The 233,084-nt window shown below is 36.7% G+C and overlaps 12 protein-coding genes, 9 long non-coding RNA genes and 6 pseudogenes across 30 annotated transcripts; 12 read left to right on the top strand and 15 right to left on the bottom strand.

Annotated features, from left to right (window-relative positions):
- Positions 1-2,016: 2,016 nt before the first annotated feature.
- Positions 2,017-6,885, bottom strand: LOC126622879 (uncharacterized; annotated as a pseudogene).
- Positions 6,886-22,032: 15,147 nt separating this feature from the next.
- LOC126620838 (uncharacterized) lies at positions 22,033-31,272 on the top strand (annotated as a pseudogene).
- On the top strand, positions 25,473-85,619 carry LOC126622878 (uncharacterized). The gene is made up of 14 exons (XM_050291569.1): positions 25,473-25,545; positions 26,239-26,300; positions 26,452-26,542; positions 27,130-27,191; positions 27,396-27,478; positions 27,584-27,643; positions 27,897-27,961; positions 78,077-78,138; positions 78,973-79,034; positions 79,259-79,321; positions 79,415-79,486; positions 79,739-79,803; positions 82,838-82,915; positions 83,395-85,619. The coding sequence occupies exons 1-13, from the start codon at positions 25,473-25,475 to the stop codon at positions 82,906-82,908; spliced, it is 891 nt and encodes a 296-aa protein (XP_050147526.1). The 3' UTR covers positions 82,909-82,915; positions 83,395-85,619.
- LOC126620824 (probable LRR receptor-like serine/threonine-protein kinase At1g56130) lies at positions 33,925-34,812 on the bottom strand. Its single transcript, XM_050289150.1, has 2 exons — positions 34,099-34,812; positions 33,925-34,025 (listed from the first exon to the last, which is right to left on the bottom strand). Exon 1 carries the CDS (start codon positions 34,678-34,680, stop codon positions 34,156-34,158), a length of 525 nt encoding a protein of 174 aa, XP_050145107.1. The 5' UTR covers positions 34,681-34,812; the 3' UTR covers positions 33,925-34,025; positions 34,099-34,155.
- On the bottom strand, positions 35,028-42,503 carry LOC126620843 (probable LRR receptor-like serine/threonine-protein kinase At1g56140). The gene is made up of 25 exons (XM_050289177.1): positions 42,288-42,503; positions 41,786-41,972; positions 41,569-41,640; positions 41,104-41,175; positions 40,788-40,859; positions 40,223-40,294; positions 40,047-40,118; positions 39,870-39,941; positions 39,708-39,779; positions 39,550-39,621; positions 39,365-39,436; positions 39,200-39,271; positions 38,988-39,053; positions 38,775-38,837; positions 38,541-38,585; positions 38,377-38,435; positions 37,778-38,163; positions 37,436-37,631; positions 37,207-37,335; positions 37,003-37,121; positions 36,659-36,869; positions 36,316-36,547; positions 36,019-36,169; positions 35,505-35,929; positions 35,028-35,162 (listed from the first exon to the last, which is right to left on the bottom strand). The coding sequence occupies exons 1-25, from the start codon at positions 42,496-42,498 to the stop codon at positions 35,153-35,155; spliced, it is 3,210 nt and encodes a 1,069-aa protein (XP_050145134.1). The 5' UTR covers positions 42,499-42,503; the 3' UTR covers positions 35,028-35,152.
- On the top strand, positions 40,046-40,906 carry LOC126620861 (uncharacterized). The gene is made up of 3 exons (XR_007622699.1): positions 40,046-40,120; positions 40,225-40,356; positions 40,724-40,906. It is a non-coding gene; the product is annotated as an uncharacterized LOC126620861 (long non-coding RNA).
- On the bottom strand, positions 62,414-65,233 carry LOC126620808 (protein ROOT HAIR DEFECTIVE 3 homolog 2-like). 2 transcript variants are annotated; one of them, XM_050289104.1, is made up of 9 exons: positions 65,038-65,233; positions 64,833-64,957; positions 64,454-64,717; positions 64,285-64,381; positions 64,023-64,193; positions 63,834-63,938; positions 63,269-63,363; positions 63,047-63,143; positions 62,414-62,845 (listed from the first exon to the last, which is right to left on the bottom strand). In XM_050289104.1, the coding sequence occupies exons 2-9, from the start codon at positions 64,835-64,837 to the stop codon at positions 62,552-62,554; spliced, it is 1,128 nt and encodes a 375-aa protein (XP_050145061.1). In that variant the 5' UTR covers positions 64,838-64,957; positions 65,038-65,233; the 3' UTR covers positions 62,414-62,551. The 2 variants fall into 2 exon arrangements, with proteins under 2 accessions (XP_050145061.1, XP_050145062.1); XM_050289105.1 differs by having other exon boundaries at positions 63,313-63,363.
- On the bottom strand, positions 69,825-70,977 carry LOC126620864 (uncharacterized). Its single transcript, XR_007622702.1, has 2 exons — positions 70,869-70,977; positions 69,825-70,204 (listed from the first exon to the last, which is right to left on the bottom strand). It is a non-coding gene; the product is annotated as an uncharacterized LOC126620864 (long non-coding RNA).
- On the top strand, positions 73,960-75,093 carry LOC126620852 (uncharacterized). The gene is made up of 4 exons (XR_007622691.1): positions 73,960-74,072; positions 74,253-74,329; positions 74,396-74,461; positions 75,061-75,093. It is a non-coding gene; the product is annotated as an uncharacterized LOC126620852 (long non-coding RNA).
- On the bottom strand, positions 74,451-87,117 carry LOC126620845 (probable LRR receptor-like serine/threonine-protein kinase At1g56130). The gene is made up of 3 exons (XM_050289179.1): positions 86,844-87,117; positions 85,859-86,213; positions 74,451-74,843 (listed from the first exon to the last, which is right to left on the bottom strand). The coding sequence occupies exons 1-2, from the start codon at positions 87,115-87,117 to the stop codon at positions 85,963-85,965; spliced, it is 525 nt and encodes a 174-aa protein (XP_050145136.1). The 3' UTR covers positions 74,451-74,843; positions 85,859-85,962.
- On the top strand, positions 80,986-82,115 carry LOC126620855 (uncharacterized). Its single transcript, XR_007622693.1, has 3 exons — positions 80,986-81,051; positions 81,603-81,701; positions 81,988-82,115. It is a non-coding gene; the product is annotated as an uncharacterized LOC126620855 (long non-coding RNA).
- Positions 83,260-85,619, top strand: LOC126622877 (uncharacterized; annotated as a pseudogene).
- Positions 87,118-87,859: 742 nt separating the features above from the next.
- LOC126620782 (probable LRR receptor-like serine/threonine-protein kinase At1g56130) lies at positions 87,860-98,778 on the bottom strand. The gene is made up of 30 exons (XM_050289064.1): positions 98,486-98,778; positions 97,954-98,140; positions 97,730-97,804; positions 97,456-97,527; positions 96,496-96,567; positions 96,179-96,250; positions 95,613-95,684; positions 95,047-95,118; positions 94,524-94,595; positions 93,541-93,612; positions 93,225-93,296; positions 92,784-92,855; positions 92,595-92,666; positions 92,444-92,515; positions 92,282-92,353; positions 92,124-92,195; positions 91,939-92,010; positions 91,770-91,844; positions 91,520-91,585; positions 91,304-91,369; positions 91,070-91,114; positions 90,906-90,964; positions 90,278-90,666; positions 89,936-90,131; positions 89,707-89,835; positions 89,505-89,623; positions 89,160-89,370; positions 88,817-89,048; positions 88,522-88,672; positions 87,860-88,430 (listed from the first exon to the last, which is right to left on the bottom strand). The coding sequence occupies exons 1-30, from the start codon at positions 98,703-98,705 to the stop codon at positions 88,002-88,004; spliced, it is 3,657 nt and encodes a 1,218-aa protein (XP_050145021.1). The 5' UTR covers positions 98,706-98,778; the 3' UTR covers positions 87,860-88,001.
- Positions 98,779-104,964: 6,186 nt separating this feature from the next.
- Positions 104,965-106,582, bottom strand: LOC126620851 (uncharacterized). Its single transcript, XR_007622690.1, has 5 exons — positions 106,367-106,582; positions 105,851-106,021; positions 105,625-105,705; positions 105,364-105,527; positions 104,965-105,169 (listed from the first exon to the last, which is right to left on the bottom strand). It is a non-coding gene; the product is annotated as an uncharacterized LOC126620851 (long non-coding RNA).
- A 2,705-nt stretch (positions 106,583-109,287) lies between these two features.
- On the bottom strand, positions 109,288-111,899 carry LOC126620817 (threonine--tRNA ligase, chloroplastic/mitochondrial 2-like). Of its 2 annotated transcripts, none has more exons than XM_050289128.1 (4): positions 111,229-111,899; positions 110,624-110,770; positions 110,375-110,522; positions 109,288-110,314 (listed from the first exon to the last, which is right to left on the bottom strand). In XM_050289128.1, exons 1-4 carry the CDS (start codon positions 111,535-111,537, stop codon positions 110,226-110,228), a joined length of 693 nt encoding a protein of 230 aa, XP_050145085.1. In that variant the 5' UTR covers positions 111,538-111,899; the 3' UTR covers positions 109,288-110,225. The 2 variants fall into 2 exon arrangements, with proteins under 2 accessions (XP_050145085.1, XP_050145086.1); XM_050289129.1 differs by having other exon boundaries at positions 109,288-110,218; positions 111,229-111,897.
- A 4,914-nt stretch (positions 111,900-116,813) lies between these two features.
- LOC126620810 (uncharacterized) lies at positions 116,814-120,123 on the top strand. Its single transcript, XM_050289108.1, has 3 exons — positions 116,814-116,865; positions 118,846-119,204; positions 119,302-120,123. The coding sequence occupies exons 2-3, from the start codon at positions 118,848-118,850 to the stop codon at positions 119,836-119,838; spliced, it is 894 nt and encodes a 297-aa protein (XP_050145065.1). The 5' UTR covers positions 116,814-116,865; positions 118,846-118,847; the 3' UTR covers positions 119,839-120,123.
- Positions 117,634-118,675, top strand: LOC126620839 (protein ALP1-like). Its single transcript, XM_050289174.1, has 3 exons — positions 117,634-117,789; positions 117,885-118,110; positions 118,210-118,675. The coding sequence occupies exons 2-3, from the start codon at positions 118,008-118,010 to the stop codon at positions 118,575-118,577; spliced, it is 471 nt and encodes a 156-aa protein (XP_050145131.1). The 5' UTR covers positions 117,634-117,789; positions 117,885-118,007; the 3' UTR covers positions 118,578-118,675.
- Positions 120,124-120,682: 559 nt separating the features above from the next.
- On the top strand, positions 120,683-172,206 carry LOC126622876 (uncharacterized; the record flags this gene model as incomplete). The annotated part of the gene is made up of 10 exons (XM_050291568.1): positions 120,683-120,759; positions 120,944-121,020; positions 163,268-163,333; positions 167,328-167,389; positions 168,525-168,586; positions 168,807-168,869; positions 168,963-169,034; positions 169,288-169,352; positions 170,527-170,589; positions 171,669-172,206. Coding segments are annotated over 9 exons (591 nt in total), but the record flags the coding sequence as incomplete, so codon positions are not given.
- On the bottom strand, positions 121,538-128,785 carry LOC126620788 (probable LRR receptor-like serine/threonine-protein kinase At1g56130). The gene is made up of 24 exons (XM_050289083.1): positions 128,620-128,785; positions 128,093-128,279; positions 127,876-127,947; positions 127,402-127,473; positions 127,086-127,157; positions 126,556-126,627; positions 126,367-126,438; positions 126,190-126,261; positions 126,028-126,099; positions 125,870-125,941; positions 125,685-125,756; positions 125,520-125,591; positions 125,287-125,352; positions 125,074-125,136; positions 124,840-124,884; positions 124,676-124,734; positions 124,047-124,435; positions 123,700-123,895; positions 123,417-123,566; positions 123,177-123,295; positions 122,831-123,041; positions 122,488-122,719; positions 122,193-122,343; positions 121,538-122,103 (listed from the first exon to the last, which is right to left on the bottom strand). The coding sequence occupies exons 1-24, from the start codon at positions 128,729-128,731 to the stop codon at positions 121,783-121,785; spliced, it is 3,021 nt and encodes a 1,006-aa protein (XP_050145040.1). The 5' UTR covers positions 128,732-128,785; the 3' UTR covers positions 121,538-121,782.
- LOC126620856 (uncharacterized) lies at positions 126,366-126,704 on the top strand. Its single transcript, XR_007622694.1, has 2 exons — positions 126,366-126,440; positions 126,558-126,704. It is a non-coding gene; the product is annotated as an uncharacterized LOC126620856 (long non-coding RNA).
- Positions 133,184-145,739, bottom strand: LOC126620793 (threonine--tRNA ligase, chloroplastic/mitochondrial 2-like; annotated as a pseudogene).
- Positions 155,665-156,232, top strand: LOC126620863 (uncharacterized). Its single transcript, XR_007622701.1, has 3 exons — positions 155,665-155,757; positions 155,913-155,974; positions 156,079-156,232. It is a non-coding gene; the product is annotated as an uncharacterized LOC126620863 (long non-coding RNA).
- A 572-nt stretch (positions 172,207-172,778) lies between the features above and the next one.
- On the top strand, positions 172,779-175,081 carry LOC126622874 (uncharacterized; annotated as a pseudogene).
- A 6,068-nt stretch (positions 175,082-181,149) lies between these two features.
- LOC126622873 (probable LRR receptor-like serine/threonine-protein kinase At1g56140) lies at positions 181,150-189,133 on the bottom strand (annotated as a pseudogene).
- A 386-nt stretch (positions 189,134-189,519) lies between these two features.
- LOC126620836 (cyclase-like protein 2) lies at positions 189,520-191,551 on the bottom strand. Of its 7 annotated transcripts, XR_007622671.1 has the most exons (6): positions 191,356-191,551; positions 190,908-190,998; positions 190,646-190,716; positions 190,189-190,294; positions 189,988-190,064; positions 189,614-189,682 (listed from the first exon to the last, which is right to left on the bottom strand). XR_007622671.1 is itself a non-coding variant. In XM_050289171.1 (5 exons), the coding sequence occupies exons 2-5, from the start codon at positions 190,957-190,959 to the stop codon at positions 189,668-189,670; spliced, it is 243 nt and encodes an 80-aa protein (XP_050145128.1). In that variant the 5' UTR covers positions 190,960-190,998; positions 191,356-191,548; the 3' UTR covers positions 189,520-189,667. The 7 variants fall into 7 exon arrangements, 4 of the variants coding, with proteins under 4 accessions (XP_050145128.1, XP_050145129.1, XP_050145125.1 ...); XM_050289171.1 differs by lacking the exon at positions 190,646-190,716 and having other exon boundaries at positions 189,520-189,682; positions 190,196-190,294; positions 191,356-191,548; XM_050289172.1 differs by lacking the exons at positions 189,614-189,682; positions 190,646-190,716 and adding an exon at positions 189,731-189,800 and having other exon boundaries at positions 190,196-190,294; positions 191,356-191,549.
- A 29,519-nt stretch (positions 191,552-221,070) lies between these two features.
- On the bottom strand, positions 221,071-222,323 carry LOC126620857 (uncharacterized). The gene is made up of 3 exons (XR_007622695.1): positions 222,233-222,323; positions 221,865-221,994; positions 221,071-221,243 (listed from the first exon to the last, which is right to left on the bottom strand). It is a non-coding gene; the product is annotated as an uncharacterized LOC126620857 (long non-coding RNA).
- A 3,171-nt stretch (positions 222,324-225,494) lies between these two features.
- LOC126620850 (uncharacterized) lies at positions 225,495-228,343 on the bottom strand. 2 transcript variants are annotated; one of them, XR_007622689.1, is made up of 4 exons: positions 228,270-228,343; positions 227,986-228,122; positions 226,269-226,364; positions 225,495-225,682 (listed from the first exon to the last, which is right to left on the bottom strand). It is a non-coding gene; the product is annotated as an uncharacterized LOC126620850 (long non-coding RNA). The 2 variants fall into 2 exon arrangements; XR_007622688.1 differs by lacking the exons at positions 225,495-225,682; positions 226,269-226,364 and adding an exon at positions 227,608-227,871.
- Positions 228,344-233,084: the final 4,741 nt, after the last annotated feature.

Raw genomic sequence — 233,084 nt, 5'->3', positions numbered from 1 at the left:
TGAATTTTAAAGCTAAATCCGACACATTTCCTAGTGTTTTTAACTGTTAGACATACAACCTTAGATCTCAACGCCAATAGTTTTCATTCGATCAAAAAGAATAAACAAACAACCAATACAAAAACCATGGACTTTATTATCTTCAATGTTCAAAAACTCACAAAACTTTTTAAGTTTGAAGCCCTCTTTTTACAGAGGGATCCAATTAAATTAAAAAATTATGCAAAGAATCTTTGGCAAGTCCAACCGAATTGTAGACTGAATGAATTACTAGATTAATGGAAAAAATCGCAAAGCCTATATCCAAACTCATAATCTATATTTCATCAAACTGTGAGCATCATCGTTCTCGGGTTTGAGATTGGAAGATGGTGATGTTCGTAAACTTCTACAGGAGAAGAGCTAACCAACGAGTGAGACGTTATTTACACCATGCATCCATTGACACATGGACCCGTGAGGTGTACAATGGTGTGCAGTGCAGGGAAAGAGACAAAGTATGCATACTATTGAGAAATTTTTCAGTATGCTGAAAATACATCTTAGTACACTAAGTGTCATAATATAATTAGTTGAATTTTTTTTTTTAAATTTCCAATCAATTGTATTATTACACTTGATGTATCGAAATGTGTTTCCGATACACGGGAAAATCTCTAGCATACTACTTCCATAGACCCTGCAACAAATGGCAAAGCAGCAAATACTCACCAAGAAAGAGGTCAAACTTGGTAATTTACCCCATGAAAGTCCGTCATTTTCTCAGTTGGCAAAAATTCTATAATAATACTTTGTACTCACTAGAATACTGAATACCCTATATAATCATTTTTCAATTTTCTTTTTTTTTAAAGAGGGACAACTGGTGGCAACTCATAGTTATCCACTCTCTTTGGAAGCCGGGAAGATTCATAGAAGCATTTTAGCCTCCTCCTGACTACAAATCTGGCTTCCACAAACATTTAAAATTTTTTTTTTATGCCTTTTTTATGTTAAGTTTCCAGACAGTTACGAACATGCTCTGAGTTTTGGACACAACAGAAAGCACTGTAGCTTTGACTATAATTGGACCGCTTGAGGTTCTCATTCTGGCAGTAGTTACTTTCGATGTGGTCATAAAGGACTCAGCCCCTGACACAGCTGCAATTTCATTCCAAATTTCTGCAATAGCACAGATTCTAGTGTCACTTGACAGCATATGCGATTTCCATTGTGGCAAATAGTACATAGAATTATGATAAGTAAGTTCAGTTACAACAAAATATTACTGTATAAGCTTTAATGTGACTGATTGATCTATTAATCATTCTTAAGCAACTTGTCATTAGCTCTTTGTTTGCAAGTTAAATATTATAAAATTATGCAAAAAACTGTACATAAGAACACATACAGGCACAGATACACATACATATTTGTGTGCATATAATATTGAGCAAAAAACTGCAGTTAAGTACTCTATTAATCCTTACCACCACATACCAGTTTTGGTTGATCATGCTCCATTTGATGGTATAGGACTGCGCTAATACTCCATTTAACACTTTATAAATGTCAGATCAATTGTTGAAAAGCTTGGCGAGGAAAGAATTTCAAAGCTAAAGATTGTCGGAGATAAGGAGGTTGAACAGAGTTTGTATACCCGACTAGTAAATGATACAGGATTTTCATCTGGTGTGGATGAGCAACTGGCTAATGAGGCAATAAAAGCAGGTAGTATTGAACTAAACATGGTAAATACCAATATTAAACTAAACATGGTAAATACAAAAAATATATATGACAATATTTGAGAATTTCTTATTTATATATTAATCTCCAAAGTGGAGTATATATAGGAGTTACAATTGGTATTACATATGTACTTCACCAATGTGGGACAATAAACTACTATTTACACTCTAACTAATATATATAACTCGCAACACTCCCCCTCAAGTTGGTGCAAAGATGTCACGCATGCCCAACTTGTCAAGCGAGTTGGAAAACACACTATTAGACACAACCTTAGTAAGAGCATCAGCAAGTTGGTCTTCAGATCTCACAAACGGAAACATAATAATTTCATCATCCAATTTTTCCTTAATAAAATGTCGATCAATCTCCACATGTTTTGTTCGATCATGTTGCACTGGATTATGAGCAATCTCAATAGCAGCCTTGTTATCACAATGAAGTTTCATAGCACCTTTGGGGTTAAACCCAAGATCTCTCAACAATTTTTTCAACCACAACAACTCACATACACCATGCGACATACCACGAAACTCAGCTTTTGCACTTGACCTAGCCACCACTTTTTGTTTCTTGCTTCTCCAAGTAACTAAATTACCACCCACAAACGTAAAGTATCCAGATGTAGATCGCCGATCAATGATAGAACCTGCCCAATCTGCATTTGTATACCCTTCGACATTCAAATGACTATTCTTGGAGAAAAAACAGGCCTCTGCCAGGAGCCATCTTCAAGTACCTCAAAATACGGGTTACTGCATCCATATGAGCTTCACTAGGTGAGTGCATAAACTGACTTACCACACTAACAGCATAAGCAATGTCAGGGCGAGTGTGAGACAAATAAATTAATCTCCCCACAAGCCTCTGATACCGTTCCTTATGAGTAGGAATTTGATCTGGAAATAAGCCCAGACGATGATTCTGCTCAATCGGAGTATCAACAGGTTTGCAATCTAACATACCTGTTTCAGCTAACAAATCAAGAACATATTTCCGTTGAGACAGAAAAATACCATGCTTAGATCGTGCAACCTCGATTCCAAGAAAATACTTCAACTCACCCAATTCTTTCATCTCAAACTCAGTAGCTAGATACTTTTGAAGACGTTGTATCTCATTTTGATCATCACCAGTCACTATCATGTCATCAACATAAATAATCAATGCAGTTAGCTTACTATTTTGACGCTTTAGAAACAAAGTATGATCTGAATGACTCTGGATATACCCAAACTTCTTCATTGAACTTGTAAACCTCCCAAACCACGCTCTAGGAGATTGTTTCAAACCATACAAAGCCTTTCGTAACCTGCATACAGCACATTTTCCAGGAGATGTTCCAATACCAGGTGGGAGATCCATATACACTTCCTCCTTAAGATCACCATGAAGGAAAGCATTCTTAACATCAAACTGCAACAGAGGCCAATCCTGGTTTGCTGCTAAGGACAGAAGAACACGCACAGTATTAAGTTTGGCAACAAGAGCAAATGTCTCCTGATAGTCCACCCCATAGGTTTGAGTATAACCCTTAGCGACTAATCTAGCTTTATACCGGTCAATAGAACCATCTGCTTTGTGCTTAACAGTAAACACCCATCTACATCTAACAACTTTTTTTTCGTTTGGTAAAGGAACCAAATCCCAGGTAGAATTCTTTTCCAAAGCTTCCATCTCAACTTGCATGGCATTAACCCACTTAGGGTTAGACAAGGCATCTTGCAATTTTGTTGGAATTGATACACTATATAGCTGACATATGTAAGATGCATATGGTTTGGATAAACGATGAGTAGACACATAATTGTTGATAGAATATTTGGCTTTGGCATGCATATCAGGCTCATATTGTACTTTAGGTTTTCCACGATTAGCTCGTGGGGGCAACTTATAAGTAGAAGAATCGTCAGAATTTACCTCATGTATGCCACCATCTTGTACCAAACTGTTAGAAGAATCATCACTGAACGGACCATCATCAGGCAACTCGTTAGACATATCAGCAGCAGCCAACCGATCATTAGAAGGCAATTCATCAGACATACTAACAGGCAACTCGCTGGGCACATCTGATCCATCATCAGTAGAGATAGTTCCGGGAATAACATGTGACCGATCACTATCTGTAGTCGACTGATCAGTATCACGCAACATAATAGGTTCTGTTCCCAACTCTGCCTGTAACACATCATCCATACCATCTCTTCGGATCTGCACTTTACTCCCCCTCTCCCCCTGAAGTGGAGAGCCGGAAGAGGGTTTCACAAAATACGAAACTTCCTCATGGGGTGACATCCATGGTAATATAAGTTTTTTGAGTCGGAGGATGATAACACTTATAGCTTTTTTGATTGTTAGCATATCCAATAAAGACACACTGGAGAGCACATGCATCAAGTTTACTCCGCTGATGAGAGTAGACATGCACATACGCAATACACCCAAACACTTTCGGATGAAGCTTTGATACAGAAACAAGAGAAACATGTTGTTGTAGCATATCGAATGGTGTCTGAAAATCAAGAACCCTACTTGGAACACGATTGATCAAATACACAGCAGCCAAAACAGCATGACCCCACAAATGATTAGGAACACATTTATCCAACATCAAGGAGCGAGCAACTTCTATTATTTGACGATTCTTCCGTTCGGACACACCATTTTGTTGGGGTGTAAACGGAGTAGTCGTCTGGTGAATAATACCATGATCACGAAAAAAACATGCCAAAGTGTGATTCACATATTCGCCCCCGTTATCAGACCTGAAGACCTTAACTTTGGTCTGAAACTGAGTAGACACCATTGTACAAAAATCTTGAAGAAGTAACGGAACATCACTCTTATTCTTCATCAAGAACACCCAAGTTAACCGAGTACAATCATCAATAAAAGTAACAAACCAACGGAATCCATTAGAAGTAACTTTCGCCGGACCCCACACATCAGAATGTATCAAATCAAATGGCAAAGTAGCTTTAGAATCACTTACCGGAAATGAAGCACGATGACTCTTAGCCATGACACATGTTTCACACTTGAATTCTGAATCACTACAAGTGCGAAACAAAGAAGGAAATAGATGTTTCATATAACTGAATGATGGATGTCCCAATCGTCGATGCCACAACCAAATTTGATGTCTGTCATCCACTTTAGCACTTAAAACCTGATGATTATGTGAACCAGAAACAACAGTATCCTCCAGAGTCAAGATGTACAAACCCCCTATTCTTTTACCATGACCAATTATCTTCTAAGTTTGAATATCTTGAAAATAACAATACGTAGGATAGAAGTGAGCAGAACAACATAAAGTGTCAAGAAGTTTTCCTACCGACAAAAGATTGCACTTAAGATCAGGAACAAGTAAAGCACGGACCAATGATAAGGTTGGAGTCATAGAGATAGTGCCTTCACCCTTCACAGGAGAAGGTGCTCCATTTGCACTAGTAACATACGGGTCACGAACATAATCACATAACTCATCAAACACTCTAGGGTCACTAGTCACATGATCAGTGGCCCCAGTATCTATTATCCATTTATTTGTTCCACCAAGATGCATAACAACACTATGATTATATTGAGCCATTGAACAAAAATCCTTAACAACAAAGACACAAAAGATACGCAGCGGAATGAAAACAATTTACCAGACACTGTAGAGAATCACTGTTCACAAGCAGACCACTGTTCACGCACTGTACTGTAGCGCGCCACTATTCACCTTTTTTTTTTTTTGGAAGGAAATCACGAAAAATGTGGGCACAAAATTAAAGCACACAGGTCACCAAGAGCGAACTGCTCTGATACCATATTGAACTAAACATGGTAAATACCAATATTAAACTAAACATGGTAAATACCAAAAATATATATGACAATATTTGATAATTTCTTATTTATATATTAATCTCCAAAGTGGAGTATATATAGGAGTTACAATTGGTATTACATATGTACTTCACCAATGTGGGACAATAAACTACTATTTACACTCTAACTAATATATATAACTCGCAACAGGTAGACTCTTCATCTTGGGTTGATAGTCATGCATATGTTTTGTGATATACATTTTTCCAGTGCAAAAGTATTAAAGGGCTCTGTTATTGATTATGGGCCAGTTTCCGGTGAGAAACAATGGATTGCAGAGGAGGTTGCATCTATTATGCTAAAGCTGAGTGTAGATATTGATACTAGCCCGTCTGAAAGGTTAGCATTATCATTTACTTTTATTATTTGTTATTGTTAATTAGGTGCCACCGACGGCATTTGAAGTAACAGTTGCAGCTCGTCACGAACACACGCCGGCGTATTGTCACTGAAAAACGCAGAAGATTTATTCAAACTGAGCTCCTGCCCCGAAGCATGGCAATAAGCGTCCAGAATATGAACAATGTTCTGACAATTCATGGAAGAGGCCTTTAGAAAGATGAGCGTATCATCAATAAATAGGAGGTGGGAGAGCACCGGACCATGCGTGCTTTAACTTGACGCCTTCCAAGTAGCCGGACTCGGTAGCACTATGGATGAGAGGAAGAGGTATGGCAAAATCGAATCCCCTTGTCTTAACCCCCGAGAAGGGGCAAACTGTTTCCCAGGTTGCCCATTTACTAGTACCGAAAAGTCAACCGTGGACACACAACTCATAATTAAATTGATCCAGTTTGAGTCAAACCCCATTCTAATCATAATTGCTACAAGGAAGCCCCATTCCACCTTGTCGTAGGCCTTATTCATGTCAATCTCCAATGCCAACTCGAACAAACCTTTCCGCATTTTCAGAAAGTGAAAAACTTCATGAGTGATCAGAACGTTGTCCTGAATTTGTCTCCCAGCCACAAACGCACTCTGACTGGGTGAAATTACTGTTGGCAACAGAGGTTTAAGACAATTAGCCAGCACCTTTGATACAATCTTATACGAGTAGTTACAAAGACTTATCGGACGGAACTGGCTAACATTCTCCGGGTTGGGCACCTTCGGGATAAGAACAATAAACGTCGAGTTGATAGACTTCGGGCTAGCCCTGCCATTAACCAGATCACACACCAAGCCATTCACTTCATCCACAATGATATTCCAGAAGGAATGGAAGAAAATTCCTTGGAACCCATCAGGACTTGGGGCCTTAAGCCCACCCATATTAAAGATTGCATCATTTATCTCCTCCAATGTGAACGGTTAAGAGAGGGAAACATTCATCTCGTCAGTAACAACATGATCAACGCAATCTAGAATAGAGCCTCAATCTCGCTGTCCAACAGATTTGAACAAATTGGAAAAATGATTATCAACCGTCCGGCGAATCCCGGCATCGTCTTCTATCCACGTGCCGCTTCCATTTTGGATTTTTTCCACCCGGTTCGCTATTCTTCTCTGAACAGTAGTTTGATGGAAGAACTTCGAGTTCAAATCACCCGCTTGCAGCCATTTAACTTGGGATTTTTGCTGCCAAAATTTTTCCTTTTGTTCCTCCATCCTATCTAGTTGCTTAGATAAACTTTTAATTTGCTCTCCATTCTCCTCCCAATTATGTTGCAAGTTATGGATCCTACTGCTTAAGCTTTGAATTTCCTCCCTCACTCTGCAGAATTTTTCCCTGCTCCACTCAACAAGTCCCTTTCGGCAAGAGTTGAGTTTCTGATGCCATTTGTCTACCCACTCCTCACCATTAGGCCCCCTCGAACTCGCATCAATGACATCCTTGCAACCTTACTCATCTATCTAAAATGATTCAAACCTGAATAGTTTCATCATTTTTTTTCTGACTCCGGGGATTGGTTTTGATGATCAAAAAACAGTGGTCTGAGGCTCTAACCGTTCCATGGGTGACTGAAGTATTAGGCCAACAATCTTGCCAACTGCCATTCACCATCCCACGGTCCAATCTTTCCTGCACCAAGCTTCCATTACGGGAACCTCTCCAGGTGAATGCTGGTCCACTGAAATGTAAATCCACAAGCTCCATTTCCGACATAAAATCCTGCAGGAACCGGGGGCGAGAGCGAGACTCCTCCCTCCCCCTAGCTTTTTCACTATCCCAAAGATACTCATTCAGTTCTCCTCCACAAAACCACGGGGTTGGGCAAGGCTGTAAAACCTCCGAGATCCACCTCTAGAATGCCCTATTCTCTGCTCTATATGGAGTACCATAAACCCATGATGCAAAACACCAATCATCACAACCCCCATCTCGGACTCTTGTGTGAATTAGATTCTTTGACGAGAAAATGATAGTCACTTGGACAGGGTCGTTCCACCAAAGATTAAGACCACCCGCAGCCCCCATAGTTGGGACCGAGAATCCGTATGTATAACCCATTATGTGCCGAACTCCTAATCTGTGATCCTTCATTTTCGTCTTGGACAGAAAGATCACACAGGGTCTGTACCGCCTAATAAGCCCGTGAAAAGCTCGAACTACCGCGTCCGACCCAAGACCATGGTAGTTCCACATTAGGTAGATCATGGCGATGGTGCAACTGTTATGGGCCAGCCGACACCACCCCAAGGTCTCACCCCTGCCCTCTTAGTCTGAGGTGCATCAGAATCCTGGTTTGGGCTTCCAACTCGTAGGCTTCTCACTTTCTTCCCCTGAGCAATCAGCACATCAAGCATATTTACCTCCACGAGAACAAAAATTCCACCTTCTATGCCACCGCCACTTATACTGGGATTTCGCCCCCTACTCACTGTCATCTTCCTCATCCTAAGCAGCCTGCTTTTTTTTTCACTCTTTTACTCCGAGGTTGTCCTCCCCCCTGAATCTTCCTATCAGTTTTCCTCTTTAGGCCCAAGCCATTAAAGAATCCCTGAATTGAAGTTTGGTGGGAGCTTCTACCCTTTCCTTTTCCCCATCTTCAAAGGTGTGGGTCTCCACCGGAAGCAGACCAAGGTCATCACTCACACCCAGGATTGGATTGTTAGTTCCGCTTCAGGCCGAATTACATTCTCGCATTGCACTGGGGGAAGAATTCCACTAACAGGAGGTCTCACCATAGCAATAATCCCCCCCCCCCCAATTCTCCCTTGGCTCCCAAGATCATGGAAGACAATTCCCAGCCTTTGGGGTTCAGATGATCCCTAATCTAGAATCCCCTTCGTGCTTGTTGAGACTACCGTATCTTTAAAGCTTAAGTTCCGTTTCTCTCGCATCATTCCAGCATGGCGACGGTTGCATTGCATTACTAGTAGTGGATGGACATACTCCTATAGAGGCCTGGGTTGTTTCATCTGAGTCCATTCACCAAACCCAGCAGCCCCACTCCTGTTTTTTTTCAAAGGTACACTCCGTCATGACATGGCCGATCCTCCCACACCTATAGCAGAAATCTTGGAGCCGCTCATATTTAAAACTCGATCCAGGATTCCTTATCCCCCGGATGTGGAAGCCAGCATCCGCTTATAAGAGGGTGATCTGTATCCATCAACACCCGGGCCCTTAAGAACCCTCTAGCCAGTGACAACTCTTCTATCTCAATAACCTCTCCCATATGGCTTGCCAATTTCTTGGCATTTACCTCTGTGCTCAGATGTAATAGCACGCCCTTCATTTGGATCCAGAATGGGACCTTTCTCAACATTACCTCTTCAAGTGCCAGTTCTTGAGGCCATCTTTTGACAGATAAGTTCTGACTCATAACTGCCCAAGGGACCTGCTCTAGTATTTGATTCGCCGTCTCCTCATCTCTTACTATAATGATGAACGTGTTTTCCTGGACCCAGTTTATGTTTACTTCCCCAAACTCACCCCAAGCACTCCTTAGAATATTTCGAACACCCCATTTATTTAGGGTTTTTTTTTGTCACAGCTGCCCCTACCAGCTTCACACTCTGTTCCATATGTAAGAGTTAAAGCGACTCCTCCAGCTGCACCACTAGATCCTCTACTTCAGATTGGGCCAACTCCAGTTCAACAAAGTTATCCTGTAGGTGATATTCTTCAGAGTGTTTGAAACCGTAACTCGGCAAACCCCCAGCTTTCTTAAGGTGTTTAAAATGCCTATAACCAATACTTACCCAGATCCAGAGCACAACTCTTACCCAAGGAGCAATTGAGTTATTAATCGGTGGTTGAGTTTCTGAGTAATTGTACCTGACATCTGAATATTTGCAAGGATAATCTGGAGATCTGTAGTTTGTTAAAGGGGATCTTGTGATAAATGATTTGCCTTGTCGAATTTCCATCCTAGGTAGGAGCTAGAGGGCTCCTCACTTAATCCTGCAATAAATGCGTCAGGGGAGGGGCAAAGGAACCCAGGGGGGAACGAAGGGAACTAAGAGGACTAACCAATCTACATTACCCAATTGACCTTTATGGCCCAGTTGAAGTTGAATTGAAAGCCTTCAATTCGTCAGCCGTTTGACCCAACTACTCACCGCATGAGCAGAGGGAAAAGATGGAGAAATCAATGTTGATGGTCGAAGAGGACACAATCAATAATTGAACAAGGGAGGAAAGGTGTAAGAAGCGCAGACACTTAATAAACCCAACCACCCACTAGGGTTAGTTGAACTCGAATTTGGGAACAATTGAAAATTTGGGGAAAAGGAGGAAATGGTTGAAAACTGGAGGGGGATGTATTAAAGCAACTCCACCCTTGGAGCCCTTCCCCCTGACAATCCAATATTGAATCCACCCTATAGGACAGTAACTGCCTTTAATGAATAGTAATTACCATTAATGAACAGTAATTACCTTTTGCATCTCCACCCTTAGAGCCCTCCCCCCTGGCAATAGGTAATAAAATAGTAGTTTTTTTGTTTGTTTAAATAATATAAAATTAAAAAAACATGAAAATGGGGCTATAGGCCCTTGGGCTGACACAAAAAATAAAAATAAAAAAATGCCTGGCCATCGGGCTGCAGGCTTGTCAACTCCTCACACCCCTTGTGCTCGGGCTTCCACCCTCACTCGGGCTCTCCAAGGCTGGAGGGTTGTCCACTGGGCCTCGGGCCCTTTCCTAATGCCTGTCCCCCGAGCAATCCACAAGGGTGGACTTGCTCTTAGGGACTTGGATTGTCTGCCCTCCCATTTCAGTACTTTCCCGTGCTCTTCTGTTTTGTGTGGTCACGGTTAAGCCACGTCAACATTTTATATTGTTTTTTTTATAAAAATAATAAAACAAAAGGAAATAGTAATATAAAATGTTGACGTGGCTTAACCGTGACCACACAAACAGGAGGGCACGGGGAGGGCAGACAATCCAAGTCCAAAAGTATGACCCGCTCTTCTGTTTTAGTTGTCCCTGTTTAAGACACATATACTTATGCAAATATAAAAGTAGGACACGTACAATTGTGCGCTTAAGTCTATGTATAGACACAAATATCCCTATATGTGTATTTTTTATCAAAAAGTTGTCAGCCTAATGTGTTTGTGTCAATTTTCTTTTACATTGGGCACCATACATTGTGCTCTTTATTGAATGGGCACTGGTCCATTGTATTGGTGTTCATAGAGACATAAACAGTTTGGCGTCGCGGCAAAGTAGGGAGGTATGTGATTTTGTTTGGGTTAACCGACCCCCATCTTCCCTTGTTCATGTTCAGTGTAATGACGGCCTCCCTTGTCCCCATTAGGCTTGTAGGTTTGGTGCAAGGAGTGACACTTTTAGCATTTGATGTGGTGTCGGATGTTTCCTCCTTGTACTTCGTTTCTTGCTTGGTCATAGCTGGCCTGTTTGCTTTGTTGTAAGCTTTCTTGTTCTTTTTGGCATCTCTGCCCGGGTAATGCATTATCTCGTTCACCAAAAAACTCTTCGTTGGTGTCCTTAGTTTTGTACCCAAAGGCCAGTTTTTTGGTAGTGAATTTTCTAAGAAACTGAAACCCTAAGCCTCTGTTAAATTAGAGAGACAGAGAGTAACCATATATACCTTCAATGCTTCTGACTCCAACAGTTGCCGTTTTGAGTTACACCTTCGTCAAGGTGGTTGGTATGATGCATAAGCAAGATTAAGACATACAAATAAATTCAGAACTACAAAACAGTACAAGCCTGTTAGAACACTAACACTAAAATTCACCTCACACACAAATAAGCCTACATACTTGGAAATAAATTTTACACACTTATATTCTTGACACACCCTCTAAAGCTATTTCTAACTTTTAGGTGAATAAATCAGAGGAGAATCAAGACAAAACATAATAGGAGTTTACTACCAAAAAAAAAAAAAGATTGTGTGGAAATCATTTCTCAACCTACATATGTTTAAGAATCCCTCAACACTGAGACGTTATACTTGCTAGTTTAATTTAGCAAAAATACTACTTTTGAAATATATTTGTACCATCTCTCTAATTGATATGAGACTTACATGTGTTGGCGGACTCAACTTTTATTTGAAAGATTGTACAAATGATAGTACAAATATGTAGTAAGTGTAACATTTTTGTTTGAAGAGACTAAAAATACAATAATTCAACATCTCCATCAAATTATAGACAGTACTATGATTTTTGTTAATCTATTTACCCAAAACTAGACACAAAGAATTATCCTAAAAAACAATTGACATAACTAAATGAGAGTATGTGAGAGACTAAAAAAATGTGTGTTTATCTTGATTATAGGTTGTTATATAATCATTGCCACGTCAATCAAAGTTGTTAGAATATTTGTTAGGCTATTAAATGATTTGTTAGTTGGTTAATTAGTTACAAGTAAGTTTATATTGTTTCAGCATATAAAGAACTGCAACTCACAAATGTAATTAGTTAGTCAATTTCTTAGAAATACAGAAGCCTCATTTCTCTTTACTCTCTAGTTCTTCATCTTTCTCAATTATTCATTGTCTTTTGATCATTCTCAATGTAGTTAAAACCCAAAGGGTTGTGAGTAGTGAGCGTATGAGGGTTAGAGAGAGAAGGGAGTTGATGCCACAATTTGACCGGACCGCATGGCCTGTTTTTTCGGACGAACGACTACATGGCCTTTACCAAGCCAAAAGGACTTGCCTGTTGACAAATGATATAAAAGGTTCAAACATATATAGTAAGCAGAACGATAATTACAGCTTAAAAGGAGCATAAATTCGTTTGAGAAAAAAGAGCATAATAATCGCAACAACACAATAACCCCCAGCGCATTAAGTAATTGCATAGAGGACAATATTTGAACTGCCCATTAGCTAGGCTAGTCCAAGGGTTGAGCCTCCTGAGACTGCCAAACAAGCCGGAGCTATAAGCACTCTTGCTATCCAAAAAATCCCATAAATCCAGCGGTTAAGCCTTCTGACGCTGCCCAAGCAATCAGATGTAGAACCACTTTAATCAGATATAAAACTTCTGCTATTATTTTATAAAGATGCCGCTTGAAATCACTCTGAAAAGGATACACCAAAACAGACAACATTTAAGAGAAATTATGTTAACAACTAAAACTGATATCTAAACACCCATAAATTATAAATTATTAAAAAAATTAGGTGACATTTATATCCCAAAATGACATGACTGTAAATGATATTTTATATGTTTTCTTTATGCAAATTTTAAAAAAAAAAAACTACTTTTTTAATATTTAAAAGATGAAAATTTCCAAACGGAAAGAAACTCAAGTCTGTTTATAAATGTTTTTAAAATAGCTGAAAGTGCTTATGGTGAATATGTTTTTTGAATCACTCCTTAATAAAAATGCAAGTGAATCCTGTAAAAGTACTTGAAGTGTTTCTTGGACAAGTACATAATTGGTACTTCAAAGCACTTCCAAACGAGTCCTCAAACAACACTGAATGATTGTTGCTACAACCATATCATCCTGCAGCCAGCAGCCTCACCTTCCCGGCTTCCTCTTCCCCCAAATGGCCTCTCTATCTTGCCCTTCAATTTCTCTATTCCTCTATGGAGCTTAATTAACTCAATAAGTGTCCTCAGCCATATGACAATAAAAAATTTAATACATTAGGTAGAACACTACCTTATAATGGGCACTCGATTCTGCCCACTTTGCACTAGAAACAGATGATGCATGTTCATACATATCAGCACGGAGTTTTTCTCGGATGATTGAAATATCACCATTAGCCAGTTGCAAGGGAGCATCTGCACACTTTGTATATATAATAAGAATGGAAGTTCCATTCTTACTTTCCTAGAATGCGATTTTATAAAAAATGAGTGCTAATAAATCTACTCTACAGTCTTATCTTCTCACCCGCTATTTTAATAATTTTTTAATGTTAATTTTGTTGGAATATGATTATGATAACATGGTTTTCACAATATGTGTAATCATGTGTGAAGATACACCATAACATTGGTGTACTGATATACATATGATTGTAGTGAAATAATTTAATTAATTAATAAAGGAAATAATATAATTAATTAATTATAAAGGGATATGAACAGTTGTATTCCAACGTGAGAAGTTATAACTTATCCTGAAGAACACAACTCTTCCTGAAGAACACAACTCCTCTAGAAATGTTATTTCCATCTCTATATATTTGTCAAATCCCTTTATGTCAGAGATATATTCAACATTCCATATTCACTCTATTCATATCCTTCGCACCATATTGTGATCGATAGTCTGCCGACATCTGTTTCCGATCCTGTGAACTATCTAATTTCTTACATTGGTATCAGAGCCAGGTTTTCATGAATCAAAACAATTTGCCCAGTTTTCATCCGAGGACGTCTCGAATGGCTTCTGAGACTTCCTCTTCGTCAAGTAACGAATCCAACAACGTTCCTTCTAAGTTTCAACTTGAGAAGAAATTAGGGAAGAGGACGTTGGTGGACAAGGAAAATATTGAACCAATTTTGATCGAAAATTCGAAATTGGCATTTGAGAATTTTTCTGTAGAATCCAAAACCCACAAAAATACCGAAACATTTATGCCTGAAATTCCATCCTATAACCCTTTTGAACCTAGGCCTGAATTAACCCAACAATTTGAACTATTTTCTCCTACACCATTTCATTTGCCAAAGAACAAAACTCCATCAACCACTGAACCATTTCAGTGTTCAAATTCACAAAGTTCACTCCCTGAATATAATTACCATTACCACAATTTGAACAAATTACATTTATTCAGTCTTATTAGAACTTCAGAAAACCATTTACAATGGGCATCTTTGGCTGCAAAAACGGAATCGGCACAAGAAATTGAAACTACAAGTGTTAATCCATTTCCTACATTTTGGTCACCAAGCCCAAGGGATTTACCTGCACCATCAAGTTTGATTCGAAGTTGCTCTCAGATGACTGCAAATCAGAGACCAAACCCGCGATTTTCGGACCTTCCTCCACAGTCGACTCACCGCAGCAACCCACTGACCCATAGCAGGCAGCAGCGTGGTCGTGTTCTTCCCCCGTGGTCTTGTCGTGTGTAATTCACACTTAAACTTGTACTAGCACTTTGTCTTAGCTAGTACTTCTGGTAGTTGGGTTTTATTTATTCGTATTTCTCTATATCTTTATTGCTTCCGCACTGTGCACATCACCCTCGCGTGACGGCCAACATGCCTTGACCTTGGTCAGGGTGTGTCACCAATTTTTTTAACACTATGGATATATTCTTTTGCCATTTATTATTTCTTATTTTTAAATAGTTTTTATCCATTTATTCAATCAAAATGTTTGAATTTTTTTATTGTAACCGTTTCTAATAGTATTATAATGAGGGGTTTTAAATTTATAGGATTTTAAATCTCATAAAATATCAAACAATTAATGTTAAAACTATAAAAATATAAATATTAATAGTAATATAATGAGGTGTACAAAGTTAAGGAACTTTGATCAAACTTTGAATACTATTAAGGTTTTAATCAAATAATGTTAAGGATTAGGGATCGCATCCAAAGTATCCCCTATTTCTAACTTTTAGGTGAGATAAATCAGAGGAGAATCTAGACAAAACATAATAGGAGTTTACTACCAATAATAATAATAATAAAAAGATAGTGTGGAAATCATTTCTCAACATACATATGTTTAAGAATCCCTCAACATTGAGACGTTATACTTGCTTGTTTAATTTAGCAAAAATACTATTTTTGCAATATATTTGTTCCATCATTTATATCATCTCTCTAATAGAGATGAGACTTATATGTGTTGGCAGGCTCAACTTTTATTAGATAAATGGTACAAATAATAGTACAAATATGTAGTAAATGTAGCATTTTTGTTTGAATAGACTGAAAATACAATAATTCAACATCTCCATCAAATTATAGACATTACAATGATTTTTGTTAATCTATCTACCCAAAACTACTGACACAAAGAATTATCCTAAAAAACAATTGACATAACTAAATGAGGGTGTGTGAGAGACTAAAAAAAATGCTTGTTTATCTTGATTATAGGTTGTTATATAATCATATGCTCCTTTAATGAAAAGACTCACTATCAGACTGTTTTTTTTTTCAAAAGCACTTTTACAAAAAAGTTTACCAAACACTCTGCTGATTTATTTCACAACCGCTTATTCTCACAGCACAGCCGCTTATTCTCACATCAGCTTTTTTTCAAAGCACATCAATACCAAACCAGTTACAAGTAAGTTTGTATTGTTTTATCATATAAAGAACTGCAACTGACAAATGTAATTAGTTAGTTATTTTCTTAGAAATACAGAAGCCATATTTCTCTTTAAAATTTCTCTCTAGTTCTTCATCTTTCTCAATTATTCATTGTCCTTTGATTATTCTCAATGTAGTTAATACCCAAAGGGTTGTGAGTAGTGAGCGTGTGAGGGTTAGAGAGAGAAGGGAGTTGATGCCACAATTTGACCGGACCGCCCGGCCTATTTTATTCGGACGAACGACTACATGGCCTTTACCAAGCCAAAAGGACTTGCCTTTTGACAAATGAACATAAGGGACAACATCCGTAAACGTGATTTTATCACAATCAAATCATATAAAAGGTTCAAACATATATAGTAAGCTGAACGATAATTACAACTTAAAAGGAGCATAAATTCGTTTGAGAAAAAAGAGCATAATAATCGCAACAACACAATAACCCCCAGAGCCACGCATTAAATAATTGCATAGAGGACAATATTTGAACTGCCCATTAGCTAGGCTAGTCCAACGGTTGAGCCTCCTGAGACTGCCAAACTAGCCGGAGCTAGCTATAAGCACTCTTGCTATCCAAAAATCCCATAAATCCAGCGGTTAAGCCTTCTGACGCTGCCAAAGCAATCAGATGTAGAACCACTTTAATCAGATATAAAACTTCTGCTATTATTGTATAAAGATGCCGCTTGAAATCACTCTGAAAAGGATACACCAAAACAGTCAACATTTAAGAGAAATTATGTTAACAACTGAAACTGATATCTAAACACCCATAAATTATAAATTATTAAAAAAATTAGATGACATTTATATCCCAAAATGACATGACTGTAAATGATATTTTATATGTTTTCTTTATGCAATTTAAAAAAAAAAAAAACTACTTTTTTAATATTTAAAAGATGAAAATTTCCAAACGGAAAGAAACTCAAGTCCGTTTATAAATGTTTTTAAAATAGCTGAATGTGCTTATGGTGAATATGTTTTTTGAATCACTCCTTAATAAAAATGCAAGTGAATCCTGTAAAAATACTTGAAGTGTTTCTTGGACAAGTACATAATTGGTACTTCTTGCAAGAAACACTTCAAGTGTTTTTTAAACTAAAAAAAAATTCTCCAAAAGCATTTCTAATCATTTTCAAAGCACTTCCAAACGAGTCCTCAAACAACATTGAATGATTGTTGCTACAACCATATCATCCTGCTGCCAGCAGCCTCACCTTCCCGGCTTCCTCTTCCCCCCAAATGACCTCTCTATCTTGCCCTTCAATTTCTCTATTCCTCTATGGAGCTTAATTAACTCAATAAGTGTCCTCAGCCATATGACAATAAAAAATTTAATACATTAGGTAGAACACTACCTTATAATGGGCACTTGATTCTGCCCACTTTGCACTAGAAACAGATGATGCATGTTCATACATATCAGCACGGAGTTTTTCTCGGATGATTGAAATATCACCATTAGCCAGTTGCAAGGGAGAGCATCTGCATACTTTGTATATATAATAAGAATGGAAGTTCCATTCCTACTTTCCTAGAATGCGATTTTATAAAAAATGAGTGCTAATAAATCTACTCTAGTCTTATCTTCTCACCCGCTATTTTAATAATTTTTTAATGTCAATTTTACTCTTTTGTAAAATGACATATAAGGACCAAAATAAAAAATTACTTGCTTCCGTTGCTTGATCTGCAAGTACACCCAAAATAATAATTCATGGACTCACACAAAAAGCTACCTTCTTGTTCGAATTTTAACATTTTACGTTGCTTTTGAGTGTCTCGATTATGCCCTAAAAATTTTCAAAAATGTTGACAACACAGTTACTACTGTTTGGAGCCAGATGATCAGAGGCCACGCTTGGAGCGAAACTCCGCGGAAGTCTGTTGAATTGTATAAACGGCTGGTGGGTTTGGAGGCAGAGGCTAATGGGTTTTCATATTCGTATGTTCTTTTGGTGCTTGTGCGAGGTCAGGGTTGGTGATAGAAGGGGAACAGGTGCACAAGAGGGTTCTGGTAAGTGGGTTTGGGGGTGGTGTCGAGTATGCACGCCTGGTGTTTGATGGTATGCGTGAGAGGAGTGTTGCAAGTTGGAATTCGCTGCTTGCGGGCTATGTATGGTGTCGGGATGTTGATGGGGCGCAGAGGATTTTTAACGAGATATCGAAGTGGAATGTTGTTTCGTGGACCACCATGATTGTGGGGTGTGTTCAGAATGGGAGGTATAAGCAAGCTTTGTCTTTGTTTGGTTAGATGAGGAGGCCTGGTGTGGAATTGGATAAGGTGGCGCTAATGGCGCCATCATCAGCTTGTGCCAAAAAGGGGACTTGAATTTGTGAAGGTGGATTCACTGGTACAATGAAGAGCGACTGTAGATGAAGTCACAGCCGCTATTGGTGGCTCTGTATAATGCGGTCAGACACATTTACGCCAATTGTTAATTAGAGGTTGTTTTAGAAAAATAGTGGGTAGGGAAATAACATTTTAATTTTTTAACTTTTTATGATGAGTGGAATTATAATGTGAGTGAAGAAATAAAACAATGGAGAGGGTATAGTAGCACTCCAAAAAATTACTGTTAGTTGGAGTACTCTAAAATTTGTACACTTTTTGAAATTTAGAGATCTACTGAGCATGTTCAAAATTTGAAGTAGTACTTTTGCATACTCCAAACTGTGACCTATAGTTCCTTTAATATTTTTCATCCATTTGAATTGATACAAAATAACATACTGAATCCATCATCAATCCCACTACTATGTTTATGTCAATATTCTTCCACTTTCTTACATTGAAATTAACTTTGCTAACACTGGTAAGCTTCCCTTTCAAAAAAAATTTCTCTTCAGTAAATACGATTTATCAAATGCTTAATTTTGGTTTGGAGTTGCATTTTTCTCATGGTAAAAATTGGTGTGTCCCATCCAGAACAATTAGTGGGCATTTTGAGGTTTGTTCCAGTAAAGGGTTTAAGGTTTTTTACAATGTCATATCGTGTTAGGATTTTTGAAAGTTGGTTTATTTTGAAATTAACAATTTTATCCATCATTCACTTGGTAAAGGACACTTTGAAATCAATTTTTTCCGCAGCTGAGACAATTGAATAGTTGATAAGAAAGCGACATTTTCATTCTATTTGTAAGAATTTGCCAAAAGTATTTTTTAACAACTATGATATAGTTTGATTTCAATTCATAATTACTTATTTTGTTAAATTTAACCTCGAATCTGTGGATGCAAATTTCTTCCTCCTTGATATTGGACAATTTTGCACCTACAAAACAATTAACACCTTAGGTTAAGGCAAAGAGCCTCACGCGCCCACGATGAATGAGGGGGGCTTTGGCCAAAGAACCTCCGATGCCAAAGTTAGAATTTAGAGAGAAAAAGTGTTTAGAGAATTTTGGGATTTTTGCCAAAGTGTTGGAATTTTTCTTTTTGGTGAGAATGAGAGTATATTTATAGGGATAGGAGGTGGCTAGGGTTTTTTGGATTTAATTTAGGTTTAATTAGGAGTTACCAAATAATTAAAAAGGGAAAATGGTGGAAAAGGTAGAGAATATGATAGGCTCTTTTTGGATGGGAATGGCCGGCCCTTGGTGGGATTTTTGGGGTATAATGGGTGATTAATTTGGTGATTAATGAATTAATTAGGAATTAATGAATTAATTAGCCAATTAATCTCTATTTTTATGGGATAATTTATAGGTTATGAAGTAATTACCTATAATGAGGATGGATGAGATAAATTGGAATTGGTTACCTTTTTTGGAGCATTTTTGTCTTGGTTGATGATGATTGTCCGCCGCTCGCGCGTAGGAATCTCGGTATGCCTCAAGGGAATTTTTGTCCTCTTTTACCAAAAAATTCACGTGTCGCCTTGTGATTATTTTTGGCTCCACAGAATCTGTTAGCAAATCTTTATACTTTATGTGCAGATACATATATAATCTTGTATGTATAATTTTTATAATGTTGTTAAACATTTTTACTTTCATCTTTTTGTTCGTAGAGGGTGAAAACCGCGCTGTTCACCGATGCAAAACAAGGGACATCTTCTACTTCATATGGGAAGTAGAGATTAGTTCGATTGTACTTGTTTTTCTAATTTGGTTAATTCGAAATTTGTTAGCTTTCTTCTAATTTAGTTGCTTGCAATGTTTGCACATGTAGTCGTTTTCTAACTTAGTTCATCAAAATATGTCATACAATTTCCAATCCCGCAATAACGCGTGAATCACATTTCCCGCAGCAATGCGCGGGCTACACTTTCTAGTTATCTATTCTAAAATTGAGGAAGGATTTACTATTCATTTAGCTACAATAAATTTTTGCCCCTTGATTTCACCTTATTTACAAGAAACCCATCAGATTTGGGCTTGATTTCACCTTAGAAGGGTAATTACTGTATCTTTAATAATTCCTGACTACTACATTCATTATTTAAATGTTAGGGTGAAACCTTAATCATTCATGGCAGGGGTACAAATACAGAGTGTAATATATGGACGGTGGACCTGGCTTCTCTGCCCTCTCACTTCCCATAAACTCTCATCCCTTCTTATTTGTGCGGTCACGGTCAAGCCACGTCAATATTTTATATTACTATTGCTTTTTGTTTTATTATATCTATAAAAAATCAATATAAAATGTTGACGTGACTTGACCGTGACAGCATAAAATAGAAGGGGATAAGAGTGTATGGGAAATGAGAGGGTAGAGAAGTCGGCTCTGTAATATATACCCACTATCTCATTGTGGAAAAATTCACAAAGAACATAAGAGCATCTGTATCTTCCTTTACATCTCATTGTTTAATATTTTCTTGTTATGTTGACCTAAAACATATCACATCACATACTATTTTGTTAGTTTAATCCATTAGACACATGGGTAGGCTGATCACATTCACCTAAAACCCTCTTTAATCCGTACACCCACTACATCATTTTGAGTATTATTGTATTATTGCAATGACAATTTAGAAGAATAAGCATTACTAGATGTACACCCACTGCAAGAATAAGCATTTCTGATCAAAATCAAATTATTATTTTTGATAAACACATTTAGAATTTGATCTGGGTTTTGCCTGGATTCCAGGGTAAAAACCTTGAAACTTAAAGGTTGGTTTGATCTAGGTTGGTTTGATCTGGGTTTTCCAAGTAAGTTCTGTAGAATTATCAGAGAGACGGGCAATACGGCCCACTTCCAATAACACTGATATTGTCCCCCAACTTGGTAATTACCACCTGCACAATCCGTCAGGTGTGAGGTTTTATCACAAAATGTCTCGATGTTAGTTAGAGTGGGGTTAGGATATTTAAACTATTACTTATCTTTTACTACGGCCGATGTGGGATTCAACCTGCCTCATCACGTGAGACTCAATTAGTGGGCCACACGTGGAAGATCCACACATCGGCAACCACGTGGAGCTAATATGACTCACCCTACAAGCGGGGCCAAGGGACCCACCATATCGCGCGGGGCCAGGAGACCCACCCATCACGTGATAGTACAGTACGAGTCTGTTCCTTGGCTCTGATACAATGTAGAATTATCAGATAGACAGGCCATACGACCCACTTCCAACAACATCGATATTGTCGCCAACTTGGTAATTACCACCTGCATAATCCGTCAAATGTAGGGTTTTATCACAAAAGGCATCGGTGTTAGTTAGAGTGAGGTTAAGATATTTAAACTATTACTTATACGGCGGATGTGGATTCAACAAGTTCTGCGTGAAAGTGTTGGCTGCTGCTGCTCTACTCCCTCAACGCTCATTTTTTACATATCGCATCGTCGATCCGATCCCTGCTCCAATCCGCCAAACCGGTTCGTCCCCCCTCCCAAATCCCTAATTCGTATTGTTTATTTCTGTCCAAATTTTGATCTGATTTTTTTTCTCCATATTTCCAGTAAATCATTTGTTATTCCTCCTGATCTCTCTCAGTGCTTTCACTGAAATTTTCAGTTCTTAGATCATATTTTGTTTCTGATTTTTGTTTGTGTTCAGTGTGATTTTGTGTGAAAGAATAAAAGATGTTGGGAATTTTAAGGCAAAAAGTGGGAGCTGGAAGCTCATCAGCTATGGTACACCCTCTACTTCTGCAATTTATGAACTTTCAGATTTACTGCCTAATCTTTGTGTTGGTTCAGATTTTCGGGCAGAGGATTCGCCCCGCCACGTCGGCAATGAGGGGTTTCGCATCTTCGGCGAAAGAGGTAATCTAATGCCTACCATCATCTAATCTTTGGCATTTATAATCCATGCGATTGCTTAACAAAAAAATTTATGTTTTTTGCTTTTTCAGAAGATTAATTTTTGTGTAAAATATAAATCTTATAAACATTCTACCCATTGTTTAGTTTAACGAATTTTGTAGTGTTAGTTCTGCACCATTCCAATTTGCCTTTGATTGGATACATAATATCCTTGTTTAGCTAATTTGCAAATTTCCTCATATTCCTAAGTTAGCATTTTTAGTAAAAAATTTTAGATTTTACAAATTTTTCCAGTTCAGGATGATAAAAATTTAGGGCTTTGATTTGTTGATGTGATTTTCACGTACTCTGAATTCAAATAGAAATGCAAGGATATATTAGATGTGTGAGTAAATTTCCAGTCTTCATATATTTGTTTAACCCTTAACGATATGTGAATTATTGATTGATAATTTGATAATATGTATGCTATTATTGATTAAGAAAAATTAGTTCGTTAATTTGTTGGGCTTGGTTGTTTTGGCATGTTGATGTTATAAAGCTCCTCTTTATAGTTAGGTTGAAGATCATGTGAATAGATTTTTTTTTGGTTGGTTTAGATCGGGCGATTCCGGAGGCCTTGCCATCGAGGTTAGTCTGAAGCGATTCCTATCTTGTTGACTTATTGCATGTCAAAATCTGCTTCTAATTTGTGATTTAATATAATTGGGCTTTAGAAAAAAATTCATGATTTTGTCTAATCCAATTGAGTGATTAGAAAAAATTTCATCAAATTTATGGGTTCCTGGGGGTTCTGAATCTTGATGTTGAGAGAACTTGGTTGCTTTAATTGCTAATGAAATTAGCTTCTAAACGTTCATAATTTGCTTTTTTATTTTTGTTCTATATTTTCTTTGAGTTCAGATATATTTGTTTTTTTTTTATGATATATTGCCGATGCCAAAATATCATATTTACAAGGACAAAGATAACAAGGTTCTAAATCAAATTTTTATCCTGGTTCTACTGCTGGGTTCACTATCAATAAAAGGCACATGAAATATGGTATTGATTTTAGAGCCTTTGATTTCTCAGATTGTCTTCATACATCGAATGTCATTTGAATTTAGTTGTAGTTAATTTGTCAAAGTTTGTTATTGTTTTTAGCTTTTTCAAATGGCAGCCTTGGTATTTGCCCAGTATTTTTTGTGAATTCCAAACTTTGCTTATAATTGTAGGTACGTAAAAGCTGCCAATTTGATTTGTTCCCCAGATGATAATGGCATACCTATATAATGGTTGTTCTTTTGCTTTGATGTAGAAGTAAGAAAATTGTTTTGCCTCTTATGTATCCTGCTTCTTTCTGTCCGTGTGTTCTTTGTTCAAAGGTTGGTTGGTTGTTAAACTTGCTGCTGTAGAAGAGTTAATTTCTGGTAGGCAGATGATTATAGTGTTGTTCCTATTATGCATAAGGTCGTGGTAATAATATTGTGAGATTTTGGGTGCGTTTGTTTCACTTCTTAAGTGAGATTGGACTGGCTAGGATTATTGTCCCATGTTTGGTAAGCTTGGGGACTAACTTAAATGAGACTAGCCCGGACTCGTGTGGACTATCTCCCTCGCTAGGTCGTCTTAGTGAAGCTCCCCGAAAACCACGGGACTGCTAAGACTTGCTTCGTCTCCTTTGCGCCGCTTGGCGTCCTCCCTCTGCGAAGACCTTACTTTGTCTACGTTGCGTCTTCTCTCCAACGAGATCACAACACCACACCAAGACCATTCCCTCGTTTCAAATCCGAGAGAACTACAACAATATTCTCAGCGACTCGACCATATTGCACCCCTTGCCGTCTGCAACTCCAATCCCTGCCCATGCCCATACCCAGCCCCACCCACCCGTGCCGTCTGCAACTTCAATCCTCACCCATGGAAGAACAAGTGAAGTTGGACAATAAAAGAGGCAAAGGGAAGAGAGAGAGGGATTTGAACGGAAAAACAAAAGGAAGAGAGAGAGGAAGCTGAACAGGAAAGCTCACCATGGCTGCAATTAAATTGGTGATGCTAAGCTTGAGAGGGAGGGGTTGGGGTTTTTTGGGGGAAGACAATAGTACTGAGAAAAAGAGGGAGAAAAGGCAGAAAAAAGGGAGAGGGTTGGGAGTTATGGGCGAAGATAAAAATGAATCAGGGAAGAAGATGATTCTAGCCAAATGATAAAATAATAATAAAAAAATTAGTAGATTAGATTAAATCAATGATAAAATATTGTATATATAGATTTAATAATATAATATTAGAGTTCTGCTTCTTAATCCGGCACTGCATCAAACGCTTCACTAAGTCAATCCATCTTAATCTAGTCTAAGCCAGTCCAGCTTAGTCCCTGAAGCTAGTCCAGTCCGAGATAGTCCGGTACAACAAACACACCCTTTATGTCTGCTTAAATCCAGTAGTGGTTTTGATAATCAGAAAGTAATCTCTCAACTTCTTTGTAATTATAGTTGCTTTGATACTGTCATAGGGACTTTTATCAACTAGGTAATGAGGCAGTGAATTGGGTTTGAGAATTTTGATATTATGAGAGAGGTCGGGAGTATATGGGCAAAGAGGGAGGTTGGTGATTTGCAGAAATGGAGGGCGAGAGAAAAACTGGAGAAAAGGGGTAGTACATTATGTTTTGATTTTATAATTTTGGGGGGTTTTGTGTTTAAACTTTTTTAGTATTTTTTTTTAGATATAGCCTACAAATGTTGACCCAAAGGTTGGACATAATCATTACTTCCTATTACAATTATTAAAGTTAATTATCTTTTATATAGAAAGCCGGGGACAAGGATTGTCTGCCCTTCACTCCCATTGCTCTCCTCGTGCCCTCCTGTTTTGTGTGGTCACGGTTAAGCCATGTCAACATTTTATATTATTTTTTTTATAGATATAATAAGATAAAAATAAATAGTAATATAAAATGTTAACATGATCACACAAACAGGAAGACAAGAAATAGGCACCGGAAAGAAAGGCATGAAGAAGGCACCGGAAATGAAGGGTAAATAATCCTTGTCTGAAAGCCGGGGGCGGTTTTGGTGTCACCGGCTTCGACAAAAATAATTGGACGCAAATGGCTGTCGGCCAAAAAAAATTCAAAGCGGCAAAAAGAATGCATAAAATTATCCAAGGGTAATTTTGTCATAAAGCTATTTTTAAAGAACAAAGTCGCTGGAAGGTTTCAGTTGCCATCCTCTTTTCTGCTTCTTTCTTTCCGTCTCTCTCTGCCCCAGTTTCTTTATCTCCCAAACCCTAATTTTTCTGTCTTTCTGATCTCATGTCTCTACTCGTGCCGATCAGTCGAACACCGTCCAGGAATGCGTCTCCGAATTCATTAGCTTCGTCACCAGCGAGTAATTTTCACCTCTCTCTCTATCTCTCTTTCTCTGTCTACTGTTAGTCAAATTTGTTTGGATCTTTTCATCGGGGGTTACAAACGGCAACGCTCTCTTGCTGAAAAATAGCGAATTTGGTCTCGGTTTGAAGAAAATTTGAAGCCCATAAAAGATTGCATCTCCTGCTGTCGATTTGATTTGGGTAATTGTCTGCTTTGAATGTTATGTGCTTGGGAGTGTAAATTTGGATTTTAAATGGGTTTTTTGTTCAAATTTTTTGGTTTTGATTTTGAGAATTTTGTTTTTTAGCTTCGGATTCTAGGTGATGATGGTTAATTTGGTTTTGTTTTCGATTTCAGGAGATTGGGTTTTTCGAGTTTGTGACTTTTCTTTGAAGCCTGCGAAGACCTGTGTGTTTAAGGTCAGTGATTTTGAAATTCCATGGTTTTGATTCTACTTGCAGCCTGAGGTGTGATTTTAGATCTGAAATTTCCAAGCTTTTTTATTAATCTTAACCCAGATTAGTTAACTATAATTAAATTTTTTTTTTTCCGATTATGTAACTGAAGTAGCTAAAGTTAAGAAAGAACAATTGTGGCTTAAAGTCTTTATATTTGAAAGTTGAATCTCAGCCTTTGAGAGGCTTTTTGAACGTGCGCTCACGTATGCAGGGGATAATCAGTATTTTTTTGCTTGTTGGTTCTTAATTTTTGTATTTCGTTTTGGATTTGTTAATATATCATTTTGTGCATCTCAGTCTGTGAATCGATGTTTTAGATTGGATTTTTGTGGTTTTGAATTTGTGGGTTTTTTTTGGCTGCCTGAGAAGAGTTATCCAATGGTTTGATTGAACATTTTTCCTCTTTCTGTAGCAATTTTGCTGTCGTTGTGGCCCTTTGTGAGACTTTGATTTGTCTTTTGTTTTTTGCTTTGTACAACTTTTGTAAAAGTGAAGTGTTCGTTTTCAATTTTGAGATTGAATTCAAGCAGATTTCCAAGTTTTTTGATTAATCTTAAATCATATTAGCTAATTATAGTTAAATTAATTTTATTTATTTATGTTATGTTGCTGAAATAGCTAAAGTTGAGAAAGAACAGTTGGAGCTTAGAGTCTTGCACTTGGGAGTGTAAATTTGGATTTATAAATGGGTTTTTTTGTTTAAATTTTTGGGTTGTAATTTTGGGGATTTTGTTTGTGGCTTCGAATTATGGGTGATGAATGGTTAATTTGGTTTTGTTTTTGGTTTCAGGAGATCCGGTTTTTCGGGTTTCTGATGTTTCTTTGCAGCCTATGAAGGCCTCTGTATTTAAGGTCAGCATTTTTAAAATTCTACGCTTTTTATTAGATTTGCAGCCTGACATGTAATTTTAAAGCTGAAATTTCCAAGCTTTTCGATTAATCTTAAATCAGATTAGTTAATTATATAAATTAATTTTTTTTTCTTTCTATTATGTAGCTGAAATAGCTAAAGTTGGGAATGTTGGATCTATTGCCTTAGGGAAGAAATTTTAAACCTACAAAAGCTTGGTTTTCAGGAAATCGCCAATCTTGCAGAAACTTTGGGTTTCCTGGCGAGTTCTCCGACTTATTTGTTTCGGGTTTGAGTTCTCTTTTCTTTGTTCACATTTTTGTTGACTTTAATTTAAAAAATCGAGGTTTTTTTTGTTCAATGATTTTGTCCATCTTATTAGCTTTCTCACCAGAGATCTCCGCCATCACTGCTACACCAAACTCGCCGATGGCGTCCCACTCTCTCAAACCAGGTACGACTTCTTTCACTTTCTTTTGTTTCCGGGAAAATTTAGGGCTCGAAAGTGTGTAGAATTTTAGAAGTAAAAAAAAGTCTCAATCTTTGTGTCGTCCTGTACAACCATCTTATTCTACCATTGTAGCATAAAGTTGCACATATTATTTGGTTTGTAGATAGAATTATTTGTGTTTTTTAGTAGTATGGGAAATTGTAGTCAACATATCATTTTCTGCAAGACTGAAGATTAGTCTGTAATGGATATACAGATCTTTGAGAGGACACACATCATTTGGCCGATTGCATAGGATTGCTACATCTGAACACTGTACAGGTATAATTTCTTTTTATATTACCTTGAATTAAAGAAAAATGGTACTTATCTTCGTTAATTCGAGAAGATAAGAACTGTTTGTCGTCAATTCAAGGTGACATTAGCTTCTCCTCAACTAATGTCTGCCCTGTTCCTTTTACTTTTATGTCTACCTTTTTTGTTAACAAATCGTTTGGCCTCCCATTTTTTACCACACTTATAGATTATAGTAAAATCAAGCTTAAATGAGATAGTTTTAGGAGGAATTTAGGTTTATTTGTGGCTGTGAAGTTTAATATTTAGTTAATTACATTTACAGGTGATGAGATAGTTTTTGCCTATTCTTCCACTTGGTTTTTGAACTGCACAGAATTATAGTTTTATAAAATTGACGGTCAGCCCGTGCATTAAATGGACTGTTTATTATCTTTGAGTTAATTAGATTCAAGCAATTGAGGCTGACTAACTTTTTGATCATCAATTGTTGATGTGCTACTTATCTAATTGGGTACGTTGTATATATGCATGACCTGATGGTATTCCTTTAAATTACTTATATGCAAAAATTGTTTTCTGTGATGGTTCTAAATGATTTGTTAGATGCTATTTTGGCTTCAGTTGTTTTTCTTTTTCTTCCACTGATCATTTCCTATGTGGTTGATTTATAGGCCTCTTGAATTTTGAATTGTGATTGAAAATTGGAGTCCACACATGGAGTATAGGTAAAACCACTACTTATTTTTCTTATTACTTTTCCTTTAAATGTCTTTTTGAGTCTGAGATTGAGTCTCTATAGATTGTAAATTTCCGACACATGCATACTTCAGTGCATACAAGAAAGCCAATGTTTTTCTTTTAGGTATAAAGAACCAAATACGTTATAATATATATATATATATATATATTTCTTCAATGAATGCTTTGCTGTTATATATATATATATATATATATTTCTTCAATGAATGCTTTGCTGTTTTTACTTTTAATTGTTTAGTTTAATGGTTGTTTGGATCCTTAAAAATATTCTTCGTTCAAATGTCTTTTTGAATGGATAATTAAATCGATATAGATTCTGTTACCTTTTGCTTTATCAGATTTGTGATCTTCTTACTGGCTTCAGTTCTTTTTTTTTTTTTTGGTTTGTTCTGTATATTTACATGGGTTTTGTCTGTTCATTTCTTTTTTTCTGGATATCGTTTAGATTGATACTGTGAATGTGTCGTTTGGTTATGTTTTTTAATTCAGGAGGTGCGGCTTTTGGTATTTTTGGCCTTTTTTGTCTACTGTTGTAACATTTTTGTAATAGAGGTGAGTAATTTACATATTTTTTCAGGCCTTTCTCTAACAAAGTAATAATTTTTTATGAAAGTTGTGAGACTTCACTTCTATATTATCTCATGCATAAATGTGTTTGATGTTATTTTATGAATATGTTAAATGGGTTAAGATGCATATCGTTGTTTACAGAGTTTAAAAAATAGTTAGCTGCTATTTTTTGTGTTTTGGGGATTTTATCAGATTTGAAAAAAGACGGAGACGAAATTAATTTTGAACAATCTGTGTGTGGGGAATGCAACATATCGGATTTAGGTTATACTGTGCATAGTTTTATTGTCTGTTGTTATCTGCGCTATACCATTTCTATGCAGGCTGTTATTCATGAGCTTTTATAAGCACTTTCCATATTTTAAACTGTATGTTTTGGGTTCTTTTCCATTAGGTCATTAGCTATTGAATGATGGAGAAACGAGGACCATGCCACTGATTTTGGGTTCTTTTTATAATTTTCTGATTTTGGGGTTTTGCAGGGAGTGCTGATGTACTGATTTTATGGGATTTTTTTTGTCCTTGCAGGATTTTGGGTCTTTGAAATGGTTATGTGTTGTTTTTAACTTTTTGGTTCTCGCGTGTTCCGTTCTTCATTGCTTCGTGATTCTCATTTTTCAGTATTGGGTAATGGAAATTTGTAAAAATAGTCGTAGTTTTTTTAGAAAGTTGGCATTTTTACTTATATTTTCTGTTTAATCCAATTGTAAGACTGGAAAATAATTGAAATGATGGTTTTTTTAAAACTCTTAATTTTTTTTTCTTTCTGGGATTTAAAAGCATCTTTTCCCGATTGGTTACAAGGGTTATGTTCTCTATAATTGCTTCACCTAAGTTTGATTAGTTTTAAGTTTTGTCGTTCTAAGTTTTGTCTTCTATGCTGTAATGAGATATTTCTGTTGGCCTCTCAGATTTCGGCATGGGAAAGTTCACTTATTTGTCTAATTAGATTGCGTATGCCTTAAGTTCTTTATTTAATTGTTCTGTTTGGGTTCGGTGTGATGATTTAAATTTTATATGTTTGGAATTATTCACTTAACACCAATTTGTTACATTCAGGTCTCCACCCCACACTTCACAAGTTCAAATCCCATAGAAGACGGTTCTGCAGATTGTGTTTGCAATTAGATCAGAGATCAACCGCTCTTTCGTTATCATTTAAATTATATAAGTCGCGCGTAGAACGCCTTAATTACAAAAGGGCATTCCGCACGTGCGTGAGCACGTGCAGGGAGGCTAGTATTAACTAAAGTTGATTTGAATGTGATGATGATGACAACCACTAACAACAAAACAACAATCTCCTTAATCTAGGAGAAAGAACCGAAAGGTGAGGAAGAAAAGAAAGGAAAGGAGGAAAGAGAGCTTTGCACATGCAAATGTCAGTGTACATGTAAAGCAGAAGTTTCTCTTTCGTGTTGTTGTTTATCTTTGTCTAGCTCTAGTATTTTGAGGGTCTATGAGAATACAATAAACTGTGACTCGGGTTTCATAGCTTTCTTGCTATATGATATCATATAAGTAAATGCTAGAATGCTAAGTTTTAACCAAGACCATACTTACAAGCAAAATACAAATACAAAAGTCCATTTTAAAATGAAGGTTGTGATTTATCGAAAGATGTTCCGTAAACATAGAAATTTTGGATATGCAGGCATATGTATTTTAGCATTATGTGATGAATAGGTTTATCTTTTCTTAAATTATTTTTCTTTGGGTATTGCATGTCATGATCACCACAGTGATGTTTGATGTTCTTCTTCAGGTGCTTCTTGGGGACGTTGGAGCTGGGAAATCAAGTCTGGTGTTGCGCTTTGTAAAAGAACAATTCGTTGAATTTCAGGTTTGTTCTATATCTTTCAAAGGACGCATTTTCTTTTTTATCCATACCTTTACTTTTATAGTATGTTATCACAAGAATCAATTGCCACCCATAGTTGGTGGTATTATCTTTACAACACATTCAAAGCAGTGAATAAAATCGCACTTGCTATTTGTTCTGTCAATAGGACTACTAGAGTAGAACTATAAAAATATTTGGTGAAAGCAATGAAGAAATCATTATGATTAATCTGCAAAGAAGCTTTAATAAGTTACAAGATAGTAGCAATGTAAATTGAACTACTTATTTTATGGATCAATTCACCTATCTCTTGTTTTTTCTTTCATTTGGAGATAATTGTGTAAATATGTGGTTTTGTGAGCGTTACTCATGTGAAACGTGTGTTGTCTGAATTGCTACATTTAAGAATGTGATTGTATTTCTGTAACATTTTCAGTTAATTTTTTTATGAATATTATCCATAGTTTGAAAACCCGCAGCAAAGTGCGAGCATTCCTGCTAGTGATATCCATTCTGAAAGCATGCCGAAACAAGGTCGTTTGACCGCAATTCACAAGAATTGCTCCGCAGCGGCCCGAGCAGTTCAAATTCAAACAACCCCAATTAGGCTTTCACAACATCAATTACCCATGCGTTGATCTGTACTTCCACTGCGCCAAGGACGCCATGTTGATCGTGGAATTCCACAAAACTCTGATGAACCAAGTGTTTCCCTTGGTTGGTCGCACAATCCTCTAACCACCCATAAACTCATCTGCAACTTCATAGACAGAAGCGACGATGGTGGAAAATGCAACCAAGACGAAGCGTTCTTCACAGCAGCGGTTTGGCTCTACCAGAACCACCCCAAAACCCTTGCCTACAATCTTGTGCCAATTTCCGGCTCCTTTGGACATATCCTAGACCTTGCATTCTCTTGCATGTTTTACGGGGTGAAGCTCACTTGAAATTTACTGGGAGGATGAGGGAGGAGGTGGATTCAAACAGAATGGTGAAGGTCAAGGAAAAGGACGTCAACTTAAAGGCAAGCGAATTGTTGTTAAGGAGGAAGGCGATCCACACGGCCAACAAGGCGGCTCAGAGATACGAACGTGACGCTGATTATCGCTTATTGCACGACTGTGTTTCAGATATTTTTGCCCTGTGCCTTAAGTTTGATATTGAAAAATTTCATCATCACAAGGACCATGACCATCATGATGATTACTGCTTGGAGATTACCCAAGCGGCTACCTTTTTGCCTACCATCGTTGATCATCATATGCTGTTCGAAAACATTGCAAGGAAGGTTTTCCCGTCAGAATCATGCCTCTGAGAAGGGGATGATAGTCTTTGTTGTATTGACCGACGGAGGAAGGAGGTTTTGTCGCCCTTGAGAAAAACTATGGCATCAGAGGGCTGGGAACTAGCCAACCGGTGGGGTGATAGAGCGGAGTACAAGCGAGAGCAACTGGCTGCAGCCAATGAGGTTGATCCTGGCGATGCAGCGCTGCTTCCGCATGACATATTAAGCTATATCAAGTAACTTGAGCTCGAGCATGAGGCTGATGTTAAGTGGAAGAAAGTGATGGAGGTCTACTTAAAGCAGGGGAAGTAGAAGAATTGGTTGGCTGTGTGATATCGACAACACCTTGTCGGCGAGTTTGTCTTTGGGGCTTTTGTTGCTTCAATTGAGTGACGAGCCATGGAAGGGAAATGTGGTCACCTCAAGCAAAAACCCTCAGCTGCATTCGATACAAGGCGAAGATCTTAATTCGAGGGCCGAATATATGCAGACTTTGATCAAAAGCCAGGACTGGATAGTTGATTTCGGGAAGGTGTTCGATGTAATTCTAGAAGAGGTAGTGAATGCGAATTTGAAGCTAGATAAGATGGTCAAGAAGGTGCTTGCCTTGACCACATACAAACACTTCTTGACAGGTAGCAACTTCAGCTTCTGGGGGGAGATTAAGATGTCTCCCCTTGTTCTTCTAGTTTCTGCTACTACTTTCACTTCTCCAAAGCTCTCCTTCTTTCTTTGAGTTCTGATGAGACTAAGAAACAGGTATATATATAGGTGTATATATGCTGCTAATAAGTGTGTGTGTGTGTATATACATGTAATTAATACTTTCGTAGAGAGGAGCAAAGTGAGTGACAAGAACTAAAAAAGTGGGACTGGAAACGGTAGGCTTATAACGTTCAAATTCTAATGGTCACTTTCAATGGAGGTAATAGAAATGAATAAAATGTGGGGCTGAACTTGTTGCCTCAAGTGATCTGGCACTGGTACTTCCAAATGTAAAGAAAAAAGGCACAAAGACAACTAGACGAGCACCATAGCCTTAAATGGGTTGATCTTGCTTTGGTGAGCATGAACTTCCTTACATTTTGGTTGTACTTGGCCCCACTGTTGAGACCACTCATGTGAGAAAGGCGACACTTGCATAGCAATTTGACCAAAGATTTTCTCAGGTGACACTGATCGACCAACAATTAATAATCATTCATGTAAAAGAGTTGGCTTATGCAAAAACCCTACCAAAGAGTCACATTAGGGTGACACCGTAATCAATCAACAATTGACAATAAGATTGCTTTTGTTTGTAAAAACCCAATTGTGGCTTTTGTTTGTAGGCATCTACTAAGATTGCTTATGTTTTATTATACATACTTGGCTATCAGATAAAAAAGGGTGGTGCTATTCAAACCTATTTTACCTCCACCCACTCTTCTTAATTTTCGGCCGTCGGATCGAATGAATTAAAAAAGATCAAAAGACAAAAATTACCAAAAAAATGTGTGAGAAATTAAAATGGGAGTGAATAGCATCAACTATAGAAAAAGAAACATCCATTTTTTTCCTTTTGATTAAAAGAGGAGATTTACACCGCAACTTATTAACACAAAATTGACATGAAAGTTTGACTCAAATATCTATAAAATTGTATCTTATTTTAGATATACAGCATCATAGCCAAAACTTTAGAGGCAGAAAAGACCCAAGGACAAGTACATGGGTGCACAAAAGGATAAAAGGCGTGCATTAATCATTTCCCATTATTTATCACCTTCTTTCTCTAATAATGCCAACAAGCAGTGATTGAGTGACGTTTACTAGAGAAGGCGCAAGGTCAACCACGGGGGTGTTAGCACCACTTGCATTGTTGCCTTCGGGCTGGTAGTTGAGGCGGTCATTACTATGCTTGGATACAGTTGATGGGGTATCATCCTTCATCAAAAAGCTACATGTTGACAATGTCGTTACATCCTTAAAATCATAATCTATCAAATAGCTCGGCTTCGACATGACAATGCCTATGTCAATATCTCTAAAGAGCATTGCCACCACTCGTGACATAGATGGCCTCATCATCGGTGATGCCTGCATGCATAGGAGAGTTGTTCTTATCAGTCTAGTCGCTTCAGTTTCGTCAAACTCTGTCAATCTCGAATCCACCAGCCCCAGAATTTGGTCGTTTTCATGTAGAGTCCATGTTTGAAAAACATTATGCCATGGTCCAAGGAAAGGGTGAATAAGTTTTTCACAACAATGCCAAAATAAAGCTAGGGGAATGCAATTCCTACCCATTCAAGAAGATAAATCTTTTCTGGATCTAAGTTATTGTCAGAGTTTGGTCTCTCGCTAAGGATCTACAAAGCAACGACTCCAAAACCAAACACATAAGCCTTATCTGTCAAATGTCCACGCATTGCATACTCGGGTGCCAAATAGCCTCTGCAATGCAAGATAATCAAATGGTTGTACAATGTTTCTTGAGATCATTAGTGGCATTATTAACATGATGTGTATTAAAATTTCATGCAAGTATAAATGTGACATTGTCCCTGCAACTCGGGTGCTGATGTGGGTTTTCTCGTCATCACAAAGCTTTGCCAATCCAAAATTTGATATTTTTGGGGGGAGTTCTACATCGAGCAAAATATTAATGGCTTTGACATCTCGATGTACAATCCTTGGCCTTGACTCCTCATGGAGGTAAGCAAGTCCTCTTGCTGTTCCCAACAATATATTGAATCAAGTAGGCCATCCAAGGTGCAAGTTACTTGTCTCTGAAATATTAGTGAACACATCCAATCAAAATCAAAGCTCAATTTATAGACCCAAAAAGGCATTTTATTCTTTATTCTGCAACTGGACCATCAACATCAAGGCTCAATTTATAGACCTAAAAAGGCCTTATTAAATTATCTGAATTCCCTGAACACATTCTTAAATTTTAGTGGTGGGATGTCCATCCAGTGGTGGTGGTTCATGAACATATCTATAAACATCGTGTATGAATAAGTAGGATATACATCCATCTGCTAAGGTATATTCAAATCTGGCATGCTAGTCCCTTACCCACTACCAAAAGAAAGAGCATGCGAAAATCAGTTCCTGATATTTATCACCTTCCTTCTCCTCTAATTTCAGCGAGCAGTGATTGAGCGACGTTGACAGAAGGCGCATGGTCAATCCAGGGAGTGTTAGCACCACTTGCATTGCTGCCTCTCGACTGATAGTTGAGGCGAACATTACTACCCTTGGATGAAGTTGATGGGGTATCATCCTCCACCAAAAATCTACTTGTTAACGATGTTGTTACATCTTTAAAATCATAATCTGTCAAATAGCTTGGCTTCGACATGACAGTGCCTATGTCAATGTCTCCAGAGAGCATTGCAACCACGCGTGACATAGATGGCCGTGCCATCGGTGATCCCTGCGTGCACATGAGAGATACTCTTATCAATCTAGTTGCTTCAGTTTCATCAAACTCTGTCAATCTCGGATCCACCAGCCCTAAAGTTTGGTCGTTTTCATGTAGAGTCCACACCTGAAAAACATTATGCCACAGTCAAAGGAAAGTATAAATAAGATTTTCACAACAATGCCTAAATGAAGCTAGGCGAATGCAATTCCTACCCATTCAAGAAGAGAAATCTTTTCTGGATCCAAGTTATTATAAGAGTTTTGTCTCCCGCTGAGGATCTCTAAAACAACGACTCCAAAACCAAACACATCGGCCTTCTCTGTCAAATGTCCAAACAATGCATACTCTGGTGCCAAATAGCCTCTGCAATGCAAGATAATCAAATGGTTGCACAATGTTACTTGAGATCATTAGAGGCATTATTAACATGTGTGAAAATTTCATGCAAGTAAAAATGTGTGTGGCCATAATGTATGTATCCTCTGGAAAAACAATAAAGGATGGCTTACATTGTCCCTGCAACCCGGGTGCTGATGTGGGTTTTCTCGTCATCATAAAGCTTTGCCAGTCCAAAATCTGATATTTTTGGGGAGAGTTTTGCATCAAGCAGAATATTACTCGCTTTGACATCTCGATGTACAATCCTTGGCCTTGACTCCTCATGAAGGTAAGCAAATCCTCTTGCTGTTCCCAACAATATATTGAATCGAGTAGGCCAGTCAAGGTGCAAGTTACTTGTTCCTGAAATATTAGTGAACACATCCAATCAAAAACATTTCTTAACAATTTTAGAGTGCTTGAAACTGCAGACAATGCTATTTCTGTGCAACCTAAAAGTATATAGGTTTGTACCAAAAAGTGCCTGATCAAGGCTCTTGTTTTCAAGATACTCATAAACCAAAATGCGGTGTCTGCCTTCAATGCAGCATCCATACAATCTCACTAGATTCCGATGTTGCACAGCAGATATGGTAGCAATTTCAGATACAAATTGACTCTTCCCTTGGTGAGATGATACTGAAAGTTGCTTCACAGCCACTACTCTACCATCAGAAAGTGTACCCTACAATGTACACAGAAATACAATTTAGTGACGTGAAAGGAAAGAAAACAGAAGCTATATTTTCTTCTCTCGCTCTCTCTCCTTTCTCTTGTCAAACTTCAAGTACATGATATTGATGTAATACGGATTTCACCTTGTAAACGGGGCCATATCCTCCCTCTCCTAGCTTATTTGAAGGATTAAAATCTTCAGTTGCAGTTCTCAATTCAACATAACTGAAAGTATATGGCCGAGGGCCTAATCCTAGAATATCTGCACATTCACAAAACAGTATGACATAAGTTTTACTTTCGTGAAAGCATTCTTACTTTTGTGTGTTAATGATATGGTCGTTTACCTTCATCGTCTTCTTTTTCTGATTTTTTCCTCCTCATATATAGAATTGCAAATATTAATAACAAGCTCACAACTCCAACAAGAACTGCAATACCAACTATCAACCCAATATTGCTCTTCTTTGTAAAATCTAAGTGATAAAACAGACGAATTCTTCAATGTCAATTAACAACAGAAAAATACATTTGAACCACTCACAGGAAATCTCTATAAGTGAACACATATTATACCTGAAGCAGCATGGACAGCTGCTATTAGTGGGCCGTAATCACCATAATTGGGTATGCAACAAGTCCCTTTACCAGCCCAGAATAGATGAATTTCAAGATAATTCTCTGACACGTTAACATTAAATTTTCTCACAACTGCTCGGTTAACACCACCTGCCTCCTTCGATATGTCAAAGTCCTTCATCCTTTGGGTACCCTAGCAACCAAATGAAGAGGTAGGTGATAATTCTAGTCTCCTTTAAATCACTGTCTTTAGTTAATGTAGCTTAAAACATCGAAAACCTGTCCAATGTGGTGTTTGCTTCAAATAAGTTAGAATTTTTATTCTATAAGCAGTCTTACCTGAATATAGATATCAAAGACACGTCGTCCTAGACTTTGCCAAGTTTGCGAAGTGCGACTTTCATAAACCGTCTCTGCAAAGTGCAATGTTACATTGTAGAGCCCATTCTTAAGGCCCAGGCCATAGTATCTCAGTGATCTTGTGGACATTCTTGAAGTTTGGAAAAGCTTCGGGGTCCCATCTGTTCCGGTGACTTGTGCAAGGGTCTTGTTCAACGATGAGGTAAGGTCAGAAAGCGAACCGACATTGCTGACAGCCCAATTCTCTGTTACACTGAATGTTGCTAGACCAAGTTCTAAGTCGTCACTCTTATACAATATGCCATCACTTCCCTTCATTTGCTGTCCACCACAGTTGATTGAGAAGCTTGCTGTAATACCAGAATCTACCCATGATTAGCGATGAAACTTCAAATTGAAGACTCATACCAATGTTCTTCAGTCACATATTTCTAACTAGTTATGCATATTACTGAACTAATGAAAACATGCTTGCAACCTATATCCATATGTATACATAACTAGAGAAGCAATGCATTTTCCTCTAACATGACGTTGCGTTAAAATAGTAAATGATGGGTGACATAAGAGCAAATTACATCGTGGGGTATTTCGATTGCATGGAAAATTTCTCTGGAGGCAATTCAATCCAGGAAGACTGTAAACACAGAGAACAATTATTAGTTATCCAAATAGAATCATGTAGTGGAAGAGTAGGGATAGTATTGCTTGTCTAAAACGAGCAAGAGAAACTTCAACTCACGCTATGTTTGAACTGTCATATATGAAGTTGTTGACCACTAAGTTTCTGCATAAAATCATTAATCAATCAACATACGAAGAACTATATCTTTATCAAATGAAAATTACATGTACAAGATCAAAACTTAGTAGGCAAGTAGCATTGTGAAAACGAATCTCAACGATAATTTTTTGTCCGAACATATTCTGGTGATTTAAACTGTAAAATGAAGGTGAAAGATAAAAGGACACGTACAGGTCTGATATTGCGGTCACCCACTGGGGAATGCTTCCTGATAAAAAATTGTAAGACAAATCTCTGCAAATAACAAAATAGAATCAAAAGACACAAAATGCATGAAAGTTATTAAGAACTTGTGTAAGATAGGATTAGAATGCTTACGATTATACACAAACACATACATGCACCGTGCATTCTATATGACTACTTTAAGAAACGAGGACTTACATAGTCTGAAGTTGAAAGCTCTTTTGGCTCGGAAGAGGTCCAGAGAGACTATTGTTTCCAAGAAACCTGGCCATTTCGATTATAGTAGAAGGCACCCAGAAAAGAAAAAGAGATGAACAAACAAAAGGTCAGATGTGCATAAAATCTAGAAGGATTAGTCCAGATCTTCAAACAAAAGGCAAGCAAAATATAATAATAAGGACGGGGATTACAAGTATGTAAGATTACTCAAGTTGAACAAAGAACTTGGTAGTTGGCCTGTCAAATTGTTGAAACTCAGATCCCTGCACACCAACGATAAGTTGAGAAGAGCAATCAGAATGAAAGAAAACTAATTGGTCTCGTTGGGACTCAAGCTTATATTTGCTGGTACGTACAATGTCTTTAGACTTTGATATTCTCCAATATCAGAAGGGATGGTACCGGTGATTAATGCGTTTCGTAGTTCTCTGTATTCCGAAAACATAAAATTTGATAAAAAGAAGATGGAGTAAGACATCAAATTTCAAAAGGAAAAAGAAGTTAGATGAAAGTATCTGGATCGATGAGAATCTTCACTTACAAATCAGTCAAGCTTTTCAGATTTTTTATGAAATCAAGAGAAGAGCTCCCGTTGTATATATCACTGATTAGCCTACATCATTATATGCAAAATAAACTGAAATCCCGTCTTCGGAGAAAGAGAGAGAGAATTACAATTTATGAAACATTTGTACTCACAGAGTGTTCAATGAGGTCAGTTGAGAAAAGTTGGCTGGTATTGGGCCTTCGAAAGAGTTCCCTTGAAATTCCCTACAGAAACATATAAGAAGCTTGTCAACAAATTATCCATCTCAGGTCTGCTTTCATAAACTACAAAAGATCAAAGGTTTCTCTACTTACAATTGATAGAGTTGTGTCCAATTCCCTATGAAATTAGGTATCTTTCCCGAGAAGGGATTGTCCGATGCCCAGCTAAAATTCAAAAAGTTGAATTATACTAAGCTCATCCAAGAAAAGCAATCTCAAAGTACTGGATAAACGAACAAATCTAAAATACGATTTAAGAGCCATTCTTACACGACTTGCATGTTGGTGAGGTTGGCAAATGTTGAAGGAATTTCACCACTGAGTCCACAACTGTCCATGTAACTGTGAAAATCATAAGGCAACTGATTAATACCCATTTCATATTTTTGCTCATCCGTAAGGAATTAACATGTAATTCAAATTCGATGATTTAACAAAGCACTTACAGTTGCTCGAGCTTGACTAAATTACCAAGTTCTGGAGGGAGTGTTTCGGAGAAATTATTTGATACGATGTCCCTGCAAGTCATGTTGAACGGGCAAACACTTACTTGAAAGCAATTATTGAAGAGTGATAGAAGGTTCTGTTGAATTGTAAGTCTATAGCTGATTAGGAAATAAGCTGTGTATCAAATTTGTATATTCACTTAAGTTTAAAATACCAGGTGTGCAGCTCTAATGTAGCAAGGCAAATAATGCCAGGTGTAATGATCCTAGCAACTAGCTAGATGTAAGGCTGGGATTGTTTTGTGAAGAGAGAGAATCCACCTTGGATTCTAACGGTTATGTAAAGCACAGAGTGTGTGTGAATTGTAGAGAGGTGAAGAGAATATGCTTGCTAGATTTTGCAGAGAGAGAAACCTTCAGAAAATTCTTCCATTGTTATCCTTCTCATTTTCTGTTCTTCGATTGTTCATGCATAACCAGATTTTTAGCTTATAACAACAGGTTCTGTATCTAATGTTTACGACACAAAATTTTATTGTACGCTCTCTAATTTTTCATGGCTTACAAATATGTTAGCTCCTTAAGGTTTCCAAGCTCCTTGGGGATGGGCCCAGAGAATGAATTGAAGGCAATTGACCTGAATGGAGATATCAGTTAGTAAAAGATAAGCACCATTAAACTTAATTACATTACATAACAGGAAACTAGTACTGCATTATTCAATAAAAGCATAATGATTTTTTGTAGATTACGGCATAAATAGTAGCGAAAAGGTGTAAAGAACATAACTGTAGATTATGATATTCAAATTGAAGTATACAAATTGCTACGGGTCTCATCAGAAGTATGAGTACTTAAAGAAATGTTCTCTCACTACTTACAAGGAAGTCAATGCAGACATATTGCCAATGAATGCCGGTAGGGGACCGGTGAAATAATTATAATTGATTTCCCTACAAAAATTGAAAGGAAGTGTAATCGTTAACTCTTAATCTTACAACATCACCATATTTTTGTTGAAATCCCACATCGGCTAGAGAACTAAAGAATGAAGAGTTTAAATATTCAAATCTCTCCAACTAATGTCGAGACCTTTTGAGAAAAACCTCACATCTGATGGATTGTGCAGGTGATAATTACCAAGTTGGGGATAATATCGGTGTTGTTGGAAGTGAGCATTTAGCCCATCTCTCTGATAATTCTACAATTTTTAATATCCAATATATGATTTTGATGAACCAAAAACAAAGAAGGGAGTTGGAAAAAATTCATACTACAATTTTTAATATCCAATATATGATTTTGATGAACCAAAAACAGAGTAGGGAGTTGAAAAAAATTCATACAAAAATGTGAGATATCTCAGAGCCACAAATTCTTCTGGAAACACCCCTCGTTTGTTAAGAGTTAACACGCTCCTGGAAAGCAAAAAGATTGAACATTTAGAACTACATAGAATGGAGCGACACAGTCAAATTATGACGTTAACATATATAGGTAGCAAGTGAAAAACCAGCGGTGGCATGGAAATCTTGTTCATCAAGAGAGAGTAGTTTAACATACAGTTGGGTGATGTGGCATTTAGCATTATTGTCGTAAGAACAGTTGCAAACGAGGGCTGGGTTCATATCCTCGCTTTCAATGTCGGTGCCGTTGATGGCAAATCCACTGCAGGGTTCTCCACTGATATTCCACTGCCCCGGCACTGCTTGTGTGTCCCATTGTTCAAATATTGAGTTCAACGCCCTCACTGCACTCTCAGTTAATTCAGGCCTTGTGTGTATTAGATTATATCACACCTTGTGTTACCACTTACCAGACTACCTCGAATCAAATGAGAGATCAAATTGATTATTACAAAGGAAAATTACCCTTAATTTTTGGATGTTTTGTATATGGGAAGAAAAAGGGCTTTACAAATAAGTTCCTCAAAACTTCATTTCATATATAGTCAAAAAACACTTAAAATGTCATTTTGTTGAGGGAAAAAAAGCCCAGTTCCTGGTCAAGAACACTTAAATGTGGCAAAGTGTGTGTGTGTGTGGGGGGGGGGGGGAGAGAGAACCTTCAGATGGATCAGTGGTAGCATTTTGAGCAGAGGACAGCTGAAACCAGAAGCAGCTGAGGAAGCAGAGTAATGGTATCCTCAGCATCAACTTCATCTTCATATTGTACATGTGCAGAACTTGCTCTCCTCGACGACGTGAACTTAAACGACCAACACTTATATTTCGACTGGCTGAATCATGCATTGCATGTAAGAAGAAGAAGACCATTAGATTTAGTCATATATTGATAACGTATACATATATAATCTTTATATATAAAGCTAAGGGCTCAATGAACAGTGTTTTTTGGGGTCACAATCTTCACACAAAAAAAGTTAGACAAAAATGCCCCTCAAACAAAAAATTTCAAAAGCAATCCAAAATAATGTCAAATGTGGTAGGGGTATTTTCGTCATTTTAATAGTGTTTTTTTTAATAATTAATTTTTTTTATACTTTTTTTTTTCTAAATAATTAGTACTTCACAATAGGCTAACAATAATGTGATTCAATCAGTTGTTCATTAAATATTACTTTCTCTATTTTTAAACACGTTCAAAACATCTTAAGAGGCGTGTAATGCCGGTTATAAAAAGGTCTTTTGCGGATAATAATGTGATTAAATTAGTTGTCAAATGATTTTTTTTTAACAAACGATATTATCTACACTAAGGGGATGAGTGGGCTTAGTCTCACAATGTGCTAGCAATAATGTGATTCAATCAGTTGTTTATTAAATATTATTATGTAGATTCAACTGCTTTAATTAGTTTATGAGGGGTTTCTTCTAGCATGTTCTAAGATTAGTCATTTACTTCAAATATTTGACTTTCCTTTTGTCAATTTACGCATATAAATTCATTTAAAAAATGTAAGTCACGCGTAACACGCCGTGATTCAAAAATACGCGCGTGAGCACGTGCATGAAGACTAGTATAGGGTAAATTACAAAAAAAACTAGCTCAATTATGAGTCGAATCACAATCTCATACTTTATGTTTTAAATATTGCAATGTCATACCTCAACTTATGAATTTGTTGCAATGTCAGACCTCCGTTAAATTTTCTGTCAATATAACTGTTAAATGATGACATGGCAGAAACGAGACCCACTTTTTTGCCAACTAGAATAAAAAATTAATAAATTAATAATTTTTATTTGACAATTAAAATTAACTTGAAAAAAAAAAAAAAAAACAAAAAACCCTCTCCTCCTTGTTCCCTGGAAATCGTCCCCGGTCCTCCTTCCTCCGCTCCCCTTCTTCCTCGTCCTCCTTAAACACAGCTAATTTTCGTCCACCTCCGGGAACAACTGATACACTGCCGATCGCAAAACGCAGGTGGGTTTCGATGGCAAACCAAAACCAGACCCAAATCATCTTGCTCCAACAGTCTTTACACATAAAAGTAATTTGATTTCTTCATCATACGTTCATTAAGATTTCGCAAAACTGAGCTTTAGAAACCATCCCCTTATCATTTTCCCTCTCTTCGTATCCCATCACCGACTGGGGCTTTCGCCCCACTGCCATTTCTTCAATTTCTTCTTCTTCACCATTTTTCTAAGAAAAACCACCAAACAAAATTGCAAAGGGAGAGTTCCAGAAAGCCAAAACGAAAAACCCCACAAAAACAAAACCCAAAACGAAAAACACAAATACAAACCCACAAAATTCAAGAAATTAGAGAAATTAATTTTTTTTTCAAATTAGAGAAATTAAAATTTCAAAAATTCAAGAAGTGGCCATTAGAAAATTCGCCCAGAACTCCGGATTTTCGAAATCCTCCATAATATTAATTGAAGAATGGAAGTTCATTACAGTCCAATTTTTTATCTTTTTCTTTCCCCCTTTTTTTTCCCATTTTCTGGGTTGCCACCACTGCTACAGATTCGCTTCCCCGATGTGTGTCAACCTCTACACCTTCTCATTTCCGTCTCCGTCCGTTCGGTTCTCCATCAACCATCATTCGAATCGATCCACTGCTGTTTCAAAGAAAACCGGACCGATTTTGATGCCGAAGAAGACATGTATGTGCTCGCCGACGTCATAGCCAGATCATTTCGTTGCAACCTCCACAAGAACCAGGGAGGGAGTCAAAACACCGGATCTTTCCCGTCGAACAGATTGAATATGTGCCGATCTGATATGACGAACTCGCTGGTCCGAATCGGTGGACTCGAAGGCGGTGGATGGACGAGGACGTAGTGGGACGAAGGAGGACGAGGAAGAAGGGGGACGGATGAGGGAGAGAAGGGGACGAATGAGGAAGAGGGGGGAAATGAAGAGAGTTTTTTTTTTTTTTTTTTTTTTAATTGTTAAATAACAGTTAGTAATTTATGATTAATTAATTAATTTTTTATTAATAAGTGGATCCCACTCCTACCACTTCATCATTTAACAGCTAAATTGACAGAAAATTTAGACATTGCAACGAATTCATATGTTGAGGTATAACATTACAATGTTTAAAATATAAGGTATAAAATTATGGTTTAACTGATAGTTAAAGTAGTCTTATGTAATTTACTCTATAATATATTTTATCCAAGTTGCATGATCAAATGGAGGCCACTTTTTTAATTTCCCCACCTGGAGTTGGCCAAGACTTTGATCATATTAGTTGAATTGTATACTGTAATATTACACATTGAGCTGCTTTAGTGTTGAAATGTTTATGTACAATTCTAGATTATTAATATTTTTCTGGTTTAAAAATCAAGGGATTGATTTATGGATTAACATTCTTGCTCAGTTGGTCAATTACTGTAATTATGGAGAGGGATTTTTCTCGATAGCAAAAGAACAAATGATTAATTCTTTGTTAGTTGGTGATTTTGATATGACATCGAACCACGATGTCATTGTGACAATTCTAAAACTAATCACATTATTATGTCTAACAAAACACATGACATACTATTCGGTTAGTTTTTTTTTCTTTCTTTTCTTTCTAAAAAGATGGGCACTAGTGTCGAACTACGGTTATCCACTTCTTTCGAATTCGGAAAAGGTTAGTTGGAAATTGTACCCTACCTACCGATGGCCTTGTTAAAGTAAGTACGCAGATTACAAAGTAACGAACTCAAGACTTTCACGATTAGCTTAAAAAATTGCTAAAATTGCATGTAAGTTGTAAGTTTGTCCAGTAAAAGAATAATATTTCATTCATAATTTTGCGTATAAATACAATGATAAAATGAATTTTAGATAAGTGGACGTGGATTTTTTCAAAGAGAAACAAAGGTGGGATTTTCAAAAAAAAAAACAGAAAAATCTCTGGTGGAATTTTCAAAAGTTGTGGCTGAACTGAAAATTCGATCGGGATGAAAATATCTGCAAGTTGAGTTGAATGATGCAGCGAGAAAAGTCAAAAGAGGATATGTTTTGGGAACGAGATTCTCTCCGGATCTACTTTGTGGGGATCCTAAATATCCTCACGTCTTAGCCGTTCATCGTATATCATACGGTCAGTTTTCATCAGATACTATTTGTGTTTGATTTTAAATAAAAAAATCAAATTATTTATAAGCGCACGATACACGATCCTCACAATGTGGATTCAGATGAGATCCAATTCCTAACATAATGAGAAAGAAGATGAAAGGTGTTTGGTTATGAGTTTAAAATGATAATTCAATGATTGGTTAGTAAGATACAAATATTGGGATAAAGTTTTGAAATACATATGTTGTAATATTATTGGGCCACATCAAAGGTGAGTAAATTTGGGTACTCCTCATTGAGTATCCAAGTGTAGTCCTTAAAAGAAGGGCAGCTACAAAAATTCGACTTGTATCATACACTTTCCCCAATTAACAAAGTTGATATTCTATCATAAAATCAAGAGTAATGTTACGCTTACTACCTAGTGTAACCTATTTATACCATCATTTATATTATCTCTTTAATAACGGTAGTGTCCACAACGCATGTGAATCCTATCTCTATTAGAGAGAGGGTATAAATAATGGTACAAATATGTGGTAAGAGTAACATTTTTGTAAAATCAATTGGTAATATGAGAAGTAGTCTAATCACTTATAAGCCCTTATATAATTTAGTCTCTTTTTGTCCTCACATTCTCACACCCAACTTTACATTTGGACCAAGTCTCTGCATACGCTTTCCTCATCAGCAACTTGCCGTTGTTGAATGTTATCTACATAGATAACATATGTCCTGATCTGCAGCAACTTGCAGTTGCTGTTAATATCGACGACTTCTTCGCTTCAGAACGCCAAGATCATCATCATGACAAGTTTATGGTTTGGTTGCTATGTTTGTTTAAGATCAATATTCTATCATGTATGTTTATGCGTGGATTTTCCTTTTCGTGGTAGAATGGTTTGGTTTCTAGTTTTGCATAAAACGGTACATATGTTAACTATTTCCAAATGTATTGCAAGTTCATTTGATTTAAAAGATGCCAACTCGTAACCTTTCATCATTATTTTGTTCGCTTGTTTATAGTTAATTGAACCAAATATTCTTTACAAGTTTATTGGTTTATTGCTATTATAATTTGGCTTGTGGGTTTTAATTTTCTCGACAACATTGGTCATGCACTGCTTTGAAATCGATTGTGATTTTCTCATGTTGTGCGAGTAATGATGGCACATAAAAGTTATACTAACATATATACCTGCATATATGCATTTTATTTCCTGACATTACACTAATTAAATTCATGTATTTGTTGACAATGAGTTTATTAATTTCAATTCTCTGAAATATGCATGCAAAAGGATAAAGGTTTTGTTTCACAACTTTTGTTCTAGTAGTCTCAAGTTAGCCGACCCCACTTAGTGGGAAAAGGCTTTGTTGTTGTTGTTGTAGTCTCAAGTGTGTAACGGTTTTAAGATTGGTATGTAGGGAAAACCTATCTTCTGAAAGGATGCGTTTTTTAGACTGGGTAGATTTACCTTGCATTTCGCATAAGATACTAATTTTTGGCGCTGAATATTATGTTAAACGTTATGTGCTACCATTGGTATGACTGCATTTACAGTAAAGGCCTTTTATTCATGTCGGTTGTTCAATCTCGGATATTGCTTTGAGATTTATACATATGATGTTATTACATTTGGCTGTTTGAATGGTTGTGCTATGTACATCGGTTGAATTGCAATGAAAGGTTGGCTGCCAACCCAATGGGTAATCACTGAATGTTGTCATTTCCTCATGAACCGGTATAAAGATGGTGTGGCGATGAGGATGTGATCCTTCGGCTTTTCGTTGCTTTACAAATTATTGTGATTTAAGAATACAACATTTCTTGTTTTAAACAAATGAACAAACATGACTATCCAAAGGTCAGTGTGGTATATGATATGTCACTGCGAAGTGAATTTTTCCCGACTCATGATTATTCATAAAGAAATCAATTTGACATTCTGTTATGACAATAAAAGTGACTTTTTAATTAAGTCAAAACATTTGGTCTTTGGAAAGGACAAGACTAGACATTAAAACGTGGGATATTTGAAAAAGAAAATGTATTAGACATGATGATGCTTATTAAGTAAGCATATGAATCGTCATGCATGTTAGTCATAAGAAGGAAAGGATAAAAGCCAAGAAGTGTTTTTCCCATAATGGCTAGTGAGGCATGAAGGCCTAAGAAGATAGATATATAAGGTCTATCTTAGTTGTTTCCTACTTCTTAAAGAAGAAAACAAAGTGATCGATTTAACGATGACGTTAAAATTAACCACAATTATCGAAAAATTGTGGGGGTAACTTATCTATTTTTGAGAAATGAATTTATTTAAGAAGAATGGAAATATAATTTGCTAATTGAATAAGACAATCAAAATGTCATCTCTTGTAATGAGTAATTATTTAAGGTATGGCAAGGTTGGGGACCTTCTTATAAATACCTTAAATGTGGGGGATTTTACCTACCCAAGTGTTAGCAAATTACTTATCAAGTCCAAAACACATGTTTGGAGAAATTACGTTGGAAAACAACTACTCTCAAAGGAAATAATTTCGATGGATGGATATAAAGTTTGTGATGGCCATATAATGAGTAGTCAACCTAGTGGTACCATGTCACATCCCAATCTCGACTCCGCCGTAGCACGATATTGTCCGCTTTGGGCCCTGACCACACCCTCACGGTTTTGTTTCTGGGAACTCACACGAGAACTTCCCAGTGGGTCACCCATCCTGGGATTGCTCTCGTCCGAACTTGCTTAACTTCAGAGTTCCGATGGAATCTGAAGCCAGTGAGTTCCTAAAAGACCTCGCATTATATGGAGGTGGGCATGTACATATAAGGCACATCACCCCCTCTCTGTTGGTCGATGTGGGATGTTACATACCAATTTTTAAAGGTTTGACTAGAGAGTAAGTTGTATCATCGAGGGGAATGGGTTAAAAGCCTACGTCTTAAGAATCGCCATAATGGCAACCCAACCTAACTGACTGGAGATCCCAAGATCTAGGTTCAAAGGGACAACCGAATTGTGGATGATTCAACGGGAGCATTGTGGAGAGAATCTCCTACCCATGTCCTATGAAGAAACAATGTTATCTGCAGCGTATTTAGGATGAGCTTTGCTTTTAATGATTCCTATACTTGAAAATAATAAGTGAGGTATTGCAGGATACTCTTAATAGGAAGTCACCTATCTTGAGTGAGGAATGAGGCCGTTCATGTGAGAATTTTTTTAAGGGCTTAATTCTCTAAAAGCACTCATGAGAAACCAAGAATTGTTCAGGGCCAAAATGAACACAACCGAGAAATCACGGGGTGTCTGGAAAGGTATTGTGCGATTACTATTGTCTTGGTTTACACAAACGGCTGAGCAATTCAAGATATTGCGTTCACTGATTAGCCAAGTAAATCCGATAGTAATTCACTACGGAAGGTTCAAAGCCAAAAGCCACCTATCCCAATGCGATACTTTTCATACTGAATTCTTTCTCTAATGTCTGCATTGTCATTTGCATGGTATTGAGTCAATTTTCATTCATGTGGGGGGATTGTTGGAAAATTTAATAATATTATTATTATTATATTATATTTATTAATTGAATGAAAATTAGAAGTAGAGCCTTTTGGTAGAAAGATGTGTCTACTCAAATGAAGAGTTGCAACTTTTGACTCTTCATAAATAGTCATATGCTTTCCAAAGAGGTATCTCACATTCTATATATAGATAAGCCTTATAATAAAAGAAAATAAATTTTCATTGTTTACATAATCATACATAGTGTACTAAATATTAGAGAGTCTCATTGAGTCCATATGAGAGAGTTTTCAACACAATCGTGGTTCATGGAGCCTTGTGTTTTGGAGTGCTATTATTACAAGGACGTGGTCGTTGTATCTTGGGAGACATGTGCCGATCAACCATGAGCACCGTAGTGGGGCGTAAACTTGTCTTAAGGACAAAGTGTCCAACACTTGCCTTGACCGTATTTTCTAGGTTTTTCTAATCTTTTATATCATGTTCATTTAACATTAGTTACTCATATGCATGCATTACTTTGATATATAATTGCATGAATTATTTCTTGATTTTCCATGTAATTTAATATAGCAATTAGACCCTATTTTTCTAACAAATGTTAGATGTGATGACCACTCATAAGATCTCATTTTACATTTTTTATAAGTGTATTTTTCTTTCTAATTAGTAATATTATAAAAAAATTTAGAGTGCAAAATGAAAATTTTAGAGTGCCAATATAATATTCTATTGTTTTAAAATTAATAGTCACTTTTTTCTTTCTTTAACAAAAACATGGAAAGGTACATTGAAATAAGTAATTAGCGTACTACATAATTTTCTCATCTATATAGGCAGTTGTTATGAAATTTCTTACGTCTTAATTGGGACTAAGATAATTTTGTATGTATGTAAACAACTTGCTTCCTCTCGGTCCATATATTTGCTACCAACGTCTTAATTGGGACAACTAAAGCACTTTTGTATGTATATAAACTTGCTTTCTCTTAGTCCATATATATGCCAGTAACATCTTAATTGGGACTGAGATACTTTTGTTTGTAGGTAAACAACTCGATTTCTCTCAGTTAATATATTTTGGTAACGTCTTAATTGGGATTGACATACTTTTGTATGTATGTAGACAACTTGCTTTCTCTTAGTCAATATATTTGCTAGTAACGTCTTAATTAGGACGACTAAGGTAATTTTGACTTGCTTTCCCTCAGTCTATATATTTGCTAGTAACGTCTTAATTGGGACAACTGAGATAATTTTGTATGTATGTAAACAACTTACTTTCTCCCGATCTATATATTTGCTAGCATAATGTCTTAATTGGGACTTTAATATTTTGTATGTATGTAAACGATTTTCCTTTCTCTCGGTCTATATATCTGTTAGCATCTAGAAAAATTCGTAGTTGCATACCAGTCAGCGAATTAAGATCCAACTTTTGAGTCTTGACTAATAGTATCAATTATAATGTTCTGACAGACAAATTCGTATTACATAATTTTTCATTTTTTTTCAAAAATTATATATGTATGTATATGGCTGTAACTTTTTATCTAATTATTATTTGTTATTTTTGGATTAATTTGCAATTTTAGGTTTATATGTTACTGATTTTGTTTTTTCTGTCTCTAAAATTCATCTTCACTTCCTAACAAAAAAAACACTATCTTAATTTAAGAATAGCAGGAGTCGAATAAAACATACAAAATCATAATAAAGCAATTAGCGTTTAAATAGGAAAAGAAGGATTCCGATATTTATTTTATTCCCTAAGAAAAGCTTCAAGGTCCAAAATCTCCGAATTTTAAAGCTGAATCCGACACATTTCCTGGTGTTTTTAACTTTTAGACCTAAAACCTTTGATCTCAAAGCCAACCGTTTTCATTCGTTCAAAAAGAATAAACAAACAACCAGTACAAAACCATGGACTTTATTATCTTCAATTTTCAAAAACTCTCAAAACTTTTTAAGTTCGAAGCCCTCTTTTTACTGAGGGATCCAATTAAATGAAAAAAATTGTGCAAAGAATCTTTGGCAACTCCAACCGAATTGTAGACAGAAAGAATAACTAGATTAATGGAAAAAATTTGCAAAGCCAATATCCAAACTCATCATCTATGTTTCATCAAACTGTGAGCATCCTTGTTCTCGGGTTTAAGATTGGAAGATGGTGATGTTCGTAAACTTGTAAAGAGCTAACCAACGAGTGAGACATTATTTACACCATGCATCCATTGACATATGGACCCGTGAGGTGTACAATCGTGTGCAGTGCAGGGGAAGGGATAATGTAGCTGAAAATACAGTTTAGTACACCTAGTGCTATAATATTTAGTTGAATTTTTTTTAAGTTTTTAATCAATTGTATTATTACACTTGATGTATCGAAATGTGTTCCGGTACATGAAAAAATCTCTAGCATACTACTTCCATAGACAAATGGCAAAGCAGCAAATACTCACCAAGAATGAGGTCAAACTTGGTAATTTATCCCATGAAAGTCCGCCATTTTCTCAGTTGGCAAAAATTCTAGGATAATACTTTGTATTCATAGAATACTGAATACCCTATATAATATTTTTCAATTTGACTTAAAATAATAGATATGTTATTTAAAGAGAAATTTTATTTGAACCCATATTTTGTATCTCAACATCCAGCTTACTTTTTTTTATACCCATATTGTATTTAATTTATCTATCATTATCTCTTTACACTCAAAGTTATTTCAAAAAGTGCCTTTATTTATCAAAACTCAACTCAATCAAACTTCTTTTTACACCCAACCCAATCTACTTAAAAAAATAAATAAATAAATAAAACCCTAACCAGTCCATCATCTCCATGGAGCAAAACCCCTTCTCTCTCTCTCTTTGAAAAATCCTTCCATCTCCCATGGTTGTCATTCTGCACCCCCATCTACTCCTCCGTAGTCATCCAAACCTCTTCCTCTTCCTCTTCCTTTTCTTCATTTTTTTGACATCTCTAAATTTCTAGAGCACTAATTAGCTTAATAATTGGTATGTGTTCAATTGATTGGTTCGATTTTTACATATTGATTCCTTTTTCTTTTCAATTAAATGAGCTTCTGGTTAGAGTGTTTAATGAGTTTGGTATGTTTCAATTAAATGATAATCTTCTAGACTCTATACTCCTATATGCGGTAGAAAAATGGGTACGTTCATGATAAGTTTTGGTAGATCAATGAATATTTTTAACCGTGGATATTTATTAAATACAAAAGTTGTGGACAACAATTCACATTACATTGAACTGTGGCTAAAAAGTATATCGCCTTTGCACGTTTTAAAGGCGAACTCATAGCTAAGCAGTTTTTATTGTGGAGCAAAACTTCGGGAATTGATCTAACCTGGATGTGTAATTGAGTTTATGCATTTTAATGATTAAACTGATAAATATTTCAATCACATATGAATTTAATATCGTAGTATCTTTTAGCCTCTATATGCCACAAAAGTTGCGGACAAAAATTCACAATACATAGAATTGTGGTAAAAAAGTATATTGCCTTTGCACGTTTTATAGGTGAACTCATAGGTAAGCAGTTTTTATTGTTGACCAAAACTTCGGGAATTGATCTAACTTGAATGTATAATTGAGCTTATACATTTTAATGATTAAATTCATAAATATCTCGACCGCATATGAATTTAATATCGTAGTGTCTTTTAGCCTCTATTTTGGTATATGTGGCAAAAAAAATGGGTACATCCATGAGAAAATTTTGTAGATCGATGAATATTTTCAATCTGAATATTTATTAGATACCAGAAATTATAAGTCTATGAATATTTTTGTAGATCGATGAATATTGTCAATCTGAATATTTTAGTAGATCGATGAATATTTTCAATCAATGCCACGTACAATATTTGTTAAGATATATTTAGGGAATTGTTATTACCACTTCAAAAATCTTAATCTACATTTTGCATAAGTGTATTTTTCTTTCTAATTATAGAAAGTTTGGAGTGCCAAATGAAATTTTTGGAGTGCTAATAATAATTTTCTATATTTATATACATTTTATTTTAGTTTAGAAGTTGACTTCCTTTTTTTTTTCTCTTTCTTTATCAAGTTGGGAGTATCACTGATTCTGACCCTGTGTAACTAGTTGTTGATTTGTTTTGAGTAATCAACATTATTTCTTACAATGTCTTGGGCGTATGAATAACAGAAAGAAAACGGTCATGATACAAGCTCAATAAGGATAGTAGTACTAATTAGTAAACAACATATGCATGACGTTTGCTTATAATCAAGTGGTATGAAGGGACAAATGTGTATGTTTCATGCATGACTTGGAATAGTATTAGTAAAGTCACACATGCCAATCAACTTGTTGGCAAGTAGCCCTTTACCATAGTGGTGAAAAAGTGTTGTACTCTTGCATGAAGGTGTAGGTTCGAATTCTGTCAGTGACTAATCTAGCATCTAACTTACTACTGCTATAGAATGACTTAAAAAAAAAATCGAAATATATGTAGTGGATAAACACAATCTCAAAATTTAATTAAACTCACATAACAACAATAAATAAAGGCATTATCACAACTTGAGGGTGGTGAGCAATCCCATTAAAATAGAACTTAATATATACATATTAAAAACAAAAACAAATTCATGCAAAATCTCCCGACGACTAATACTATTCCAAGTCATGCATGAAACATACACATTTGTCCCTTCATGCCACTTGGTTATAAGCAAACATCATGCATTTACTAATACTATTCCAAGTCATGCATGAAACATACACATTTGTCCCTTCATGCCACTTGGTTATAAGCAAACATCATGCATTTACTAATACTATTCCAAGTCATGCATGAAACCTACACATTTGTCCCTTCATGCCACATGGTTATAAGCATACATTATCCACAAGTTGTTTACTAATTAGTATTACTACTATTCAGCTTGTATCATGACTGTTTTCTTTCTGTTATTCATATGCCCAAGACATTGAAAGAAACAATGTTAATCATTCAAAACGAATCAACAACTAGTTGCACAGGGTCACACTCAGTGATACTCCCAACTTGATAAAGAAAGAAAAAAAAGGAAGTCGACATCCAAACTAAAATAAAATGTATATAAATATAGAAAATTGTTATTAGCACTCCAAAAATCTTATTTGGCACTCCAAACTTTCTATAATTAGAAAGAAAAATACACTTGTGCGGAGACTTAGACTTTCGCGAATAGACTTATAATTTATGGTATCTAATAAATATCTAGATTGAAAATATTCATTGATCTACAAAATTTTCTCATGGATGTACCCATTTTTTTGCCACAGATACCAATATAGAGGCTAAAAGACAATACGATATTAAATTCATATGTGGTCGAGATATTTATGAATTTAATCATTAAAATGTATAAGCACAATTATATATTCAAGTTAGATCAATTCCCGAAGTTTTGGTCAAAAATAAAACTGCTTACTTATGAGTTCACCTATAAAACGTGCAAGGGCGATATACTTTTTAACCACAGTTCTATTATTGTGAATTTTTGTTCTCAACTTTTGTGGCATATAGAGGCTAAAAGATACTACGATATTAAATCCATATATGGTCAAAATATTTATCAATTTAATCACTACAATGCATAAACTCAATTACACATCCCGGTTAGATCAATTCTTGAAGTTTTGCTCCACAATAAAAAATGCTTAGCTATGAGTTCGCCTATAAAGCATGCAAAGGCGATATACTTTTTAGCCACAGTTCAATGTAATGTGAATTGTTGTCCGTAACTTTTATAAGTAATAATTATCCACAGTTAAAAATATTCATTGATCCACCAAAAGTTATCATGGATGTACCCATTTTTCTACCACATATAGGAATATATAGGCTAGAAGATTCTCATTTAATTGAAACATACCAAACTCAGTAAACACTCTACCAGAAGCTCATACCTATTATTAAGCTAATTAGTGCTTTAGAAATTTAGAGATGTCAAATGATGAAGAAAAGGAAGAGGAAAAGGTTTGGATGACTACGGAGGAGTAGATGGGGATGTAGAATGACAACCATGGGAGATGGAAGGATTTTTTTAAGAGAGAGAAGGGGATTTGCTCCATGTAGATGATGGACTGGTTAGGGTTTTAATTTTTTTTTTTTTTAAGTAGATTGAGTTAGATGTAAAAAGAAGTTTGATTGAGTTAAGTTTTGATAAGTAAAGACGATTTCGGAAATAATGTTGGGTGTAAATAGATAATGATAGATAAATCAAATACAATGGGGATATAAAAAGTAAGTTGGATGTTGAGATACAAAATATGGGTTCAAATAAAATTTCCCTTATTTAAATTGTCTTGAGCTTTAAAAACAAAGAATCTTTTCATTGGGGTGAACTGAACATGATGTTTACTGGTAGTTTGGTAACAAAAGTGGTGTTCTTTAAAAAAGTTAAAACTAAATTTTTTTAGTGAGACGTCGATAAAAACTAGTGTGAACCGAACGTACACCCTCTTCGTTTTGAGAAAAATTTGTGTGGAGTTGCTGCTGAATTTTGCTAAGTGGCACTAGAATTCAGTTAAAACTCGCTACATGGTAAGTTTTTTAAACATAATATCCTATCATTCTTCTATTTAAAATTTTTCATAATTATCTTTTTTACTCATAATATACACCATGAGATTGATCTAACTGTTCATATTTTTTTCCTCTCCTTCCTTCCTCTTTTTCCTTCTCTCTGCCGTTGCAGTCTTCTTCCCAGTTTCTTTACTTTCTTCATAAGGACACGAGAAGAAGAATAAAAAAAGCCAATCTTCTCCAACTATCATGGAATGAAAAGAAAAAAAAAATCAATTTCAAAAACACAGTTAAAATCATATTGATCCCCAACTGCATCTTAATTGAGAAAATCATAATTATCCACCCACGATCTAAATGTCAGGCTACTGCTAGGTAGAAGAAAAGAAAAAGAAAGCAAACATACAGACAATTTAATATATTTTTGTGATATTCAATTTTGTTGTTAGTCAAAGTAGATACTATAATTCATTTTTATTGATAAAATATTAGCATCCACAATGCTTTTTGTTTACCATTCATATTCTTATGAAGAAAGGAAAGAAGCATACATGCACAACCATTCCTATTTTGCTGAACACGAGAAAATCATTGTGGTAGGATTTAAGTGCTATATTTTATATTTTGATTTCATTTTTTTTTTCTAATTTTCCCGTTTAATATCCTACATGATTTTCAAGACTATCAACAACAACAACAACAAAGCCTTTTCCCACTAAGTGGGGTCGGCTATATGAATCCTAGAACGCCATTGCGCTCGGTTTTGTGTCATGTCCTCCGTTAGATCCAAGTACTCTAAGTCTTTTCTTAGAGTCTCTTCCAAAGTTTTCCTAGGACTTCCTCTACCCCTCCGGCCCTGAACCTCTGTCCCGTAGTCACATCTTCGAACCGGAGCGTCAGTAGGCCTTCTTTGCACATGTCCAAATCACCGGAACCGATTTTCTCTCATCTTTCCTTCAATTTCGGCTACTCCTACTTTACCTCGGATATCCTCATTCCCAATCTTATCCTTTCTCGTGTGCCCACACATCCCACGAAGCATCCTCATCTCTGCTACACCCATTTTGTGTACGTGTTGATGCTTCACCGCCCAACATTCTGTGTCATACAACATCGCTAGCCTTATTGCCGTCCTATAAAATTTTCCCTTGAGCTTCAGTGGCCTACGACGGTCACACAACACGCCGGATGCACTCTTACACTTCATCCATCCAGCTTGTATTCTATGGTTGAGATCTCCATCTAATTCTCCGTTCTCTTACAAGATAGATCCTAGGTAGCGAAAACGGTCGCTTTTTGTGATCTTCGCTAGATTGCTCCGGTCATTAGTGTGGATAAGTATATAAATGGATAGAGATAGGAAAGCAAACACAAGATGTACGTGATTCATCCAGATTGGCTACGTTCACGGAATAGAGGAGTTCTCATTAATTGTGAAGGGTTTACACAAGTACATAGGTTCAAGCTCTCCTTTAGTGAGTACAGGTAAATGATTTAGTACAAATGACATTAGGAAATATTGTGGGAGAATGATCTCGTAATCACGAAACTTCTAAGTATCGGAGTGTGGTATCGTCTTGACTTGCCTTATCTGTCTCTTAGGTAGATATGACATCTTCTCTGGAAGTACTCTTACTCCATCCAGGGGTGGTATCTTTCACTGGTGGAGATGCACAAGGTAATGTATCAATTTCACTTGAAGCTTACTTGTAGTTTCAAGCTTGGTCAAGCGCGATACAAACCATGTAGTAGGAGTCCCTAAGTCGCCAAGCTAGGGGATCTGCTGAAAGAGGTGACAGGCAAGGTAAGCAATCAGAGCTCCGGCTGATTGTTCACATTCTCCTTATCTTGCAGGCAGCATGAAGGATAAAGAGAAGAAAAATGAGAAGAGATGATATGGGATACTTTTGCTTTTGAAGAAGTAACTTTCCACAGGCTTATTCTTGAACTGAGCTGGAGGGTTTTCTGGTTTCCTCCAGAGTATAAGGCCGACTGAAGAATTTGAGGGTCAAAACAAGTCCATCAAATCTAGAGTATGTTCGACCCTACTGATATGGGATACTTTTGCTTTTGACAGAGTAATGGGTGTATCGGCACGTGTGCTGTTCCGCTTGTCTCCACATGCTTTCCTTGTATCCTTCTCACTTGCCCTATCTGTTCCTCAGGCAGATGCGGTATCTTCCCTGGGAGCATAAGATGTTGAAGATGAGTACTCGAGAGCAATGCCAGGTAAGTAATCAGGTAAGGGGCTCCAGGCAGTCAGTTCCTGGCTGGAAGCTTGATTCCAAGTGCTGACTGATTGCTCTCTTTCTCCTTGTCTTGTAGGTAAGAACAAGGCCAAAGGAAAAGACAGGGAAAAAGCATGATATGGGATACTCTTGCTTTTAACCCTGATGATATGAGATATTCTTGCTCTAGTATAGCTTGTTTGCAGAGGTATTATCGGGGGGGGGGAAGAAAGCTGAATATTTCGAAAGGCTTCGTTGGGAGTGCCCTCTCAGATATGAGGAAGGGTTGAGCATTTTTGCAGGTCTGCCTGTCCGTTGCGGATGGAGGTCGACATATATAGGAGTCTCCCTAACAACAAGTAGTAATGTTATTCCTTTACCCTGCTTGGTCATAGCACGGTAGTGGGAGCTGCCAGCTTCACATGTTTTAACTCTGTCAGAGCACTTTGAAAAAGTGGTCTGTGGTATCTGGAAAGCTGATGTTGCGTGTGAAGATTACAGACAAGCTTTATCCAAGGAGATCCGGCTCTTGAAGTTGGGAAAGTGGTGCCTCTTCGGTTTTCGAACAAGCAATCCTATCGAGGATCTGGCTCTCGAGATTCGGAGAACGATGCCTCTTCGATTTTTGAGAAATCAATCATGCTGGGGGTCTGGCTCTCGAGATTCGGAGAGTGGTGTCTCTTCGATTTTTGAGAAAGTAATCATGTTGAGAGTCTGGCTCTCGAGATTCGGAGGGCGGTGCCTCTTCGATTTTGGAGCAAGCAATCTTGTTGGGAGTGTTTTCTCGAATGTGAGTAAAGATTGGGCATGTTTGCTAGTCTACCTTGCCACGAAGCACAGAGGTTGACACACAGGGACTTTCCAATTATCCAGCAATGGTACTGTTCCTTTACCCTCTTCGATTTTTGAGAAAGTAGTCATGTTGGGAGTCTGGCCCTCGAGATTCGGAGGACAGTGGATTTTGGAGCAAGCAATCTTGTTAGGAGTGTTTTCTCGAATGTGAGTAAAGGTTGGGCATGTTTGCTAGTCTACCTTGCCACGAAGCACAGAGGTTGACACACAGGGACTTTCTAATAATCCAGCAGTGGTACTGTTCCTTTACCCTTGTGGGTAATAATATGGTAGCTAGACCTTCAAAATTTATGTGTCTAAACTTTGTTAGTGCTGCTTCTTTGCTATTCTTTTACCCTTCTTGGTTAGAGCGATGTAGTGGGAGCTGCAAGCTTCACGTGCTCAACTTTGGCAGAAAACTTTGGCAAAGTTATCTGTGGTACCCATGAGCTATTGTTGCGTGTGGGAAGTGGGAGATTGAACAGTAAGATTCATGTGCTTTCTACTTCACCAGAAATCTTCGACAGAATGCCCATAATTTCCGCAAAGCTGAGTGTGTGTGTGACAGGTGCTGACAACGCTGGAAAAGTAGGTGCCTCTTCGATTTTTGAGATCGGCCCTCGTGGTCTCTGAGCAGCCCAGCTTTTGAGAAAGCGAGTGTCTCTTCGATTGATTTGGAGAACGATGCCTCTTCGATTTTTGAGAAAGCAATCGTGCTGAGGGTCTGGCTCTCGAGATTCGGAGGGTGGTGCCTGTTCGATTTTGGAGCAAGCAATCTTGTTGGGAGTGTTTTCTCGAATGTGAGTAAAGGTTGGGCATGTTTGCTAGTCTACCTTGCCACGAAGCACAGAGGTTGACACACAGGGACTTTCCAATTATCCAGCAATGGTACTGTTCCTTAACCCTCTCTTCGATTTTTGAGAAAGTAGTCATGTTGGGAGTCTGGCTCTCGAGATTCGGAGGACGGTGCCTCTTCGATTTTGGAGCAAGCAATCTTGTTGGGAGTTTTCTCGAATGTGAGTAAAGGTTGGGCATGTTTGCTAGTCTACCTTGCTACGAAGCACAGAGGTTGACACACAGGGACTTTCCAATTATCCAGCAGTGGTACTGTTCCTTTACCCTTGTGGGTAATAATATGGTAGCTAGACCTTCAAAATTTATGTGTCTAAACTTTGTTAGTGCTGTTTCTTTGCTATTCTTTTACCCTTCTTGGTTAGAGCGATGTAGTAGGAGCTGCAAGCTTCACGTGCTCAACTTTGGCAGAGAACTTTGGCAAAGTTATCTGTGGTACCCATGAGCTATTGTTGCGTGTGGGAAGTGGGTGATTGAGCAGTAAGGTTCATGTGCTTTCTACTTTACCAGAAGTCTTCGACAGCATGCCCATAATTTCCGCAAAGCTGAGTGTGATTGTGACAAGTGCTGACAAGGCTAGAAAAGTAGGTGCCTCTTCGATTTCTGAGATCGGCCCTCGTGGTCTCTGAGCAGCCCAGCTTTTGAGAAAGCGAGCGCCTCTTCGATTTTTGAGATTGGCCTTCGTGGTCTTTGAGCAGCACAGCTTTTGAGAAAGCAAACGCCTCTTCGATTTCTGAGATCAACCCTCGTGGTCTCTAAGCAGCCCAGCTTTTGAGAAAGCAAACGCCTCTTCGATTTCTGAAGCTCCGTCGAGTGCAGATTTTTATAGGGGCTGGCATTAAGTTCTAAAGCACACTTGAAATCCACCAGTAGAAGCTCAATTCTTGCACTTCTAAGATCTTGATTTGTCCGACCTCTTCTCTCTTCAACACCTTTGAAAATGTTTGGCCCTTCCGACCGTCGTTTTGACTTGAACCTTGTTGAAGAGGCAGCCCCGCCTTCTCCAGACAACATATGGCGCCCATCCTTCGTCTCCCCTACTGGTCCTCTTACCGTTGGGGATTCCGTAATGAAGAATGATATGACCGCTGCGGTGGTGGCCAGGAACCTTCTCACTCCCAAAGATAACAGACTACTTTCCAAACGGTCTGATGAGTTAGCTGTTAAGGATTCGCTGGCTCTCAGTGTTCAGTGTGCAGGTTCTGTGTCTAATATGGCCCAACGCCTATTTGCTCGAACCCGCCAAGTTGAATCATTGGCGGCTGAAGTGATGAGTCTCAAATAGGAGATTAGAGGGCTCAAGCATGAGAATAAACAGTTGCACCGGCTCGCCCATGACTATGCTACAAACATGAAGAGGAAGCTTGACCAGATGAAGGAATTTGATGGTCAGGTTTTACTTGATCATCAGATATTTGTGGGTTTGTTTCAAAGGCATTTATTGCCTTCATCTTCTGGGGCTGTACCGCGTAATGATGCTCCAAATGATCAACCTCTGATGCCTCCTCCTTCTAGGGTTCTGTCCAGTACTGAGGCTCCGAATGATCCCCCTTCGGTGCCTTCTCTTTCTGGGGCTCTACCGACTGCTGAGACTTCTCCTAAGCAACCTTTGTGAAGGCTCCCTCTTGTTTGTTTATTTTGACTTATGTATATGTACATATTTGTATCTTATCGGGAATATCAATAAATAAGCTTTCCTTCATTTCAACGTTTGTGTTAAATACACCAAAGCCTTCTTCGCTAAGTTCTTTGAATTTTCTTTTGTTGAAACTTGTATGTTGAAGCTTTGTGAGTGGAGCATGTAGGTTGAGGTAGTGTTCCCTTAATTTCCCGAGTGAGGAAAACTTCTCGGTTGGAGACTTGGAAAATCCAAGTCACTGAGTAAGATCGGCTATATGGATCTTAGAACGCCATTGTGCTCGGTCCTGTGTCATGTCTTTCGTTAGATTCAAGTACTCTAAGTCTTTTCTTAAAGTCTCTTCCAAAGTTTTCCTAGGTCTTCCTCTACCCCTTCGACCCTGAACCTCTGTCCCATAGTCGCATCTTCTAATCGGAGCGTCAGTAGGCCTTCTTTGCACATGTCCGAACCACCGTAACCGATTTTCTCTCATCTTTCCTTCAATTTTGGCTACTCCTACTTTACCCCGGATATCTTCATTCCTAATCTTATCCTTTCTCGTGTGCCCACACATCCAACGAAGCATCCTCATCTCTGCTACACCCATTTTGTGTACGTGTTGATGCTTCACCGCCCAACATTCTGTGCCATACAGCATCGCCGGCCTTATTGCCGTCCTATAATGATTTTCAAGACTATGCATAGCTCTAATTAAATTTATATTTTCTGGGGCTCGTTTTACCGGTCTGATATGATTGTCATTGTGTATATCAATCATTAGTAGATGATCCTAATTAATTTACCCTTAATTAGTAGAAAAGATAATTATGAAAAATTAAAACAGAAGAATGAAAAATTAGTATTATATTTATAATAGAAGAATGATAACAAGTGGATTATAGCACGTAAGTCCAATGGCAAGCTGAGCTCCACACACAATTTTTTCATTTGTTTTACTGACAATACTAGTATGAAGAAAAAGTTGTCAATAAAGTTAGAATGCGCAGATTTTACAATCTAATTCCTCGAAACATAACAACTAACCTATAATTTGTAAAACCAGGCACTGAGCAAACCGCGTTTATTTTTATTCAAATTTTCAGTAACTACAAACAAGAAACAAAATAAAAAAGAATGAAAACTATCGCACAAATGAGTAGTGACCTTAATCTGCTGCACACGGTACAAACAACAGAGATCATACGTCATGAAGATTCAACTTCCTCAACGTTTGCTGTTCGCCTTTGTCTTAAAGGAGGGCTTGAGTATTCCATGCCGGTATCTGATGACGAGATATTGGATGACACTGAGGACTCCGGGAATGAGCTTGTTACTGGATTTGGCTGAGGTGTTTCATTTCTATAACTCTGGGAAGCAAGAGAAACTGGCCGCCTTTGTGCTTCCGGTGTTTGATTCCCCTGAGCTTCTTCTGCAAGTTTTCTTAGAAGATTCATGACGGTTGGAAGAAACCTTGATGAGATAGACAGTATTCCTGACAGCTGGTAAAAACAAACAACGGAAACTAAAATTAGAAACTGCTTCAATCAAGAAAATTACAATTTGATGAGAGACTGTAACCAAAAAGGCCAGCCCCGAGTGAAGTCTCTATCAAATTAGGATCACCAGCTGTTGTATTCCACGTTCAATCCCAATTTTGCACTCTACTAAGTGAGACAAAAAAAACTCAGTTTTATACTTACAGCGCCATGCTGGAACTGTCCCGTAATGTCCATCTGTACCCATAAGGCCTTTGAAAGTAAAAATGCAACAAATAGAACCATGAGGTAGAGAGGGTTCCTGTTTCATTTGAAGAAAAAAGGCACAGTGATTAACAGATGTGCAAGACATTAGGGTCTGAACGCTTAAAAATGTCCAAAACCTAAAACTCATAAAAGGAAACAAAAAAGAACGAAAGTAATTACTTTAAAAGCATCATAAATTCGTTAAAACCAAGAACGATCATCGCCATTATAGCCCATGGAGGAGGTAACCAGTTGTTACTCTGCTTGTGAGCCTCCTGAAAGTACAAAAGCAAACGACATCATGATCGAGCAGAGCTATAAGCATAAAGATAGGGAGCTCGTTACAAAAATACTATTAGGAAGCTAGGATTTTTCTTTGTAGAAAAAACAATACACTGAACTTGATTATAAGTTGGTCCTATCTGACTAAACCGTTCCCAAGTCAAGAATCAGCGCGATTTTCAATATGAAGTGTTTCCATATGTTTCGTTTCACTACTAAACTAAATCCAATTTACATAAGAACTCCTGCCCAAAATGTCATCTGAGGACAATGCATGCGTCCTATTCCCACGCTCCTCCTACCAGTTGTTCATTACTTTTGCAGGAACAAGTTCCAATATTCATATTTTCATAATCCAAATCTTTAAAGAACATTTTATAAAAGAAAACATCCATTTATTCGGGATGCAACTCTGATAAACGATATCAAAAAATTAGACCACTGAAGTTAAACTTAAGTATACCTGTGCCGAAATAGCTTGAGTGACGCTATATTCGGTCTCTGCTTTGAACTGCCTCCACAATGACTTGCACTGTACTGGGGTAATTAAGGTATCCTTTGAAGAAACCTAGTTCAGAGTTAACCTTAATAAGTAAGGAGTTTCATCATAGAAAATTTTTACATAAAAACCAAACCCACAAATTAATGGTACCTCTTCCCAAGACCTTGAGGCAAGAGGATCAGTAGAAGATCCTAGTTTCCTATTTTGTGAAGATGAAACAGTAACAGTCCCGTCCACCAGAGAAGAAACGAGGACATTTTCAATATTATCAGGCTTCTCATCCAAGCGAATGGCAGCCATGGTTGACAAAAGCTTCAGAGACTGCAAGAAAGAGATGATCAAACAACTAAAACATCAGTTTAAGTCAGAAAGATAGATAACATGTACTTCCACAAAAGTTCCCAGTGATTACCGCAGTTCGTGCATCCTTGGTAATACTTTTAATGTCTTCGTTCCCAGTCCAAACCCTAGGCATTGAATTGCTGTCATAATTGAAGACCGTGGCAAACCTGAGAAATGACAACAGAAGTGATCAGCAACCAATAACAATGTAAAAAAGAAGATTTTTAACAAGTTCCTACCGATCCTTCATGTGGATCATAATTTTCCCAGCCTCTTCTCTTGCTTTTGTCTCCACCACATTTCTCGCATAATCCTTCAAATGTTGCTTCATTTTGGCAACCATTTGATTGTCCAACTCAAAATTCGCAACTGCAGTTGAGAACTTTGATACTGCAACTTCAGTCTCACGATTAAGTAGTTTTCTTATCAAAGCCCAGGTGTCTTTTGCACCAGTTTCGAGTAGAGCTTCTACAGGACCACTTAAAGACAAAGAAAGTTTTTTTCTGAAAAATAAAGGGTATTTGCATTAAGAAATTTGAATAACAACAGATTATGAGCCTAACGTCATAAGAATAGTCTTAGAATAACCACGACTTTGATACATTATCAGAGCACTACCTCATAGTCGGAATTCAATTCTGCCAGTTTTGCACTACGAACTGATGATGCATGTGCATCTATATCACGTCGAAGCTTTTCCCGGACTTTTGAAGCATCCCAATTAGCTTGTTGTATGGCAGCATCTGAAAGGAGACACATGTTAAAGTAATGAAAGAAATATAATGGTTGACAAACATGTTAATTAGCTAAACAAATCTATTACCTGCACATCCTTTCTCAAACTCAAGCATAGAAGACTGAGCACAGGTACGAACAGATGAAGCGAATCCTTCTCCTTTGTTCAACGATTGCTCCAGCCTCACTTGAAAATCTTCAAGGGCTTTAGAACTCAGGTGTCTGAGCATGGCTGAGTACACAGGGTAAACAAACTGGAAAATTCAGAGGTAAGCAAGATTTAAACAAAATAATAATTCGCATTAGTGGCAGCAACGAAGTGAAGATCACAAATTATCAATGGGAAGAAAATAAACTAACAAACCTTGTGAGCAGGAAGATCCAAGTCCTTGTTCTCTTTGATTACTTTCCAAATCTGTTGTGCACTAAAGGAAAATCCTGACGCAGGGACAACACCCCTTCTATCGCCAGCAAGCCCTCCTGGAGAAATAGAATGGAAAAAGCCATCTCTCTTTCTTTCTCTTTTGTGATGCGTCCATCTCAGCCTCCCCAAGCAACTCGGCCGCGGCGTCGCTGCAGGCCATGGCGAACAGTTCCACTCGAAAATCCGTCCAATTTGAGTGAGAGTCAAGGAACTCGGGGAGGAATCGGACCTCGTAGTTTTGGATGTGGCTTGCCAGATGAGCCATGGTTTCCAGGGAAAACGGGCACCAAAAATTTTGGTCTCGGATCTTCGACCTGGATCCCCATAGACAAAATCGAACAACACAGATTGACGGTAGTGTATATGTGTGTCTGAGGGTTTGAAATTAGGGGAAGGCCGGCCGAGCCATGTGAAATTCGGTGAGATGACATAGAGTCGGGAGTGATGATGAGTTTTGGGCTGGTTTGGGGATGGAGTCGGCGATAGAGAGAATTGGATTGGATTTAGATTTGGCGGCAGAGAGTGATGGGTTTTCGGTTGGTTTGGGGAGATGTTACTTGGTTTGGGGAGATGTTACTTTATTTAGTTGTAGGGATTTTAATTTGGGGGGTATGATATCCACACACCCTATTTTACTTCTCACACACCTTTTTAATTTTCGGTCGTTGGATCGGATGAATTAAAGAAGATCAACGGACAGAAATTAATAAGGGGTGTGTGAGAAGTAATTTGGGGTGTGTGGATAGCACACCCCAATTGTTGGTGCGTGAGGTATAAAATATGGATGATATCGAAAATATCGGTAGTTTAAAAATACGGAAATTTCGATGGAAATATCGGGATATTATTGATATCGATAAAAATTGAATAAATACCACGGAAATTGTAAGAAAAACTTGGAAATTTTTATTGAAACTTTGCAAGATGTTTATTTAGTCAATTATCTATTAGTTTATCACAAAAAATTAGAAGGAAATGCATTGGATGATAGATATAACTGATTTAAGTTGATTATATAGCGAGCTGGCAAATATTGTGAGTGTAGAAAATATGTAGTAATTAATGAAAGAAGTTTAAACACACCATAATCATTTATATATAATGAATTAGTACAATATTTTACACTTTATACATTGCATGTTAAGATACATAAGTAACTTAACAAGGTCTAAAATATCGATGATATCGAAAATATCGGTAATCTAAAAACACGGAAGTTTCGATGGAAATATCGGGATATTATGGATATTTAGACCATGGCGAAGGAGGGTTTGAAGATTTATAAGGTGGGACTCACTATTTTTTAAAGAAAAAAAATCATATTTTAATTTTTCTTTCTTAGAAATCTAAAACAAATTTATTTTTATTTGTCCCATGTGGCATGTTTTTTACTGACACATCAACAAAATAATGGAACCTGTAGTTGCCACACAATTACTTAACGGTCAAACTAACGGTTTGACTAACGAATTTATGGTATTGAAATAAAATAATAAGTAATGTATGAGATTGAAATTCGAATTAAAATTTAGAGAAGAACAAACATTGCGAAGCAGCAACCTCTTCTCTACAAAAGTTGCAGAAAAGCAGTTTTAGTCAACAAAGATTAACCTGATTTTGAACACTCCAAACTTACATGGGTTTCGAAGCTTGTTTTGTGTACTTCAAAAGCATAAACTATTTGTAGAAAACGGGGTTCTAAGTTGAAAGTTATGCAAGTTACAAAATAGAGTCGAGAAACTGGAAACACAATATTTGCTGTTGTCTGGCAGTTTCGGGACTCAAGTTTGAATATGATTTTGACATATCGATACTCAATGGAATTAAGTGAAATCAGAGTTTTGATCATGGACATGTCTAGTTTTAAACCAAGTCATATTGGCTCAAAAGGAATCCATGAGGACATAGAAATCAAGAGCCAAAATAGGCTACTTGAAACTTGGATTTGGATTTGCTGGGTTTTCTTTAATTGCAGGGATTTTAATTGTTGGTGCGCGGCGAAGGAGGGAGGAACGCTGCAGGAGAGTATTGTGCAGGAGGAGGAAGGTTGCACGGGGAAGAAGGGTTTGAAGGGTGGGGCCCACTATTTTTTAAGTAAAAAAAATCATATTTTAATTTTTCTTTCTTAGAAATCTAAAACAAATTTATTTTTATTTGTACCATGTGGCATGTTGTTGACTAACAAAATAATGGAACTTGTAGTTGCCACACAATTACTTAACGGTCAAACTAACGATTTGATTAACGGATGTATGATATTGAAATAAAATAATAAGTAATGTATGTGATTGAAATATTTTAAAAATGTTGTATGAAGTTGCAATAGTAACCAAACTAGAAGGTGCAAATTGTAATTTACAAAAAAAAAAAAAAAAGTAACGTACTGACTATGAAAATGTTTGCTAAATTAATGGACTATGGCCCATAGAGGAACAAGTTTGACCAAATTTACAATTCCTAAGCTCTAATCTAATTTTCATTCGAAGGAAAGAAAGCATTTAGCCGAAGTAATCCACTCAACAAATTGGTGCAACCATGTAAACCTCAAACCTGCGTTTCACTTTTTCTTCCCAAGTGAGAATGTAAAACTGGTTTAAGATTGATTATGAGCTACAGATACTCGGCTAACATGTTATTATCTCTTATGAGTTTATTTCACCTAATTTACTTATGCGGTTGTGATGAGATATATTTGGCATGGTATACTTGACATATCACTATTTCTTAGCATTGTTTTGAGATATGTGTATATTATATATTTTCTAGGAAGTATACAGGCTTTACGGCGAGGGGTTAGAACTTTTGAGAAATGAAATTATTTGAAAAGCTTTGTTTTTACCCACTCACAACCTTGTTTTTCGCCCCTCCAGGTTTTAGGTAAGAGAGCTCTCTGGTGGCTTACAAGGATTAATCGGAGGTTCTGACAGTTCACCACCTATGTAGGTTTCACCTTTGGGTGATGCAAATTAGTAATTGTTTTGCTTGACTGCACCTAGACTTTTATGTTCTGGTTGTGTGTAATTCACACTTAAACTTGTACTAGCACTTTGTCTTAGCTAGTACTTCTGGTAGTTGGTTTTTATTTATTCATATTTCTCTATATCTTTATTGTTTCCGCACTGTGCACATGGTTAAGTCGCCCTCGCGTGACGGCCAGCATGCCTTGACCTTGATCAGGGTGTGTCACCAATTGTCTTGTAAAATGCACCAATTTTTTTAACACTATGGATATATTCTTTTGCCATTTATTATTTCTTATTTTTACTTAGTTTTTATCCATTTATTCAATCAAAATGTTTGAATTTTTTTATTGTAACCGTTTCTAATAGTATTATAATGAGGGGTTTTAAATTTATAGGATTTTAAATCTCATAAAATATCAAACAATTAATGTCAAAACTATAAATTATTAATAGTAATATAATGAGGTGTACAAAGTCAAGGGACTTTAATCAAACTTTGAATACTATTAAGGTTTTAATCAAATAATATTAAGGATTAGGGACCGCATCCAAAGTATCCCCTATTTCTAACTTTTAGGTGAGATAAATCAGAGGAGAATCTAGACAAAACATAATAGGAGTTTACTACCAATAATTAAAAAAAAAAGTTAGTGTGGAAATCATTTCTCAACATACATATGTTTAAGAATCCCTCAACATTGAGACGTTATACTTGCTAGTTTAATTTAGCAAAAATACTATTTTTGCAATATATTTGGTCCATCATTTGTATCATCTCTCTAATAGAGATGAGACTTATATGTGTTGGCGGGCTCAACTTTTATTAGATAGATGGTACAAATGATAGTACAAATATGTAGTAAGTGTAGCATTTTTTTTTTGAAGATACTGAAAATACAATAATTCAACATCTCCATCAAATTATAGACATTACAATGATTTTTGTTAATCTATCTACCCAAAACTACTGACACAAAGAATTATCCTAAAAAACAATTGACATAACTAAATGAGGGTGTGTGAGAGACTAAAAAAATGCTTGTTTATCTTGATTATAGGTTGTTATATAATCATTGTCACGTCAATCAAAGTTGTTAGAATATTTGTTAGGCTATTAAATGATTTGTTAGTTGGTTAATCAGTTACAAGTAAGTTTGTATTGTTTTATCATATATAGAACTGCAACTGACAAATGTAATTAGTTAGTTATTTTCTTAGAAATACAGAAGCCATATTTCTCTTTAAAATTTCTCTCTAGTTCTTCATCTTTCTCAATTATTCATTGTCCTTTGATTATTCTCAATGTAGTTAATACCCAAAGGGTTGTGAGTAGTGAGCGTGTGAGGGTTAGAGAGAGAAGGGAGTTGATGCCACAATTTGACCGGACCGCCTGGCCTTTGTTTTTTCGGACGACTACATGGCCTTTACCAAGCCAAAAGGACTTGCCTTTTGACAAATGAACATAAGGGACAACATCCGTAAACGTGATTTTATTACAATCAAATCATATAAAAGGTTCAAACATATATAGTAAGCTGAACGATAATTACAACTTAAAAGGAGCATAAATTCGTTTGAGAAAAAAGAGCATAATAATCGCAACAACACAATAACCCCCAGAGCCACGCATTAAGTAATTGCATAGAGGACAATATTTGAACTGCCCATTAGCTAGGCTAGTCCAACGGTTGAGCCTCCTGAGACTGCCAAACTAGCCGGAGCTAGCTATAAGCACTCTTGCTATCCAAAAATCCCATAAATCCAGCGGTTAAGCCTTCTGACGCTGCCAAAGCAATCAGACGTAGAACCACTTTAATCAGATATAAAACTTCTGCTATTATTGTATAAAGATGCCGCTTGAAATCACTCTGAAAAGGATACACCAAAACAGACAACATTTAAGAGAAATTATGTTAACAACTGAAACTGATATCTAAACACCCATAAATTATAAATTATTAAAAAAATTAGATGACATTTATATCCCAAAATGACATGACTGTAAATGATATTTTATATGTTTTCTTTATGCAATTTTTTTTTTAAAAAAAAACTATTTTTTAATATTTAAAAGATGAAAATTTCCAAATGGAAAGAAACTCAAGTCCGTTTATAAATGTTTTCAAAATAGCTGAAAGTGCTTATGGTGAATATGTTTTTTGAATCACTCCTTAATAAAAATGTAAGTGAATCCTGTAAAAGTACTTGAAGTGCTTCTTGGACAAGTACATAATTGGTACTTCTTGCAAGAAACACTTCAAGTGTTTTTTAAACTAAAATAAAATTCTCCAAAAGCATTTCAAATCATTTTCAAAGCACTTTCAAACGAGTCCTCAAACAACACTGAATGATTGTTGCTACAACCATATCATCCTGCAGCCAGCAGCCTCACCTTCCCGGCTTCCTCTTCCGCCAAATGACCTCTCTATCTTGCCCTTCAATTTCTCTATTCCTCTATGGAGCTTAATTAACTCAATAAGTGTCCTCAGCCATATGACAATAAAAAAATTAATACATTAGGTAGAACACTACCTTATAATGGGCACTCGATTCTGCCCACTTTGCACTAGAAACAGATGATGCATGTTCATACATATCAGCACGGAGTTTTTCTCGGATGATTGAAATATCACCATTAGCCAGTTGCAAGGGAGCATCTGCATACTTTGTATATATAATAAGAATGGAAGTTCCATTCCTACTTTCCTAGAATGCGATTTTATAAAAAATGAGTGCTAATAAATCTACTCTACAGTCTTATCTTCTCACCCGCTATCTTAATAATTTTTTTTAATGTCAATTTTACTTTTTGTAAAATGACATATAAGGATCAAAATAAAAAATTACTTGCTTCCTGTGCAAGTACACCCAAATTCACACCCAAAATAATAATTCATGGACTCACTCAAAAAGCTACCTTCTTGTTCGAATTTTAACATTTTACGTTGCTTTTGAGTGTCTCGATCATGCCCTAAAAATTTTCAAAAATGTTGACAACACAGTTACTACTGTTTGGAGCAAAACTCCGCGGAAGTCTGTTGAATTGTATAAACGGCTGGTGGGTTTGGAGGCAGAGGCTAATGGGTTTTCCTATTCGTATGTTCTTTTGGTGCTTGTGCAAGGTCAGGGTTTGTGATAGAAGGGGAACAGGTGCACAAGAGGGTTCTGGTAAGTGGGTTTGGGGGTGGTGTCGAGTATGCACGCCTGGTGTTTGATGGTATGCGTGAGAGGAGTGTTGCAAGTTGGAATTCGCTGCTTGCGGGCTATGTATGGTGTCGGGATGTTGATGGGGCGCAGAGGATTTTTAACGAGATATCGAAGTGGAATGTTGTTTCGTGGACCACCATGATTGTGGGGTGTGCTCAGAATGGGAGGTTTAAGCAAGCTTTGTCTTTGTTTGGTTAGATGAGGAGGCCTGGTGTGGAAATGGATAAGGTGGCGCTAATGGCGCCATCATCAGCTTGTGCCAAAAAGGGGACTTGAATTTGTGAAGGTGGATTCACTGGTACAATGAAAAGCGACTATAGATGAAGTCACAGCCGCTGTTGGTGGCTCTGTATAATGCGGTCATACACATTTACGCCAATTGTTAATTAGAGGTTGTTTTAGAAAAATAGTGGGTAATTTTAATTTTTTAATTTTTTATGATGAGTGGAATTATAATGTGAGTAAAGAAATAAAACAATGAAGAGGGTACACTTTTTGAAAATTACCGTTAGTTGGAGTACTCTAAAATTTGTACACTTTTTGAAATTTAGAGATTTATGGAGCATGTTGAAAATTTGAAGTAGTACTTTTGCATACTCCAAACTGTGACCTATAGTTCCTTTAATATTTTTCATCCATTTGAATTGATACAAAATAACATACTGAATCCATCATCAATCCCACTACTATGTTTATGTCAATATTCGTCCACTTTCTTACATTGAATTTAACTTTGCTAACACTGGTAAGCTTCCCCTTCAAAAAAAAAAATAAAAAATCTCTTCAGTAAATATGATTTATCAAATGCTTAATTTGGGTTTGGAGTTGCTTTTTTCTCATGGTAAAAATTGGTGTGTCCCATCCAGAACAATTAGTGGGCATTTTGAGGTTTGTTCCAGTAAAGGGTTTAAGGTTTTTTACAATGTCATATCGTGTTAGGATTTTTGAAAGTTGGTTTATTTTGAAATTAACAATTTTATCCATCATTCACTTGGTAAATGACACTTTGAAATCAATTTTTTCCACAGCTGAGACAATTGAATAGTTGATAAGAAAGCGACATTTTCATTCTATTTGTAAGAATTTGCCAAAAGTATTTTTTAACAACTATGATATAGTTTGATTTCAATTCATAATTACTTATTTTGTTAAATTTAACCTCGAATCTGTTAGCAAATCTTTATACTTTATGTGCAGATACATATATAATCCTGTATGTATAATTTTTATAATGTTGTTAAACATTTTTACTTTCATCTTTTTGTTCGTAGAGGGTGAAAACCGCGCTGTTCACCGATGCAAAACAAGGGACATCTTCTACTTCATATGGGAAGTAGAGATTAGTTCGATTGTGCTTGTTTTTCTAATTTGGTTAATTCGAAATTTGTTAGCTTTCGTCTAATTTAGTTGCTTGCAATGTTTGCACATGTAGTCGTTTTCTAACTTAGTTCATCAAAATATGTCATACAATTTCCAATCCCGCAATAACGCATGAATCACATTTCCCGTAGCAATGCGCGGGCTACACTTTCTAGTTATCTATTCTAAAATTGAGGAAGGATTTACTATTCATTCAGCTACAGTAAATTTTTGCCCCTCGATTTCACCTTATTTACAAGAAACCCATCAGATTTGGGCTTGATTTCACCTTAGAAGGGTAATTACTGTATCTTTAATAATTCCTGACCACTACATTCATTATTTAAATGTTAGGATGAAACCTTAATCATTCATGGCAGGGGTACAAATACAGAGTGTAATATATGGACGGTGGACCTGACTTCTTTGCCCTCCCACTTCCCATAAACTCTTATCCCCTCCTATTTTATGCGGGTCCACTTCCAAGTAAGTTATGTAGAATTATCAGAGAGACGGGCAATACGGCCCACTTCCAACAATACTGATATTGTCCCCCAACTTGGTAATTACCACCTGCACAATCCGTCAGGTGTGAAGTTTTATTACAAAAGGTCTCAATGTTAGTTAGAGTGGGGTTAGGATATTTAAACTATTACTTATCTTTTACTATGGCCGATGTGGGATTCAACACGCCTCATCACGTGAGACTCAATTAGTGGGCCACGTGTGGAAGATCCACACATCGGCAACCACGTGGAGCCAAGGGGACTCACCCTACAAGCGGGGCCAAGGGACCCACCATATCGCGCGGGGCCAGGAGACCCACCCATCACGTGATAGTACAGTACGAGTCCGTTCCTTGACTCTGATACAATGTAGAATTATCAGAGAGACGGGCCATACGGCCCACTTCCAACAATATCGATACTGTCGCCAACTTGGTAATTACCACCTGCATAATCCGTCAAATGTAGGGTTTTATCACAAAAGGTATCGGTGTTAGTTAGAGTGAGGTTAAGATATTTAAACTATTACTTATCTTTTAGTACGACGGATGTGGATTCAACAAGTTCTGCGTGAAAGTGTTGGTTGATGCTGCTCTGCTCCCTCAACGCTCATTTTTTACACATCGCATCATCGATCCGATCCCCGCTCCAATCCGCCAAACCGGTTCGTCCCCCCTCCCAAATCCCTAATTCGTATTGTTTATTTCTGTCCGAATTTTGATCTGATTTTTTTTTCCATATTTCCAGTAAATCATTTGTTATTCCTCCTCATCTCTTTCAGTGCTTTCACTGAAATTTTCAGTTCTTAGATCATATTTTGTTTCTGATTTTTGTTTGCGTTCAGTGTGATTTTGTGTGAAAGAATCAAAGATGTTGGGAATTTTAAGGCAAAAAGTGGGAGCTGGAAACTCATCAGCTATGGTACACCCTCTACTTCTGCAATTTATGAACTTTCAGATTTACTGCCTAATCTTTGTGTTGGTTAAGATTTTCGGGCAGAGGATTCGCCCCGCCACGTCGGCAATGAAGGGTTTCGCATCTTCGGCGAAAGAGGTAATATGACGCCTACCATCATCTAATCTTTGGCATTTATAATCCATGCGATTGCTTAACAAAAAATTTATGTTTTTTGCTTTTTCAGAAGATTAATTTTTGTGTAAAATATAAATCTTATAAACATTCTACCCATTGTTTAGTTTAACGAATTTTGTAGTGTTAGTTCTGCACCATTCCAATTTGCCTTTGATTGGATAAATAATATCCTTGTTTAGCTAATTTGCAAATTTCCTCATATTCCTAAGTTAGCATTTTTAGTAAAAAAATTTAGATTTTACAGATTTTTCCAGTTCAGGATGATAAAAATTTAGGGCTTTGATTTGTTGATGTGATTTCCACGTACTCTGAATTCAAATAGAAATGCAAGGATATATTAGATGTGTGAGTAAATTTCCAGTCTTCATATATTTGTTTAACCCTTAACGATATGTGAATTATTGATTGATAATTTGATAATATGTATGCTATTATTGATTAAGAAAAATTAGTTCGTTAATTTGTTGGGCTTGGTTGTTTTGGCATGTTGATGTTATAAAGCTCCTCTTTATAGTTAGGTTGAAGATCATGTGAATAGATTTTTTTTTGGGTTGGTTTAGATCGGGCGATTCCGGAGGCCTTGCCATCGAGGTTAGTCTGAAGCAATTCCTATCTTGTTGACTTCTTGCATGTCAAAATCTGCTTCTAATTTGTGATTTAATATAATTGGGCTTTTGAAAAAAGTTCATGATTTTGTCTAATCCAATTGAGTGATTAGAAAAATTTTCATCAAATTTCTGGGTTCCTGGGGGTTCTTAATCTTGATGTTGAGAGAACTTAGTTGCTTTAATTGCTAATGAAATTAGCTTCTAAACGTTCATAATTTGCTTTTTTATTTTTGTTCTATATTTTCTTTGAGTTCAGATATATTTGTTTTTTTTTATGATATATTGCCGATGCCAAAATATCATATTTACAAGGACAAAGATAGCAAGGTTCTAAATCAAATTTTATCCTGGTTCTACTACTGGGTTCACTATCAATAAAAGGCACATGAAATATGGTATTGATTTTAGAGCCTATGATTTCTCAGATTGTCTTCATACATCGAATGTCATCTGAATTTAGTTGTAGTTAATTTGTCAAAGTTTGTTATTGTTTAGCTTTTTCAAATGGCAGCCTTGGTATTTGCCCAGTATTTTTTGTGAATTCCAAACTTTGCTTATAATTGTAGGTATGTAAAAGTGGCCAATTGGATTTGTTCCCCAGATGATAATGGCATACCTATATAATGGTTGTTCTTTTGCTTTGATGTAGAAGTAAGAAAATTGTTTTGCCTCTTATGTATCCTGCTTCTTTCTGTCTGTGTGTTCTTTGTTCAAAGGTTGGTTGGTTGTTAAACTTGCTGCTGTAGAAGAGTTAATTTCTGGTAGGCAGACGATTATAGTGTTGTTCCTATTATGCATAAGGTCGTGGTAATAATATTGTGAGATTTTGGGTGCGTTTGTTTCACTTCCTAAGTGGGACTGGACTGGCTAGGATTATTGTCCCATGTTTGATAAGCTTGGGGACTAACTTAAATGAGACTAGCCCGGACTCGTGTGGACTATCTCCCTCGCTAGGTCGTCTTAGCGAAGCTCCCCGAAAACCACGGGACTGCTAAGACTTGCTTCGTCTCCTTTGCGCCGCTTGGCGTCCTCCCTCTGCGAAGACCTTACTTCGTATACGTTGCATCTTCTCTCCAACGAGATCACAACACCACACCAAGACCATTCCCTCGTTTCAAATCCGAGAGAACTACAACAATATTCTCAACGACCCGACCAAATTGCACCCCTTGCCGTCTGCAACTCCAATCTCTGCCCATGCCCATACCCAGCCCCACCCACCCGTGCCGTCTGCAACTTCAATCCTCACCCATGGAAGAACAAGTGAAGTTGGACAATAAAAGAGGCAAAGGGAAGAGAGAGAGGGATTTGAACGGAAAAACAAAGGGAAGAGAGAAAGGAAGCTGAACAGGAAAGCTCACCATGGCTGCCATTAAATTGGTGATGCTAAGCTTGAGAGGGAGGGGTTGGGGTTTTTTGGGGGAAGGCGGTAGTACTGAGAAAAAGAGGGGAAAAGGCAGAAAAAAGGGAGAGGGTTGTGAGTTATGGGCCGAGATAAAAATGAATCCGGGAAGAAGATGATTCTAGCCAAATGATAAAATAATAATAAAAAAATTAGTAGATTAGATTAAATCAATGATAAAATATTGTATATATAGATTTAATAATATAATATTAGAGTCCTGCTTCTTAATCCGGCACTGCATCAAACGCTTCACTAAGTGAGTCCAGCTTAGTCTAGTCTAAGCCAGTCCAGCTTAGTCCTTGAAGCTAGTCCAGTCCGAGATAGTCCGGTGCAACAAACGTACCCTTTGTGTCTTCATAAATCCAGTAGTGGTTTTGATAATCAGAAAGTAATCTCTCAACTTCTTTGTAATTATAGTTGCTTTGATACTGTCATAGGGACTTTTATCAACTAGGTAATGAGGCAGTGAATTGGGTTTGAGAGTTTTGATATTATGAGAGAGGTAGGGAGTATATGGGCAGAGAGGGAGGTTGGTGATTTGCAGAAATGGAGGGCGAGAGAAAAACGGGAGAAAATGGGTAGTACATTATATTTTGATTTTATAATTTTGGGGGCTTTTGTGTTTAAACTTTTTTAGTATTTTTTTTAAGATATAGCCTACAAATGTTGACCCAAAGGTTGGACATAATCATTACTTCCTATTACAATTATTAAAGTTAATTATCTTTTATATAGAAAGCCTTGGACAAGGATTGTCTGCCCTCCACTTCCGGTGCTCTCCTGCTTTATGTGGTTACGGTTAAGCCACGTCAACATTTTATATTATTTTTTCTATAGATATAATAAGAAAATGAATAGTAATATAAAATGTTAACGTGATTTAACTGTGATCACACAAACAGAAGAGTACGAATAGGGCACCGAAAATAAAGGGCAGACGACCCTTGTCAGAAAGAAAGCCGGAGGCCGGTTTTGGTGTCACCGGCTTGGACAAAAATAATTGGACGCAAATGCCTGTCGGCCAAAAAACATTCAAAGCGGCTAAAAAGAATGCATAAAATTATCCAAGGGTAATTTTGTCATAAAGCTATTTTTAAAGAACAAAGTCGCTGGAAGGTTTCAGTTGCCATCCTCTTTTCTGTTTCTTTTATCTCCCAAACCCTAATTTTTCTGTCTTTCTGATCTCATGTCTCTACTCGTGCCGATCAGTCGAACACCGTCGAGTAATTTTCACCTCTCTCTCTAACTCTCTCTCTCGTCTACTGTTAGTCAAATTTGTTTGGATCTTTTCATCGGGGGTTACAAACGGCAACGCTCTCTTGCTGAAAAATAGCGAATTTGGTCTCGGTTTGAAGAAAATTTGAAGCCCATAAAAGATTGCATCTCCTGCTGTCGATTTGATTTGGGTAATTGTCTGCTTTGAATGTTATGTGCTTGGGAGTGTAAATTTGGATTTTAAATGGGTTTTTTGTTCAAATTTTTTGGTTGTGATTTTGGGAATTTTGTTTTGTAGCTTCGGATTCTAGGTGATGATGGTTAATTTGGTTTTGTTTTCGATTTCAGGAGATTGGGTTTTTCGAGTTTGTGACTTTTCTTTGAAGCCTGCGAAGACCTGTGTGTTTAAGGTCAGTGATTTTGAAATTCCATGGTTTTGATTCTACTTGCAGCCTGAGGTGTGATTTTAGATATGAAATTTCCAAGCTTTTTTATTAATCTTAACCCAGATTAGTTAACTATAATTAAATTAATTTTTTTTCCGATTATGTAACTGAAGTAGCTAAAGTTAAGAAAGAACAATTGTGGCTTAAAGTCTTTATATTTGAAAGTTGAATCTCAGCCTTTGAGAGGCTTTTTGAACGTGTGCTCACGTATGCAGGGGATAATCAGTATTTTTTTGCTTGTTGGTTCTTAATTTTTGTATTTCGTTTTGGATTTGTTAATATATCATTTTGTGCATCTCAGTCAGTGAATCGTTGTTTTAGATTGGATTTTTGTGGTTTTGAATTTGTGGGGTTTTTTTTGGCTGCCTGAGAAGAGTTATCCAATGGTTTGATTGAACAATTTTCCTCTTTCTGTTGCAATTTTGCTGTTGTTGTGGCCCTTTGTGAGACTTTGATTTGTCTTTTTTTTTTTGCTTTGTACAACTTTTGTAAAAGTGAAGTGTTCGTTTTCAATTTTGAGATTGAATTCAAGCAGATTTCCAAGTTTTTTGATTAATCTTAAATCATATTAGTTAATTATAGTTAAATTAATTTTATTTATTTATTTATGTTATGTTGCTGAAATAGCTAAAGTTGAGAAAGAACAGTTGGAGCTTAGAGTCTTGCACTTGGGAGTGTAAATTTGGATTTATAAATGGGTTTTTTTGTTTAAATTTTTGGGTTGTAATTTTGGGGATTTTGTTTGTGGCTTCGAATTATGGGTGATGATGGTTAATTTGGTTTTGTTTTTGGTTTCAGGAGATCCGGTTTTTTGGGTTTCTGACGTTTCTTTGCAGCCTGCGAAGGCCTCTGTATTTAAGGTCAGCATTTTTAAAATTCTACGCTTTTTATTAGATTTGCAGCCTGACATGTAATTTTAAAGCTGAAATTTCCAAGCTTTTCGATTAATCTTAAATCAGATTAGTTAATTATATAAATTAATTTTTTTTTCTTTCTATTATGTAGCTGAAATAGCTAAAGTTGGGAATGTTGGATCTGTTGCCTTAGGGAAGAAATTTTAAACCTACAAAAGCTTGGTTTTCAGGAAATCGCCAATCCTGCAGAAACTTTGGGTTTCCTGGCGAGTTCTCCGACTTATTTGTTTCGGGTTTGAGTTCTCTTTTCTTTGTTCAAATTTTTGTTGACTTTAATTTTAAAAATCAAGGTTTTTTTTGTTCAATGATTTTGTCCATCTTATTAGCTTTCTCACCAGAGATCTCCGCCATCACTGCTACACCAAACTTGCCGATGGCGTCCCACTCTCTCAAACCAGGTACGACTTCTTTCACTTTCTTTTGTTTCCGGGAAAATTTAGGGTTCGAAAGTGTGTAGAATTTTAGAAGTAAAAAAAAGTCTCAATCTTTGTGTGTCCTGTACAACCATCTTATTCTACCATTGTAGCATAAAGTTGCACATATTATTTGGTTTGTAGATAGAATTATTTGTGTTTTTTAGTAGTATGGGAAATTGTAGTCAACATATCATTTTCTGCAAGACTGAAGATTAGTCTGTAATGGATATACAGATCTTTGAGAGGACACACATCATTTGGCCGATTGCATAGGATTGCTACATCTGAACACTGTACAGGTATAATTTCTTTTATATTACCTTGAATTAAAGAAAAATGGTACTTATCTTCGTTAATTCGAGAAGATAAGAACTGTTTGTCGTCAATTCAAGGTGACATTAGCTTCTCCTCAACTAATGTCTGCCCTGTTCCTTTTACTTTTATGTCTACCTTTTTTGTTAACAAATCGTTTGGCCTCCCATTTTTTACCACACTTATAGATTATAGTAAAATCAAGCTTAAATGAGATAGTTTTAGGAGGAATTTAGGTTTATTTGTGGCTGTGAAGTTTAATATTTAGTTAATTACATTTACAGGCGATGAGATAGTTTTTGCCTATTCTTCCACTTGGTTTTGGAACTGCACAGAATTATAGCTTTATAAAATTGACAGTCAGCCCGTGCATTAAATGGACTGTTTATTATCTTTGAGTTAATTAGATTCAAGCAATTGAGGCTGACTAACTTTTTGATCATCAATTGTTGATGTGCTACTTATCTAATTGGGTACGTTGTATATATGCATGACCTGATGGTATTCCTTTAATTTACTTATATGCAAAAATTGTTTTCTGTGATGGTTCTAAATGATTTGTTAGATGCTATTTTGGCTTCGGTTGTTTTTCTTTTTCTTCCACTGATCATTTCCTATGTGGTTGATTTATAGGCCTCTTGAATTTTGAATTGTGATTGAAAATTGGAGTCCACACATGGAGTATAGGTAAAACCACTACTTATTTTTCTTATTACTTTTCCTTTAAATGTCTTTTTGAGTCTGAGATTGAGTCTCTATAGATTGTAAATTTCCGACACATGCATACTTCAGTGCATACAAGAAAGCCAATGTTTTTCTTTTAGGTATAAAGAACCAATACGTTATAATATATATATATATATATATATATTTCTTCAATGAATGCTTTGCTGTTTTTACTTTTAATTGTTTAGTTTAATGGTTGTTTGGATCCTTAAAAATATTCTTCGTTCAAATGTCTTTTTGGATGGATAATTAAATCGATATAGATTATGTTACCTTTTGCTTTATCAGATTTGTGATCTTCTTACTGGCTTCAGTTCTTTTTTTTTTTTTTTTGGTTTGTTCTGTATATTTACATGGGTTTTGTCTGTTCATTTTTTTTTTCTTTTCTGGATATCGTTTAGATTGATACTGTGAATGTGTCGTTTGGTTATGTTTTTTTATTTCAGGAGGTGCGGCTTTTGGTATTTTTGGCCTTTTTTGTCTGATGTTGTAACATTTTTGTAATAGAGGTGAGTAATTTACATATTTTTTCAAGCCTTTCTCTAACAAAGTAATAATTTTTTATGAAAGTTGTGAGACTTCACTTCTATATTATCTCATGCATAAATGTGTTTGATGTTATTTTATGAATATGTTAAATGTGTTAAGATGCATATTGTTGTTTACAGAGTTTAAAAAATAATTAGCTGCTATTTTTTGTGTTTTGGGAATTTTATCAGATTTGAAAAAAGACGGAGACGAAATTAATTTTGAACAATCTGTGTGTGGGGAATGCAACATATCGGATTTAGGTTATACTGTGCATAGTTTTATCGTCTGTTGTTATCTGCGCTATACCATTTCTATGCAGGCTTTGAAAGTTATTCATGAGCTTTTATAAGCACTTTCCATATTTTAAGCTGTATGTTTTGGGTTCTTTTCCATTAGGTCATTAGCTACTGAATGATGGAGAAACGAGGACCATGCCACTGATTTTGGGTTCTTTTTATAATTTTCTGATTTTGGGGTTTTGCAGGGAGTGCTGATGTACTGATTTTATGGGATTTTTTTGTCCTTGCAGGATTTTGGGTCTTTGAAATGGTTACGTGTTATTTTTAACTTTTTGGTTCTCGCGTGTTCCGTTCTTCATTGCTTCGTGATTCTCATTTTTCAGTATTGGGTAATGGAAATTTGTAAAAATAGTCGGTAGTTTTTTTAGAAAGTTGGCATTTTTACCTATATTTTCTGTTTAATCCAAATGTAAGACTGGAAAATAATTGAAATGATGGTTTTTTAAAAAACTCCTCTTAATTTTTTTTTTCTAGGATTTAAAAGCATCTTTTCCCGATTGGTTACAAGGGTTATGTTCTCTATAATTGGTTCACCTAAGTTTGATTAGTTTTAAGTTTTGTCCTTCTAAGTTTTGTCTTCTGTGCTGTAATGAGATATTTCTGTTGGCCTTTCAGATTTCGGCATGGGAAAGTTCACTTATTTGTCTAATTAGATTGCGTATGCCTTCAGTTCTTTATTTAATTGTTCTGTTTGCGTTCGGTGTGATGATCTAAATTTTATATGTTTGGAATTATTCACTTAACACCAATTTGTTACATTCAGGTCTCCACCTCACACTTCATAAGTTCAAATCCCATAGAAGACGGTTTTGCAGATTGTGTCTACAATTAGATTAGAGATCAACCGCTCTTTTGTTATCATTTAAATTATACAAGTCGCGCTTAGAACGCCTTAATTACAAAAGGGCCTTCTGCACGCGGGTGAGCGCGTGCAGGGAGGCTAGTATTAACTAAAGTTGATTTGAATGTGATGATGATGGCAACCACTAACAACAAAACAACAATCTCCTTAATCTAGGAGAAAGAACCGAAAGGTGAGGAAGAAAAGAAAGGAAAGGAGGAAAGAGAGCTATGCACATGCAAATGTCAGTGTACATGTAAAGCAGAAGTTTTACTCTTTCGTGTTGTTTATCTCGGTCTAGCTCTGGTATTTTGAGGGTCTACGAGAATACAATATACGAGTTAGGTCTCATAGCTTTCTTGCTATATGATATCATATAAGTAAATGCTAGAATGCTAAGTTTTAACCAAGACCATACTCACAAGCAAAATACAAATACAAAAGTCCATTTTAAAATGAAGGTTGTGATTTATCGAAAGATGTTCCATAAACATAGAAATTATGGATATGTAGGCACATGTATTTTAGCATTATGTGATGAATAGGTTTATTTTTTCTTAAATTATTTTTCTTTGGGTATTGCATGTCATGATCACCACAGTGATGTTTGATGTTCTTCTTCAGGTGCTTCTTGGGGATGTTGGAGCTGGGAAATCAAGTCTGGTGTTACGCTTTGTAAAAGAGCAATTCGTTGAATTTCAGGTTTGTTCTATATCTTTCAAAGGACGCATTTTCTTTTTTATCCATACCTTTACTTTTATAGTATGTTATCACAAGAATCAATTGCCACCCATAGTTGGTGGTATTATCTTTACAACACATTCAAAGCAGGGAATAAAATCGCACTTGCTATTTGTTCTGTTAATTGGACTACTAGAGTAGAACTATAGAAATATTTGGTGAAAGCAATGAAGAAATCAGTATGATTGATCTGCAAAGAAGCTCTAATAAGTTACAAGATAGTAGCAATGTAAATTGAACTACTTATTTTATGGATCAATTCACCTATCTCTTGCTTTTTCTTTCATTTGGAGATAATTGTGTAAATGTGTGGTTGTGTGAGCGTTACTCATGTGAAACGTTTGTTGTCTGAATTGCTACATTTAAGAATGTGATTGTATTTCTGTAGCATTTTCAGTTAATTTTTCTATGAATATTATCCATGGTTTGAAAACCCGCAGCAAAGCGCGAGCGTTCCTGCTAATGATATCGATTTTGAAAGCATGCCGAAACAAGGTCGTTTGACCGCAATTCACAAGAATTGCTCCGCTGCGGCCCGATCAGTTCAAATTCAAACAACCCCAATTAGGCTTCCACAACATCAACAACCCATGCTTTGATCTGTACTTCCACTGCGCCAAGGACGCCATGTCGACCGTGGAATTCCACAAAACTTTGATGAACCAAGTGTTTCCCTCGGCTGGTCGCACAATCCTCTAACCACCCATAAACTCATTTGCAACTTCATAGACAGACGTGGCGACGGTGGAAAATGCAACCAAGACGAAGTTTTCTTCACGGTAGCGGTTTGGCTCCACCAGAACCACCCCAAAACCCTTGCCTACGATCTTATGCCAATTTCCGGCTCCTTTGGACATATCCTAGACCTTCCTTGCATTCTCTCGCAGGTTTTACGGGGTGAAGCTTACTTGAAATTTACTGGGAGGACGAGGGAGGAGGCGGATTCAAACAAAATGGTGAAGGTCAAGGAAAAGGACGTCAACTCAAAGGCAAGCGAATTGTTGTTAAGGAGGAAGGCGATCCACACGGCCAACAAGGCGGCTCAGAGATACGAGCGCGACGTTGTTAATCGCTTATTGCACGACTGTGTTTCGGATATTTTTGCCCTGTGCCTTCATTCTGATATTGAAAAATTTCATCATCACAAGGACCATGACCATCATGATGATTACTGCTTGGAGATTACCCAAGCGGCTACCTTTTTGCCTACCATCGTTGATCATCATATGCTGTTCGAAAACATTGCAAGGAAGGTTTTCCCGTCAGAATCATGCCTCTGAGAAGGGGATGGTAGTCTTTGTTGTATTGATTGACTGAGGAAGGAGGTTTTGTCGCCCTTGAGAAAAACTATGGCATCAGAGGTCTGGGAACCTGCCAACCGGTGGGGTTATATAGTGGAGTACAAGCGAGAGCAACTAGCTGCAGCCAATGAGGTTGATCCTGGCGATGCAGCGCTGCTTTCGCATGACATATTAAGCTATATCAAGTAACTTGAGCTCGAGCATGAGGCTGATGTTAAGTGGAAGAAAGTGATGGAGGTCTACTCAAAGCAGGGGCAGTAGAAGAATTGGTTGGCTGTGTGATGTCGACAACACCTTGTTGGCGAGTTTGGCTTTGGGGCTTTTGTTGCTTCAATTGAGTGACGAGCCATGGAAGGGAAATGTGGTCACCTAAAGCAAAAACCCTCAGCTGCATTCGATACAAGGCGAGGATCTTAATTCGAAGGCCGAATATATGCAGACTTTGATCAAAAGCCAGGACTGGACAACTGATTTCGGAAGGTGTTCGATGTGATTCTAGAAGAGGTAGTGAATGCGAATTTGAAGCCAGATAAGATGGTCAAGAAGGTGCTTGCCTTGACCACATACAAACACTTCTTGACAGGCAGCAACTTCAGCTTCTGGGGGGAGATTAAGATGTCTCCCTTTGTTCTTCTAGTTTCTGCTACTACTTTCACTTTTCCAAAGCTCTCCTTTCTTTGAGTTCTGATGAGACTAAGAAACAGTATATATATAGGTGTATATGTGTGCTGCTAATAAGTGTGTGTGTGTGTGTGTGTGTGTGTGTGTATACATGTAATTAATACTTTTGTAGAGAAGAGCAAAGTGAGTGACAAGAACTAAAAAAGTGGGACTGGAAACGGTAGGCTTATAACGTTCAAATTCTAACGGTCACTTTCAATGGAGGTAATAGAAACGAATAAAATGTGGGGCTGTACTTGTTGCCTCAAGTGATCTGGCACTGGTACTTCCAAATGTAAAGAAAAAAGGCACAAAGACAATTAGACAAGCACCATAGCCTTAAACGGGTTGATCTTGCTTTGGTGAGCATGAACTTCCTTGCATTTTGGTTTTACCTGGCCCCACCGTTGAGACCACTCATGCGAGAAAGGCGACACTTAGCAATTTAACCAAAGATTTTCTTCAGGTGACACTGATCGACCAACAATTAATAATCATTCATGTAAAAGAGTTGGCTTATGCAAAAACCCTACCAAAGAGTCACATTAGGGTGACACCGTAATCAATCAACAATTGACAATAACTAATCTAGAGCCAACTTGTGGCTTTTGTTTATAGGCATCTACTAAGATTGCTTATGTTTGATTATACATACTTGACCATCAAATAGAAAAGGGTGGTGCTATTCACACCTATTTTACCTCCACCCACTTTTTTTGATTTTCGGCCGTCGGATCAAATGAATTAAAAAGACCAAAAGACAAAAATTACCAAAAAAATGTGTGAGAAATTAAAATGGGAGTGAATAGCATCAACTACAGAAAAAGAAACATCCATTTTTTTCCTTTTGATTAAAATAGGAGATTTACACTGCAACATACTAACACAAAATTGACATGTAAGTTTGAACCAAATGTCTACAAAATCGTATCTTAGTTTAGATATACATCATCATAGCCAAAACCTTAGAGGCAGAAAAGACCCAAGGACAAGTACATGTGTGCACAAAAGGATAAAAGGCGTGCATTAATCATTTCCCATTATTTATCACCTTCCTTCTCTAATAATACCAACGAGCAGTGATTGAGTGACGTTTACTGGAGAATGCGCAAGGTCAACCACGGGGGTGTTAACACCACTTGCATTGTTGCCTTCAGGCTGATAGTTGAGACGGTCATTACCATGCTTGGATGCAGTTGATGGGGTATCATCCTTCATCAAAAAGCTACCTGTTGACAATGTCGTTACATCCTTAAAATCATAATATGTCAAATAGCTCGGCTTCGACATGAAATGCCTATGTCAATTGTTGGGTTTTTAGCTCAAAATTAGGATGATGCAATAAATTAGGTTTGTGTTACCTATTTGGTTTTGGTGTCCTATTTGGGTTTGGTTTTGACTTCTTAGTTAGTTTCCTTGGTGGAGAGATTTTGTTAATTACCTATTTGATTAGGATTCTTATTGTAACCTAAGTCCTATGCACTATAAATAGGACCTTAGGGTTAGTGTCTTGAGTGTGCCTCATCATGGTTTAGAGAGCTTTTCTCTATTTTGGTTTTGGGTGGAGGTCACCATTTGGAGTCATGAGTGTGTGGCAAATTCATGGCTCATTCGTGTGACAATTTGGTGAGAGTCAATTTGTGAGTTAGAGAGCAATTTGGGAGAATCTTTTCCGTTAGGTTTGAGTTCTCTACTCGTTTGGTTTAGGGTTTGTAATTTGTGGGATTTGGGTTGTGAGAGTTTAAACACTCTATTGTAATCTCCGTTTGTTTAGTGAAATTCCTTGCCGTGCTTCGTCTGTGGAGTAGGCTTTACGCCGAACCACGTAAATCTCTTGTGTCAATTTGAGATTGTTTGTTTTAGTTTTCACCTACGACATTGATATTTGGTACTTTGTTATAATTCACTTCAGTTTGCGCATAAAAGTACAACATCAATATCTCTAGAGAGCATTGCCACCACGCGTGACATAGATGGCCTCGTCATCGGTGATGCCTGGGTGCACATGAGAGCTGTTCTTATCAGTCTAGTCGCTTCAGTTTCGTCAAACTCTGTCCATCTCGGATCCACCAGCCCCAGAATTTGGTCGTTTTCATGTAGAGTCCATGTCTGAAAAACATTATGCCATGGTCCAAGGAAAGGGTGAATAAGTTTTTCACAACAATGCCAAAATAAAGCTAGGGGAATGCAATTCCTACCCATTCAAGAAGATAAATCGTTTCTGGATCTAAGTTATTGTCAGAGTTTGGTCTCCCACTAGGGATCTACAAAGCAACGACTCCAAAACCAAACACATCAGCCTTATCTGTCAAATGTTCACGCATTGCATACTCGGGTGCCAAATAGCCTCTGCAATGCAAGATAATCAAATGGTTGTACAATGTTTCTTGAGATCATTAGTGGCATTATTAACATGATGTGTAATAAAATTTCATGCAAGCATAAATGTGACATTGTCCCTGCAACTCGGGTGCTGATGTGGGTTTTCTCGTCATCATAAAGCTTTGCCAATCCAAAATTTGATATTTTTGGGAAGAGTTCTACATCGAGCAAAATATTAATGGCTTTGACATCTCGATGTACAATCCTTGGCCTTGACTCCTCATGGAGGTAAGCAAGTCCTCTTGTTGTTCCCAACAATATATTGAATCAAGTAGGCTAGCCAAGGTGCAAGTTACTTGTCTCTGAAATATTAGTGAACACATCCAATCAAAATCAAAGCTCAATTTATAGACTCAAAAAGACATTTTCTTCTTTATTCTGCAACTGGACCATTAACATCATGGCTCAATTTATAGACCCAAAAAGGCATTTTCTTCTTTATTCTGCAATTGGACCATTACATCATGGCTCAATTTATAGACCCCAAAAGGCCTTATTAAATTATCTGAATTCCCTGAACACATTCTTAAATTTCAGTGGTGGGAACTCCATCCAGTGGTGGTGGTTCATGAACATATCTATAAACATTGTGTATGAATAAGTAGGATATACAACCATCTGCTAAGGTATATTCAAATCTGGCATGCCAGTCCCCTGCCCACTACCAAAAGAAAGAGCATGCGAAAATCAGTTCCTGATATTTATCACCTTCCTTCTCCTCTAATTTCAACGAGCAGTGATTGAGTGACGTTTACAGAAGGCGCATGGTCAATCCAGGGAGTGTTAGCACCACTTGCATTGCTGCCTCTCGACTGATAGTTGAGGCGAACATTACTACCCTTGGATGAAGTTGATGGGGTATCATCCTCCACCAAAAATCTACTTGTTAACGATGTTGTTACATCTTTAAAATCATAATCTGTCAAATAGCTTGGCTTCGACATGACAGTGCCTATGTCAATGTCTCCAGAGAACATTGCAACCACGCGTGACATAGATGGCCGTGCCATCGGTGATCCCTGTGTGCACATGAGAGCTACTCTTATTAATCTAGTTGCTTCAATTTCATCAAACTCCGTCAATCTCGGATCCACAAGCCCTAGAGTTTGGTCGTTTTCATGTAGAGTCCACACCTGAAAAACATTATGCCACAGTCGAAAGGAAAGTATAAATAAGTTTTTTCACAACAATGCCTAAATGAAGCTAAGCGAATGCAATTCCTACCCATTCAAGAAGAGAAATCTTTTCTGGATCCAAGTTATTATAAGAGTTTGGTCTCCCGCTGAGGATCTCTAAAACGACAACACCAAAACCAAACACATCTGCCTTCTCTGTCAAATGTCCAAACAATGCATACTCCGGTGCCAAATAGCCTCTGCAATGCAAGATAATCAAATGGTTGCACAATGTTACTTGAGATCATTAGAGGCATTATTAACATGTGTGAAAATTTCATGCAAGTAAAAATGTGTGGCCATAATGTATGTATCCTTTGGAAAAACAATAAAGGATGGCTTACATTGTCCCTGCAACCCGGGTGCTGATGTGGGTTTTCTCGTCATCATAAAGCTTTGCCAGTCCAAAATCTGATATTTTTGGGGAGAGTTCTGCATCAAGCAAAATATTACTCGCTTTGACATCTCGATGTACAATCCTTGGCCTTGACTCCTCATGAAGGTAAGCAAATCCTCTTGCTGTTCCCAACAATATATTGAATCGAGTAGGCCAGTCAAGGTGCAAGGTACTTGTTCCTGAAATATTAGTGAACACAGCCAATCAAAAACATTTCTTAACAATTTTAAAGTGCTTGAAACTGCAGACAATGTTATTTCTGTGCAACCTAAAAGTAGATAGGTTTGTACCAAAAAGTGCCTGATCAAGGCTTTTGTTTTCAAGATACTCATAAACCAAAATGCGGTGTCTGCCTTCAATGCAGCATCCATACAATTTCACTAGATTCCGATGTTGCACAGTAGATATGGTAGCAATTTCAGATGCAAATTGACTCTTCCCTTGGTGAGATGATACTGAAAGTTGCTTCACAGCCACTAGTCTACCATCAGAAAGTGTACCCTACAATGTACACAGAAACACAATTTAGTGACGTGAAAGGAAAGAAAACAGAAGCTATATTTTCTTCTCTCGCTCTCTCTCCTTTCTCTTGTCATTACTTCAAGTACATGATATTGATGTAATACGGATTTCACCTTATAAACGGGGCCATATCCTCCCTCTCCTAACTTATTTGAAGGATTAAAATCTTCAGTTGCAGTTCTCAATTCAACATAACTGAAAGTATATGGCCGGGGGCCTAATCCTAGAATATCTGCACATTCACAAAATAGTATGACATAAGTTTTACTTTCGTGAAAGCATTCTTACTTGTGTGTTAATGATATGGTCGTTTACCTTCAACGTCTTCTTTTTCTGATTTTTTCCTCCTCATATATAGAATTGCAAATATTAATAGCAAGCTCACAACTCCAACAAGAATTGCAATACCAACTATCAACCCAGTATTGCTCTTCTTTTTAAAATCTAAGTGATAAAACAGACGAATTCTTTAATGTCAATTAACAGCAGAAAAATACATTTAAACCACTCACAGGAAATCTCTATAAGTGAACACATATTATACCTGAAGCAGCATGGACGGCTGCTATTAGTGGGCCGTAATCACCATAAGCAGGTATGCAACAAGTCCCTTTACCAGCCCAGAATAGATGAATTTCAAGATAATTCTCTGACACATTAACATTAAATTTTCTCACCATTGCTCGGTTAACACCACCTGCCTCATTCGATATGTCAAAGTCCTTCGTCCTTCGGGTACCCTAGCAACCAAATGAAGAGGTAGGTGATAATTCTAGTCTCCTTTAAATCACTGTCTTTAGTTAATGTAGCTTATAACATCGAAAACCTGTCCAATGAGGTGTTTACTTCAAATAAGTTAGAATTTTTATTCTATAAGCAGTCTTACCTGAATATAGATATCAAATACACGCCGTCCTAGACTTTGCCAAGTTTGCAAAGTGCGACTTTTATAAACTGTCTCTGCAAAGTGCAATGTTACAGTGTAGGGCCCATTCTCAAGGCCCAGGCCATAGTATCTCAGTGATCCTGTGGACGCTCTTGAGGTCTGGAAAAGCTCCGGGGTCACATCTGTTCCGGTGACTTGTGCATGAGTAGTTACCAGAGACGATGGGTTCTTTGTGTCTTCAGAAAACAAACCGGAATTGCTGATAGCCCATTGCGATGTACCGGTTACACTGAATGTTGCTGGGCCAAGAGCTGAGTATTCAGCCTCATAAAATATGCCATCACGTCCCATCGTTTGCAGTCCACCGCAGTTGATTGCGAAGTTTGCATCTGTAAGTTTCATGTAATACCAGAATCTACCCATGATTAGCGATGAAACTTCAAATTGAAGACTCATACTAATGTTCTTCAGTCACATATTTCTAACCAGTAATGCGTATTACTGAACTTATGAAAACATGCTTGCAATCTATATCCATATGTACACATAACTTGAGAAGCAATGCCTTTTCCTCTAACATGATGTTGCTTTAAAATAGTAAATGATGGGTGACATAAGAGCAGATTACATCGTGGGGTATTTCGATTGCATGTAAAATTTCTCTGGAGGCAATTCAATCCAGGAAGACTGCAAACACAGAGAACAATTATTAGTTATCCAAATAGAATCATGTAGTGGAAGAGTAGTGAAAGTATTGCTTGTCTAAAACGAGTAAGAGAAACTTCAACTGACGTTATGTTTGAACTGTCAAATGTGAAATTGTTGACCACTAAGTTCCTGCATAAAATCATTAATCAATCAACATATGAAGAACTATATCTTTATCAAATGAAAATTCCATGTACAAGATCAAAACTTAGTAGGCAAGTAGCATTGTGAAAACAAATCTCAGTGATAATTTTTTGTCCCAACATATTCTGGTGATTTAAACTGTAAAATGAAGGTGAAAGATAAAAGGACACGTACAGTTGCAACGATACTGTGGTCCCCCAGTCGGGAAAGCTTCCTGATAAAAAATTGTAAGACAAATCTCTGCAAATAACAAAATAGAATTAGAAGACACAAAATGCATGAAAGTTGTCAAGAACTTGTGTAAGATAGGATTAGAATGCTTACGATTATACACAAGAACATACATGCACCGTGCATTCTATATGACTACTTTAAGAAACGAGGACTTACATAGTCTGAAGTTCATCGCTCTTTTGGTTCGGAAGAGGTCCGGAGAGACTATTGTTTCCAAGAAACCTGGCCATTTCGATTATAGTAGAAGGCACCCAGAAAAGAAAAAGAGATGAACAAACAAAAGGTCAGATGTGCACAAAATCTAGAAGGATTAGTCCAGATATTCAATCAAAGTAGGGAATGTTAAAGATTTGATAACTTATGTATGATAAGGCAAGCAAAAGATAATATTAAGGACGGGGATTACAAGGAATCAAGATAACTCAGATTGTTGAACAAAGAACTTGGGAGTTGGCCTGTCAAATTGTTGAAACTCAGATCCCTGCAACACCAACGGTAAGTTGAGAGGAGCAATCAGAATGAAAGAAAACTAATTGGTCTCGCTGGGACTCAAGCTTATATTTGCTGGTACGTACAGTGTCTCTAGATATTGATATTCTCCAATATCAGATGGGATGGTACTAGTGATTAATGCGTTTCGTAGTTTTCTGTATTCCAAAAACATAAAATTTGATAAAAAGTAGATGGAGTAAGATATCAAATTTCAAAAGGAAAAAGAAGTTAGATGAAAGTATCTGGATCGATGAGAATCTTCACTTACAAATCAGTCAAGTTTTTCAGATTTTTTATGAAATCAAGAGAAGAGCTCCCATTGTATATATCACTGATTCGCCTACATCATTATATGCAAAATAAACTGAAATCCCGTCTTCGGAGAAAGAGAGAGAGAATTACAATTTATGAAACATTTGTACTTACAGATATTTCAATGAGGTCAGTTGAGAAAAGCTGGTTGGTATTGGGCCTTCGAAAGAGTTCCCTTGAAATTCCCTACAGAAACATATAAGAAGCTTGTGAACAAATTATCCATCTCAGGTCTGCTTTCATAAACTGCAAAAGATAAAAGGTTTCTCTACTTACAAAGAAGTGAGGTTTGTCCAACTCCCTATGAAATCAGGTATCTTTCCTGAGAAAGGATTGTCCGATGCCGAGCTAAAATTCAAAAAGTTGAATTATACTAAGCTCATCCAAGAAAAGCAATCTCAAAATACGATTTAAGAGCCGTTCTTACAGGGTTTGCATGTTGGTGAGCTTGGCAAATGTTGAAGGAATTTCACCACCGAGTCCACAGCTGTCCAAGTAACTGTGAAAATCATAAGGCAACTGATTAATACCCATTTCCTACAATAAAGTGCAATTTTTGCTCATCCGTAAGGAATTAACATGTAATTCAAATTTGATGATTTAACGAAGCACTTACAGGTTCTCGAGCTTGACTAAATTACCAAGTTCTGGAGGGAGTGTTCCGGAGAAATTATTTGATCCGAGGTCCCTGCAAGTCATGTTAAACGGGCAAACACTTACTTGAAAGCAATTATTGAAGAGTGATAGAAGGTTATGTTGAATTGTAAGTCTATAGCTGATTAGGAAATAAGTTGTGTATCAAATTTGTGTATTCACTTGAGTTTAAAATACCAAATGTGCAGCTCTAATGTAGCAAGGCAAATAATGCTAGGTGTAATGATCCTAGCAACTAGCCAAATGTAAGGCTGAGATTGTTTTGTGAAGAGAGAGAATCCACCTTGGATTCTAACGGTTATGTAAAGCACAGAGTGGTGTGAATTGTAGAGAGATGAAGAGAATATGCTCTGCTAGATTTTGCAGAGAGAGAGAAACCTTCAGAAAAATTTTCATGGCTTACAAATATGTTAGCTCCTTAAGGTTTCGAAGCTCCTTGGGTATGGGCCCAGAGAATGAATTGACGCTAATTGACCTGAATGGAGATACCAGTTAGTGAAAGATAAGCACCATTAAACTTAATTACATTAAATAACAGGAAACTAGTACCGCATTATTCAATAAAAGCATAATGATTTTTTGTAGATTACGACATAAATAGTAGAGAAAAGGTGTAAAGAACATAACTGTAGATTATGATATTCAAAATGAAGTATACAAATTGCTACGGGTCTCATCAGAAGTATGAGTACTTAAAGAAATGTTATCTCACTACTTACAATCCAGTCAATGCAGACATATTGCCAATGAATGCCGGTAGGGGACCGGTGAAATAATTCTTATCCATATACCTACAAAAATTGAAAGGAAGTGTGATCGTTAACTCCTAAACTTACAACATCACCATATTTTTGTTGAAATCCCACATCAGCTAGAGAAATAAAGAAAGAAGAGTTTAAATATTCAAATCCCACTCCAGCTAATGTCGATGCCTTTTGAGATAAACCCCACACTTGACGGATTGTGCAGGTGGTAATTACTAAGTTAGGGACAATATCGGTGTTGTTGAAAGGTGAGCCTTTTGTCGTCTCTATGATAATTCTACAATTTTTAATATCCAATAGATAATTTTGATGAAGTGATGAACCAAAATTTTATTGTAATTCAAATTTGATGATTTAACGAAGCACTTACAGTAGCTCGAGCTTGACTAAATTACCAAGTTCTGGAGGGAGTGTTCCGAAGAAATTATTTGATTTGATGTCTGTGCAAGTCATGTTGAACGGGCAAACACTTACTTGAAAGCAATTATTGAAGAGTGATAGAAGGTTGTGTTGAATTGTAAATCTATAGCTGATTAGGAAATATGTTGTGTATCAAATTTGTGTATTCACTTGAGTTTAAAATTCCAAGCGTGTAGCTCTCATGTAGTAAGGCAAATAATGCCAGGTGTAATGATCCTAGCAACTAGCTAGATGTAAGGATGAGATTGTTTTGTGAAGAGAGAGAATCCACCTTGGATTCTAATGGTTATGTAAAGCACATAGTGTGTGTGAATTGTAGAGAGATGAAGAGAATATGCTCTGCTAGATTTTGCAGAGAGAGAGAAACCTTCAGAAGATTCTTCCATTGTTATCCTTCTCATTTTCTGTTCTTCGATTGTTCATTCATAACCAAAATTTTAGCTTATAACAACAGGTTCTGTATCTAATGTTTACGACACAAAATTTTATTGTACGCTCTCTAATTTTTCATGGCTTACAGTAGAGTTAGCTCCTTAAGGTTTCCAAGCTCCTTGGGGATGGGCCCAAATAATGAATTGTTGCTAATTGACCTGAATGGAGATATCAATTAGTGAAAGATAAGCACCATTAAACTTAATTACATTACATAACAGGAAACTAGTTCTGCATTATTCAATAAAAGCAAACATATTGCCAATGAATGCCGGTAGGGGACCGGTGAAATAATTCCGATCGGTACTCCTACAAAAATTGAAAGGAAGTGTAATCATTAACTCTTAATCTTACAACATCACCATATTTTTGTTGAAATCCCACATCGGCTAGAGAAATAAAGAAAGAAGAGTTTAAATATCCAAATCCCACTACAATTAATGTCGAGGCCTTTTGAGATAAACCACACCTGACGAATTGTGCATGTGGTAATTACCAAGTTGGAGACAATATCAGTGATGTTGGAAGTAAGCTTTTAACAACAGGTTCTATATCTAATGTTTATGACACAAAATTTTATTGTACGCTCTCTAATTTTTCATGGCTTACAGCAGAGTTAGCTCCTTAAGGTTTCCAAGCTCCTTGGGGATGGGCCCAAATAATGAATTGCTGCTAATTGACCTGAATGGAGATATCAGTTAGTGAAAGATAAGCACCATTAAACTTAATTACATTACATAACAGGAAACTAGTTCTGCATTATTCAATAAAAGCAGACATATTGCCAATGAATGCCGGTAGGGGACCGGTGAAATAATTCTGATCGGTACTCCTACAAAAATTGAAAGGAAGTGTAATCGTTAACTCTTAATCTTACAACATCACCATATTTTTGTTGAAATCCCACATCGGCTAGAGAAATAAAGAAAGAAGAGTTTAAATATCCAAATCCCACTCCAATTAATGTCGAGGCCTTTTGAGATAAACCACACACCTGACGAACTGTGCAAGTGGTAATTACCAAGTTGGAGACAATATCAGTGATGTTGGAAGTGAGCTTTTGGCCCGTCTCTATGATAATTCTACAATTTTTAATATCCAATATATGATTTTGATGAAGTGATGAACCAAAATTTTATTGAAATGCAAATTTGATGATTTAACGAAGCACTTACAGGTTCTCGAGCTTGACTAAATTACCAAGTTCTGGAGGGAGTGTTCCGGAGAAATTATTTGATCCGATGTCCCTGCAAGTCATGTTGAACGGGCAAACACTTACTTGAAAGCAATTATTGAAGAGTGATAGAAGGTTCCGTAGAATTGTAAGTCTATAGCTGATTAGGAAATACGCTGTATATCAAATTTGTGTATTCATTTGAGTTTAAAATACCAAGTGTGCAGCTCTAATATACTAAGGCAAATAATGCCAGGTGTAATGATCCTAGCAACTCGCTAGATGTAAGGCTGAGATTGTTTTGTGAAGAGAGAATCCACCTTGGATTCTAACGGTTATGTAAAGCACAGAGTGTGTATGAATTGTAGAGAGATGAAGAGAATATGTTCTGCTAGATTTTGTAGAGAGAGAGAAACCTTTAGAAAATTCTTCCATTGTTATCCTTCTCATTTTCTGCTCTTCGATTGTTCATTCGTAACCAGAGTTTTAGCTTATAACAACAGGTTATGTATCTAATGTTTACGACACAAAATTTTATTGTACGCTTTCTAATTTTTCATGGCTTACAGCACAGTTAGCTCCTTAAGGTTTCCAAGCTCCTTGGGGATGGGCCCAGAGAATGAATTGGAGGCAATTGACCTGAATGGAGATATCAGTTAGTGAAAGATGAGCACCATTAAACTTAATTACATTACATAACAGGAAACTAGTACTGCATTATTCAATAAAATCATAATGATTTTTTCTAGATTACAGCATAAATAGTAGCAAAAAGGTGTAAAAAAACATAACTGTAGATTATGATATTCAAAATGAAGTATACAAATTGCTACGGATCTCATCAGAAGTATGAGTACTTAAAGAAATGTTCTCTCACTACTTACAATTCAGTCAATGCAGACATATTGCATATGAATGCCGGTAGGGGACCAGTGAAATCATTATAATCGATTTTCCTACAAAAATTGAAAGAAAGTTTAATCGTTAACTCTTAATCTTACAACATGACCATATTTTTGTTGACCAAGTTTAGGACAATATCGGTGTTGTTGGAAGTGAGCATTTGGCTCATCTCTCTGATAATTCTACAATTTTTAATATCCAATATATGATTTTGATGAACCAAAAACAGCAAAGGGAGTTGGAAAAAATTCATACAAAAATGTGAGATATCTCATATCTGCTTGTGTGTCCCATTGTTCAAATACTAAGGCAAATAATGCCTGGAGTAATGATCCTAGCAACTCGCTAGATGTAAGGTTGAGATTGTTTTGTGAAGAGAGAATCCACCTTGGATTCTAACAGTTATGTAAAGCACAGAGTGTGTGTGAATTGTAGAGAGATGAAGAGAATATGCTCTGCTAGATTTTGCAGAGAGAGAGAAACCTTCATAAAATTCTTCCATTGTTATCCTTCTCATTTTCTGCTCTTCGATTGTTCATTCGTAACCAGAGTTTTAGCTTATAACAACAGGTTATGTATCTAATGTTTACGACACAAAATTTTATTGTACGCTCTCTAATTTTTCATGGCTTACAGCACAATTAGTTCCTTAAGGTTTCCAAGCTCCTTGGGGATGGGCCCAGAGAATGAATTGGATGCAATTGACTTGAATGGGGATATCAGTCAGTGAAAGATACGCACCATTAAACTTAATTACATTACATAACAGGAAACTAGTACTGCATTATTCAATAAAATCATAATGATTTTTTCTAGATTACAGCATAAATAGTAGCAAAAAGGTGTAAAAAAACATAACTGTAGATTATGATATTCAAAATGAAGTATACAAATTGCTACGGATCTCATCAGAAGTATGAGTATGTTCTCTCACTACTTACAGTTTAGTCAATGCAGACATATTGCCAATGAATGCCGGTAGGGGACCAGTGAAATAATTATAACTGATTTCCCTACAAAAATTGAAAGAAAGTTTAATCATTAACTCTTAATCTTACAACATGACCATATTTTTGTTGACCAAGTTTGGGACAGTATCGGTGTTGTTGGAAGTGAGCATTTGGCTCATCTCTCTGATAATTCTACAATTTTTAATATCCAATATATGATTTTGATGAACCAAAAACAGCGAAGGGAGTTGGAAAAAATTCATACAAAACTGTGAGATATCTCAGAGCCACAAATTCTTCTGGAAACACCCCCCTTTGTCTGTCAAGAAAATTCGCTCTCCTGGAAAGCAAAAAGATTGAACATTTAGAACTACATAAAATGGAGCGACACAGTCAAATTATGACGTTAATTAATATATATAGGTAGCAAGTGAAAAATCAGCAGTGGCATGGAAATCTTGTTCATAAAGAGAGAGTAGTTTAACATACAGTTTGGTGATGTGGCATGTAGCATTGTTGTCGTAAGTACAGTCGCATTCGATGGCTGGGTTGATATCGGAGAACTCAAATTCGGTGCCATTGATGGCAGATCCACTGCAGGGTTTTCCACTGATATTCCACTGCCCCAGATGTGCTTGTGTGTCCCATTGTTCAAATATTGAGTTCAACGCCCTCACTGCACTCTCAGTTAATTCAGTCCTTGTGTGTATTAGATTATATCACCATAATTTGACTTGTGTTACCACTTACCAGACTATCTCGAACCAAACGAAAGATCAAATTGATTATTACAAAGGAAAAATACCTTTAATTTTTGGATGCTTTGTATATGAGAAGAAAAAAAGGTTTTACAAATAAGTTTCTCGAAATTTCATTTCATATAGTCAAAAAACACTTAAAATGTCATTTTATTGAGGGAAAAAAAGTCCAGTTCCTGGTAAAAAACACTTAAATGTGGCAAAGTGTGTGTGTCTAGGGGTAGGGGGAGAGAGAGAGAGAGAGAGAGAGAGAGAGAGAAAACCTTCAGATGGATCAGTGGTGGGCCTGGTGGCATTTTGAGCAAAGGAAAGCTGAAACCAAATGCAGCTGAGGAAGCAGAGTAATAGTATCCTCATCAGCAAGTTCATCTTCATATTGTACATGTGCAGAACTTGCTCTCCTCGACGGCATGAACTTATAGGACCAACACTTATATTCTGACTGGCTGAATCATGCATTGCATGTAAGAAGAAGAAGACCATTAGATTTTAGTCATATATTGACAACGTATACATATATAATATAGGGTAAATTACAAAAAAACTAACTCAATTATGAGTCGAATCACAATCTCATATCTCATATCTCATGTTTAAATATTGCAATGTCATAACTCAACTTATGAAGTCGTTGCAATGTCAAACCTCTGTTAAATTTTCTGTTAATCTGACTGTTAAATGATGATGTGACAGTAACGAAACCCACTTTTTTGCCAACTTGAAAAAAAAAAAATATTAATTATTTATTTGACAATTAAAATTAACTTTAAAAATAAATAAATAAAAACCTCTCCTCCTTGTTCCGTGGAAATCGTCCCCGTTCCTCCTCCCATCACACCTTCCTCCGCTCCCCTTCTTCCTCGTCCTCCTTAAACACAGCTAATTTTCGTCCTCCTCCAGGAACAACTGATACACCGGCGATCGCAAAACGCAGGTGGGTTTCGATGGCAAACCAAAACCGGACCCCAAATAAGTGGGTTTTGATGGCAAACCAAAACCAGACCCAAATCATCTTCATCATAAGTTCACTAAGATTTCGCAAAACTGAGCATTAGAAACCATCCCCTTTTCATTTTCCCTCTCTTCAAATCCCATCACCGACTGGGGCTTTCGCCCCGCTGCCATTTCTTCAATTTCTTCTTCTTCACCATTTTTCTAAGAAAAACCACCAAACAAAATTGCAAAGGTAGAGTTCCAGAAAGCCAAACCGAAGAACCCCACAAAAACAAAACCCAAAACGAAAAACACAAATACAAACCCAGAAAATTCAAGAAATTAGAGAAATTAAATTTTTTTAAATTAGAGAAATTAAAATTTCAAAAATTCAAGAAGTGGCCATTTGAAAATGCGCCCAGAAGTCCGGATTTTCGAAATCCTCCATAATATTAATTGAAGAATGGAAGTTCATTACAGTCCAAATTTTTTTCTTTTTCTTTCCCCTTTTTTCCTTTTGATGTTGATTCGAAGAGAAAGAACGAAAGAGAGAGCAAATCCTCTGATGCGGGGGTGTGGGGGGATCTGGTGGAAGGAGATATGGGGTGGCTGGGGTCCATGGATATGGATTAGCTATGGCAGATCAGCCATGGCATCTAACAGAAAGAGAAAGAAGATGAAAGGTGTTTGGTTATGAGTTTAAAATGATAATTGAGTGTTTGGTTAGTAAGATACAAATATTGGGATAAAGTTTTGAAATACACATGTTGTAATATTAACGGGGCACATCAGAGGTGAGTAAATTTCGGTACTTTCCATTGAGTACCTAAGTATTGTCTATTGAGTACCCAAGTATTGTCTTTAAAAGAAAAGCAGCTATAAAATCAACAGTAATGTTATACTTATTACTTATTTATATCATCATTTATTTTATCTCTCTAATAACGGTAGTGTCCACCAACGCATGTGAATCTTATCTCTATTAGAGAAATAGTATAAATAATGATACAAATATATGGTAAAAATAGCATTTTTGTAAAATTAATTAGTAATATGATAAGTAGTCAAACCACTTATAAACCCTTATATAATTTAGTCTCTTTTTGTCCTCACATTCTCACACCCAACTTTACATTTGGACCAAGTCTCTGCATACGCTTTCCTCCTCAGCAACTTGCCATTGTTGAATGTCCTCATTCACTTAGGGATGTAGATAACACTAGCTCATTATATTTCCTCTTCCATTAATTGTAATGATAGTAATATTCTCATTAAAATAATTTCGCTCTATTTTATTTATTTATTTTCATCCGGTATACATAATTTGAATCTTTTACTTTCAAAGTCACTCTTTAAAAATTAATTATACTAAAATTCAGCCAAAGTTAATAATCTAAGTCATATAATAAATAAACAAACCATGTTATTAAAAACTGAAATTTTGACTGGAAGGAGGATGAAGAGGACCTTCAGGCGAGGCCCTAGGGAGACAAAAATGGTCTTGTAACCCTACTGACACGTAATTGGACGGTGGAAAACCATGCAGAGATACCTTTATAGAAAAAAAAATTAAAAAAAATCAAAGAGAATCTTTTAAAATAGAATTTTTCTCGTGGATACGTAATTTGTATATCAATATTATAAAATATTATGTCAAGAAAATAAAGAAACAGAGAATAATGAAGGACGTTGACAGCTAAGATTGAAGTTTCACAAAAGATACATATATGAATACGGTCGAGATCATTGGTAACTTCTGTGGTGGGTACTGATACATATTGAAATATCTAAACCCAAGTCAACCTCCTTCAGTCAACAAAAGAAAAAGCCATCCACGTCCATTAAGTTGATATAAAATCGTGCATCCCAAAACGTGTGGCAACGTCGTCTTGTTTTTCATACTTGCTTCGCGTGAGACGATGTCCACACGCGAGAGATATTGGTCTTCCATAGATTTTTGCCGGGAATCGGTACTGGTGACTATCGAATCTTATCTCATCTTCTCACTTCATCGTTAACAAGATTTCTTCACACCTATTTTTTCTTTTCACAAATCCTTCTTAATTTTAAACAGTCAAATCAAATAAATTATAAAAAATTAATAAAGATGTGCAAAAAGTAAAAATAAGTACCGACAGAAAATACTGTTGCTTTTAATGCCCAAGGCCTATCTCTTTCGTTGGAAAAGTATACTACTGTAGCGAAGTGTGGTAGTTCATATATAGTTGGCAATGGAATTGGGATATTAATGGCAAAACTTAATGCCCAAGGCCCAGCATTGAAATATGGAACGCCACAACTACTGGTTCATATATAGTTGCGAAAGATTTTTCAATGTGACCAGTACATGAAATGGTACATCATATGTCATTATATAAATAGTGGGATATGTGTACTAAAAAGTTAATAACTTAAAAAATAAAATTTATCACTTCTATTAAAACACGTGATGTACCACTTGTATTATCTTCACAATTAAAAATTTCTCATATAGTTGCAAAAACTCAATAATTCCTTCCATTCCACCAAATACAACAGCAACAAAGCTTTGTTTCACTAAGCGGGATCTACTGTATGTCTCCCGAAACGCTACTGTGCTTTGATTTGTGTCAAGTCTGCCATCATTTCCGGGTACTCCATGTCTGTTCTAAAAGTCTCTTTCCAAGTATTATGAGGTTTTCCTTTGTTCTAAAAGTCTCTTTCCAAGTATTATGAGGTTTTCCTTTACCCTTTTTACCTTGACCCTCCGTCTTTTTCTAACAATAGCATTTGTAGGACTTTGGCTCACATGTTTATCCATTTTAACCGATTTTCTCTCATCTTTTTCTAACAATAGCATTTGTAGGACTTGAAAACTTTAAGTTTTAACGATAAAGACAAAATAAAGAGTAAAATGAATAGCACTATGATTGACTTTTTAGTGTAAAAATGTGATTTTTCGTTAAAGTGAACAGTACCGGATGCTTTTCGTTAAAGTTCCCAAGTTTAAATTCATTCCTTGTCAATTTTATTCCCTATCAATTTCGTTTCCCATTTACAAATTAGAAAAGCATTTTTAGTGGGAGGTTTTTGAATATATTCAACAATAATATACGGAAGTTGGCCACTAGCCATATAGGGTCAATTCGTATTTAAGGATTCAAAACGACATGCAAGAAATTAGCCTAATGAGGTGAGCTTCGGTCATTGTCTGTTTGAGGATGACCTAACACGATTGCAAAATATTTCTTCACGTCAAGTCTTTCGATTGAGGCTAAATTTGGCTCTACCTATTTTCCAGAAAATACTTATTTGCTTACCTCAATTATTTTGTCAATACCAATTCCAATTTCCTTCGTCGTCCTCTTGGACCTGATCCATTAGGAATCTAGGATCCAATGCAAACCGTCGTGCAATTTCTAGCTAGGGTTTAAGTTATTGAAGGACAAGCTTCTAGCACTTACCGTGTTAGTAAAAATCCATGTTCTTCAATTTTGACAAATTTGTACTTACAAAACAATTCATGTTGCTCCAACAGTCTTTACATAAAACTAATTTGATTTCTTCCTCATAAGTTCACTAAGATTTCGCAAAACTGAGCATTAGAAACCATCCCCTTATCATTTTCCCTCTCTTCAAATCCCATCACCGACTGGTGCCATTTCTTCAATTTCTTGTTCTTCACCATTTTTCTAAGAAAAACCACCAAACAAAATTGCAGAGGGAGAGTTCCAGAAAGCCAAAACGAAGAACCCCACAAAAACAAAACACAAATACAAACCCAGAAAATTCAAGAAATTAGAGAATTTTTTTTTTAAAATTAGAGAAATTAAAATTTCAAAAATTCAAGAAGTGGTCATTTGAAAATTCGCCCAGAACTTCGGATTTTCGAAATCCTCCATAATATTAATTGAAGAATGGAAGTTCATTAAAGCCCAATTTTTTTCTTTTTCTTTCCCCTTTTTTCCTTTTGATATTGATTCGAAGAGAAAGAACGAAAGAGAGAGCAAATCCTCTGATGCGGGGGTGTGGGGGAATCTGGTGGAAGGAGGATATGGGGTGGCTGGGGTCCATGGATATGGATTAGCTATGGCAGATCAGCCATGGCATCTAACAGAATGAGAATTTTGAGTGCAAAACAAAATAACAAAATTTTTAGAGTGCCAATATAATATTTTATTGTTTTAAAATTAATAGTCACTTTTTTCTTTCTTTAACAAAAAGATGGAAAGGTACATTGAAATAAGTAATTATCAGTAGCGTACTACATAATTTTCTCATCTATATAGCCTATTGTTACGAAATTTCTTACATCTTAATTGAGACTGAGATAATTTTGTATGTATGTAAACAACCTGCTTTCTCTCGGTCCATGTATTTGCTACTAACGTCTTAATTGGGGACGACTAAAGTACTTTTGTATATATATAAACTTGCTTTCTCTTGGTCCATATATTTGCCAGTAACATCTTAATTGGAACTGAGATACTTGATTTTTTTTTCGTAAAGTGAGATACTTTTGCTTTTTTTTTTAGGTAAACTGAGATACTTTCGCTTTTTTTGGGTAAAGTGAGATACTTTTGCTTGTAGGTAAACAACTCGATTTCTCTCAGTTAATATATTTAATGGTAACGTCGTAATTGGAATTGACATACTTATCTATGGAAATTTGGAAAAATAACCAAAATCTAGACTCAATATAGAATTATAACCATCATTTTAAGTTCATCATAATTATAACCAAAACTTGATATAAAAGTACTAATATACCCTTAATTACTAAAAGCCTTAACAAAATGAAACGCATGATCTTTCTTTCTTGTTCTCGATCATCATTGTCAACATCCCTCCCTCTCTCACGTACTGATCCCTTATGGAACTTGAACCCTAAATTCCTCTGCCAAATTAAGGTTGAATCGAATTGCACTGCAGATTAGATTGATCGCACAAATTCGAAACAAATCAAACAGAACCCTAGAAAATCAAACCGAACCCAAATTCGTCAACATCATTCAAAAGTTTTCTTTTCTAGGACGACTTTGATACAGAGACATAGATTCAGGACATGGTTTCATATCCTTCCGTTCTTCCACCTACCCCCAGCTGCAACAGTTTTTGTAATCACTACAGACAAATATGAATTATGCACTGATCCCATTGTCTCCATTTATTCCTCCATTCCTATCATCTTCCTCTATACCTGCCTACATATTAACACCAACCCCTCCCTCCCCATAAACCCCTCATCTCTCTCTCTTCATTGTAAATTTTAATTTGGCATGGGTGACTCAGAAAATGATGTTATGGACATGGTTTCTAACAAAATTGAGAGGTGCCACTGGAGGTGTTTTGTACATGATCGGTGTGGAAGCATCGCGCGGTAAAAGCTTTGCAAAAGCTTCCGGAGGCACATTATATTTTTAACGCCAAATTGTAGAAAGGGCATGATTGCAAATAATTTTAGTCATTAAGGATATATTAGTACCTTCACATCAAATTTTGGTTATAATTACAATAAATTTAAAAGGGTGGCTATTATTCTATATAGGGTCTAAATTTTGGTTATTTTTCCAAATTTCCACTTGCTTTCTCTCAATCTATATATTTGCTAGTAACGTCTTAATTAGGACGACTAAGGTAATTTTGACTTGCTTTCTCTCGGTCTGTATATTTGCTAGTAACGTCTTAATCAGGAAACGACTTTGCTTTCACTCGGTCTATAGATTTGCTAGCATCTAGAAAAATTCATAGTTGCATACCAGTCAATGAATTAAGATCCAATTAATCAGGAAACGACTTTGCTTTCACTCGGTCTATAAATTTGCTAGCATCTAGAAAAATTCATAGTTGCATACCAATCAATGAATTAAGATCCAATTACAGAAATATCTAAACTTTACTTCAATTTAATATTGTTTTCCCCAAAAACAGCACAATCCCACAAAAATAAAGTAAAAAACAAAACAACAACAATATATCATGAATTAAATTAAAATTCTCACCTCCACCTCCAGCAGAGCTTTCGCATTCTCAACCTGTCGCAAAAAAAAATAAAAAATAAAAAATCAAATCAAATTCAAAGTAAAAATAAAAAAGAGAACTTGAATCTAGCAACCCTACTCCCCCTCTTTCTCCCTCTGCAATTCACGCGTGCACCCCCTCCCTCTGTAACCCTCCCCGTGAAACCCCTAAACTACCCATAACCCTACCACCCTTCCCAGTATCCCACCTTCTTCAATCTGTCCCAGCGATTGGATCCCTGAAATATTCTATTCATGAAGTGCTTGATAAAGAAACCCACTTTAGTTGGATCAGTGATCCCAGCAACAATTAAATTTTCATAGTTTCCAGTGGCAACATGCATCCATAGTTGGGGTTGTCACTTGAAAGCACCTGAGAAATGAGACTTTAATTTATATGATGAAACATATTAAACAGATAGTGAGCATAGTATATAAAGTGAAACGAAAAAAAATGCCTTCTCACTGACAATGCTTCCATTTACAACATCACTTTTGGCAATTAATTTCAAAGGGTGACTTAGAGCTCTTTTAACGATATCTGCTTCGGCCTGCAAATTTCAATATAATTTTAGCCAATATTCAATTCAGCATGTCATCATCAAATATTTTTTGAGTCAAAACTGATAACTAGGGTAATTCAATAAGCAACAGATTGTCTACTTCTGCTTGTAGTGTGCTTTAACTACATCTTACATGAAATCACTATGATTGACAACAATGAGAACTCGAGCTATGAGAAACCCTGTTCTTAAAGCCTCATACCTTAACTCTTCAATAAACATTTCATTCAGTGCTGAGAGCATACTTATAGGGAACAGTCCCACCTTCCAGCGGTGTTTTGATTGCAGGATGATGTTTGAATTTCTACAAGGAATAAAAATAAAACCAATAAATGTTAGCCTAGGAGTAGGGCCGGATATTTTTTTCAGGTCAGATAAATGACTCTGAACTTGGAAGTAAAATATGGAAATCACAACCCAAAACACAGATTAACAAATGCTATCATTTCAGATTTTCACATACAACATAGCAGATAAGGAAGAGTAAAGAAAATTGGAGAGAAATTCGAACAGAATAAGGTGTGTGTGTGTGTGTGTGTGTGTATACATATATATGGTGACAATCATACATTTGATTCCCACAATATTTCATGTCTTGCATAAAAATTAGAAATTATAAAAAAAAAAATGGCAAAGAAGAAAAGGGTACCTCATACTTTCCCTGCAGCTGCTTTTCAAAAGGCAAAATGCTTTAGATCCTAAGTACCAAGCAAATATAGAAGCGATTCAACAATTATCAAAGAAAATCAACCATGCAAGGAACAAAACTTAAAAACTAAACAATTATCAAAACTTGTGAAGAATGCTAAATCCAACTAATTCGAAACATAAAGTAACCCGAAAGATATAAAACTTATAAATTCTATATAAATTATAATCCTTTACACTATGTTTGGATGAAGAAGTTCAAGATTACTAAGGAATTTTAAAATGACAGAAATTGAATTGATGAGATTTTATTTTTTAGAATTTGTGAATTTTCTTGTTTAGTTAATCTAAAAGAACAATGGAATTCAATACGAAATTTATTATTTTTAAACTCTCAATCATAGAAATTGGGAAATGACACCTATTTACATGGAATTTAAACTTGGGAATTGAAGGTCCCAAATTCCAAGTTTTTTTTCCACGCGGAAATTCTAAATTTCTATGTTTATGAATCCAAACAAGGGAATTAGTGTATGTCAATTTATAAATTCTGACTTTTACCTAAATTCCAAGTTTATTTCCCTCATCCAAACATAGTGTTAGAGAAAATCTCCAATATCCATTATCCAATTAACCTAATTGTATTAAAAACCTAGCAAATCTCCATTAAATTAAGCATATTTTGCAGTAAATTACCCATCTTTTCACAGTAAAGCAATAAAAAGATCATGAGCAAGTAAATCTGGACCACTACGATCAAAATTCCAGCAAACAATAACCATGATTATTGCTACAGCGTTTGACAATGATCAGGCAAAAACCGAATCTTTCGTAGAGCCGCAGATGTTCTATCAAAAAAATCAATAATCGAATTAGTTAATTAAATTTACAGAAGAAAGAGAGAGAAGAGGAGAATGAAGGAGAACAGCAGAAGGAGATGAAATCAGATTCAGAGTTTGAGAGTCAATTGCTGAATTTAGATGAACTGACCTTTTTGATCACAGACAGTCAAATTGGAATGCACAGGGAGAAGCGGAAGAAGAAAAAGAAGATGGAGAGGGGATGGTCGATAGCTTACCCGATGCTGGTTGAGGTCGGAGTTGACAGAATTCAACGAAGCCCTGTGCGATTTCGTCATTGTGAGCTGTGAGAGAATATGATGGTCACATGACTCAATGTGACATCCAGAAAACTTAGTACTACAACACTAAACTTAAAAGGAAAAGTACAAAAGAATCAAAACCATTATAATTCCTTACATGATACTGAATGTCGGTTAGTTAGAAGAGCCCAAGAAGCAATTGTTCCATCTGCTAGCAATCGGCATCTCCCAGATCCATCTGCCAAAGATATACACCAAATTAGATGGAAACACAAAAGAGAATTGGTGGGGCTAGCCAGCCGTCATTCTAGAGGCGGTCTAGCGGCCCACTACTAATTAACATTGCCAACATTCATTTCTTTTTGTATTTCATTTAGTTAAGCTTCCGACATGGGATTTTAACTTCTCCAACCATCAATCAACACAATACCACAAACCCAAAACTGTGCATAAAAGAACAGAAATCAATGACGGATTACAAATTTACATGAGGGCAGTAAAAGCTAATAATGCAGGTTGATTTCCACATTGTTAGCATGATAAATATTGTCATTACACACTTGTGCACCAGTCAAAGCAGGACATTAAGTCTTTCTTGTATCATCCACTCTCTTGCTAGTCCTAGTTTTTTTGCGCATTGCAATTACAAATTAACATTGCCAAGCAATAAATTGATAAAAAGAAGGGGGGAAGATACAACCAAGCCACCTATAGACCAACCAAGCAAAACCAGATGCAAACAAGTATACAAATAAGCAAACTTCAAAACATACAATAGCAAAAAACCAAACACATATAACCAGAATCTAAGAACATTTTAATGACAAAAAAGAAAACTGACCTTTTGCGTGGAGGCAATGAGAAAATATAGAGAAGCAAACCAACTATTTGAAAAGGTAAAAACAAAAGACTGAAATCAAACAATGATATATCGATCTCCAAAATAAATGTACAATATCTTTCAAATTTGATGATAAATTTACATGCAATAAGTCACATAATCACTCGTACAACTAATGTACTTCCTATATTAGACCACACAACACATGCACCATAATCACTTCATTGGTGCTCTGCCTAATTTGCAAATGTCATTTTATCTCCACTGAGTTTCTACATGTATGGGAACATATGTTTTTCTTGTTAATTTGATTAGATTATAAATTGTTTAACTAATTCCTGGAATTCATATCTGTAATATCAAACTATATCAGTTGGATTTTAATGGTAAGTAAAACAGTTGTATAATGAACAAACTAAAACAGTTGTATAATGAACAAACAATGAAAGAAGGAAGCCAAATAATGACAATGAAAAGAAGAGAATTCAAACACATTGAGAATATTAGTTTTAGATTTTGAGAACAGATTTATTCCATTACCTTTTACCTTTCCTCTCTTTTAGCAACAGACAATAGTCATTAAATTTCTTCTCATGGCGTGTGTGCTGTGAGCTTGGCAAAGCCATGTGACCCTAATTTCTTGTTTTTTTTGGAAAAAATTATACAAATGGTACGGTTTCAACTGTACATGTTTAACCTCGGTGTTTTTCAATTTCAGTTTTACCTTTACCATCCATTAATTTTCCTATCCAAAATGTTTTGAAAAATAAATCTATAACTGCTAACGGTCTATATACTTCATGCTGTCAGACTCTGCAATCTAAAAATTCATGTAAATGCAGAGGTTTGGCTGAAGGAGAGGCATCGAAAAAATCCAGAAATCCTTCCATGGTAAACTTAGTTGTACACCCATGGCGTGTGTTGTATGCTAGATGCCCCCTCTCTTTTAACAACACACAATAGCTTATGCAAATGCAAAGAGACTTCAACATGTTTCATTTAAAATAAGTTTACATTTTGTAGCAAATGCATATGGTGAAATAGTCTATAAGTAATCATACTGGCAACCAAACAGAACAGTTCAAAAACTTCAATGGAAATATAAATTGCAGAAAAAAATTTAAAATAGTCTATAAACAGAACAGTTCAAATGCATATGGTGAAATAGTCTATAAGTAATCAACCTGTACAATTTGGGAAATACAAAAGATCAAACAATTTAAAATAACAGTAATAAGTGGCTTTAGTCTAACAAACAAATCCATGTAATTCGCTCAATTCAAAAAAGATGCTCAAATCTCCAATGAACATTTTACAAAGTGATATAGAGATAGGAGGAAAGACTACCAATTAAAAAACAAAGCACACATTAGAATTATCCCGTCATGAGTTCAGGATTATACTGTATAGTTGAGCACTGCCACTTCCTTCCTCAACTTAAGATCAATCTTTGGACCATAAAAGGCACCACCACCTTCATCAATTGATAGCTCCAACCTTTATCATCCCAAGCATCTCTAAGGGCAGATGTTGCTTTCACAGTTTCACCCATATATCATCATCTCCAACAGCTTTCTCTGGCCTCGTAGAGTGATTGACCTCATATTTGCTGAAGCAGAATTGCAACAAAAGTTCTTCGGTAAGATGTAGGACACCCCTAATTTCATCTTTGATCTGATCTTCTAGACAAAATATGTGGGCATCATCCCGCAACAGGTCCCGACGTTAAACAAAAAAAAAACACTTCATACACCTAGGATTATAGACTAACAGTTTGCAAATACTAACACCATAACTGAGTAAAACCTCTTACACGAAAAGACCATGCAAGCTTCCAGATAATTCGTATCCATATACAGCTCCCAACTCAGCAACTTGAATAGGAAATTCAAATTAGTCTCCTTTTCAATCTGCATATCAATAACTCATTTTTAAAGAGCACCAACAACATTGTTTTCCCTGAGCACACCCCCGCCCTCTCTTTTTTATTCCTTTACGCACAGTTCCTGCACATTAAATCATCACCTTCCATACTATATTGAGCCTGAAAATAGTGAAACCCTTACCAATATGATATATGGTAATGGGATCTTCTTTAATACTATCCAAAATTTCCAATTTGTATGGTTCGTTGAGAGCGGTTATTCTTTTGTGAGCTTCATCTCTTGAAACTTCTTCTCTTATGAGTGGTAAGTTTCTTCCATTGATGCGATCCTACAAATCACAAAAGAAATGCTCATGAATAGTTTTCAATAGTTTCATGGTTCCAAAACTTTGATACAAACATGATAACTTAAAACAGAAATTCCACTTACCATCTCCTTCTTGATTCTCTTCAACTCTTTGTCCGTCAAAGGCTCCATATCAAAATCATAATAGAACCCATTTTCTATCCACGGACCAATTGTCACTTTTGCATCCGGGAAGAGCTTTTGAACAGCCATGGCCATCACGTGTGCACACTGCAGTCAAACACATAAATAGTTCATCACCATAACAGCGGAAAAGGCGCCATTAATACCAAACTACAAGGAAATTCAGAAAAAAATGAACATAGCTCGACCTCAACACTTAATCAAAATGTAGAAGCCCATGTATCTTCTCACATTCCCAAAAACAGGATGAAAATTTTCGCAGCTTATCTACTGCTGTACACCCATTTTTCCATGTCCTATTCGATCAAATTTCAAATTACCGAAAAGTTATGTTCTTATTTTCTTCATCCTCCCTTCCTCATTCTTCACAACAGAATCAGGTGACAATTAGTAACGTAGAATTGAAAATAGTTTATTAAAAGCATCAACTTTCAAAAGCGGGAAGCTCCTAAGAATCTAAAAATTCAACAGGAAAGCACTCCTACTTCAATTTAACATAACACAATCATAAATCCAATCCAAAGCAATGAAATTTCAATAAATACCGTGTCTCGAATTTTGATGAGGCTTTCGGAGGACTCGTTGGTTGGAAGCACGACTTTCTCAGGCTTATCAGCTGCCTCCATCTGGGCATCCTTCAATTTGTCGTCTTGGGTCGAGACCTGAGCCTCCGTGGCCATCGCCGAGGAGGTGGAGACTCCATTTCTACCGCCGTAGAGGGACAGAGCCCTGAACTCGGAGCTCAGTGGCGAAGCGCAGTGTTTAACTGGGGAAAGCAAAGAAGAGGTCTTTAGGAGAGGGATTGAGAGGAAGGAAGAAGAAGTGGCCATTGCCATTCTCTGAAGGATTAACATCTGGGTTGTGTTTGGATTTCAGAATTATGATTGGGTTCGTGTGCAACGGTGGAGGGTGAGTGAGAGTGGCGTTCGTGACTTCATTTGTGGTGGAGGTTTGGCTTTCGGTGTTTGTCCCTCGGACGCCTTAGAAAAGGCGAAGATCGAGAGCGACTGAAGCAGAGGCTTGTGAGAGACAAGTTGAAACGGAAAGAAAAGTCGAGACGTTGCAGTCGAAGCAGACCTTTCGACGACGATGGACACGTAACCATCCCCTCACCAAATCCCACACAGCCGGCGATCCTGCACAGCGATGATCAACGTGTTGATCGCAAAACCGAAAATTCCAATCCGAACGGAAATTCCAGCCCAAAGACCCAAAGCCCTTTCAGAAGCCAAGTGGTAATTTTGCAATAACGTTAAATCAGGGGGCAGAGAGGCTCAGTGGCAATTCCGTAAATTAGCTGAAATGTACCCCCAAAATTGCACAGTGCCACCTCCCCCTACTTTAGACTAAAGTAATTATGATGTTCTGACAGAGAAATTCATATTACATAATTTTTCATTTTTTTTTCAAAAATTATATAGAAATGTATATGGCTATATCTTTTTATCTAATTATTTGTGAGAAATTTTTATGCTGAAAAATACAATTTAGTACACTGTATACCAAGTATTATAATATAATTAGTTGAATTTTTTTTTTTAATTTCCTATCAATTGTATTATTACACTTGACATATTGAAATGTGTTTCCTATACACGGGAAAATCTCTGGCATACTACTTCCATAGACCTTGCAACAAATGGCAAAGCAGCAAATACTCACCAAGAAAGAGGTCAAACTTGATAACTTACCCCATGAAAATACGCCATTTTCTTAGTTGGCAAAAATTCTAGGATAATACATTGTACTCACTAGAATACTGAATACCCTATACAATCATTTTTCAAACTTTTAAAAAAAAAAGAAAAAAAAGACAACTAGTGGTAAGTCATTGTTATCCATCCCTTATGTCACAGAGGCATTTTAGCCTCTCATTGGCTACAAGTCTGACTTCCACACCAGTAGCGGGTTTCGAAACCGAAACTTGCAGTTTTAAGTTTCAATTTTGACTTAATAATATTTTAATACATATTTTATTATTTTTAAAAATAATAGACATATTATTTAATTTGCCTTGAGCTTTAAAAACAAAGTATCTTTTCATTAGGGTGTACCGAATGTGATGTTTATGGGTAATTTGGTAACAAAAGTGGTGTTCTTTAAAAAAAAATTAAAACTAAAGTTTTTTAGTGAGATGTCGCTAAAAACTAGGGTGAACCGAACAGACATACTCTTCGTTGTGAGAAAAAAATTGTGTGGAGTTCAGTTACCATTGGATTTTGCTAAGTGACACTAAAACTCAGTTAAAACTCGACACATAGTAAGTTTATAAAATATTATCAACTATTCTAAATTTAATTTCTTTTTCAATGTGCCTAATTTAATTTCTTTTTTGTGGTTTTCGATTTGCAGGTGGATGTTTGAAGTTTTTTTTCCTGTGATTTTGGGGTAATGTCTCGTGCTACGATGTTGCGTGTGGTTGTCTAATTTGATTCAATTTTTGCTCTTAGGAAACGATGCTCGAGAGGAATCGCTGCCACCAACGGAACCTGTAGACTTGGACTATCAGATTCTCACTCAACCCGAGTGGTGCCGGTGCTGAGAAGCTCACCGAGAGCAGGCCCCGTACCGCCGCTGCCATCTCCACTGTTTGGGGAAAATCCATCAGAGAAGATAAAGACTCCATCTTCTCCAAATTATCACTGTTTATTTAATATTTTATTATTGTATCTTTAATCATTCCTGACCACTACATTCATTATTTAAATGTTAGAGTGAAACTTTAATCATTCTCGTCAGGGTACAAATACAGAGTGTAACATATACCCGGTATCTCACTGTCTGGAAAAATTATCAATTCTCTTTCTTTCTTTCATTTCACATTATGTATTTTGTTTTTATTTTTCTATAAACAATTAATATAAGATATTGACGTGATTTAATTATGACTGTTCAAATAGGAGGAAGGAAAGGGAGGGAAAAAAAAGAGAGGAGAGTATCCTACTCCGAAAATAAGAGCATCTGTATCTTCCTTTACAGCTCATTGTTTAATATTTTATTATTATGTTGACCTAAAATATCACATCACATACCATTTTATTATTAGGAAAAATAATGAAAGAGTTTGAAAACTTTAAGTTTTAACGATAATGACAAAATAAAAGGTAAAAGGAATAGTATCAAAATTGACTTTTTAGTGTAAAAATGTGATTTTTCATTAAAATAAATAATACCGGAAACTTTTCGTTAAAGTTCTCATTATTATTCACCTAAAACCCTCTTTAATCCGTACACCCACTACATCATTTTGAGTATTAGGGCACGTTTGTTTGACAGGATTCGCTGGGACTGGACTGGACTAGACTATAGTCCAGTGTTTGGTGGGCACCGGGATTAGCTTTAATGATCTTAGGTGGGATTCGCTAGGACTAAGGGGGGGCTTAGCCGTTCTTCACGAGGGATCCCAATTTCGGGCGGACTCGTAAGCCAGAGAAACCGCGTCTTCCCACATCTCACATCCCACATCGTCCTCATCTTTGCGTCTGCCCTCGTCGTCGTCCTTGCCGTGCTCCCACATCGTCCTCACGCTCATCGTCGTCCTTGCATCTGGTCGCTGTCATCTGCCTCAAGTTGGTAAGCTTCGAATCTTGGATTTTTTTCGTCGATTTGTGTGGATTTGTTTGTGATATTAACTGAGGTTTATTTGATTTTGTTGTTTTGGGTTTGAGAAATTCATAATATACAAGTGGATTTGCAATTGAACAAATTAGGGTTTTGATATTTAGGTGAAATTGAGATTAGAATTTGGGGTTTTCATAAGATGAAATTGAGATTAGTCTCAGGTGTGTGCTCTCTGTGTATGTGTTTATGTGTACCGTGTGTAATTTGTCTGTGTGTTTGTGTGTGTGTGAGTGTGTTTGTGTGTGTGTGTGTGTGTGTAATCTGTGTAACCTGTGTAATATCTGTGTGTGTGTGTGTGTGTGAGTTGTGTGTGTAAAATGTGCGTGTAATCTATCCGTGTGTGTGTGTGTGTGTGTAACCTGTGTTATTTGTAGTGTGTGTGTGTGTGTGTGTGAGAGTTGTGTGTGTAACCTGTGTGTGAGTTGTGTGTGTAAAATGTGTGTGTAATATGTCCGTGTGTGTGTGTGTGTAATCTGTGTTTGTGTGTATGTGTGTGAGTTGTGCGTGTAACCTGTGTGTGTAAAATATGTGTGTGTGAGTTGTGTGTGTAAAATGTGTGTGTGAGTTGTGTGTGTAAAATGTGTGTGGGAGTGTGAGTGTGAGTGTAAGTGTGCAGTGTGTGTGTGTGTGTGTGTGTGTTTGTGTGTGAGTGTGAGTGTAAGTGTGAGTGTGAGTGTGTGTGCAGTGTGTGTGTGTGTATGCAGTGTGTGTGTGTGTGCAGTGTGTGTGTGTGTGTGTGCAGTGTGTGTGTGAGTGTGTACTGTGAGTGTGAGTGTGAGTGTGTGAGTGAGTGTGTACTGTGAGTGTGAGTGTGAGTGTGTGAGTGAGTGTGTGTGTGAGTGTGTACTGTGTGTGTGTAAGTGTACTCTGTGTGTGTGTGCGTGTGTGTTTGTGTATTGTGTGTGTGTGTGTGTGTGTGTTTGTGTACTCTGTGTGTGTGTGTGTTTGTGTACTCATTAACGTGGGGGTGTGTGTGTGTGTATTGTATGCAGTGTGTGTATGTATGTAGTGTGTGTATGTATGTATGCAGTGTGTGTGTACTTGCAGGGTGTGTGTGTAGTGTATGCAGTGTGTGTATGTATGTAGTGTGTGTATGTATGCAGGGTGTATGCAGTGTGTGTATGTATGTATGCAGGGTGTATGCAGTGTGTGTATGTATGTATGCAGTGTGTGTGTACTTGCAGGGTGTGTGTGTAGTGTATGCAGTGTGTGTATGTATGTAGTGTGTGTATGTATGCAGGGTGTATGCAGTGTGTGTATGTATGTATGCAGGGTGTATGCAGGGTGTATGCAGTGTGTGTATGTATGTATGCAATGTGTGTGTACTTGCAGGGTGTGTGTGTAGTGTATGCAGTGTGTGTATGTATGTAGTGTGTGTGTGTATGTAGTGTGTGTGTGTGTGTTTATGTACTGTGTATGCAGTGTGTATGTATGCAGGGTCTATGCAGGGTGTATGCAGTGTGTATGTATGCAGGGTGTATGCAGTGTGTGTACTGTGTATGTAGTGTGTGTGTACTTGCAGGGTGTGTGTGTAGTGTATGTAGTGTGTGTATGTATGTAGTGTGTGTCTGTTTGTGTACTGTGTGTGCAGGGTGTATGCAGTGTGTATGTATGCAGGGTGTATGCAGGGTGTATGCAGTGTGTGTATGTATGCAGTGTGTGTGTGTGTGTGTGTGAGTGTGTATGCAGTGTGTGTGTGTGAGTGTGTATGCAGTGTGTGTGTGTATGTATGCAGTATGTATGCAGTGTGTGTGTGTGCAGTGTGTGTGTGTGTATGAGTATAAAAACAGAGTGTGTGTGTGAGGGTAAGAGTGTGTTGCACTCTGTCCCCGTGTGTGTGTGTGTGTGACTGTGTTTGTGTGTGTGTGTGTGTGTGTGCAGTGTGTGTGTGTGTGTGTGCAGTGTGTGTGTGTGTATGCAGTGTGTGTGTGTGTGTTAGTGTGTTGCATTCTGTCCCCGTGTGTGTGTGTATGCAGTGTGTGTGTGTGTGTGTTAGTGTGTTGCATTCTGTCCCCGTGTGTGTGTGTGTGTGTGTGACTGTGTTTGTGTGTGAGTGTGAGTGTAAGTGTGAGTGTGAGTGTGTGTGCAGTGTGTGTGTGTATGCAGTGTGTGTGTGTGTGTGTGTGCAGTGTGTGTGTGTGTGCAGTGTGTGTGTGAGTGTGTATGTAGTGTGTGTGTGTGTGTATGCAATGTGTGTGTGTGTGTATGTATGCAGTGTGTGTGTGTGTGTAGGTATGCAGTGTGCAGTGTGTGTGTGTGTGTAGGTATGCAGTGTGCAGTGTGTGTGTGTATGTATGTATGCAGGGTGTGTGTGTGTCTATGTCAGTGTGTGAGAGTGTGTATGTTTGTGTGTTAGTGTGAGTGTGAGTGTAAGTATGTATGTGTATTTTGCACATTTGTCCATGAGTGTGTGTGTATGTACTTGGTTTATAACCATGCTATTACAATGTGAATGTTTTGTGTTGTGTGGGGTTGATGCTGAATTGCAATTTTTTGTGGTTGTTGGTTGCAGAGAAGAGGAGCATAAACAGAAGGCTAAGGCTAAGGCTACTGCATTACAGGTGTCCTTTAATTTCCCTCTTCACATGCAATGCCTAGCAATGATAGCAATCCTCATACTAGTGTTCTTAGACACATGTTTATAGATGTATAAGAGTAGAACATTTTGAATATGATGCCTCGGGTTAATGATAACTTTTTTTTTTTTCAACGCCACTTGTATATTTGTTGCCTCGGGTTAATGATAAATTTTTTTTTTCAACGCCACCTGTACATTTGTTGCCTTGGGTTAATGATAACTTTTTTTTTTCCAACACCACCCGTATATTTGATGCCTCGGATTATGACTTCGCTAGTTACTTTGATCTAGTTCATTTCGTATCATAATCACTTCATTTTCATCACCCTTAATAACAGTAAATATTACATATATAATGTCCTTAATTTGTTTTTTGTTTTTTTTTTTGTTTGGATAGATATGGATCGAAGGAAGCTTTTATTGATCTTATTGTTAGAGATGTCTTATTTGGAGACAATTTGTATTTGTACGGTTCTTGTGGTGATGATGCTACGTGGAAAACAGAGACATGTTGAACGACCCACATTGACTAACCGTTCACTTATTAGACGAGAGATTAGTTTGTGTTATCTGAATGGTATAATAGGGAATACTGATACTGAATGTGTCAACGAATTGAGAATGGATAGAAGGACTTTTGGCATATTATGTGACTTACTTCGTCAAGATGGGAGGGTAAAAACTGATGGTTTGGTGTCTGTAGAGGAGCACGTGTGTATGACTTTACAAATATTAGCACATCACTAAGAATCGTAGTGTTGGCGGTAGATTTTATAGGTCGGGAGAGACTATAAGTAGGTATTTCAATAGCGTATTGCAAGGAATTTTGCGATTACAAGATATCCTATTAAAAGTCCCCCAGCCTGTGCCTATTGATTCTACAGATCCTAGGTGGCGATGTTTTAAGGTATGATGAGAATTTTTTTTTCATTTTCCCTAAGCTTTAACTCTTCATTCCCTTTGTATAAATTAACAAAAACTTTTTTATTTTTTATTTTTAAGAATTGCTTGGGAGCATTGGATGGAACACACATTGATGTGCATGTACCTGAAATTGACAAACCAAGATACCGAACAAGAAAGGGTCGAGTCGCAACTAATGTGTTAGGTGTGTGTTCAGGAGATATGCAGTTCATATATGTGTTTCCGGGGTGGGAGGGTTCCGCATCAGACTCTAGAGTGCTACATGATGCAATTAGTAGGCCTAATGGTTTTAAGGTACCAGCGGGTAAGACTATTACTTAGTCTCAACTTTGTAAGTTAGGTTTAGTTCTGTTTGTCAACTACAAAACACTAATAAGGTCTGTTTTTTTTTTTTTTTCATTAGGTTGTTATTACCTTGTAGATGGTGGTTATACAAATGGTGAAGGATTCCTTGCACCCTATAGAGGAATACCTTATCATTTATCTGAATGGGAGGGACGAACACCTTCTAATAAGGAAGAATATTTTAACATGAAGCATTCTAAGGCAAGGAATGTAATTGAACGCTGTTTTGGCTTGCTAAAAGGAAGGTGGTCGATACTAAGGAGTCCATCTTTCTATCTGATAAGGACACAATGTCGAATAATTACTGCTTGTTGCCTACTACACAATCTTATTAGGCAAGAGATGTCTGTAGATCCAATGGAGAATTTGCCAATAATAGAAGATGGACAAAATACAGAAGAAGGTGAATATGTTGGTAGTGTTTAAACATCGGACCAGTGGACTGCAATGAGGAATGATATGGCTCAGGAAATGTATAATGAGTGGAGAGCAATTAGGAACCAGCAACCGAACTAGCTATATGCGTTAATGATAACATTTTATTTTAGTATTCCTTTTTATCATGCATTTGTTAGATATTAGCACAATGATTGGATGGTATGCAAATTAATTGGATATTATGCAAGTTGATTGGATATTATGCAAATTGATTATTTGTATGGTATTTTCCTTCATTAAAATATTTTTTGTTTAGGTATGGATAACGAAAATTTTTTGAATGCTACTCAAGAGCCAAAAGGAAGAAGGCGTAAATGGGAAGCATTTGAGGAAGAAGTATTACTAGGAGTTCTTGAGGATTTTGTTGCTCGGAAGCAACGGTGTGACACCGGTGCTTTCAAACAAGGTACTTTGGTTGAAATAGCAAAAGCTGTCAATGTTTTATGTTCTCATTCAAATATAAAGGCAAATCCACATATTGAGTCCAAGTTGAAGAAATGGAAAAAAACATATAGTATGGTTGTTGACATGATAAACACAAGTGGATTTGCATGGAATGATGTCAAAAAGTGCGTTGAAGTTGACAGTGATGACGCATGGCAAACTTATGTGCAGGTTCATATCCTATTTTATTTATGCATTAGTTATATTCTTGCTGCTATATTTGTTACGCATGCTAAATTTTAGTTTTGCTATGTTGATATAATCTTAGAGAGATAAAGAAGCCGATGGATGGAGAAGCAAACCTTTTCCACTGTTTGATAGATTTGCATATATATTTGGAAAAGGTCGGGCTACGGGTAATGTAGCCGAAACCCCTGCTCAAATGGTGGAGGAACAAAGTCATGATCATGTTGGTGAAAGTGATATTGGAGGTGAAAATTTTGTTTCTTCAATGAACCAACAAAGCCAACAAAGCACCCCATCTGAAAATAGCCAAAGAAAGAGGAAAATAGCTGTGGGAAGTTCAAGTGATGGAACCGAGGCAATTATCAGTGGACTGAAAGATTTTTATGTTGAAAGTGGGAAGAGGATGCAAATGGTAACTGAAGCTTTAGTTCAAGGTACTACAGATCATACTGACATAGCTAATGAACTTGAAGCAATGGGTCTCTCTCCTATGGATCAAATTGATGCATTGTCTCTTATTTTGGATAAACCAAAAAATGTGGGAGTGTTCAGGGCAATCAAACCGGAACTTAAGAAAGTGTTCGTCCAAAGGCTTTTAAGCGACAACGCAAGCGGATGAGGATTTTGGCTAATGTTAACATGGATGTATTTTATTAACGTTAACATGGATGTATTTTATTAATCATACAATCTTATGTTATGACTTATAACTTAGCTTTGCACTAGTATTTTGGCTTATGTTAACTAGCCATTTTGTAAATTATGGAGATCTATTTTGGCTAATGTTAACTAATGTTAACTAGGATTTTCTAAATTATGGAGATCTTATGTACTTGTATTTGTTGAAGTTGCATGTATTGGCCACTATTATTTTTCTTCTGTTGGGTGATAGAGTTTAAATCAAGCTACATTTGCAAATTAAACCCAATTCTATTAGCAGGTAATAGAAACAAAACAATTGTCAATTTTTTTTAAGATTCATAATATACATGGCAAAAATATGCTCCAATTAACCCATATCATGTGATTTGTAGCATTACTCTATTACACAATGGTAAAAATTTGTAGTTCTACTCTAAGCAAACACAAATCTGGTGAACAGTACTATTTTTCTTATCCTGCTTCTTAGTCCGAGACTACACCAAACGCTTCACTAAGTTAGTCCAGCTTAGTCCAGTCTAAGCCAGTCTAGCTTAGTCCCGGCAGCTAGTCCAGTCCGAGACAGTCCGGCGCAACAAACGCACCCTTATTGTATTATTGCAACGACAATTTACAAGCGTAAGCATTACGTGACGTACACCCACTACAAGAATAAGCATTTCTGATTAAATTAATATTTTTGATAAACCCATTTAGAATCTAATCCTGGGTATTGCCTGGATTCCAGGGTATAAACCTTGAAACTTAAAAGGTTGGTTTGATCTGGGTTTTCCAAGTAAGTTCTGCATGAAAGTGTTGGCTGATGCTGCTCCGCTCCCTCAACGCTCATTTTTTACACATCGCATCGTCGATCCGATCCCCGCTCCAATCCGCCAAACAGGTTTGTCCCCCCTCCCAAATCCCTAATTCGTATTGTTTATTTCTGTCCGAATTTTGATCTGTTTTTTTTTCTTTTCAATATTTCCAGTAAATCATTTGTTATTCCTCCTCATCTCTCTCAGTGCTTTCACTGAAATTTTCAGTTCTTAGATCGTATTTTGTTTCTGATTTTTGTTTGCGTTCAGTGTGATTTTGTGTGAAAGAATCAAAGATGTTGGGAATTTTAAGGTAAAAAGTGGGAGCTGGAAGCTCATCAGCTATGGTACACCCTCTTCTTCTGCAATTTATGAACTTTCATTATATAAAACACTTGATTAATTTATTATTATGTGATTTACTGCCTAATCTTTGTGTTGGTTCAGATTTTGGGGCAGAGGATCCGCCCCGCCACGTCGGCACTGAGGGGTTTCGCGTCTTCGGCGAAAGAGGTAATCTGACGCCTACCATCATCTAATCTTTGGCATTTATAATCCATGTGATTGCTTAACAAAAAATTTGTGTTTTTGCTTTTTCAGAAGATTAATTTTTGTATAACATATAAATCTTATAAACATTCTACCCATTGTTTAGTTTAACGAATTTTCTAGTGTTAGTTCTGCACCATTTCAATTTGCCTTTAATTGGATAAATAATAGCATTGTTTAGCTAATTTGCAAATTTCCTCATATTCCTAAGTTAACATTTTTAGTCAAAATTTTTAGATTTTACAGATTTTTCCAGTTCAGGATGATAAAAATTTGGGGCTTTGATTTGTTGATGTGATTTCCACGTACTCTGAATTCAAATAGAAATGCAAGGATATATTAGATATACATCATCATAGCCAAAACCTTAGAGGCAGAAAAGACCCAAGGACAAGTACAGGGGTGCACAAAAGGATAAAAGGCGTTCAGAAATCATTTCCCATTATTTATCACATTCCTTCTTCTATAATGCCAGCGAGCAGTGATTGAGTGACGTTTACTGGAGAAGGCGTAGGGTCAACCCCGGGGGTGTTAGCACCACTTGCATTGCTGCCTTCGGGCTAATAGTTGAGGTGAACATTACTATGCTTGGATGCAGTTGATGGGGTATCATCCTCCACCAAAAATCTACCTGTTGAAAATGTTGTTACATCTTTAAAATTATAATCTGTCAAATAGTTTGGCTTCGACATGACAGTGCCTATGTCAATGTCTCCAGAGAGCATTGCAACCACGCGTGACATAGATGGCCTCGCCATCGGTGATCCCTGCGTGCACAGGAGTGCTGCTTTTATCAATCTAGTTGCTTCAGTTTCATCAAACTCTGTCAATCTCGTATCCACCAGCCCTAGAGTTTGGTCGTTTTCATGTAGGGTCCATACCTGAAAAACATTATGCCACGGTCAAAGGAAAGTATAAATAAGTTTTTCACAACAATGCCTAAATGAAGCTAGGCAAATGCAATTCCTACCCATTCAAGAAGATAAATCTTTTCTGGATCCAAGTTGTTGTAAGAGTTTGGTCTCCCACTGAGGATCTCCAAAACAACGACTCCAAAACCAAACACATCGGCCTTCTCGGTCAAATGTCCAAATAATGCATACTCCGGTGCCAAATAGCCTCTACAATGCAAGATAATCAAATGGTTGCACAATGTTGCTTGAGATCATTAGAGGCATTATTAACGTGTTAAAATTTCATGCAAGTATAAATGTGTGTGGCCATAATGTATGTATCCTCTGGAAAAACAATAAAGGATGGCTTACATTGTCCCTACAACCTGGGTGCTGATATGGGTTTTCTCGTCATCATAAAGCTTTGCCAGTCCAAAATCTGATATTTTTTGGGAGAGTTTTGCATCGAGCAAAATATTACTTGCTTTGACATCTCGATGTACAATCCTTGGCCTTGACTCCTCATGAAGGTAAGCAAGTCCTCTTGCGGTTCCCAATAATATATTGAATCGAGTAGGCCAGTCAAGGTGCAAGTTACTTGTTCCTGAAATATTAGTGAACACATCCAATCAAAAACATTTCCTAACAATTTTAGAGTGCTTGAAACTGCAGACAATGCTGTTTCTATGCAACCTAAAAGTAGATAGGTTTGTACCAAAAAGTGCATGATCAAGGCTCTTGTTTTCAAGATACTCATAAACCAAAATGCAGTGGCTGCCTTCGATGCAGCATCCATACAATTTCACTAGATTCCGATGTTGCACAGCAGATATGGTAGCAATTTCAGATACAAATTGACTCTTCCCTTGGTGAGATGCTACTGAAAGTTGCTTCACAGCCACTACTCTCCCATCAGAAAGTGTACCCTACAATGTACACAGAAACACAATTTAGTGACGTGAAAGGAAAGAAAACAAAAGCTATATTTTCTTCTCTCGCTCTCCCTCCATTTCTCTTGTCATTACTTCAAGTACATGATACTGATGTAATACGGATTTCACCTTATAAACAGGGCCATATCCTCCCTCTCCTAACTTATTTGAAGGATTAAAATCTTCGGTTGCAGCTCTCAACTCAGCATAACTGAAAGTATTTGGTCGAGGGCCTAATCCTAGAATATCTGCACATTTGCGAAACAGTGTGACATTAGTTTTACTTTCGTGAAAGCATTCTTACTTGTGTGTGTTAATGTCATAGCAGAGAAACCTGAATTGGATACCACTAATAATATGGTCGTTTACCTTCATTGTCTTCTTTTTCTGATTTTTTCCTCCTCATATATAGAATCACAAATATTAATAGCAAGCTCACAACTCCAACAGGAACTGCAATACCAACTATCAACCCAGTCCTGCTTTTCTTTCCTGGAGTAGTTGGTGGAAGCCCAGAAACTGTTGGTGTAAAATTTGAGTGATAAAACAGACGAATTCTTCAGTGTCAATTAACAGCAGAAAAATAATTGACAGTAGAAAAATACATTTAAACCACTCACAGGAAATCTCTATAAGTTATCACATATTATACCTGAAGCAGCATGGACAGCTGCTATTAGTGGGCCGTAATCACCATACTTGGGTATGCAACAAGTCCCCTTACCAGCCCAGAATAGATGAATTTCAAGATAATTCTCTGACACGCTAACATTAATTGTTTTCACAACTGCTCGGTTAACACCACCTGCCTCCGACGATATGTCAAAGTCCTTCATCATGCGGGTACCCTAGCAACCAATCCAAATGGAGAGGTAGGTGATAATTCTAGTCTCCTTTAAATCACTGTCTTTAGTTAATGTAGCTTAAAACATCGAAAACCTGTCCAATGAGGTGTTTACTTCAAATAAGTTAGAATTTTTATTCTATAAGCAGTCTTACCTGAATATAGATATCAAATACACGCCGTCCTAGACTTTTCCAAGTTTGCGAAGTGCGACTTTCATAAACCGTCTCTGCAAAGTGCAATGTTACAGTGTATGGCCCATTCTCAAGGCCCAGGCCATAATATCTCAGTGATCCTTGGGACACTCTTGAAGTCGAGAAAAGGTATGGGGTCACATCTGTTCCGGTGACTACTGCAGTGGTATCTACCAGAAACAATGGGTTCTTCCGTGTGTCATTAACCAAACCGGCATTGCTGACAGCCCATTTCTCTGTACTTGTTACATAGAATGCTGCTTGGCCAAGAGGTGAGTCGTCAGTCTCATACAATATGCCATCACCTCCCGTCAATTGTTTTCCACCACACTTGATTGAGAAGCTTGCATCTGTAAAGTTTCATGTAATACCAGAAGCTAGCCATGATTAGCGATGAAACGTCAAATTGAAGACTCATACAAATGTTATTCAATCACAAATTTCTAACCAGTTATGCGTATTACTGAACTTATGAAAACATGCTTGCAATCTATATCCATATGTATCCATAACTAGAGAAGCAATGCCTTTTCCTCTAACATGATGTTGCGTTAAAATAGTAAATGATGGGTGACATAAGAGCATATTACATCGTGGGGTATTTCGATTGCATGGAAAATTTCTCTGGAGGCAATTCAATCCACGAAGACTGCAGACACACAGAACAGTTATTAGTTATGCAAATAGAATCATGTAGTGGAAGAGTAGTGATAGTATTGCTTGTCTTAAACGAGTAAGAGAATCTTCAACTCACTCCATGTTTGAACTGTCAAATGTGAAGTTGTTGACCACTAAGTTCCTGCATAAAATCATTAATCGATCAACATATGAAGAACTATATCTTTATCAAATGAAAATTCCATGTACAAGATCAAAACATAGTAGGCAAGTAGCATTGTGAAAACGAATCTCAGTGATAATTTTTTGTCCGAACATATTCTGGTGATTTAAACTGTAAAATGAAGGTGAAAGATAAAAGGACACGTACAGTTGCGACATTGTGGTCGCCCACTGGGGAAGGCTTCCTGATAAAAAATTGTAAGACAAATCTCTGCAAATAACAAAATAGAATCAAAAGACACAAAATGCATGAAAGTTCTTAAGAACTTGTGTAAGATAGGATTAGAATGCTTACGATTATACACAAACACATACATGCACCGTGCATTCTATATGACTACTTTAAGAAACGAGGACTTACATAGTCTTAAGTTGAATCCTCTCTTGGCTCGGAAGAGGTCCGGAGAGACTATTGTTTCCAAGAAACCTGGCCATTTCGATTATAGTAGAAGGCACCCAGAAAAGAAAAAGGTCAGATGTGCACAAAATCTAGAAGGATTAGTCCAGATCTTCAATCAAAGTAGGGAATGTTAAAGATTTGGTAACTTATGTATGATAAGGCAAGAAAAAGATAATAATAAGGACGGGGATTACAAGGATGTAAGAGAACTCATGGTGAACAAAGAACTTGGGAGTTGGCCTGTCAAATTGTTGAAACTCAGATCCCTGCACACCAACGATAAGTTGAGAGGAGCAGTCAGAATGAAAGAAAACTAATTGGTCTCGTTGGGACTCAAGCTTATATTTGCTGGTACGTACAGTGTCTGTAGACTTTGATATTCTCCAATATCAGATGGGATGGTACCAGTGATTAATGCGTTTCGTAGTTTTCTGTATTCCAAAAACATAAAATTCGATAAAAAGTAGATGGAGTAAGATATCAAATTTCAAAAGGAAAAAGAAGTTAGATGAAAGTATCTAGATCGATGAGAATCTTCACTTACAAATCAATCAAGTTTTTCAGATTTTTTATGAAATCAAGAGAAGAGCTCCCATTGTATATATCAGTGATTCCCCTACATCATTATACGCAAAATCAACTGAAATCCCGTCTTCGGAGAAAGAGAGAGAGAATTACAATTTATGAAACATTTGTACTTACAGAGCGAGCAATGAGGTTAGTTGAGAAAAGCTGGTTGGTATTGGGCCTTCGAAAGAGTTCCCATGAAAACTCCTACAGAAACATGTAAGAAGCTTGTCAACAAATTATCCATCTCAGGTCTGCTTTCATAAACTGCAAAAGATCAAAGGTTTCTCTACTTACAAACCAATGAGTTGTGTCCAATTCCCTATGAAATCAGGTATCTTTCCTGAGAAAGGATTGTTCGATGCCAAGCTAAAATTCAAAAAGTTGACTTATACTAAGCTCATCCAAGAAAAGCAATCTCAAAGTACTGGATAAACGAACAAATCTAAAATACGATTTAAGAGCCGTTCTTACAGGATTTGCATGTTGGTGAGCTTGGCAAATGTTGGAGGAATTTCACCACCGAGTCCACAGCTGTCCAAGTAACTGTGAATATCATAAGGCAACTGATTAATACCCATTTCATACAATAAAGTGCAATTTTTGCTCATCTGTAAGGAATTAACATGTAATTCAAATTTGATGATTTAACAAAGCACTTACAGTTGCTCGAGCTTGACTAAATTACCAAGTTCTGGAGGGAGTGTTCCGGAGAAATTATTTGATCCGATGTCCCTGCAAGTCATGTTGAACGGGCAAACACTTACTTGAAAGCAATTATTGAAGTGTGATAGAAGGTTCTGTGTATCAAATTTGTGTTTTCACTTGAGTTTAAAATACCAAGTGTGCAGCTCTAATGTAGCAAGGCAAATAATGCCAGGTGTAATGATCCTAGCAACTAGCTAGATGTAAGGCTGAGATTGTTTTGTGAAGAGAGAGAATCCACCTTGGATTCTAACGGTTATGTAAAGCACATAGTGTGTGTGAATTGTAGAGAGATGAAGAGAATATGCTCTGCTAGATTTTGCAGAGAGAGAGAAACCTTCAGAAAATTCTTCCATTGTTACCCTTCTCATTTTCTATTCTTCGATTGTTCATTCATAACCAAATTTTTAGATTATAACAACAGGTTATGTATCTAATGTTTACGACACAAAATTTTATTGTACGCTCTCTAATTTTTCATGGCTTACAGCACGGTTAGCTCCTTAAGGTTTCCAAGCTCCTTGGGGATGGGCCCAGAGAATGAATTGAAGCGAATATACCTGAATGGAGATATCAGTTAGTGAAAGATAAGCACCATTAAACTTAATTACATTACATAACAGGAAACCAGTGCTGCATTATTCAATAAAAGCATAATGATTTTTTGTAGATTACGGCATAAATAGTAGCGAAAAGGTGTAAAGAACATAACTGTAGATTATGATATTCAAAATGAAGTATACAAATTGCTACGGGTCTCATAAGAAGTATGAGTACTTAAAGAATTGTTCTCTCACTACTTACAATACAGTCATTGCTGACATATTGCCAATGAATGCCAGTAGGGGACCGGTGAAATAATTATAATCGATCCTCCTACAAAAATTGAAAGGAAGTGTAATCGTTAACTCTTAATCTTACAACATCACCATATTTTTGTTGAAATCCCACATCGGCTAGAGAAATGAAGAAAGAAGAGTTTTAATATCTAAATCTCACTCCAACTAATACCGAGGTCTTTTGAGATAAACCCCACACCTGACGGATTGTGCAGGTGAAAATTACCAAGTTGGAAGACAATATTGGTGTTGTTGGAAGTAAGCCTTTGGCCCGTCTCTCTAATAATTCTACAATTCTTAATGTCCAATAGATAATTTTGATGAACCAAAAACGGAGAAGGGAGTTGGAAAAAATTCATATAAAAGTGTGAGATATCTCAGAGCCAAAATTTTGAATATCCAATATATTTTGATGAACCAAGTTGGAAAAAATTCATACAAAGTTGTGAGATATCTTAGAGCCACAAATTCTTCTGGAAACACCCCTTGTTTGTTAAGAGCATACACTCTCCTGGAAAGCAAAAAGATTGAACATTTAGAACTACATAAAATGGAGCGACACAGTCAAATTATGACGTCAATATATATAGGTAGCAAGTGAAAAATCAGCAGTGGCATGGAAATCTTGTTCATAAAGAGAGAGTAGTTTAACGTACAGTTTGGTGATGTGGCATGTAGCATTGTTGTCGTAAGAACAGTCGCAAACGATGGCTGGGTTGTTATTTTGGCTCTCAAAGTCGGTGCCGTTGATGGCAGATCCACTGCAGGGTTCTCCACTGATATTCCACAGCCCCGACACTGCTTGTGTGTCCCATTGTTGAAATATTGAGTTCAACGCCCTCACTGCACTCTCAGTTAATTCAGTCCTTGTGTGTATTAGATTATATCACCATAATTTGACTTGTGTTACCACTTACCAAACTATCTCGAATCAAATGAGAGATCAAATTGATTATTACAAAGGAAAATTACCCTTAATTTGGATGTTTTGTATATGGGAAGAAAAAAGGTTTTGCAAATAAGTTTCTCGAAACTTCATTTCATAGTCGAAAAACACTTAAAATGTCATTTTGTTGAGGGGGAAAAGCCCAGTTCCTGGTCAAAAACACTTAAATGTGGCGAAGTGTGTGTGTGTGTGTGTATGTGGGGGGGTGGTGTGGGGCGAGAGAGAGAGAGAGAGAACCTTCAGATGGATCAGTGGTAGCATTTTGAGCAAGGGACAGCTGAAACCAGAAGCAGTTGAGGAAGCAGAGTAATAGTATCCTCATCATCAACTTCATCTTCATATTGTACATGTGCAGAACTTGCTCTCCTCGACGTCTTAATTGGGACTAAGATAATTTTGTATGTATGTAAACAACTTGCTTTCTCTCGGTCCATATATTTGCTACTAACGTCTTAATTGGGACGACTAAAGTACTTTTGTATGTATATAAACTTACTTTCTCTTATTCCATATATTTGCCAGTAACATCTTAATTGGGACTGAGATACTTTTGCTTGTAGGTAAACAACTTGATTTCTCTCGGTTAATATATTTAATGGTAACGTCTTATTGGGATTGACATACTTTTCTATGGATGTAGACAACTTGCTTTCTCTCAGTCCATATATTTGCTAGTAACGTCTTAATTAGGACGACTAAGGTAATTTTGACTTACTTTCTCTCAGTCTATATTAGATAAGTGGACGTGGATTTTTTCAAAGAAAAACAAAGGTGGGATTTTCAAAAAAAAAATAAAAAGAAAAATCTCTGGTGGAATTTTTAAAAGTTGTGGCTGAACTGAAAATTCGATCGGAATGAAAATATCTGCAAGTTGAGTTGAATGATGCAGCAAGAAAAGTCAAAAGAGGATATGTTTTGGGAACGAGATTCTCTCCGGATTCACTTTGTGGAGATCTTAAAAATCTTCACATTTTAACCGTTCATTGTATATCATATGGTTAGTTTTCGTCAGATACTATTTATGTTTTAATTTTAAATAAAAAAATCAAATGATTTCTAAGCTCATGATACACAATCCTCACTAAGTGAATTCTGAAGAGATCCAATTCCTAACAGAACCAGGGAGGGAGTCAAAACACCGGAATATGTGCCGATCTCTGGTCCGAATCGGTGGACTCGAAGGTGGCGGATAGACGAGGAAGAAGGGGGACGGAGGAGGGAGTAGGGGAAGGAGACGATTTCTGGGGAAATGAAGAGTGTTTTTTTTTTAAGTTAAGTTTAATTGTTATATAAGAATTAGTAATATTATTATTAATTAATTAATTTTTTATTCAAGGTGGCAAATGAGTGGCTCCCACCCCTACCACGTCATTATTTAACAGTTAAATTAACATAAAATTTAAACATTGCAACGAATTCATATGTTGAGGTATGACATTGCAATATTTAAAACATAAGGTATGAAATTGTGGTTATAGTTAAGATAGTTTTATATAATTTATCCTATAATATATTTTGTCCAAGTTGCATGATCAAATGGCAGCCACTTTTTTAACTTCCCACCTGGAGTTGATCATATTATTTGAATTGTATACTGTAATATTACACATTGAGCTGTTTGGTGTTGAAATATTTATGTACAATTCTAGGTTGTTAATATTTTTCTGGTTTAAAAATCAAGGAATTGACTTATGGATTAACATTCTTGCTCAGTTGGTTAATTACTATAATTATTGAGAGGGATATTTCTCGACAGCAAAAGAACAAAGGATTAATTCTTTGTTAGTTGGTGATTTTGATATGTCATCAAATCACGATATCATCTTGACAATTCTTAGACTAATCATATTACTATATCTAACAAAACAGATGACACACTATTCAATTAGTTTTTTTTTTCTTTCTTTCTAAAAACATGAGCACTAGTGTTGAACTACGGTTATCCACCATTTTCAAATTCGGAAGAGACTAGTTGGAAATTGTACCCTACCTACCGATGATCTTGTTCAAGCAAGTACGCAAATTACAAAGTATCGAACTCAAGACTTTGACGATTAGCTTAAAATATTGCTAAAATTGCATGTACTTTGTAAGTTTGTCCGGTAAAGAATAATATTTCATTCATAATTTTGCGTATAAATACAACGATAAAATGAATTTTAGATAATTGGAAGTGGAATTTTTCGAAGAAAAACAAAGGTGGGATTTTTTTAAAAAAAATTATATATATATATATATATCTCTGGTGGAATTTTCAAAAGTTGTGGCTAAACTGAAAATTCGATCGGGATGAAAATATATGCAAGTTGAATTGAATGATGCAGCGAGAAAAGTCAAAAGAGGATATGCTTTGGGAACGGGATTTTCCCCAGATCCACTTTATCCTTATATCTTAACCGTTCATCGTATATCATACAGTCAGTTTTTGTCATATACTATTTGTGTTTAATTTTAAATAAAAAAATCAAATAATTTCTAACCGCACGATACGTGTTTCTCACAAAGTGGATTCAGATGGGATCCAATTCCTATGTTTTGGATGACAGAGTCATACTGCCAGGTATGAACCCACCACCATCCCACCCACCTTGGCTTAATTATTCCGATTACTTGTTTTTGTTGACGAAATTTCTTACGTCTTAATTGGGAGTGAGATAATTTTGTATGTATGTAAACAACTTGCTTTCTCTCGGTCCATATATTTGCTACTAACGTCTTAAGTGGGGACGAGTAAAGTACTTTTGTAAGTATATAAACTTGCTTTCTCTTGGTCCATATATTTGCCAGTAACATCTTAATTGGGACCGAGATACTTTTGCTTGTAGGTAAACAACTCGAATGCTCTCAGTTAATATATTCAATGGTAACGTCTTAATTGGGATTGACATACTTTTCTATGGATGTAGACAACTTGCTTTCTCTCAGCCTATATATTTGCTAGTAAAGTCTTAATTAGGACGACTGAGGTAATTTTGACTTGTTTTCTCTCGGTTTATATATTTGCTAGTAAAGTCTTAATCGGGACCAAGGTATTAAATATCGTTGATATCGGAAATATCGGTAGTCTAAAAACACAGAAATTTCAATGGAAATATCAGAATATTATCGATATCGATAATAATTGAATAAAAACCATGAAAATTGTAAGAAAAACTTGGAAATTTTTATTGAAACTTTGGAGGATGTTTATTTAGTCAATTATCTATTAGTTTATCACAAAAAATTGGAAGGAAATGCATTGCATGATAGATATAACTGATTTACGTTGATTATATAGCGAGCTGGCAAACATTGTGAGTATAGAAAATATGTAATAATTAATGAAAGAAGTTTAAACACACCATAATCATTTCTATATAATGAATTAGTACAATATTTTACACTTTATACATTGCATGGTAAGATATATGAGTGACTTAGTAAGGTCTAAATTATTGATGATATCGGAAATATCGGTAGTCCAAAAACACGAAAATTTCAATGAAAATATCGAGATATTATAGATATTTTAGACCATGATCGGGACGACTGAGATAATCTTGTACGTATGTAAACAACTTGCTTTCTCTCGGTCTATATATTTGCTAGCATAACGTCTTAATTGGGACTTTAATATTATCTAGCGTCTAGAAAAATTCGTAGATTGCTAGCATCTAAAAAAAATCATAGTTGCATACCGGTCAACGAATTAAGATCCAACTTTTGAGTCTTGACTAATAGTATCAATTAGAAAATACGCCCGTGCGTTGCGGCGGGAACAACTGTTTCATGTGTAACTGCATAAATAAGACACATTTAATGTGAATAAATTTAACACAATCATGAATGAACAGAAGCAGAACTTATGTAATCATGTTAACTACAAACTGAGAAATGACTTTCTTTCCTGCATAAAAATTTACTAAAGAAACAGAACTTACGTAATCATGTTAACTACAAACTGCACTACAAAAAATTTGAAGTATTTCCAAATATGTTGAAATCTGAAAGGAAAAAGATGATAATGCTTCTGACCGCATAAGATTATACAATAAACATAAGACGGTGTGATCTCATAAAACTCGGTATTTAGGAGAAAGGAAGATATAAACATACGCAATCCACTTTCAGACTTGCCAAATAGATCTCATAAAACTCAGATATTCTAATTCGTTTTCAGACTTGTAATCTCATAAAACTCAGCATTTAGGAGAAAGGAAGATAATCTTGAAACAAAAACTTAACCATCAAATTCAGTTCTTAAAACCAAAAGAAAAGATTATGGTTTCTTAGTTTCTTACCCAAATCCACCAATTTGAATCAAATTTCTGCAGCTCAGCTTGAAATCTGTTTGAAATGACCTCCATGAACACGAATCTTGTACATGCAAAACACTTTAGATGAAGTTGTGAGAATGGGTGGTGATGAAATTGAAGAAACCACCAAATTCCAAACAAATTTTGGACATACAATAAGATTTTAACACTCATAAAAGTGTTTCAGAATCCACAAGTTTAAACGAAAAACTGCATAAAATCATGAAAATTTTCATAAACCCAAATTATATGAATCACTCTTCCCGAAAAAATGACATTTAATACAGAAAGCTCAAACTATAATAATTGATGAACCAAATATTTTCAACTGAATTTATCCTTTCAATTGGTAGGTATTTTTGTTTATCCTCGTATATTTCAATTGCCACCCAAAACTAACATCTAAGAGAGCCTTGCACTTCTTATCTTTAAAAGCATGAATGGTGAACTAAATAAAAGAATAAGAATCTGCAATGAACTAAATAAAAACAGACTTTTTACAAACATTATTCACACAAAAATTAAAACTGTATTGAGAAACTCACCATCCCATTTCTCACGAATGATTTATGATTATAAAACCAATTGGTGGGTGCACTGAAATATATTGACAGGCCCATTAAAGGCACGAACATCATACAGTGAATTGCACATAAAGGACAACATTATCAAGTATACCTTGAGGCAAAATTGGATACGATCATTATCAAGTCTTCATCTTTGACACTAAGAGCACTCAGTATCTCAGAATTCCTCATCTACCATCATATAGCAGTTGCTGCCGCTGAAGCAGTACCCATGTCTGCTCATACACATTGAAAAACACATCACGCATTCGTTATACATTTCTCTATTAATTAATCAGCTAACTGAATTTAAAATTAGCTTCCAAACCAAAAAAGTTCTAAACTTTTAATTTTGCAATCATACTAAGAAAAAGATGCACATGGACATGGTCCCCAAAAGCAAGCAAAGCATCAGATGTTACTCTAAATCCCAATTACAGAAATATCTAAACTTTACTTCAATTTAATATTGTTTTCCCCAAAAACAACACAATCCCACAAAAATAAAGTAAAAAAAAAAAAAACAACAACAATATACCATGAATTAAATTAAAATTCTCACCTCCACCGCCAGCAGAGCCTTCGCATTCTCAACCTGTCGCAAAAAAAAAATTAAAAATGTCGTACCCAGTGCACAAGGCTCCCGCTTTACGCAGGGTCTGGGAGAGGTGAATGTCGCAAAAAAAAATTAAATAAAAAATATCAAATCAAATCAAATTCAAGTAAAAATAAAAAAGAGAACTTGAATATAGCAACCCTACTCCCCCTCTTTCTCCCTCTCTTCCCCCTCTCCCTCTCCCTCTGCAATTCACGTGTGCACCCCCTCCCTCTGTAACCCTCCCCGTGAAACCCCTAAACCCCACGCGTAGGCCCTATATCTTATGGCTGTGACCTCATGAATAGTCCCCATCACCTCGATTCCATCGAACCATTGCCTCGGTCAAATCGAAACCAACCAGATCCCACTCCCCATAACCCTACCACCCTCCCCAGTATCCCACCCCTGTGATCTTCACCTTCTTCAATCTGTCCCAGCAATTGGATCTCCGAAATATTCTTTTCATGAAGTACTTGATAAAGAAACCCACTTTAGTTGGATCAGTGATCCCAGAAACTATTAAATTTTCATAGTTTCCAGTGGCAACATGCATCCATAGTTGGGGTTGTCACTTGAAAGCACCTGAGAAATGAGACTTTAATTTATACGATGAAACATATTAAACAGATAGTGAGCATAGCATATAAAGTGAAACAAAAAAAAATGCCTTCTCACTGACAATGCTTCCATTTACAACATCACTTTTGGCAATTAATTTCAGAGGGTGACTTAGAGCTCTTTTAACAATATCTGCTTCAGCCTGCAAATTTCAATATAATTTTAGCCAATATTCAATTCAGCATGTCATCATCAAATATTTTTTTGAGTCAAAACTGATAACTAGGGTAGTTCAACACGCAACAGATTGTCTACTTCTGCTTGTAGTGTGCTTTAACTACATCTTACATGAAATCACTATGATTGACAACAATGAGAACTCAAGCTATGAGAAACCCTGTTCTTAAAGCCCATACCTGAACTCTTAAATAAACATTTCATTCATTGCTGATAGCATACTTATAGGGAACAGTCCCACCTTCCAGCGGTGTTTTGATTGGAGGATGATGTTTGAATTTCTATAAGGAATAAAAATAAAACCAATAAATGTTAGCCTAGGAGTAGGACCGCATATTTTTTTCAGGTCAGATAAATGACTCGGAACTTGGAAATAAAATATGGAAATCACAACCCAAAACACAGATTAACAAATGCTATCATTTCAGATTTTCACATACAACATAGCAGATAAGAGTAAAGAAAATTAGAAAGAAATTCGAACAGAATAAGGATAACTACCTATGCATAGACTTACCATTATCACCAATAATATTCCACAAAAGACATATATATTTGGTGACAATCATACATTTGATTCCCACAATATTTCATGTCTAGCATAAAAATTAGAAATTAAAAAAAAAAAAAAAAACACAAAGAAGAAAAGGGTACCTCATACTTTCCCTGCAGCTGCTTTTCAAAAGGCAAAATGCTTTAGATCCTAAGTACCAAGCAAATATAGAAGCGACTCAACAATTATCAAAGAAAATCAACCATGCAAGGAACAAAACTTAGAAACTAGCAATTATCAAAACTTGTGAAGAATGCTAAATCCAACTAATTCAAAACATAAAAGTAACCCGAAAGAGATAAAACTTATAAATTCTCTATAAATTATAATCCTTTAGAGAAAATCTCCAATATCCATTATCCAATTAACCTCATTGTATTAAAAACCTAGCAAATCTCCATTAAATTAAGCACATTTTACAGTAAATTACCCATCTTTTCACAGTAAAGCAATAAAAAGATCATGAGCAAGTAAATCTGGACCACTACGATCAAAATTCCAGCAATCAATAACCATGATTATAAATTTTGACAAACTTACAGTTGCTACAGCGTTTGACAATGATCAGGCAAAAACCGAATCTTTCGTAGAGCCGTAGATGTTCTATCAAAAAAATGAATAATCGAATTAGTTAATTAAATTTACGGAAGAAAGAGAGAGAAGAGGGGAATGGAGAACAGCGGAAGGAGATGAAATCAAATTCAGAGTTTGAGAGTCAATTGCTGAATTTAGATGAACTGACCTTTTCGATCACAGACAGTCAAACTGGAATGCACAGGGTGAAGCAGAAGAAGAAAAAGAAGATGGAGAGGGGGTGTTCCATAGCTTACCCGATGCTGGTCAAGGTCGGAGTTGACAGAAATCAACGAAGCCCTGCGCGATTTCGTCGTTGTGAGCTGTGAGAGAGAATACGATGGTCACATGACTCAATGTGACATCCAGATAACTTAGTACTACAACACTAAACTTAAAAGGAAAAGTTCAGAAGAATCGAAACCATTATAATTCCTTACATGATACTGAATGTCGGTTAGTTAGAAGAGCCCAAGAAGCAATTGTTCCATCTGCTAGCAATCGGCATCTCCCGGATCCATCTGCCAAAGATATACACCAAATTAGATGGAAACACAAAAGAGAAAATTGGTGGGGCTAGCCAGCCGTCATTCTAGAGGCGGTCTAGCGGCTCACTACTAATTAACATTGCCAACATTCATTTCTTTTTGTATTTCATTTAGTTAAGCTTCTGACATGGAATTTTAACATTCTCCAGCCCCAATAGCATCAATCAACACAATACCACAAACCCAAAACTGTGCATAAAAGAACAGAAATCAATAACTGATTACAAATTTACACGAGGGCAGTAAAAGTTAATAATGCAGGTTGATTTCCACATTGTTAGCATGATAAATATTGTCATTACACACTTGTGCACCAGTTAAAGCAGGATATTATGTCTTTCTTGTATCATCCACTCTCTTGCTAGTCCTAGTTTTTTTGTGCATTGCAGTTACAAATTAACATTGCCAAGCAATAAATTGATAAAAAGGAAGAGGGAAGATACAACCAAGCCACCTATAGACCAACCAAGCAAAACCAGATGCAAACAAATATACAAATAAGCAAACTTCAAAAGATACAATAGCAAAAAACCAAACACATATAACCAGAATCTAAGAACATTTTAATGACAAAAAAGAAAACTGACCTTTTGCGTGGAGGCAATGAGAAAATATAGAGAAGCAGACCAACTATTTGAAAAGGTAAAAACAAAAGACTGAAATCAAACAATGATATATCGATCTCCAAAATAAATGTACAATATCTTTCAAATTTGATGATAAATTTACATGCAATAAGTCGCATTATCACTCATACAACTAATGTACTTCCTATATTAGACCACACAACACATGCACCATAATCACTTCATCGGTGCTCTGCCTCATTTGCAAATGTCGTTTTATCTCCACTGAGTTTCAACATGCATGGGAACATATGTTTTTCTTGTTAATTTGATTAGATTATGAACTGTTTAACTAATTCCTGGAATTCATATCTGTAATATCAAACTATATCAGTTGGATTTTAATGGTAAGTAAAACAGTTGTATAATGAACAAACAATGAAAGAAGGAAGCCAAATAATGACAATGAAAAGAAGAGAATTCAAACACATTGAGAATATTAGTTTTAGATTTTGAGAACAGATTTATTCCATTACCTTTTACCTTTCCTCTCTTTTAGTAACAGACAATAGTCATTAAATTTCTTCTCATGGCGTGTGCTGTGAGCTTGGCGAAGCCATGTGACCCTAATTTCATTTTTTTTTTGGGAAAAAATTATACAAATGGTACGGTTTCAACTGTACATGTTTAACCTCAGTGTTTTTCAATTTCAGTTTTACCTTTACCATCCATATATTTTCCTATCCAAAATGTTTAGAAAAATAAATATATAGCTGCTAACGGTCTATATGCTACATGCTGTCAGACTCTGCAATCTAAAAATTCATGTAAATGCAGAGGTTTGGCTGAAGGAGAGGCATCGAAGAAATCCAGAAATCCTTCCATGGCAAACTTAGTTGTACACCCATGGCGTGTGTTTTGTAGGCTAGAAGCCCCCTCTCTTTTAACAACACACAATAGCTTATGCAAATGCAAAGAGACTTCAACATGTGTCATTTAAAATAAGTTTACATTTTGTAGCAAATGCATATGGCGAAATAGCCTATAAGTAATCATACTGGCAACCAAACAGAACAGTTCAAAAACTTCAATGGAAATATAAATTGCAGAAAAAAAAAAAAAAAACTTGAATTTCCAAACCCACAAAATAAAAAATTCAACCAGGTTAAATGTGTAAGAAGAAATACCAAGAACTGAGAGCTGCAGACAATCAAAATGCTCATGATCTTGGTCAAGCTGATGAAATCCAAATATGTACTTTCATGTCCTCCTCCTTGGTCAATTCCTTGAGAAGCTTCGTTATCGCCAACAATGTCTCCTCTTCGTGGCCATGGCCATGGTCGTGCCAACTGCCATGGATCTTTCTCCTTCTAACCAGACATCACTTCAACCCTTTCTCCTTTCAAACTTACCTTTCATCATCTGCATTAACAGAAACAATAACTTTTGTCAGTGCATTCAAACCAAACGCATAAATCAACTGCAAATCACAAATTTACCCAAAAAAATCCCGCAAAGACCCAAACTCCCCGAAAATTACTATATTAGCACTCCCTCCACCCCAAAATCAGAAAATTAGAAAACAGAATATGAAACATTGTATGTAGAAAGCAAGGAATCGATAATTTAGGAGGTTTCCCAAGACCATAATGAGCTTTTAAATATCATATTCTCATATGGATGCACAAATACAGAGAGACACTACAGAGACCATTTGATGAAAAAAAATAGAGACACTCAGAGACTCAACAGACACTATTCATAGATCCATGACTTAGAATTTCTCAGATCCGGTTGAAATTAATAATAAAAAAAAATTAGGGATGTGAATTTATACCTCTGATAGTCTGAGCTCCGTTCCCCTTATTCCTTTGCCGGCTTGGGGCAAACCTGAGGAGATCGGCGATTAGGGGATACGAATTCAAAATAAAAATTTCTAGTAGTAATCGTTGCTTCTGCAGTAGTCATCGTCCTCGGATTCCATCGTTGTCTGACCACAAAAACCTAACAGCGGCTGGAGAACCACAGAACCAAGAGTAAAAAAGGGAGTGCGGGAGAGAGAAGCAGCCAAAATACAGAGAAGATGGCAAGAGAAAGGAGAAATGGAAAGCAGACAAACAAAAAGTAATATGGGTGCTAGCCAATTTCCCAAACCCCACTTCTGCTAAAGCTACATGCTATTGATTATGATTAAAAACTAAATTAATCATACCATTAATCGCTAATAAATAATGGGTTATGTTTGTTTTCATGAATTCAGGCTCAAAATACGAACTATAAATCCAAAATTTGAAATTTAATTGCTTTATCTCCTTACCCGATAAAGCCAGACGATTACTTATCACTAAGCATCCAATTCTTGAAAACTACCGAAATCAAAACAACAACTTCCACTCAATTTCTGAGCAACAGAAAGATCAAGCCAAATCAAAACCAACAACTTTCAACTAAATTGCACAAAAGAGTCAAAATTTAATTGCTATACAGAACTATCGGTTCAATCGAAAACAATTAGAATTCGAGAACCTACCTCCTCCATTCTCTGAGAGCGAAGCCCTCCTCAGGCAGCATCTCCGATGGAGCCGGCAAAATCGGATCGTCGGACCCACTAAACCCTCCATCAAAGCCCCGGTCGTTCGATTCAGCGTAGATCAACGGAGGAGAGAAGGCCTCCGATGCCGGCTGAGTGGCGAAAGCGTTGTCTACAGCAGAGCTGTGGAAGATTGGGGAATCGGTGGCGGAGTCCTTGAGCGACTCGGAGTCGACAAAGGAGTCGAATCGCTAGGAGGAGAGTTGGGGGTCGTAGCCCAGGTAACTGTTGTGCAGGTGTGTTGAGGGTTCTTGAGTTAATTGAAAAATTAAACGTGCAACTGCTTTACAAACCTGCGAGTCAGTAACTGGTAAAACATGAACTTGTACTGGCGAAAGCCATAATGGAAAATCCCCGGCATAATGCTCTCTAAGGACCACAAAAAATCGCTTCAATGACCCAAGAACAGCTCTATGAATCATGATAGGTCGCTTCTTTTCAGAGTTTGAGTCAGCATATGTTAAGTCAAAACGCTGTGGTAGGTTAAAATCAACCTGTACAATTTGGGAAATACAAAAGATCAAACAATTTAAAATAACAATAATAAGTGGCTTTATTATCAAACAAATCCATGTAATTCGCTCAATTCAAAAAAGATGCTCAAATCTCCAATGAACAGTTTACAAAGTGATACAGAGATAGACGGAGAGATTACCAATTAAAAAACAAAGCACACATTAGAATTATCCCGTCATGAGTTCAGGATTAACCTGTATAGTTGAGCACTGCCACTTCCTTCCAAGGGCATCCTCAACTTAAGATCAATCTTTGGACCATAAAAGACACCACCACCTTCATCAATTTGATAGCTCCAACCTTGATCATCCAAAGCATCTCTAAGGGCAGATGTTGCTTTCACAGTTTCACCCATATATCATCATCTCCAACAGCTTTCTCTGGCCTCGTAGAGAGATTGACCTCATATTTGCTGAAGCCGAATTGCAACAAAAGTTCTACGGTAAGATCTAGGACACCCCTAATTTCATCTTTGATCTGATCTTCTAGACAAAATATGTGGGCATCATCCTGCAACAGGTCCCGAGGTTAAACAAAAAAATACCACTTCATACACCTAGGATTATAGACTAACAGTTTGCAAATACTAACATCATACCTGAGTAAAACCTCTTACACGAAAAAGGCCGGGCAAGCTTCCAGATAATTCGTATCTATATACGGCTCCCAACTCAGCAACTCGAATAGGAAATTCATGATATGAGTGAGGCTTCCTTTTGTAAACCAAGATATGATAGGGGCAGTTCATCTTCATCGGTCGAAACGGATAAAGTTCATCCTCAACATTCATTTGATCATACATATTCTCCTTGTAGTAATCCAGATGACAACTTATCTGCCCCTTTGCAACATGTGGAGTATACAGCAGATCGTAACCACATTCTATGTAGATCGTTTTCCACAAATCTTCCATTACATGCCTCACAATAGCACCCTTTGGATGCCATAACACTAAACCCCCACCAGCATCATTCTGTGAAAATTCAACAATGAAAATGTTCAATGCAAGAATCCTCATAATTACAAATAATGGGATTGCTAACTGATAAATCTGCGTAAACAGCAGAAAGAGATTCAGGGCAATTCTGAGTACCTGTATAGAAAATAGGTCAAGAACTTGACCAAGGCGCCTGTGATCTCGACGTTTAGCTTCCTCTTTAAATGCCTTCAATTGATCTTCACTCTCCCATGCAGTGCCATAGATCCTCTGCAGCATCGGTTTCTTTTCATCTCCTCTCCAGTAGGCACCAGCAATAGACTCAAGTTCGACAACTTTTCTGTTAATATTTCCAGTTTTTTTCAACATGGGGCCCCGCACATAGGTCCCACCATTCATCACCTATGAAGAATTCGGCATACTATGATGAATTATGACATAAAGACAGTCTAATATGATAGGATGCTAGTTCAAAACACAATCAAATCCCAGTACAAGCATGCATATGTATAAACATAAGTATAATTTGGTTAGCTTGACCAAAAGGTTCCTCCCACCTTCAAATTAGTCTCCTTTTCAATCTGCATATCAATAACTCATTTTTAAAGAGCACCAACAACATTGTTTTCCCTGAGCACACCCCCGCCCTCTCTTTTTTATTCCTTTACGCACAGTTCCTGCACATTAAATCATCACCTTCCATACTATATTGACCCTGAAAATAGTGAAACCCTTACCAATATGATATATGGTAATGGGATCTTCTTTAATACTATCCAAAATTTCCAATTTGTATGGTTCGTTGAGAGCGGTTATTCTTTTGTAAAGAGCTTCATCTCTTGAAACTCCTTCTCTTATGAGTGGTGGTAAGTTTCTTCCAATGATGCGATCCTACAAATCACAAAAGAAATGCTCATGAATAGTTTTCAATAGTTTAATGGTTCCAAAACGTTGATACAAACATGATAACTTATACAGAAATTCCACTTACCATCTCCTTCTTGATTCTCTTCAACTCTTTGTCCGTCAAAGGCTCCATATCAAAATCATAATAGAACCCATTTTCTATCCACAGACCAATTGTCACTTTTGCATCCGGGAAGAGCTTTTGAACAGCCATGGCCATCACGTGTGCACACTGCAGTCAAACACATATAAATAGTTCATCACCATAACAGCGGAAAAGGCGCCATTAATACCAAACTACAAGGAAATTCAGAAAAAAAATGAACATGGCTCGACCTCAACACTTTATCAAAATATAGAAACCCATGTATCTTCTCACATTCCCAAAAACAGGATGAAAATTTTCGCACCTTATCTACTGCTGTACACCCATTTTTCCATATGTTCTTATTTTCTTCATCCTTCAATTTGTCGTCTTGGGTCGAGATCTGAGCCTCCGGGGCCATCGCCGAGGAGGTGGAGACTCCATTTCTACCGCCGTAGAGGGACAGAGCCCTGAACTCGGAGCTCGGTGGCGAAGCGCAGTGTTTAACTGGGGAAAGCAAAGAAGAGGTCTTTGGGAGAGGGATTGAGAGGAAGGAAGAAGAAGTGGCCATTGCCATTCTCTGAAAGATTAACATCTGGGTTGTGTTTGGATTTCAGAATTATGATTGGGTTCGTGTGCAACGGTGGAGGGTGAGTGAGAGTGGCGTTCGTGACTTCATTTGTGGTGGAGGTTTGGCTTTCGGTTTTTGTCCCTCGGACGCCTTAGAAAAGGCGACGATCGAGAGCGACTGAAGCAGAGGCTTGTGAGAGACAAGTTGAAACGGAAAGAAAAGTGGAGACGTTGCAGTCGAAGCAGACCTTTCGACGATGATGGACACGTAACCATCCCCTCACCAAATCCCACAGAGTCGGCGATCCTACACAGCGATTATCAACGTGTGGATCGCAAAACCGAAAATTCCAATCTGAACGGAAATTCTAGCCCAACGACCCAAAACCCTTTCTGAAGCCCAGTCGCAATTTTGCAAATAACGTTAAATCAGGGGGCAGAGAGACTCAGTGGCAATTTCGTAAATAAACTAAAATGTACCCCAAAATTGCACAGTGCCACTTCCACCTACTTTAGACTAAAGTAATTATAATGTTCTGACAGACAAATTCATATTACATAATTTTTCCTTTTTTTCAAAAATTATATAGAAATGTATATGGCTATAACTTTTTATCTAATTATTTGTTATTTTTGGATTAATTTGCAATTTTAGGTTTATAGGTTACTGATTTTGTTTTTTTGTCTCTAAAATTCATCTTCACTCCCTAACAAAAAAACACTATCTTAATTTAAGAATAACATGAGTCGAAGAAAACATAAAAAATCACAATAAAACAATTAGCATTTAAATAGGAAAAGAAGGATTCCGATATTTATTTTATTCCCTAAGAAAAGCTTCAAGGTCCAAAATCTCCGAATTTTAAAGCTGAATCCGACACATTTCCTAGTGTTTTTAACTACTATACATAAACATTAGATCACAAAGCCAACAGTTTTCATTCGTTCAAAAATAATAAACAAACAACCAGTACAAAACCATGGACTTTATCATCTTCAATGTTAAAAAACTCTCAAAACTTTTTAAGTTCGAAGCCCTCTTTTTACTGAGGGATCCAATTAAATTAAAAAAATTATGCAAAGAATCTTTGGCAAGTCCAACCGAATTGTAGACTGAACGAATAACTAGATTAATGGAAAATTCCTTATAGTCAGAATTAATTATTGATAAGAAATTAGTTTGACAATAGAAAGTCTATCCATATGGAGATAAAGAAAAAAAAAATCCTTATACACAGTACCTCTTCCCAAGTGTTTGATGTAAGAGGATCTATAGAGGCATTAGTTCCATCCATTAGAAAAGAAAAGAGAACATTTTCAATGTTATCTGGCTTCTCACTCAAGCGAATTGCAGCTATAGCCAACAAAATCTTAAGAGACTGCATCAAAGAGATATAAAAGAAAAAAGTTGCTAAGATATCGTTTAAACGCAAACAAAATACAGACAGGTTATACCTCCATCCATTAAGTTTCTAAATAATTACAGCGGATTGAGCATTCTTCGTAATAGTACTAATGTAACATCCCACATTGACCAACATAGAGGGGGTAATGTGCCTTATATGTACATGACTACCTTAATATTGCATGAGGTCTTTTGGGAACTCACTGGTTTCAGGTTCCATCCGAACTCCAAAGTTAAGCGAGTTTGGACGACAGTAATCCCAGGATGGGTGACCCACTGGGAAGTTCTCGTCTGAGTTCCCAGAAACAAAACCGTGAGAGTGTGGCTGGAACCCAAAGCGGACAATATCATGCTACAACGGAGCCGAGACTGGAATGTGACAACTAATGTCTCCCTTCTTATTCCAAATCCTAGGAATCAAGTTGCTATCGTAATTGAAGATTGTTGAAAACCTGAAAATGTTAACAGAAGTGATATATAAGCAACTAAAATAACACGAAAAAAAAAAGAAAGAACTTAGCCCTGGTTTGGTATTGAGATGATTCTGAAAAAAAACTGGTATAAAAAAAGCTTTTTTTGTGTTTGGTAAACATTCAGCTTCATCTTTTTTTCACAGTTTTGGGAAAAAAAAAAGCCAAAAACAAGAAGCTGCAAAGCCCATCTTTGAAAAACTGGCTTTTTTTTTTTACATCTTGTTTACATAAAGTTTACAAAACATTATAATATTACTTTTTTTTTTCAAAAGCACTTTTACAAAAAAGTTTACCAAACACTCTGCTACTTTATTTCACAGCTGTTTATTCTCACATCACAGCAAAAGCAATTTTTTTTCAAAACACATCAATACCAAATCAGCCCTTACTATCTTGATTACCGAGAATGAGTAACTACAACAAGAAACAAAATAAAAAAGAATGAAAACCATGGCACAAATGAGTAGTGACCTTAATATGATGCACATGGTACAAACAAATGAGCAGTAACTAAAACATATATCATACATCATGAAGATTCAACTTCCTCAACGTTTGTCGTTCGCCTTTGTCTTAAAGGGGGGCTTGAGTATTCCATGTTGGTATCTGATGACGAGATATTGGAAGACACTGAGGACTCCGGGAATGAGCTTGTTACTGGATTTGGCTGAGGTGTTTCATTTCTATAACTCTGAGAAGCAAGAGAAACTGGCCGCCTTTGTGCTTCCGGTGTTTGATTCCGTGGCCATCGCCGAGGAGGTGAAGACTCCATTTCTACCGCCGTAGAGGGATAGAGCCCTGAACTCGGAGCTCAGTGGCGAAGCGCATTGTTTAACTGGGGAAAGCAAAGATGAGGTCTTTAGGAGAGGGATTGAGAGGAATGAAGAAGAAGTGGCCATTGCCATTCTCTGAAGGATTAACATCTGGGTTGTGTTTGGATTTCAGAATTATGATTGGGTTCGTGTGCAACAGTGGAGGGTGAGTGAGAGTTCGTGACTTCATTTGTGGTGGAGGTTTGGCTTTCGATTTTTGTCCCTCGGACGCCTTAGAAAAGGCGACGATCGAGAGCGACTGAAGCAGAGGCTTGTGAGAGACAAGTTGAAATGGAAAGAAAAGTGGAGACGTTGCAGTCGAAGCAGACCTTTCGACGATGATGGACACGTAACCATCCCCTCACCAAATCCCACACAGTCGGCGATCCTACACAGCGACTATCAACGTGTGGATCGCAAAACCGAAAATTCCAATCTGAACGGAAATTCTAGCCCAACGACCCAATACCCTTTCTGAAGCCCAGTGACAATTTTGCAAATAAACTTAAATCAGCTGGCAGAGAGATTCAGTGGCAATTTCGTAAATAAACTGAAATGTACCCCAAAATTGCACAGTGCCACCTCCCCTACTTTAGACTAAAGTAATTATAATGTTCTGACAGACAAATTCATATTACATAATTTTTCATTTTTTTCAAAAATTATATAGAAATGTATACGGCTATATTTTTTTATCTAATTATTTGTTATTTTTGGATTAATTTGCAATTTTAGGTTTATATGTTACTAATTTTGTTTTTCTGTCTCTAAAATTTATCTTCACTCCCTAACAAAAAAACATTATCTTAATTTAAGAATAACTGGCGTTGAAGAAAACATACAAAATCACAATAAAACAATTAGCATTTAAATAGGAAAAGAAGGATTCCGATATTTATTTTATTCCCTAAGAAAAGCTTCAAGGTCCAAAATCTCTGAATTTTAAAACTAAATCTGACACATTTCCTAGTGTTTTTAACTGTTAGACATACAACCTTAGATCTCAAAGCCAATAGTTTTCATTCGATCAAAAAGAATAAACAAACAACCAGTACAAAAAACCATGGACTTTATTATCTTCAATGTTCAAAAACTCACAAAACTTTTTAAGTTTGAAGCCCTCTTTTTACTGAGGGATCCAATTAAATTAAAAAATTATGCAAAGAATCTTTGGCAAGTCCAACCGAATTGTAGACTGAACGAATTATTAGATTAATGGAAAAAATCGCAAAGCTAATATCCAAACTCATAATCTATATTTCATCAAATTGTGAGCATCATCGTTCTCGGGTTTGAGATTGGAAGATGGTGATGTTCGTAAACTTCTACAGGAGAAGAGCTAACCAACTAGTGAGACATTATTTACACCATGCATCCATTGACACATGGACCCGTGAGGTGTACAACACCAAGTATCATAATATAATTAGTTAAATTTTAAATTTCCAATCAATTGTATTATTACACTTGATGTATCGAAATGTGTTTCCGATACACGGGAAAATCTCTAGCATACTACTTCCATAGACCCTGCAACAAATGGCAAAGCAGCAAATACTCACCAAGAAAGAGGTCAAACTTGGTAATTTACCCCATGAAAATCCACCATTTTCTTAGTTGGCAAAAATTCTAGGATAATACTTTATACTCACTAGAATACTGAATACCCTATATAATCATTTTTCAATTTTCTTTTTTTTCAAAGAGGGACAACTGGTGACAACTCATGGTTATCCACTCTTTTTGGGAGCCGGGAAGATTTATAGAGGTATTTCAGCCTCCTCCTGGCTACAAATCTGACTTCCACAAACATTTTATATGCCTTTTTTATGTTAAGTTTCCAGACAGTTACGAACATGCTCTGGGTTTTGGACACAACAGAAAGCACTGTAGCTTTGACTATAAATGGACCGCTTGAGGTTCTCATTCTGGCAGTAGTTTCTTTCGATGTGGTCATAAAGGACTCATCCCCTGACACAGCTGTAATTTCATTCCAAATTTGTGCAATAGCACAGATTCTAGTGTCACTTAATAGTATATGCGATTTCCATTGTGGCAAATAGTACATAGAATTATGATAAGTAAGTTCAGTTACAACAAAATATTACTGTATAAGCTTTAATGTGACTGATTGATCTATTAATCATTCTTAAGCAACTTGTCATTAGCTCTTTGTTTGCAAGTTAAATATTATAAAATTATGCAAAAAACTGTACATAAGTACACAGACAGGCACAGATACACATACATATTTGTGTGCATATAATATTGAGCAAAAAACTGCAGTTAAGTACTCTATTAATCCTTACCACCACATACCAGTTTTGGTTGATCATGCTCCATTGGATGGTATAGGACTGCGCTAATACTCCATTTAACACTTTATAAATGTCAGATCAATTGTTGAAAAGCTTGGCGAGGAAAGAATTTCAAAGCTAAAGATTGTCGGAGATAAGGAGGTTGAACAGAGTTTGTATACCCGACTAGTAAATGATACAGGATTTTCATCTGGTGTGGATGAGCAACTAGCTAAGGAGGCAATAAAAGCAGGTAGACTCTTCATCTTGGGTTGATAGTCATGCATATGTTTTGTGATATACATTTTTCCAGTGCAAAAGTACTAAAGGGCTCTGTTATTGATTATGGGCCAGTTTCCACTGAGAAACAATGGATTGCAGAGGAGGTTGCATCTATTATGCTAAAGTTGAGTGTAGATATTGATACTAGCCCGTCTGAAAGGTTAGCATTTTCATTGACTTTTATTATTTGTTATTGTTAATTAGGTGCCACCGACGGCATTTGAAGTAACAGTTGCAGCTCGTCACGAACACACGCCGGCGTATTGTCACTGAAAAACGCAGAAGATTTATTCAAACTGAGCTCCTGCCCCGAAGCATGGCAATAAGCGTCCAGAATATGAACAATGTTCTGACAATTCATGGAAGAGGCCTTTAGAAAGATGAGCGTATCATCAGCAAATAGGAGGTGGGAGAGCATCGGACCATGCGTGCTTAACTTGACGCCTTCCAAGTAGCCGGACTTGGTACACTATTCTAATCATAATTGCTGCAAGGAAGCCCCATTCCACCCTGTCGTAGGCCTTATTCATGTCAATCTTCAATGCCAACTCGAACAAACCTTTCCGCATTTTCAGAAAGTGAAAAACTTCATGAGTGATCACAACGTTGTCCTGAATTTGTCTCCCAGCCACAAACGCACTCTGACTGGGTGAAATTATTGTTGGCAACAGAGGTTTAAGACGATTAGCCAGCACCTTTGATACAATCTTATACGAGTGGTTACAAAGACTTATCGGACGGAACTGGCTAACATTCTCCGGGTTGGGCACCTTCGGGATAAGAACAATAAACGTCGAGTTGATAGACTTCGGGCAAGCCCTGCCATTAACCAGATCACACACCAAGCCATTCACTTCATCCACAATGATATTCCAGAAGGAATGGAAGAAAATTCCTTGGAACCCATCAGGACTTGGGGCCTTAAGCCCACCCATATTAAAGATTGCATCATTTATCTCCTCCAATGTGAACGGTTAAGAGAGGGAAACATTCATCTCGTCAGTAACAACATGATCAATGCAATCCAGAATAGAGCCTCAATCCCGCTGTCCAACAGATTTGAACAAATTGGAAAAATGATTATCAACCGTCCGGCGAATCCCGGCATCGTCCTCTATCCATGTGCCGCTTCCATTTTGGATTTTTTCCACCCGGTTCGCTATTCTTCTCTGAACAGTAGTTTGATGGAAGAACTTCGAAAATCACCTGCTTGCAGCCATTTAACTCGGGATTTTTGCTGCCAAAATTTTTCCTTTTGTTCCTCCATCCTATCTAGTTGCTCAGATAAACTTTTAATTTGCTCTCCATTCTCCTCCCAATTATGTTGCAAGTTATGGATCCTACTGCTTAAGCTTTGAATTTCCTCCCTCACTCTGCAGAATTTTTCCCTGCTCCACTCAACAAGCCCCTTTCGGCAAGAGTTGAGTTTCTGATGCCATTTGTCTACCCACTCCTCACCATTAGGCCCCCTCGAACTCGCATCAATGACATCCTTGCAACCCTACTCATCTATCCAGAATGATTCAAACCTGAATAGTTTCATCATTTTTTTTCGACTCCGGGGATTGGTTTTGATGATCAAATAACAGTGGTCTAAGGCTGGTTTGGTATTGCTGTGCTTTGAAAAAAAGCTGCTGTGAGAATAAGCGGCTGTGTTGTGAGAATAAGCGGCTGTGAAATAAATCAGCAGAGTGTTTGGTAAACTTTTTTGTAAAAGTGCTTTTGGAAAAAAAAAAGCAGTCTAATAGTGGGTATTTTCATTAAAGAAGCATTGTAGCTCTGTGCGCTTTGAAAAAAAAGCCAGTTTTCCAAAGCTACAAATAGCAGCTTCAGCTTTTTCCTTTGATTTCAGCTTATTCTCACAGCAGCTTCCAAAATGAGCCTTTTTTTTTCAGTTTACCAAACACCTAAAACCCTCACAGCTTTTTTTCATGGGTGTTTTTTTTTTAAGCACCTCACTCCCAAACTAGGTCTAAGGCTCTAACCGTTTCATAGGTGACTGAAGTATTAGGCCAATAATCTTGCCAATTGCCATTCACCATCCCACGGTCCAATCTTTCCTGCATCAAGCTTCCATTACGGGAACCTCTCCAGGTGAATGCTGGTCCACTGAAATGTAAATCCACGAGCTCCATTTGACATAAAATCCTACAGGAACCGGGGGCGAGAGCAAGACTCCTCCATCCCCCCAGCCTTTTCACTATCCCAAAGATACTCATTCAGGTCTCCTCCACAAAACCACGGGGTTGGGCAAGGCTGTAAAACCTCCGAGATCCACCTCTAGAATGCCCTATTCTCTGCTCTATATGGAGTACCATAAACCCATGATGCAAAACACCAATCATTACAACACCTATCTCGGACTCTTGTGTGAATTAGATTCTTTGACGAGAAAATGATAGTCACTTGGACAAGGTCGTTCCACCAAAGACTAAGACCACCCGCAGCCCCCATAGTTGGGACCGAGAATCCGTATGTATAACCCATTATGTGCCGAACTCCTTCTAATATGTGATCCTTCATTTTCGCCTTGGACAGAAAGATCACACAGGGTCTGTACCGCCTAATAAGCCCATGAAAAGCTCGAACTACCGCGTCCGACCCAAGACCATGGCAGTTCCACATTAGGTAGATCATGGCGATGGTGCAACTATTATGGGCCAGCCACCACCACCCCAAGGTTCCACCCTCGCCCTCTTAGTCTGAGGTGCATCAGAATCCTGGTTTGGGCTTCCAACCCGCAGGCTTCTCACTTTCTTCCCCTGAGCAATCGGCACATCAAGCAGATTTGCCTCCACGAGAACAGAAATTCCACCTTCTATGCCACCGCCACTTATACTGGGATTTCGCCCCCTACTCGTTGTCATCTTCCTCCTCCTAAGCAGCCTGCTTCTTTTTTCACTCTTTTACTCCGAGCTTGTCCTCCCCCCTGAATCTTCATATCAGTTTTCCTCTTTAGGCCCAAGCCATTAAAGAATCCCTGGATTGAAGTTTGGTGGGAGCTTCTACCCCTTTCCATTTCCCCCTCTTCAAAGGTGTGGGTCTCCACTGGAAGCAGACCAAGGTCATCACTCACACCCAGGATTGGATTGTTAGTTCTGCTTCAGGCCGAATTACATTCTCGCATTGCACTGGGGGAAGAATTCCACTAACAGGAGATCCCACCATAGCAATAATCCCCCCCAATTCTCCCCTGGCTCCCGAGATCATGGAAGACAATTCCCAACCTTTGGGGTTCAGATGATCCCTAATCTAGCACCCCTTTCGTGCTTGTTGAGAATACCTTATCTTGAAAGCTTAAGTTCCGTTTCTCTGGCATCATTCTGGCATGGCGACGGTTGCATTGCATTACTGGTAGTGGATGGACATACTCCTATAGAGGCCTGGGTTGTTTCATCCGAGTCCATTCACCAAACCCAACAGCCCCACTCCTGCTTTTTTCAAAGGTACACTCCGTCATAACATGGCCGATCCTCCCACACCTATAGCAGAAATCTTGGAGCCGCTCATATCTAAACCCGATCCAGGATTCCTTATCCCCCGGACGTGGAAGCCAGCATCCGTTTATAAGAGGGTGATCTGTATCCACCAACACCCGGGCCCTTAAGAACCCTCTAGCCAGTGACAACTCTTCTATCTTAATAACCTCTCCCATATGGCTTGCCAATTTCTTGGCATTTACCTCTGTGCTCAGATGTAATAGCACGCCCTTCATTTGGATCCAGAATGGGACCTTTCTCAACATTACCTCTTCAAGTGCTAGTTCTTGAGGCCATTTTTGACAGATAAGTTCTGACTCATCACTGCCCAAGAGACCTGCTCTAGTATTCGATTCGTCGTCTCCTCATCTTTTGACAGATAAGTTCTGACTCATAACTGACAGATAAGTTCTGCAATACCCAATTGACCTTTATGGCCCAGTTGAAGTTAAATTGAAAGCCTTCAATTCGTCAGCCGTTGGACCCAACTACTCACCGCATGAGCAGAGGGAAAAGATGGAGAAATCAATGCTGATGGTCGAAGAGGACACAATGAATAATTGAACAAGGGATGAAAGGTGTAAGAAGCGCAGACACTTAATAAACCCAACTACCCAGACTAGGGTTAGTTGAACTCGAATTTGGGAACAATTGAAAATTTGGGGAAAAGGAGGAAATGGTTGAAAACTGGAGGGGGATGCACTATTAGATCTGGTATGGTACAGTTGAGGGCGGAGTTATTATGGGATGTCAATTTTAACCGTGAAACCCGATACCCGTGGATAACCGTCCGAATGGATTAGGTTTGGATATGAAAATTCGGGTATGGTTTGGATATGGGGAAAAACCGTGAATTTTATTTGATTATGGGTTTGGATATGGTTATAGGGGTATCCAATCCATATCCGTACCCGAATCCGAACCAAATATTATATATATATATTTGATATATATTATATTTTATTTAATTAATTCTTAAAAATTCAATTTTGTAACCGGGATTCACTGATTCAGTAGTCGTGTAAAATGACATGATTGTCCATCTCATCTTCAGATCCTACGGTGAGGATGATGAGTTAGAGGGGTAGAACTAGAATCATCTTTTTATCATAGGGTTTCAGTCTTTCAGATTAGGACTTGAATCTTCTTTCTTGGGCGCAGCCGCGCAGGTAAGGCCATGCATGCCGCCGATCCTGGCACGGGTGAGAGAAAAAGAAAGTGACAGTGAGAGAAAGAGAAGAGAGAGTGGTTGTCCGGATAATAGGGAGAGAAACAGAGAGGGAGGGGTTGGGATGGTGAACAGAGACGAGTAAGGTCCCTCGACTCTGGGACTCCCTCAGTGTCAGTCCATGAATCACTCTGGATCATCCATTCCCTTTTGCGTGTCGGATGAGTGGCTGGATTTCGAAAGCTAAGTTCCTTTTTTTATTGGATTCTTTACTGTTAGCATATATTTTCATCATTTCAGCATTTTTGCTGTGAATTATATCCGGATTTTGTTGCACTGTTTGGTCAGGTTTTGGGGGTTCCTTTATTTGTTTCATTCTCTGTCATTTTCTTTCATTTTGTTGATGCAGCATCTCTCTGTTCTGTGTATTGTTCTTTGTTTTAAGGTCAGTTTTTTTTTTTTTTGGTTGGTTTTCAGTTCGTTGATCTATGACTCTGTATTTAGATTTTCGTTTATGTATGATTAAATGGGTATTGGGTTTTGGTGGTTGAAAATATGTTTTTTTCTTGCTTATGCTTCTTGCTCATTTTCCTGGGATTTTTTGTTTTGAGTTGCAAGGGTAAAGAAAACACTGAAATCTCAGGTTAAATGGGTATTGGGTTTTGGTGGTTGAAAATATGATTTTTTCTGCTTTAGCTTCTTGCTCATTTTTCTGCAATTTTTGTTTTTTGGTTGCAAGGGTAAAGAGAATACTAAAATCTTAGAAATCGGTTTTGGCATTTGTGTTAATGCATTTCCATTTTTGGTTTGCAGGATAGGTGGATGCATTGAGACCTAAAAATATTTGCATGAACATCATAAAGTTTTCTAAGGCTCCAAACATTGAAGGGTAAGTGTTTTTGAGCTATGTTCAATTTTTAATTCGATTCTCTACTGTTGGGGATGCATCTCTGATCTCTCCATTTTGTGTATTGTTCTTTGTTTTAAGGTCAGTTTCTTCTCTTTTTTTTTTTTTGGTTCTTTTTGTGGGTTTTTAGTTCGTTAATTTGTGACTCTTGTGTTTAGATTTTTCGTTGGTGTATGATTAAATGGGTATTGGGTTTTGCTTGTTAAATCAATAATTGTCTTCTTGTTTATTGTTATATATTTAGTTTACATGTTAATTGACTCAATTTCAGTATTATACCATGTCTTTGTTTACATATTAATGGATTTGGTTGTGTTTGCAACAATCAAAATGTCTAAAAGAAAATTTAAGTCTCAAGAAGAAACAATATGTACCCCAACTGATTGTAATCTAGCACCTACATTGCATCCAAGTGTTGTGCAACAAGAAATACCAAGTCAAATTGCTCAGCCCCAAGATATACCAAATCCAAATGAGGTCGCTGGTGAGATTAATGAAGCTGGGGGTGATGATGGTGAAGGTAATAATTCGAGACTTCGCAGTTTGGTGTGGCAACATTACACAAGAACACTAGTTGATGGGGTGATGAAAGCAATATGTAATTATTGTAGCAAGAAGCTTGGTGGGAACACTGGAAATGGAACCAGCCATTTGAGGCATCATGTGACGATATGTCCACGTTGGAGACAAAAAAAATTGAAGCAAACACTAACCCAAAAAGTAGGAGATGGGAAAGTAGAGTTGTATACATTTGACCAAGAAAGTGCAAGGAGAGCTCTCGCCCAAATGATAATATTGCATGAGTATCCTCTTTCCATGCTTGAGCATGTTGGATTTAGAAACTTCATGAGTGTTGTCCAACCGTTGTTTAAGGTTGTTTCAAGAAACACAATCAAGAGTGATATCCTCAAAATATATGATTATGAGCGTTTGAAAACAATGCAATTGTTGGATGAAAATAAGAGTATAATTGCCATAACTACTGATATGTGGACTGCAAGTAATCAGAACAGATGATTTATGGTAATAACATCTCATTTTATTGATGACTCTTGGACGTTGCAGAGCCGAATAATAAGGTGATATTTTTAATACTTTAACTTCTATTTAATTGTTGTCTAGCTTTAGATTTATATTTCAAATTGTTTATTGTAACCATCTTCATTGTAATTTTTTTCAGATTTATTTATGTGCCATGTCCGCATACCGCCGAGACACTTTCAGATGTTTTGATGGAGTGCTTGCTAGATTGGAACCTCGATCGTAAGCTTTCTACCTTAACAGTAGATAATTGCACTACAAATGATAAAATGATTGATCTTATTCTTGAAAAACTTTCTGGTAGTTCACTTTTGTTGGGTGGAGGGTTCTTTCACATGCGTTGTTGTGCACATATATTAAACTTAATTGTGAAGGATGGTCTTGAAGTGATTGGTGGTGGTATTGAGAAAATTTGTGAGAGTGTTGTTTATTGGACAACAACACAAAAAAGAGAGGAAAAATTTGAGGAAGCAGCACGTCAGTTGAAGCTTCCAGGCACTAAGAAAATGGTGCTTGATTGTAAAACTCGGTGGAATTCCACCTTTTTAATGATTCAATCTGCTTTGATTTACAAGGATGTTTTCCCTTATTTGAAACAACGAGAGTCGCAATATAAGTGTTTACCTGATGATAGAGATTGGGAGATGGCAAGAGAGATTTGTGAGAAGTTAAAGTTGTTTTATAATGTATCCGAGTTGTTTTCTGGAACTAAGTACCCTACAGCCAATCTTTATTTTCCAAAGATTTGTGAGACCAGGTTGTCGCTAACTCGGTGGCTTACCTCTAGACGTGATGAAATAAAAAATATGGCAAGAAGTATGATTGAGAAATTTGATAAATATTGGAGTGTGATTCATGGAATAATGGTTGTAGCTACTGTGTTGGATCCAAGATTCAAGATGAGGCTGATTGAGTATTTCTTTCCGCTTATGTATGGGCAATATGCTTCGAATGAAATTGATAAGATTCGCAAATATTGTTATGATTTGATAAAAGAGTGTGGATCTAATCATAGTTCTAACATGGGTCATTAGCCATCATTCACTTCATCTCATTTGAATCAATCTGACTTTAAAGAGATGAATCATTTAATGGATAACTTTGACTTGTTTGTTTCTAGTACTGTAAGTACTGATAATGAAAAGTCAGAATTAGATCACTATTTCGATGAGGCTGTTTTGCCTAGAACATCTGATTTTGATATTTTGGGCTAGTGGAAATCAAATGGGACTAAATATCCTATCTTAAGTGCTTTGGCAAGGGATATATTAGCTATTCATGTATCTACAGTTGCTTCCGAATTAGCTTTCAGTACTAGTGGGAGATTTGTAAGTCCACACCGTAGTAGACTTCATCCAAAGACATTGGAAGCCTTAATGTGCGCCCAAAATTGGTTGTGGAAAGAAATTCAAGGTACTCCAAAGTATTAATTTATTTTCATCTTATATTTGTGCTGCTGTGCATGTTCTTTAATCTTAATTTCAAACTTATTTTTCAAACTTAATTAATTAGTATGCATTCAGTTTTTAGAACTAATTTAAGTCTTCAATTTCATGTTTCACAACTAGCTTCTTGTTCTAATGCACACGTTGGTTGCTGCACTTATTTTGAAGAAATGGATATGGATGAGGTAAGTATTGGCAATTATATTATATGTATATAAATATCTTCTTTGTAGATTATATGTGTACAACGATTCATATTAATTATTTCGTCATTTTCTTAATAATGTAGGATTCATGCTCCATTGATGGGTGTGAAGGAGGAGCTGCAGGAGCACCATGAAATAATGATGATGGCAGCCTTGGCGGAACTAGAAGCAAATTGCATATATCTCGTTCTTTTGTCGTCAATATATTGTTATGTTTTTTGTAATTGGATGTCGGATGAGTGGTTGGATTCTTTACCGTTAGCATATATTTTCATCATTTCAGCCTCTTTGCTGTGAATTATATCTGGATTTTGTTGCACTGTTTGGTCAGGTTTTGGGGGTTCCTTTATTTGTTTCATTCTCTGTCATTTTCTTTCATTTTGTTGATGCAGCATCTCTCTGTTCTGTGTATTGTTCTTTGTTTAAGGTCATTTTTTTTTGGTTGGTTTTCAGTTCGTTAATCTATGACTCTGTGTTTAGATTTTCGTTCGTGTATGATTACATGGATATAACCGATAACCGATTGAAAATCCGTTACCCGGTGGATATGGTTATGGATAATCCCCGATTGGTTATTTTACGGTTATGGGTATGGCTAATTTTTGTGGTTATAGGGATGGATATTGCTTTTTCGTCCCCAAACCGAACCGTTGCCATCGCTATGTTGTAGGCTCTCATAGAGGAGGGAAGACTCTCACTGCGGAGAGAAGGCTCTCACAACGGAGAGAAAAAGTATGACCCGCTCTTCTGTTTTAGTTGTCCCAGATTTGTTTAGCAAGACACGTATACTTATGTAATTATAAAAGTAGGACACATACAATTGTGCGCTTAAGTCTATGTATAGACACAAATATCCCTTTCTGTGTATTTTTTATCAAAAAGTTGTCAGCCTAATGTGTTTGTGTCAATTTTCTTTTACATTGGGCACAATACATTGTGCTCTTTATTGAATGGGCACTGGTCCATTGTATTGGTGTTCATAGAGACACAAACTCTTCATTGGTGTCCTTAGTTTTGTACCCAAATGCCAGTTTTTTGGTAGTGAATTTTCTAAGAAACTGAAACCCTAACTAAAGCCTCTGTTAAATTAGAGAGACAGAGAGTAACCATATATACCTCCAATGCTTCTGACTCCAACAGTTGCCGTTTTGAGTTACACCTTCGTCAAGGTGGTTGGTATGTGATGCGTAAGCAAGATTAAGACATACAAATAAATTCAGAACTACAAAACAGTACAGGCGTATTAGAACACTAACACTAAAATTCACCTCACACACAAATAAGCCTACATACTTGGAAATCAATTTTACACACTTATATTCTTGACACACCCTCTAAAGCTATTTCTAACTTTTAGGTGAATAAATAAGAGGAGAATCAAGACAAAACATAATAGGAGTTTACTACCAAAAAAAAAAAGATTGTGTGGAAATCATTTCTCAACATACATATGTTTAAGAATCCCTCAACACTGAGACGTTATACTTGCTAGTTTAATTTAGCAAAAATACTACTTTTGCAATATATTTGTACCATCTCTCTAATTGATATGAGACTTACATGTGTTGGCGGACTCAACTTTTATTTGATAGATTGTACAAATGATAGTACAAATATGTAGTAAGTGTATCATTTTTGTTTGAAGAGACTAAAAATACAATAATTCAACATCTCCATCAAATTATAGACAGCACAATGATTTTTGTTAATCTATCTACCCAAAACTACAGACACAAAGAATTATCCTAAAAAACAATTAACATAACTAAATTAGGGTGTGTGAGAGACTAAACAAATGATTGTTTATCTTGATTATAGGTTGTTATATAATCATTGTCACGTCAATCAAAGTTGTTAGAATATTTGTTAGGCTATTAAATGATTTGTTAGTTGGTTAATCAGTTACAAGTAAGTTTGTATTGTTTTATCATATAAAGAACTGCAACTGACAAATGTAATTAGTTAGTTATTTTCTTAGAAATACAGAAGCCATATTTCTCTTTAAAATTTCTCTCTAGCTCCTCATCTTTCTCAATTATTCATTGTCCTTTGATTATTCTCAATGTAGTTAATACCCAAAGGGTTGTGAGTAGTGAGCGTGTGACGGTTAGAGAGAGAAGGGAGTTGATGCCACAATTTGACCGGACCGCCTGGCCTTTGTTTTTTCGGACGAACGACTACATGGCCTTTACCAAGCCAAAAGGACTTGCCTTTTGACAAATGAACATAAGGGACAACATCCGTAAACGCGATTTTATTACAATCAAATCATATAAAAGGTTCAAACATATATAGTAAGCTGAACGATAATTACAACTTAAAAGGAGCATAAATTCGTTTGAGAAAAAAGAGCATAGTAATAACAACACAATAACCCCCAGAGCCACGCATTAAGTAATTGCATAGAGGACAATATTTGAACTGCCCATTAGCTAGGCTAGTCCAACGGTTGAGCCTCCTGAGACTGCCAAACTAGCCGGAGCTAGCTATAAGCACTCTTGCTATCCAAAAATCCCATAAATCCAGCGGTTAAGCCTTCTGACGCTGCCAAAGCAATCAGATGTAGAACCACTTTAATCAGATATAAAACTTCTGCTATTATTGTATAAAGATGCCGCTTGAAATCACTCTGAAAAGGATACACCAAAACAGACAACATTTAAGAGAAATTATGTTAACAACTGAAACTGATATCTAAACACCCATAAATTATAAATTATTAAAAAAATTAGATGACATTTATATCCCAAAATGACATGACTGTAAATGATATTTTATATGTTTTCTTTATGCAAATTTTTGAAAAAAAAAACTACTTAATATTTAAAAGATGAAAATTTCCAAACGGAAGAAACTCAAGTCCGTTTATAAATGTTTTTAAAATAGCTGAAAGTGCTTATGGTGAATATGTTTTTTGAATCACTCCTTAATAAAAATGCAAGTGAATCATGTAAAAGTACTTGAAGTGTTTCTTGGACAAGTTCATAATTGGTACTTCTTGCAAGAAACACTTCAAGTGTTTTTTAAACTAAAAAAAAAATTCTCCAAAAGCATTTCTAATCATTTTCAAAGCACTTCCAAACGAGTCCTCAAACAACACTGAATGATTGTTGCTACAACCATATCATCCTGCAGCCAGCAGCCTCACCTTCCCGGCTTCCTCTTCCCCCAAATGACCTCTCTATCTTGCCCTTCAATTTCTCTATTCCTCTATGGAGCTTAATTAACTCAATAAGTGTCCTCAGCCATATGACAATAAAAAATTTAATACATTAGGTAGAACACTACCTTATAATGGGCACTCGATTCTGCCCACTTTGCACTAGAAACAGATGATGCATGTTCATACATATCAGCACAGAGTTTTTCTCGGATGATTGAAATATCACCATTAGCCAGTTTCAAGGGAGCATCTGCATACTTTGTATATATAATAAGAATGGAAGTTCCATTCCTACTTTCCTAGAATGCGATTTTATAAAAAAATGAGTGCTAATAAATCTACTCTACAGTCTTATCTTCTCACCCGCTATTTTAATAATTTTTTAATGTCAATTTTACTCTTTGTAAAATGACATATAAGGACCAAAATAAAAAATTACTTGCTTCCATTGATGTGCAAGTACACCCAAATTCACACCCAAAATAATAATTCATGGACTCACACAAAAAGCTACCTTCTTGTTCGAATTTTAACATTTTACGTTGCTTTTGAGTGTCTCGATCATGCCCTAAAAATTTTCAAAAATGTTGACAACACAGTTACTACCGTTTGGAGCCAGATGATCAGAGGCCACGCTTGGAGCAAAACTCCGCGGAAGTCTGTTGAATTGTATAAACGGCTGGTGGGTTTGGAGGCAGAGGCTAATGGGTTTTCCCATTCGTATGTTCTTTTGGTGCTTGTGCGAGGTCAGGGTTGGTGATAGTAGGGGAACAGGTGCACAAGAGGGTTCGGGTAAGTGGGTTTGGGGGTGGTGTCGAGTATGCACGCCTGGTGTTTGATGGTATGCGTGAAAGGAGTGTTGCAAGTTGGAATTCGCTGCTTGCGGGCTATGTATGGTGTCGGGATGTTGATGGGGCGCAGAGGATTTTTAACGAGATATCGAAGTGGAATGTTGTTTCGTGGACCACCATGATTGTGGGGTGTGCTCAGAATGGGAGGTATAAGCAAGCTTTGTCTTTGTTTGGTTAGATGAGGAGGCCTGGTGTACAATGAAGAGCAACTGTAGATGAAGTCACAGCCGCTGTTGGTGGCTCTGTATAATGCGGTCATACACATTTACGCCAATTGTTAATTAGAGGTTGTTTTAGAAAAATAGTGGGTAGGGAAATAACATTTTAATTTTTTAACTTTTTATGATGAGTGGAATTATAATGTGAGTGAAGAAATAAAACAATGGAGAGGGTATAGTAGCACTCCAAAAAATTACTGTTAGTTGAAGTACTCTAAAATTTGTACACTTTTGAAATTTAGAGATTTACTGAGCATGTTGAAAATTTGAAGTAGTACTTTTGCATACTCCAAACTGTGACCTATAGTTCCTTTAATATTTTTCATCCATTTGAATTGATACAAAATAACATACTGAATCCATCATCAATCCCACTACTATCTTTATGTCAATATTCTTCCACTTTCTTACATTGTATTTAACTTTGCTAACACTGGTAAGCTTCCCTTTCAAAAAAAATTTCTTTTCAGTAAATACGATTTATCAAATGCTTAATTTTGGTTTGGAGTTGCATTTTTCTCATGGTAAAAATTGGTGTGTCCCATCCAGAACAATTAGTGGGCATTTTGAGGTTTGTTCCAGTAAAGGGTTTAAGGTTTTTCACAATGTCATATCGTGTTAGGATTTTTGAAAGTTGGTTTATTTTGAAATTAACAATTTTATCCATCATTCACTTGGTAAATGACACTTTGAAATCAATTTTTTCCGCAGCTGAGACAATTGAATAGTTGATAAGAAAGCGACATTTTCATTCTATTTGTAAGAATTAGCCAAAAGTATTTTTTAACAATTATGATATAGTTTGATTTCAATTCATAATTACTTATTTTGTTAAATTTAACCTCAAATATGTTAGCAAATCTTTATACTTTATGTGCAGATACATATATAATCCTGTATGTATAATTTTTATAATGTTGTTAAACATTTTTACTTTCATCTTTTTGTTCGTAGAGGGTGAAAACCGCGTTGTTCACCGATGCAAAACAAGGGACATCTTCTACTTCATATGGGAAGTAGAGATTAGTTCGATTGTGATTGTTTTTCTAATTTGGTTAATTCGAAATTTGTTAGCTTTCGTCTAATTTAGTTGCTTGCAATGTTTGCACATGTAGTCGTTTTCTAACTTAGTTCATCAAAATATGTCATACAGTTTCCAATCCTGCAGTAACGCGTGAATCACATTTCCTGCAGCAATGCGCGGGCTACACTTTCTAGTTATCTATTCTAAAATTGAGGAATGATTTACTATTCATTCAGCTATAGTTAAATTTTTGCCCTTCGATTTCACCTTATTTACAAGAAACCCATCAGATTTGGGCTTGATTTCACCTTAGAAGGGTAATTACTGTATCTTTAATAATTCCTGACCACTACATTCATTATTTAAATGTTAGGGTGAAACCTTAATCATTCATGGCAGGGGTACAAATACAGAGTGTAATATATGGACGGTGGACCTGGCTTCTCTGCCATCCCACTTCCCATAAACTCTCATCCCTTCTTATTTGTGCGGTCACGGTTAAGCTACGTCAATATTTTATATTACTATTGCTTTTTGTTTTATTATATATATAAAAAAATCAATATAAAATGTTGACGTGGCTTAACCGTGACCGCATAAAATAGGAAGGGATAAGAGTGTATGGGAAATGGGAGGGCAGAGAAGCCGGCTATGTAATAAATACCCACTATCTCACTGTGGAAAAACTCACAAAGAACATAAGAGCATGTATCTTCCTTTATAGCTCATTGTTTAATATTTTCTTGTTATGTTGACCTAAAACATATCACATCACATACTATTTTGTTAGTTTAATCCATTAGACACATGGGTAGGCTGATCACATTCACCTAAAACCCTCTTTAATCCGTACACCCACTGCAAGAAAAAGCATTTCTAATCAAAATCAAATTATTATTTTTGATAAACCCATTTAGAATCTGATATGGGTTTTGCCTGGATTCCAGGGTAAAAACCTTGAAACTTAAAGGTTGGTTTGATCTAGGTTGGTTTGATCTGGGTTTTCCAAGAAAGTTCTGTAGAATTATCAGAGAGACGGGCAATACGACCCACTTCCAATAACACTGATATTGTCCCCCAATTTAGTAATTACCACCTACACAATCCGTCAGGTGTGAGGTTTTATCACAAAAGGTCTCGGTGTTAGTTAGAGTGGGGTTAGGATATTTAAACTATTACTTATCTTTTACTACGGCCAATGTGGGATTCAACACGCCCCATCACGTGAGACTCAATTAGTGGGCCACATGTGAAAGATCCACACATCGGCAACCATGTGGAGCCAAGGGGACTCACCCTACAAGCGGGGCCAAGGGACCCACCATATCGCGCGGGGCCAGGAGACCCACCCATCACGTGATAGTACAGTACGGGTCCGTTCCTTGGCTCTGATATAATGTAGAATTATCAGAGAGACAGGTTATACAGCCCACTTCCAACAACATCGATATTGTCGCCAACTTGGTAATTACCACCTTCATAATCCATCAAATATAGAGTTTTATCACAAAAGACATCGGTGTTAGTTAGAGTGAGGTTAAGATATTTAAACTATTGCTTTATCTTTTAGTACGGCGGATGTGGATTCAACAAGTTCTGCGTGAAAGTGTTGGCTGCTGCTGCTCTGCTCCCTCAACGCTCATTTTTTACACATCGCATCGTCGATCCGATCCTCGCTCCAATCCGCCAAACCGGTTCATCCCCCTCCCAAATCCCTAATTCGTATTGTTTATTTCTGTTCGAATTTTGATCTAATTTTTTTTTCCATATTTCCAGTAAATCATTTGTTATTCCTCCTCATCTCTCTCAGTGCTTTCACTGAAATTTTCAGTTCTTAGATCATATTTTGTTTCTGATTTTTTTTTGCGTTCAGTGTGATTTTGTGTGAAAGAATCAAAGATGTTGGGAATTTTAAGGCAAAAAGTGGGAGCTGGAAGCTCATCAACTATGATACACCCTCTACTTCTGCAATTTATGAACTTTCAGATTTTCTGCCTAATCTTTGTGTTGGTTCAGATTTTCGGGCAGAGGATTCGCCCCGCCACGTCGGCAATGAGGGGTTTCGCATCTTCGGCGAAAGAGGTAATCTGACGCCTACCATCATCTAATCTTTGGCATTTATAATCCATGCGATTGCTTAACAAAAAATTTATGTTTTTTGCTTTTTCAGAAGATTAATTTTTGTGTAAAATATAAATCTTATAAACATTCTACCCATTGTTTAGTTTAACGAATTTTGTAGTGTTAGTTCTGCACCATTCCAATTTGCCTTTGATTGGATAAATAATAGCCTTGTTTAGCTAATTTGCAAATTTCCTCATATTCCTAAGTTGGCATTTTTAGTCAAAAATTTTAGATTTTACAGATTTTTCCAGTTCATGATGATAAAAATTTAGGGCTTTGATTTATTGATGTGATTTCCACGTACTCTGAATTCAAATAGAAATGCAAGGATATATTAGATGTGTGAGTAAATTTCCAGTCTTCATATATTTGTTTAACCCTTAACGATATGTGAATTATTGATTGATAATTTGATAATATGTATGCTATTATTTATTAAGAAGAATTAGTTCGTTAATTTGTTGGGCTTGGTTGTTTTCGCATGTTGATGTTATAAAGCTCCTCTTTATAGTTAGGTTGAAGATCATGTGAATAGATTTTTTTTTGGTTGGTTTATATCGGGCGATTCCGGAGGCCTTGCCATCGAGGTTAGTCTAAAGCGATTCTTATCTTGTTGACTTATTGCATGTCAAAATCTGCTTCTAATCTGTGATTTAATATAATTGGGCTTTAGAAAAAAATTCATGATTTTGTCTAATCCAATTGAGTGATTAGAAAAATTTTCATCAAATTTCTGGGTTCATGGGGGTTCTGAATCTTGATGTTGAGAGAACTTGGTTGCTTTAATTGCTAATGAAATTAGCTTCTAAACGTTCATAATTTGCTTTTTTATTTTTGTTCTATATTTTCTTTGAGTTCAGATATATTTGTTTGTTTTTTTATGATATATTGCCGATGCCAAAATATCATATTTACAAGGACAAAGATAGCAAGGTTCTAAATCAAATTTTTATCCTGGTTCTACTGCTGGGTTCACTATCAATAAAAGGCACATGAAATATGGTATTGATTTTAGAGCCTTTGATTTCTCAAATTGTCTTTATACATCGAATGTCATCTGAATTTAGTTGTAGTTATTTTGTCAAAGTTTGTTATTGTTTAGCTTTTTCAAATGGCAGCCTTGGTATTTGCCCGGTATTTTTTGTGAATTCCAAACTTTGCTTATAATTGTAGGTACGTAAAAGTTGCCAATTGGATTTGTTCCCCAGATGATAATGGCATACCTATATAATGGTTGTTCTTTTGCTTTGATGTAGAAGTAAGAAAATTGTTTTGCCTCTTATGTATCCTGCTTCTTTCTGTCCGTGTGTTCTTTGTTCAAAGGTTGGTTGGTTGTTAAACTTGCTGCTGTAGAAGAGTTAATTTCTGGTAGGCAGATGATTATAGTGTTGTTCCTATTATGCATAAGGTCGTGGTAATAATATTGTGAGATTTTGGGTGCGTTTGTTTCACTTCTTAAGTGGGGCTGGACTGGCTAGGATTATTGTCCCATGTTTGGTAAGCTTGGGGACTAACTTAAATGAGACTAGCCCGGACTCATGTGGACTATCTCCCTTGCTAGGTCGTCTTAGTGAAGGTCCCCGAAAACCACGGGACTGCTAAGACTTGCTTCGTCTCCTTTGCGCCGCTTGGCATCCTCCCTCTGCGAAGACCTTACTTCATCTACGTTGCGTCTTCTCTCCAACGAGATCACAACACCACACCAAGACCATTCCCTCGTTTCAAATTCGAGAGAACTACAACGATATTCTCAGCGACCCGACCAAATTGCACCCCTTGCCGTCTGCAACTCCAATCCCTGCCCATGCCCATACCCAGCCCCACCCACCCATGCCGTCTGCAACTTCAATCCTCACCCATGGAAGAACAAGTGAAGTTGGACAATAAAAGAGGCAAAGGGAAGAGAGAGAGGGATTTGAATGGAAAAACAAAGGGAAGAGAGAGAGGAAGCTGAATAGGAAAGCTCACCATGGCTGCCATTAAATTAGTGATGCTAAGCTTGAGAGGGAGGGGTTGGGATTTTTTGGGGGAAGACGGTAGTATTGAGAAAAAGAGGGAGAAAAGGCAGAAAAAAGGGAGAGGGTTGAGAGTTATGGGCGGAGATAAAAATGAATCAGGGAAGAAGATGATTCTAGCCAAATGATAAAATAATAATAAAAAAATTAGTAGATTAGATTAAATCAATGATAAAATATTGTATATATAGATTTAATAATATAATATTAGAGTCCTGCTTCTTAATCCGGCACTGCGTCAAACGCTTCACTAAGTCAGTCCATCTTAGGGGTGGTTTGGGAGTGAGGTGCTTAAAAAAAAAGCATCCATGAAAAAAAGCTATGAGAGTTTTAGGCTTTTGGTAAACTAAAAAAAAAAGGCTTATTTTGGAAGCTGTTGTGAGAATAAGCTGAAATCAAAGAAAAAGCTGAAGCATCTATTTGCAGTTTTGGAAAACTGGCTTTTTTTTCAAAGCACACAGAGCTACAGTGCTCCTTCAATGAAAAGACCTACTATCAGACTGTTTTTTTTTTCCAAAAGCACTTTTACCAAAAAGTTTACCAAACACTCTGCTGATTTATTTCACAGTCGCTTATTCTCACAGCACAGCCGCTTATTCTCACAGCAGTTTTTTTTCAAAGCACAACAATACCAAACCAGCCCTTAGTCTAGTATAAGCCAGTCCAGCTTAGTCCCTAAAGTTAGTCAAGTCCGAGATAGTCCGGTGCAACAAACGCATCCTTTGTGTCTGCATAAATCCAGTAGTGGTTTTGATAATGAGAAAGTAATCTCTCAACTTCTTTGTAATTATAGTTGCTTTGATACTGTTATAGGGACTTTTATCAACTAGGTAATGAGGCAATGAATTGGGTTTGAGAGTTTTGATATTATGAGAGAGGTAGGGAGTATATATGGGCAGAGAGGGAGGTTGGTGATTTGCAGAAATGGAGGGCGAGATAAAAACGGGAGAAAAGGGGTAGTACATTATATTTTGATTTTATAATTTTGGGGGGTTTTGTGTTTAAACTTTTTTAGTATTTTTTTTAGATATAGCCTACAAATGTTGACCCAAAGGACATAATCATTACTTCCTATTACAATTATTAAAGTTAATTATCTTTTATATAGAAAGTCGAGGATAAGGATTGTCTACCCTTCACTTCCGGTGCCCTCCTTGTGCCATTCTGTTTTGTGTGGTCATAGTTAAGCCACGTCAATATTTTATATTGTTTTTTTATAGATATAATAAGATAAAAATAAATAATAATATAAAATATTAACATGATTTAACCGTGACCACACAAACATGGCAGGGAAAATGGAGGGGCAGACAATCCTGGTCCGAAAGCCGGAGGCCGGTTTTGGTGTCACCGGCTTCGACAAAAATAATCGGACGCAAATGCCTGTCGGCCAAAAAAAATTCAAAGCGGCTAAAAAAAATGCATAAAATTATCCTCTTTTCTGCTTCTCTTTCCCTCTCTCTCTGCCCCAGTTTCTTTATCTCCCAAACCCTAATTTTTCTGTCTTTCTGATCTGGTGTCTCTACTCGTGCCGATCAGTCGAACACCGTCCAGGAATGCGTCTCCGAATTCATTAGCTTCGTCACCAGCGAGTAATTTTCACCTCTCTCTCTCTATCTCTCTCTCTCTCTGTCTACTGTTAGTCAAATTTGTTTGGATCTTTTCATCGGGGGTTACAAACGGCAACGCTCTCTTGCTGAAAACTAGCGAATTTGGTCTCGGTTTGAAGAAAATTTGAAGCCCATAAAAGATTGCATCTCCTGCTGTCGATTTGATTTGGGTAATTGTCTGCTTTGAATGTTATGTGCTTGGGAGTGTAAATTTGGATATTAAATGAGTTTTTTGTTCAAATTTTTTGGTTTTGATTTTGGGAATTTTGTTTTGTAGCTTCGGATTCTAGGTGATGATGGTTAATTTGGTTTTGTTTTCGATTTCAGGAGATTGGGTTTTTCGAGTTTGTGACTTTTCTTTGAAGCCTGCGAAGACCTGTGTGTTTAAGGTCAGTGATTTTGAAATTCCATGGTTTTGATTCTACTTGCAGCCTGAGGTGTGATTTTAGATCTGAAATTTCCAAGCTTTTTTATTAATCTTAACCCAGATTAGTTAACTATAATTAAATAATTTTTTTTTTCCGATTATGTAACTGAAGTAGCTAAAGTTAAGAAAGAACAATTGTGGCTTAAAGTCTTTATGTTTGAAAGTTGAATCTCAGCCTTTGAGAGGCTTTTTGAACGTGTGCTCACGTATGCAGGGGATAATCAGTATTTTTTTGCTTGTTGGTTCTTAATTTTTGTATTTCGTTTTGGATTTGTTAATATATCATTTTGTGCATCTCAGTCTGTGAATCGATGTTTTAGATTGGATTTTTGTGGTTTTGAATTTGTGGGTTTTTTTTTGGCTGCCTTAGAAGAGTTATCCAATGGTTTGATTGAACATTTTTCCTCTTTCTGTTGCAATTTTGCTGTCGTTGTGGCCCTTTGTGAGACTTTGATTTGTCTGTTTTTTTTTTTTTGCTTTGTACAACTTTTGTAAAAGTGAAGTGTTCGTTTTCAATTTTGAGATTGGATTCAAGCAGATTTCCAAGTTTTTTGATTAATCTTAAATCATATTAGTTAATTATAGTTAAATTAATTTTGTTTATTTATTTATGTTATGTTCCAGCCTCTTCATAAAATGGGGGTAAGGCTAGCCGACATTCACCTCTCCCAGACCCTGCGTAAAGCGGGAGCCTTGTGCACTGGGTACGATCTTTTTATTTATGTTATGTTGCTAGAGGTCGCACTTGGTGCGATGGCAAGTGTCTTCGCCCATGAGCGGTAGGTCTCGGGTTCGAGACTTGGGAGCAGCCTCTCCATAAAATGGGGGTAAGGCTAGCCGACATTCACCTCTCCCAGACCCTGCGTAAAGCGGGAGCCTTGTGCACTGGGTACGACCTTTTTATTTATGTTATGTTGCTGAAATAGCTAAAGTTGAGAAAGAACAGTTGGAGCTTAGAGTCTTGCACTTGGGAGTGTAAATTTGGATTTATAAATGGGTTTTTTTGTTTAAATTTTTGGGTTGTAATTTTGGGGATTATGTTTGTGGCTTCGAATTATGGGTGATGATGGTTAATTTGGTTTTGTTTTTGGTTTCAGGAGATCCGGTTTTTCGGGTTTCTAACGCTTCTTTGCAGCCTGCGAAGGCCTCTGTATTTAAGGTCAGCATTTTTAAAATTCTACGCTTTTTATTAGATTTGCAGCCTGACATGTAATTTTAAAGCTGAAATTTCCAAGCTTTTCGATTAATCTTAAATCAGATTAGTTAATTATATAAATTTTTTTTTCTTTCTATTATGTAGCTGAAATAGCTAAAGTTGGGAATGTTGGATCTGTTGCCTTAGGGAAGAAATTTTAAACCTACAAAAGCTTGGTTTTCAGGAAATCGCCAATCCTGCAGAAACTTTGGGTTTCCTGGCGAGTTCTCCGACTTATTTGTTTCGGGTTTGAGTTCTCTTTTCTTTGTTCAAATTTTTGTTGACTTTAATTTTAAAAAGCGAGGTTTTTTTTGTTCAATGATTTTGTCCATCTTATTAGCTTTCTCACCAGAGATCTCCGCCATCACTGCTACACCAAACTCGCCGATGGTGTCCCACTCTCTCAAACCAGGTACGACTTCTTTCACTTTTTTTTGTTTCCGGGAAAATTTAGGGCTCGAAAGTGTGTAGAATTTTAGAAGTAAAAAAAAGTCTCAATCTTTGTGTCGTCCTGTACAACCATCTTATTCTACCATTGTAGCATAAAGTTGCACATATTATTTGGTTTGTAGATAGAATTATTTGTGTTTTTTAGTAGTATGGGAAATTGTAGTCAACATATCATTTTCTGCAAGACTGAAGATTAGTCTGTAATGGATATACAGATCTTTGAGAGGACACACATCATTTGGCCGATTGCATAGGATTGCTACATCTGAACACTGTACAGGTATAATTTCTTTTTATATTACCTTGAATTAAAGAAAAATGGTACTTATCTTCGTTAATTCGAGAAGATAAGAACTGTTTGTCGTCAATTCAAGGTGACATTAGCTTCTCCTCAACTAATGTCTGCCCTGTTCCTTTTACTTTTATGTCTACCTTTTTTGTTAACAAATCGTTTGGCCTCCCATTTTTTACCACACTTATAGATTATAGTAAAATCAAGCTTAAATGAGATAGTTTTAGGAGGAATTTAGGTTTATTTGTGGCTGTGAAGTTTAATATTTAGTTAATTACATTTACAGGCGATGAGATAGTTTTTGCCTATTCTTCCACTTGGTTTTTGAACTGCACAGAATTATAGCTTTATAAAATTGATAGTCAGCCCGTGCATTAAATGGACTGTTTATTATCTTTGAGTTAATTAGATTCAAGCAATTGAGGCTGACTAACTTTTTGATCATCAATTGTTGATGTGCTACTTATCTAATTGGGTACGTTGTATATATGCATGACCTGATGGTATTCCTTTAAATTACTTATATGCAAAAATTGTTTTCTGTGATGGTTCTAAATGATTTGTTAGATGCTATTTTGGCTTCAGTTGTTTTTCTTTTTCTTCCACTGATCATTTCCTATGTGGTTGATTTATAGGCCTCTTGAATTTTGAATTGTGATTGAAAATTGGAGTCCACACATGGAGTATAGGTAAAACCACTACTTATTTTTCTTATTACTTTTCCTTTAGATGTCTTTTTGAGTCTGAGATTGAGTCTCTATAGATTGTAAATTTCCGACACATGCATACTTCAGTGCATACAAGAAAGCCAATGTTTTTCTTTTAGGTATAAAGAACAAAATACGTTATAATATATATATATATATATATATTTCTTCAATGAATGCTTTGCTGTTTTTACTTTTAATTGTTTAGTTTAATGGTTGTTTGGATCCTTAAAAATGTTCTTCATTCAAATGTCTTTTTGGATGGATAATTAAATCGATATAGATTATGTTACCTTTTGCTTTATCAGATTTGTGATCTTCTTACTGGCTTCAGTTCTTTTTTTTTTTTTTGGTTTGTTCTGTATATTTACATGGGTTTCGTCTGTTCATTTCTTTTTTTCTGGATATCGTTTAGATACTGAGAATGTGTCGTTTGGTTATGTTTTTTATTTCAGGAGGTGCGGCTTTTGGTATTTTTGGCCTTTTTTGTCTACTGTTGTAACATTTTTGTAATAGAGGTGAGTAATTTACATATTTTTTCAAGCCTTTCTCTAACAAAGTAATAATTTTTTATGAAAGTTGTGAGACTTCACTTCTATATTATCTCATGCATAAATGTGTTTGATGTTATTTTATGAATATGTTAAATGGGTTAAGATGCATATCGTTGTTTACAGAGTTCAAAAAATAGTTAGCTGCTATTTTTTGTGTTTTGGGGATTTTATCAGATTTGAAAAAAGACGGAGACGAAATTAATTTTGAACAATCTGTGTGTGGGGAATGCAACATATCGGATTTAGGTTATACTGTGCATAGTTTTATTGTTTGTTGTTATCTGCGCTATACCATTTCTATGCAGGCTTTGAACGTTATTCATGAGCTTTTATAAGCACTTTCCATATTTTAAGCTGTATGTTTTGGGTTCTTTTCCATTAGGTCATTAGCTACTGAATGATGGAGAAACGAGGACCATGCCACTGATTTTGGGTTCTTTTTATAATTTTCTGATTTTGGGGTTTTGCAGGGAGTGCTGATGTACTGATTTTATGGGATTTTTTTGTCCTTGCAGGATTTTGGGTCTTTGAAATGGTTACGTGTTGTTTTTAACTTTTTGGTTCTCGCGTGTTCCGTTCTTCATTGCTTCGTGATTCTCATTTTTCAGCATTGGGTAATGGAAATTTGTAAAAATAGTTGTAGTTTTTTTAGAAAGTTGGCATTTTTACTTATATTTTCTGTTTAATCCAAATGTAAGACTGGAAAATAATTGAAATGATGGTTTTTTAAAAAACTCCTCTTAATTTTTTTTTCTGGGATTTAAAAGCATCTTTTCCCGATTGGTTACAAGGGTTATGTTCTCTATAATTGGTTCACCTAAGTTTGATTAGTTTTAAGTTTTGTCCTAAGTTTTGTCTTCTGTGCTGTAATGAGATATTTCTGTTGGCCTTTCAGATTTCGGCATGGGAAAGTTCACTTATTTGTCTAATTAGATTGCGTATGCCTTCAGTTGTTTATTTAATTGTTCTGTTTGCGTTCGGTGTGATGATCTAAATTTTATATGTTTGGAATTATTCACTTAACACCAATTTGTTACATTCAGGTCTCCACCTCACACTTCACAAGTTCAAATCCCATAGAAGACGGTTCTGCAGATTGTGTCTGCAATTAGATCAGAGAGCAACCGCTCTTTTGTTATCATTTAAATTATTTAAGTCGCACGTAGAATGCCTTAATTACAAAAGGGCCTTCCGCACGCCCGTGAGCGCGTGCAGGAGGCTAGTATTAACTAAAGTTGATTTCAATGTGATGATGATGGCAACCACTAACAACAAAACAACAATCTCCTTAATCTAGGAGAAAGATTCGAAAGGTGAGGAAGAAAAGAAAGGAAAGGAGGAAAGAGAGCTTTGCACATGCAAATGTCAATGTACATGTAAAGCAGAAGTTTCTCTATCGTGTTGTTTATCTTTGTCTAGCTCTAGTATTTTGAGGGTCTATGAGAATACAATAAATTGTGACTTGGGTCTCATAGCTTTCTTGCTATATGATATCATATAAGTAAATGCTAGAATGCGAAGTTTTAACCAAGACCATACTCACAAGCAAAATACAAATACAAAAGTCCATTTTAAAATGAAGGTTGTGACTTATCGAAAGGTGTTCCGTAAACATAGAAATTATGGATATGTAGGCATATGTATTTTAGCATTGTGTGATGAATAGGTTTATTTTTTCTTAAATTATTTTTCTTTGGGTATTGCATGTCATGATCACCACAGTGATGTTTGATGTTCTTCTTTAGGTGCTTCTTGGGGAAATCAAGTTTGGTGATGCGCTTTGTAAAAGAACAATTCATTGAATTTCAAGTTTGTTCTATATCTTTCAAAGGACGCATTTTCTTTTTTATCCATACCTTTACCTTTATAGTATGTTATCACAAGAATCAATTGCCACCCATAGTTGGTGGTATTATCTTTACAACACATTCAAAGCATTGAATAAAATCGCACTTGCTATTTGTTCTGTCAATTGGACTACTAGAGTAGAACTATAGAAATATTTGGTGAAAGCAATGAAGAAATCATTATGATTGGTCTGCAAAGAAGCTCTAATAAGTTACAAGATAGTAGCAATGTAAATTGAACTACTCATTTTATGGATCAATTCACCTATCTCTTGCTTTTTCTTTCATTTGGAGATAATTGTGTAAATGTGTGGTTTTGTGAGCGTTACTCATGTGAAACGTGTGTTGTCTGAATTGCTACATTTAAGAATGTGATTGTATTTTTGCAGCATTTTCAGTTAATTTTTCTACGAATATTATCCATGGTTTGAAAACCCGCAACAAAGCGTGAGCATTCCTGCTAGTGATATCGATTCTGGAAGCATGCCGAAACAAGGTCGTTTGACCGCAATTCACAAGAATTGCTTCACTGCGGCCCGATCAGTTCAAATTCAAACAACCCCAATTAGGCTTCCACAACATCAGCAACCCATGCGTTGATCTGTACTTCCACTGCGCCAAGGACGCCATGTCGACCGTGGAATTTCACAAAACTCTGATGAACCAAGTGTTTCCCTCGGCTGGTGGCACAATCCTCTAACCACCCATAAACTCATTTGCAACTTCATAGACAAATGCAGCGACGGTGGAAAATGCAACCAAGACGAAGCTTTCTTCACGGTAGCAGTTTGGCTCCACCAGAACCACCCCAAAACCCTTGCCTACAATCTTGTGCCAATTTCCGGCTCCTTTGGACATATCCTAGACCTTCCTTGCATTCTCTCGCAGGTTTTACGGGGTGAAGCTCACTTGAAATTTACTGGGAGGACGAGGGAGGAGGCGGATTCAAACAGAATGGTGAAGGTCAAGGAAAAGGACGTCAACTCAAAGGCAAGCGAATTGTTGTTAAGGAGGAAGGCGATCCACACGGCCAACAAGGCGGCTCAGAGATACGAGCGCGACGCTGATTATCGCTTATTGCACGACTGTGTTTTGGATATTTTTGCCGTGCCTTAAGTCTGATATTGAAAAAATTCATCATCACAAGGACCATGACCATCATGATGATTACTGCTTGGAGATTACCCAAGCGGCTACCTTTTTGCTTACCATCGCTGATCATCATATGCTATTCGAAAACATTGCAAGGAAGGTTTTCCCGTCAGAATCATGCCTCTGAGAAGGGGATGGTAGTCTTTGTTGTATTGACCGACTGAAGAAGGAGGTTTTGTCGCCCTTAAGAAAAACTATGGCATCAGAGGGCTGGGAACCTGCCAACCGGTGGGGTTATAGAGCGGAGTACAAGCGAGAGCAACTGGCTGCAGCCAATGAGGTTGATCCTGGCGATGCAGCGCTGCTTTCGCATGACATATTAAGCTATATCAAGTAACTTGAGCTCGAGCAGGAGGCTGATGTTAAGTGGAAGAAAGTGATGGAGGTCTACTCAAAGCAGCGGAAGTAGAAGAATTGGTTGGCTGTGTGATGTCGACAACACCTTGTCGGCGAGTTTGGCTTTGGGGCTTTTGTTGCTTCAATTGAGTGACGAGCCATGGAAGGGAAATGTGGTCACCTAAAGCAAAAACCCTCACCTGCATTTGATACAAGGCGAGGATCTTAATTCGAGGGCCGAATATATGCAGACTTTGATCAAAAGCCAGGACTGGACAACTGATTTCGGGAAGGTGTTCGATGTGATTCTAGAAGAGGTAGTGAATGAGAATTTGAAGCCAGATAAGATGGTCAAGAAGGTGCTTGCCTTGACCACATACAAACACTTCTTGACAGGCAACAACTTCAGCTTCTGGGGGGAGATTAAGATGTCTCCCTTTGTTCTTCTAGTTTATGCTAGTACTTTCACTTCTCCAAAGCTCTCCTTCTTTCTTTGAGTTCTGATGAGACTAAGAAACAGTATATATATAGGTGTATATGTGCTGCTAATAAGTGTGTGTGTGTGTGTGTGTGTGTGTATACATGTAATTAATACTTTTGTAGAGGAGCAAAATGAGTGACAAGAACTAAAAAAGTGGGACTGGAAACGGTAGGCTTATAACGATCAAATTCTAACGGTCACTTTCAATGGAGGTAATAGAAACGAATAAAATGTGGGGCTGGACTTGTTGCCTCAAGTGACCTGGCATTGGTACTTCCAAATGTAAAGAAAAAAGGCACAAAGACAACTAGACGAGCACCATAGCCTTAAACGGGTTGGTCTTGCTTTGGTGAGCATGAACTTCCTTACATTTTGGTTTTACCTGGCCCCACCTTTGAGACCACTCATGTGAGAAAGGCAACATTTGCATAGCAATTTAACCAAAGATTTTCTCAGGTGACACTGATCGACCAACAATTAATAATCATTCATGTAAAAGAGTTGGCTTATGCAAAAACCCTACCAAAGAGTCACATTAGGGTGACACCGTAATCAATCAACAATTGACAATAACTAATCTAGAGCCAACTTGTGGCTTTTATTTATAGGCATCTACTAAGATTGCTTATGTTTTATTATACATACTTGGCTATCAGATAGAAAAGGGTGGTGCTATTTGTTTGTACCATACTTGACCAATCCCGAAACTACTGAGCACCGGTCAACATTATACCGTCAAGGACCTAGAAGAGGTTCCCTTCAACCAGAAGGCCAATCACAATGCGACACGTGTCGACATCAGAAGTCAATCACAGCGCGACACGTGTCAACCTCATAAGCCAATCACAACACGACACGTGTCCATGTTAGAACAAAACTAGAAACTCTCTTCTATAAATAGGGATCATTCTCCCACAATAATCTCTAATGTCATTTTGTACTAAACTATTCACTAGAACTCACAAAAGGAGAGCTTGAACATATGTATTTGTGTAAACCCTTCACAATTAATGAGAACTCCTCTACTCCGTGGACGTAGCCAATCTGGGTGAACCACGTACATCTTGTGTTTGCTTCCCTGTCCCTATTCATTTACGTACTTATCTTCACTAGTGACCGAAGCGACCAAGCGAAGGTCACAAACCTGACACTTTCTGTTGTACCAAAGTCCTCGTTGATTTTGTGCATCAACATTTGGCGCCGTCTGTGGGAAGGACACTTACTCCCACTCTCTTCAGCTTTGTCAAGCTGGTTTCCACCGTTCGTACACTTTCTTTTGGCCAAGCATCTCTCTCCGACATGGGGAGCGAAAGAAGCCACAGCACACAGAATGACACCCCTGCTTGACCTAGTATGAAGCAACGAAAGCAGGAAGGAAATAGAGTTACTCTTCAAGCTAAAGTCGATGAGCTAGAGTTTCAGAACAACAAGATAGCGATGAAGAATGAAGTCCTCCATGAACAATATGAAAAACTTTTCAAGATGCTTCATGAGGCTAGGCAGGCTCAAACACATAAGCTCGTCGCCCCTGTTGAGGTTAACAATCAACTGAATGCCCCCCAACACGGAGGGTCCTCGATATCCGACACGGACATCCCTGATAGGGATCGAGCTACACATCAATGTGATAATCAACATGAGACTTCTCTCAACCCAGCTGCTTCAACCCGAAGCAGGAGAAGTAGAGGAAAACACCTCCTCACAGAGGGAGTGGAAGGATCAAAAGCTGTCTATCGCGATTGTCGAGACTTCCTAAAGCAACGTCGAGAGAATCTCATCCACATAAGCTCGAAGATCAATGACCCAAGGGTTTTTGAAAGACTCGGTCCACTTCCACGACCCAGGCTAGCCGTCAATCTAGAGAATGGGCAACAAGTCCCAGAAGAATATGAAGGTACTAGGGACTCGGAAACATTCCAACATACTCACTCTAGGAGTCAGTGTGGCGAGTCCAGAGAAAGATCACGCTATCTTGATCAAACTTTCCTGCTTCCAAGAGGCGATAGGGACTTAAAGAAGAGAACTTCGGTGGTGCACGACTCCGCTCAGGACCCCCTTGTCCTGCAGCTCCTTGAGGAAGTAAACAAGCTGAAGGCTGAACGTCAAGCCGAGATACCTGACTGGAACCAACCCAGGCCTAGCCCTCTCACAAGAAGGATCCTCAACACTCCCCTCCAAGCGAAGACAAAGCAGAAGCTTCACTTATAGCTCTATACTGGAAGGGAAGACCCGATTGAACACCTTAACCTCTTTGAGTCCACCATGGTATACCGAGGACACACCGACGAAGAACGATGCCTTCTCTTCCCCTCCACCCTCTCTGGCGGAGCTTTAAACTGGTATTGCCGTCTTCCACCTGAGACAGTAGACTCATTTGAAGAGTTGAGGAAACTGTTTGTCTCTCAACACATTTTCCAGACCGATCGCTTGCATTCCGCAGATGACTTGTACACTATTCGCCAAAAGCCGGACGAGTTATTACGAAAGTACGCTGGCCGCTTCAGCCATGAGTATTCTCGCTGCGCTGAGGCAGATGACAAGACCGCCCTCAAGGCCTTCACGGCAGGCTTACGTGACTGTATCTTCAAGTACATGATCAATGCCAACACTTGGAAGACTTACTCTGAGGTGATGGCACAAGCTTACAACCATGCCTCTACTGAGGCAAGGACATATCCAGGGAAACCCTCTACGGTCACCCCTTATCAGCAAGTAGGGAGTGGAGGCCAGATCCAACCGAATGAAAAGACATCAACCTTCCAAACGGTAGCAGCACACCCCCCAGCCTCATTTAATGCTTCGCCAAGTCAGCAGACATATCAATCCCAGGGCAAAAGGAAAGATTTCCATCCTCACCAATCTCATTTTAATAAAAAGAATAAGGGGCACTATCGCGATAACTCAGTATATCGTCACAATAACACCCATCCCCAGGCAGTCAACGCAGTGGGCCAATCGCGTGTCAAGACAGGCCCTACCCCGAGGTATAAGACATACACACCTTTGAACGCTACATGCGTGGCCATCTACCCCAGTATAGCTCACTTGATACCAAAGCCAAAGCCAAGACAACCAGATTACAAGTCCACGAAGAACACATGCGTGTTTTGTTGCTACCACGAGTATAATGGCCATGATAGCGAGAAGTGCATCATCCTCCGTGATCATATTGAAGCTTTGGCACGTGACGGAAAAATTGATCAGTTCCTCCTTCACCCTCCAAGGGATAACCGTAACCAACGCCAGGTGAATGTGATATATTCCATAAGCGGCGGCACACCCATGTTTGAATCTTCCAATAGGGCCATGAAAAACAGTGAACGAACTTTGAGACCTGGCCATCAAGTGTTTCACGTGGAAGACATCAGGGGAGGCAAGTATCAAAAGCCTAACTGGGATCCAATATGTTTCTACCCTGAGGAAGAAAGAGGTATCATCTACCCTCACAACGACCCGCTGATCGTGGAGGCTCACATAGCAAATTTTGATGTGAAACGAATCCTGATAGACACTGGTGCTTCAGTCAATATCATGTTTGCTGAAGCTTTCAAGGCACTTAATGTAGTTGAACACTTGCTCGATCGCTCGATTTCTCCTCTGATAAGCTTCTCTGGCGATATCGTGCAACCTTTAGGGAGTATACATTTACCCCTCACCATTGGTACAGGCCCCTACACAGCTACTATTACCACTAACTTCCTAGTGGTCAATTGCCCGACGGCATACAATGTCATCTTTGGGTGCACATGCATAAATGATCACAAGGCCATGGTATCCACACATATGTTGTTGATGAAGTTTCCAACCCCTTTCGGCAATGGATACATCAGGGGAGATCAACTTAGTGCTCGATCATGTTACAACACTTCAGTTAAGCAACAACACCTGCATGTCCCCAAGGAGACCCTCTCTGTACATAACCAGGTAGTAAAGACCAGTCCAGATGAAGCTAACTCGGATCTTCATGATGGCAACAGTCAACCCGACGACCCTCGAGATGACTCCTTCACCCAGCAAGCACAACCTGCTGAAGAGTTAGAGAATGTCTCTATCTCCAAAGACCATCCAGATCGCATGGTGAAGATTGGCACCACTTTGTCACCACCCATTCGGTTGTCGCTGATCTCATTTTTACAAGAGAACGCCGAGGTCTTCGCTTGGTCATATAAAGATATGCCGGGCATCTCTCCCGATATCATCTGTCACCACTTGAGTATTGATCCCAAGACCAAACCAGTAAAAGAGAAGCGAAGATCTTATGATGTTGAGCGATATGAGGCGATGAAAGCAGAAGTTGAAAAACTCAAGGACATAGGCTTCGTCCGTGAAGTCAATTACCCAACATAGGTAGCAAATGTTGTCCTTGTTAAGAAAAATCTGACCAAGGAAAGTCTCCTGCTTCAAAAGGTCTTGTGGAGAATGTGTGTCGACCTCCGTGTTCTGCGGCAAGACAGACTGGCAAGAACGTCCAACCTTTACCCACATTCGAGAAAAGACTCCCAACATAATTACTTTCTTAAAAGCCGAAGCGGCACCGCTTTCCGAATCTCGAGAGCCAGATCCCCGACGGGATTGCTTGTTCGAAAACCGAAGAGGCACAGCTCTCAGAACTTCGAGAGCCAGATTTCCTTAGATAAAGTTTGTTTGTAATCTTCACACGCAACATCAGCTTTCCAGATACCACATACATCTTTTTCAAAGTGTTCTGACAAAGTTAAAACATGTGAAGCTGACAGCTCCCACTACATTGCTATGACCAAGAAGGGTAAAGGAATAGCATTACTACTTGCTATGGGGAAATTCCTATATATGTCGACCTCCATCCTCCACGGACAGACAAGCCTGCAAAAATGCTTAACCATTTCTCGCATTCGAGAAGGCACCCTCAACATAACCTCTCGAAATACTCAACTTTATTTCCCCTCGATAATACCTCAGCAAATAAGCCACACCAAGAACAAGAGTATCTCATATCATCAGGGTCGAAAGCAAGAGTATCCCATATCATGCTTTCTCCCTGTCTTTGTCTTTGTCCTTGTCCACACTTGCAGGACAAGGAGAAAGAGAGCAGTCAGTCGAAACCTGAAATCAAACCTCCAATCTGGAACTGACTGCCTGGAACCTTTGCCTGGTTGCTTACTTAGCATTGCTCTCGAGTACTCATCCTCAACTGTTGTCAAGGTCACGAATTCCACCGGCATATACCTCATGACAGTTGATCAGATATTGGCTCTTTACACTGAAGCTGCCAAGCGTGGATGAGTCATTATGAAGGAATGTTCAGAAGGACCATTTAAATGCAAAGGTTGCACACCACTTCTGCCATGCAAAAGATTGAAGCAGAAGGTTCAACGGTGAGCTGAAACAGATCGCTACAGCACGACACCTTTCCATACCACATTCACTATTCCGTCAACAGCAAAAGTATCCCATATCATCAAGGTCGAATGTACTCTAGATTTGATGGACTTGTTTTGACCCTCAAATTCTTGAGTTGGCCTTATACTCTGGAGGGAACCAGAAAACCCTCCAGCACAGTTCAAGAATAAGCCTGTGGAAAGTTACTTCTTCAAAAGCAAAAGTATCTCATATCATCTCTTATCCATTTGTTTCTCCTTATCCTGGCAGTAGAATGAGAGACAAGGAGAATGAGAACAATCAACCGGAAGCTGAAGTCGAACCTCCGATCCTGGGTTGCTTGCTTGGAAGTTTGACTGCTTACTTTGTCTGTCACCTCTTTCGGCAGATCTACTAGCTCGGCGACTTGAGGGACTCCTACTATAAGGTTTGTATCGCACTTGACCAAACCCGAAACTACAAGTAAGCTTCAAGTGAAATTGATACATTACCTTGTGCATCTTCATCGGTTAAAGACACCACCCCTGGATGGAGGAAAAGTACTTCCGGAGAAGATGCCACATCTACATAGGAGACAGATAAGGCAAGTGAAAATGATACCACACCTCGGTACTTAGAAGTTTCGTGATTACTCAGCGGCTTGGATCTTGCAAGTCCCCAACCGAGGAGTTTCCCTCACTCGGGAACTTAGGGGAGCATTGTTTGTACCATACTTGACCAATCCCGAAACTACTGAGCACCGGTCAACATTATACCGTCAAGGACCTAGAAGAGGTTCCCTTCAACCAGAAGGCCAATCACAATGCGACACGTGTCGACATCAGAAGTCAATCACAGCGCGACACGTGTCAACCTCATAAGCCAATCACAACACGACACGTGTCCATGTTAGAACAAAACTAGAAACTCTCTTCTATAAATAGGGATCATTCTCCCACAATAATCTCTAATGTCATTTTGTACTAAACTATTCACTAGAACTCACAAAAGGAGAGCTTGAACATATGTATTTGTGTAAACCCTTCACAATTAATGAGAACTCCTCTACTTCGTGGACGTAGCCAATCTGGGTGAACCACGTACATCTTGTGTTTGCTTCCCTATCCCTATTCATTTACGTACTTATCTTCACTAGTGACCGAAGCGACCAAGCGAAGGTCACAAACCTGACATTTTCTGTTGTACCAAAGTCCTCGCTGATTTTGTGCATCAACACTATTCACACCTATTTTACCTCCACCCACTCTTCTTAATTTTCGGCCGTCGGATCGAATGAATTAAAAAAGACCTAAAGACAAAAATTACCAAAAAACTGTGTGAGAATTTAAAATGGGAGTGAATAGCATCAACTATAGAAAAAGAAACATCCATTTTTTTCCTTCTGATTAAAAGAGGAGATTTACACCGTAACATACTAACACAAAATTGACATGTAAGTTCGAACCAAATATCTATAAAATCGTATCTTATTTTAGATATACATCATCATAGCCAAAACCTTAGAGGCATAAAAGACCCAGGGACAAGTACATGGGTGCACAAAAGGATAAAAGGTGTGCGTTAATCATTTCCCATTATTTATCACCTTCCTTCTCTAATAACGCCAACTAGCAGTGATTGAGTGATGTTTACTGGAGAAGGCGCAAGGTCAACCACAGGGGTGTTAGCACCACTTGCATTGTTGCCTTCGGGCTGATAGTTGAGGCGGTCATTACTATGCTTGGATGCAGTTGATGGGGTATCATCCTTCATCAAAAAGCTACCTATTGACAATGTCGTTACATCCTTAAAATCATAATCTGTCAAATAGCTCGACTTCGACATGACAATGCCTATGTCAATATCTCTAGAGAGCATTGCCACCACGCGTGACATAGATGGCCTCGTCATCGATGATGCCTGCGTGCACAGGAGAGCTGTTCTTATCAGTCTAGTCGCTTCAGTTTCGTCAAACTCTGTCAATCTCGGATCCACCAGCCCCAGAATTTGGTCGTTTTCATGTAGAGTCCATGTCTGAAAAACATTATGCCATGGTCCAAGGAAAGGGTGAATAAGTTTTTCACAACAATGCCAAAATAAAGCTAGGGGAATGCAATTCCTACCCATTCAAGAAGATAAATCTTTTCTGGATCTAAGTTATTGTCAGAGTTTGGTCTCCCGCTAGGGATCTACAAAGCAACGACTCCAAAACCAAACACATCAGCCTTATCTGTCAAATGTCCACGCATTGCATACTCTGGTGACAAATAGCCTCTGCAATGCAAGATAATCAAATGGTTGTACAATGTTTCTTGAGATCATTAGTGGCATTATTAACATGATGTGTATTAAAATTTCATGCAAGTATAAATGTGACATTGTCCCTGCAACTCGGGTGCTGATGTGGGTTTTCTCGTCATCATAAAGCTTTGCCAATCCAAAATTTGATATTTTTGGGGGGAGTTCTACATCGAGCAAAATATTAATGGCTTTGACATCTAGATGTACAATCCTTGGCCTTGACTCCTCATGGAGGTAAGCAAGTCCTCTTGCTGTTCCCAACAATATATTGAATCAAGTAGGCTAGCCAAGTTGCAAGTTACTTGTCTCTGAAATATTAGTGAACACATCCAATCAATATCAAAGCTCAATTTATAGACCCAAAAAGGCATTTTCTTCTTTATTCTGCAACTGGACCATCAACATCAAGGCTCAATTTATAGACCCAAAAAGGCCTTATTAAATTATCTGAATTCCCTGAACACATTCTTAAATTTTAGTGGTGGGATCTCCATCCAGTGGTGGTGGTTCATGAACATATCTATAAACATTGTGTATGAATAAGTAGGATATATATCCATCTGCCAAGGTATATTCAAATCTGGCATGCCAGTCCCCTGCCCACTACCAAAAGAAAGAGCATGTGAAAATCAGTTCCTGATATTTATCACCTTCCTTCTCCTCTAATTTCAACGAGCAGTGATTGAGTGACGTTTATAGAAGGCGCATGGTCAATCCAGGGAGTGTTAACACCACTTGCATTGCTGCCTCTCGACTGATAGTTGAGGCGAACATTACTACCCTTGGATGAAGTTGATGGGGTATCATCCTCCACCAAAAATCTACTTGTTAACGATGTTGTTACATCTTTAAAATCATAATCTGTCAAATAGTTTGGCTTCGACATGACATTGCCTATGTCAATGTCTCCAGAGAGCATTGCAACCACGCGTGACATAGATGGCCGTGCCATTGGTGATCCCTGCGTGCACATGAGAGCTACTCTTATCAATCTAGTTGCTTCAGTTTCATCAAACTCTGTCAATCTTGGATCCTCCAGCCCTAGAGTTTGGTCGTTTTCATGTAGAGTCCACACCTGAAAAGCATTATGCCACAGTCAAAGGAAAGTATAAATAAGTTTTTCACAACAATGCCTAAATGAAGCTAGGCGAATGCAATTCCTACCTATTCGATAAGAGAAATCTTTTCTGGATCTAAGTTATTATAAGAGTTTGGTCTCCCGCTGAGGATCTCTAAAACAACGACTCCAAAACCAAACACATCGGCCTTCTCTGTCAAATGTCCAAACATTGCATACTCCGGTGCCAAATAGCCTCTGCAATGCAAGATAATCAAATGGTTGCACAATGTTACTTGAGATCATTAGAGGCATTATTAACATGTGTGAAAATTTCATGCAAGTAAAAATGTGTGTGGCCATAATGTATGTATCCTCTGGAAAAACAATAAAGGATGGCTTACATTGTCCCTGCAACCCGGGTGCTGATGTGGGTTTTTTCGTCATCATAAAGCTTTGCCAGTCCAAAATCTGATATTTTTTAGGAGAGTTCTGCATCAAGCAAAATATTACTTGCTTTGACATCTCGATGTACAATCCTTGGCCTTGACTCCTCATGAAGGTAAGCAAATCCTCTTGCTGTTCCCAACAATATATTGAATCGAGTAGGCCAGTAAGTTACTTGTTCCTGAAATATTAGTGAACACATCCAATCAAAAACATTTCTTAACAATTTTAGAGTGCTTGAAACTGCAGACAATGCTATTTCTGTGCAACCTATAAGTAGATAGGTTTGTACCAAAAAGTGCCTGATCAAGGCTCTTGTTTTCAAGATACTCATAAACCAAAATGCGGTGTCTGCCTTCAATGCAGCATCCATACAATTTCACTAGATTCCGATGTTGCACAGCAGATATGGTAGCAATTTCAGATACAAATTGACTCTTCCCTTGGTGAAATGATACTGAAAGTTGCTTCACAGCCACTACTCTACCATCAGAAAGTGTACCCTACAATGTACACAGAAACACAATGTAGTGACGTGAAAGGAAAGAAAACAGAAGCTATATTTTCTTCTCTCGCTCTCTCTCCTTTCTCTTGTCATTACTTCAAGTACATGATATTGATGTAATACGGATTTCACCTTATAAACGGGGCCATATCCTCCCTCTCCTAGCTTATTTGAAGGATTAAAATCTTTAGTTGCATTTCTCAATTCAACATAACTGAAAGTATATGGCCGGGGGCCTAATCCTAGAATATCTGCACATTCACAAAACAGTATGACATAAGTTTTACTTTCGTGAAAGCATTCTTACTTCTGTGTGTTAATGATGCGGTCGTTTACCTTCATCGTCTTCTTTTTCTGATTTTTTCCTCCTCATATATAGAATTGCAAATATTAATAGCAAGCTCACAACTCCAACAAGAACTGCAATACCAACTATCAACCCAGTATTGCTCTTCTTTGTAAAATCTAAGTGATAAAACAGACGAATTCTTCAATGTCAATTAACAGCAGAAAAATACATTTAAACCACTCACAGGAAATCTCTATAAGTGAACACATATTATACCTGAAGCAGCATGGACAGCTGCTATTAGTGGGCCAAAATCACCAGAATCGGGTATGCAACAAGTCCCTTCACCAGCCCAGAATAGATGAATTTCAAGATAATTCTCTGACATGTTAACATTAAATTTTCTCACAACTGCTCGGTTAACACCACTTGCCTCCTTCGATATGTCAAAGTCCTTCGTCCTTCGGGTACCCTAGCAACCAAATGAAGAGGCAGGTGATAATTCTAGTCTCATTTAAATCACTGTCTTTAGTTAATGTAGCTTATAACATCGAAAACCTGTCCAATGAGGTGTTTACTTCAAATAAGTTAGAATTTTTATTCTATAAGCAGTCTTACCTGAATATAGATATCAAATACACGTCGTCCTAGACTTTGCCGAGTTTGCGAAGTGCGACTTTCATAAGCCGTCTCTGCAAAGTGCAATGTTACAGTGTAGAGCCCATTCTCAAGGCCCAGGCCATAGTATCTCAGTGATCCTGTGGACATTCTTGAAGTCTGGAAAAGCACCGGGGTCACATCTGTTCCGGTGACTTGTGCAAGGGTCTTGTTCAACGATGGGGTATCGTCAGAAAACGAAGTATCGTAAGAAATCGAACCGGCATTGCTGACAGCCCCATTCTCTGTACTGGTTACACGGAATGATGTTAGACCAAGTTCTGAGTCGTCACTCTCATACAATATGCCATCACTTCCTGTCATTTGCTGTCCACCACAGTTGATTGAGAAGCTTGCTGTAATACCAGAATCTACCCATGATTAGCGATGAAACTTCAAATTGAAGACTCATACCAATGTTCTTCAGTCACATATTTCTAACCAGTTATGCGTATTACTGAACTTATGAAAACATGCGTGCAATCTATATCCAATGTATACATAACTAGAGAAGCAATGCCTTTTAACGTTGCGTTAAAATAGGAAATGATGGGTGACATAAGAGCGGATTACATCGTGGGGTATTTCGATTGCATGGAAAATTTCTCTGGAGGCAATTCAATCCAGGAAGACTGCAAACACAGAGAACAATTATTAGTTATCCAAATAGAAACATGTAGTGGAAGAGTAGTGATAGTATTGCTTGTCTAAAAACGAGTAAGAGAAACTTCAACTCACGTTATGTTTGAACTGTTAAATGTGAAGTTGTTAACCACTACGTTCCTGCATAAAATCATTAATCAATCAACATATGAAGAACTATATCTTTATCAAATGAAAATTCCATGTACAAGATCAAAACTTAGTAGGCAAATAGCACCGTGAAAATGAATCTCAACGATAATTTTTTGTCTGAACATATTCTGGTGATTTAAATTGTAAAATGAAGGTGAAAGATAAAACGACACGCACAGTTGCGGTATTGGGGCCACCCACATTGTGGTCACCCACTGGGGAAAGCTTCCTGATAAAAATTGTAAGACAAGTCGCTGCAAATAACAAAATAGAATTAGAAGACACAAAATGCATGAAAGTTATCAAGAACTTGTGTAAGATAGGATTAGAATGCTTACGAGTATACACAAGCACATACATGCACCGTGCATTCTATATGACTACTTTAAGAAACGAGGACTTGCATAGTCTGAAGTTGATCGCTCTTTTGGCTCTGATGAGGTCCGGAGAGACTATTGTTTCCAAGAAACCTGACCATTTCGATTATAGTAGAAGGCACCTAGAAAAGAAAAAGAGATGAACAAACAAAAGGTCAGATGTGCACAAAATCTAGAAGGACTAGTCCAGATCTTCAATCAAAGTAGGGAATGTTGAAGATTTGATAACTTATGTATGATAAGGCAAGCAAAATATAATAATAAGGACGGGGATTACAAATATGTAAGAGAACTCATGGTGAACAAAGAACTTGGGAGTTGGCCTGTCAAGTTGTTGAAACTCAGATCCCTGCACACCAACGATAAGTTGAGAGGAGCAACCAGAATGAAAGAAAACTAATTGGTCTCGCTGGGACTCAAGCTTGTATTTGCTGGGACGTACAGTGTCTCTAGACTTTGATATTCTCCAATATCAGATGGGATGGTACCAGTGATTAATGCGTTTCGCAGTTTTCTGTATTCCAAAAACATAAAATTTGATAAAAAGTAGATGGAGTAAGATATCAAATTCCAAAAGGAAAAAGAAGTTGGATGAAAGTATATGGATCAATGAGAATCTTCACTTACAATTCAGTAAGTTTTTCATAATTTTTATGAAATCAAGAGAGGAGCTCCCATCGTATATATCGCTGATATACCTACATCATTATATGCAAAATAAACTGAAATCCCATCTTCGGAGAAAGAGAGAGAGAATTACAATTTATGAAACATTTGTACTTACAGATACTTCAATGAGGTCAGTTGAGAAAAGCTGGTTGGTATTGGGCCTTCGAAAGAGTTCCCTTGAAATTCCCTACAGAAACATATAAGAAGCTTTGAACAAATTATCCATCTCAGGTCCGCTTTCATAAACTGCAAAAGATAAAAGGTTTCTCTACTTACAAAGAAGTGAGGTTTGTCCAACTCCCTATGAAATCAGGTATCTTTCCTGAGAAAGGATTGTCCGATGCCGAGCTAAAATTCAAAAAGTTGAATTATACTAAGCTCATCCTAGAAAAGCAATCTCAAAATACGATTTAAGAGCCGTTCTTACAAGGCTTGCATGTTGGTGAGGTTGGCAAATGTTGAAGGAATTTCACCACCGTGTCCACAGCTGTCCAAGTTACTGTGAAAATCATAAGGCAACTGATTAATACCCATTTCATACAATAAAGTGCAATTTTTGCTCATCCGTAAGGAATTAACATGTAATTCAAATTTGATGATTTAACGAAGCACTTACAGGTTCTCGAGCTTGACTAAATTACCAAGTTCTGGAGGGAGTGTTCTGGAGAAATTATTTGATCCGATGTCCCTGCAAGTCATGTTGAACGGGCAAACACTTACTTGAAAACAATTATTGAAGAGTGATAGAAGGTTCTGTGTATCAAATTTGTGTATTCACTTGAGTTTAAAATACCGAGTGTGCAGCTCTAATGTAGTAAGGCAAATAATGCTAGGTGTAATGATCCTAGCAACTAGCTAGATGTAAGGCTGTGATTGTTTTGTGAAGAGAGAGAATCCACCTTGGATTCTAACGGTTATGTAAAGCACAGAGTGTGTGTGAATTGTAGAGAGATGAAGAGAATATGCTATGCTAGATTTTGCAGAGAGAGAGAAACCTTTAGAAAATTCTTCCATTGTTATCCTTCTCATTTTCTGTTCTTCGATTGTTCATGCATAACCAGATTTTTAGCTTATAACAACAGGTTCTGTATCTAATGTTTACGACACAAAATTTTATTGTACGCTCTCTAATTTTTCATGGCTTACAGCACAGTTAGCTCCGTAAGGTTTCCAAGCTCCTTGGGGATGGGCCCATAGAATGAATTGATGCTAATTGTCCTGAATGGAGATATCAGTTAGTAAAAGATAAGCACCATTAAACTTAATTACATTACATAACAGGAAACTAGTACTGCATTATTCAATAAAAGCATAATGATTTTTTGTAGATTACGGCATAAATAGTAGCGAAAAGGTGTAAAGAACATAACTGTAGATTATGATATTCAAACTGAAGTATACAAATTGCTACGGGTCTCATCAAAAGTATGAGTACTTAAAGAAATGTTCTCTCACTACTTACAATTCAGTCAATGCAGACATATTGCCAACGAATGCCGGTAGGGGACCGGTGAAATAATTCTGATCAATTTTCCTACAAAAATTGAAGGGAAGTGTAATCGTTAACCCTTAATCTTACAACATCACCATATTTTTGTTGAAATCCCACATCGGCTAGAGAAATAAAGAAAGAAGAGTTTAAATATCCAAATCTCACTCCAACTAATGCCGAGGCCTTTTGAGATAAACCTTACACCTGACGATTGTGCAGGTGGTAATTACCAAGTTGGGAATAGTATCGGTGTTGTTGGAAGTGAGTTTTTGGCCAGTCTCTCTAATAATTCTACAATTTTTAATATCCAATATATGATTTTGATGAACCGATTTTTAATATCCAATATATGATTTTGATGAACCGAAAACAGAGAAGGGAGTTGAAAAAAATTCATACAAATATGTGAGATATCTCAAAGCCACAAATTCTTCTGGAAACGCCCCCTCGTTTGTTAAGACCATACACTATCCTGGAAAGCAAAAAGATTGAACATTTAGAACTACATAAAATGGAGCGACACAATCAAATTATGACGTCAATATATATAGGTAGCAAGTGAAAAATCAGCAGTGGCATGGAAATCTTGTTCATCAAGAGAGAGTAGTTTAACATACAGTTGGGTGATGTGGCATGTAGCATTATTGTCATAAGAACAGTTGCAAACGATGCCTGGGTTGATAGCGGGGCCATAATTGTCGGTGCCGTTGATGGCATATCCACTGCAGGGTTCTCCACCGATATTCCACTGCCCCTGCACTGCTTGTGTGTCCCATTGTTCAAATATTGAGTTCAACGCCCTCACTGCACGCTCAGTTAATTCAGTCCTTGTGTGTATTAGATTATATCACCATAATTTGACTTGTGTTACCTCTTACCAGACTATCTCGAATCAAATGAGAGATCAAATTGATTGTTACAAAGGAAAATTACCCTTAATTTGGATGTTTTGTATATGGGAAGAAAAAAGGTTTTGCAAATAAGTTTCTCGAAACTTCATTTCATAGTCGAAAAACACTTGAAATGTCATTTTGTTGAGGGAGAAAAACCCAGTTCCTGGTCAAAAACACTTAAATGTGGCAATGTGTGTGTGTGTGTGTGTGTGTGGTGGGGGGGGGGGGGCGAGAGAGAGAGAAAGAACCTTCAGATGGATCAGTGGTAGCTTTTTTAGCAAAGGACAGCTGAAACCAGAAGCAGCTGAGGAAGCAGAGTAATAGTATCCTCATCATCAACTTCATCTTCATATTGTACATGTGCAGAACTTGCTCTCCTCGACGGCATGAACTAAAACGACCAACACTTATATTCCAACTGGCTGAATCATGCATTGCATGTGAGAAGAAGAAGACCATTAGATTTTAGTCATATATTGACAACGTATCAGGGCCGGTCCTGAGTTTTTTGGTGCCCAGTGCGAAAGCTCAAAATGTGCCCTTTTTTTAATACGAAAATACATGTTTAAAAAAAATATATTTAACGAGGATAATCACATGTATGTGTAAAAAGATTCACCACTAATAGCATGCAAAATGGCTTCCAATTTCCGTCATGTATGTATAAAATTTTATTCACATCAGCCAAATTACGATTAAAAACAGATGGATAATCACATATACAAACCTGCAAATGGCTTTTGACTTCATCATTAGTAAGCCCATCAACCTTCATTAATTCTCTAATTTGTTTTGATGTAGCAGCTGCAAGAAAGAAAAAAAAAAACCAATCACATAACGCATTAAATACACATCCAATACATCCCAAATCCAACCAGATATTCATCCAATCATGTAAAATAACATATCCCACTAAATTAATCTCAACTGCAAACCATGTGAACCACCAAGTTGTTGAAGAGCATAAGCTGAAATACCAAGCTCTCGTGGCGTCCTATTCCATGCTATTTCTCCTTGGAGGGGGTCATCATTTCCTGCAACAAATAGGGGATTAATCATGAGTTGATGTATGGTCACTTCAAAACCAAAGCATGTGGCAAAGGGAAAGGTGAAACCACTTGCAAAGCAGTGTCAAAAAAAAATAAAAATCATGAGTTGATGTATGGTCACTTCAAAACCAAAGCATGTGGCAAAGGGAAAGGTGAAACCACTTGCAAAGCAGTGTTAGGTTGAGTCTTGAAAAAACATGAAAACTTGGTTGCCTCTATTTTTGGTTCTGCATTTACCACTGTTCAACAATCTACCAACTGGAACTCATCCAGCTAAAATAATCATGAACTAAAGAAAAAACCCTTTCATGTCTTGTCAAATAAAGATTTTCTTACCCTGCCTTCTAGAAAAACAAGGTGGGATGGAATCAAATCATCATATGCAGCAGCGGATAAATAATCAATTCCTATATTTAACAAAAGACGAACACGTCAGCTTCAAAAGAAAGAACAGAAATGATACATAAACAGCAAAATAATCAGTTATATCTCACTGAGAAGAGCTCAGTATAAGATTATATTACCCTAATCATACACGCAGACTGTTAGAAACTACATGTCATAAAAAATAACATAAGTGCGAATATATATATCTCACCAACAAGTTTAATGTCTGTGTTCTCCACAAACCACTGTGCTCCATCCCTCATAAATCCCACATAGCTGCTGTATTCTTGAACATAATCCGCCTAAAATTGAAGTAAGCTCTAGTTAATAACTTAATATAAAGTTTCTTTGATAATTACACCATAATCTCATGCCCTCTCGACGCAACAGGAAGCCAATTTGCAAACTTATTCCCAAAAATTATAGTTCTCAACCCTAATTAAGTTATAGGGGCTTTTTGATCTAGGTCCAAAAACATAGGTAGTTTTTGAACTAAGTCCAGTACTCTGTACAGCAATTGATAAATACACCCCTATACTCTGTACAGCACACCCAAATTCCCAGAAACCCTAAGATGACAATACAATTAAAAACGGGAACATAAAATTAGGGAAATAAATTCGAAAAGTCGATTTGAGGGTTTGCAAAGTGAAGCATACCTGATTACTGAAGGTAACGAAAGACTACGAAATTCAACTCCACGGAGGTGATGGAGGTCATCGTCGCAGAAGTCGTGCCGGCTTCAATGACTGTGATGAGGTCCGCGGCCCAGTTTCAATGAGAGAGAGATTGCAATGGCAAATGGGTAGGGTTAATTGGGGGATGGGTCGTTCAACTCTTTTGTCAAACATGGGCTGGATATTATTTATTTTTTTTATACTAATTATGTGGGTTTTTCTTTTTTGGTGCCCCTTCAATTTTGGGCCCCGAACATCCGCCCCGGTTGCATTGGGCCTGGGCCGGGCCTGCAACGTATACATATATAATATAGGGTAAATTACAACGTCATCATTTAACAGCTAAATTGACAGAAAATTTAACGGATGTCTGACATTACAACGAATTCATATGTTGAGGTATGACAGTGCAATGTTTAAAACATAAGATATACAATTGTGGTTCGACCGATAATTAAGATAATTTTATGTAATTTTCCCTATAATATATTTTGTCCAAGTTGCATGATCAAATGGCAGCCACTTTTTTAATTTCCCACCTGGAGTTGGCCAATACTTTAATCATATTAGTTGAATTGTATACTGTAATATTACACATTGGGCTGCTTTAGTATTGAAATATTTATGTACAATTCTAGATTGTTAAAAAAATTTCTGGTTTAAAAATCAAGGGAATGACATATTAATTAACATTCTTGCTCAGTTGGTCAATTACTGTAATTAGGGAGAGGGAGTTTTCTCGATAGTGAAAGAACAAAGGATTAATTCTTTGTTAGTTGATGATTTTGATATGACATCAAATGAGGATGTCATTGTGACAATTCTTAAACTAATCACATTATTATGTCTGGCAAAACACATGACACACTATTCGATTAATTTTTTTTTCTTTCTAAAAAGATGGGCACTAGTGTCGAACTACGGTTATCCACATTTTTCGGATTCGGAAAAGGCTATTTGGAAATTGTACCCTACCTACCGATGGCCTTGTTCAAGCAAATACACAGATTACAAAGTATTGAACTCAGGACTTTCATGATTAGCTTAAAAAATTGCTAAAATTGCTAAAATTGCATGTATGTTGAAAGTTTGTCCGGTAAAAGAATAATATTTCATTCATAATTTTGCATATAAATACAACGATAAAATGAATTTTAGATAAGTGGATGTGGTTTTTTTCAAAGAAAAACAAAGTTGGGATTTTCAAAAAAAAAAAAAAAAAATTCTCTGGTGGAATTTTCAAAAGTTGTGGCTGAACTGAAAATTCAATCGGGATGAAAATATCTGCAAGTTTGAGTTGAATGATGCAGCGAGAAAAGTCAAAAGATGATATTTTTTGGGAAAGGGATTCTCTCCGAATTCATTTCATGAGATCCTAAAGATTCTTACATCTTAACCGTTCATCGTATATCATATGGTCAATTTTCGTCAGATATTATTTATGTTTAATTTTAAATAAAAAATTAAATAATTTCTGAGCACACGATACGCGAAGTGGATTCGGATGAGATCCAATTCCTATGTTTTGGATGACAGAAAGTCAAACTGCCACATATGAACCCACCACCATCCCGCCCACCTTGGCTTAATTATTCCGATGGCTTGTTTTTGTTTAAGGACAATACTTAGGTACTCAATGGAGAGTACCCAAAAGACTGACTAAATGAAGTGGCCCAATGGAGGGTACCCAAAAGACGTACCCAGAACCACTTCTCTGCCCTTCGCCGGAAACCATGTCATCATCGGCGTCGAGTGCATCCGGCGACTCCCTTTTGATGTTGATTCGAAGAGAAAGAACGAAAGAGAGAGCAAATCCTCTGATGCGGGGCTGTGGGGGGATCTGGTGGAAGGAGGATATGGGGTGGCTGGGGTCCATGGATATGGATTAGCTATGGCAGATCAGCCATGGCATCTAACAGAATGAGAAAGAAGATGAAAAGTGTCTGGTTATTAAGATACGAATATTGGGATAAAGTTTTGAAATACACATGTTGTAATATTATTGGACCACATCAGATGTGAGTAAATTTGGGTACTCCTCGTTGAGTATCCAAGAACTGTCCTTAAAAAAAGGGCGGCTATAAAAGATGCGACTTGTATCATACACTTTTGCCAGTTGAGATTTTATTATAAAATTAAAAGTAATGTTACATTTACTGTCTAGTGTAACCTATTTATACTATTATTTATATTATCTCTTTAACAATGGTAGTGTCCACCAATGTAAGTGAATCCTATCTCTATTAGAGGGAGGGTATAAATAATGGTACAAATATGTGGTAAGAGTAGTATTTTTGTAAAATCAATTGACAATATAAGAAGTGCTCTAATCTCTTATAAGCTATTACACAATTTAGTCTCTTTTTGTCCTCACATTCTCACACCCAACTTTACATTTGGACCAAGTCTCTGCATACGCTTTCCTCATCAGCAACTTGCCGTTGTTGAATTTTCTCATTCACTTGGGGATGTAGATAACATATGTCCTGATCTGCAGCAACTTGCAGTTGCTGTTAATATCGACGATTTCTTCGCTTCAGAACGCCAAGATCATCATCATGCATGCAAACGCCAAATGGTTCACATCATTTAATTACATCACCACTCATCCAAGTCATGACTCATGCTATCACTCCAAAAATGTTAGATGTCCTGTCCTGATGACCACTCATAAGATCTCATTTTACATTTTTTACAATTGTATTTTTCTTTCTAATTAAGTAATATTATAAAAAATTTAGAGTGCAAAATGAAATTTTAGAATGCCAATATAATATTCTATTGTTTTAAAATTAAGTGTCACTTTTTTCTTTCTTTAACAAAAACATGGAAAGGTACATTGAAATAAGTAATTATCAGTAGTGTACTACATAATTTTCTTATCTATATAGCCAGTTGTTACGAAATTTCTTGAGCCTTGATTGGGACTAATATAATTTTGTATATATGTAAACAACTTGCTTTCTCTCGGTCCATATATTTGCTACTAACGTCTTAATTGGGATGACTAAAGTACTTTTGTATGTATATAAACTTGTTTTCTCTTAGTCCATGTATTTGCCAGTAACATCTTAATTGGAACTAAGATACTTTTGTTTGTAGTTAAACAACTCGACTTCTCTCCGTTAATATATTTAATGGTAACGTCTTAATTGGGATTGACATACTTTTCTATGTATGTAGACAACTTGCTTTCTCACAGTCTATATATTTGCTAGTAACGTCTTAATTAGAACGACTGAGGTAATTTTGACTTGTTTTCTCTCGGTCTATATATTTGCTAGTAACGTCTTAATCGGAACAACTGAGATAATTTTGTATGTATGTAAACAACTTGCTTTCTCTCTATCTATATATTTGCCAGCATAATGTCTTAATTGGGACTTTAATATTTTGTATGTATGTAAAAGACTTTGCTTTCTCTCGGTCTTCGTAGATTGCTAGCACTGAAAAAATTCATAGTTGCATATCAGCCAACGAATTAAGATCCAACTTTTGAGTCTTGACTAATAGTATCAATTATAATGTTCTGACAGACAAATTCATATTACATAATTTTTTACTTTTTTAAAAAATTATATAGAAATGTATATGGCTATAACTTTTTATCTAATTATTTTTTATTTTTGGATTAATTTGCAATTTTAGGTTTATATGTTACTGATTTTGTTTTTCTGTCTCTAAAATTCATCTTCACTTCCTAAAAATAAACACTATCTTAATTTAAGAATAGCAGGCGTCGAAGAAAACATACAAAATCACAATAAAACAATTAGTGTTTAAATAGGAAAAGAAGGATTCTGATATTTATTTTATTCCCTAAAAAAAGCTTCAAGGTCCAAAATCTCCGAATTTTAAAGTTGAATCCGACACATTTCCTGGTGTTTTTAACTGTTAGACCTAGAACCTTAGATCTCACAGCCAACAGTTTCCATTCATTCAAAAAGACTAAACAAGCAACTAGTACAAAACCATGGACTTTATTATCTTCAATGTTCAAAAACTCACAAAACTTTTTAAGTTCGAAGCCTTCTTTTTACTGAGGGATCCAATTAAATTAAAAAATGGTTAATTACATAAAACTACCTCAACTATTGGGGTCATTAACAGTTTTATATCTCGTCTTTAAAAAGTTTCAATATCATACCTTATCTTCGAATTTGTTGCAATGTCATACCTTCCATCAATTGTCTGTCAATTCCTTTGTTAAATGTTGACGTGGCTTGAGACGAGCCCACTTTCTATTAAAAACTAAAAAAAAATCATTTAATATTTTTAAATATTAAAATATTAATTAATATTTTTAATATTTTTAACTATTAAAATATTTTTAATATTTTTTTATTATTTTTAACTTTTTAATTAATTAATATTTTAATATTTAAAAATATTAAATGATTTTTTTGTTTGTTTTTAATAATATTTTATTAATTTTTTTAATAGAAAGTATGCCCTGTCTCAAACCACGTCAGCATTTAACAGAGGAATTGACAGACAACTGACGGAAGATATGACATTGCAACAAATTCAAAGATAAGGTATGACATTGAAACTTTTCAAAGACGAGGTATGAAACTGTTAATGACCCAATAGTTGAGGTAGTTTTATGTAATTTAAAAAAATTATGCAAAGAATCTTGGCAAGTCTAACCGAATTGTAGACTGAACGAATAACTAGATTAATGGAAAAAATTGCAAAGCCAATATCCAAACTCATAATCTATATTTCATCAAACTGTGAGCATCATCGTTCTCGGGTTTGATATTGGAAGATGGTGATGTCCGTAAACTTGTAGAGGAGAAAAGTTAACCAACGAGCGAGACATTATTTACACCATGCATCCATTGACACATGGACCCGTGAGGTGTACAATGGTGTGCAATGCAGGGAAAGAGACAACGTATGCCTACCATAAGAAATTTTTCAGTATGCTGAAAATATAGCTCAGTACATCAAGTATTATAATATAATTAGTTGAATTTTTTTTTTTAAATTTACAATCAATTGTATTATTACACTTGATGTATCGAAATGCGTTTATGATACATGGGAAAATCTCTAGCATACTACTTCCATAGACCCTGCAACAAATGGCAAAGCAGCAAATACTCACCAAGAAAGAGGTCAAACTTGTTAATTTACTCCATGAAAGTCCACCATTTTCTCAGTTGGCAAAAAATCTAGGATAATACTTTTTACTCACTAGAATACTGAGTACCCTATATAATCATTTTTCAATTTTCGTTTTTTTTTTTTAGAGGGACTACTGGTGTCAAGTCATGGTTATTCATCCCTTTCGGGCGTTGGGAGGATTCACAGATACATTTCAACCTCTTCCTGACCACAAGTCTGGCTTCCACACCATCAATGAGTTTCGAACCCGTGACCTGCAGTTTTTAGTTTCAATTTTGACTTAATAATATTTTCATACATATTTTATTATTTTAAAAAATGATGGACGTATTATTTAATTTGTCTTGAGCTTTAAAAACAAAGCATCTTTTCATTGGGGTGAACCGAATGTGATGTTTATGGGTAATTTGGTAATAAAAGTGGTGTTCTTTAGAAAAAGTTAAAACTAAATCTTTTTAGTGAGATGTTAATAAAAACTAGGGTGAACCAAACGTACATCCTCTTCGTTGTGAGATAAAAGTTGTGTGGAGTTCAGTTGCCATTGGATTTTGTTAAGTGACACTAGAATCCAGTTAAACACGACACATAGTAAGTTTTTAAAATATAATATCTTATCATTCTTCTATTTTAAAATTTTCATAATTATCTTTTTTACTAATAATATACACCATGAGATTAATCTAACCGTTCATATTTTTTTCCTCTCCTTTCTTCTATTTTTCCTTCTCTCTGCCGTTGCAGTCTTCTTCCTAGTTTCTTTCCTTGCTTCATAAGGACACGAGGAAAAGAAAAGCCAATCTTCTCCAACTATAATGGAACGAAAAGAAAAAGAAAAAAAAAATCAATTTCAGAAACATAGGTAAAATAATCTTGATCCCCAACTGCATCTTAATTGAGAAAATCCACCCACGATCTAAATTTGAGGCTACTGCTCGTCAAGGTAGAAGAAAAGAAAAGGAAAACAAACTTACAGACAATTTAATATATTTTTGTGATATTCAATTTTGTCGTTAGTCAAAGTAGATACTATAATTCATTTTTATTGATGAAATATTAGCATTGTGGATGCTTTTTGTTTACATTCATATTCTTATGAAGAAAGGAAAGAAACATACATGCACAACCATTCATATTTTGCTGAACACGAAAAAAACTTTGTAGTAGGATTTAAGTGCTATATTTTATATTTTGATTTCATTTTTTTTTCTAATTTTCCTGTGTAATATACTACATGATTTTCAAGACTATGCAAAGCTCTAATTAAATTTATATTTTCTGGGGCTCGTTTAACTAGCCTAATGAAAAAGACTTAAATTTTAATGAAAAAGACATAATTTTAATATTAAAAATTTTAAAAAAAATTGACGTAATGACCAGTGCGTCATCAGAAAAACTGTTTATGAAACTTACTACACTATTTATGAAACTTAACGGTATCACACTATTTATGAAACTTAATGATACTACAATGTTTATGAAACTTATTATATTGTTTATGAAACTTAACAGTACTACTGTGTATATATGTATATTATTTCTTTTGCCTTAAGTAGGTACAAGTGAAATCTACATACATTACTTATATATATATATTATTTATTATATACATGAATATACACCTTACGAGATTATAGTACTAGACATGTGTTCGTGTTATCTTACTTTGTCAAAGGCCTAAAAATTAGTGTCATCGTTGTTACAGTTAGTTAATTCATACATAATATAATATATATGTGTATTTTCATATACTTTTTCTTATTTAGTTATATTTCAATTTAATATATTTTTGTGATATTCAATTTTATCGTTAGTCAAAGTAGATACTATAATTCATTTTTATTGATGAAATATTAGCATTGCAGATGCTTTTTGTTTACATTCATATTCTTAGAGCATTTCCACTGGGGGTGGGATAGGCCGGCACCCAGTGGAAAAAACAGGTTGAGACTCAGCCAATCCACTCCAGCCTGTGGAATCGACTGGCACTCAGTCCAAGCCAGTCCACAGGTCGGCCTAAAATTGACAGACATTGGGACCAGCCCAAGTGACGCCTAGCTAACGCCAGGGTGGTGTCGGAGGGCAAGGAGCCACGGAATCGGGATAAATAGATACGCTTCGGAAGTGGAAAGCTGAAAGCGTCTCTCTCTTTCTGAGACCAAATTTCCAACGTTAATATTCAATGTCTGATATTACAACAAATGTAAAGTTACACTATACAATCTAAGTTTACACAATGAAATTATTACTGTAAGATTGTGTTTATATTGTGACTTTCTATTACATTATCAAGATAGGTTGTTCCTCTTTCCTCTTCCACGATCCTCTTCACACGTCTTTACCTAACTTTTCTCTCCCTCCCCACTCCCCCCCCCCCCACCCCCCCGACCTCTTTTTCCTCGTCACATGTCCCCACCCAACCCTAGTCCGAACTCCATTCCTTAGGCGATCCAAAGTTTTGTTCTTTTTTTTTTTTTCACTCCTTCAAGCAATGGCAACATTGCCTTTTGGGATTTTGTTAAGTGTTATTATAACTTATTATTACAGATTTATAGCCATATAATTTAGAACTTATAATTCAGTTAGGGTTCGTTACTTCAAGGCATAGAATTAGCAATTTAGTGCTCAGTATTTACAAACTAGCTAACCAAAACTGCAAACGATGAATGAGATTCCAAAAGTACATGCACGAGTGAAAATGCAATTATGTATCTAAATGTAATAATACAATTGAAAACTTAAAAGAAAAAATTTCAACAATGCGACTTGTATTATACGCTTACCCCAGCTCTACGCAACTTGCAGTTGCGTTTTTGAATGTTCTCATTCATATAGGGATGTGGATGTAGGTAAAAATCAACTACTTCTTCGCATAATGCCAAATTGCACAGCTGGCTGCTTGCCAACCCTTTACAATTAATACGGCAGTAAGAGTTATGGGAGGTCTTGTCGTGCAGCTTGGTATCTGGTCAGTTGCATGGGTTCCATGTTTGAATGGGTTTGCATGGAGAACCACGTGGAACAATGGGATAAAGGTAAAATTATGAGATAGTGAGGTACTTTTATCAAAATTTACATTTAATTTTTGTTATTTAATGTGTATTTTTATTTAATCTCTCCACATTAAATTTTAATTTTATTAATATACACATATTTAGTTTTTTTAATTATAAAAGAACGTAAATGAGAAAATATTAAAAGAAATTTGTGATACAAAAATATATAAATACATAAGTCTACAGAAATGACTGTGCCGAAATATATAAAATTGACTTTTTTGAACGGAAATATTTGTACCTACATGATTGTACCTAAATATATTATAATGAACCTAAATGTATGTACCGAAATGTATTATATTGAATTAATATACCTAAATGTCAATACCGAAATATATGTACCAAAAATGTAAGTACCTAAATGTCAATACCGAAATGTATGTACCAAAATGTATGTACATAAATGTCAATATCGAAATGTATGTACTAAAATATATGTACCTAAATGTATGTACTGAAATATAATATATTGAATTAATGTACCTAAAAGGCAATACTCAAATGTGTGTACCTAAATGTACGTAACGAAGTGCATTATATTGAATCAATGTACCTATATGTTTGTACCGATGATATACCGACATATTCAAATGTATCAATGTACCTAAATAAAGAACATACAAAATTGTTATCGGAATATATATTATAAAAAAATTAGTCGCTTAATTGTAGTCATTAAAATATATTATGATGAATGAAATAAAAATTAAATTTAAATGTAATTAATACATTAAAATATAAAAAAAGATAAATAAAAATTGGATTTTAATCGTACACAAGGTTATAGTCTAAAACTCATCTTTTTTAAGGATTAAAATGAAGTTTTCTAAAAACAAAATCAGTAACATATAAACCTAAAATTGCAAATTAATCCAAAAATAACAAATAATTAGATAAAAATTTATAGCCGTATACATTTCTATATAATTTTTTAAAAAATGAAAAATTATGCAAGATGAATTTGTCTGTCAGAACATTTTAATTGATACTATTAGTCAAGACTCAAAAGTTGGATCTTAATTCGTTGACTGGTACGCAACTATGAATTTTTCTAGATGCTAGCAATCTACGAATTTTCCTAGATGCTAGCAAATATATAGACCGAGAAGCTAAGTTGCTTACATACATACAAAATATTAAAGTCCCAATTAAGACGTTGTGCTGGCCAATAGACCGAGAGAAAGCAAGTCATTTACATACATACAAAACTATCTCAGTCGTCCCGATTAAGACGTTACTAGCAAATATATAGACCGAGAGAAAACAAGTCAAAATTACCTCAGTCGTCCTAATTAAGATGTTACTGGCAAATATATAGGCTGAGAGAAAGCAAGTTGTCTACATACATACAAAAGTATGTCAATCCCAATTAAGACATTACTAGTAAATATATTAACTGAGAGAAATCGAGTTGTTTACCTACAAACAAAAGTATATGTCCCAATTAAGATGTTACTGGCAAATATATGGACTAAGAGAAAGCAAGTTTATATACATCCAAAAGTACTTTAGTCGTCCCAATTAAAACGTTAGTAGCAAATATATGGACCGAGAGAAAGCAAGTTGTTTACATACATACAAAATTATCTCAGTCCCAATTAAGATGTAAGAAATTTAGTAACATTTGGCTATATAGATGAGAGAATTATGTAGTACGCTACTGATAATTACTTATTTCAATGTACCTTTCCATGTTTTTGTTAAAGAAGAAAAAATTGACTATTAATTTTAAAATAATATAAAATTATATTAGCACTTTAAAAATATCATTTTGCACTCTACATTTTTTATAATTACTTAATAAGAAAGAAAAAGATATTTGTAAAAAATGTAAAATAAGATCTTATGAGTGGTCATCAGGACATCTAACATTTTTGGAGTGGAATGAGGATCCTCTTCGGATTCACTTTGTGAGGATTCCGGGGATATTTTAATCACGTCCGTTCATCGTACATTGTACAATCATAAATCATTTTTTATTTAAAATTGAATATAAACAAAATAAGACAAAAAGTAAAAAGTAATGAGAATATAAAATGTTGATGTGGCTTAACCATGACCACAAAAATAGGAGGGGATGAGAGGGCAGACAATCCAAGTCCTATATATACACACACACATGCATGTAAATAGTGTACACAGTTCTCTCTCTGAGTGTCTCCCATTATTTTCTCACTACTTCCCTACTGCACAAAGACACGCACACATGCATTTGCTTTAGTTTCTCTGTTTAGAAGGCTAGGGAGGGCAGAGTGATTGAGAGAATGGAGAGGGAAGATAGCTGCGGCACACAACTCATCTATGGAAACTGCGAGTTTAATTCTTATGGGCTCGACACCTTCGTAGAGAGAGTGAAGTTTCCCAAGTGTAGAGAATATGTTGTTGTTTCCATCATAGGTCCTCAGAGTGGAGGTAATGAATAAGTGATCTTTACCTTCAATATTCAGTTTGATTGGTTGCGCTCTATATATATAGTTTTCTGAAATTTGGTTGCCTACATGAAATCACAGGAAAGAGCACTTTGATGAACCATCTGTTCGACACTAAGTTTCAGGAGATGAATCCAGATAGGAGGTTTGTAATTGTGACTTATGAATTTGCACCATTTAGCACGTACGCTTATTTGTTTTCGGCACAAGTCGGTATTTGTGTGTGTATATATATACGTTTCAGGAGCCAAACAACGAAGGGCATTTGGATTGCCAAGTGTGTTGGCGTTGAGCCTTGCACCCTCGCCTTGGATATTGAGGGTACTGATGGAAGTGAGAGAGGCCAGGTAATCTTGTGTTGAGAGTAATTTGTTATGTGTTAAGAGTGTGTGTTAGCTATGAGATTAGTTTTCGTCACTAGATAACTTACTCAGTAAAGAAAATTTATGGAATTTGATACAGAAACAAACCTTAGGAGCTACTATTTGTGAAATATTGTTGAACATCCTTGGATTTACTCAATTTCCTCTGCAATTTTGGGCATTTCCAGGATGATACTGCATTCGAGAAAAAAAGCGCTCTATTTGCTATGGCAATATCCGACATTGTGATGATAAATATGTAAGTTCTTTAGTTTTCTGGGATTATTTGCGCCTTGGCTATTGGACCATTTTACTGACTTTAGTTACTCGTAAACCATACGTTTGATGTATGGATATTTCAATTGGGTAGTGGGCATGTGTGGATAGTTCATACACAACAGCTATTAGTTACTAGTAAACCATACGTTATACATATATATTGACAGCTAGGACAGTATGGGAGAGAGGGAATAAGATATTGACAGTATGGAGAGAGGGAATATTGCTCGTGAAAAGGAATGATGTATATTCCTTGACAGATAGACTATCACATGGTTTTGTTGCTATGGTTTGTTGTTTATTTTTTCCCTAGTTGCTGCATCATGACAGCAAGCACAACACCTGTATTGCTTTTCATTATTGCATGCGCGTATGTAAGATGTATGTATATAAACAATGCTGCTATTGCAGCAGAAAAATAAGAATGAAAACAACAAAGTTGAAACCAAAACTTCAATATGGTATCAGAGCAGGAACCATAGGGTCCTGCCTCTGTTGATTATCTTTCTAGCCTGTTCTTCTTCCTCTGTTCATCATTTGTTGTGATGGCAGAAGATACCTCATCTAGTCATGAGGCTACAAGTTCCTCAACCTTAACACCAGCCAACATGATACACGGAGAGAGCAACCTACGACTGTGCTCTGTGTTGTTGAATGAGTTCAACTACTTGTCGTGGTCACGAGCTATATCTCTTGCCCTAGGAGGAAGATCGAAACTAGGGTACGTAAATGGAACCATCAAGCCTCCAGAGACTTCCTCAGCTACCTTTGATGCATGGCAATCAAATGACCAGCTTGTTATGTCCTGGATACTTAACTCGATGGAGCCCAAGTTGTCTGAGATCTTCAGCTACTCAGATTCTTCACACATCTTATGGGAATCGATCAAGGAAATGTATGACAGTCAACACAATGCTGCTCGTGTGTTTGAACTGAAGAAAAGCCTCGATGGGCTTAAGCAAGGTAATCAAACTTTCATTCAGCATCTTGGAAGCATGAAATCTATGTGGAATGAACTTGATCTATACCGTCCACACACCACTGAATCCGCTGTACTCTTGAAAAGGGCTGATGAAGATAAAGTGTTCCAACTATTGGCAAGTTTGGGAGTTGAGTATGAAGACTTGCGTAGCCATTTACTAATGACTCCTGAGCTACCATCTTTCGTCAACGTGTGTCATGCAATCCAAAGAGAAGAAACTCGAAGGAAAGTAATGCATGTTGAGCCCCGGTCTAGCTCAGAAGCTAGAGTTTTCACTAGTAACCACAACTCCACTAGTGAAAGGCCTTTTAATGGAAGAAAAGCTGACTGGAAATGCACATACTGCAACACCAAGGGACACGTACGGGAAAAATGCTGGATTTTACATCCTGAGTTAAAACCTAAGTTTAACAAGGAAGGAAAAATGATCAGGGATGGGAAAGGGTTTGCGCCTAAAGCTTTCCAATCTCTGAGTTGTCAATCTAATGAGATGTCAAACTTCACCTCAAATCCTATCTCCCTGATCAATGAGTTTGCCGCCTTTCTCCAAAAGAAGAGTGATATCGCTGAAGGTAACAATGTCACCACGGAAAATCCCACATAAATGCTTGGAAAATTTGCTGGTTTTTTGGCAAATTCAAACACCACTACATCCGGCAATATCCCAGGTATCATTTGTGCACTTTCCACGGCTCTCAATGTATACCTCACACACGATTTTTGGATTATAGACTCAGGTGCCACTGACCATATAACCAACAAACAAGCTTGTCTACATGAGTTTCAAAAATTACCTAATCCTACTCATGTGTCTGTAGCAAATGGGAAAGGGGAACCAGTCCTAGGAAAAGGAAAAATTAAATTGATGGGGAGTGATGTAGAGTCTACGGCACTATATGTACCCTCATTTCCATTTCAGCTTCTGTCCATAGGAAAAATCACACATACTTTGAACTGTCTTGCTATTTTTTCTCCTCACACAGTTGTATTTCAGGATCGAGTCACTCAAAAGAAGATTGGTGAGGGTTTTTTCTTAAATGGTCTGTACTACCTCTCAAAGGAGTTCAATCAAGTTAAGGAACCCATTGCCAACCTAAGCCATGTCCAGAAGCATCAACTTTGGCACCAACGCCTAGCTCATCCCTCCGAACCAGTAATGTCTAAGTTATTTCCAAATTATTGTACCAACACACATGAGTGTGAGATCTGTCAAATGTCAAAAGCCACTAGGCTACCTTTTGTACCCTCTAAATCTAGAACTAGTAAACCCTTTGAAGTTGTACACTCAGATATTTGGGGACCTTCCCGTGTTGAGTCATTTGATGGGTACAAGTATTTTGTTACATTCATAGATGACTACTCTAGGGTTACTTGGTTATATCTCTTAAAGTCTAAAAGTGAATTTTCTACAGCGTTTCAAGACTTTCATAAGCTAATAACCAACCACTTCTCCTAAAAAATATGTACCTTACGGTCAGATAATGGCACCGAGTATACCTCCAATAATCTGTCAAACTACTTGAGCAGTCATGGTATCTTGCATCAAACTAGTTGTGTGGGTACACCACAACAAAATGGTGTAGCCGAACGCAAGAATAGGGATTTATTAGAGAAAACTAGGTCTCTTATGTTTCAGATGCAAGTTCCCAAGAGATTCTGGTCCCAAGCACTCCTTACTGCAGCCTATATCATTAACAGACTTCCCACTCGTGTCCTAAATTCCAAATCACCTTTTGAAGTTATGAAGGGAAGAACGTCTGATTTAACTCATTTCAGGATTTTTGGGTGCACTTGTTATGTTCACGTTCAAGCAAACCATCGTGATAAACTCGAACCTCGAGCTATCAAGTGTGTGTTTATGGGGTACTCAAGTTCTCAAAAAGGATACAAATGTTATAACCCACACACTGGGAAGCTGGTTGTCTCTAGGGATGTACGGTTTGATGAACACGTTCCTTTCTTCAACAATCACTCCCCAAATAGTTCTCAGGGGGAGAGTCTAATGGATATGTTTCCATTACCAACTCTTGCTGAAATCCATACAGACACCCCCCCATATCACCCTATAAGTGATCCTCCAGTTGATGAGATGGTCAGTGAAGACATACCTCGTGCCCCAGCATCAGTTGTTGCCACACAACCAATTGTAGCAGCACCAAAACGAAATCCAACTCGCGATCGCAACCCTCCTCGACGGCTACAAGAGTACATTACTTACAGTGCAAGGCATCCCATTTCTGAAGTCCTTACTTATCACAAACTGTCAGCATCTCATGCATCTTTCCTAAGTCAGTTGGCAAACAATGTTGAGCCTAAAAACTTTCAAGAAGCAGTATGTATGCCTGTGTGGAGAGATGCCATGCATGATGAGCTTAAAGCACTGAATGAAAATCAAACTTGGAGTATAGTAGATCTTCCCAAAGGGAAGAAAGCCGTAGGGAGTAGATGGATTTACAAGACTAAATTCAATTCTAATGGTACCATTGAAAGACACAAGGCCCGATTAGTTGCACGGGGTTTCACTCAAACTTACGGCATTGACTACAAGGAGACCTTTGCTCCCGTTGCCAAAATGAACACTGTGAGGGTGTTGTTATCAGTAGCAGTCAACCACGACTGGCCCTTGTTTCAAATGGATGTTAAAAACGCATTTCTTCACGGTGAGCTCCAAGAAGAGGTGTACATGAAGCTACCTCCAGGACACCCTCAAGAAAAAGAACCTTCCAAAGTCTGCAAGCTTCATAAAGCTATATATGGACTTAAACAGTCTCCTCAAGCTTGGTATGCCAAACTGAGCTCCGTTCTTGAAGTGGCAGGGTTCAAAAGGAGTCATGCTGACTCCTCTCTCTTTGTTCGAAATGGTGTCCAAGGGAAGCTTGTAGTTCTTATATATGTTGACGACCTTATCATCACGGGGGACAACATGGATGAACTCGAGGCTCTTAAAGGGTCACTTCACCAACAGTTTGCCATTAAAGATTTGGGATCCTTGAAATATTTTCTGGGAATTGAGATGGCTACCTCCTCTAAGGGTTTATTCTTAAATCAAAGGAAGTATGTCCTTGACCTTCTTGATGAAGCACATATGGTCAACTGCAAACCTGCCCGCACCCCTCTTGCTAGCAAACTTCAACTGGATGCTCCAGGTACCATTCTTTCAAATCCTAATGTGTATCAACGCATGGTTGGGAAACTCATTTACCTAACTATCACAAGGCCTGATATTGCTTACTCCGTAAGCCTTATCAGTCAGTTTATGCATTCTCCTACATTGGTACATTGGGAAATTGTCAAGAGAATTCTTCGATATCTCAAGGGCTCGATCGGCAGAGGCATACTCATGCAGAAAAATGAGTCTAACCACATTCTGGCCTATACCGATGCGGACTGGGCTGGTAATTCCCTTGATCGAAAATCCACCACAGGTTTTTGTACCTTTGTAGGTGGAAATCTTGTCACCTAGAAAAGTAAAAAACAAACAGTGGTTGCACGGTCCAGTGCTGAAGCTGAATATCGGGCCATGGCAGCAACAGCTTCTGAACTCATCTGGTTGAAGAGTCTACTTCTTGATCTTGGCTTCACCAGCAAGGAACCCATGTCCTTATTCTGTGACAACCAGGCTGCCATGCATATTGCATCCAATCCTGTATTCCATGAACGGACTAAACACATTGAAGTTGACTGCCACTACATCCGCAATCAAGTTCAATCCAACATCATCGAAACTGTGTACACTAGAAGTCATGATCAACTTGCGGACATTTTCACGAAAGCTCTTGATTTTACACAGTTTCAATGGTTATTGTTCAAGCTTGGATCAATCAACGCCCTTGATCCAGCTTGAGGGGGAGTATTGACAGCTAGGACAGTATGGGAGAGAGGGAATAAGATATTGACAGTATGGAGAGAGGGAATATTGCTCGTGAAAAGGAATGATGTATATTCCTTGACAGATAGACTATCACATGGTTTTGTTGCTATGGTTTGCTGTTTATTTTTTCCCTAGTTGCTGCATCATGACAGCAAGCACAACACCTGTATTGCTTTTCTTTATTGCATGCGCGTATGTAAGATGTATGTATATAAACAATGCTGCTATTGCAGCAGAAAAATAAGAATGAAAACAACAAAGTTGAAACCAAAACTTCAATAATATACATAATATATCTTTAAATTATTTCGGAAAACTTTGCTTCTGGTCCGTGATTGACCAAAATTTTTAAACTGAAACTTCATTAATTTGAATACTTAATTTGATTGAAGGACAAAATATTAAATTTCAGTATTAATTAAGAAATTTATAACGAAAATTAACAGTTCCTCTTTAAAATGTGCAAAGATTAATACCGCATAGGGAGTTTTAATTTTTTCTTCAAATTTTAATTGAGTGAAAAAAAAAAGTATTTTTATTTTTAAATATTGTTACCTTATAAATTACAAAAGGGTACATTTTATAATAAAATATGGGTACATTATAGATAATAAAAAGTGAATAGATTTTACACTTAAAAATGGGTACATTTTACATTAAAAAAAATTGGTGCATTTTACATATACAAAGTGGGAATTTTTTTTGAAAACTGGGTACATTATAAATATATGAATGTGTACATTATAATGCACAAGTATGAAGGAAGATTATGGTTGACAAGTATTACAGGCCAACAACTATAAGTTTTCAAACAGCTGTGGGGACTGAACCCATCAGTTGAAAGACTTAGTCTAAGGTTTCTTGGGTCTTTCTAACAAAATTCATATCAGTTCATAAGGATTCAATTACATATACACACATGTGATTTCAGATTATTTTAGATATCAATTGGAGATTCAATTATCTATACAGGTGGTGCCATGATCTTGGTCGGGAGAATGCTGCTAACAAACCTTTACTAAGAACTGTTTTTCAGGTACTCAATAGCTATGATTATATATGACCGTGTTTGTCTCTAATTTAATCTTAAATATCAAACGAGACCCTAATTCTCTAGTATATTGTCGTCTAACGGTGGATATTATGTAACTTTTGAGTGTACTATAGGCGAGGTTGCGATTAATCGGCACCCCTGATGGACAAACTGCGTTGTTTTTTATCATTCGTGATAAATCGACACAGGTCTGGAGATATATAATATAACTTACTTGGCTAGTAATATATGTACAAGACCATTCTGTTCAATTACGTTGTAGTCCTTCCTTACAAACTAATTCTCTAGTTTGTGGCCATTCGTTAATTTAGACCCCGTTTAAAAATCTGGAGCTTGATTTAAGGAAGGATATAAAGAAGGTATTCGTACTACGTAATTAATTTTGCCTTCATCTATGATTTGATTTTGTTGGTTATTTCCTTTTCTTCGGTATGCCTTACACTATAATGGTGTGAACAAATTCTGCAGATATGGGATGCAGTTCCGAAGCCCCAAGCCCATGAAAGGACCCCGTTCTCTGAATTTTTTAGCGTTAGATCTCTTGTCTTGATTATTCTTGATCATCTTCCCAATCATGGATTAAGATCGGGACACACAATTTTGACACAATTTCTCAAGGCCCATTCCATAAGTATTTCAACAATCTAACTGTTTATCTTTTAAGTTTTTCCTCAAATCATTTATATAAAAAATCACCCAAATCTGAAACAATATGACAACTAAAATATGGTCATTTTAGTGTTTCTTTGTAAAACCATATTCTTCAATTTTCTTCACTGAAAATAAATATCTTAATGATTTTAGATTTGTCTAATTTTTTGTAAAAATGATCTATGAATGATAAATTATAATATAGACATTTCAGAGCGTTGAAAAAAGTTACGGAATGTGAACTACAAGAAAATCTGTTAAAATGTGTGTCAATGTGTTTCCCGATCGATCGTCTCTATCTATATGTATATGTTGTCTCTGATTTTGACATCCTTTGATACGTAGGTACACGTAGTTGGTTTGTCAAATTATGAGTTTCTGAAGGAGAAGTTTGAGGAAGAGGTACCCCTCAGATGCTTTATCAAAAGCAATTCATTATATATCTCATGTCAAGGTATCCGATTATACCTCATGCGGAAGTGCACCCAAACGATCCATGCTTCTTGTTAATTGCGAGCCTTCCGTGCCTTGAACCACCTTGAACCTCCATTGGACAAGTTTCGCAAAGATCAAGAGGGTTAGCTAAAGTATTTCGAGTTGCCCCATGATATTCAACTCCCAAGTCCCAAGAGTTATGGTTATAACCCTAGATAGATCTAGAACTATATATATAGAGAAAGGGTATGGGAGAAGGGAGCACGAATGTCCTGCACTTATAAAATCTCACCCACTGCTCCCAGTTTCGAACAAAGTCATAGGTGGGTACTCCGATAATAGAATAATACGAATAGGGGCTTAAGAAATTATTAGATCACCGATAAACATTTGATGATTACTTTCTTTAACAACTAAGGACATAGTTCATGTGATTTGGGTTTTGGGTTGAGGTGTTTTGGTCTTTCGCTTTTTGGGATTTGGGTTGGGTATGTTTTGATAGGGTTTTAGTCCTTGGTTGTACAAGAAACTTTCCCTACCAGTTTTGAGGGAAGCTAAAGTTTAGTTAGGTACCTTGTCGGTTGTACAAGAAACTTTCCCCACAAGTTTTGAGGAAAGTTAAAGCTTAGTTAGGACCTTGTTGTTAAACTCCCTTCAAAGGGGAGAGAGCACCTTGCTGTCTTCAAAATGCCTTGTTGAAGAAGTAAATAAGGTGACTTAGCTTGTCAAAGAGAAGATATCAAATGATAACCTTAAAAAACAAGTAAACTAGAACCCACCAAAAAGAACCTCAAATTAAGTTTATTGAATGAAAATATGAAAGCTAACAAACTGTAACTAGGTAGACTGATGCTTTAGCATAGTGGTAGAAATCAATCATGTCTATACACTCTGGTGCAGATTCGATCCCCTTTGATTCCCATCCCCCTAACAACTAACTATTTAAGCATATCATTTGTTAAAAAAAAAAAAAAAAAACCTAAGGAAGCCTATATGTAGTTTTGTACAAGGCTTCTTTTCAAGGGAGTTTCAATGAAAAATGCTTGGATTACATTTATTTTGACAAAAAACCATTTAATAACTTTATTTAATGAAAATGGCTTAAACTTATCGCATCCATCACACACACTCTCTCTCATCTCCCTCATTATTTCTTAAATTGAACACTAACTATTTCTTAAACTAAACACGGGTACTACACTATTTCTTAAACTGAGCATGGTACTATTTCTAAAAACTTAACACAGTGCTATCATTATTTCTTAAACAAAACACTGGTACTACCATTATTTCTTAAATTGACTATTTTTTAAACTGAACATGATACCACTATTACTTAAACTGACTATTTCTAAAATTGAACACGGGTATTATTTCTGAAACTAAACGTGGGTTGGCGAGCACGTTGCATGCGCATTTGGATGGGTTTTTTTTTTCCTTTCCTTTCTTTTGTCCTTATTATTGAATAAAGTTATTAGATAACTTTTGGATAGAATTCAAAGTTTTGAGCCATTTTCATTAGCATTTCTTATTTTAAATTATGGCATATGTACTATTTACCAAATCTTACTTCACCCCCTACAATCAATGTTGTTTCATTTTACCACCTGCACTCTTTCTTCATGTCCCTCATTACCCCCTACACTCTATATTGTCACCCTTTACTATATGCACTCTTCCTTTATGTCCCACTTTAATTAACCTATTAATTCCATCAACTAAGTTGGTTGTGTAGCATATAACATTTCATGTTAGTGGAACCTATGGGTAAAAGGAGGTGTGTTAAACTCAAAGAAGAATTTGATTTCTTTAGATCAAGAGAAAAAAGAGGAAGAGAATGTTGAATTTCAGGATTCGCAAGTCAATTTCAAAGTTTTTAGATCAATGTGCATAGATTTAACCCATCAAAATAGTTGAAAAGACTAAATTGTCCATGACTTAGCACAATTAACAATTCTCTTAATCTATTTTATGGAACAAGGTAAAAAGTAGGGCATTGAGGAAAAGTACAAATAGTAAAGTGAGATAATATAGAGTGTAAGGGATTAAGTGGGGAAGAGCGTAGGTGTCAAAGTGAGACAATATCGAGTGTAGTAAAGTGAGATTTGATGAACATGTGTCATAACTAAAAATAAGCCTTACATAATGACTGTTAGCTCTAGATTTTCTTGGTAGAAAAATAATTAAACAAATAACAAAATACCCAACACGTCGTAAAAACTTAAAATGGTGATAAAATATGCCGAGAAAGTCCATATGACATAGCAAAGCTGTGTGTTGAACTTGTGATGTCGCAGTCTTTGTAACGGGACGGGAGTCCAAATTTGCAAAGTAATTCTTGCTCGTGGACTTGATCTTTAATCCACTCCGACTCCATCTGCATCATATGTTCCAAGAAGCACAATCTGCGGCGACATATTTGCAAGACCGCGTCAAAGAAATTGAAAGAAATTAAAGTTTGAGCTAGCAAATGAACCAATTTTTAGTTGTCCGCCGAGGAAGACGAAACCTAGTTTTAAAAATCACTTTATTAATTGTGACTGCACAAAACTCCTTGAGTAGAAAAGTGAGCGATCCCAGTATCTATCAGATCAATGTGTGCAAGGACCAAATTCCCTTGCGGTGTTAAACCATGGTTTTCGTATAGAACTTTACAGTGGAGCGTGGTACTTACGTACATTTGACTGTATCATGCAGGTTGCTCAACTGAAGCAGCGTCTTGTCAATTCTACTTCTTCAGGAAGCCTTCCTGGTTATAGAAGGCGTGCTGTCCCTGCCTCTGCATTTTCTCTCATGATACAGCAGATTTGGAAAGAGATCAAACAGAACAAAGACCTGGATCTTCCTTCTCAAAGGGTACTTTGTTTGTTTCTTATTAAATTTTCCCATTGGACGTAACAATATTTGTGGTCAGGACTTCTCATAATCAGATAACCATCTACAAATAATGTTTTTATATTAGGTTATGGTTGCCACCATGCGTTGTGAAGCAACTGCCGACAAGACATTGGGACAATTCATGGAAAGTGAGGTATGTATTAATCAGTTATCTCCATTTGTTAGATGCTAACTTAAGGGAAGTTTTATTGGTTGTTGCTTGGATGAACATTATTTAGCGCTGGTTGTCATTACAAAAAGCTGCTGAAACTGGTCCTGTACAAGATTTCGGTAAAAGGGTCAGCTCAATTCTATACTACTATCTTTCTGAGTAAGTTCCACTCTAGTTTCTACTACTTATGATACTTTATTTGTATGCCTTGATAAATATATATCTTGCTTATTTGTGCATCACATATAGATATGACAAGGAGGTCGTGGACTTTGACGAAGGTGTAAGGAAGTCGAAACGACACATGTTGGAGTCGAGAGCATTGCAGGTATGGCTACTTTATGATCTTCCTCTCTAGCTAATCGTTTCGTGTCAGTTAAATACTTATTCTCAGGTTAGGATGGTCCTTTGGGACCCATGTAAACTTGTACTCAATAAGTAAGGATACAACACGGTTACATGTGCCTGAAAAGAAAAGAGTACGAATAGAACTACTTTGTGCTTAATGTTAGAAAATAGGGGCACAGTATGATATTTGTGCTTGTAAGTTTGTGCTGTACGTGTAGTTTTCTAGTAGTGTAGTTAACAAAGTTTTAGTTAGGTCTGCACACTGCAGCTCAAGGAAATAGGGGCACATCAGTATGATATTTTTTGCTTGTAAGTTCATGTTCTTGGAAAATAAGTTCAGTTTCTTAGGCGCAGTTCTACGCATAAGGTATGCTTGTTCAAGAGATAGGATATATAAAATGAAGCATTGAACCGATCCATAATTCAAAGTCAATGAGCCTTTTATTTTATTCTTATTTATTACCATTAATCCTATTCATAATCTTGCTTTCCTCTGGACTGTACAGTCTGCCCAGGCTGTGTACAATACCATGTTGGTACACTTATGCTCTAAAGCATTTGAAGGGTTTAAAGTGAGGGCGGCGTCACTTAACCCAGAAAAAGGATTTGATGAATCTCTTCGTGCCTGTATTCTTTCTTCCATGCGTGAATTTCGCCAATGGTGTGCTGGTATATATCATATCCTTTGTGATTCTGTTACTTGTTTCTCAAGGCATACAAATTTCTTTAAAACAACATCATTGTTGGCATTTCATCTACTTAACTAGATGAGTTGAATTAACCATGCTAAGTTATCCTTTCAGATGCTTCCTTACAACATAGAAATTGGAGTTTTTCAACCATTGTAGAAAAGCTTCAACGCGATATAGATGTACATGCAGCATCATTTATTCGTAGTGCAAAGTTGTCAGAATTGAAGCTCAAATATAAGGTAGTATTTCTACACAAAATGAATCTCTTTCCTCACACAATATCTAATATGTGTTGGTCGCCCATACAATGATAGAGTCAATCTCCATTAAAGACCGTCTTCCGTAACTTGTTGGTTTTGTGTGACATCTGAAGTCCAACATGTCTTCAGTTTGACTGGCATCAAATAACTTATTGTGAACTCTATTAAAGACTATTAGATAGTGTATGAGCAATTATAGGGTCAATTTTTAGAGATTAAACTCAATGTAGTCAGTTTTACGTGCTTTAGTATGTAGAATTATTAAATAAATCATATGTTGATTATGTATTATTACTTAAATTACTTATTTGAGGGCAACTAGTGCTATGGTAATGGTATAATGATATTTACTCTCCATTTGCAAGTGTGAATTCTCAGGTTCGACTTCCTTGGAAGACGAGTTCAATATCAATTTATTATGGCTTGGTATTGTGCAGCTTAGTTGAAATATTCAACCACCCTTTAGCGTAAACCATATCGTTGTATTATAAATTAAAGAAAATTACTTATTTGGGAAACTTTGTATAATGTTGACTGTAGGAACAACTTGTTGCATCTTTAACTAGTCAAGTAGACCCTGCGTTTGGGGATGGTGGAGAAGGCATGTGGGTTTCAATAAGAAGAATTCTTAAGCTTGAGACTGAAAATGCAATATCAAGGTTATCTATACAGGGTTTTGAGTTGGAAGAAAAAGAATTCAACGCAATGAGGCAATATTTAAGCAACATTGCCAGAAACGTGGTGGAGCAAAAAGCAAGAGACAATATTGTTGCTGAAAAAGTTTTGACCGAAATGAAAGATAGGTAAAGCAAATTTCTCACTGTATATATATAAATATATATATACTCTTGTCATCTTTTTGGTTGCTTAATTATCAGAGTTTAATTGGTTAACAATTTTCAGGTTTTCAAGGGTCTTCTGTTACGATAGCAATTCACAGCCTAGGGCTTGGAAAAAGAAGAAGCATATCACAGTTGCTACAGAAGAAGCCCATTCTGCTGTAATCACTGAGAACAACTTAATTTAATATAAATCAACGGAAGTTTAACATTGACATAACATTATTATGTTTTTGTTTAATTAGTAACCTTTTTTCACTCTCTTTTTTGTGCAGTCTCTTAAGATTTTGGCGGTTATGGCTACCATTGACTTGGATGAGAAACGAAATTATGATGAACTCTTTTCTTGTTTAACGAAAGAAATTGAAGACTCTCTTCCCTCGAGTTGGAACAATGTATTACTAATTTAATGTGTTTTGCTTAGTTTAATATATATATATATATATATATATATATATGGAAATTTAAAAAAAATGAAATTAAAATAGATTTTTAATTGAATGGAAATTAAAATAAAAAAAATAAGAAAAGTAGGAAGTGGGAGAGAGAAAGTGAAGAAGTAAAACTCTGGTTACATATGCGGGTGAGGGAAAGAAAAAAACAAAATTTTTTGTGCAAAATTACTTAATGCCCATGACTTTTTTTTTTAGCTAATATTTTCTTTCAATTATGCATGGATGGGTGTAATAGTATTTCATTAGTTTTTTTGTCAACAAAGAGGATTTTATTAAAAGATACAATAGTATAGATATAGATAGGATATATATAATTGAACTGGCAGTTTCTTATTGAGAATTGATTCTGAACTAGGTTTCCTTGAAGGATACCCTATTCACACCGGTACAGTGCCAACGACTGTGGTACAAGTTCAAAGAAATGACTCAGAAATATATCGTGGAAGCTACTTCATCCATGGTATATTTTATAACGGATCAGCTTTTATTTTACATTTAAGTTGAAAATACCGTGAAGCTTTTATAGAGATAATGGGGAGTTAACTCAAGCTAATATAATACTTAATTTGCTGCTTTGTATTTTCAGGAAGCTCACAAGCGCCATAAAAGGACAATGGCGAGGAAAATAGCACTTGGTACGGCAGCCGCTGCGGTTAATGTGAGTCTCGCAGTTATGGGAATCCCACCCATTGGCGGAGCCACATAGAGACTAGGGTAGTCCAGGGCCCATCCTGGAAATACATTTATATTGATTATGTAGTAATTTTTGCAATAATATGCATGTGGTGTGTTGGTATGTCAGGTTTTAAAGGTTTCATTAGGTCCCGGGGTCGACGCCTGCTGACAGAAAGCTACTTTATGGTTTTTTTTTTTACCAATTACCATATATAACTACCCTTCTGCTAACATTCTGATTTCTTTTAAACCAATTATTTTTTGGGTCTTTTGATATGGGTCCAATTGTACTAAAAATTAGACATATTTCAAAAGTCAAAAGTCACTAAAAATTGGACTTATTTCAAAAGATGGACTATAAAATTGGATTTCTTTCAAATTTTCCCTTATTTTTTTGTTAGTTCATATAAAACAAGGTATATATATTCGAGAGGAAGATTGAATGATATTAAAAAAAAAAGTATCGTAATAATAGATTATTTTTTTGTTAGTTCATATAAAACAAGATATATATATTCGAGAGGAAGATTCAATAATATTAAAAGAAAAATATCGCAATAATAGTTTGAGCTAGTTATAACGTTATTATCAATGTTGCGTTAGATGTCTACACAGGTTCTATTTATTATGACATCTCTCAATACTAATTTTTTCATACAAATTTTAAAGCTCCATCACTCTTGTTTGATTCAAAATTTCCATGATATTACTAATTTTTTTTAATAATTTCTTTCATTAGTTTAAAGGCCCCTCCTGGCATGAATTTCTGGCTCCGCCACTGATCCCACCACTTTTATGATCAATACCAGATTGATTAATTGGAATCAGTTAGAATTAGTAGTTTAATGTCCAATTTTATTTTTCGTTCGTAGTTAAATTTGTCTGATTTGTAGCTAAATTGGTTTAAAACATTTTCCTTTATGCACGAGTTCGAATCTAACTTCCCCAGTATCACTTAAAAAAAGATTGCTTCTAGTTGAAGGTACACATTAGTTTATGTTGTTTCTAGTTATGAAATTCATGTCAGTTTACGCTGTTCAATAATGGAAAGAAAAAAAAAGATTTACAGCTCTGTTAGTAGTCTCGCAAAAAGAGGAACATGATTCGAATTTCATGACCGTCTCTTGTTGCGCAGTTTATTGATCGGTCAGGTCTGCTCCTCCAAACCCATCCATCATCGCATTTGCTGAAGGGAAATCAGCTCTAGTCGTCAAACTACGTGAACACTGGAAATAAAAATGATAAGGATTTAAAGAAATTGTAAACTGGCAGAGATTTGTTCTGAGCAATTAAAAAATAAAGCTCGTAGATGTATGTGAGAATCTGCAACAGGAAAATACTGAAGCAAAAAATGCCTCCACCTGCTTCTTAAAATAACACATGGCATGCCCACTTGCTCAGCTTCAGCTACACCAGACTGGCTTCCTGCAATAAGAACACAATCGCATACAGGTAGTCCAGCAACTTCTGCCCCAGCTCGCTATGCAGCAATGGTCTTCTCTAAGCTGGCAGAAAACAATTTACACGCCAAAGCGAACAAGAAATTCAGTTGGACTATATTACTCTACTCGGTTATAAACACAACTAATATGAGAAAGAAGGGGCTATATGACGCTGAGATACTAAAATTGAGATCAAGAAAAATCAGTACGACAGCAAAGAAAAGAAGGAGAGGAACTTGCACAGCATTTGCCGACCATAACAGCAAAGGATTAAATACAACATATATGAAATCACTCTTTAAGTTGAGTGCTGAATCATACATAACCGTGCAAACGGTACAAATTGGTATATAATCTCTTCCTAGTCTAATGTGAGTAGAATCATACATAAACGTGACACAACCACAAGTTTCTCTTAAATCTTGAACATCAAAAAACCCATTAAACAAGAATAATCGGTAGACACAAACCAACCTTGACGATGTCGAATTAACAATAACAAACAATAAAACTAAATGAGATGAGCTAACCTTTCAGACAGGTTAGTATCAAATATACACTGAGCTTTAGCAATGATGCAATCTCCCCTGCAATCCTTTGTTTCTCAGCAGAAACTGGCCCAGAAATCAAGAACAGAGTCCTTTAGTACCAACCATCTGCACTGGCAAAATGTATATCACCAACATATACATGACAATCAACGGAAGATGAAGAGTCTACCTGCTTTTATTGCCTCCTTAGCTAGATGCTCATCCACGCCAGAAGATAATCCTGTATCATTTACCAGTTGATTATGCAAACTCTGTTCTACCTCGTTAGGGTTTGGACTGGGAACGAAGACATTACGTTAGTCTAAAGTACAGGCACTGTTCAAATTTTTGTTGATTTTGTTTTATTTACAACAAAGCCATGGGATTTGAGGCTGGGTTGGAAGGTAGATAGGAAAACTAATGAAAAGGGCTTGAAAACTTTGAGTTTTAATGATAAGGACAAAATAAAGGGTAAAGTGAATAGTACCAGGATTGACTTTTTAGTGTAAAAATGTGGTTTTTCGTTAAAGTGAACAGTACCAGGTGTTTTTCGTTAAAGTTCCCAAGGTAGATAGCTAAGTAGGCTTTGAACAAAAATGATGGCGTATAATTATATACCTCAAAACAGCATGGAACCAACTTCTTCCTCAAATGATCCAAATTTCTGTAATCTGCAAAGAAAGCAGATTTGTTAGCAACCTAGACACTTTCAAATTTAAAGCCACATTCTGCAATTTAAGCCAAGTAAAGTAAAACCCTCAATTAATCCCCAACTACAAACCTGAATGAAACCTTCAATTAAACTCCAAATTAAACTATTAACAAAACCCAAATTAAATCAGCAATCAGGAAAGATAAAAATATGCCTATTAAAAGCATTGCATAACTGAGAAAGCTACATTTCTAAGAAAGATTAAAACCTTTTTACAAAACACACCTACTGAAAAGCCTCACATTTTTAAAGATCGGAAGTTTTTGCTTAAATTTTGTTTCCTTCATCTGTTTAAAGTTCATTTTCTCTCTCTATTTTACAACTCTACTCACTCACAACATATTTACAACTTGGAATAAAGAAGTTTTGGGAGCGAGAGAAAGGGAGAGGGAGGAGTGGAGATCTGAGCGCCATTGCTGCAGATCCTCAATTTCATCAGTGAGAGAGATGTTTAGAGATTTTTTCCCACTTTTTGATCAGAATGTCAAAATCTCATGTGGCCCGTAAATCCGTCCCTTTTTTTTAATTATAAATGGTTTTCAGTTTTACATATTCTCTTACATATGCTTTAGTCCTTGAAAGGTGGCTTCTTGCTTGTTTAAAACTAATTGAAATTTGTTAAAAACTATGGCATGGACATCATTCAGCACCAGCCAATTTTTTTTTTCCAATTATCTCAACATTTTCCAGAAAAATATTGAAACATATAATTGCATATCCAACACAAATTTTGGAATACAATCAAAGAACATGAACACCAAACTTTGTACGTGGTTTGACTACTTGCCTGCACCTATATCAACACTCAAAGTTCACTCTAAAGCACAATACTAAACCAAACTAAAGTTTTACCGTGCTAAAGCTGCAAACAGGGGAGCTTGGAAATTAATATTGTTGTGGCATGTGAATTCCCAAATGGAATTAAACTATCAATGATCATAAGATAGCTAATGATGAAAAAGAAACTGAAGAACGAAAAACAATGATGCATTTGAACACATGAAGAAACTTGTTTCAAAATTATACTACCTAGCAACAGAGGATTAAAACAATAAATAAAACAGCCTTCTAACACCCTTATCACACAAATAGAGAAGCAACAAAACATGGAGAAACAACCTAGCAACAGAGGGATATTCAAAGGATGAAAAGCAGAAAAGGAACTTGAATTCGACTTGTTGAGAAGGAAACAGCAGCAAAGCATGAAGAAAACAGAAATGAGCACAGTGCAATACCCCAAGTATAAAAGACACAACCTTACTCTAACAGTGTACAAAACAGTGCACCAAACAGATTTATCTTCCTAACACCCAACTAAACAGGCTATAACCATCCATTACAATTTTGTCGAAACAAAAAAATGTCAATCATAGTTTTAACAAAGCAAATGGGAAACAAACAATAAACAATGATTTCTGAACAGTGTTTTACCTGTTGAATCAGATGACAAAACTGAAAACCCTCTCCTCTCCCATACCTCCCTCAGACATCCTCTGCTCACCAACCCCGTGGGGTAACCTGTTAACCCCAAAAAACGCACATCATGCTCTCTGCCCTCTCTCTCTCTTCCCCTGTCCATCCGTCCCTCAAAAAGTGGGAAAAAAATCTCCAAACATCTCTCCCACTTATGAAATCGAGGATCTGCAGCAATGGCGCTGAGATCCTCTCTCCCTCTTCTCGGAGGCATGGCCTCCCATCCCCTAAACCCTCACCGAATATGTGACTTTTAGTTTTTGACTTTCCTTTGGCAGGACTTTTAATTAAGCATGCATCTTTGGTGTAATATTATCATATTCTTGAGGTTTGAATTTTTTACTCTTACTTTTGTAACCATTATATGTTTGCGTATCTATCTTTTGGGTTATCCATCAATTAAAAATTATTATGTGAGGATTTTGATTGTTGACTTATCATTGGTATATTTCAAGTGGTTTTTGATATTTTGATAGGTGTTGGAAAAAAAAAAGATGAAATTGTTTTGCGCTCAATGCATAGATAATCTTAAAATAGGGTTTATTAAATTGGTTTGATGATATATAGGTAGTAACAAATTAATGATGTCAACTTCTACAAGGAAGAGGCTGATGAGAGACTTCGAGAGGCTACAACAAGACCTGCCTGCGAGGATTAGTTTGGCGCTGAGATATACCTCACAAATTTGCGATTCCATCATAATTTCACACAAAAAAAGATCAAATTTTGATTCAAACATCAAACAAAACAACCCCATTTGTTACAGATAGGACCAACCAAATAAAGAATCTATCAATATGATTTTCAACCTAACTATAAAAAGGAGCTTCATAACAGCACAATCAATATCATTTCAACCCAACTGAAAGGAAACTAATTGTATGCCATAAATTCCATGGGTTATTTGATTTTGCTGATTAAAAAGAATTGAAGAGTACTGAAAATTAGTAAACCCCATCACAACATATCATCAGTGAAGAATTAATTATTATAAACTCAAGCTTTGATAGTTAAATGTTAAGGATCAATAATGATAATATTGACCCTTTTTAAATTTTATAATACCTCATCTATAAACTGGGACACCTTGTGCTTAAACAGCTTCAGTTCTGTAAACTGGACTTCTTGAAGAATTTAGCGGATCTGCAATAACATTAAATGAATGCATTAAAACCTTTATCTATTACCTGCCAAACCACTCAATGAGCACCCCAAAAAATGGTGATATTAATATAGAAGATAAGGATAAAAAAGATTTAGTGAGTAATGACACGCCAATTACATGTCCAGACACCCCTCTGTGCGAAAGCAAGTAAAAGTGACTATATAATATAGGTTTCATTGTGAAGAGAACTTGTATAAAGAAAGGTAATCACTTCAAAACTTATTTCCATTGATAAACATCAACATTAATTTTGCATGAGACATATTTCCAATTTATTTAGAATGACACCAAAAGATTTACTCCATACGATTTACAGTCAAACAAATAGCATAAGATAAAGAAAACATCTATGTTTCTCATTCTGACTTCGCCAAATGGCCTAAACTATGAGAAATTATCAAATTTGGTTCTAATTATTATTGTTAGGGCATGAGTTTTGTTGTATGGAGCCCATTTCATCCAAGTTCTAATTATAATTGTTGTAATACACATAGTTCAGTGCAGAGGAGTTTGATATATAACAATTAAAATTCACATAAAATTCGGTTTCCATGTAATGAGTTCACGTTTGTAGAAGCAAAGCCTAAAAAATAACTAACCTCGCCGACAACATTATATTGTTATCCTGAGGCGCCCCACTAATCCTCGCAGACAGGTCTTGTTGCAGCCTCTCGAAGTCTCTCATCAGCCTCTTCCTTGTAGAAGTTTACATCATTAATTTGTTACCACCTATATATCATCAAACCAATTTAATAAACCCTATTTTAAGATTAACTATGCATTGAGCGCAAAACAATTTCATCTTTTTTTTTCCAACACCTATCAAAATATCAAAAACCACTTGAAATATACCAATGATAAGTCAACAATCAAAATCCTCACATAATAATTTTTAATTGATGGATAACCCAAAAGATAGATATGCAAACGTATAATGGTCACAAAAGTAAGAGTAAAAAATTCAAACCTCAAGAATATGATAATATTACACCAAAGATGCATGCTTAATTAAAAGTCCTGCCAAAGGAAAGTCAAAAACTAAAAGTCAGCAAAATAAAATTTAACAAAAGATTTATGCCAAAGTAATGCATACAATTTACCTATTTTATAATGAATCCAATTTATAAATATTTGGAGTGTAGGCGTTTCTTCCTAACAACACCCAAAATATAATTCATTAATAGATTTAATTCATTCCATATATAATCATCCTAGGGTTATTGTGTTGCCCTCTTTGTGTTTTCTTCTCCGAATAAATATGGAACCAAACTTATGAACTGTCTATCCAACTCAATACACAAAAACCGAGCATTATCAAAATAGGTAAAACTTAAATTTCTGCATACAACCCAATAATATCAATCAAAATTTCCTTTGTATTTAAAGTAATTTCATCCCAAAAAGAAAACTAGCAAACCTGCACCCATACCGTACTCATAAGAATATATAAATTCTGTAGCTAATTAGTAATACAGCTACCACCTAAGTTCCTTTGTCGGTCGTACCCAGTGCACAAGGCTCCCGATTCAATCGAGGGTTTTTACAAATCCAAAACTACAAAAAAAATTGAGAAACAAATTTAAAGTTAAGATCGATGAACACCGTACCTTGAAAACGGTAAACATGCAAAATCCGATCACAACTTTTCTTAATAAATTTCTCATCTTTTCCTCTCATCGAAACACAAAATCCTAAGATCCTGAAAACTTTATTCTCTTTTCATTTCGGGTTTCAACCTAAAACCCTAATTTGAACCAAAATGCATAGAAAGAGGAAGCACATCGGATCTAATACAAACCTTCATTCTGATCATTCTCTTTGAACTTGTTGAATTATATTAAACTACATATAGGGAGAGGGAAAATAAAATTGCCCACGCGCTGCTGTGGGTTTTGAAACTGTAATGCAAGACATACTATGAATATTTTCGACAGAAAGACAAATTATTTAGATTCAGTTCACATCAACATACTGTGCATAATGAAGAGAGTGTATATTTGTAAGTTTGAATTAATGAAACATGCAACAACAAAATATACTGTTTTTATCCCCCCCCCCAGTCCTATAAAACAGAAGCATAAATGGAAATGATGTTTGAATTTAAGTTTTATGTCTATTCACTTCCGCTAAACAATCTATTTCCGCTGTCCTACTCTGTCCTACATCACAGAACAAAAAGAAGGTTACCTAAGAATTGATGCATTCATCTTTTAAACATGCAACAGAAAAGCAGTCATGCATAAAAAAGGGTACATTGGAAATAAATAGATCAACTTAAGTGCTAACAGCCAATCAACAAATTGAACATAATTTGAAGTTTTAGTAGAATGAGTTAAGAAAAAGGAAGCTTGGTTTCCGCATGAAAGAAAAGATCCGCTTGAAATGGTAGTCTTTCAAGATGTTTTATGGTATTTATGCGAATTCTGAAATGCTATAAATGTAAAAGTTACTTGAAAAGCTTTTTCTGCGTTGGTTTCTGTAATCACTCCTACTGCAGCATTTGCAGCCAATATCATGAGAATAACCTGTGCCCCATTAATTTCAAACAATAAATTTTTATTAAGTGTCTAAGACCGAGTTGTATCCCACGTGCTTAATCAACAACAAACATACAAAACAGTTATCATATATCATAAAATTCCAAGTCTTAACTTGTAAAGTTTCAAGTGCTCAACAAATTTAGAACAATGTATGTTTCAATACTTAAAAAAAAAGAAGACATGCATCAAAGACTTTTAGGTGGAAAAAATATGCATTGGCTGAAATAGAGATAATTAGGATTTAAAATGTTAAAAATTTTCTTTTTGGCTCATTAATTAGATGCAAAAGTGAGATTGTATGAACAATTTTACACCCGGAAACATGAACCACACAGAATCACAACTGATCTAACAATGAGAAAGTATATAAGACGAAACACTAACAGAAGGCTAAAACACTCTTTTAATTGATCTAACAATAGGCTAATAGGATTAACTAAAGCATTAGAGACTGCAACAATGAGAGTCTGAAGATTAAAGTTATTGTTGAATATCCTTGAAAAACATTTTCAGTAAATCTGTTGAGAAAAATATAGAAACTTAGGATGCTATGCAATTCCATCATCCAGGATAGCACATATTTACCTGCAATCCAACCTTAAGCCAACATTTTTCTATCTATAGCATCCATCATCATACCTAACACATTTCTCAGTAGGGGCACATGAACAATCATAATTGAGATTTCATAAGTTTATTTTTTGTTAACTATAATGAAATTTATAAAACAATTTTAGCAAAACTCGAGTCTAGATAATGGAGTTTTGTTCCAGTTTAAAAAATATTGACTTGTGTTCTAAGCAACATAATGCATTCACATTTCAATTGTCAAAGGGCATCATAATAATCCCCGATTAAAGATATTAAAAATCAGAACTTCTTCTCCAAGTTTTCATTCAGTTTATTTCACTTGTCCATCAGAATTTTTTTCAAAGAATGATCAAATAAAGACAATAGCATGCCAAAGATTAAAAATCCTCATTTCAAACTTTGCTAATGCATAGCTATGTTTGGTTTTCTTCTCCAGAGACCAGACTGAGAGAGGAGTCAAGTTCTCTAGTACACCATAAATCTCCCGTTCGAGAAACCACCACCACCTCACTTGCCACTCCCTCGATGCACCAACTTGCCACCACCCTCATGTCTCACTCCCTCTCTACTACTCTCCCTATTTCCCTCACCTCTCTCTCTCTCTCTCTCTTTCTCTCTCTCTCTCTCTCTCTCCCTCTCTCTCTCTTTCGATACTGTTGCTCTGCACAGAAATAGCAAGGCGACGACCGTCGCCATTTTTCACGGAGAACTACGGCACCACGAAACCACCACCATTAATCTCGCCACCTACGCAACTTTTACCATCCCCGAACCAACCCTCTGCAAACTGCCCTTATCCCTTCTAATTTCAATTCTTGTGTTTCTTGTATGGTAACCATTTCTTGCACACTCAAATATTTATATACCAACTGAGAATAACAATATAAATCCCACACTTGAAAAATTCACCAAAAAAGCGACATTAACCACCATAGTTTAAGAATCCAAATCCCAAATTTCAATCTAGTTAATTAAATTACAGAGGATTCTATCTACCTCGTGAAAACAAATATGTTCAGTTAAAGAAATTCCCTAATCACTGCATCTTAAACTACTTCTTAACTATGTCAGCCATACCAATCTAATAAAAAATCCATGTTCAATCAATTCTTATTAATTCCAACTCCAAGTATTTCAGCATCTAGATTATAGAAAATCACAACAAAACAAAACTCAGAACACCCAGATTCCAATCTTGGTGCTAAAGCACACTTTGTTAACCTTACCTTCATCAAGTCCATGATTCCTGCCATGAGATCTTTCTCTCTATCCAGACTTGGCTTCAGCTACAAGATCAAAATAACAAAGCATTCAGTTCCTTTTCTATACTCATAAAATTAAAAATTGAAATATGTTATAATTGACTCGGAATCTTCACATGTATTATGAAAGCATATAAACAAATACATTTGAAAACTTATAACTCTACCTACTAAATTTGAAAAGTAGCTAATTAAGATCAAGTTCTAGGCATCCAGTGAGCCTTCTAGGGAAAGATGGCCCCATGGACTTAGACTTTGAAAACTGAGGCTTGTTTTGCCTTGTAATTGTATAATCAGTAGCATCCTTATGGATTGCAATTGTATGATCAGTAGTATCCTAATGGATTCCCAGATTAATCTCAAAATTTTGTTCCCATCTGTTAGCTTATGCACCTGGGATAAAAGCCACTCAATTGTTTCTCTATTCTCCTTGTTTCTCCTTATCAACTCAGCCTGGTGCTGCATATTTTCGTCAATGAGCTCCGAGATCTTTTCGTGCAACATTTTATCTTTTTCAACCACATTACCATCACATTCTACACCATGATCAATATTCTCATCTTCCATATATTTTTTGAAAGTACACAAACCAACCTTTTTTAGGACATACCAGCATTTGTTTGTTTTGATGGCTCTGATTTTGGTTTCCATTTTCTCTTTTGTGGTGGTCTGGTCAAGATGCACTCCAAAACACTAATTTGAGTGCCTACACAGATGAACATCGCGTAAAAATCATAAAAAAAAAAAAAATCCAAAACAGCAGCAGAGATAAAAAAAATGATAATAATTCTAAAAAAAATTAAATCAAAAGCTAAGACTAACTCACAGGAAGCTCTGTAAGTTGATTTTTGGGCAAAAAAAATTCTATCAATGCATTCTCATACAAAAATTTCTTTAAATACTGATTTAATGCAGTCGAGGAGCTAAATGCTTAAATCAGAAAAATTTCATCAACCAGATACTCCTATAATGCAGTGCAGCAAACTGTTTCTTGAACCTTGACGTATATCACTATAAAACTATCCCAAATATATCTCAGAGATTGCAGAAATTCAGACTATCAATAATGAGACAGCCGGAATGTTTTACCCTAATCTTCTTAGGATTTTAACTAAACAACTTGCTCCTGTAACAGCTATATTAAAGCATAAATATTCATGAACACTCATCACCTATAGCAAAAAGGCACAAAGTATTTTTACAGAAATCTAAAGATCCCTTTTATGCCCCAAACCCAGGTTTGTCCTCTCTTTGCCTTCCTCCTTCAGGGCATAATTAAAGATACCCACCAACAATATAACAAAAAAAATTGCAGTGAGATTTTAAAATACCAACTTTATTTGATATTGCAATGAAATATAACAAAAAGTAAAATAAAAACAAAATGTACAAAATTCATTATTTTTGTAAATTAGTAGTGGAATAACAGAAGAAGCCAAACCCAGAAAAATTAAAAACACAGAATCACAGTAGAAGAAACACACCATTTTAGATCCTTTTATCCTCTTCGAAGATCGATCGATTCCATAGAGAGAGAGAGAGAGAGAGGAGGAGGAGGGAGACGAAGAAGGGGAGAGGAGGTAGACGGAGGCGAGAAGAGGAAAACGACAGAGGCGGTTTACTGGAAGCATGTCTTGTCTTGTGTTGCTAGTCAATAAGTCAGTGTAATCCTCACAAAATCGCTCACTCCATCAGGTCAGTGACAACCTCCCCCAATTTTCTCCCTCTCAATCTTTCAATCACCGACAGCTACCCATTAATTTAGGCTTCTATTGGCAATTTTGACACATCCCTCAATCCCGACACCAACCCTTGATTTGAGGAGAAAAAAAAATCAACCATAACCCCTTTTTATGGCAACCTCACTCCTCCCTCTCCCTTCCCCTCCCTGCCATCCCCCACCTATCTCCCTCTCTTTGTCTCTGCAGCCCATGCTTTTTGGCAATGGCAGGAATGTAAATAATACAAAATCGAGGGTCCAACGCATGTTGATATGTCATCGTGATTTCCAATTGAACCATGAATTCCAGAATGTAAATCATACCTTGAGTATAAGAAAACCCAGAAAAGGAAAATTAAATCCCTCACAAATGGTGCAAGAAAATATGAGAAACCTATATTAGTCCCAACGGTGAGAGTTTTCATCAAAGAAGTAGACAATCCACATGCTAAATCACCAATCAAACATGAAGATGATCACAAAGAAGAAATCCCTAAAACCAATATTTTATTAGAGTTTAAAATCGAAATTAAGCCAAAACGAAACCTACACTACCCAAATTAAGCTAAAAATTCACTAACCCAACAAAAAGGCAAAGAAAAATCACCTCTAGATGACTGCCATTGATTCAATGCAAAGAGAGCTTAAGCTGCTTAATATTGTTCTGAAATTAGAGAGAGGGTGTGAGAGATCATGAGAGGACGGAGGGGCGAATGGCGGAGTGAGATTCAGCGCGTCTCTTCTCTGCATATAAAAGATGCCGCACAATTATGCAACTTACTCCGTAGACTTATTTATAAACATCACAGTTATAAATTCTGAAACTGATATAAATTGAACAGACAATACACAAAGCATAAACAAATTCAGCAAATGAACACCAAAACTTACCAAACTCATGTGCTTGCTTGAAGCTGTTTTTGATCATTTTTCTACAATCTACTGCATAAAAAGGACCAAACTATGCAAAAGCGGTGGTAATTTTGTAAATAAATCGAAATTTTCAATTTGCAGTGAAGGGATGATGGTAATTTTGTAAATAACTCCAAATCCACTCCAAGTTACTATTCATTTGTACAGTGCAATTGAAAAGCCTTCTTTAGACTAAAGTGACTAGAAAATAGGCTCGCGCGTTGCAGCGGGACCTGAATAAATTCAATGCAATCATGAATGAATAGAGGGACAAAAAACGCAACCAATAAGCATTTCGACAATGTTTTAGATAAAAATTTGAAGCGATAGTCGATAAAGAAAATACAAAACATTTTTTTATGAGTTAATGATTCTTGCGGGTTCAATATAAACATCCATGAATTAAACTTAATTTTTTATGAGTTAATGATACTTGTAGGTTGAATGTAAATATCCATGAATTTTGTTGAACATGTAAGCTAGTTCATGCATTGTTAAAAAGCCACTCATTTTCTTAAATATGGAAGTTGTGATTTGTTTAAAAATATTTCTGGTTCGTTGAGAGAGCGCAATTATCAACAGCGCATATTAAAGCACTTCGGGAAGAATGAGAAAGTTCACTACCAGAGCCTTGATTCAAGTGCAATCGCTCCGGACCCCTAGATCAAAGGCAGCAGCAAGAGTAGATCATGATGTTGCGATGATAGTCCGATCTAAACTACAAAAAAATCAATGAGATTCAAAGTAAGAGTTCAAAGCACAAATAAACGGACACAGGAAAATACCTCAATTTGTGACAGTGCAACAAACTTAATCTAGAACAGAATTACATTTCAAGAAAGAAAAGCAGCTAATAACAGGAAGGTATCATTTGTCATCATGACCTTTTTTGCATTCAACTCTTCCATATGAGATGATAGATTATCTAAAAATAATAATTGAGACCTTCCAACAAACACAAAAACATGCTAAAACAAAAAATTTGTACCACTCATCCCCACCCATAAAATGCATTGAGGTCGTGGCATGAACTTAATCCATTGCAGAACGGTGATACTAAGACTCCCTCTAACGATTCAAATTTCTGAAAATCACAAACACAGCCATCAGCACTAAGTTACATGACAACAACGAAAATAGGTTACAAACAGTGTTGAAAAACCATTAACACTAATCACACAGTGCCGGAATAGAGATCATAACAAAGCTACACCACTCAAATGACAAAATAACCAGACACCCATCCATTTTCTAAAGTGACCTTAATGATTCCTTCTTTGATAAAAAAAATTATGGCATCTGCTCAATTTAAACGCATCACACTCAACATACACATTTTAAAACAAAGAATAACAATCACAAAAGAACCAAGAGTGATGGCATAAAAATCTCAAGCATGTGGCGTCATCTGTCAATGAACAAAAATCAGATGCATCATGTATTCTAGAGGAATAGATAACTGAGAATTCCATTCACAGGGTTACCACCACAACAACAAACAATAGAAGCATGAACAAACATGCAAAACACATACAGTGTGGTTTTTGCAGAGAGGTTGTAACACTGAAAAACCAGCAGAGCAAGAGGAAAAAGAAAAATGGAGAGCAAGGTGGTCGCCAAAAGAGAAAACCAGAGTTATCAAATAACAATTAGCACAAAAATATCTTTCTTAGCTCTCCTAATTTAATAATTTAAAAGCATTTGTTGTACTCCAACCAAAAGGTGGAGAACTGAACCACAACTGAACAGTGAACAAACCAGAAGGAAAAAAAAATGCCTCTTCAATTAGGATCAAGCCATAAGCAGCCAAAGAAGAAAAAAAAATGCCTCTTCAATTAGGATCAAACCACAACTGTGCAATATAATTGGTTTCTAAATCAATTGGACATTAGTAATGCCTTTCTTCATGGAGACTTAAAGGATGATGTCTACATGCAACAACCCCCTGGTTTTGTTGACCCCTTACATCCTACCTCTGTTTGTAAGTTGAGGAAATCCTTGTATGGCCTCAAACAAGCTCCTTGAGCTTGGTTTGATATACTGTTTCAAGCTCTTCACTCTCTTGGGTTCACACAATCCTCATCAGATGCTTCTTTATTTGTTCTCAATGGTCATCAGTTAGTCATTATTCTTGTCTATGTTGATGATATTCTTGTCACTTGACCCTCTCCTCAACTTTGTCAACACTTTATTCAGCAACTAAGTGCCCAATTTCCAGTCAAAGACCTTGGTCCTCTACATTATTTCTTGGGTTTAAAGGTACAGAGATCTTCACAGGGCATATTTCTCTACCAAACCAAGTACTTATTGGATCTTTTCAAGAAGACAAACATGGAGGGTGCAAAACCTTGTTGCACTCATCTTGGTTCTCAGAAACTAGATCACAGTGGGCCTCTCTCGTCCAATCCCACTGAATATCGTTCCATTGTTGGTGGTTTACAATATCTCACTTGGACTAGACCGGATCTTGCCTTTGCTGTGAACTAAATCTGGCAATTCATGCATGCTCCCAAGGAATAACATCTTCAGGCAGCAAAAAGGGTTCTCAGGTTTCTCAAAGGCTCTATTTCACATGGTTTGTGGTTTACTAAAGGTCTTGTCTACCTTTCAGCATACTCTGATGCTGATTGAGCTGGCTGCACATTTGACAGGCGATCAACCACTGGTTATTGTGTCTTCCTGGATTCTAATCTTATCAGCTCATCTACAGAGGCTGAATATTGCTCCTAAGCTCACACAGCTGCTGAAATCACTTAGGTTTGTAAGATTCACAAAGATCTACACTATCCTCTATCTACATTGCCTACTCTTTGGTGTGACAACATATCAGTAATATCATTAGCATCTAATCCTGTCTTTCATCCGAGAACAAAGCATGTTGAGATCAATTACCACTATATTAGAGAATTGGTTCTAGCAAAACTCCTCAAAGTACAGTTTGTTTGCAGTGAAGACCAATTAGCAAATCTTCACACCAAGTCCCTTTCTAAAAACATATTCACCTATCTGTGCTCCAAGCTTCCCATTGGAGTCATTTCTGATTTCCCTTCTAGCTCGAGGGGGTGTATTAGGGAGAATGACAAGTCATCCAATTCTGTCACTGTTAACAATTCTGTTATTGTTAAATAACTGAATGTAATTAGTTGTGAATAGTTAGAAAGCTAGGGGTATTAATGTAAATAGCCAAAAAGGCTATATATACCTACACAATGTGTAAAGTTATCATTCAGTCAATACAATTGAAAACTTACAGAGGAAGTTTTCTGTTTCTTTAAGTATTTTCTGTAGAAACCTGCTGGAAAAAAAATTGATGTAGAAACCTGTGAAAAGCTCAATGCAGGCATCTCAACTCAATTACTACAAACCCTATTCAAGGTGAAAGCTGTTGTACACTATGGAATTGCAGGAAATGCAGATCCCCAACTACAAATTGCAGATGTCACCATCCCTCAATTTTGGGCTCATACAGGCCTTTGGAATTGGCAGGTATAAAACACTAATTTTCTTTAGAAAATTGGCTTTTGTTTGGTAATCTTTTTTTAATCCCAGTTAATTGAATATCCAATTAATGGAAAAATGTTTTTGTACCAAACCCCATTCCAATTGAATGGTTGGTGTATTTGTTTACGACATTTGAATTGGATGATTGATTTATTTGTTCCAAACCCCAATATAATAATATTTGTATTTCTGCCCATTTATGGATGATTGGTGTAGCTGCTATGATTGTCAGATTGTGTATGTTGGTTATTGCTTAACTGAGCAAATAAAGTCAGCAAAAAAGTAGATGCTATGTCAGTGTATGTCAATGGGGAGTGTAGCTATGAAATATATGATTACATTGATCAGAGATGATGAGTATAACTGAGCAGTATGTTAGTGACTCAGTGTAGATGCTATGCTTTGAATTTAGTGAGTTTTTTTTTTGGGCAAGGGTTTTCAAGTTTTTTTGTTGAATTTCTCTTGCTTCATTTAATTTTTTTAGATGCACAAGAGTAGAAACCTTCCGTACAGAAGCTTCACATCCTCCCTTAACAGTTTGTGTGTCTTTCTGTCAAAATTATTCATGTCTTCCCGTATTACGGTATCAAAAAGGATTTCCATATTGTCCCCAGTCAATCCGAGGGTTCTATTTGATCTCTAAGAATTGTGGGAAAGAACAGGCAAATGCATCTAGACGGGTTGTTTGGTGGTTAGGAGACTTGAAGGGCCAATGGAGGCAGTCTATTCTTCCCATATTTTCTTTTTTTGGTTAGTATATGCAGCTTTAATGAAATGACGTTATATCAACGTAATCTCATTGTTGGATTTTATTCAGCGTTGGTTTTGATATGATAGTATCCTGTTAACTATCCTATGGAACAAAGTTCACAATTTCTCATATTTAGACTCAAATGCTAATAGATTCTGAGTGGTTTTAATCTTTGATGATCTGGCATCCGATTTGTAGATTTCTCTTATGCCGAGTTTTATCTTTCTTATGTTGTTTTGTTTTTAAATTAATTTTTTTGGAATTTTCAGAATTTTGGGTCGTTGGAGGCAGAAGTTGGTTGCTTTGCTTGACATGATGAGGTATATTATTATACACCCAATTGACTTTGATCTTTATGTTTTTAATAATTGAGAAAGAGTAGTGTTTATAATTGAGAAATCTGTGTTAAACATGTTTACATGACAAATTCATCTTAGAGATTTGTTTGGTTTTGAAATTTCATCAAAAGCTATGGTTTTTATGCGATTGATTTTGTGAGGGAGATAAGGCAAGACCTTCTAATTTTTCTCCCTCATTTTTCA

The sequence above is a fragment of the Malus sylvestris genome, chromosome 5, assembly GCF_916048215.2.
Source record: "Malus sylvestris chromosome 5, drMalSylv7.2, whole genome shotgun sequence".
NCBI classification, from domain to species: Eukaryota; Viridiplantae; Streptophyta; class Magnoliopsida; order Rosales; family Rosaceae; genus Malus; species Malus sylvestris.
Note: the sequence above shows the minus strand (reverse complement) of the source record. Positions and strands in the feature narration are given on the sequence as shown.

What these genes read in the sequence shown, in the direction of transcription:
- LOC126620808 (XM_050289104.1), bottom strand. An exon ending in CCAAGGATGCACGAACTGCG is followed by an intron (nt 64,194 to 64,284) that starts GTAATCACTGGG and finishes TCTTTCTTGCAG; the next exon opens with TCTCTGAAGCTTTTGTCAAC. An exon ending in CCTCAAGGTCTTGGGAAGAG is followed by an intron (nt 63,939 to 64,022) that starts GTACCATTAATT and finishes ACTCTGAACTAG; the next exon opens with GTTTCTTCAAAGGATACCTT.
- LOC126620817 (XM_050289128.1), bottom strand. Translation starts at nt 111,537, where the DNA reads ATGTTAATCCTTCAGAGAATGGCAATGGCCACTTCTTCTTCCTTCCTC. An exon ending in AGAGAATCAAGAAGGAGATG is followed by an intron (nt 110,523 to 110,623) that starts GTAAGTGGAATT and finishes TGTGATTTGTAG; the next exon opens with GATCGCATCAATGGAAGAAA. An exon ending in CATTACCATATATCATATTG is followed by an intron (nt 110,315 to 110,374) that starts GTAAGGGTTTCA and finishes TTTAATGTGCAG; the next exon opens with GAACTGTGCGTAAAGGAATA.
- LOC126620839 (XM_050289174.1), top strand. Translation starts at nt 118,008, where the DNA reads ATGCAGTTCATATATGTGTTTCCGGGGTGGGAGGGTTCCGCATCAGAC. An exon ending in TGGTTTTAAGGTACCAGCGG is followed by an intron (nt 118,111 to 118,209) that starts GTAAGACTATTA and finishes TTTTTTCATTAG; the next exon opens with GTTGTTATTACCTTGTAGAT.
- LOC126620836 (XM_050289168.1), bottom strand. Translation starts at nt 190,959, where the DNA reads ATGAGGGATGGAGCACAGTGGTTTGTGGAGAACACAGACATTAAACTT. An exon ending in CACAGACATTAAACTTGTTG is followed by an intron (nt 190,295 to 190,907) that starts GTGAGATATATA and finishes TATTTGTTGCAG; the next exon opens with GAAATGATGACCCCCTCCAA. An exon ending in ACAACTTGGTGGTTCACATG is followed by an intron (nt 190,065 to 190,195) that starts GTTTGCAGTTGA and finishes TCTTTCTTGCAG; the next exon opens with CTGCTACATCAAAACAAATT.
- LOC126620845 (XM_050289179.1), bottom strand. Translation starts at nt 87,117, where the DNA reads ATGGGTAGGAATTGCATTCCCCTAGCTTTATTTTGGCATTGTTGTGAA. An exon ending in CTCTAGAGATATTGATGTTG is followed by an intron (nt 86,214 to 86,843) that starts TACTTTTATGCG and finishes ACAATTGACATA; the next exon opens with GGCATTTCATGTCGAAGCCG.
- LOC126620782 (XM_050289064.1), bottom strand. Translation starts at nt 98,705, where the DNA reads ATGGTCTTCTTCTTCTTACATGCAATGCATGATTCAGCCAGTCAGAAT. An exon ending in CTGAGATATCTCACAGTTTT is followed by an intron (nt 97,528 to 97,729) that starts GTATGAATTTTT and finishes CAATTTTTGTAG; the next exon opens with GGAAATCAGTTATAATTATT. An exon ending in AGCGATGAACTTCAGACTAT is followed by an intron (nt 91,370 to 91,519) that starts GTAAGTCCTCGT and finishes TGTTATTTGCAG; the next exon opens with AGATTTGTCTTACAATTTTT.
- LOC126620843 (XM_050289177.1), bottom strand. Translation starts at nt 42,498, where the DNA reads ATGGTCTTCTTCTTCTTACATGCAATGCATGATTCAGCCAGTCGAAAT. An exon ending in CTCACCAACATGCAAGTCGT is followed by an intron (nt 39,942 to 40,046) that starts GTAAGAATGGCT and finishes TTTGAATTTTAG; the next exon opens with CTGGGCATCGGACAATCCCT. An exon ending in TATGACAGTTCAAACATAGC is followed by an intron (nt 38,436 to 38,540) that starts GTGAGTTGAAGT and finishes CTGTGTTTACAG; the next exon opens with TCTTCCTGGATTGAATTGCC.
- LOC126620788 (XM_050289083.1), bottom strand. Translation starts at nt 128,731, where the DNA reads ATGTACAATATGAAGATGAAGTTGATGATGAGGATACTATTACTCTGC. An exon ending in CTTAAGGAGCTAACCGTGCT is followed by an intron (nt 126,628 to 127,085) that starts GTAAGCCATGAA and finishes CATGACTTGCAG; the next exon opens with GGACATCGGATCAAATAATT. An exon ending in AGAAAAAGAAGACAATGAAG is followed by an intron (nt 123,296 to 123,416) that starts GTAAACGACCAT and finishes GCAAATGTGCAG; the next exon opens with ATATTCTAGGATTAGGCCCT.
- LOC126622878 (XM_050291569.1), top strand. Translation starts at nt 25,473, where the DNA reads ATGATCACACAAACAGGAAGACAAGAAATAGGCACCGGAAAGAAAGGC. An exon ending in TACATCTGAACACTGTACAG is followed by an intron (nt 27,962 to 78,076) that starts GTATAATTTCTT and finishes TTTCGATTTCAG; the next exon opens with GAGATTGGGTTTTTCGAGTT. An exon ending in CTCCGACTTATTTGTTTCGG is followed by an intron (nt 79,322 to 79,414) that starts GTTTGAGTTCTC and finishes CCATCTTATTAG; the next exon opens with CTTTCTCACCAGAGATCTCC.
- LOC126620810 (XM_050289108.1), top strand. Translation starts at nt 118,848, where the DNA reads ATGGATAACGAAAATTTTTTGAATGCTACTCAAGAGCCAAAAGGAAGA. An exon ending in CATGGCAAACTTATGTGCAG is followed by an intron (nt 119,205 to 119,301) that starts GTTCATATCCTA and finishes ATATAATCTTAG; the next exon opens with AGAGATAAAGAAGCCGATGG.
- LOC126620824 (XM_050289150.1), bottom strand. Translation starts at nt 34,680, where the DNA reads ATGGGTAGGAATTGCATTCCCCTAGCTTTATTTTGGCATTGTTGTGAA.